Source organism: Oncorhynchus mykiss, chromosome Y (genome assembly GCF_013265735.2).
Source record: "Oncorhynchus mykiss isolate Arlee chromosome Y, USDA_OmykA_1.1, whole genome shotgun sequence".
Lineage (NCBI taxonomy): Eukaryota > Metazoa > Chordata > Actinopteri > Salmoniformes > Salmonidae > Oncorhynchus > Oncorhynchus mykiss.
In genome coordinates, this window is record NC_048593.1 from 23,845,989 (window position 1) to 24,134,346 (window position 288,358).

Here is a 288,358-nt window from a genome sequence, read left to right on the forward strand (position 1 = left end):
TCGATGTGCAAAACTGATAGAGACATACCCCAAGCGACTTACAGCTGTAATCGCAGCAAAAGGTGGCGCTACAAAGTATTAACTTAAGGGGGCTGAATCATTTTGCACGCCCAATTTTTCAGTTTTTGATTTGTTAATAAAGTTTGAAATATCCAATAAATGTCGTTCCACTTCATGATTGTGTCCCACTTGTTGTTGATTCTTCACAAAAAAATACAGTTTTATATCTTTATGTTTGAAGCCTGAAATGTGGCAAAAGGTCGCAAAGTTCAAGGGGGCCGAATACTTTCGCAAGGGACTGTAAATCCTCATTTTGTTGAATGATTTTTCAATTTGAGCTTAATTATTTATATATAGCCTCCACTTTCTTGTCCTGAACTTCTAACGTGAGTGGGGCAGGTGTGGCTTCATGACAATGATCGCAAGAGCAGCTGCTAACCCGATTGGACAGCTCCAACGCAGTTCCACCTCCCAACAAAAACACCTGCTATGCGGGTGTCTGCTTGTCGCCATTAACTCTTGATCTGATTGAATCTAGGCCTTAATGTTTGGATAATTGTTTTTACATTAATTGTTAGTTTAAGTTATATATAAAGTATGTCAAGACATTTAACGCATACATTATTTATTGAATTACTTCTTTTTAAATGAGGACATTTAAAATGTGTATTTCAGTTCAAACAGGGAGAAATTGTAGGGGTGTTAACAGATAGGCTGTAGCATGAACCAGCGTTAATGCTTTTGATATCACCAAGGTTTCTGTCGGCTGCACACATTCTTTTCCACATTTTGTTAAGTTACAGCCTTATTCGAAAATGTATTAAATCAATTAAATAAAACGTTCATCAATCTACATACAACACAACAATGATAAAGTGAAAACAGGTTTTTAGAATTTCTTATTTTCCTGACACCACACTCCGAGTGCCCTCACCTCCTCCCTGTAGGTTATCTCGTTGTTGTTGATAATCAAGCCCACTACTGTTGTGTCGTCTGCAAACTTGATGATTGAGTTGGAGGCGTGCATGGCCACGCAGACGTGGGTGAACAGGGAGTACAGTAGGGGGCTGAGCACGCACACTTGTGGGGCCCCAGTGTTGAGGATCAGCGAAGTGGAAGTGTTGTTTCCTACCTTCAACACCTCGGGGTACCCCATCAGAAAGTCCAGGACCCAATTGCACAGGTTGAGACCCAGGGCCTCCAGCTTGATGATGAACTTGGAGGGTACTATGGTGCTGAATGCTGAGCTGTAGTCAATGAACAGCATTTTTGCATAGGTATTTATTTTGTGGAGATGGGATAGGGCAGTGTGCAGTGTGATGGCAATTGATTCGTCTGTGGACCTGTTGGGGCAGTATGCAAACTGAAGTGGGTCTAGGGTGGCCAGAAAGGTGGAGGTGATATGATCCTTGACTAGTCTCTCAAAGCACTTCATAATGAAGAATCGACTCGCACTCTCATCTTTACCTTCTGCTCAAAATTAGACACTAATAATTTGCCAGTGCAGTGGTCCTAAACTGTACTGTTTATTTTGTTTGAGATTTCAGTTAAGTTCCGTTATCTTTGCCCTCTTGGGTACAGGAGCAATGGTAGCCATCTTGAAGCATGTGCAGTCCTTGTTAGCTGGCCGCAACGGTGGCACTGTATTATCCTCAGAGCGGGCAAAGAAGGTGTTTAGTTTGTCTGGAAGCGTGACGACGGTGTCCGTGACGTGGCTGGATTTCTTTTTGTAGTTCGATACATTTTGTGTCTGAGCCGTTGAATTGCGACTCCACCTTGTCCCTGTACTGGCATTTCGCTTGTTTGATTGCCTTGCGGAGGGAGTAGCTACACTGTTTATATTCAGACATATTCCGAGACTTCTTTCCATGGTTAAATGCGATGGATCGCTCTTTCAGTTTTGCCCGAATGCCGCCATCCATCCACGGTTTCTGGTTAGGAGAGGTTTTAGACACACTGGGTACAACATCTTCAATGCACTTCTTTATAAACACACTCACCCAGTCAGTGGATAGTTCGATGTTGTTCTCTGAGGGTGACCGGAACATATTCCAGTCCGCGTGACCAAAACAATCTTGAAGTATGACTTCCGATTGGTCGGACCAGCGCTGAATGGTTATCGTCACTGATACAGTGGGGCAAAAAAGTATTTAGTCAGCCACTAATTGTGCAAGTTCTCCCACTTAAAAAGATGAGAGAGGCCTGTAATTTTCATCATAGGTACATGATGAAAGTCTGTTTTGGATCGTTTGGATCGTTTTGGATCGTCTACTGGAATTATCTCCATTGTTCTGGATGGTGGTCCAAACAGAGGATCCGATTTAGGAAAATCTTATTCCTGGTCGTAATGTTGGTAAATTGACATTGCTCTTATATCCAATAGTTATTTCAGGCTGTATGTAATAAGACTTAAGATTTCCTGGGGTAACAATGTAAGAAATAATGTAAGAAATAATACGTAAAAAAAAAAAATACTGCATAGTTTCTTAAGAACTCGAAGTGAGGCGGCCATCTGTTGGCTCCAGAGATGGTCGCCAGTATGTCAAGCAGTATGTTGGCGCCGTACTGTTCTTAAGCTCAGGTGCATCCTGCTTCTATTGATCATCCTTGAGATGTTTCTACAGTCGTGGCCAAAAGTTTTGAGAATGACACAAATATACATTTTCACAAAGTCTGCTGCCTCAGTGTCTTTAGATGTTTTTGTCAGATGTTACTATGACATACTGAAGTATAATTACGAGCATTTCATAAGTGTCAAAGGCTTTTATTGACAATTACATGAAGTTGATGCAAAGAGTCAATATTTGCAGTGTTGACCCTTTTTCAAGACCTCTGCTATCCGCCCTGGCATGCTGTCAATTAACTTCTGGGTCATATCCTGACTGATGGCAGCCCATTCTTGCATAATCAATGCTTGGAGTTTGTCAGAATTTGTGGAATTTTGTTTGTCTACCCGCCTCTTGAGGATTGACCACAAGTTCTCAATGGGATTAAGGTCTGGGGAGTTTCCTGGCCATGGACTCAAAATATCAATGTTTTGTTCCCCAAGCCAATTAGTTATCACTTTTGCCTTATGGCAAGGTGCTCCATCATGCTGGAAAAGGCATTGTTCGTCACCAAACTGTTCCTGGATGGTTGGGAGATACGGCCTCGATCCCGGGCTGTGTCGCAGCTGGCTGCGACTGGAAGACTCACGAGGCAGTGCACAATTGGCCCAGCGTCGCCCAGGTTAGGGGAGAGTTTGGCCAAGCTGGGATGTCCTTGTCCCATCGCACTCTAGCAACTCTTTGTGGCACCCCGGCACATGCACGCCGACTTCGGTCGCCAGCTGTACGGTGTTTCCTCAGACACATTGGTGTGGCTTGCTTCCGGGTTAATGACCCGAAGCACACAGCCAAGACAACCTGACAGAGCTTGAGAGGATCTGCAGACAACAATGGGAGAAACTCCCCAAATACAGGTATGCCAGGCTTGTAGCGTCATACCCAAGAAGACTCAAGGCTGTAATATCTGTCAAAGGCGCTTCAACAAGGCACTGAGTAAAGGGTCTGAATACTTATGTAAATGTAATATTTTTTATTTTGAATAAATGTTCTAACATTTCTAAAAACCTGTTTTTGCTTTGTCAGTATGGGGTATTGTGTGTAGACTGATGAGGGATTAAAACAAATCTATTTTAGAATAAGACTAACTTAACTAAATCTGGAAAAGTGAAGGGGTCTGAATACTTTCCGAATGCACTAAGTGCTGTACAATGTCGGTCTCTCCACACACACACAGGCACACTGTCCCCTGACGCATCTCTGCGTTGGAGTCTGACCTCTGGCCCTCTTCAGAGATGGTCTTTGATGCCTTGTTTGTCACTTCTTCTCTGAGTAATTGTTGTAACGAGACACTTATTGAGATTTTACTATTCCAATGCCAGTATTAGACACAACAAGCCACCTGTTGTGACATTAAGAATTAACACTCATTTAGAAAGGCCCATTTGAATTTCCAATAGCTTGATATATTCCTAAATAATGGTGTCAAATGGCACTGCATAAACATGGTTATTTAAAACCTTACACTAGCTGTAGCTTATTTTATCTGTCCCATGTCTTGTCCTACTAATATGGCTTATTCCAAGGTATTGGAGAGCTACTCTCAAATAGACGATTGTTACATGCAGAATTGTTTATTTCCCAGTTCTCTCACCACTGCCATAGCTCTACAGTATACTATTTATGGAATCATTGGGCAGTCTAAGAAATGTGTGTGCCAAGCTGCACCATTGGCTAATCTACCCAACATCATTAGGACGTCTGTATCTTCTACCACACCACGTGCTGTACTAAACTGTACTAGTTGTACTGGCTGTATTTTTTTTACATCACAGCATTACCATGAAGCCATAGGGGTGGGGGTAGAAATTGTTCTTTTTGCTCCATCCGTTTGATGGCTCCCCATGACTTCTCACTATTGCTCCATTTTGTTTGCTGCCTTGCATATGAATGACTGGTTTAGTATAACAATCATAAATATTCAGAGCAATTAGCCTTGTCATCCCTGTAAAGGGACTGACAGCATCTTCTCATAATCAGAGGTCCTGCTTGATGTGCCTTAAACAAAATGGAAGATTTCTGATGCAGCTCATCACTCAGGGTCTTCGCTGCTTGTTCTGTCTGTCTAATAGCTTGTCACAAGCACACCACTCTGGATCAATGTCACACCGTTTGTTTCTCCATCACTCACTGTTCTTTCTTGGCCATCCCTCTTCTCAGTCTCTTGTCCTATGATTGGAATGCAAAGGGTTAATTAAGGGGCGACAACTTGCATGACCTAAAAATGAGATTTAAGAACAAATGATCTTGTATGTTGTAAAAATACAGGTTTAGGATATTTTTTTAGAGACAATTATTAACCTCATTGGCAATATATGGAGTTGAATGGTTACATTTCTTTGTAATGCATCTTATTGGAATGTCTATGGCATCACATAATTTCAAGGCAAAATCCATTTGGTCTGACAGTGGGCAGGTGTAAAGGGCAGTCTCCCGTCAACTCCTTGAAGTATACAGACAGACGGTATCAAACGGTCAGTCTCATCCATCTATTCTAACAGTGTCATTCCTCTATTCTAATATACTTTTTATAATCCAAATGGGAGAGATTAATTTTGAAAGCTGAGTCATCAAATATCAGATCGGACATTGGGGGTGGTCCCATTGGGGTGCAAAGTGTTGTGATGACGTAGGCGCAAAGCTTAAGCTTTATCAATTGGTACGATCCCTATAAATAACGGAAAGTTCCTAGCAGACATTCGAAAAGAAAAACCGAGCCCTTTGAAAGAGTTCAGTTGTAGCCGACAGTATCAATTGGACGAAGCAGTTCAGACTGAACAAGATGTCATATTCTACGTTTCCACTGCTGTGGGTCCTGGGGCTCCTCGCGCTCTCCTCCGCGTGCTACATCCAGAACTGTCCGCGAGGCGGGAAGCGCTCTTTTCCTGATCTTCCACGACAGGTGAGTTTATTCGTCGATTTAAAATGGGAAGTAAAGTTACTGATGTGTTCCCAAGTAAGTTTATTTTTTTTTATTTCGTAGTTCGTTATAGTTACAGTAACGAGTGCTTTGGTGTTTTAAGAAACTTTATTGGTGCAAATAACCTATTGCTTGAATTAAGGAGCCTATTTATTCGAATCAGTTAGGCCTATTTATGAAAATAAAATAATAGTCAGATTAGTATCAAAGCAGCTTCGTGTGGATAGCCTATATGCTGCCACATTCATTGCGCAAAATAGGGATGATTTTGGCTACATAATGGTCCTTCATGTGACTCCTTGCTCATGCTTGCAAAATTAAATCATGGCTCAAAGTAGGCTAGATACTAACGTTATTCATTTCAACCTCAAATGCAGTAATCAGCGGGAATTATACATTCAGGTGTTGTGTAGCCGTGTTTCCAATGCGCTATGGTCGTGCGTAATGGCCAAAAGGCACCGTCTGCTGGCCACTCTACCATTAGCACAGGAATTAACAATGGATGCTTTGATTTCCAGTGCATGTCGTGTGGCCCCGGGGACAGGGGCCGCTGCTTTGGCCCCAATATCTGCTGTGGGGAGGGGATGGGCTGCTACGTGGGCTCGCCAGAGGCAGCTGGCTGCGTGGAGGAGAACTACCTGCCCTCCCCCTGCGAGGCTGGAGGAAGAGTGTGTGGCTCTGAGGGAAGCTGTGCTGCATCCGGAGTCTGCTGTGACTCAGGTAAGACAGTTAGTCAGTAAATGGAAAGGTGAGCTTTGAAACAGTTGCTAAAATGTTTTACTAATGGGAGGTGACTTGTGCACTTACTTGAATCCAAATATTTTTGCATCATCCATTTGTCATAATACTATTGAACTTTTTTTTACAGAGAGTTGTGTGCTAGACCCAGACTGCCTAGAAGACAGTAAACGTCAGTCACCCAGCAAACAGAACGCTGCCTTAATGGGTGGTTTGGCAGGAGACCTGCTGCGGATCCTACATGCCACCAGCAGAGGGAGACCTCAGTAACCAACCACTGCCCATCCCTCACCTGAACACACCCAGAATAGAGCTTAAATTCACCATTTCACATGCACTACTACAAAAACAAACCTCACACAGATTCACAGACACACAGCAGAAGTAGAGAGCAGGCTTGCTACATAAGGGGGAAATGTATCAGCTCTACATGAATGTTTACTGTGTGCTCAGTAGCCTTCAGTAAGTTGTAATTTCTAATGCTTCAACTCAAATATGCATTGTACAATCTACTGGGGTGGAAGGGATGTAAATATGTAGTTAATAAATATTTTCTTGCACTATTAAAATGTGTATTTCCTATGGCTTACTGAGAGGTACAGTAACAGGCAAACAGCAGCTTTATAGGGATTGTTCACCACAAAAACAAAGGGGTTCTTGTCAGGGTTGGTGACAATAACTGTCTAAATTCAAGTAAATGTATTAATTGATTTGCATTCCTATGGACCACATTTTTTAATTCAAGTCTGGAATACCAAGCAGGTAGCCTACCAGTTAGAGCGGTGGGCCAGTAACCGAAAGATGGCTAGTTCGAATCCCCGAGCCAACAAGGTGAAACATTGTTAATATGCCCTTGAGCAAGGCACTTAACAATAATTGCTTGAGGGTCCCCGTTGACCCTGGCCGTGACCCCACCGAGGGTGTCTCAGGGAGATTGGGCTAAGCAAAAAATAAATTTACAATTCACACTTGTACATGTGTGAAATAGGACAAATATAAGCACCTACCAAATTATTATTAAGATTTGGCACCATATAATCTTTGATTTTAGGATGAACTTTCCCTTTCAGGTGATACTGCAATGTGGGTGTATTAAAAAGCTGACAGTCTATTGATAAAAATTCTTTATATCTATTTCCTACTTCAACAATACAACCATAAAAAAAAACTCAAACGAAAAGAGACTTGTCAGTCAATCGTAATATTTAACCCCTTGCTGAACCAGGGCTAAAATGAACAGAGATAAAAAAAAATATATCCAAAAACTGGATAAAAGTAATTATTTTTTTCTTTAAATACATTTACAAAAGATCATAAATCCGTTGAAATGAATAAAAACAAACATTTTGGTCATTGACAGAGAAAGACATGACCTCTAGTAAGGTCTCACCAGGCACAGCTTAGCTACAGTACAAGGTTACATTATGGTTGCTCCAGTCTGAGCGACCTTGTGCAGTGACACACATTCAAACATGTTACCATTCAACACATGGAGTGCTATGGTACATGCAACTCATGTGCTGTGAGAAGCATTGAAAAAAAAAAAAAAACACGATTCCTCACTGAATGTCCCAATCATCATCATTACATTTCACTGTAGTCACTGGGAATTAGCGTAGATGTCAGTCTCGTCATCAAAGTTATAATTTGCTTAAAAAAACACCAGGAAATGAATATTAAAAACAAAACTTTTCTCGTGAGGTCACTTCATGTTAACACAGCTTTCTGCACTTAGATATTCTTAAACATAACATTATAGCATCTGAAAAGGTTAACAACTTCAGAACATGAATCTCAGTAACAAATCTATTTTTTTGCCAAATACAAACACATTGGGTAACTGGTTGTGGACCACTGACAAACAAGTGTGTGTGGAGGTGGTTCAAAACACATTTAGGAAATAAAACTAGCCCTCGATCTGTTATAATGCTTTCTTCGATCTGTTATAATGACACATAGCCAAGTCAAGTGGTGAGGTCCTGAAGGTCAGTGCAATCTCTCATGGCTAAAGAGGGAGAAAATACATGTAATGACCACATTGCCAACAAGTAATGGTATTTAAGAAAAATAATCAAATGGACATAGCAAAAGAACAGGTCAAGGCTCAGTAAAATGAAACCATAGTTTGGTGCATTGTAAAATGAGAAATGGGACTATCCAAGAGTGAGCAGTTATTTTGTCAGATTTTCTTAAACACTGTGCAAATTCTATTTCTGGAGTCACGTTGTGTGTAACCTGTGGTTATCTGATGATAAAGATGGGTCCTGTTGTACCTCATGTTGCTGTTGTGGTTGCTGTGGTTTCCCTGAGTCTCTCCCACAGCTGCAGCAGCTGGCCTCCAGCCTGAGGCTCCAACTCCTACACCAGGAAGCAGAGAGGGAGGAGAAGTGAGGAAGGAGAGTGAGATGAACTAACAAAATTAGTTACATTTCAGTCATAGAAATATACACACCATAGATGGAAATGAGCTATTTAGCAATATATTGGTTGTGCATCCTCCCCAACAAATTAACCAGTCATCTCACTTGATGTCTTGCAGGGCATTTTAGTGGGTGTGTTTTGGCAAGATGGTTTAATGAGTCTTCAACTTTTGAATCTTCTTTGTTGACAATATTGTTCTCTGATAGTGGGATCATCTTGAACCCACATCTTAACAGTAGTCTGAGGTCATTCTGACCATATTAGCTGTGTAACATATCTGTTTGTTCATTGGATTATATTGGTCCTAGTCTTTGGAAATGTTGTGGCTGTATTGATGTTAGTCAGGTAACCCACCTGTCCGTCTCTGCTGATCTGCACCTTCTTGTTGTCGTTCCAGGGGTTGAGCAGCTGGTGGGTACACTGGAAGGGCAGGCTCTCCTTCCTGGTCCACTCCACACTGAAGACCCCCCCCAGCCCTGTGGAGCCCCAGTCCTGACAGCGCTCCTGTCCAATGACCGACGTCATCCGTGCATAGCCCTGAGGCACAAAAATGACATGTTACAGCCTGCCATTCTCCATTTACTCTCACTTACACACACACACACACACCTGGAAGTGTCCGGAGCCCTGCACAGAGAAGACCAAGAAGACAAGGCTGCTCTCCAGGAAGGCTCTGTTGAGTTTGAGCTCGTTGCTGGGTGTGGTGGACCAGATTCCTTTCTGCTGGGAGATGTCAATGTTCCTCAGGTTGCTGCTCTTCATGATGAAGTAACGCACCAGTGCAACGCCTGGCCTCGGGGACGGAGACTTGGAGCACTGAGGGAGACATTGAGTTGAGAAACTATGATATATTTAGATTTACACACTGGGATAAAGGACTTTAACCATTGCTGGAGACAAACCTATATTAATAATGATATTGGTTATTTGTGTACCTTTCCTGATGAGGTGGGGGAGGGGCTGGGACAGGGGCTGGGGAAGCCGAGTGAAGCCGATTCAGGAGACTTGGGGGTGGAGGAGTGGTCGTCTGTGGGGCGCCTGGAGCCCCTGTCCCTGCTGCCATGGGGGGCTTTGGGGTGCAGGAGGGCCGAGGCAGGGGAGAGTCTTGAGGACCTGGAGGAAGAGGGGTGGATGGTCTGAGGGGTTAGAGGACTGGCCTGGAACTGGACATAGATCAAAAAATGTAATTAACAGGTTGATATTGCCTTCGCTAACCTATAAGGCAGGGGTAGGAAACTAGACTCAGCCACGGGCGGATTCTTGTTGGAGCAGATGGTCGGGAAGCCGGAACATAAGTATAATAATTTGTACACTGCAAATTGACTACAACTAAGCCCAAAGAGATTGTTATTTTCATTGATTGTACAATCATTTCATACCTAGATTACATTACATTGATTACATTCATACCTAGATTACATACTTTTTTTATTTATTCTTGGGAACAGATTTCCTAAATGAAACAACTTCTTTGTTGAACTCCTTGTGATTTATTTTTATGCCCCCCCCCCCCAAATATATATATATATATATATATACACATACATACACACACACACACCTTGCAGGCCAGTTTTGGTCTGCGGGCTGCCTGTTGCCGACCCCTGCTATAAGGCATTGTACTGTAAATACTGAGATAAAACATTTGATCATAGTTGGTCCATTTCCCATACTGACACATCTAAACCCCTCTCCTCACCTGTCTGTGGCTGTGTGTGAGGGGGCGGGGATGAGGGGTTCGTCAGGGAGCTCCGGGATGTCAGGGCTGGCTGTGGGGCCGGAGGTTCTCCTGCTGTTGGCGTTCCTCCAGGAGGAGGTCTGGGGGAGCTCCTCAGAGGACATGGGCCGGGGCCTCTGGCCAATCCCTGTGGGCTGCTGCAGCCCTGCAGTCTGATCCTCAGCCCCCAGCACCTGGAGACAGGATGAGGATGGATGGGTCAGTGACAGCTAACAGGCTTGACAGCTAACAACAGGCTTGACAGCTAACAACAGGCATTTCCAGCATTTCTTTCATAATTTAAGCCAGAGTGTAGAACTGACCGACACCAGGGCCCGTATGGTGGCCTCATCCAGCTGGGACCAGGGCTTGGAGGGGGAGCGGATCCTCCTCAGGAATAAACCGTGCCACTTCTGCCTCAGCTGGAACACCAGACCCACCATCTGACAGACAGAAGGATGGGAGGGAGGAAATTAGGGAGGGAGGAGAGAGTGGGTTATACAGCTAAGAATATAATAAACACTAAATGCAAACTGCTGTTTAAAATGCCAAGTTGTATTGCTTGAAGGGCACGTTGAGTATATTAGCACTGCAAAATAACCAACCTTGATCCTCACCTCTTTGTCCAGTTTGAAGTTGAGCCACTCATCGATCTTCATCTGAGCCAGGTTGGCTGTGGAGCGATCCTCAATCTCACTGTCACTGCTCTCATTCACCACATCATCTACAGCAGGCACATAGGAGGTTAGGTTTTGTTGTTTACAGAATACACATCATCTAGTGACCATACAGGCAGAGAGTGATATCTACAAGTAGGACTGGGCGATACAGCCAAAATATAATATCACAACATTTTTCTCATGTTTGACAGTATTCAACAGTATTTTATGCTTCTGAATAAAAGTTCTAAATATATTAAAGAGTAGTGCTTGACCATAGGATGGCAAAAAATGGATTCTTAGTGGTTTTAAAGGCTTTCTCCAATGATTATTTTATACACAACCAAACGAGGACAAAACTGACAGAAAAGTCATTTATTTAGCACTGGATGAAGCTATCATTATAGACAATATTGTAAAAATCCACTGGTATTCACGATATACTACCCAGCCCTATCTACAAGTCTCTTTGGAGCAGTCATGACACATTGGTTTCCTTACCTTGCAAGCAGTCTATGGACAGGGTATGACAGCAATCCATGCTTTGGTTTAGTTTCTCTGGCACGGTTTCCACATGCTAATGTTTTTACATTTGTGGCACAAATCCCATTCAAGTCATGGGACCGCCATTAGCATTTCTCGCACATGTCCAAATCATCCGAAAGTATCTAAAATTTATTGTGAAGCTCAACAAAGTCACTTATAGATGTTTACAACATGATGCGTGAAAAATGCTAAAATCGGTCCCCTTACTTAAAACCTCTACGGGATCAGTGTCCCCCCCTGCAGGTCGGTTGAGTTAAGTAGGCCATTGTGAATAGCATGAGGTTGTAAGTAACACATTTTTTCCCCAGGACATAGACATATCTGATATGGGCAGAAAGCTTAAATTCTTGTTAATCTAACTACACTGTCCAATTTACAGTAGCTATTACAGTGAAAGAATGCCATGCTATTGTTTAAGGAGAGTGCACAATTATGAACTTGAAAATGTATTAATAAACTAAATAGGCACATTTGGGCAGTCTTGATACAACATTTTGAACATATATGCAATGGTTCATTGGATTAGTGTAAAACTTCGCACACACTGCTGCCATCTAGTGGCCAAAATCTAAATTGCACCTGGGCTGGAATAATACGTTATGGCCTTTCTCGTATTTCAAAGATGGTACCAAACGCATGTTTTTTTCTTTGTATTATCTTTTACCAGATCTAATGTGTTATATTATCCTACACTAATTTCACATTTCCACAAACTTCAAAGTGTTTCCATTTAAATGGTATCAAGAATATGCATATCCTTGCTTCAGGTTCTGAGCTACAGGCAGTTAGATTTGGGCATGTCATTTTTTGCAATTAAAAAAAAAAAAGGGGTCAGATCCTTAAGAGGTTTTTGGGATTTGTGCCACAAATGCTAAAACATTAGCATGTGAAAACAGTGCCAGGGAAACAAAACCAAAGCATGGATTTCTGTCATACCTTGTCCATAGACCGGTTACAGGGTAAGGAAAGCAATATATAATTTTGAAATTTGGATGAACTATCCCTTTAAGTGTATTACAAATACAAGCAAAACTTGAGTACCTTAATTCTTAAATTTAATTCACAACGTGTAGCAAAGGATGTTTCCTTCAGTTAGATAACCCTACCTTTCTGAACAGCAGGTTCTTGTAGGGCTGTGCTGGGCAGTTTGGCACAGCCCCCGAAGATGGCTATGGTTATGGGGGAGACCACAGAGCAGCAGCGGATGCTGGCTATCCTATGGGCTCGCGTCATCTCGTCATAGATCAACCAATCGGTGGGCAGGGACTGGACGGCTGCCACCTGACCATTGGCTGGGGGGATCTACGAGATGAAGGAAGTACAAACATGTTTTAAGTTTGTTGCTTTGAGTCAGGGTTGGTTTGGGTTTATAAGGTTTGAGTATATATGGTTTGGACTAAATGTAAGCATACAGTAAAAAAATAAAATAAGATGAAGATAGGTGCTTCCTATCTTAAGAAAACTGCACTAAACAGGGTTCACTGAAGAAGACCCTTTGCTCCACTAGGAGTTAAATAAGAAGTCAGTCAAGTAGGTGAAGATAGGATGTGTGCTAGCTACCTTCTTGTGGGGCTGTGGCTGGCTGAGGATGGAGGTGGGGTGGAAGCGGACCCTCTTCTCCTTGGCCCCAGACAGAGAACAGCTCTCACGGTCCACATGGATCAGGTTGGGGTACATTCCGGCCACCAGGGCTGCCTTCACCACTGACCAGTTCTCAGAGTTCAGGTTCACATCACGGATGTCCCCGCCGCCCCGTGCCCGCACAAAGCCTGGTGGTGGAATACACAATGGAAAATATTTTTCTTTCTGAAAAATGTTCTGTGAGGGAGCTGTCCTTCGAGGGAGCCGTGGTGGTGCTGTGTGTGAGAGAGTGTAGGGGGGAGGTGGGAGGGACAAAGGAAAATTCCACAGGATATGAGTCGCAGTGGTGCTGTGTGTGGGGGTGGGGCACAGGACATGGTGGGCACCAAGACATGTGGATGACTCACAAGGCTATTCATTTCACAGAAGGTCAGTTGGAGGTTGTGTGGGCTTCAATAAAGCATTAGTCTTTATCCAACACCACTTACAGTCAAATTAATACATTCGGTATACAAACAACCTTGGTCCCCCATGCTCCACCTGAGCCCTCAGAACCACTGTATTACTGAGAAGGAGAGCATACAACAAGATAGATAAGGCTGACCTATGGCTCGGAGCTGTCCTAGCAGCTGGGTCCTCATCCCTATGATGATCTCCATGGTAGCCTGGGACAGGAAGTTCTTCTCACAGAAGGACCTTTCCCAGCCATCTGTGCGGGCCTTCTGCCAAGCCTACATACAACACAGCAGGTGAGATGTAGTTAGGAACATGTCGCTTGGACAGTGTTTTTTTCATTCCGATTTGTGCAGTCAAATCAAGCATTTAGCTTGATGAAAAACAAGCATTTAGCTAAATGAAAAACATTTAGCTCTAAACATCTCAACAGCAATTTGACAAGAGTTTTTTCATTAAACCCCAAATTCCCCCCGTTACCTGGAAGGCTCGGAGCAGGGCCATATGGTCGCTGAATGTCCCTGCAGTAAAGCGCTTCCGGCACAGCATGGATGCCCTCTTCTGAGAGGCCTGGGAGGGCAGCACAAAGGGGTCGCGATGGGCCAGCGTGCAGGCGATGGTCAAGATGGGGTCTAGGCACTTGAGCACCACGGCACATAACACCATCTTTCCCAGGTGGGGCTCCACAGGCAGGTCAGCCAGGTGGTAGCCCAGCTCCGTCAGGTCCTCCCACGGGTCCATGGCGTCTATGGTCTATGGATGGGGGATCAATTTAATGGTTAGTGTTGTGTTCTATCTATGGTCATTATGTAGAGTCACAGTGCCAAGAACTGATGCCCTCCACCTCCATAACAAAAATAGTCAATGATAAAGGACAGAAGATAAAATATTATTCAGGTCATGATTGGTTCAAAACAAAAAATACATTTTACCTTGAGCATCTGCACCGCGTTTTTTACAATGAGGATGGGGGGTGGTTCGGGTGCTTTGGACAGGAATTCAGCGATGGAACAGGTGATTGGGGCCAACAGCTTGGTGTGGAGACAGAGTTCCTGAAAGAGAGAGAGAAATGGGAGGAGTTACTACCACGATTAACACTGCCTTATGAGTGTGTGAGGGGTATGCTTGCATGCAAGGGTTTATAATAACTTTATCTGTATAAAGTATGCTTCATACATTCTGCTTGAAGTGTGTGTACCTGCAGAGGCATCCTCAGTAGCTGGGGCACCTGGTACTCCAGCATGTTGTTAAAGCGGAGACGACTGAAGAGGTGGAAGCAGATCCCTGGTCGGCAACGTCCAGCTCTGTCAAACAACACAAGACTCATTCAAGAGGGGGCTTAAGACATTATGAGGCTTCATAAGAGATGATACTCCCTTATGATATGTCTATAGAGTGCCTCTGTGGTAGGGCTCAGATGTACACTGTGCCTCACCTGCCCTTCCTCTGCAGAGAGCTGGCCTTGGAGATCCACACCATCTTCAGCATGGTCACATGGTTCAGGGCATCAAAGGACTTCTGTGATAGTGAAACAAATCACGTATCAGATTTGCTATTCTGTCACGGAGGCGTGCCGTACTCCGTGATCAGGGAGCGTACTCCGTGATCAGGGAGCGTACTCCGCCAGGGAGGCGTGCCGTACTCCGCCAGGGAGGCGTGCCGTACTCCGCCAGGGAGGCGTGCCGTACTCCGCCAGGGAGGCGTGACAGCCCACTTGGAGTTTGCCAAAAGGCACCTAAAGGACTGTCAGACTGATGAATCCAAGATTGAACTCTTTGGCCTGAATGCCAAGCCTCATCTCTGGAGGAAATCTGGCTCCATGCTGTGCGGATATTTTTCAGTGGCAGGGACTGGGAGACTAGTCAGGATCGAGAGAAAGATGAATGGAGCAAAGTACAGAGAGAGATCGTTGATGAAAACCTGCTCCAGAGCACTCAGGACCTCAGACTGGTGTGAAGGTTCACCTTCCAACAGCACACAGCCAAGACAACGCATGAGTGGTTTCAGGATCTGAATGTCCTTTAGTGGCCCAGCCAGAGCCCGGACTTAAACCCGATCAAATAGAACGGGAGAAACTCCCCAAATACAGGTGTGCCATCTTGTAGAGTTATACCCAAGAAGAATCGAGGCTGTAATCCCTGCCAAAGGTGCTTCAACAAAGTACTGAGTAAAAGGTCTGAATATGTATATAAATGTCATATTTCCATTTTTAATACATCTAAAATCCGTTTTTTTGCTTTGTCATTATGGGGTATTGTGTGTAAATTGATGAGAAAAAAATAAATAATATATTTTAGAATAAGGCTGTAACCTAACAAATTGTGGAAAAAGTCAAGGGGTCTGAATACTTTCCGAAGGCATTATATATACACACCACCAGCACACAACAATGAGAGACTGGATCCTGGAGTCACTTATTGTTGTGCAGCATGCCCCAGGTAATCTAATTACAGTATGGAATTCAACAAAAATATTTGCCAGCTAGATTTCTTATAACTATTAAGTTAAACTGTCTAAAATGTGATAAACGCACTGCAGTTGGGCATGTACTGGGCCATACACACTACCCTCTGTAGTGCCTTGTGGTCGGAGGCCGAGAAGTTGCCATACCAGGCAGTGATGCAACCCGTCAGGATGCTTTAGATGGTGCAACAGTAGAATCTTTTGAGGATCTGAGGATCCATGCCAAATCTTTTCAGTCTCCTGAATAGGTTTTGTCGTGCCCTCTTCACGACTGTCTTGGTGTGCTTGGACCATGTTAGTTTGTTGTTGATGTGGACGCCAAGGAACTTGAAGCTCTCAACCTGATCCACTACAGCCCTGTCGATGAGAACGGGGACGTAGTCACTCCTACTTTTCCTGTAGTCCACAATCACCTCTTTTGTCTTGATTACGTTGGAGACGCTCTCCCACTACTCTCTCCTCATCAATGTTATCGTCTCTCCCTTCTGTTAAATACTTCTTCCTCTTGTCCCCTCCCGCGCCGTGGCTGAGTGACTAATTGCGACCTTACAGAACATGCCTACTGGCACTTCCGGAGGACCTATCATCCTCACTCCCTCCTCTCTACCTTCTGTTCCTCTGTATCCGCTGCTAAAGCCACTTTCTACCACTCAAAATGTTAAGTTTCTGTCTCTAACCCCAGGAAACTCTTTACCAAGTTCTCCTCCCTCGTTATTCCTCCACCCCCTCTCAGCGGACAATTTTGTCAACCACTGTGAAAAGGTTGACGACATTCGCTCAGCCTATTGACTCCGCTGGTCCCACAGAACTACCCTACGCCTTAACCTCTTTCTCCACTCTCTCTCCAGATTAAATCTGGCAACTAGTGAGGTCAGGCCACTGGACAACCTGCCCGTTTGACCCCATCCCCTCCTCCAGACCATCTCTGGAGACCTTTTCCCATTCCTCATCAACTCATCCCTGACGATTGGCTGCATCCTCTCGGACTTCAAAATGGCCAATCACTCCCCTCTTCAAGAAAGCAACCCTCGAGGCCTCTAACATCAAACTACAGACTCCCTTTTTTTTCTTTCCAAAACACACTCGCTATCAGAACAATTTTTTTTACCCTAACCAGTCAGGCTTCAAAACGGGTGACACATCCGAGACTACTCTTCTCTGTGTCATGGAGGCTCTCTGCACTGCCAAAGCTGACTGTCTCTCCTTTCTTCTCATCCTCCTAGATCTATCCGCTGCCTTCGACACCGTGAACCATCCAATCCTCTTCGCCATCCATCTCAGCGCTGGACGTCTAAAGGCTCTGCACACTTTTGGATTGCATCCTACCTAGCAGGCCGCTGCTACCAGGTGACGTGGAGAGGATGTGTCTGCAACACATACTCCCACTACTGGTGTCCCCCAGGGCTCGGTTCTAGGCCCTCTCCTCTTCATACACCAAGTCAATCGGTTCCGTCCTGTCCTCACATGGTCTCTCTCCAAGCTCTTCTCTTTCCTGGCACTCCAATGGTGGAACCAGCTTCCCCCTGAAACTAGGACAGCAGAGTCTCTGCCCATTTTCGGAAAATATCTGAAACCATACCTCTTCAAAAGAGCATCTTAAATAATATCACCCCCCCTCGCAAAAATGTACTTACTAGGACTGTGATATGTGATTGGCCCATCTAGCCATCTTCAGATGAAAGCACTAACTAAGTCACTCTGGATATGAGTGTCTGCTAAATGACAAATGCCAATGTAAAATGTGTGCAGTAGACTTGTTTTCAAACCTCTTTTACTTTTCCTGCGTCAATGACAAATACGACATCGTTGACAGTGATACTCGTCTCTGCGATGTTAGTGGAGAGAATCTGAGGAAGAGAGGAAAAGACTTGATTTCTGAACAAGAAGCTGTGGTTGAATGGTATTTTGGTTTACAGGGGCAATCAGCAGTTGCAACAAAAATGTTTTACATATAAATTGATATTTACCATTGACTGAGAATATAACTGCCTCATGAGCTTAGTTCAAGTCTCATACCCCATCAGAACCCAAAATATAAGCTTATTTTACTGTGTTTGTAAACAAACACTATATAGCTTCAAAACATGATTAAAACTATAATTTTGATATCATAACTATGAATTTGAGAGTGGTTACATTTCTCCAGAACCATCCCTCAGCTTTTTACAGAAACAGAGGCAGGGAGTACGCTTTGTTATTGTTTCTACTGCTGACTGTCGCTTTAAGGAACACTTTGTGGTCAAACTCATCTTTGGTGGGTTAGCCAGCACAGTAGACCTAAAAATACACTCACTATTTTCCGGATACCAGCTGGAGTGTTCCTCAGCACTTTCTTCTGATCCGAGGTCTGCATGTTGGAGTGGAGTGTAAAGACCTGGTACCTATGGAGAAACAACACAGATCTGAGGTTCTAGATGTGGTTCACACAGGACAAATAAACAAAAAAATCTCTTCGTCGTCTCCTACAAATAATCCATATTTCTTGTAAAAATAGGTCTATTTGGCCATTTTTGTAAATTTAGTGAGGTTTACTAATCTGACTTGCAAATGTGTTCGGTGTAAATCAACATTTGGGTTGCATAAGCAGGAACATGGAGTAACAGCATGTAAAAAAAACAAAAAAAACAGATTGATGTACAGAATAATTGACATAAATAGACAAGAGCTATGTTGAAATACCGATGGCCCAATTATGAACTGTTGAGAGTGACACATTGCTCTTGCCAGTCATTTAACTGACGGTACCTTTGAGAGTGGTCTGTGAATCTTTTATCGTCGTACAGGATACGGTCCCTCAGACCCACTATCTCATCGTATCCGGGGAGGAAGATCAAAACCGCACCTGACATGGAAAATATTTAAAATAAACTTGTCATTCTATACAAGCAAGGGAAATTGGCACTGACACTTTGTATCAAACATTTTGAAAAGTAAAAAAATAAAAGACATCCAGTAGTCACTAGACAAGAGAATCTCTCACCGTCTTCTGAGCTGGTGCAAATGTTGTGTAGCAGGTGCATGATGAGGTCCAGGTCCACCCTCTCATCGTCAAAGCTGTGGTGGTATTCCTTGAGCAGCTCCTGGTCCTCCGGGCTCATTTCTGTGGTGGCAGCCTGCACCAGGGACCACTCGTCCAGCTTCCCCGCCTCCAGGGATGAGCTACCAAGGGAATGAGGCTTTCTGTTATCATCCTCCACAAACAACGCCAAGGTTTCCATGTAGTCATTCATAATAATGACAAATGGTCATCTTACAGGTAGGATTCTAGTAGGTCCACCACTTCTGCCTGCTGGAAGTGCTTGGCCCAGTCCAGCGCAGTCCTGAAACAAACCAAATACTGATCAAGATTTCAGACTTAGTAATGGTTTATAGAGCAACTAAAAATAAGATGCATTTATACAGTTATTTAATAAACCCGTACCAGCCATTGGAGGCCTTGATTCTGACGCTGGCTCCCATACTCAAAAGCTGCTCAATCTGACTGAGGAAGCCTCGACCTGCTGCCACCATGAGTGGAGTGGCGCTCGTTTCACTGTGCATGTAGTCCACTGAGGAGCAGAAGGGGAGGAGGACATATCTGGCTGATAACTATTGAAAATATTACTCTCAAAAATATACATTTTTGATAACATTGGTGTCATTATTTTTTTACACAAATAAGACACTATATAAACAAAAGCATATGGACAACCCTTCAAATCATTTGCTGACAGGTGTATAAAATCAAGCACAAAGCAATGAAATCTCCAGAGACAAACATTGTCAGTAGAATGGCATTACTGAGGAGCTCAGTGACTTTCAACGTGGCATTGTCATAGGATGCCACTTTTCCAACAAGTCAATTCGTCAAATTTCCCCAGTCAACAGTAAGTACTGTTATTGCGAAGTGGAAACGTCTAGGAGCAATAACGGCTCAGCCGTGAGGTGGTAGGCCACACAAACTCACAGAATGGGAACACCGAGTGCTGAAGCACTTAAAAATTGTCTGTCCTCATTTGCAACACTCACTACTGAGTTCTAAACTGCCTCTGGAAGCAAAGTCAGCACAATAACTGTTCGTCGGGACATTCATGAAATGGGTTTCCATGGCCAAGCAGCCACACTCAAGCCTAAGATCACCAAGCCCAATGCCAAGAGTTGGCTGGTGTAAAGCTCGCCCGCCATTGGACTCTGGAGCAGTGGAAACGTGTTCTCTAGAGTGATGAATCATGCTTCACCAATCTGGGTTTGGCGAATGCCAGGAGAACGCTACCTGCCCTAATGCATAGTGCCAAATGTAAAGTTTGGTGGAGGAGGAATAATGGTCGGGGCTGTTTTTCATGGTTCGGTCTAGGTTTCTAAGTTCTAATGAAGGGAAATCTTGATGCTACCAGCATACAATGACATTCTTGATGATTAAACTTTGTGGCAACAGTTTGGGAAACAACCTTTCCTGTTTCAGCATGACAATGCCTTTGTGCACAAAGCGAGATCCATAGAGAAATGATTTGTCGAGATCGGTGAGGAAGAACTTGACTGGCCTGCAGAGCCCTGACCACATTCCCATCGAATTCCTTGGGATGAATTGGAACGCCGACTGTGCCCGACCTCACTAATGCTCGTTGCTGAATGGAATGAAGTCCCACAGCAATGTTTCAACCTCTAGTGGAAAGCCTTCCCAGAAGAGTGGGGGCTGTTATAGCAGCAAAATGCCAACGATTTTGGAATGAGATGTTCAACAAGCCGGTGTCCACATACTTTTGGTAATGTAGTGTAGATACAAGAATAAACTGTGGCACATAATTAAAGATGCACACAAAACCCAGCTTACCGCTGACGTTCTCACTCAGGATGAGATTGAAGAGCTGGACGAAGGCGTCAGCGTCCTGGTTGAGGAAGATGTCTGAGATGCAGGCATCCATCTCCTTCAGCAGCCACGGGTCCAATGATGCCACATCTTTCTCATTCTGGAACAAGACACCCTGTATCAAACTAATAGCAAACCCAGTGCCACTTTTAGTAAGAACCAGCAAATATACCCTCTGTGACGTTGGTGAAGTAAAGAGTGAATAATCAGAAAATAAGTAGTGGTATCACTTTGATGCATACAGAATAAATGCTGAAAATAACTGAAGCAACTGGGAGAAAATAACATCAAAATCATTAAGGATGTAATGTAGCATGCATCGGTCAGGAAATCGATTTAAACGTTACAAATCGCTGGTTCACTAAATTTATTTTCTCAAAATTACTTTCTACCTTCCAAAAATACCTCATCTTTAGTGTCAAAGCAAGCATGTAATTGTGTTGACAGTCATTGATCTACAAGTAATTTAATAATTTTGATTGCTTAACAACCCGAGGCAATATATGTTGTGTGCAGCTTTGCGCGTTGACCAAGGAGAGGTAGGCTTTGCTGACCAGACCGCTTGCGTGCCTGTGCCATTACGAGCATGTTGATTTTGTCCACCCACACCAGACGTGATCAGGACACGCAGGTTGAAATATCAAAACGAACTCTGAACCAACTATATTCATTTGGGGACAGGTCAAAAAGCATTAAACATGTATGCCAATTTAGCTAGCTAATTTGTCCTGGGATATAAACATCAGGTAGTTATTTTACCTGACATGCACAAGGTCCTCTACCCTGACAATTAATCCACAGATAAAAGGGTGAAAGTTTGTTTCTAGTAATCTCTCCTCCTTGAGGCTTCTTATTCTTCTTTGAACTTTACATGGCGGTTGGCAACCAACTTTAAAGAGCATTACCACTACCAACTGAACTGGAGTGTGGACCTCAGTTCATCTTTCAAATCACCCACGTGGGTATATGCTCCTAAAAACCAATGAGGAGATAGGAGAGGCGGGACTTGCAGCACCTGGCTACGCAGATGCTCGTTGACGCGAGTGAGCAGAGTGGGTGCAATGATTGAATAACATATGTACATTTATTTTGCAGCACTCGCGCACGTGACACGAGCAGCATGTTACTCCTTATCTGGCACATCTGCGAGTCACCTTGGTAAAATGGCTTGCGCAATATTATGCTTTATTAGTTGAATGACAAAGAAAGTAATTTTCTAGGTTATTTTTTAGCAAATGTGCTATACATTTTATCTGGCTATACATGATCAGGGCTTACATTCAAATGTATTTTGATTGTTCAGGTTAACCATCAGCAATAGTAGGTAGGTAGTTTTATTTGAAATCTTCAATACACATAGTCATTTTTAGATGTACAAGGTAAAGTTGATAATTTCATAACAAGGACAAGAAGAAAGGATAAGAGAAACTCACTCATGGCTAGAAGGGATACAACTTTAGTCAGATGAAATATTAAAATATTTTATTTTAGCTAACCCTAACCCTTTTGCTAACCTTAACATAATTATCCTAACTTGCTGCGTATGTTCTCCTAACCCGCAAAGAAAAGTCAAATTTGACATAAGATGTATCACATCTAGCCAAAACGAGCTCACTCCTGAGTTGTCAAAACCCCTCAAACTCAACTCTGGACCTCAAAGCTTCAACTTGGATAATAGCTTTAAAGCACACAGTACAGCTGTCTAACACAATTGTCATTAAGCTTAACTTTTCCTTCACACTATATATTTATATTAATTGGCTATCTCATAGCTATTTTTTAAAGATAAATATTGATACATTAGTAGCTCTTACACTTTTAATCAGAAAGCTCAGAGAGGCCCAAGCTCAGAGAGGCCCAAGCTCAGAGAGGCCCAAGCTCAGAGAGGCCCAAGCTCAGAGAGGTGCAGCGCATGAGCTCCATTCAGCAGCAGATTTTACATTTAGAATGGAAAATGAATGTGTTTACGGAACAAATGTTAGTGCATTGAATTGTAACACACGGATTCGTTCCTCTAATCAAACCGAATAGTTTGAAACTTAAATGTATTGTTCCTGTATCGTATCAGAGCCCACGTATCTAGATACGCATCGAATTGTCTTAAAGGGAAAGACACACATCCCTAGAAAACATGGATATTGAGAAATGAGAATGGCCCATATCCACTTGTTCTCACCAGCTGGGTGAAAACACTGTCCCCTCCATCGTCCAGCAGGTCGTTCTCCTGAAGGACACAGGAGGCCGAGGTGGTCTTCTCCCTCTGGGGCTCCTGGCGGGAGCCACCCTCACGCACTTTACACCACTCTGTCAAAGACATCTGTTGCTTTTCCTCTGCCAGGGACGACACACACATACACTCATTAATTCTGGGAGACACTGGACATCAAAGCGGAAATCAAAGAAACAATGAATGACCAATGGTTGGTAGTTACCCCTCTGGATCTCCTTTTTGTATTTCCTCATGTCTTTGTTTGAATAGCCTGTTGTCCTCAAGATGTCTTCCAGGAAAAGTTGCTTCACCTCAAATGGTCTTCCTTTGACTAGATAAAAGCATACATTCATAATTTCTAATTTTGATTCATTTCACTTAACAAATCAGTGCTGGCAGGACCAGTCAAAAAAGCACTAGCCCCTTCCATACAGAGGTCTTCCCCTGCAATTACCTGGCTTTTGCAGGTAACGGTTTCACTGGTGAATCCCCGTCCCAATTTCAAATGAATAGATTAAGTGATTCTGTAGTGATTTCTACACTCTCGTCTCTGTAGGTGGTCTATCCAAACACATGACTTACTGTGGATGACAGGACAGGAGCCAAAGTAGCGGAGGAACAGCTCCACGTCCAGGGCAGCACTGGACAGGATGAGCTTCAGATTAGGCATCGTCTGGAGCATGTCCCTCATCTTGGTCAGCAGGAAGTCACTCAGACCATCCCGCTCGTGAACCTCATCCTGATTGGATAAGAGGTTGGAAGTGCAACAGGATTCAGTCATTGACATGATTTCACGCACCAGACCCAGAGATTTTTATAACTAACCCAAGATCGACCACCACCTGTCGTTTCCAATGGGAGAAAATTAATCATAGTGGGTAGAACAAGTAAGGAGGTGGGCAGAGCCAAGCACAAACTAGCGAGATCTTATTAGCGTGTTCTAGCATGCGCTTTAATATTTCTGTTAGTGAATACCTACTCTGTGAAGTGCGTGTGTGCAATAGCTAAATTCACCCTTGGACTCCTAAACAATATAATTTTTTAAAACTTTGGCAAAGAGTAGTCTACAAAACTTAGTCCATTCTGTTCATAACAGATTTGTTTTGGGAACAAAAAAACTATATTGGAGATCAAAATGTTTCATTGATGACAAAATGTGCTTAATGTCGGCCAAAATCCATCTCGCTCCATCTTTTCACACTGGACTTCCTCATCACCATATTTGGTGGTGAGAGGAAATGCCAACCAGATGCTTCAGATTTATACATCCGGTGAAACATCTGGCTCAATGTTTTATCTGTGGCAGACCTGACAACTTTAAATCATTTTTATGAGTACCACTTCAGCACAGCGGTGTGCGTGTTACACCCACACTGCTCAAATCGTAGGCATTTGTTTTGTTTGCCTAATAATGATGTTGGCAGAAGACTGCCTTTGTAGGAATGGTAAGCTATAGACTGTTATGGGTACTTGGTACTACAAGACAATGGTACTTGCCTACGGTGCAGCAAGAGGTAATGCCCCTCCCTACCTTCAGGTTATGCTCAAAACCTACAGCCCAACCTAAGTACTCTGTTCTGCCACCTCTGGTTTCTTGGCCCTCCTACCCCTTTGGGAACGCAGCTCCCGTTCAGCCCAGTCCAAGCTCTTCTCTACCCTGGCACCCCAATGGTGGAACCAGCTTCCACCTGAAGCTAGGAGAGCAGAGTCCCATCCCATCTTCTAAAAACATCTGAAACCCCACCTCTTCAAAGAGTATGTTAAATAATCCCAGAGCACTCAGACCAAATAAATTGTATTTCGTGAACAAACAATCACACTTGACTTTCTTTCCCCCTCCTTACTAGCTCTGAATTTACTGATAGCTACTTTGAGGGAAAATGTACTTACTACGACAGGTGGTTGTCCCACATATCTATTTTAAGATGAATGCACTAACTGTAAGTCACTCTGGATAAGAGTATCTGCTAAATGACTCAAATGTAAATGTAATTGGCTGCCCTCAGTAGCTAACTAGAAATATATGTTTAAATTTACAAATCAGGGCTATCCTTAGGATTTTCTGATAAGGTGTTGCTGATGTAGGACTATGGTTGGTAGGGGGGAGGTCCGGGGCTGGTCAGTCATTTCGTCACTCAGGAAGTTGAAGCATTTTTGAAAAACCTGTAACTGCAATTGTTGCCAACACAGAAGTCTTGTGCCTGATCCTAAAGGAAATTGAGGTGGTCTGTAATGATTATAGTTTCAAGTTTTAGTGTCACTTGCACAAATACAGTGAAATGCCCTTCCTACAAGCTCTAAATTCTATTTAATAGGTGTCTTTATGTGGATAGAAAATGTGAACGGGCTTAATTTTGCTTGGGGAGAAAATGCTTAATTCAATTACTGGATGCAATGTAGTAGTCTTGCTTACTGTAGGATATTTGGAATATGAAACAACTGGACTAGGCCTATATGAGCTTGTTTCAGATCTCCATTCCTGACCTCATCCATCTAGTTGGGTCTGACTACTCGGCTACCATTCATTCAGCATGCCTTGTCATTGGTAAACTGACTACTATCACATCATTAGCAGCCTACTGTTGACAGACAGCTATATGAGATTTATTAACATAGCCATACTAATCTTTAACAGTCTAACATAACTTTCTGTGAAGGATGGTATTAGCGGAATAGCTCTGTCTGCCATGTCAGTTTCCATCCACATAGCGAAGTGCACTGAACTACCGCAACACAACTAATGTTACCTTGCTCGTCAATGTGCGTGCGCCTACTACGGTTGTGGAGATCAAAGGATGTGCGGGCAAGAAAGTGTCCTCACTTAATTTACTAAACACTGTAGCTAACTACCTTCAACAAAATGTGCTTGACTAACACTGAAAAAGGGTAGGAAAAAAAATGGAGAACGAACTGTTTGCCAAATACATTTTCCAGATGCATCAACAGACAAAGAGGAGAGCTGCCGTCCAGGGAGGAAAAGAAACGTCCCCTTTTCAGTCTTTCAAAGATAATTCGTAAAAATCCAAATAACTTCACAGATCTTCATTGTAAAGGGTTTAAACACTGTTTCCCCATGCCTGGTCAATGAAACCTAAACAATTAATGAACATGCACCTGTGGAAGGGTCGTTAAGACACTAACAGCTTACAGACGGTAGGCAATTAAGGTCACAGTTATGAAAACTTAGGACACTAAAGAGGCCTTTCTACTGACTCTGAAAAACACCAAAAGAAAGATGCCCAGGGTCCCTGCTCATCTGCGTGAATGTGTCTTAGGCATGCTGCAAGGAGGCATGAGGACTGCAGATGTGGCCAGGGCAATGAATTGCAATGTCCGTACTGGGAGATGCCTAAGACAGCGCTACAGGGAGACAGGACGGACAGCTGATCGTCCTCGCATTGGCAGACCACGTGTAACAACACCTGCACAGGATCGGTACATCCGAACATCACACCTGCGGGACAGGTACAGGATGGCAACAACAATCACCCGAGTTACACCAGGAACGCACAATCCCTCCATCAGTGCTCAGACTGTCCGCAATAGGCTGAGAGAAGCTGGACTGAGGGCTTGTAGGCCTGTTGTAAGGCAAGACCTCACCAGACATCACCGGCAACAACGTCAGCTATGGGCACAAACCCACCGTCGCTGGACCAGACAAGACTGGCAAAAAGTGCTCTTCACTGACGAGTCGCGGTTTTGTCTCATCAGGGGTGATGGCCGGAATTGCGTTTATCGTCGAAGGAATGAGCGTTACACCGAGGCCTGTACTCTGTAACGGGATCGATTTGGAGGTGGAGGGTCCGGCATGGTCTGGGGCGGTGTGTCACAGCATCATCGGACTGAGCTTGTTGTCATTGCAGGCAATCTCAACGCTGTGCGTTACAGGGAAGATATCCTCCTCCCTCATTTGGTACCCTTCCTGCAGGCTCATCCTGACATGACCCTCCAGCATGACAAAGCCACCAGCCATACTGCTTGTTCTGTGCGTGATTTCCTGCAAGACAGGAATGTCAGTGTTCTAAAATGGCCAGCGAAGAGCCCGGATCTCAATCCCATTGAGCACTACTGGGACCTGTTGGATCGGAGGGTGAGGGCTAGGGCCATTCCCCACAGAAATGCCCGGGCCCCTGCAGGTGCCTTGGTGGAAGAGGGGAGTAACATCTCACAGTAAGAACTGGCAAATCTGGTGCAGTCCATGAGGAAGAGATGCACTGCAGTACTTAATGCAGCTGGAGGCCACGCCAGATACCGACTGTTACTTTTGATTTTGACCCCCCTTTGTTCAGGGACACATTATTCAATTTCTGTTAGTCACATGTCTGTGGAACTTGTTCAGTTTGTGTCTCAGTTGTTGAATATTGTTATGTTCATACAAATATTTACACATGTTAAGTTTGCTGAAAATAAACACAGTTGACAGTGAGAGGACGCTTCTTTTTTTGCTGAGTTTAGTACTACAACTATGGCGGCGGGCCAGAGCGGAGAGCTAGAGATTTTTTCTCCTTGCCCAAGTCATCTGATAGGCTCAGATCCGGTTGTGTCAAAAACCACAATGTGCCAACTGGAAGCTTATTTTTGCGTATTTTTTTGGGTAGTCTTTCATACCAGTGTACTTTGACCTCAAATTGCGGGCATGCATACAGTCAAGGCAGTGAACGACAACAAAAGGGCAACAATAACTTGTACTCACCACAATGACGTGAGTAACAGTGGACATTGTGGTGTCTCCGGCCATCAGTGTTCTCAGCAGGACTCCGCTTGTGCAGAAGGTCAGCAGCGTCTTAGGAGAAACTCTAAAGGGTCAACCAGAGTCATTAATTTCCTCACAGTAACTCAGCCAAAGTAAACAGAGACAGTGCCTCCCTCACTCCATCTCTTTGCTCCTACCTGCTCTCCAGGCGGATCTGGTAGCCAATGGTCTGACCGATGCTCTCCCCTCTCTCCGCAGCAACCCGCTCTGCCACAGCGATGGCTGCCAGACGCCGGGGCTGTGTGCAGAAGATCCGACAGGGGATCCCATTTCGGCTGCAGTCGTCCAGGAGGAACTGTGGGATCTGGAATGGCAAAACATTTCTAGATGATCAGGAACTCTATTTACAAATGCAATACCTTATCATACCAATGCAATGCCTTTGTAGGCTATACAGTGCCTTCAGAAAGTATTCACACTTTACTTTTCCCAAATGCTGTTGTGTTACAGCCTGAACTCAAATTTGATTACATTTTCGATTTTGTGTCCACTGACCTACACACAATATCCCATAATGTCAGCGGAATTACGTTTTTAGAAAATGTTACAAATGAATTACAAACGAAAGGCTGAAATGTCTCAAGTCAATAAGTATCCAATCCCTTTGTTATGGCAAGTTAAGTTAAGCAGTAAAAATGTGCTTAACAAGTCAGAGTGAGTCCATGCAACTTATGTGCAATAGTGATAAACATTATTTTTGAAAGACTACCTCAACTTTGCACCCCATACATACATATGACATACAGATAACTAAGGTCCCTCAGTCAAACAGTGAATTTCAAACACATTCAACCACAAAGACCAGAGAGATTTTCCAATGTCTCGCAAAGAAGGGCACCTATTGGTAGATGGTTAAAAATAAATACAAAGCAGACATTGAATATCCCTTTGAGCATGGTGAAAATATGAATTGCCTCCCGAGTGGCGCAGTGGTCTAAGAAACTGCATCGCAGTGTTAGCTGTGCCACTAGAGATTCTGGGTTTGAGTCCAGGCTCCGTCGCAGCTGACCGGGAGACCCATGGGGAGCCACACAATCGACCCAGCGTCGTTAGGGGAGGGTTTGGCTGACAGGGATGTCCTTGTCCCATCACACACTAGTGATTCCTGTGGCGGGCCGGGTGCACTGCACGCTGACACGGTCGCCAGGTGTACAGTGTTTCCTCCGACACATTGGTGCGGCTGGCTTCCGGGTTAAGTGGGCATTGTTTCAAGAAGCAGTGTGGCTTGGATGGGTTGTGTTTCGGAGGACTCACTGTTCTCGACCTTCGCCTCTCCCGAGTCCGTATGGGAGTCGCAGCGTTGGGACAAGACCATAACTACAAATTGGATACCATGAAATTGGGGAGAAGAGGTAAAAAAATATATAAAAAAACTTTTCAAAATGTTTAATATTACACTTTGTATGAGTTTAATGGCTGTGATAGGAGAAAACTGAGAACAGAACAACAACATTGTAGGTACTCCACAACGCTAACCTAAATGACAGAGTGAAAAGAAGGAAGCCTGTACAGAATACAAATAAATATATATATAAATATAAATTATATAAATATATATATAATATAAATATACACTGGAGTTGCTTACCAAGACGACATTGAATGCTTGAAAATCTCTGACAAGACTTAAATGTCTGTCTAGCAATGATCAGCAACCAACTTGACAGAGTATGATTTTTTTTTTTTTTGAAAATGTGAAAATATTGTACAGACTTACCCATTATGACTCACAGCTGTAATCGCTGTGAAAGGTGGTTCTAACATGTATTGACTCAGGGGTGTGCCCATTATTCTTTTGAAAATTCTTCAAACTCTGTCAAATGAGTTGTTGATCATTGCTAGACAACCATTTTCAGGTCTTGCCATAGATTTAAGTCAGAACTCAGCCACTCAGGAACATTCACAAACTTCTTGGTAAGCAACTCCAGTGTAGATTAGGCCTTGTGTTTTAGGTTATTGTTATTTTGTAAGGTGAATTTATCTTGCAGTGTCTGGTGGAAAGTAGACTGAACCAGGTTTTCCTCTAAGATTTTGCCTGTGCATAACTCCATTCTGTTGATTTTTTATCCTGAAAACCACCCCAGTCCTTAACGATTACAAGCATACCCATAACATGATACAGGAATCACTATGCTTGAAAATATATTGAGTGGTACTCAGCAATGTGTTGTATTGGATTTGCCCCAAACATAACACTTTGTATTCAGGACAAAAAGTGAACTGCTTTGTAAAATATTTTTGCTGTATTACTTTAGTGCCTTGTTGCAAACAGGATGCATGTTTTGGAATATTTTTTAATATTGTTCAGGCTTCCTTCTGTCTCAATTAGGTTAGTATTGGGAAGTAACTATAATTTCCTCAGTTTTTTCCTATCATAGCATTTAAACTCAGTAAATGTTTTAAAGACATTGGCCTCATGGTGAAATCCCTGAGCGGTTTCCTTCCTCTCCGGCAATTGAGTTAAGGACACCTGTATCTTTGTAGTGACCGGGTGTATTGATACACCATCCAAAGTGTAATTAATAACTTCACCATGATCAAAAGGACATTTAATGTCAGTTATATATTTTTTTACCCATCTACCAATAGGTGCCCTTCTTTGCGAGGCACTGAAAAACCTTGGTCTTTGAGGTTGAATCGGTTTGAATTTCACTGCTCGACTGAGGGACCTTACAGATAATTGTGTGGCGTACAGAGATGAGGTAGTCATTCAAAAATCATGTTAAACACTATTATTGCACACAGATTGAGTTCATGCAACTAATGGTGACTTATAATGCACATTTTTACTCCTGAACAAATTTTTGTTTACCATAACAAAGAGGTTGAATACTTATTGACTAAGGACATTTCAGCTTTTCATTTGTTATTAATTTGTAAAAAAATTAAATAATAATCTAAACATAATTCCACTTTAACATTATGGGGCACTGTGTGGAGGCCAGTGACACAAAATCTAAATCTATTTTAAATTCAGACAACAAAATGTTGAAAAAGTCAAGTGACGTGAATTCTTTATGGCACTTTATGTGGACAGTGATGTAAAATGTTTCTCCCCATCACCTGTGTAGTTTTTCCAGAGCCGGTCTCCCCCACCACTAGGACAACACGGTTGTCTTTGATGACCTGGACGATCTCCTCCTGGCGCTCGTACACAGGAAGTGAGCTGCGGAAGAAGTCCAGTTCAGATGGGCCCCTCTTCTGGGGCACCTGGGGAATGCCGTTGTTGAGCCGCCCACTGGTCCTGTTCTTGTCACGGCTGCTCTCTGGTGGAGAAAAAAAAGAGGGGCAGAGGAATGTTAAAACTTTGAATTGTCAACACATTTTAACAGATAGATCATTTATTCATTCATCAGTACATTGTTATTAAAAACAAAGGTTGACAAGGACTCCCATTGACATCAATGTATTATTAACCCTGAAATATAACTACCACTCACCAGCCTCAATGGCCACAGACAAGCCCCTCTCAGTGCGAGGCAGTAGGTCTGTGCGCTCCTTGTTGGTGATGGGGAACCTCTGCAGCAGGCTCCGCACAGCGTGCTTGGAATTGTGAGAAAGGTTGAAAGTCATGATGGACTGGGCCGTCTCCGAGCCATCCTTCTTTCTGATAGTGAGGGTCCGGCTTGATCCTTTTCTGAAAATGAATGAAATAAGGATGTTAGACTTGAAGCACAGCACACTTTAGTAAACCTGATGGATGCTTTTAGGGAGTTACATTTCCAGTACAATATTGAGGAGGGATACACAAACTTTTCTATTCAAGTACTGCTTTTAAAACAGGAGTATCCAAGGTTGACCTAAGACTACGGGCTCTGACAACTGATGTCAAGTTGTATTGCTTACCCTCTGCTTTTAGAGATATATCCAAGGGACTGTGCAAAGCGATGGATGAAGGCTCTCTCAGTACTAGACAGGGAGGAAGGGAACTCCATTTCTGTAAAATCAAAAGAACTAATGTAGTATACTACATCACATAATCCAAATGTCTCCTTGAATCACCACTTCATCACATGAGTAGAATGAACATTTTATGTTACCTTTTTGCTCACTGTACTGAAACCTCTCAAGGGAGATGTTCACAGCAATCTTAACTTCTTCGTCGATGCGTATGTCTTTCAGCCCTTTGCCCCTGGGCCCCCCACCACCAGAGTGTTTTGATTTGCCCATGGCAGGTTTGGGTGAGGCATTACTAGGACGTGACATGATGCACTGTAGAACACAAGTGTTATTAAGATGTAGCTAGCTAATAAGCAACCAACCCGCAATCTCCCTAGATGACGGTCACATTTTAGTTACTTGGACTAGCTAACTAGAGACAAAAGGGATGAGCTACCATGCAAGTGGCCAGATGCTGGCAAATATTCACTGTTAACTACTTCTGACTGACTCTCCTCTACCTAACGTTAGTTATTCATAAACTCGGACATAACTTAGTTAGCTAGCCATAGCTTTCACCAGAGGCTGACTGACAGTGTGAGCCATACATTACTTTTAGCAAATCTTTGAGTAAAAAGCGAACTAATGACATGTGTTGATTTTGTTAGCCACCTTAGCAAACTCGTTAGTAACTCAGAAAGATAGCTAGCTATATTATCTGCAAGCAAAAACTAATGTTAGCTAACCCAGTAACGTTACCGGTAGCTAGCTATCGTTAGCCAGGTTGCTAACTAACTAGCTAGCGGAATTAAGCTAGCTAACGTGTCATTGAACTTTATCCATCCTTGAGTTAATTATACATGCATGTCATAGATACAATGTTTCACATATAGCTAGGTAACGTTTTAACTAGCTAATACCGATGTCAGATCCCGCTCGTGCGCCTCTGTTCGTCTAATCCAGTAGTTTGTAAACGCTGACCGACTTCATGAGATTCAGATAAATCACCACTAGAGGTGCATGATCAGAGATACTTTAGAAGAGATGGAAAACACCAATGGAATCGAAATTATGCCCATTGCGTGCGTTGCACATGCTACGTCAATGGGCCGCGCGGAGCATTCTGGGCGAATCAGGGACAAGGAGAGCTCTCGTTCAAGGAGTGAATAGGAGTCAATTGGGCGCCAGCTCAAAAAAACAACATTAGCATGAATTTCATCAACAAGAATTACAATACTACAAATATTTTCCGAGATGTGATATAATTAACTTGCTATGTGTAATATTCTACAGCTTTGGAATCGTGACATTACATACTTTCGATGAAAATAGGCACGTTTCTCAACTCATACCCTGACTTGTAAAAGTCACACATATGCCCAGGCCGTGAGCAGGCAAACAGGCCTAACCCCCACTCATGCACTAGCCCAAGCCAATGGCATGTACCAGATGCTCAGCAGGCGCTGCTCACACTTACTGTCCTGAGACCAAACCACACAACCAAAAACATTGGACACTTTATGGAACACAAAGCCTTCACTATCTCATCCTGGAATATCCAAGGCCTGAGGTCATCTGCCTTTGGCCTAAAGAGCAGGAACCTGCACTTCATCAAAGAAATCGGAAATACAGACATTGTCATCCTACAATAAACATAGTATAGAGGAGAAGGACCCACTGGTTGCCCTCTAGGTTACAGAGAGCTGGTAGTCCCATCCACCAAACTACCAGGTGTGTAAGAAGGAAGGGACTACGGGTGTATGCTAATTTGGTATAGAGCAGACGTAACTCACTCCATTAAATTAATCAAAACAGGAACATTTTACATTTGGCTAGAAATTCAAAAGGAAATTATCTTAACAGAGAAAAATGACCTCCTGTGTGCTACCTATATCGCCCCACTAGAATCCCCATACTTTAATGAAGACAGCTTCTCAATAATTTCCAGGCCCAGGGACATGTACTCGTCTGTGGAGACTTCAATGCCAGAACCGGACAAGAACATAACACGCTCAGCACACAGGGGTCAAACACCTGCCTGGAGGTGACAGCATTCCCTCCTTCATATGCCCCCCTAGGCACAACTATGACAACATAACCAACAAAAACGGGTCACAACTCCTGCAGTTCTGTCGCACGCTGGGTATGTACATAGTCAATGGTAGGCTTCGAGGGGACTCCTACGGTAGGTGGTAGCTCATCTCTTGGCAATAGTACTGTAGACTACTTTATCACTGACCTTAAACCAGAGTCTCTCAGAGTGTTCACAGTCAGCCCACTGACACCCCTATCAGATCACAGCAAAATCACAGTCTACTTGAACTGAGCAATACTCAGTCATGAGGCATCAAAGCCAAAGTAATACTAAGAAATGCTATAGATGGAAGGAATGTATTGTGGAAACCTAAAAAAAAACAGTTAGGCAACATCAAATGCAATCCCTTCTAGATAACTTCAGGGACAAAACATTCCACTGTAATAGTGAAGGTGTAAATTTGGCAGTAGAAAATGTTAACAGTATATTTAACCTCTCAACTTCCCTATCTAATCTAAACCGAAGAAAATTAACAACAATGACAAATGGTTTGAGGAAGAATGCAAAAACCTAAGAAAGAAATTGAGAAACCTGTCCAACCAAAAACATAGAGATCCTGAAAACCTGAGTCTACGACTTCACTATGGTGAATTACTAAAACAATACAGAAATACACTAGGGAAAAAGAAGGAACAGCACATCAGAAATCAGCTCAATGTAATTGAAGAATTCATAGACTCTAACCACTTCTGGGAAAATTGGAAAACACTAAACAAACAACAACACAAAGAATTATCTATCCAAAATGGAGATACCAATTCTCTAATCTTTTTGGCTCTATAACAAAGAACAAACAGCAAAAACATATACATGATCAAATAAAAATCTTAGAATCAACTATTACAGACTACCAGAGCCCACTGGATTTTCCAAATACCTTGAATGAACGACAGGACGAAATATAAACCCTCCAACCCAAAACGGCCTGAGGTGTTGATGGTATCCTCAATGAAATGATAAAATATACAGACAACAAATTCCAATTGGCTATACTAAAACTCTTTAACATCACCCTTAGCTCTGGCATCTTCCCCAATATTTGGAACCAAGGACTGATCACGCCAATCCAAAAAAGTGGAGACAAATTTGACCCCAATAACTTAGTATGCATCAACAGCAACCTTGGGAAAATCCTCTGCATTATCATTAACAGCAGACTCATACATTTCCTCGGTGAAAACAATGTACTGAGCAAATGTCAAATTGGCTTTTTACCAAATTATCGTACGACAGACCACATTTTCACCCTGCACACCCTAATTGGCAAACAAACCAAAACAAAGGCAAAGTCTTCTCATGCTTTGTTAATTTCAAAAAAGCTTTCGACTCAATTTGGCATGAGGGTCTGCTATACAAATTGATGGAAAGTAGTGTTGGGGGAAAAACATACAACATTATAAAATCCATGTACACAAACAAGTGTGCAGTTAAAATAGGCAAAAAACACACAAATTTCTTCCCACAGGGCTGTGGGGTGAGACCGTGATGCAGCTTAAGCCCCACCCTCTTCAACATATATAGTTGAAGTTAGAAGTTGAAGTTGGAAGTCATTAAAACTCGTTTTTCAAACACTCCACAAATTTCTTGTTAACAAACTATAGTTTTGGCAAGTCGGTTAGGACATCTACTTTGTGCATGACACAGGTCCTTTTTCCAACAATTGTTTACAGACAGATTATTTCACTTATATTCACTGTATCACAATTTCAGTGGGTCAGAAGTTTACATACACTAAGTTGACTGTGCCTTTAAACAGCTTGGAAAATTACAGAAAATGATGTCCTGGCTTTAGAAGCTTCTGATTGACTCAAATGATGCCAATTAGCCTATTGGAGGTGTACCTGTGGATGTATTTTAAGGCCTACCTTCAAACTCAGTGCCTCTTTGCTTGACATCATGGGAAAATCCAAAGAAATCAAACAAGACATCAGAAAAAAAAATTGTAGACCTCCACAAGTCTGGTTCATCCTTGGGAGCAATTTCCAAATGCCTGAAGGTACCACGTTCATCTGTACAAACAATAGTACGCAAGTATAAACACCATGGGACCACGCAGCCATCATACCGCTCAGGAAGGAGACGCGTTCTGTCTCCTAGAGATGAACGTACTTTGGTGCGAAAAGTGAAAATCAATCCCAAAACAACAGCAAAATACCTTGTGTAGATGCTGGAGGAAACAGGTACAAAAGTATCTATATCCACACGAGTCCTATATCGTTATAACCTGAAAGGACGCTCAGTAAGGAAAACCCCCATAAAAAAACCAGACTACAGTTTGCAACTGCACATGGGGACAAAGATTGTACTTTTTGGAGAAATGTCCTCTGGTCTGATGAAACAAAAATAGAACTGTTTGGCCATAATGACCATCGTTATGTTTGGAGGAAAAAGGGGGAGGCTTGCAAGCCGAAGAACACCATCCCAACCGTGAAGAACGGGGGTGGCAGCATCATGTTGTGGGGGTGCTTTGCTGCAGGAGAGACTGGTGCACTTCACAAAACAGATGGCATCATGAGGAATGACAATTATGTGGATATATTGAAGCAACATCTCAAGACATCAATCAGGAAGTTAAAGATTGGTCGCAAATGGGTCTTCCAAATGACCCCAAGCATACTTCCAAAGTTGTGGCAAAATGGCTTAAGGACAACAAAGTCAAGGTATTGGAGTGGCCATCACAAAGCCCTGACCTCAATCCTATAGAAATTTTGTGGGCAGAACTGAAAAACATGTGCAAGCAAGGAGGCCTGAAAACCTGACTCAGTTACTCCAGCTCTGTCAGGAGGAATGGGCCAAAATTCACCCAACTTATTGTAGGAAGCTTGTGGAAGGCTACCCGAAACGTTTGACCCAAGTTAAACATTTTAAAGGCAATGCTACCAAATACTAATTGAGTGTATGTAAACATCTGGCCGACTGGGAATGTGATGAAAGAAATAAACGCTGAAATAAATCATTCTGAGTATTCTGTCATTTCACATTCTAAAATAAAGTGGTGATCCTAACTGACCTAAGACAGTGAATTTTTACTAGGATTAAATGTCAGGAAAAACTGAGTTTAAATGTATTTGGCTAAGGTGTATGTAAACTACCGACTTCAACTGTATGTACGTATATGTATGCATTTGTGCATTTATATGTATGCATGTATGTATATATTTGCAAAAAATATGGGTGATTGTAAGTGATGCAGACAAATACATTGATGGAAGCTACAATATATCTGTAATATTAAAACTGATCTACCCCCTAAATAAATACATAAATACTAATCCAGATCGTGTACTGTCATTCCAGGTTCAGTGTTTGACGTGACTTAGTTGAAATTGGCTTACTAGCTAGGAAGCAAGTGACAATAACGTTATCCAGCCTGCATAGCAACCATTTTCTTTATAATGGATGACCAGTACTTTTGCATAACAATGATACAAATATAATTAAGGACTGGGTCACGTCTGTAGCAACATGACCAAAATAACCAGATTCATGGCTGGACAATATCTTCTGGCAGAAAAATGAAATTGTATGAATGTACTTATCAAAATAAAAATGTTAACGAATTTTTTTAATTCATTGTTATTTTAACAGTTTTATTAATGCGATAAGGCACACGATGCAGTGCTGTATCATACAGTCACATGTAAATGGGTTAAACACCATTTACCTGGCTGTATTCATGATACAGCACTGCCTCTTGTTTGCTTTCATGTGGCTCGTTCATTGTACAATGTTGACAGCTTCATTTAACACATTGTATTGATAAGATGTCAAACTCTACTTAATAGCTACACTCACCAACACAGGATAAACTTTATCCCTCATTCTGGCCTTGACCACATCAGTAAGTTGCCCCTCACTAGCTGTACTTCTCAACATGGCTGGACTTATAGTGGTCTTCTCCGTTTCATGCTCTTATGCTCATCCTTAAAAAAATGCCATTAGGTCTGAAACAGACACCAAGGGCGACATACTGTGCAAACAATTCTCTTGGCTCAGTAAAACAACAAAAAATCTACTCCTCTGCTAACTAGCTAAAGTTTAGTCAGTGGCTAGCAAAGATAGAGAGAAAGGGGACAGAAGAAGTTCAACACTTTATTCAATTAATTTCAACACTTTATTCAATTCATTAAAATACAGCACATGGATTCCACATGGATTAGGACACAGAAGTTATGTGATCTCGCTGGTGAACGTTAGCTGACAGTGTCGGCTAGAGATGACGTACAGGAGATTTCTGAAGGAATTCGTAGTCTTGCATGAGGTTCTCTGCTAATTAGCATTTCACAGTAAATAGAAGCGAGTATATTGGTAAAACTCAACTTGTCCGATAAATAATTAAACGGTTATCAAAACGCCAAGGTAAGCCTACACCAAACACATACTTAATTTGAAGTGGTTCTAAAATATCCTATGGAAAAATTATTGGAACCATTTCTGTGTTTGACTGCTAGGTTTTAATGTTTGCTTCCTTGACGCTTCTTCTTCTGTGGGGTTTATCGGCGGTTGGCATCCAATGTTATGGGGCATTACCACCACCTACTGTACTGGAGTGTATGTCAGAGACAGGGAAGGACTAAATCCCACCTGTCAGCCCCTTTTCTCTTAAAAAATATAACACAATTTTTTGACTGTATCTAACGATGTTCTACTTACTATGCTCTTTAAACTCAATTCCTGTGTCCCTTCTCCCTCATACTGGATCTCTGTATCTCTTTCCCCATCATACTGTCCACACTGTATTAGCACATGCTCCACTTTCTCTGTGGGCAGGAATTTGGAGTACCTCATACTGTAGCTAAATGCTTGCAGACTCATCAACATAGCACGAGTCAGAGCATATACTCTAACTTTAAATCAAATAAAATTAATTTATAAAGCCCTTCTTACATCAGCTGATATCTCAAAGTGCTGTACAGAAACCCAGCCTAAAACCCCAAACAGCAAGCAATACAGGTGTAGAAGCGCGGTGGCTAGGAAAAACTCCCTAGAAAGGCCAGAACCTAGAAAGAAACCTAGAGAGGAACCAGGCTATGAAGGCTGGCCAGTCCTCTTCTGGCTGTGCCGGGTGGAGATTATAAAAGAACATGGCCAAGATGTTCAAATGTTCATAGATGACCAGCAGGGTCAAATAATAATAATCCCAGTGGTTGTCAAGGGTGCAACAGGTCAGCACCTCAGGAGTAAATATCAGTTGGCTTTTCATAGCCGATCATAGCCGCTCCTGCTGTCTCTAGAGAGTTGAAAACAGAAGGTCTGGGACAGGTTTACTTTACTCTTTTTGGAACTTCCTCCACCCACTGAAAGGCCAACAGTACAGCCATCAGCTCTGCTATATATACAGCCAGGTGGTCTGTAATACATTTCCTTACTGCGACCCAACTTTACTGTACAACAAAGGCTGACCCAGTCCGACCTGTCCTTGGATTTTTTGATCCATCTGTATATATAGGTATAAAATCCATATATATTGTATCCAGTTGTCTTTTAAATAACTTGGATGGATCAACCCCTTCCCTGTCTTTCTGTACTCTCTCTAACACTTGTAAATCAACTACTGGAGGTGGGAGTAGCCATGGTGGACTCACAGGGATAGGTACCGTGGGGCTAAAGTCCATGCCATACAATCTCATCTGCCTCACCCACCCATCTAAAACTTTTATTCTGTCCATGTTCATGTTCCCAACATGCCTGTAGTAACCCTTTTGTGGGGTTCAAACACCCCATGCCCCTGTAAGTTAACCCACTAGTTCATTGTCAGCTTTTGCCTTCTTATATGTAATAGCATCTCCCACATCTCCACCTGTAGAGCTGACACTAGAGGCCCCACTACATATTCTGCTACCTTGTGCCTATATGACATCAAGCCTTTCCAGTGATATCCTGGCTGCCGAACCACACACTATACTTCCATAGTCTATTACAGATTGGATCAAAGCAACATACGTGGTCCTCAGTGAGGAACGCCCAGCCCCCACTCTGTCCCTGTCAGAGAGCTTCACATTTAGAACTTTTTTACATTTTCCCACCTCTCTATACGTGTGTTCTGCCCATGTCAGCTTAGTATCAAAGTATACCCCAAGAAACCTGAAGGACCCCACCCTCTCCAAATGTCTCCCATACAACCTCAGGCATATCTCATCTCCCACCTAAAAAACACTGAGTTCTCTACAGAAAACCTGAATCCCCACTTCAATGCCCACCGCTCTACCTCAACCGTTTCATGTACCTTCCTGACTTTGTATGGTACATTTCTTTGCCTCTTCAATTAGGCCCCATCATCTGCAAATAAAGACCTACCAATATCCGTCCATACCTGAGAGTAAACATCATTGATCATGATTGAGAACAAAAGAGGACTAATCACACACCCCTGCGGTGTACTGTTATCCACCAAGTAACTGCCTGACAGAGACATCCCCACCCTCACCTGGATAGATCTTCCAAACAGGAAGTATTTTATCCAATTGTACATTCTTCCTCCTACCTCCAAAAGATTAAGCTTGATTAGCAACCCCCTCCTTCCACATCATATCGTACGCCTTTTCAACTAATACCATAAAGGTCTGGGATCATCAACTAGATTCAGCATGGAACGATTTTTCCTTGAGCGAATGGTCGGGGGCTGGAACATAACAATTTGTAGACCGCTTTAGTTCTAGCTCCCCAGCAACCACTAAATTACTGCAAGTACGAGTAGAACATTCAGTAAAGTTTTTCATAATTACTGTAGGTGGGTGCTTACATTTGTCATATTTCCCACATGTACAAGTATGTATTATACATGTTATAAAATTCATTTTTTGCATATCCCACTCCCCCTGAGACACCCTCAGAGAGTGGGGTCACGGCCAAGGTTCAGCCATTATTTGAGTGTCAATCGCATAGCAATGATCGCAGAGACCATGTGATGAGTGATAATGGCGCCAGAGGGGATGGCTGTCGTTTCACGTGCTCCTAACCAACTGTGCTATTTTGTTCGTTTTTTTGCATTGCTTGTAACTCATTTTGTACATAATGTATCTTATGACCGAAAAGAGATTCTGGACATCAGAACAGAGATTACTCACCTCGAACTGGAAAAAATATTTTTCTTCAATGAGTCCGATGCGAAGGATTTACTGCTTTGTCGAGACAAGGCCCAAATCCCAGTCATCTGCGTGAAGAAAAGACAGAGAAAAAGGGTGAGGAGGGTGGGGTGTCTTGTAAGAATTTTCAGACGAGTAGGTAAACCATCACTAGCCTCAGTATTATTGGCCAATATGCAATCATTGGAAAACAAACTGGACGATCTACTATTAAGACTATCCTACCAACGGGACATTAAAAACTGTAATATCTTATGTTTCACCGAACCGTGGCTAAACGACGACACATATAATATAAAGCTGTCTGGCTTCTCCATGCATTGGCAGGACAGAGCAGCTACGTCTGGTAATACGAGCTCTTGTGCAATGTCTAATATTAAAGAAGTATCAAGGTATTGCTCACCTGAGGTAAAATACCTCATGATAAGCTGTAGACCACACTATCTACCATCTCATCTATATGAAGGCCAGCATCCCGGAGTCGCCTCTTCACTGTTGACGTTGAGACTGGTGTTTTGCGGGTACTATTTAATGAAGCTGCCAGTTGAAGACTTGTGAGGCGTCTGTTTCTCAAACTAGACACTCTAATGTACTTGTCCTCTTGCGCAGTTGTGCATCGGGGCCTCCCACTTCTCTTTCTATTCTGGTTAGAACCAGTTTGCGCTATTCTGTGAAGGGAGTAGCACACAGCGTCGTACGAGATCTTCAGTTTCTTGGCAATTTCTCACATGGAATAGCCTTAATTTCTCAGAACAAGAATAGGCTGACGAGTTTCAGAAGAAAGTCTTTGTTTCTGGCCATTTTGAGCCTATAATCGAACCTACAAATACTGATGGTCCAGATACTCAACTAGTCTAAAGAAGGCCAGTTTTATTGGTTCTTTAATCAGGACAACAGTTTTCAGCTGTGCTAACATAATTGCAAAATAGTTTTCTAATGATCAATTAGCCTTTTAAAATGATAAACTTGGATTAGCTAACACAACGTGCCATTGGAACACAGGAGTGATTGGTTACGGATAATGGGCCTCTGTATGCCTATGTAGATATTCCATAAAAAATCAGCCGTTTCCAGCTACAATAGTCATTTACAACATTAACAATGTTTACACTGTATTTCTGATCTATTTGATTATATTTTAATGGACAAAAAAATAGCTTTTCTTTAAAAAATAAGGACATTTCTAAGTGACCCCAAACTTTCGAATGGTAGTGAATATATAAAAAAACATGTCTACAGACAGAAACATAACACAATTTGAAGTCAAATAGGGTAGAGTCTTACAGGTATTGGAAACAACATTGGCTGTGGATACGGTGGGAACATGGGGTCTGAGCAAGTGTGATGTCATTAATGTGTCACGTTCTGACCTTAGTTCTGTTATTTTATCTTTGTTTCAGTATGGTCAGGACGTGAGTTGTGTGGGCAGGCTATGTTTGTTTTTCTATGTTGGTTTTTGAGTTCGGCCTAGTATCGTTCTCAATCAGAGGCAGCTGTCAATTGTTGTCCCTGATTGAGAATCATACTTGGGTAGCCTGAGTTTCACGTTTGGGTTGTGGGTGTTTGTCTTCCGTGTCAGTGTTTGTCACCACACGGGACTGTTTCTTTCATTTCACATTTATTGTTTTGTATTTCATAGTGTTCTGTTTATGTTTTAAAATAAACATTATGGACTCTTCCCACGCTGCGTTTTGGTCCTCCGATCCTTCTCCTCCTCAGAAGAGGAGGACGAGATCCCTTACATAATGTTTGTGGAACTGTAAGTAAATGTTAGTTTGTATGTTTTTTTTTTACAAAAAAGAAGCAAAAAATTGAAATCTAATTATACAAAAAAGTGGCTTTAGCAGCAGATACGTAGGTAGAGAAGGTAGAGAGGAGGGAGTGAAAGGATGATAACTTCTGGAGGACCTTTCTTCCATTTTCGCTTAGCTGCTTGCAGCCCTGTTCCGTAAGCTCACCATGAGTCACTCAGCCATGGAGAAGGAGGGGGAGGTCCGAGCCGGCCGGGAGGAAAGGGGACAGTGCGAATCATAGGATGTGGTAAGGGAGGCGAGTAGGGTTGAAGAGGCAGAACCAGGAGACAGGAGGGAGAAGGATTTAGCAGAAGGGAGATAGGATAGAAGAGGAGAAAGGAGTGGGAGAGCGAAGATTGATACGGCGCATGACCATCTGGGTAGGGGCTGAGTGGGTAGGGTTGGAGGAGAGAGAGACAGAAAAGTAAACAAAGTAGTGATCAGAGACCTGGAGGGAGGTTGCACTGAGATTAGTAGGTGAACAGCCTCTAGTAAAGATGCGGTCAAGCGTAATGCCTGCCTTGTGAGTGGGAGGGGACTGGAAAATGCTGAGGCCAAAAGAGTCAAGGAGGGGAGAGAAAGAGGTAGAAAGAAATGTTGGGAGGTTGAAGTTGCCCAGTACGAAGAGCAGTGAACCATCATCAGGAAATTAGTATATCAAGTTGTCAAGCTCGTTGAGAAACTCTAAGGGCACCCAGTGGGAGATAGATGAAAACAATGTTAATCTTGAGTGGACAAATGACAGTATGGATTTCAAATGAGGAGATGGACAGGTGAGTGAGGGAGAAAAGAGTGGACCTGTGCCACCTCCGTGATGACCAGATGCTATTGGACTATGAGATAACACGTAGTCAGATGAAGAGAGAGCAGCTGGAGTAGCAGTGTTCTCTTGGTTGATCCATGTCTCCATCTGGGCCAAAATGTCTCGGGACTGAAGGGCAGCATCGGCTGAGATGAACTTGGCATTCTTGACTGCAGATCGGCAGTTCCAAATGCGGCTGGAGACCAAGCCTTGATCCACATGGATCATTAGGCAAATGTATTCTGTAAATAGCTCACAGCCATTACATACTGGTCTATTACCTAGCTAGGCCTATATTACTTCAGGTATTCATGTTTCATCAATGAAATGCTTTGTTACTTTGCAACAACATACATGTGGTAACTTTATTGACAGTCCTCGTTTAAATTATAAATAGTTATCAATAGTTTTGGTAATTTGACTATCAAATGTGCAATCATTGTGCATAATTTTAATGCTGCACAGGGCAATATCCGACAAAGAACATTGCAATGCTCTGCTAGACTGCCGAAAGACCAACCCACTCCGCCTCACCAACAGTTTACCCAAAAGCATTTTAACGCCCTCGCTGACCCCCAACAGATGTCGAGCTTGACTTTTACTGCACACGCTGCACCCTTCTTTTCGCAGAAATGACCTAAACCCAAGTTTACATTTGATTCTATTCAACCCAGTGCCGGCTATTAGCCCACACTTACGGGAAGTGTGATGAAGGAGCAGTTACTTTGTTGAGATTGGATACTAGAAGCGGTAGTAGCCAAGTTATAGTATTTATTGAGGGAAGCTCATGGCGGCTGTGAGTGTGAGTAGCGGTAGTAGTGACACATCTAGCACCGGCGAAGAGGAGAGGATGAGGCGGTTGTTTCTGACTTGCGACGGCGACGGTGATGGATACATCAACAGGTATGCTATTTATTAACTACAAGGTGGATTTAGAATTCAATGTTACATATTGTCCATACATCTAACGTTAGCTACGAGCTGAAAATATTACAATTGATTTAGCTGCGATTCTTTGCTTTAGTTTTGTAATAAACTAATTTCATTTTCCGGTGAGTTCAGTAGCGAATAATTTATCAGATTTGGGTTTGACTGCTTCGAAACCATACATCGGTATTCGAAATATGCTCAGGCTCGACAACTGGCAAAGGCAACCTACAAAACATCTGCATGCCATGGCGTTGGCTTGAGGTTTTGAAAGTTCGCTAGCTACTCAAATTTCCGTTTGACGATGGAAATGTTGCAACAGTGATCTAACTAAATGAAACTAGACCCCCAGACCACTGACTAGCTCTAGAATATAATAAACTGTTGACTAATAACATACTGTACTTCTTATTATGTGACCAACAATATCATAATAATTACCATCCAGTTTGTAGCTTGTTACAAGAAAATGTATCGATGCTCATGTTCTAATAGCTTATGCACTAATGCTGTTCATTACTGCTTTCCCGCGGCCCCATGTTTATTGACGAGGCCTTAGCCTACATAGTGTAAATAAACACCAACCCTCCAACGCCGATCACAGCAACTGGTTTTGATGCAGCGCCCAAAGACGCATCAAGATGGCATGAGCCAGCCAAGATCACAGAGAAGACTCCTGAGCACAGGGAACTGAAATTGAACATTTGCCCATAAATCGGGATAAGAATCTATACCTATTCCTGTCCTAACATAGTCTTGTGTGTGTGAGTTATGGTGGCAGTAAGTTATTAAGTTACAGTTTACACAGCGATATGAGTTTTATAATCACAGTGGTGGTCTCTAATTCTAAGATGTTTATGAACTCTGATGTGTTGATTGTTCTTGTTAGTAAATAAAGTAGGCCTGCTGAAGGCTATACAGAAGCAGAGTGAGCAGTGAGGAAAAGTAAAACATGCAGGAGAGGAGCGAGAGCTTAAGAGTATTGGCACTTTTGACTCAACTCAAACACATCTGTTTTTACAGAGAAACCCATGGTTTGCTTAGCCACTTGAGATACTATTTGTGGCCTAGAATGCACTGTATAAAATGGAAATGCTGTAAGGCATTAAAGGTGACAACTTGAACCATGCATACAAACCCTTAGACATGAAACTGATGAATAAGATATCCATTGTGCTAAATAACTACAGCTTGAAGGCCATACAGGGATCAAATCCCCCTTCTAGGGGAATATATTTTGCCTGACACGAATTGTGTGCTTTTCAACTTCATCTAAGAAACCTATTTACCCCCTCTAAACCTTTCCTAATATCACTTTTCACTTCTTTGAGAAGTGAAGCACATTTCTCAGGCTGGTGCCCTGGTTAATGTTCCAGAAATTCAGGTTAGTGCTGCAACTTGTACACCACTCTTCAGACAATTGAAAACCATTCTCTTCCTCGCTCTCTCTCTCCTTTTCCCTCTGCCTTTCTTTCCTTCTCTATCTTATGTCCTTCTCTCCCTTTCTTTTTCCATCTCCCTCTCTCCTGTTAGGAATGACCTGCTGATGGTGTGCAGACAGCTTAACATGGAGGAGTCTGTGGCAGAGATCATGGGCCAGCTGGGAGCGGATGAGCGAGGCAAGATTTCCTTCGAGGACTTCACCCGCTGCCGCATGCAGCTCGTCAACGAGATCCGCAAGGAAGAGGGCGAGCTCTCCCAACGCTCCCAGGACTCTGAAACTAGGAAGCTCAGGGAACACATCGCCTCTTGGCCAACCAGCAGCGAGAACAGCCTGGGTGAGTTTGGAGATAGCCAATCACGATTAGGCACAATTGTAAACGGTATTGTTGAACAAGAGACGGCAACTAATCACAGCTGCCTACAAGCATAAAACCAACTAAGAACAGGCAACACCAAACAACTAAACCTAACATCCAACAACTAACCACAAACTACCACTTACTCTTATACCACAGTCATTAACCATAAACAACTGACACCAAACCTCTAACAACCACAACATAACCTGCATGACTGAGGCTAGGGTTTTTATCATTGTTGCTAGCCAACACCTTCAGTCACCTTTGTTTTAATTGTTCCTGGAATATCCGCGAGTGCTCATTATTATGTAATGAAATGAGAGCATAATGACCAGGAATGTTTACCCTCTAGTCCATTCACGAACATGGGCCATTTATAGTGACTTATTCAATCAGCCTAACTCGACCCACTTTACATGTGCATGAAACCACTTCAAAAGTAATCCACAGAGAACAAAACATGTAAATCTACTTGCACAGGGAAGCATGCAGGCATGCAGAAAAATATGTAGCCCGAGGTTCTCTTGAATCAGATCTGGTTGGGAGTGTAAACCCTTCACAGTGCTTATTATTTATGAGTTACTATCTGTTTAGTTTTGATTTATAACATGTGTCCCCTAGGGGCCCTGTCAGGGGCCAGAGAGAGCTGGGAGTACGACTCTGGGGCCAGGGACCTCCAGAGTCCAGACATCCAGCCTCAGCAAACACAGACCCAGCAGCAGCCAGCCATCCTCCAACCGCCTGGGACTGTCCTAGAACAGCAGGCTGCCCTTCATATGCTCCTTTCCCAGACCAGCGCCCGCTGTAGCCCCCTGGGGGGAAATTACCTGGAGCTGGCCAACACAGTGAGTATGCCTCTGGTGACGCTGGTAGTGCTGGTGGTAATATTGCATTGTATTGATTCCTGGTATGTTTCCTTTAGAATTTTCTTGTGAGCCACCCAATGAGCAAATTAGGCCTAGTTGTTTCTAGTCACAAGCCATTCTCCGGCCCAGTACAAATTGGCTGCCAGTGCAACCCACCATTTGGTAAACACTGATATAGGACATAATGGTAAGATCAGGGAGTATCAGCTGACTACTTAGCCTCTGAGTTATGAGATTTTTATTACGGCCAATGATGAAGGAATGAGTGTGTAATCAATGGTGATATGAAGAAATTGGAATTCTAGAACAGACAACAGTGTTTATGTAAGGTGTCATGGCACCTCCAACCCTCATACTCTGTGTAGTATGTAACACACAGAACCCTGAGAAGTGTTGTCATGCTGTGTGAAAGTTGAACCATTGAAAATATATATAATCTCCTTCTGGGAAGGGAGTAGAGGGTAGGTGTAGTAAGCCTGGTAATGCTCTAGAGGTCAGTGCTGCTTATGTTAACGCAATTTTCTCACATTCTACTCTCCTGTTTATAGTAGCCACCGGCCTGGCCTGTATGGCTTGACATCATGGTACCTACCCCCTGTTTATGATTAGGAGAGGGTAATTCTAGAGCTGTGTATAAGACTGGGCAAGTAGCCATTAATCTATAATGAGGATTTCTCAATTCCAGAAGTTAATTTAATTTAAGTTTACTTCCTGAATGGATTAAGTTGAAATCACATCTCTAACTGTGACACCATCCCTGTGTCTTTACTCTTCAGCAAGATAACTTGTCAAACCCACAGAACTCTTTTGACTATAGAAACACAGTGGTGTATCGCAATACATTTTCTGCTTGGTCCGGGTAAGGATTCCAACTCTCCCTAAGTGTTGATCGGGTGTCCTGCGGTGGGTGTAGCTGGTGCATGGAAGTCAGGTGCAGGAGAGCAGAGATGAGTGAACAAAGAAGCACTTTACTGAGGTAATAGTAAGAACAGAATGCAACCACGTCACAAAAACAAATGCCCAAAGAACAAGTGAGGCAGCACAAAGTACAACACTCAAGTATAAAGTACCGACTGCCACAAATCACGGGTACAAATAAAACCCGGCGCAACCCAGCTGGAAGCGTGCCAACCTAGACAATAAACAATACCCAATACAGACATGGAGGGAACAGAGGGCTAAATACACATAGTAACCATGAGGAGATGTAAACAAGGTGTGTGGAAAACAAGACAAAACAAATGGAAAAATTAAAGGTGGAGCGGGTATGGCTAGAAGACTGGTGACGTCGACCGCCGAACGCCGCCCGAACAAGGAGAGGGACCAACTTCGGCGGAAGTCGTGACATCGGGGCTCTCCTTAGCTTTGAGGAGTATCATCATAAGGGTATCAGCATAATCTCCATCACCTTCCCTGAGCAGTTCTCACACCATCACACCCCTTCATTAATGCATCCATATTTATTATGAATCATATGGGGCAGTCTCATGAGCTGCCATGTCCCCTTCCTATATCAGCTTTCAGGGCTGGGCGCCTTTTTGGACCCACATAAATCATTTAGTGGTTTATTACTGAGATTAACATCATGACACCGTCTCTGTGTAGATTAGCACAGGCACCGGAGAGAATGGGAGGTTGAACGTTATCAGTTGTCAGTGACAGAGATGTTTGTGTCTGAGTGAGAAAGTGTAGTCACTAGTCACCCCCCCCCACACGCAATTAGTAGCCCCCCTTTACGGGCTTGTCCTGCCGGCACTGCTATATACAGCCGTTTCGATTACAGCCCTAATGGAACATCTGGTTGCTGACACAGGGAGGATGTGTAACTATCAATGCTTCGGTTGTCTGTAGGTCGACCTGGGACTTTATGGACGTGTTCGTGTCATGTTTTTGGATGTTTTCAGAATAGGGAGAACGTACAGAGTGGATGCTATGTAGCCAATTATTTGATTTTCATGCCAGGGTTGGTCCTTTTTTCTACATGTTTATGAAAGGCTGACATGTAAAAGGTCCAAACGTGTGATTTAGGATAAGTTTTAACTTCCTTCATGTACTCACATAGACCATGTGACTTGTTAGTATGTGGAGGCCTTGTATTATATTCTGTCATTGAAGGCCATTTATTAATATTAAGAGATGGTTTTATACATCAGCTGATGAGTCCAGAGTGAATCCTTCATATTCTCCTGTGTAAATAGAAGTGCGTGTGTGTGCATGTGCATGCGTGGTGTGCGTGAGAGTGAGTGAATGTTTATGTGCATCAGTCAGCGTCCTGTATAGCAGAGAATACATTGCCTTCCCTGGTTGAATAGAATCCCATGCCCCCTCACCCAACACACATTACCCAACTTCGTCTCCCTCTACACTTAGCAAACATTGTGTTTAGGGGGAAATAATGTGTACGTCATTATCTCCCTGAGAAGAAACTTAATTCATGGGTTTGCAGATTGCTTTCTATTGCAGTTATTAGTTAATTCACACTCCTATTCATTACCTGGTATTTTATTGGCTAGTTAGGGGGGATTAAGGGAATATTGTTACCTTGTTGGCTGCAGCCAGCATCCAACAAGGGCTGTAAAGGCAGATTAACACTGTCAATGTAATCATTGAACACATGCAGCGGACGGACGTAAACAGATTAAACAATGAGGATGGTATATCACTGTCAATGGGAATTTCTGACCGCATTGAGCTGAAACCTAAACTTTTCAACCCCCTTTTTTATTTGGACAGCTCTGTGCACTTTGACCCCGAAAAGAGGACTCTCTTTCTGAAGAGTCTCAGACCCTGTTTGAGTACTTGCACCCTCATTTATTTCCTTGTGGTAGTCTGTTGGGGTTTGGATAAGTGAAAACACCTGTTGCTGTCATCAATCCAACCCTTGTGACAGTTTTACTTATTTTGCTATTATTCCAACCACATCTGTGTCTCTGTGATAACTGCAAGGGAGGAAGGAAAGGAGAATTTGTAGGCCTAAATATTGGGAGAGGGCCCTGATTTGATTCACGATTACTCGTTCCAGTTGTCTTTAGCCTGAGGGCTGAGCTTCTTTCGGGCCTCGCTGCCTCATAGGTTAAACAAAGAAATCCCACACTACACCATTCTTGAGTTCACCGTGTGGCCTTGTAATATATTTTCTAGCCCTTCGGTAAATACTTTACTGTGGTGGGTTGTCTCAGTTGAGCACATCTTGATAATCCTCTCCCTTTTTTGAGGAAGTACATATGTACTGGAGCACTCAAGTGTTGCCTTTTAGCCAAGCTCTTTTCATCACCCCTCCTGATTGTATAAAGGGTGGCTGTGAGGGTACTCTAGATTGAAAACCTGGCCAATATGCTAAGCCCAGCACACACAGGCCCATCTCGTTAGTGTTGGGACGCATGCCTCCTCTCTCCCTCATTCTCTCTCTCTCTCTCTCTCTCTCTCTCTCTCTCTCATACACAATCTAATCATCCCTAACATACATGTTCCCTGGGATTGCAGGCATGATTCATGCCTGTAACACACACATGACATGCTCACATGGATGCGCACACACAGTTAAGTACCATCTCATCAGCGCTGCTGGGATACACTTGCTGATCACACCCAATGATTCATGCCTCACACACACAAACACACACACAGTTTAATGCCATCTCATTATTGGGCTCATTAACCGTTGACCCACCAATCACTCAGACCAGCAGGCCCACTGCATTCAGCAACTTTTATGCTAGTCCATTGTCGATTTCGAAACTCTCAAGTAGTTCACTCTATCTTCATGCAACCTTAGATTGGCCTTGAAAATCAAGATTGCTTGAGTCAAATGGTTGTGAACCTTGATTATTGCAAAGTGAGAAAAACGTTGTCTATTTAACGGTTTCTTGAAAACAGTGGTTGCTACCTGAGATGGCTTGGGGTTTCAATCTCATAGTGGGTAATGCTTTAATACGTGATTCAATATTAACGCCACAATCACTGACACAGGAGTGTAAAAGAGATGCCTTTCTCTGTAATGCTGTCCGCCCATACACACACACACACTTGTTCCCCACCATTACATTAAATCCCATCCTCCTTGAATACTGTATACTGGCAGCGGCAGCACTAGTATATAACCTCCCATTCATGAGAAGGCCACTGTCATTTATTAATTCCATACATGTGCAGCATGCTCTAGTACTTTACAACCTGATGTATGGTAAGCTAAAGCCACCAGGTTGCAACCATACAGGCTGAAATAGGCTATCCATAGTCAGATCTCTCTTTACAATAGTGTTTTGCAAGACACTTTTGTCTGATCTAAATTACATGCCACTTACAGACCCAGGCGAAAGTATTCACCCCCCTCTGCATTTTTCCTATTTTGTTGTATATCATGTGAGACTTAGATTGCACACAGGTGGACTTTATTTAGCTAATTATGTGACTTCTGAAGATAATTTGGTTGCACCAGATCTTATTTAGGGGCTTCATAGCAAAAGATGTGCTCAACTGAGACAACCCACCACATATGCATGCAACACTTTTCAGTTTGTAATTTTCTTAAAGTAATTTTTTTCACTTCACCAATTTGGACTATTTTGTGTATATGTCCATGACATGAAATCCAAATAAAAGTATATTTAAATTACCGGTTGTAATGCAACAAAATAGGAAAAACGCCAAGGGGGATGAATACTTTTGCAAGGCACTGTACATTATATAGACCTGTTTAAACAGCCTCTATATGGCAGTTTCTCTTTAAGGATCATACATGTGTAATACTCCCACTGGTGTGAATGGTAAGGTTTTGTCCATAGCGGAAGTGCCGAGCTTGCTGTATCTTTCTCACTACTGGTCTCCATCTGGTGTCTCAGTATGAAATCCTCCTATGATATGACACCAGGGCCTCAGCCAAGCCCCAAAATAGAGCAAAGTAATCCTAATAGATTAATATACAGCTACTAATGGACAGTTTCTAGACATCCAAGACAGCATAAAGACAAATTAATATACAGTACCAGTCAAAAGCTTGTATGAAATAACATAAATCATATATTTGATATTCTTCCATTTTTATTTTATTTTATTTAACCTTTATTTAACCAGGAAGGGCTCATTGAGATTTAAAATAAAAATTTCAAGAGCGTCCTGGCAAAAATAGGCAGCACCAAGTCATTACAAAAATTACAGATAAACAACATGAAAAAAAATAGCCACCCTTTGTCTTGATGACAGCTTTGCACACTCTTGGCATTCTCTCAACTAGCTTCATGAGGTAGTCACCTCGAATGCATTTCAATTAACAGGTGTGCCTTGTTAAAAGTTAATATGTGGAATTAATTTCCTTCTTAATGCGTTTTTGGCCAGTCGGTTGTGTTGTGACAAGGTAGGGGTGGTATACAGAAGATAGCCCTATTTGGTAAAAGACCAAGTCCATATTACGGCAAGAACAGCTCAAATAAGCAAAGAGGAAATGACAGTCCATCATTACTTTAAGGCATGAAGGTCAGTCAATCAAGAAAATGTCAATAACTTTGAAAGTTTGTTCAAGTGCAGTGGAAAAACCATCAAGCCCTATGGTGAAACTGGCTCTCATGAGGACTACCACTGGAATGGAAGACCCAGAGTTACCTCTGCTGCAGAGGATAAGTTCATTAGAGTTACCAGCCTCAGAAATTGCAACCCAATTAAATGCTTCACAGAGTTCAAGTAACATACACATCTCAACATCAACTGTTCAGAGGAGGCTGCATGACTCAGGCCTTCGTGGTTGAATTGCTGCAAAGAAACCACTACTAAAGGACACCAATAAGAAGAAGAGACTTGCTTAGGCCAAGAAACATGAGCAATGGCTGTTAGACGGGTGGAAATCTGTCCTTTGGTCTGAGTCCAAATTTGAGATTTTTGGTTCCAACCAACGTGTCTTTGTGAGACGCGGAGTAGGTGAGTGGATGATCTCTGCATGTGTGGTTCCCACCATGAAGCATGGGGGAGGAGGTGTGATGGTGTGGGGTTGATTTGCTGGTGACACTGTCAGTGATTTATTTAGAATTGAAGGCACAATTTACCAGCATGTCTACCACAGCATTCTACAGTGATATGCCATCCGATCTGGTTTACGCTTAGTCCAACTATCATTTGTTTTTCAGCAGGCCAATAACCCAACACATCTCCAGGATGTGTAAGGGCTATTTGATCAAGAATGAGAGTGATTGAGTGCTGCATCAGATGACCTGGCCTCCACAATCACCTGACCGCAACCCAATTGAGATGGTTTGGGATGAGTTGGACCACAGAGTGAAGGAAAAGCCGCCAACAAGTGCTCAGCATATGTGGGAACTCCTTCAAGACTGTTGGAAAAGCGTTCCAGGTAAAGCTGGTTGAGAGAATGCCAAGAGTGTGCAGAGCTGTTTATCAAGGCAAAGGGTGGCTTAGAGTTACTACATGATTCCATATGTGTTATTGCATAGTTTGGATGTCTTCACTATTAATCTAAAATGTAGAATATAGTAAAAATAAGGAAAAACCCTTGAATGAGTTGGTGTGTCCAAACTTTTGACTGGTACTGTATGTTAGTTAACTATGCAGTGTTTGATGAGTGTAGGGAGGAGGACTTGTATTTTGACAAAATTAGCTTACGGAGGGAACAGTGTTTTTACCAGAGGAAGAGAAGGGCTTGGAGGATGAGGGGAGGAGGAGCAGTCATGCTGAGAGGATGTAGACACAGCCGAGCGGTCTTGCCACATGTTAATGGAGGAGGGGAAGGAAGACGGGGAGAGGAATAGGTAGAGGGGTAGGCAGGGGAGGAAGATACAGAGTCACCAGGGGAATGATCCAGAACAGGAATGTGCATCCCGAGCCTCCTGTTTCTTCTCTTGCCTCAGGGAACACACACACACACACACACACACACACACACACACACACCAGGCTATCCATTTTCCACACCAGCCTTGGTTCATGTCTTGTTTGCTGTTTGTGAGTTGCGAGTTGTAAGCTAGCCTGGCTAGTGGTCTTACAAAGCCTATTCCCCCATTTTTACCATCCTCCTAAAGAGCACTCAAGTTTCTACATCGCCTACCCAGTATGAATCCAGACACAGGCAGGCTGATACATGGCACATGCATCAGTCTGAAGCAGCTTGGTTATTCTGGCGTCTCTGTTTAAGTCTCCATCAGCACTATGTGGTATAAAGCTGTAATGGATGACTTATATGTGCCTTAGATTGCTCTTTAAAAAGCACAAGCCTCAGCCATTTCTAAGCAGGCACTAATCCTGATCTTAGCATCGATCACAGGAAAGCTCTCTGCCATCTATCTCTCTGTGTGCTGTATGTCACTGCATGTGAGTAATTGTATTTACCCATTACTTGATGACAATAATTATTTTTGTCCAGGCATTAAGCCCAGAGGTCAGCCTCAACTTGACCTCTGGCATTCAATGAGCCAGAGAGTAGAAATTACATGGCCCACTCTTCCTGGATTGGTAAATGTATTTATCATTGTGAAATGTCAAAGGGAAAACATTCAATTACCCTAAGTACAAAAAGTAATTAAGTTAGACTTTAAGTTGTGGAACGTCCACAGGATAGGAGTACAATAAAGCTATCCTTCTCAGTCACTTCTTTCAAAATGGCAGATGTTGTTTTGACCTTACAGCTGAGCTGAGGAAGAGCTGAATCAATTTGTGCCTAACTCGTGGTCAGTTGCGGATGTCACAACCAGTTGTGACAGGTGTTATGTCAGTCTTATAGCAGCATTATGTCTTCCTGCTTTAGTGGGAGTTTTTCAATAGATCAGACACTGTTATTCAGCAGGTAAGATAGAACTGCCAAAGGGGGCGGTGTTGCAATCTACTGCAAAGATAGCCTGCAGAGTTCTGTATTACTATCCAAGTCTGTACCCAAACAATTCGAGCTTCTACTTCTAAAAATTCACCTTTCCAGAAACAAGTCTCTCACTGTTGCCGCTTGATATAGACTCCCTCTGCCCCCAGCTGTGCCCCCGATACCATATGTGAATTGATTGCCCCCCATCTATCTTCTGAGCTCGTGCTACTAGGTGACCTAAACTGGGACATGCTTAACACCCCGGCCATCCTACAATCTAAGCTTGATGCCCTCAATCTCACACAAATGATCAATAAACCTACCAGGTACAACTCCAAATCCGTATACACGGGCACCCTCATAGATGTCATCCTAACTAACTCGCCCTCCAAATACACCTCTGCTGTTTTCAATCCAGATCTCAGCGATCACTGCCTCATTGCCTGCATCCGAAATAGGTCTGCGACCAAACGATTACCCCTCATCACTGTCAAACGCTCCCTAAAACACTTCTGCGAGCAGGCCTTTCTAATCGACCTGGCCGGGGTATCCTGGAATGACATTGACCTCATCCCGTCAGATGATGCCTGGCTATTCTTTAAAGGTGCCTTCCTCACCATCTTAAACAAGCATGCCCCATTCCAAAAATGTAGAACTAGGAATAGATATAGTCCTTGGTTCACTCCAGACCTGTCTGCCCTTGACCAGCACAAAAACATCCTGTGGCGTTCTGCGTTAACATCGAATAGCCCCCATGATAAGCAGCTTTTCAGGGAAGTTAGGAACAAATATACACAGGCAGTTAGGAAAGCTAAGGCTAGCTTTTTCAAACAGAAATTTGCATCCTGTAGTACTAACTCAAAAAGTTCTGGGACACTGTAAAGTCCATGGAGAATAAGAGCACCTCCTCCCAGCTGCCCACTGCTCTGAAGCTAGGAAACACTGTCACCACAGATAAATCCACTATAATTGAGAATTTCAATAAGCATTTCTCTACGGCTGGCCATGCTTTCCACCTGGCTACACCTACCCCGGTCAACTGCCCAGCACCCTCCACAGCAACCCGCCAAAGTCCCCACCATTTCTCCTTCACCCAAATCCAGACAGCTGATGTACTGAAAGAGCTGCAAAATCTGGACCCATACAAATCAGCCGGACTAGACAATCTGGACCCTCTCTTTCTAAAATTATCTGCCGATATTGTTGCAACTCCTATTACTAGCCTGTTCAACCTCTCTTTCGTATCGTCTGAGATTCCCAAAGATTGGAAAGCTGCCGCGGTCATCCCCCTCTTCAAAAGGGGTGACACTCTAGACCCAAACTGCTACAGACCTATATCTATCCTACCCTGTCTTTCTGCAATCTGGTTTCAGAGCTGGTCATGGGTGCACCTCAGCCACGCTCAAGGTCCTAAACGACATCATAACCGCCATCGATAAGAGACATTACCGTGCAGCTGTATTCATCGACCTGGCCAAGGCTTTCGACTCTGTCAATCACCACATCCTCATCGGCAGACTCGATAGCCTTGGTTTTTCAAATGATTGCCTCGCCTGGTTCACCAACTACTTCTCTGATAGATATCAGTGTGTCAATTCGGAGGCCTGTTGTCCGGACCTCTGGCAGTCTCTATGGGGGTGGCACAGAATTAAATCCTCGGGCCGACTCTCTTCTCTGTCAACGATGTCGCTCTTGCTGTTGGTGATTCTCTGATACACCTCTACTCAGGCGACACAATTCTGTATACCTCTGGCCCTTCTTTGGACACTGTGTTAACTAACCTCCAGACGAGCTTCAATGCCATACCACTCTCCTTCCGTTGACTCCAACTGCTCTTAAACGCAAGTAAAACTAAATGCATGCTATTCAACCGATCACTGCCCGCACCTGCTCGCCCGTCCAGCATCACTACTCTAGACGGCTCTGACTTAGAATACGTGAACAACTACAAATACCAGACTCGCATTAAGCATCTCCAATCCAAAATTAAATCTAGAATCGGCTTCCTATATCGCAACAAAGTATCCTTCGCTCATGCTTCCAAACATACCCTCGTAAAACTGACCATCCTACCGATCCTCGACTTCGGTGATGTCATCTATAAAATAGCCTCCAACACTCTACTCAACAAACTGGATGCAGTCTATCACAGTGCCATCCGTTTTGTCACCAAAACCCCATACACTACCCACCATTGCGACCTGTACACTCTCGTTGGTTGGCCCTCGCTTCATACTCGTCGCCAAACCCACTGGCTACAGGTTATCTACAAGTCTCTGCTAGGTAAAGCCCCGCCTTATCTCAGCTCACTGGTCACCATAGCATTACCCACCCGTAGCACGCGCTCCAGCAATTATATCTCACTGGTCACCCCCAAAGCCAATTCCTCCTTTGGTCGTCTCTCCTTCCAGTTCTCTGCTGCCAATGACTGGAACAAACTGCAAAAATCTCTGAAGCTGGATACTCATATCTCCCTCACTAGCTTTAAGCGCCAGAGCAGCTCACAGATCAGCAGCTGTCAGAGCAGCTCACCACACTGCACCTGTACATAGCCCGTCTGTAAACAGCCCATCTATCTACCTTCCTCATCACCATACTGTATTTATTTATTTATCTTGCTCCTCTGCACTCCAGCATCTCTACTTCCACATTCATCTTCTGCCGATCTACCATTCCAGTGTTTAATTGCTATATTATAATTACTTCGCCACCATGGCCTATTTATTGACTTAACTCACTTATCTTACCTCATTTGCACTCACTGTATATAGACTTTTTTAAAGATGTATTCTACTGTATTATTGACTGTATGTTTTGTTTATTCCATGTGTAACTCTGTGTTGTATTGTGTAGAATTGCTATGCTTTATCTTGGCTAGGTCGCAGTTGCAAATGAGAACTTGTTCTCGACTGGCCTACCTGGTTAAATAAAGGTGAAATGAAATAAAAAAGGTAGAGAAAGAATGGCACCACCTGCCTGGCCCTTAGCCAGTCCTTCCTCTATAGTGGCCAGCTGCTGCACTGTTTGGATAAGTGTCTATCTCTGGATAGCCCTAAACCCATAGCCCCCCCTGTGTGCTGGGCTAGCCTTATCGCTATCTGCCCTCAAACCTTAGCCCTCCCTGTGTGCAAGGCTAGCCTTATCGCTATCTGCCGACAACTCCTAGCCCTCCTTGTGGGCTAGTTCTGCTAGCTTTATTGCTATCTGCCCTGCAGCTGATTTGATTTCACACGCAAGCAAGTTGGGTTTCACTGTGTCACTGACTCTGTCCCTCTCCCAGTGCCACTCCTCTTTTCTCTACCTCTTGGAAAAGTGCCCAGAAAAGCATTAGCGACTCTCCAATCTGCCCAGCCAGCATCACTGCACTGCACAGACACTGTCCTCCAAGCTCGGTCAGTTTCTAACAAGGTGTTAGCTGTGATGTGTTGGCCTAGTTTGAAGTTGTAATGGCTCTTTTGGAATAACCTGTGGGTGTTGGAAAGCTGTCGTGGGAACTGTGTGTTAGTGATGAGGTAAGCTTCAGAGGTGACGGGACAGGAGGATGAAAATGATGGATGGTATTTTTGTGGGTAAAGTCTCTAGGTCATGTTAGCCCTGTAGTATAGTGCTGGGTTGCCAGGTTGGAGTGGATGCAGCTAGAGACCAGACCAGAGAACACTGCATAGGCAGTGGGTCTTGGATATCTATGTGGGCGAGGGGAGAGGCTGTTGGCTGTTTTACACTGCTGTGTAGATTGGATGAGTAACATGCAATCTATCTTCAAGGATGACTCATTTTAGTCTGGTTGGAGAATCGCTTTCTGTTTGGGCATATTTTATTACATACTCAGCTGTATTTTGGGGCTCCCGAGTGGCGCAGCGGTCTAAGGCACTGCATCTCAGTGCTCAAGGCGTTACTACAGACCCTGGTTAGATTCCAGGCTGTTTCACAACCGGCCGTGATTGGGAGTCCCATAGGGCGGCGCACAATTGGCCCAACGTTGTCTGGGTTAGGGTTTGGCCGGGGTAGGCCGTCATTTGTAAATAAGAATTTGTTCTTAACTGACTTGCTAGTTAAATAAAGGTTAAATAAAATAAAAAATACATTTTAAATTGTCTACCTACATGCTGTACTATATTGCTTTACATTGTTCTGGGAGATTGTATTTCCATGTTGTGTAGTGATTGGTATGTGAGCTTTCTTCCACTACTAACCTGTTGGATCTGCACTAGTAACAGCCAAGTGTCATTATGTGAACACATTATTTCTATCTGCCTAGAAAACTTCTCAGGAAAAAGAGAACATTTTGAGGAAAGAAGGGGTCTATTCTCCATATCATTGTTCGCATTTCATTTTCACTGGGCAGGGAGAGAGGGAGAGGGACTAGACTACATGCTCCATACCATTTATTTGAGTCTCTCAATTAGAAAGTAAGTAAGTGGAAGTGGTTTCAGCACAGTTCTTTTTTTTACCCCCTAGTGAAATAAATGGGAGGACATTAGCCTGGGAATTTATAAAATTTGCAATGAAATATGCATTTCTGTTTGATGCTGTGGTGAAGCTTTGTGCTAAATGATGACAGTTTTAAGTATTTATACGGCCTTGCTTTGAAGTATTACTATTGACTTTGAATTCAGTGATCAGGGCATTGTGAGTTTAAATTATTGTTGATTCATTTTCTAATTTGCATGGCAAGTAAGGGAGAGTTCCAATTAAGGGAATATTCCAGCGTGTGTGTGTTTCCCCTCTTCATTCTGTTCTTTGTGTGTTTGCATGCTGATGAGCAGTGTCCAGCTTGGGGAGCAGCATGATTTGTAGCTGAGCTGAAAGGTCAGGATCATCCAAGTGCTTCCTAACACCCCTGCTGTGAGTGAGCACATCTAAATTAGATTATTGTGATGCTCCTGCTGTGTCCATCCACATCTTTGTGGGTGTGTGTATGCTACTCTGCTATGTGGTCTCCTTGGCACCTTGGTCGTTCCTTTATTGTGGCTTCCTGTTACATCACATGTCATATAAAAAATCCAACCAATATCAATAGGGGGAGCTAGGGCTGGGCGATATGACGATATACACTGCTCAAAAAAATAAAGGGAACACTTAAACAACACAATGTAACTCCAAGTCAATCACACTTCTGTGAAATCAAACTGTCCACTTAGGAAGCAACACAGATTGACAATCAATTTCACATGCTGTTGTGCAAATGGAATAGACAACAGGTGGAAATTATAGGCAATTAGCAAGGCACCCCCAATAAAGGAGTGGTTCTGCAGGTGATAACCACAGACCACTTCTCAGTTCCTATGCTTCCTGGCTGATGTTTTGGTCACTTTTGAATGCTGGCTGTGCTTTCACTCTAGTGGTAGCATGAGACGGAGTCTACAACCCACACAAGTGGCTCAGGTAGTGCAGCTCATCCAGGATGGCACATCAATGCGAGCTGTGACAAGAAGGTTTGCTGTGTCTGTCAGCGTAGTGTCCAGAGCATGGAGGCGCTACCAGGAGACAGGCCAGTACATCAGGAGACGTGGAGGAGGCCGTAGGAGGGCAACAACCCAGCAGCAGGACCGCTACCTCCGCCTTTGTGCAAGGAGGAGCAGGAGGAGCACTGCCAGAGCCCTGCAAAATGACCTCCAGCAGGCCACAAATGTGCATGTGTCTGCTCAAACGGTCAGAAACAGACTCCATGAGGGTGGTATGAGGGCCCGACGTCCACAGGTGGGGGTTGTGCTTACAGCCCAACACCGTGCAGGACGTTTGGCATTTGCCACAGAACACCAATATTGGCAAATTCGCCACTGGCGCCCTGTGCTCTTCACAGATGAAAGCAGGTTCACACTGAGCACATGTGACAGACGTGACAGAGTCTGGAGACGGCGCGGAGAACGTTCTGCTGCCTGCAACATCCTCCAGCATGACCGGTTTGGCGGTGGGTTAGTCATGGTGTGGGGTGGCATTTCTTTGGGGGGCCGCACAGCCCTCCATGTGCTCGCCAGAGGTAGCCTGACTGCCATTAGGTACCGAGATGAGATCCTCAGACCCCTTGTGAGATGCTGGTGCGGTTGGCCCTGGGTTCCTCCTAATGCAAGACAATGCTAGACCTCATGTGGCTGGAGTGTGTCAGCAGTTCCTGCAAGAGGAAGGCATTGATGCTATGGACTGGCCCGACCGTTCCCCAGACCTGAATCCAATTGAGCACATCTGGGACATCATGTCTCGCTCCATCCAATAACGCCACGTTGCACCACAGACTGTCCAGGATTTGGCGGATGCTTTAGTCCAGGTCTGGGAGGAGATCCCTCAGGAGACCATCCGCCAACTCATCAGGAGCATGCCCAGGCGTTGTAGGGAGGTCATACAGGCACGTGGAGGCCACACACACTACTGAGCCTCATTTTGACTTGTTTTAAGGACATTACATCAAAGTTGGATCAGCCTGTAGTGTGGTTTTCCTCTTTAACTTTGAGTGTGACTCCAAATCCAGACCTCCCTGGGTTGATACATTTGATTTCCATTGATCATTTTTGTGTGATTTTGTTGTCAGCACATTCAACTATGTAAAGAAAAAAGTATTTAATAAGAATATTTCATCCATTCAGATCTAGGATGTGTTATTTTATTGTTCCCTTTATTTTTTTGAGCAGTGTATATATCTTGTGACGATAGACGTTTTTTCTATCGTTTCATATTATGCTGTCATTTATTTTGTTGTGTCGCAAATCACACTCTTTGCGGCAATGTTTTTCTTCAATTGGACGTCGCTTTGCGTTCTTCCACATGTGCCGTGTGGAAGGATATTTGCGACACAAACAAACATGGAGGAGAGTGAAAATGACAGAGAGCACAGAGACACGGAGCTCATACCTAAAAGAGGGGCTACTTTGGTCACATGGACTTGGTTTGGGTATGAAAAGTCTGACACAGACCATATAACCGTCCTCTGCTAAATATGCTGCAGGCCGGTCCCGACAAACAGGCTCAAACACCACTAACCTCTAACCTCTTTTACCACCTACGCAAGAATCATGTGAAACATTACGGAGAGAGTCTACGGATGAGACCCAAAAAGTACAGTTGAGTGCTCAAAACAAACCCCAGTCTCAGACGTTGCAAGAGGCTTTTGCCCTCGCCACACCATATGGTAAATAATCACGAAGATGGAAGGAGATAACAGCTGTCTTTGCAGATGTAAGTTGTAACGGCATGGCCCCAATTTACACGGGTGAGAACCGTGGGTTACAGGAGTTGGTGCTATACACTCAACCCAAGGTACCAAATGCAAATTGATGTGGCACGTATTGATGCAAAAATAACATGCAAAACAGGCGAGGCCCCCCCCCCCTCCCGAAAAATAACAATCAATGATATATATATATATATATATATTACACACACACACACACACACAGTGGGGCAAAAAAGTATTTAGTCAGCCACCAATTGTGCAAGTTCTCCCACTTAAAAAGATGAGAGGCCTATAATTTTTATCATAGGTACACTTCAACTATGACAGACAAAATGAGAGAAAAAAGTCCAGAAAATCACATTGTAGGATTTTTAATGAATTTATTTGCAAATGATGGTGGAAAATAAGTATTTGGTCAATAACAAAAGTTTATCTCAATACTTTGTTTTATACCCTTTGTTGGCAATGACAGAGGTCAAACGTTTTCTGTAAGTCTTCACAAGGTTTTCACACACTGTTGCTGGTATTTTGGCCCATTCCTCCATGCAGATCTCCTCTAGAGCAGTGATGTTTTGGGGCTGTTGCTGGGCAACACGGACTTTCAACTCCCTCCAAAGATTTTCTATGGGGTTGAGATCTGGAGACTGGCTAGGCCACTCCAGGACCTTGAAATGCTGAAGCCACTCCTTCGTTGCCCGGGCGGTGTGTTTGGGATCATTGTCATGCTGAAAGACCCAGCCACGTTTCATCTTCAATGCCCTTGCTGATGGAAGGAGGTTTTCACTCAAAATCTCACGATACATGGCCCCATTCATTCTTTCCTTTACACGGATCAGTCATCCTGGTCCCTTTGCAGAAAAACAGCCCCAAAGCATGATGTTTCCACCCCCATGCTTCACAGTAGGTATGGTGTTCTTTGGATGCAACTCTGCATTCTTTGTCCTCCAAACACGACGAGTTGAGTTTTTACCAAAAAGTTATATTTTGGTTTCATCTGACCATATGACATTCTCCCAATCTTCTTCTGGATCATCCAAATGTTCTCTAGCAAACTTCAAACGGGCCTGGACATGTACTGGCTTAAGCAGGGGGACACGTCTGGCAATGCAGGATTTGAGTCCCTGGCGGCGTAGTGTGTTACTGATGGTAGGCTTTGTTACTTTGGTCCCAGCTCTCTGCAGGTCATTCACTAGGTCCCCCCGTGTGGTTCTGGGATTTTTGCTCACCGTTCTTGTGATCATTTTGACCCCACGGGGTGAGATCTTGCGTGGAGCCCCAGATCGAGGGAGATTATCAGTGGTCTTGTATGTTTTCTATTTCCTAATAATTGCTCCCGCAGTTGATTTCTTCAAACCAAGCTGCTTACCTACTGCAGATTCAGTCTTCCCAGCCTGGTGGAGGTCTACAATTTTGTTTCTGGTGTCCTTTGACAGCTCTTTGGTCTTGGCCATGGTGGAGTTTGGAGTGTGACTGTTTGAGGTTGTGGACAGGTGTCTTTTATACTGATAACAAGTTCAAACAGGTGCCATTAATACAGGTAACGAGTGGAGGACAGAGGAGCCTCTTAAAGAAGAAGTTGTTACAGGTCTGTGAGAGCCAGAAATCTTGCTTGTTTGTAGGTGACCAAATACTTATTTTCCATCATAATTTGCATATAAATTCATTAAAAATGCTACAATGTGATTTTCTGGATCTTTTTCAATTTTTTTCCGTCATAGTTGAAGTGTACCTATGATGAAAATTACAGGCCTCTCTCATCTTTTTAAGTGGGAGAACTTGCACAATTGGTGGCTGACTAAATACTTTTTTGCCCCACTCCTTTATTTTTTTTGTTTGCAACTATAGTTGAAGTGTTTTTTATTTATCTTTTGAGATTTTATTCATTAATATTTTATTTTTTGTTACATGCTTAATTGAACAAAGGTTCTAAATAAAAGGAGAAATAATCAAATATGAGTAAGTACCTTTTATTTGTTGAGTATAATTCAAAATGTAATAAGAAGTAGGCCTTTTACATGTGGTCATTTTATATAAACTATTTATTTATTACAGAAAATAAATGTGCTATATCGGGATATGTATCGTTATCGTGACATGAAATGACCTATATCGGGATATGAGATTTTGGCCATATCGCCCAGCCCTAGGGGGAGCTGTTGATTATTTTTTTCCATTCAAAGCAGTGGGCGAAAGGTGGTCTTTCTACCAATTAAAAAAATCCTTAAGTGACTGCCTTTTCCCCTTGTCAATTTAGACTAATTCAGATAGATTCAGTTAGATTATCATCTATCATTGAACCAAGTAGTCAAATATGCATTACTGGTTGCTCTAAACACTGGTCTTCAATATATTAATAAAGTGCTCCAATCTGTTCTTATTTAATGAGGCCTGAACGAGCCGCTAATGAACTGGTCTACTAGTGCGCTCTACACACTAAAATTAAGATACGAAAGGAGCCACAATGTCAGAAGTGCACTTTAATAGCTTGAACAGCCTCAGAGAAGATGAGGGGAATGTTCTGGAACAGTGTCATTTCTAGAGCTTCATGGAGGAAAAGAGGAGAGGGAGGTGGGGAAAAAAGACTGAATGCACTCTGTTGAACATACACTACATGGCCAAAAGTATATGAACACTTGCTTGTCTCACTCCAAAATCATGGACATTAATATGGAGGTCGGCCCCCTTTGCTGCTATAACAGCCTCCACTCGTTTGGGAAGCCTTTCCACTAGATGTTGGAACATTGCTGCGGGGACTTGCTTCCATTCAGCCACGAGCATTAGAGAGGTCGGGCCCTGATGTTGGCCGATTAAGCCAGGCTCACAGGAAAGGGCCTCCCCAAACTGTTGCCACAAAGTTAAAGCACAGAATTGTCTAGAATGTCATTGTATGCTGTAGCGTTAAGATTTCCCTTCACTGGAACTAAGGGGCCTAGCCCAAACACTGAATAACAGATCCAGTCCATTATTCCTCCTCCACCAAACTTTACAGTTGGCACTATGCATTGGGGGCAGGTAGCGTTCTCCTGGCATCTGCCAAACCCAGATTTGTCCATCGGACTGCCAGATGGTGAAGCGAAATTCATCACTCCAGTGAATGCGTTTCCACTGCTTTAGCGTCAAACGGCGGGCGAGCTTTACACCACTCCAGCCGACGCTTGGCATTGCGCTTGTGTACAGCTGCTCGGCCGTGGAAACTCATATAATGAAGCTCCTGACAAACAGTTATTGTGGTGACTTTGCATCTAGAGGCAGTTTGGAACTCGGTAGTCAGTGTTGCAACCGAGGATAGACAATTTTTACAAGCTACGCACTTCAGCGCTAGGCAGTCCCATTCTGTGAGCTTGTGTTGCCTACCACTTTGTGGCTGAGCTGTTATTGCTCCTAGACGTCTCCACAAAAACAGCACTTACTGTTGATCCGGGCAGCTCTAGCAGAAATTTGACAATCTGACTTGTTGGAAAGGTGGCATCCTATGACCGTACAAGGTTGAAAGTCACTGAGCTCTTCAGTAAGGCAATTCTACTGCCAATGTTTGTTTAGGGAGATTGCATGGCTGTGTGCTCAATTTTATACACCTGTCAGCAACGGTTGTGGCTGAAATAGTCAAATCCACTCATTTGTCGGGGTGTCCACATCCTTTTGGCCATTTAGTGTTGGGGCAGTCAGACAGTCTTTTGTGTGAGTGCTGGCCTGAGTTTAGCTAAAAAAAACTGTTGAAAGCTGTGATAGAAACTCCTACAACTGGAGGGAGGGGGAGCCATAGAGGGAGGGACAAGCAGAGAGGGAGAGGGAGGGACAAGCAGAGAGAGGGAGGGAGGGACAAGCAGAGGGAGAGAGGGAGGGAGGGACAAGCAGAGGGAGAGAGGGTGGGAGGGACCAGGAGAGGGTGGGAGGGACCAGGAGAGGGTGGGAGGGACAAGCAGAGAGGGAGAGAGTTGGAGTGAGAGAAGGAGGGATAGGGAGTGAGAGCCAGAGTGAGGAAGAGCGAGATCTGCGATTGGATGGTCTGGGAAAGGCACAGAGTAACTTAAGGAATAGGAGGAAGTGAGGGAGGGGGTGCTGCTAAAACTTGAATTTGTATCGGAGAGGGGTAGCAGAGAGAGGAGGGGTGTCAGGAGGAACCCGACAGGCAAACTGCAATCTGACAGGCAGCCAACATGCAGAGACGCTGACAAACTGGGGAACGCCCCCTGCTACACACACACGCTGAGCCTGGCCCAGGAGAGTTCTCTCCACACACACTCTGGCTGTGTTGGCAGCGCGTGGAGATGACCAGGGGGAGCGGCATGCAGAAGGCGAGCCAGCTAGGAGAGACTCCTGCAGTTTTCCTCAGTACACTCAGGAATGGTTCGCCTGAGGGGCAGCAGGGGCGCTACTGATTTAACAGATAACGGATCATGAAACATGTGCCGGTGTCTGTAACTGTGCACCTCTGAATGGTGTGTGTGAGCGTGTTTGTGTGTGTGGGTGTGTATATACCTCCACCTTTGGTCAGTCTGTGTGTGTGTGTTCACTCTGATCACGGTGTGGAATAAGGGTCGTTTTTTGAATGAAGATGGCTGGCCATGGCAGCCAGTGGAAACTGGAGACGACAAGCAGCTGAAGACAAGGAACTAAGGGACTGCTTTTTTCTTTCGTGCCTTTTTGTTGTTCCCTTCGTCCGTCTCTCCTTCTTCTTCTTCTCCATCAGGAGGGGGCGAGCCCTGCAATCTTAATCTGTTTGGAGAGTTTGGGAAAATCATGAACTCTTCCGGAGCAGTTGGGAAATTTGGGAGTGAATCCCAGATTGAAGGGGGCAAGGTAAGATGAGTTATCTTTATTTCTAAAAAGTTTGGGTTGGAAGTGGTCACTCATGTCTTTTAGGGTTCCTGTGAAATCTGGTTGTCACTCATTTCTAGGTTATTACAAGTTTTGGCCAAGAGGTAGGTCTCCTTTCTTATAGCCCAAGCGACTTGGCTGTCATTTCTGGAAGGTTTCAGTCAGAGCTGTCAGTCTGTCTTTCATCCCCCTATAAACACTTTTGCCTTCCATGTGGGCAGCGCACGGCTCACTGAGTCTCAAGGCAGCGAGTTGACAGAACATCTGAGTCATCTGGGCTAGTCCTCGACCCCCCCCTTCTCTCTTCCCTGCCGTCCCCCCTGCCTGCAGCATATTAAATCCTGGTGGGGGGGAAGTTCGGTTTAGGCTAAATACTTCTCAAAGTGGGGGAGGATAGGGGGAAGTGAATTAGGATCAAATGCTTCGGGTGTATAAAGCTCCACACAGAGAAAATATAATATTAGCTTGCTTGCTAACTAGCACCCTGTTTTCTCTCGCTGTCTTTTCCTTTGACTCTGTAGAGCATAAAACAAACTGCTTGGCTGGTTTGGAAGACTTTAAACTTTTCCAAGGGTTTTTGAGAGGTGGATAGTAATCAAGCTCTGACTGTTAGTGAAAGCTCTTCTACAGAACCAAGTGTGTGTTTCAAGGTGTTTGTGGCCCCTTTCCCTTCCTAAGGCGTCAGCATGCTTCACTTCGCCTGGCGGCTAGCCGAAGACGTCTAGGAGAATTGAAGGAGTGTGCTCGTTTACTCCCTTAAAAGACCTTTGCTTGAAAAACAAGAAAAAAGCAGCAATTGTGCTGTTTGTCCATTTTGAGACGTCGTAGCTAGTATACACTTCCTCAAAATAGTCTGAATTAATCTAAGATAACTAAAGAAATCGGTCATTCATGCATGATGCACTGCTTTGCTTTATCTTGGCCAGGTTGCAGTTGTAAATGAGAACTTGTTCTCAACTGGCCTACCTGGTTAAATAAAGGTGGTGGGGGGGGGGATCATTGACGCTTATGCAGAGGAGTTCTAAGTAGCACAATTTTACATCTAACTAAGATGTCTGGTGCAGTATTTCTCAATGAGAAGGGGGTGTAGGCTTCGGCTCCCGAACTTAGGCTGGCCTCTAGAATTTTTTGTGTGTGCCCGAACAGCTAAAAAAAAACCTTACTAAAGTCCAAAACACCACAAAGGTTTGTCATGATATGTGCACAAACTCTTCCGAACTGTTTTGGCTGGGAGCATGCGGACGCCTTTACCCCCACATCGTCCACAGATGAGAATTGTTAAAACTCCCAGAGAGTCACAATGGCTTTCTGTTTTATGAAGACACAGGAAGTGTGGCTCCTTGTAGAGGCATGTTGTCGGGTGGATCGAGTCCCCCGGGGCCCCTCACTTTAACTTTACTTTATTAGCTTTATTATTGCAGGGACAGTGCACATTTTAATGAACATTTTAGTAAAATGGCACATTTTCGACCGCAGTCTCTGGTCAGGTTATTTAAAAACACGTAAAATGACAATACAGACAGATAATGAACACGTACAGAGCAACATATGACAACCCTTAGCAGGTAGACAGAGAAATCACACAAAATGCAACTCAGTCTCCAGTTCTCCAAATGAGTTGAATTTGGGATGAGGGCGTTGTGGTCCAACGGGGTTGTAGCCTGCTGTCTCTTCCACACTGCTGCATCCTGTCATCTTAATAGTTAATGTTCAGTGTCACTTTGACTTTGATTTGTAGTTGATGGTGTCGATCAGATTCTGGTCGTTGAAGGGATTGGTTATTAATCATTTGTAGAATGGATTCTGAATAAAGAATAAAACCTTGTTTGATAAGCTGCTGGAGTTCGTTTAGAACATAACACCGGCAGCTTTTTTTGGTCACAGTTTGCTCAGAGGGCTTTGCAGCAGTGTTTTATTGTCTATTCTAGCCCGACTAAAGACCGCCATGGTTAGTGTTTTAACTCCCAGGCCAGACTAGAGCTACCCAAATAAACGTCTAGGGAGTAGGCAGCATCGGCCAAATAAACCTAGAGCGGCGCTGTATAGACTAGAAACAGAGTGACCTTGGGTGAGGTTGAGGTATTCCATCTTGGCTGTCCAGGGATGGCTGCCGGGAGAAGACAAATGTAGGGAGCAGGAGGCAAGTATCCAGCCTCCTGTCTAGAGACTCTCTATATCTTTGTTTCAACCCTACGGAGCAGGGGTGTCAAACTCATTCCACGGATGGCCTAGTGTCTGCAGGTTTTTGCATTTTCCTTTCAATTAAGACCTAGATAACCAGGTGAGGGGAGTGCCTTACAAATTATTGACCTTTTAATTCATCAATCAAGTACAAGGGTGGCGCAAAAACCTGCAGACACTCGGCCCTCCGTGGAATGAGTTTGACACGTGCTATTTCAATGGAGCCAATTTCAAGGAGGAGAGGGAGTTCAGTTTTAGTAACCAACAATGTGTGCTAGAGCTCTTTTGGGACAGAGCAGGGGTTAGAGAGAAAACGATGCATGAACGTGTCAACTTGTACTTCTTCCCCTCACTAACCCTGCAGCTCTGGTAAAGCAATGTTCAGGGGCTTAGGCTATTTCCCCCAGCCACTTCAAGCACAACACTGGCTTTCCCTCTAGAGCCAAACTAGGATCTAAAGCAAACCACATTTCTGCCTGCATGAGCGCCCACTCCCAACCTAAAATGGGAAAGCATACTCTTCCTTGTTAGATGAACCATACTCAGATGATCAAAGACAGCGTGTTTTCCATGTCATTTTATTTCTTCACTCCCCTCACATCAACTCAAAATGTTTTCTTGTCTGGGCAGATGTTTTAGGGGCGGCTTTACCTTCAATTTATGGCAAGGGAAAGCAAACTGGATCTGTCAGTGACTTAACGGCCGCAGCATTGTAAGTGTAGCACTCAGTCATCGTTTGCGCCGCTGATGTTCTAGAGAATCATAAACAACGGTTGAGGCACTCAATCGATGCAGGGAGGAAGAGATGGTGTAACACTGGAGGTTGCAGGAGAGTAGAGCTTTAGTCCCTGTGCCGCCACTGGTTGGTAGGCAACCTGGATTTACTGTGCCTTTTAAAGTGGTCTTCTAACTCATTCAACTGGAAAACACAAGAGAAGCAGGGCCTGTAGGTCGAATTTACGAGCTCCTCCTGGTAGGTAGCATAAACCAGAACAATGACTCAGTGTAGGAATGAATAATCGTGGCCCTGTATTTCTTTATCCCCATATTTATTGATGGGTCCCCTCAGTATAACTGAGGGTCTCTAATAAAATGTGCTGTAACATATTTATGCCTTTTCTACATTTCTGAATGAATTATGGGAAGGAAGGGGAAATATTGATTGAAGCAACGTTTGCTATTTTATTAGGATCCCCATTAGCTGTTGCTAACATTTTAATGGACAAGAACAGCTCAAGGACAGACATACGTCAATGTAAAACATCACACACATCCTACATATCAGTACATACACAACAAAAATGAATTCCTCAAACAACGGCGTTGTGCCGTGAGGTGTTGCTTTATCTATTTTTTAAAAACCTGGTTTGCAGGTTTAAGCAATCACTTAAGCAATCTGAGATTAGGCTTGGGCGATATACCGTATCCCAGCGTATTTTGAAATACAGACTGTGATTCGTAGGGGGGGCCTGCTACGTCACTGCTTATAACTATAAATTAAGTTTAACTAAAGAATCTAAGATGTGTCAAATTAATTAAATCCAGCTCAAGGTTCCAGCTATGCATTTGGCTAGATGTCAAGATCAAGTTTCTTGGTTACAGCACAGACGTTCAAGATCCCTGTTGCCTAAATTGTTTTGCGCGTAAAAATACATCTTTTGACGCTATGAAACATCTGGATATCGCCCAACCCTATCTGAGATGGGAGTTCCATACCATCATGGCTCTATATAAGACTGAATTAGAATTTGTTCTGGATTTGGAGACTGTGAAAATACCCCTTTTGGCATGTCTGGTGTGGTAAGTGTGTGTGTCAGAGCTCTGTCTAAGTTGACTATGCAAACAATTTGGCATTTTCAACACATTGTTTCTTATAAAAATAATTGATGCAGTCAGTACTTTTATCCAAGAGAGACTGTACCTAGCCGTTGGTTTACTTTCACCCCTGACTAGGCTTACCTCTTCAATTTTATATATCAGTTTGCTTAGTGCTTAATGTGCACTGACTACACTCTACAGTAAGTGTTAAACCATGAATATAAAAATGTAGTTATTGATAGTAGATGTGGATTTATATTCCCTCATGGAGTCTGCATAGTCTCCGAAGTATGCAGTCTCTATGCCTATATATTGACCAAGGCATCAGTAACTAACAGACTGTTTTTCGTAACCCTGGCAGTCTCTAACCACCAAGGTTATTTCTTGCTAATATTTTCTGGTTGAGTGCTCTGTACGAAAGTCAGAAGGCTGTATGTAGGGATACACCATTCATCACACAAATGTTCGGGGGGGGAGGTTGTGCTATACATCATATCTACTTGTTTACAGGGAGGGGGAGAGAGAGCATATGGACTCAGCTACTACCTTTTATATGGAACATATACAGTGGGTATAGATCACTGTTTCTTTCACCTCCCTAGGGTTCACTTGGCAAAGCCACTGACCAGCATCACTAAAACTCCCCCTCAAATGGGAATCACTGAGCGTTCTTCTCCCCTTCTCTCCTTACCATTCCACCTCCAGAGCGCTCACCCATGCGTTCCTTTAGAAAGCCAGCACCAGCACACCAGAGGTGTGTCGTCGTGGCGATAGTGCTCGAGCAGCATGCATAATGTTCCCATGCTGCACAGTCAGATATGGCCATGTGCTTGTTTCTAATTACTCGCTAAGTGGTTCTCTATATCTCCCGCCCTTCATTACCTCTCTCCATAGGCACAATGTTATGATGAGGAGGGCTAGAGCCTCTCCAGAAAGCGATGGCATCCTTAGAAACACAGACACACCACTGGCCATGCTTTAGTTCTGTGGGGGGGGGGGGGGGGGGGGGGGGACATAATCCTGTGGTTGAAATATCACTCTCAAAACAATAGGGCATGGTCTTGAACAGCAAGAGGCCTCAATGTGTAGAGAGGGCTGTTTAGGCTTTTGCATCCTTAGCCGGTGGGATCTCCTACTTCTAAATTCCAATGACCAAGCAATTGGCTTTCGAACAAGCAGCAGCATCCAACAGACTAGCAACAGTCTGATTTTTAGTATAAGCTCTTATACAGACCCAAGGTTTTTTTTAAGGTCTTCATGACTTATCACCAACTACCACAAAATTATGTCAACTAACAAACGTATAAACCTCTTTCACTAGATGCACCATCATCAATATTTTCTATTGAAGCACAGCGTGTTTATTAGCTAGTCCTGGAATAGCATTTCCAGTACAGCTGCTCCTAAAGTGCTGTGGTCAATCCAGCTGTCATTATACAAGTGCTTTGAAGGAGATAACATGTCATTTTAAAAGGAGAATCAGGATTTTATATACTTAACATTTATCAGAGCAAACCGCTCACTAATCAAAGCCATAGACTTTTTATGGTTGTCATGTAGATGTTTATAGTTGTCGTATGTTAATGTTCATAGAAAGCAATTGTAACTATGTTTGAAGAATTGATTCATGGTCAGTTCCTGTTCTTCTGTCTGTTGTCTTTAACCTAAAGTTAAACTGATAAATCATGGACATAGCCACTGGTACATTGTGGTACATTGCCATAGAAATCTGCAAATTATCCAACTCCTTGCCACTAATTACTATGCTAACTCTGACAAGCTACAGTAACACATTTTAGCCAATGCATTTCAATTCCATCTCTGTCATAAATCCCACTTTAAATGACTCTCAAGGGTTCGGGATGATACTGTATTTCTGTGATGAATTTGAAAATGCGTGGCTGAAAGAAGGGAAGTATGCCAAGGTTTCCCCAGTCTATTGTCCCACGTCAGTCTGAAGCTGCAGCTGCCTAATTGAAATAATTTATTTACTGGGGGAGCCCTCTAACTCCCTTCTCTAAATCTTTTGTAGGTAATTAGAGGGAAATACTTGGGCCTCAGAGCGACGAGAGGAGCACTGAGAATCACACACACACGTATGCCATGCACGTGCGCACACACACTTAGATTTAAAAAGTCACACACTTTCGGAGACACACATTCAGAAACATAATCACACAAATGCACAGTTTTTTTGTATCTCAAATTCACTCACACACTGACCTTTCCCCTCCCACGGTCTTTCTCATTCTCTCTGCCATTCTCCCCCATCAGGGATGAGAGACTGGGTAGAGCCACTGCCAATATATATGTAATGGACCTGGAGCATTTGACACTTTGAAATGAGGCCTGAGAGTGAGGAGAGGGAGAATTCACCTTTCATAGTCCAGTATGCTGCAAAACCTGAGCCTTTCTTCTTCTTTCTCTCTCTCCTCCCAGTCAAAACAAACATGGCAATTTTAGAGGTATATTTTGAAAGGATAAAACCTCTAATACCATTAATTGACACAATGAACAGGAAAGTGACAAAACAAATGCCATGATGATGGATTTTCTTGGTACATCTCTGGGCACAAGTCTCTGTAATTGAGCAGACTGTTCTTTGTGTGGGCTTGTGTTTTTAGATATGGTTATATAACAGTACCTTTTAAGGGGGGAGGACGAGCAGGGAATGAGCAAGCATGCAGAAATTGAGTTGATTCCCCGTGCTCTCACAGATCTTGACAAGCCTTTTCAAGATCGTAAGCCTATGTTTGGGCAGATGCTGAAATGTGCCGCCATGGTTTTCCGATCCTATTGTTATTGAATGTGCTTTAATATTATGTCAAGCTTATTTACATATCATAAAGTGTAGGGCTTTGGTCGAAATGTTGAAACTTATTTTTTCCATATATAGACAGACTAAAACCAACTACATATGCACTAAGCTTGTCTGATGCTGTAAGCACACTGTTTGATTAAACAGTGCTGAAATTACAACATTTCAGCCATTTGGTTTCTTACTTGTTACTTACTTGTTTCTGACTTAGAAGTTCTGTTACCGAAATCTGTCATTTGTTTAGGAAAAACCTTGCCTATTCCCTCAAACCTTGCTCTCTTTACGTGAAATGTGTAAGCATCGCATGCTTGTGACCAATGGGGCCTGACCTTAATAGCCTATCGTAATCACACCAGTACATTGGTTATAACAAACACACAGTAACGAACACAGTAACAGATGACAGCAAAATGCATGCAGAGGATGTGAAAAAGAATGCCCCCCAGCATTGCAATGTGAGCTAAACATTGCACTTGCTCTTGAGATGCGTTTTAAGGCTACGGATGCAAAAGTGAACTTATCATTTCCAAACATTTAGGTCAGTTGTATGCTGCTTTGCGATTTATTAACCTCTCTAGGGTATGTGGGGACGCTAGCATCCCACCTGGCCAACATCCAGTGAGATTGCAGAGCACCAAATTCAAATACAGAAATAGTCATTATAAAAATTCAGAAAAGATACAACTATTTTAAATTGGTTTAAAGATGAACTTCTTGTGAATCCAACCACGGTGTCAGATTTCAAAAATGCTTTACGCCGAAAGCATACCGTACAATTATTTGAGAACATAGCCCAGCAGACAAATCATTACAAACAGTAACCAGCCAAGTAGAAGAGTTACACAAGTCAGAAATATAGATCAAATTAATCACTTACCTTTGATGATCTTCATATGTTTGCACTCAGAAGACATTCATTTATTTAATAAATGTTCCTTTTGTTCGATATAGTTTCTCTTTATATCCGAAAACCTCACTTTTGTTCGCATGTTTTCTTCAGTAATCCACAGGCTCAAACGCAGTCACAACAGGCAGACAAAAAAAATCGAATTGTTTCTATGAACTTTACGGATACATGTCAAACGATGTTTATATCCTCAGGCTGTTTTTAGCCTAAATCGATAATATTTCAACCGGACAATAACGTTGTCAATATAAAAGGTAAACAAGAAAGGCACTCTCTCGGTCGCGCGCATGAAAAAGCTCTGTGACACGGCAGAGTCCACTCATTCAGACTGCTCTTACTCCCTCCTTTTTCAGAATACAAGCCTGAAACAATTTCTAGAGACTGTTGACATCTAATGGAAGGCATAGGAACTGCAATTTGAGTCCTAAATCAATGGAGACTGTAATGGCTTTGCATAGAAAACTACACACACACAAAAAAATCCTACTCCCTGAATGGAGGTTTTTGCCTGCCAAATCAGTTCTGTTATACCCACATACATTATTTTAACAGTTTTGGAAACTTTAGAGTGTTTACTATACAAATATATTTTTATGCATATCCTATCTTCTGGGCCTGAGTAGAAGGCAGTTTAATTTGGGCAAAATTCCAAATGCTGCCTCCTACCCTAGAGAAGTTAAACAACAAGGCTTACATTTAAATAGGTACAATATTTTTTACTGATGCATTTGCCAATATTCAATTCATACGCACACAACATATGAACAAAAACATTCACTGAAAGTTGATACATGCGGGCCCTTCATATATAGGCTATGCGCAGCACCTGTCAAACTCAGACATTTCTCTCAACACACAGGGATGTCGATTCGCACGGGACTATTATTATCAGAGGGCTTTGGAGTTCCCAAAGGTAGGTTATTCTGTCTGGAATTGTTAATGTCCTGCCATGTACAAATTACTGACATGGCAGATTCGGATGGGACAAAAATGACGTGGTGTTTTGTGCTTGTGCACAGAATTACATTCCTTGTCTCTGGTGCTGCTGCTGCCTCCTCCATATTGTTCTCAATCCCAATATGCTGGTTAATTTTGCTATTATGCGCATAACAGAGAAATGCACCAATTCTATAGCGCACTGAAAATTGTTTCACAACCGAGGACAGTGACCATATCCAACACGGGAGAAAGCAAATTTGTTATAAAATAATATTACATTTATTAGTGTTGCACCATTTATTTGTACATAATATAACATTATTAAATTTCAGTGTCACATGTCTTAGAACAGGTTTTCCTAAACTGCGGTACGCAATGCCATCGGGGATACGCCAAATTAAAATGTGATTCACATTTTCAAACAGTCCATTTATATTTTCCAACGGGGCTATACATTTGGGTGAGGTTGTTTTCTTACCTGAGTAGCTTCTTTTCACTGCAAAAAAATACAATTAAACCATTAGTGTTGAGCGAAATAACAACGCAATGTCAAATACATGTAGCCTAGTCAAATAATTAACATCCAGTCACATTAACCATTACACTCTCGTGGTAATTCCACTAATGGTCCGTCGGTAGCCAAACATAGCTGCTGCTCATTCCATTTGCTCGAAAATGGATAAATGGTTCAAAAAAGTTAGGCCTGCGTCCATAGAGACACATACCAGCTCTTCTGCTGCTACCAGCAGTACTACACCTGTGTCACGATCGTTATGAGAGACGGACCAAGGCGCAGCGTGAGTATAGTTCCACATATTTTTAATCTCTGTGAAACAAACAAAACAATAAACAATGAAACGTGAAGTCATGACGTGCACACAGGCAACTAAACAAACAATATCCCATAAAACACAGGTGGGGAAATGGCTACCTAAATATGATCCCACAATCAGAGGCAACGATAAACAGCTGCCTCTAATTGGGAACCACATTAGCACCAACATAGAAATAGACATACTAGAACACCCCCTAGTCACGCCCTGACCTACTACACCATAGAGAACCAAGGGCTCTCTATGGTCAGGGTGTGACAGTCCCCCCTTCCCCCAAAGGTGCGGACTCCGGCCGCAAAACCTGAAACCAAATGGGGAGGGTAGGGGGGGTGATTAGTGTCAGTGGCGGCTCCGGCGTTCAGCCCCACGGCTGAACGCTGTGCCTGGACTGGGCACCGGCGCAGAGGAAGGCTCCGGCGCAGAGGAAGGCTCCTGCCCTGGAGCTGGACTGGACGCCTTGCCTGGAAGCTCCGGACCGTTGACCGGAGGCACTGGACTATGAATGCGCAATAGAGGCCTGGTGCGTGGAGCCGGCACAGGTGGTACCAGACTGGTGACACGCACTTCAGGGAGATTGCGGGGAGTTGACAAAGGATGTACTGGACTGGGAAGGCGCACTGGAGGCCTGATGCGTGGAGCCGGCACAGGTTGGTGACACGCACTTCAGGAAGGGTACGGAGAGCTGGCACAGGACTCACCAAACTGCTGACAGGCTCTTCACGGTCGGATGCCATGCAGAACACACCTACATAACATTTCTCTCTTCTCTCTTTCCCAACTTCTCCATCGCCTCCCTGGCGGTCTCTGGCTCTGCCGCCAGCTCCATGTGCCCCCCCACAAAATAATCTTGGTTTCTTTTGCAGTAACCTGACGACACGCTCCTCATGGCGAGTGCGAGGAAACGGCACAGGACATACCGGGCTGGGGAGGCGCACTGGAGATCTGGTGCGTGGAGCCGGCACAGATGGCACCGGACTGATGACCCGCTCTTCAGGCCGCCTGCGCTGCTGCCTACTCCTTGCTAACCCCTCTCTCCGGTATCCTTCCTCACATTGTTCCATCGACTCCAAGGCGGGCTCTGGCACACCCCTCGTGCCACCCCCCAAAATCTTGGGGTTTCTGTGGATGTGGTCCCCGGCGTCATCGCTGTCCTTCCATGCTCCTTGGCAACTCCCGGCAAGGAAGGGTCTCGTGTCCTCCCATGATTTCCTCCCATGATTTCCTCCCATGTCCAAAACACCTTCTCCTTCATGGCACGTTGCTTGGTACTTGCGTGTTAGGATATTCTGTCACGATCGTTATGAGAGACGGACCAAGGCGCAGCGTGAGTATAGTTCCACATATTTTAAATCTCCATGAAACAAAAGAAACAACAAAACGTGAAGTCATGATGTGCACACAGGCAACTAAACACAAACAACATCCCACAAAACACAGGTGGGGAAATGGCTACCTAAATATGATCCCCAATCAGAGGCAACGATAAACAGCTGCCTCTAATTGGGAACCGCATTAGCACCAACATAGAAATAGACATACTAGAACACCCCCTAGTCACACCCTGACCTACTACACCATAGAGAACCAAGGGCTCTCTATGGTCAATGTCTATGACAACCTGCACCTATCGACGACAAGTTGTTCTGCATGCACGGGCAAATCCAATGCTAGCATCAGTTATTCTACGTTTAGCCCAGCTAGCATGGACACTGACAGTTGTGAATCTGATGCAGCCGAAGATCTACTGCTCCCTTACCCGGGAAAACACCAAACAACAGTACTTTCTCACAACTTGATGAAACCTTCACTTGCGCAGACATTTAGAAACAAAACATGCCAATTTGAAAAATAAGCCACGGGAGTTTTTTGAGCGAGAATTAAGACTTTTGAGTAGTAAGACAAGTATAAAAGCAACAGATACCATTAATAAGAAGGGCTAGAAGCGTCTTATATGGTGAGCTACCGAGTGGCTAGGACAGGCAAGCCCCATACTATTGTGGAGGGCTTAAAAATTTCTTACGGATAGGCGGGACAGTTGCATCCCACTTGGGCAAAAAACAGGGAAAATGCAGCGCGGCAAATTCAAAAAAATTATATAAAATCAAACTTTCATTAAATCCCAAATGTAAGATACTCAATTATAAGCTACACTTGTTGTGAATCCAGGCAACATGTCAGATTTTAAAAATGCTTTTTTGGCGAAAGCATAAGAAGCTATTATCTGATGATAGCACCAGCACTAAACAAAGGGGGACGCATATTTCAACCCTGCAGGCGCTACACAAAACGCAGAAATTAAATATAAAACATGCGTTACCTTTGACAAGCTTCTTTTGTTGGCACTCCAATATGTCCCATAAACATTGGTCCTTTGTTCAATTAATTCCGTCCATATATATCCAAAATGATAATTTATTTGACGCGTTTGATCCTGAAAAAAAACTGCTTCCAAAATGCGCAACTTCACTACAAAATATTTTAAAAGTTGCTTATAAACTTTGTCAAAATATTTCAAACTACTTTTGTAATACAACTTTAGGTATTTTTAAACATGAATAATCGATCAAATTGTAGACGGGTCTTTCTGTGTTCAATACAGGAATGAAAACAAACCAGCGCTACTCCTCACGCCTTGCGCAACTCTCAACAGTGTTACCCAGTTCCTAGTTGACCTACTTCTTCATTGCACAAAGGAATAACCTCAACCAAATTCCAAAGACTGGCGACATCCAGTGGAAGCGGTAGGAACTGAAAACCAGTTCCTAAGAAATATCGTTTTCCAATGAGAACTAACTGAACAGACAGACCTAAAAAAAAAAAAAAATCTGAACGGTTAGTCCTCGAGGTTTTGCCTGCTACCTAAGTTCTGTTATACTCACAGACATGATTCAAACAGTTTTAGAAACTTCAGTGTTTTCTATCCAAATCTATGAATAATATTCATATCTTATATTCTTGGTATGAGTAGCAGGAAGTTAAAATTGGGCACACTATTTATCCAAAAGTGAAAATTCTGCCCCCTAGCCCCAAGAGGTTAATTCTTCCTGCTGCTGCGGATATGGCTGGGACAATGCTGGGGGAAAAGGCCAAAAAAACTATACAGACAATACCCTTCATAAAACAACACTGTTTCACAGCGCATCAGTGACATGGCAGGAGATGTTTTGAAACAGTTACTGCTTCACATACAAGCCAGTGAATTCTATGCATTACAGCTGGATGAGTCAGCAGATGTGGCTGGACCGCCACAGCTCCTGGTATATGTCCGTTACATTTATGGGGGGTCAATTAAGATAGACATCCTCTTCTGGAAACCAGGACAACAGAGGATATTTTTTAATTACTGGACATCTTTGTGACATCAAATGGACTTTGGTGGGCAAGATGTGTTGGTGTCTGTACTGATGGCACAAAAGCTATGACAGGGAAACATAGTGGAGTGTTAACGCACGTGCAAGTAGTTGCTCCCGACGCCACTTGGGTACACTGCAGCACCCACTGAGAGGCTCTTGCTGCCAAGGGAATGCCTGACAGCTTGAAAGATGTTTTGGACACTACAGTGAAAATGGTTAACTTGGTTAAAGCAAGGCCCCTGAACCCTCATGTATTTTCTGCACTATGCAATGATATGGGCAGCTACCATGTTATGCTTTTACAACATACAGAAGTGCGCTGGTTATCAAGGGGCAAAGGATTGACACGTTTTTTTAATTGAGAGACGAGATTAAAGTTTTCTTTACTGACCATCATTTTCACCTGTCTGACCGCTTGACTAGTTTCTCACACGACTGGCCTATCTGGGTGATTTTTTTTCTCTCGCCTGAATGATCTGAATCTAGGATTACAGGGACTCTCGGCAACTATATTTAATGCAGGACAAAATTGAAGCTATGACTAAGAAGTTGAGCTCTTCTCTGACTGCATTAACAAGGACAACACACAGGGTTTTCCATCATTGGATGATTTTTTTGTGTGTGTGCCAATGAACTCAAGCTTACAGACAATGTCAAATGTGATATAGCGATGCACCTGAGTGAGTTGGGTGCGCAATTACGCAGGTACTTTCCAGAAACCGATGACACAAACAACTAGTTTCGTTATCCCTTTCCTGTCCTCCCTCCAGTCCACTTACCGATATCTGAACAAGAGATCCTCATCGAAATTTCAACAAGCGGTTCTGTGAAAATGGAATTGAATCAGAAGCCACTGCCAGATTTCTGTATTGGGCTGCGCTCAGAGTATCCTGCCTTGGCAAATTGCACTGTTAAGACACTGATGCCCTTTGCAACCACGTACCTATGTGAGTGAGTGGATTCTCAGCCCTCACTAGCATAAAAACTACATACAGGCACAGACTGTGTGTGGAAAATGATTTAAGACTGAGACTCTCTCCAACACAACCCAACATTGCAGAGTAATGTGCATCTTTTCAAGCACACCCTTCTCATTAACCTGGGGTGAGTTATTCACAATTTCCAATGAACAAATCAACAGATGGTGTGATCAGAAACTGACGTACCTTCAACCTAGTTCAGCTTGTATCTCTTTGGCAGTTATCATTGGTTCTGTTTCTACCATTCGCACTAACCTTCTGTTCAATCTGGGGTCAATATTCCTCTTGCGGCCGCGCCCAGGGAGGTTGGCTACAGTTCCATGGACCTTAAGTTCTTAATATTTGCAACTGTTGTCACAGGAACATCAAGCTGCTAGGAGATGGTCTTGTGGACTTTACATTTACCACGCTTGTCTATTATTTTCTTTCTAATCTCCTCAGACAAATCTCTGTTTTGCTTTCTCTGGCCCATGTTCAGTGTGGTGCACACAATGATACCAAACAGCTCAGTGGCTACTTTACTCTGGCCCATGTTCAGTGTGGTGCACACAATGATACCAAACAGCTCAGTGACTACTTTACTCTGGCCCATGTTCAGTGTGGTGCACACAATGATACCAAACAGCTCAGTGACTACTTTTCTCCATTTAAATAGGCTGACTGACTGATTACAAGATTGGAGATGTGTGATACTAATTAAAGAAAATAATTAGTTTGAAATATCACTATAATCCAATGTATTTATTATATTGTGTGTCCAGGCCATTTTAGAATATCTTTGCAGAATAAGCAATAATGAATCTCTTTTAACAGCTTCTTTGCTTTATTCTATGACATACCAAAGGCATGCAAGTATACACAATAAAATATATTTTCATTTCATCACTTTTCAGAAGGAATGAAGCATTATTTCAATGAGCTGTCAGGGTACCAACAAATTTGAGCACTTCTGTATGTAAGATGGCTAAATAAAGAGCAAATTGACTGATTATTATTTGTGCCTTGATCCTATAAGAGCTTTTTGTCACTGTCACAATCCGGCTTGTGGGAAAACTCACACTCATTCTTATGTTTAATACATGTATAGTGTGTGTGTGGCAGGCTTACAATGTTGGCAAAAAAACAACATTTGAGAGTGTGCTGACCCAGGTGCTAGAGGGGGTACGCAGCTGGAGGTTGAATGTTTGAAGGGGTACGGGACTATAAAACGTTTGGGAACCACTGTCTTAGAGTGATGGACTGCGACATCCCTGTGGCCTCCTCAATAAATGAGTCCACTGAGACAGGCGCGAATCAGATAGGTGTCTTCTGCAACATAAAGAAATAAAAGCAATCTTGGTCGACCAAGCTGAGAGCTGTTTCTTAGAGCAGGAGTTTTCTAAGTTTTCTCGCCCAGGCAAACCAGCAACTCAGGGACCCCCATCATACTGTATGTTAGCAAAAAAATACTGGCAAGTAGAAGTAATTAAAATGTTTAAATGAATAGACTTGGTAGACAGTTTTGAATTTTTTTGACCTCCACAGTGCATTGGAAGAGGAATTTGCTCTAGGAGCACCGTACTACTATGGCTGACCCTGTAAAACAACACATTTCACTGCACCTATCGGGTGTATGTGACAATAACACATCTATATTTATGTCCTCCACCTGTCTATGGTTTGAAGGCTGTCGTTTTGGAACAGTCAGTCAAGATGTCCATTGTCTTGTTTTTTTCATTAGTGTGATTGTGTTTCACTGTATCATGTTTAAATACAGGTATATTCAGGTATAACTATAAGCACAGAACACTTAAAGTACCTCTGTGTTTTCCCCTAGAGAGTTAAACGTGTTCAGGCAACAAGGCTACCATTCATATTAGCCTTAATTGGCCTTTAGCAAAATGAGGATTTCTCATACATTATGCCATTACAAATCTACTGCTAGACTAGGCTTTATGTAAAAGTAGGTGAAAGGGAATGTGTAAATGTCTCCTTGTGATATTTGCTGTTTTTTCACGAGAGGAATGAGCACTAGTACTTTGTTTGTATACTTTGCACTGATGGAGGTTTTTCTGGGGGAAATAGAGTATTATTATTATTAGTTGGGGACCCCGAGTGGCGCAGGGGTGTAAGACACTGCATCTCAGTGCTAGAGGCGTCACTACAGACCCTGGTTCGATTCCAGGCTGTATCACAACTGGCCGTGATTGGCAGTGCCATAGAGTGGCGCACAATTGGCCCAGCGTCGTCCGGATTAGGGTTTGGCCAGGGGTAGGCCGTCATTGTAAATACGAATTTGTTCTTAACTGACTTGCCTAGGTAAATTAAGGTTAAATTAAAATAAAATTACCTTGAGGTAATTTTGTTTTTTTGTGGGAGGAATAAGTGATTCAGAGCTTTATGTACTTTGATGAAGTAAAGTACTTGTTTTCAAGGTGGAGGCTTCACTGCTAATTCCTGGAATCTGTGGTCTCAGGAAGAGAGGTCTCTGTCCAGACTTTGTGTCTGCTGTGTCCAGTAGGAGTTCCAGGTCATGGCCACTCACTCCTGACCTTTCACCCTGGACACAGCCTGTCCTGTCCACTTCACTAATGTCTCTCTATATATACACACACACACACACACACACACACACACACACACACACACACACACACACACACCAGCTCTGATTCCGCATTCCTGTCTCCACGCTGTGTTTCAGTTTGTGTTGCCCTTCCCCGCTCTGTGGAGGGAAAGGGAGGGGGTTAGAAGTCTAGTAGTGCCCAGGGACCGTTCTCAGTGCTCAGTCCAATAGAAGGCAGCTGCACTGACTAACAGCAACGGCCCCAACGCTGCGACTAACACCCCCCACTAGGACAGGAAGGAAAGGGCGACACTAACAACAAAAGGTGAAAAAACACACAGAGGAGAGCAGAGCAGCCCTTTGTTTCAGGGGGAACTTACACAGTAAAGCCTCCACAATGGACAGAACACCACCGGGAGAGAGCTTATACTGTAGTTTTAGGAGGGTGAACCCTGAGGCTGTTGTTTTCCAGTAGTAGTGTAGTTCTGTTGGTGGAAACATAATGGCATGCTGGGCGACCGTGTGCTACCTCTGAGCAGGAGATGAAGACAAGCTACAGCCTGGAGGAGAAACACACACAGCGCCTTGGTCAGGGGAAGAGGGGGAGCACCGATAAGGAGAAAAGAGGAGCAAAGACAGGAGAAGAACAAAGAGAGACTTTGACAAGAGTAGAGGATGAGGTGAGACTTACAGTAGGAAGTAAGAGACAGAGGAGCAGAGCGTGTAGTTTCAGAGAAGAGGAGTTGTAGCAGCGACGCAAATGAGAAGACTGAGGGGAGGCCCTCTTTGGGGAAGAGAAACAAACGATTTGGTAGGAGAGGCCAGAAGAGGGTGAGAGAGAGGAGGGTAGCATGAGGCTCCTCCACAGCTGTCTGTTTGTTTATGAAAGGTGAGTTTGTTCATGCCTGTCAGCCAACCATGTGGGTATTCACAGCTGAGGAGCCTGCAGATGTATGCAGGGAGGGGGCACAGAGGCTCAGAGGGGTGACAGTGGGTGGAGGTGAAGCAGTAGTAGTCCCTGACAAGCGGTGGTGCGTTAGGTTGACTACTTCCCTTAAAGAGATGCGGTAGACAGACCTACTTTGTTTTCTTGACCAGTCTACCTAGTTTGAATTTATTCAGCCCATCAGTTGTTTTATTTTCGTACTTTGTCAAACAAATGTTTTTCTTTCACGTTTTTAATGGGGGAATTTGTTTTTGTTAAGGTCTGTCGTCTAATAACTGCTGCAGTGATCTTTCTATTTTACGGCACCGTTAAGCTACACAAGCTGGATTTGTTTCGTATTATACAGGCTAAATGAGGAGGGCTTTGTGTGAATGGTAATGAAGATGATTATTTCCTATCTCTATGTCTTTGTCCCTAGGACATGGCCTGTTATTGGTTGTGCATCAGATTTATCCTGTAGGATGTCACAGATTCCTTCCTTATCCCCCGTATCAGAGGTTGTCTTTCATAAACGCTTTTAGAAGTATTGTACTTTTATCTGTGTTTGCTCTTTCTGTAAAACAATCATGCTATAATTCAGTAATTAAACTGTCAAAAATGCTTTTGAATTATACAGAGTATAGATAAATCAGACCGCAAACCATTTTCGGGAAATACCAAAAATATTGGCATTATTGTGTATTTTAATATCTAAATATACACTGAGTGTACAAAACATTTGGGTCACTTTCTAATATGTAGTTGCACCCTCTTACCCTCAGAAAAGCCTCAATTTGTCTGGGTGTGGACCCTACAAGGTGTCGAAAGCGTTCCACAGGGATGTGGGCCCATGTTGACTCCAATTTTTGTAATTGTTTTATTTCACCTTTATTTAACCAGGTAGGGAAGTTGAGAACAAGTTCTCATTTACAATTGCGAACTGGCCAAGATAAAGCAAATCAGTTCGACACATACAACAACACAGAGTTACACATGGAGTAAAACAAACACCAGTCAATAATACAGTAGAAAAACAAGTATATATACAATGTGAGCAAATGAGGTGAGATAAGGGAGGTAAACGCAAAAAAAAAGAGGCCATGGTGTTGAAGTAAATACAATATAGCAAGTAAAACACTGGAATGGTAGATTTGCAGTGGAAGAATGTGCAAGGTAGAGATAGAAATAATAGGGTGCAAAGGAGAAAAATAACTAAATAAATACAGTAGGGGGAGAGGTAGTTGTTTGGGCTAAATTATAGATGGTTTATGTACAGGTGCAGTAATCTGTGAGCTGCTCTGACAGCTGGTGCTGAAAGCTAGTGAGGGAGATAAGTGTCTCCAGTTTCAGAGATTTTTATAGTTCACTCCAGTAATTGGCAGCAGAGAACTAGAAGGAGAGGCGGCCAAAGGAATAATTGGTTTTGGGGGTGACCAGAGAGATATACCTGCTGGAGCGCGTGCTACAGGTGGGTGCTGATATGGTGACCAGCGAGCTGAGATAAGGGGGGACTTTACCTAGCAGGGTCTTGTAGATGACCTGGAGCCAGTGGGTTTGGCGACGAGTATGAAGCGAGGACCAGCCAACGAGAGCGTACAGATTGCAGTGGTGGGTAGTATATGGGGCTCTGGTGACAAAACGGATGGCACTGTGATAGACTGCATCCAATTTATTGAGTAGGGTATTGGAGGCTATTTTGTAAATGACATCGCCGAAGTCGAGGATCGGTAGGATGGTCAGTTTTACAAGGGTATGTTTGGCAGCATGAGTGAAGGATGCTTTGTTGCGAAATAGGAAGCCGATTCTAGATTTAACTTTGGATTGGAGATGTTTGATGTGAGTCTGGAAGGAGAGTTTACTGTCTAACCAGACACTTAGGTATTTGTAGTTGTCCACATATTCTAAGTCAGAACCGTCCAGAGTAGTGATGTTGGAGGGGCGGGCAGGTGCAGGCAGCGATCGGTTGAAGTTTTACTTGTATTTAAGAGCAATTGGAGACCACGGAAGGAGAGTGGTATGGCATTGAAGCTCATTTGGAGGGTTGTTAACACAGTGTCCAAAGAAGGGCCAGAAGTATACAGAATGGTGTCGTCTGCGTAGAGGTGGATCAGAGACTCACCAGCAGCAAGAGCGACATCATTGATGTATACAGAGAAGAGAGTCGGTCCAAGAATTGAACCCTGTGGCACCCCAATAGAGACTGCCAGAGGCCCGAACAACAGGCCCTCCGATTTGACACACTGAACTCTATCAGAGAAGTAGTTGGTGAACCAGGCGAGGCAATCATTTGAGAAACCAAGGCTGTCGAGTCTGCCGATGAGGATGTGGTGATTGACAGAGTCGAAAGCCATGGCCAGATCAATAAATACGGCTGCACAGTATTGTTTCTTATCGATGGCGGTTAAGATATCGTTTAGGACCTTGAGCGTTGCTGAGGTGCACCCATGACCAGCTCTGAAACCAGATTGCATAGCCGAGAAGGTATGGTGGGATTCGAAATGGTCGATAATCTGTTTGTTGACTTGGCTTTCGAAGACCTTAGAAAGGCAGGGTAGGATAGATATAGGTCTGTAGCAGTTTGGGGCAAGAGTGTCCCCCCCCTTTTGAAGAGGGGGATGACCGCAGCTGCTTTCCAATCTTTGGGAAACTCAGATGACACGAGAGGTTGAACAGGCTAGTAATATGGGTTGCAACAATTTCGGCAGATAATTTTAGAAAGAAAGGGTCCAGATTGTCTAGCCCGGCTGATTTGTATGGGGCTCTTTCAGAACATCGGCTGACTGGATTTGGGAGAAGGAGAAATGGGGAAGGCTTGGGCGAGTTGCTGTGGGGAGTGCAGTGCTGTTAACCGGGGTAGGGGTAGTCAGGTGGAAAGCATGGCCAGCCGTAGAAAAATGCTTATTGAAATTCTCAATTATCGTGGATTTATTGGTGGTGACAGTGTTTCCTCTCCTCAGTGCAGTGGGCAGCTGGGAGGAGGTGTTCTTATTCTCCATGTACTTTACAGTGTCCCAGAACTTTTTTGAGTTTGTGTTGCAGGAAGCACATTTCTGTTTGAAAAAGCAATTCTTGGCTTTTCTAACTGCCTGTGTATATTGGTTTCTAGCTTCCCTGAAAAGTTGCATATCACGGGGGCTGTTCGATGCTAATGCAGAACGCCATAGGATGCTTCCCACAGTTGTGTCAAGTTGGCTGGATGTCTTTTGGGTGGTGGACCATTCTTGATACACATGGGAAACTGCTGAGAGTGTAAAACCCAACAGCGCTGCAGCTCTTGACACACTCAAACCAGTGCGCCTGGCACCTATTACCATACCCGTTCAAAGGCACTTAAATCTTTTGTCTTGCCCATTCACCCTCTGAATGGCATACAAAAACAATTACTGTCTCTGTCTCAAGGCTTAAAATGGTCTCCTCCCCTTCATATAGACTGATTCAAAGTGGATATAACAAGTGACCTCAATAAGGGATCATAGCTTTCACCTGGATTCACCTGGTCAGTCTGTCATGGAAAGAGCATGTTTTGTACACTCCGTGTACATGTAACTGCCAAAATAAAGAATACAAAGTATATTGAAAGCAGGTGCTTCCACACAGGTGTGGATCCTGAGTTATTTAAGCAATTAACATCCCATCATGCTTCAGGTTATGTATAAAAATGCCCAGTTGCCCATTATTTTGGCTACCATGGCTAGAAGAAGAGATCTCAGTGACCTTTGAAAGGGGGGTCTCAACGGAGCATAGGGGCTCTAAAGTTTTTTGTGGGTGTTTCATTCACCAGACATCCCACCTACACGGAAAACAAAAATATAAATGCAACATGTAAAGTGTTGGTTTCATGAGCTAAAATAAAGATCCCAGAAATGTTCGATACTCACAATATTTCTCTCAAATGTCATTTATGTCATTTATGGTCATTTATGAACATTTGAACATCTTGACCATGTTTTGTTATAATCTCCACCCGGCACAGCCAGAAGAGGACTGGCCACCCCACATAGCCTGGTTCCTCTCTAGGTTTCTTCCTAGGTTTTGGCCTTTCTAGGGAGTTTTTCCTAGCCACCGTGCTTCTTCACCTGCATTGCTTGCTGTTTGGGGTTTTAGGCTGGGTTTCTGTACAGCACTTTGAGATATCAGCTGATGTACGAAGGGCTATATAAAATAAATTTGATTGATTGATTGAAATGTTGTGCACCCATTTGTTTACATCCCTGTTAGTGAGCATTTCTCCTTTGCCAAGATAACCAATCCACCTGACAGGTGTGGCATATGACGAAGCTGATTAAACAGCATGATCATTGCACAGGTGCACCTTGTGCTTGGGGACAAAGGCCACAATGTGCCGTTTTGTCACACAACACAATGCCAGGATGTGTTTTGAGGGTGTGTGTAATTGGCATGCTGACTGCAGGAATGTCCACCAGAACTGTTTCCAGATAATTTAATGTTAATTTCTCTACCATAAGCCACCTCCAAAGTGGAAATTTGAATGCAAAGCTACCGTGACGAGATCCTGAGGTCCATTGTCGTGCCATTCATCAGCCTCCATCACCTTGTATTTCAACATGATAATGCATGGCCCCATGTCGGAAGTATCTGTACACAATTCCTGGAAGCTAAAAATGTCCTAGCTCTTCCATGGCCTGCATACTCACGAGACATGTCACCCCTTGAGCATGTTTGGAATGCTCTGAATAGTCCTATAATTCCTATAATAACTACAACCTAAAACGTCTTACCTGGGAATATTGAAGACTCATGTTAAGAGGAACCACCAGCTTTCAAACGTTAGCTTTCTTACATAGCACATATTGCACTTTAACTTTCTTCTCCGAAACTTTGTTTTTGCATTATTTAAACCAAATTGAACATGTTTCATTATTTATGTGAGGCTAAATTTTATTGATGTATTATATTTATTGATATTACGTTAAAATAAGTGTTCATTCAGTATTGTTGTAATTGTCATTATTACAAATACATTTAAAAAATTGTCCGATTAATCGGTATTGGCTTTTTTTGTCCTCCAATTATCGGTATCGGCGTTGAAAAATCATAATCGGTCGACCTCTAGTCTGTATCAGCATGGAGTTAGCTTTCCCTGGGCTCAAGGTTACACTTTCAAATTTCATTTAGGGACTCTCTATGACCATTCCTGGTGTTTATGCCATCCCACTCCCAACATGGCAAATGTAGCCTAGCTGTCATGGTAAGCAACAATTTATTGAAAATTAGTTTTGGCAGGTTCGTATACAAAGTATTCCTAGGGATACAGTACAATGTCCTTGTGAGAGACCTGTGTGCCTAGATGGGGTGGGGGCATTGGGGAGAGGTGGAGGTATTAAGGGTCGGAGGGTTGGCGTGTGTGGGTTTCTCCAGAAATTCCAATGCTTTTAAGGTAATTATAATCCCTGAGAAATGACAAGTGACATATGGGTGGAATGCCGAAAGGAGGGAAGACCACTTCCCATGTGGCATCCAGACATTTCCTCAAAGTAAATAGGGTGTGTGTGAATATAGGCTGTCAGAATGTCACACAGACGCATACCACTAGGAGAGCCTTTAAAACACCGCCTAGCCTAACATGCTAACCTATTGGCACTTTCATAATGAGAAATACCCCAGCAAAGCCATTTGATCCCAAATCAGTTTTGTAGATTAGATTAGATTTTGATTTAGTCACATGCACAGGGTTGCAGATGTATGTTAACCTACTAGACGCCCCTCTGCATTGGAAGTTAAGTTAATTTGACTAAAGGCCCATGCCTGTGAAGGGAGTTGTCAGGAGGCCATATACTGGGGCAAATAACAAGAACAACAAACAATTCTACCCTATGTATGCCACAGTAGGGTTGCAAAATTCCGGGAACTTTCAATAAATTCACTGGTTTTCCAGAAATCCTGGTTGCAGGATACCGGATCTTCTGCTTATTCCTTCCTGTACCTGGGATATCGAGAGAACTTGGGAATTTCCTGGAATTTTGCAATCCTACACCACATTTTACCTAAACTGAGTATACAGTGTATACAGTTTTACAGTTTTACCTAAACTGAGTATACAGTGCCTTCAGAAGGTATTCAGACCCCTTGACTTTTTCCGCATTTTGTTACAATACAGCCTTATTTTAAAATGGTTTAAACATGTTTTTTTATCCTCAGCAATCTACACACAATTCCCCATAATGACAAAGCAAAAACAGGTTTTTAGACATTTTTGTTTTTTATTTACATAAGTATTCAAACCCTTTGCTATGAGTCTTGAAATTGAGTGCAGGTGCATCCTGTTTCCATTGATCATCCTTAGGATGTTTCTACAACTTGATTGGAGTCCACCTGTGTTAAATTCCATTGATTGGACATGATTTGGAAAGGCGCACAAACCTGTCTATATAAAGGTCCCACAGTTGACAGTGCAAGTCAGAGCAAAAACCAAACCATGAAGTCGAAGGAATTGTCTGTAGAGCTGCTGGGTTTTTCAAGCTCAACAGTTTCCAGTGTGTATCAAGAATGGTCCATCACCCAAAGGACATCCAGCCAACTTGACATGACTGTTGGAAGCAGTGGAGTCAACATGGGCTAGCATCATTGTGGAATGCTTTCGACACGTTTTAGTCCATGCCACAATGAATTTAGACTGTTCTGAAGGCAAAAGCGCGTATTGGGAAGGTGTTCCTATTGTTTTGTACACTGTGTTCATTATGATATAAAATAATTCTACATGAAGCAATTTCTTGCCTCATTTCGTTTAATGCGCTAGGTACTGTTGCATGAATTGTTCTATACCAATTAAATTGCGAGCACAAGTGGGGGGGAATAAATGTCTCTTGAACTGCATGTTTGAAACCCCTGACCTTACTGTTAAGGCTCTGATTGTTAAGGGTAAAACTGACCCTATATCTGAGTTCAATCAGGAGAGCAATGAATCTCAACACAGAAAAGCTTCAGTGTTAGCATTTTGCCAGCAGCCGGCAAGGCCACGTTTTTCCACTTGCCCTGAAGAGAACTCTGCGGATTGCTGCAGCTTTGGCAAAATAAAATGTAGAACACAAGGCCTGGCTCTAATGTATTAAATTAGCCTCAGCATCGAAGACTTCCCATGTGATCCATTTGTCTCTGTCTTCTGGCCATAACACAAATTAGACAAATGAATCACGTCGACTTCCCTCAGCATGTGGAGCACCAAACTATTTTTGGTGCAAGGCGGCGAGGTGAGAGATTGCTTTCAGCCTCTTTCGGAGCTTCTTTTTGTGGACCCTGACCGGGCAATTCATTGTTCCATTGGTTGACGTTTTTTTTCCTCTGGCCTGAGGAAGGGTAGCTATTTGATAAATGAGCTGCATAGTTAGGCTGAATAAAGCTTGTACCTGCTTCATTCTGCCTTAGTGATGGCTAATGTACAATGTTGCCCTAGTTAGTACACATTTCTACTCTTGGTAGTGTACACAGTACAAACATCCTACTCACTACCTAGTGTTTGACTTTTATAGCTTGGGTTTAGCCATAGGCTCTAGAGTACAAAACCCCCTGTACTGTAGGTCTTCTCATTTTTACAATGGTGGTAGGGGCATCAAGACCTTTTATCTTCAGTTAATAGCTCACAGACACAGATTGGGGACAACCTTCATAAGGTCAATGAGTATGCAGCTTTCAGATTACTCAATTTGACTCAAATTGTTGAGCATACATAACTGACCATGCGGATACCATTTTGATATATGGCACTGTCTTGCATTTAATTGCTAGATATGACTTTTCCATTATCCACCTTCTCTTTCTGGTAAGTAATATTAGAATGAAAGGGTCATGCTTTAGGCTATTTAAAGGAAGGTGCGTAAGGTTGACATGGACACACTGAGTGGTACTGATGGAGATGTTAGAGGATTGCCCTCCATCTGAAAAGGACACTTCTGGATTCCTGGGTGGCACCTGTAGAACCACCCTGCCCCCTACTCCCTCAACATAGATAATGGAAGTGCATCATGGGGCTCTATCATTTTACCCATGAGAACTTGCCCCTAGAAGCTGAAATGGCTAGGGGAGATAGAGAGAGATGTAAACTCTTCTCATACTTTGTTGATTTCAAAAAATCTTTTGACTCAATTTGGCATGAGGTCTGCTATACAAACTTATGGAAAGCGGTGTTGGGGGAAAACATACGATATTATAAAATCCATGTACACAAACAACAATTGGCAAAAAACACTTTTTTCCACAGTGCCATGGGGTGAGACAGTGATCCCCCTCCATCCCATGATCACCCCACCCTCTTCAACATGCAGTGTATTCGGAAAGTGTTCAGACTCCTTGACTTTTTCCACATTTTGTTACGCTACAGTCTTATTCTAAAATGGATTAAATGTTTTTTTCCCCCTCATCAATCTACACACAATACCCCATAATGACAAAGCAAAAACTTTTTTTTTTCATGTTTGCAAATGTATTAAAAATCTAAGCAGAAATATCACATTTACATAAGTAGGGCTGTGGCGGTCACGAAATTTTGTCAGATGGTGTTTGTCAAGCAAATAACTGTCGGTCTCACGGTAATTGACCATTAATTAACAAACACATTTAGCATCTCCTGGCTTCCACACACAGCCTCAAGCCACTGATGCAGACCTTTGGAACATCTATATTTTAAAAAGTCTTATAAATCCATGTAATATCGCCTACACCTTCACAATAAATCCATTATTTATTTTAGACAGGTCTAAAGAAGCATGATATGAAAAAAATGTAATCTATTTCAGAAGAACAGAATAGCATACTCTGAGTTGTTCTTATGTTAGGTCCTCATCTGGCTATGCCACATTTCTGTGGGCTACACTAGCTCATTTAGCAGACAAGATTTGCTTAGAATTCCATATCATTATTTTATAGTATTAAAAATACAATTGAACAAAGCTGAATAAAATATAAATATTTTCTCCAAACAATTTGAGGGAGTGCGCACATGTGGCTATTCTGTGTTGAGCGGTTAACAAAGAAATAGGTACTCCTATATGCTTTACTTATAGTTATTATTAATGTAACTTTAGTCGTTCTACAAATGTTGGGCTATATGTTTAGGTTTTTAATACATTGTAAGGCTGCGTGATGCGACTCTAATGATGATTTGAAAAAAGTTGTTTGAAATGCATGAGCCTTGCTTGTTTTTTTTGCGCAGGCTGTACACACTTCATTAGTCTCTCATTCACAATTTGACAAGCACTTGATAATGCTTCGAATTTCACGGTGGCCTTCCCTTTGTGGCCGTAATGCACCCTAAAAATCCCTGCCTTTTGCGGCCAGTGGCCATTGTGCCCTTGGCCCGGAGTGCTGCGTTGTGCCCTTTTTATGTACCTTTCACTCACATGCCTCTCCATCCCATGATCTGGTCTTTCTAACAGTAAAGACAAAACACAAATTGTCTTCCCCAAATTTGAAACTCACACGCTACTTATGTATGTCAGTTAGCGGATTAATGTGCCTAATTTTAAGAAGTTATTTGGAGGCTTTAGTTGTGGTATAAACCTTCAAAACATGAGGTGTGCGACTATTATTAGAAAAAGTTGCCCCAAAAAAAGAGGTATTGTTTCTTATGCTGGGCATCATTCACAAGTGGCTAATAATCTCACCCATCAGACTATTCTTGATTTAATCTTTGCATATACTAAATAATATGTCTGAAATGTGTTTTTCTTGAGAATGGAACATTATCATGCACCTGTCTCGACGCAGGTGTAGCGGGAAAAAATACATGTCATCTATGCACTTAAATAGCTAAAGGAGGACACTTTTCCTGTGGTTCATTTTCATGCTAGCCAGGTAGGCTATACTCCTGTTGTAAAGATATACAATGTGCTTAATTTTAGGAAAGTTGAGAAATAATTATAGTAGGCTTAGCCCATAGAAAGCTGATGGGACTCTCCTCTTTTTAGTAGAGGCCATCACTCTGTTTTCTCGCGCAATTGCATAGCCTATAGAAATGTTGCGCAACATGAGCTCATGGGCTCTCATTAAGTTTTTGATTAGATTTTTGAAATACATTTGCATTGATGTCAGAGTGATTAGAGGGACAATAGAGTGCTGAGTACCAGGCAGTTAGCAAGTTTGGTAGGCTACTAATGACCATCAGCAGCATCAGAGCTTGGAGAAACCTAATTACCGTGACTAAACGGTCACGTGGAATTTGACTGCCTTCATGACTCATGACTGACAGTGTGGAGGTAATATGGTCACCGCAACAGCCCTACACATAAGAATTCAGACCCTTTACTCAGTACTTTGTTGAAGCACCTTTGGCAGCGACTACAGCCTTGAGTGTGACGCGACAAGCTTGACACACCTTTATTTGGGGAGTTTCTCCTATTCTTCTCTGCAGATCCTCCCGAGCTCTGTCAGGTTGTATGGGGAATGTCGCTGCACAGCTATTTTCAGGTCTCCCCAGAGATGTTTGATCAGGTTCAAGTCCCGGCTCTTGCGGGACACTCAAGGACATTCAGATACTTGTCCCGAAGCCACTCCTGCATTGTCTTGGCTGTGTGCTTAGGTCATTGTTCTGTTGGAAGGTGAACCTTCACCCTAGTCTCAGTGCTCTGGAACAGGTTTTCATCAAGGATCTCGTTGTACTTTGCTCCGTTCATCTTTCCTTCGATCCTGACTAGTCTCCCAGTTCCTGCAGCTGAACAACATCCCAACAGTATGATGCTGCCACCACCATGCATCACAGTAGGGATGGTCCCAGGTTTCCTCCAGACGTGACAATTGGCATTCAGTCCGAAGAGTTCAATCTTGATTTCATCAGACCAGAGAATCTTGTTTCTTAGGTGCTTTTTGGTAAACTCCAAGTGGGATGCCATGCCTTTTACTGAGGAGTGGCTTCCGTTTGGCCACTTAAGCCTGATTGGTGGAGTGCTGTAGAGAAGGTTGTTCGTCTGGAAGGTTCTCCCATCTCCACATAGGAACTCTGGAGCTCTGTTAGTGACCATTGGGTTCCTTCCTTACCCAGATCTGTGCCTTGACACAATCCTGTGCTCTGACATGCACTGTCAACTGTGGGACCTTATATAGATGTGTGTGCTTTCCCAAATCATGTCAAATCAATTGAACTCACCACAGGTGGATTCCAGTCAAGTTGTAGAAACATCTCAAGGATGATCAATGGAAACAGGATGCACCTGAGCTCAATTTGAAGTCTCAAAGCAAAGGGTCTGAATACTTATAAGCTATTTCTGCTTTTTTAGTTTTAATACATGTGCCAAATTTTCTAAAAACCTGTTTTCGCTTTGTCATTATGAGAGAGTAAGTAAATAAATAAATATTGTATGGGGTCACCAATTACCTCTACATCATGCCTCTGCCTGCCTTTCTGTCTCCCATGTCATTTCCTCCTTTTACCTCTGATCTCTCTCTCTCTCTCCCGTGACCACAGCACAATCTCATGCCAAAACCCAGTAAGAATTGGCCGCAACCCACCATTTGGCAAACAGGCTACACAAACAATCGATTGGATGTGGACCGAACAGGGTTTCCTGTTGAAGTAATGTTAGTTCTGGTGGTTGGCCCCTTCAGTTGATCAAATGGTGATTACTGGTAAAACTAGGCACAAGGCATTGAATTATGTCATTGTCTCACTCACTTGACTTATCATGCAGGCCTAACCTATGTTTTCATGCACACTACAGTGTTATACAGTATATCTATATAAAAGCAAATACTGTATCGATCTAATCCTAGATTGATTTATATTATCTATGAATTAGGGCTTTTTATAAACGGCCCTCGTTTGAAATGCTCCCTCCATCCCTCTCTGCTTGAGTGTTAATGGCCCATTCTTAATAGCAGGTGATCCTTGCAGTCCCTCTCACTTCCTGAGAGGATTAATTCAAAGTGTTTCTCTCCCTCAGGACTGATCAGAGACGGCAGAGGAGTATCGCTTGTGATTTAATTCACATCGCTGCTTGCGCAGAAATACATACTGTACTTGTTCTGTCCAGAGTTATGGTAGTAAAATAGTCTTTATATGTAGGTCTGTGTAAAGAGAAATGTAGGAAATGGTGTGAAGAAAAGATTCACCTTGAAGTTGTGTGAATGAACAACACTTTCTTTTTGAGTACTGTGTAGCTGACTTTTCACCAAGAATGTACTATTCAGGAGTTATTGTAGAAAGTACTGAGTCCAAAAGATTCTCCTTGAAGTATTGTAAGCCTGTATGGACTACATGCATGTTTGGAATTGTTTTTGTGTAGCCTGTTTGCCAAATGGTGGGTTGCGGACAATTCTTACTGTTTTTTTTCCCTTGAGATTGTGCTGTCGCTCTTGTTGCTGGTGATTCTCTGATCCACCTCTACGCAGATGAGACCATTCTGTATACTTCTGGCCCTTCTTTGGACACTGTGTTAACTAACCTCCAGACGAGCTTCAATGCCATACCACTCTCCTTCCGTTGACTCCAACTGCTCTTAAATGCAAGTAAAACTAAATGCATGCTCTTCAACGGATCGCTGCCTGCACCTGCCCGCCCGTCCAGCATCACTACTCTGGATGGTTCTGACTTAAAATATGTGGACAACTACAAATACCTACGTGTCTGGTTAGACTGTAAACTCTCCTTCGAGACTCACATCAAACATCTCCAATCCAAAATTAAATATAGAATCGGCTTCCTATTTTGCAAAAAAGCATCCTTCACTCATGCTGCCAAACATACCCTCGTAAAACTGACCGTCCTACCGATCCTCGACTTCGGCGATGTCATTTACAAAATAGCCTCCAACACTCTACTCAGCAAATTGGATGCAGTCTATCACAGTGCCATCCATTTTGTCACCAAAGCCCCATATACTACCCACCATTGCAACCTATACGCTCTCGTTGACTGGCCCTCGCTTCATATTCATCGCCAAACTCACTGGCTCCAGGTCATCTACAAGTCTTTGCTAGGTAAAGCCCTGCCTTATCTCAGCTCACTGGTCACCATAGCAACACCCACCCGTAGCACTCTCTCCAGCAGGTATATCTCACTAGTCTCCCCAAAGCCAATTCCTCCTTTGGCCGCCTTTCCTTCCAGTTCTCTGCTGCCAATGACTGGAACGAACTGCAAAAATCACTGATGCTGGAGACTCATATCTCCCTCACTAGCTGTCAGTGCAGCTCACAGATCACTGCACCTGTACATAGCCTATCTGTAATATAGCCCATCCAACTACCTCATCCCCATACTGTATTTATTTATTTATCTTGCTCCTTTGCAACCCAGTATCTCTACTTGCACATTCAGTGTTTAATTGGTATATTGCAATTACTTATTATTTATTGCCTTACCTCCCTAATCTTACCTCATTTGCACAGACTGTATATAGATTTTTTCTACTGTATTATTGACTATGTTTATTTATTCCATGTGTAACTCTGTGTTGTTGTATGTGTCGAACTGCTTTGCTTTATTCTTGGCCAGGTCGCAGTTGTAAATGAGAACTTGTTCTTAACTGGTTAAATAAAGGTGATGTAAAAAAAAATGGTCAAAGGTTAGGCTAGTAACATTTCTTTGTCTAGAGATCCACAATAAAATTAGAAGTGGTTTAGTTTGGTCTCAGAAGGTTTTGGAACCACTGTACTACAGATAGAACTCAAGTAGTGAAAATAAATCCTCAGGGGCTGGTTTGAGTTAGGTTAGCAGTGGAGGCTAACTTTAGCATCACAGATCTGTGTTGGGTATATATGGAGGTTGGTCTGTCTTTTTCTTTCTTCCCTTGAAAACCAAGTCTGCTCCTTTTGTCCAGTTTGGAAAGGACTCTCATTGTAGCTTAGTGGCATGCAGCCCCATTTGTATCTGCACTCAGTCTCTGCCTAGTCATGACAGCTCTAATTCCTCTCTGAAAGTTAAGCCTCCACACTGCAGGATGAAACAAAGGTTGTCGCGGAGAAGTTTGTTGTGTTTTTCTGTTGCAGTATGCTGAGGTAAGGGGTAAGAGTTTTCTAATGCCCCTAGGCATATCTTTTGTGAGACTTCTTCTCAATATGAGAAAGCAGGACTGTGTTTTTTTTAGTTTATTGTGTTAGTCTTAATCTACCATTTAAAAACCTTGTTCATATTTTTCCATGGAAAATGTGGGCCTAAGTCGATTTTTGGCATTAGAAATGCATACGGCTTAAAGAATGACTGTGAGCAGGCTAACTGAATAGAGTAGAGAGTGTGTGTGTGTGTGTGTGTGTGTGTGTGTGTGTGTGTGTGCGTGACACCTCAGCCCACCCAAGTGAAAAGTCTACATGCTCCACATGATAAAGTGTTAGCGCTCTCTCTGTTCTGTATCAGGGCTTAAACTCTTCGTGGGAGAGTGTGGAGGTTGGAAGTGTGTGTGCTCTGTAATCATTGTATATGTTGTAACTTGGTCTGTGTATGTGTGTGCTTGTATCCATGCCTGTGTGTGTGTGTGTTATGGTTCTAAGACTCTCCCCTTTCTCTGTAGCTCCAGCTGACAGCCCTGGCCTCGTGGAAGGGGGACTTGGTGGAGCTGAACAAGCGGCTGGTGCAGACAGAGAGAGAAAGAGAGCTGCTAGAGAAGAGACTGGCCAAAGCACAGGTACTCTACCAGACAATATATGTACATATTGTATATTCACATGGATTCATATTCTGCATTGTGAACTCACCTTTTACCTTAACTTAAGCTTACCATTCAAAGTCCCATACCAAGATAATTGCTGTAATGCTGTGGGTACCACCACCACCTCATCTAAAGCCTTACAAATCTGAATAACATTTATGTTTATGTCCATAAGCCAGCTGCAGTGGATCTCTCATCGTGATCAATCATTTGTGAAACCCTGTGTAAATGGTTCCTCTTTCCCCCTCCTCTTTTCTACACCTGTGGTTTAGAACTCTCTGGTATGCAAAAGTTCCTTTGTAGGATTTGTATCTTTGAATAATAACCCAAACTGCTCTGATGGATGTTAAAGAACTACAGTAAAATGGAATTGAACTGGCTTCACATAAGATATTCTTTCGATGTATGTTTTTTGAAGAATATCCAGGAATAGCTGACGCGTCACATAGGCACTGATTTGCATGGCTTACCTATTGGAATGTGTTCGGAAATCTCCCCTCCCTCCCAAAACAACCAGTCCTTATGCTCCAATCAGAGTTGTTACTCGTCCGAGAATAGATGCAGAATTCTGATAAACATCATCACGGAGATCATCTTTTGGTTGTTACTATCTAGCATGCGCTCGAAAGGAACTATTTTCAGCAATCGGGTATCACTTTCCCATTACATTGCTCATAGTATCGTATTATTTATTAGAAGCTTTGCTTTTTAAATAATGAGGAAATTGATTTGGCATGAAACAACACTCCCCATATGTCACTGGAACCAGGAAGCCTCAGTAACCATGCCAACTGCTTAGCTTCGATCTGCTTTGTAGTTTTCCCAGTCCCAGTGATTGACACTGGCACTCTCCTAGGAGGGAGTTTTGGGCTCTACCTCTCTCTCTGTGTGTGTGTGTGTGTGTGTGTGTGTGTGTGTGTGTGTGTGTGTGTGTGTGTGTGTGTGTGTGTGTGTGTGTGTGTGTGGACAGAATGAATGGGTGTGCTAACGTTTTTTTATCTAATGGAATGAGTGTAATAGCGAGACAGATTGTGTGAGTACCTGTTCTATAAATGCCTGGGGAATTAAGAAGCTGTTTATTCAGACATGGCCTTCTGAAGCATCTCCCTCAGGCTGTTAGACTCAGTCTCTCTCCGTGAGCCACCACTGCGTGTCTCCCTGGAACCCTGCAAACAGACACAGCACTGGTTCAAAGAGCTGTGGAATACTTTTGTTGGCACCTACATCGACTGGGTATTTTCCTCGTGGTGATGTTTTTGAACAAAAGGCAATCTGTTACTGTAATTTGTGTTAAATATTGATGCTAGAAGCTATTTGGTTTGTCGGTTTCCCACCTGCTCCGATGGATTTAGATAAAGAGGGATAGGCCATGAGTTAAAGAAAATAAAGAAGTAGCTTGAACTGTACTTGCACTGGATGCCATTGTGTTTGGAGAGGAGTGAATAGAATGAAACCTGACATTGGTAGTTGTAGAGAGACTGATCGATTAGATAGTGATGTCATCATACCAAGATTCTACAGATAGCACTAGGCCTATATCAGCACTGGCAGAGAATTGAAACATTTGGCTCCCATTTCCACTTTCCAGTGTGTTTTTTTATGATACAAACTATCTACACATCTCATTATGTTAGTGTCTGCATAGAGAGTAATGACTGGAATCCTTATAAGTCAGGATCTACACAAGTCAATGATGCCTGTCAGGTCCTAACTCAGACAAAGTACTGACATTCTTGACACTCTTGACATTTGAACCCTCTCATTGGTCTAAAATAAAAAGTCGTAAATATGCAGGACATTTCAGTTAAACAAGTTTATGCCCATGATATGTGGTGCCTAGAAGTCTAAGGAGGATGTTTGGCTCCAAAAGAGCATGTTTTCCTGAAGTGGATTATTTTTTATTTGACTGTTGTATTGGGGTGACCTTTTGTTCAGAACTCCCCACTCACAAAAATAATTTTAGACTTTTGGTGGGCTTTTCACCTCACAATGTACTTCTGATTGAGGACAGACAGACCAAGCCATTGGCCCTTGTAGAAGTTCTTGCCTATTTTTATTTTTTTAAATTTTTATTTCACCTTTATTTAACCGGGTAGGCTAGTTGAGAACAAGTTCTCATTTGCAACTGCGACCTGGCCAATATAAAGCGTAGCAATTCGACACAAACAACAACACAGAGTTACACATGGAATAAACAAAACATACAGTCAATAATACAGTAGAACAAAAGAAAACAAAAAGTATATATACAGTGAGTGCAAATGAGGTAAGTTAAGGAAATAAATAGGCCATGGTGGCGAAGTAATTACAATATAGCAATTAAACACTGGAATGGTAGATCGGCAGAAGGTGAATGTGCAGGTAGAGATACTGGGGTGCAAAGGAGCAAAATAAATCAATAAATACCAGTATGGGGATGAGGTAGGTAGATAGATGGGCTGTTTACAGATGGGTTATGTACAGGTTCAGTAATCTGTAAGCTGCTCTGACAGCTGGTGCTTAAAGCTAGTGAGGGAGATGTGAGTCTCCAGCTTCAGAGATTTTTGCAATTCGTTCCAGTCATGGGCAGCAGAGAACTGGAAGGAAAGACGACCAAAGGAGGAATTGGCTTTGGGGGTGACCAGTGAGCTATACCTGCTGGAGATACCTGCTGGAGCGCGTGCTACGAGTGAGCTGAGATAAGGCGGGGCTTTACCTAGCAGAGACTTGTAGATAACCTGTAGCCAGTGGGTTTGGCGACGAGTATGAAGCGAGGGCCAACCAACGAGAACGTACAGGTCGCAATGGTGGGTAGTGTATGGGGCTTTGGTGACGAAACGGATGGCACTGTGATAGACTGCATCCAGTTTGTTGAGTAGAGTGTTGGATGCTATTTTATAGATGACATCATCAAAGTCGAGGATCGGTAGAATGGTCAGTTTTACGAGGGTATGTTTGGCAGCATGAGTAAAGGATGCTTTGTTGCGATATAGGGAGCCGATTCTAGATTTAATTTGGGATTGGAGATGCTTAATGTGAGTCTGGAATGAGAGTTTACAGTCTAACCAGACACCCAGTATTTGTAGTTGTCCACGTGTTCTAAGTCAGAGCCGTCTAGAGTAGCGATGCTGGATGGGCGAGCAGGTGCGGGCAGTGATCGGTTGAATTGTATGCATTTAGTTTTACTTGCGTTTAAGAGCAGTTGGAGGCCACGGAAGGAGAGTTGTATGGCATTGAAGCTCATCTGGAGGTGAGTTAACACAGTGTCCAAGGAGGGGCCAGAAGTATACAGAATGGTGTCGTCTGCGTAGAGGTGGATCAGAGAATCACCAGCAGCAAGAGCAACATCATTGATGTATACAGAAAAGAGAGTCGGTCCAAGAATTGAACCCTGTGGCACCCCCATAGAGACTGCCAGAGGTCCGGACAACAGGTCCTCCGATTTGACACACTGAACTCTATCAGAGTAAACCTGGCGAGGCAATTCTTTGAGAAACCAAGGCTGTCGAGTCTGCCAATAAGAATGTTGTGATTGACAGAGTCGAAAGCCTAGGCCAGGTCGATGAATACGGCTGCACAGTAATGTCTCTTATCGATGGCGGTTATGATGTCGTTTAGAACCTTGAGCGTGGGTGAGGTGCACCCATGACCAGCTCTGAAGCCAGATTGCATAGCGGAGAAGGTATGGTGGGATTCGAAATGGTCAGTAATCTCTTTGTTAACTTGGCTTTCAAAGACCTTAGAAAGACAGGGTAGGATAGATATAGGTCTGTAGCAGTTTGGGTCTAGAGTGTCACCCCCTTTGAAGAGGGGGATGACTGTGGCAGCTTTCCAATCTTTGGGAAACTCAGACGATACGGAAGAGAGGTTGAACAGGCTAGTAATAGGGGTTGCAACAATTTCGGCAGATCATTTTAGAAAGAAAGGGTCCAGATTGTCTAGCCCGGCTGATTTGTAGGAGTCCAGATTTTGCAGCTCTTTCAGAACATCAGCTATCTGGATTTGGGTAAAGGAGAAATGGTGGGGGCTTCTGCGGGTTGCTGTGGAGGGTGCCGGGCAGTTGACCGGGGTAGGGGTAGCCATGTGGAAAATATTGCCAGCCGTAGAGAAATGCTTATTGAAATTCTCAATTATAGTGGATTTATCGGTGGTGACAGTGTTTCCTAGCTTCAGTGCAGTGGGCAGCTGGGAGGAGGTGTTCTTATTCTCCATGGACTTTACAGTGTCCCAGAACTTTTTTGAGTTAGTACTACAGGATGCAAATTTCTGTTTGAAAAAGCTTGTCTTAGCTTTTCTAACTGCCTGTGTATATTTGTTCCTGACTTCCCTGAAAAGTTGCATATCACGGGGACTATTCGATGCTAATGCAGAACGCCACAGGATGTTTTTTTGCTGGTCAAGGGCAGACCGGTCTGGAGTGAACCAAGGACTATATCTATTCCTAGTTCTTCATTTTTTGAGAGGGGCATGCTTGTTTAAGATGGTGAGGAAGGCACTTTTAAAGAATAGCCAGGCATCCTCTACTGACGGGATGAGGTCAATGTCATTCCAGGGTACCCCGGCCAGGTCGATTAGAAAGGCCTGCTCGCAGAAGTGTTTCAGGGAGCGTTTGACAGTGATGAGGGGTGGTCGTTTGGTCGCAGACCCATTACGGATGCAGGCAATGAGGCAGTGATCGCTGAGATCTTGATTGAAAACAGCCTATGAAGGTCAGAGCCAAACTGCTCTCAAAATATGTTTTGGCCCTGGCCATAAACCACATGTCATTTCCTATCAGAGACTGTTGTGCCTCTGGGCATCAGTGGACGGGTGTTATGACAGTTGGTGACACGCGTCATACTGCGTGACCTGATAATGGCTGAGTGGAAGCTGCTCTTTGTCCCTGCAGCTCTCCATGGGGTAGGGAGCTAAAGCCACTCAGCTATTTTAATTGCCACTGCTGGCCATTTAACTGGAGGACTCCTGACTCAACTGGAGGACTCCTGACTCCTGACTTTTTGTTTAGGATGAAGTACACCCCTGACTCCCCAAGCTTCTGACTTTTGACCTATTGACCTTTGAATCCTACTCTCAGAAACATGGGTCTTAGACTTTTTCAATGGGGCGTAATGTTTAGAAGGTCGCATATAGAAAGATTCTACACTAAAGCTGGGCGATATGGATAAAAATCCATATCGCAATATATTGTCTGAATTTATGGCATAATGACAAATAGAACAATACGTTTATAACAATGTGCACCGTAGGTTTTTAAATGATCCTTTTGTCACGACCGTCGTATGAATAATTAGACCAAGGCGCAGCGTGAGTAGAGTTCCACAATTTAATGATAGTGACACTTCCAAAACAACACAGATATAACGATCGTGAAATACGTAGCGCACATTGTCACTCAAACAAAACAATATCCCACATCGCAGGTGGGAAAAAGGACACACTAAGTATGATCCCCAATTAGAGGCAACGATCATCAGCTGCCTCCAATTGGGAACCATACACACACACCAACATAGAAATATAATACCTAGAAACCCCCCTAGTCACGCCCTGACCTAAAACACCATAGAGAACCATGAGGGCTCTCTATGGTCAGGCCATGACACCTTTAAACTACTACTACTACTACTTGTTGGATGGTTGTACTCATCAGTTGTCCCATTAACAATCACCCATATTAGCAAACTTATTTAATTTCAATTCACTTCACATTTCTCTACTATAGGCTACATGTCGTAATGAACGATGTCAGTAAAATGCCTGCGATAATTTAAATTGTATCGTCCCAGCTATATTCCACACGACTCAATGTTCTGCATGACAAGAGTTTTATGCTTTTTCTATCAACATCATGCAATTCTATGATATTTGTCACATTCATTTGGCAGTGTGATAAAAAGAAAAGTAATGTTTTATTTATTTAAAACCTGTTGTGACTAGGGGGCAGTATTTTCATTTTTGAAGAAAAAAACGTTCCCGTAGTAAATGGGATATTTTGTCAGGACAAGATGCTAGAATATGCATATAATTGACAGCTTAGGATAGAAAACACTCTAAAGTTTCCAAAACTGTAAAAATATTGTCTGTGAGTATAACCTAACTGATGTTGCAGGCGAAAGCCTGAGAAAAATCCAAACCGGAAGTGCCTCATGTTTTGAAAGCGCTGCGTTCTAATGCGTCCCTATTGAGCAGTGAATGGGCTATCAACCAGATTACTCTTTCTCTGTATCCCCGAAGGTGTCTACAGCATTGTGACGTAGTTTTACGCATTTATGTTGAAGAATACCCGTAAGCGGCTACATTGCACAAGTGGTCACCTGATGCTCCCAGATAAATTCTTGCGTAAAATACAGAGGTAGCCATTACTCCAATCGGTCCTACTGAAAAACGAATTGTCCCGATGGATATATTATCGAATAGATATTTGAAAAACACCTTGAGGATTGATTATAAACAAAGTTTGCCATGTTTCTGTCCATATTATGGCGCTAATTTTGAATATTTTTCGCCGTTTTCGTGACTGCAATTTCCGGGCGATTTCTCAGCCAAACGTGAAGAACAAACAGAGCTATTTCGCCTACAAAAATAATATTTTTGGAAAAAAGGAACATTTGCTATCTAACTGGGAGTCTCGTTGAGTGAAAACATCCGAAGCTCATCAAAGGTAAACGATTTAATTTGATTGCTTTTCTGATTTCCGTGACCAAGTTACCTGCTGCTAGCTGGACAAAATGCTATGCTAGGCTATCGATAAACTTACACAAATGCTTGTCTAACTTTGGCTATAAAGCATATTTTGAAAATCTGAGATGACAAGGTGATTAACAAAAGGCTAAGCTGTGTCTCAATATATTTGTCATGTACTGTCATGTTGTGTCTTGTCTCTGTCCTTTCCCTTCACCCTGTCTCCCTCTGCTGGTCGTTGTTAGGTTACCTTTTCTCCCCCTCTTTCCCCCAGCTGTGCCTTGTCTCCTCCTAACCACCTCGTCACCCCTTTTCCCACCTGTTCCCTTTTTCCCTCTGATTAGGTCCCTATATCTCTCTCTGTTTCTGCTCCTGTCCTTGTCGGATTCTTGTTTGTTGTGTTTCATGCCTGAACCAGACTGTCGTCATGTTTGCTGTAACCTTGTCTTGTCCTGTCGGAATCTGCCGGTCCGTCTGAGCCTACCTATGTTTGGTAATTAAAGAAGCTCTGTTTAAGTTAATTCGCTTTTGGGTCCTCATTCACGCACCGTAACAGAAGAATCCGACCAAGAATGGACCCAGCGACTTCGGATCCTCTCCACTCAGCCGTCGGGATCCAGGGAGCGATGCTAGGCAGACACGAGCAGGAATTGTCTGCTGCTCGACATGCCGTTGAGACCCTGGCCACCCAAGTCTCCAACCTCACAGAACAGGTTCACCATCTCCGCCTCGATCCACCGGCCACTTCCAGGGCTTTCGAATCTCCGGAGCCCAGAATCAATAACCCGCCGTGTTACTCTGGGGAGCCCACTGAATGCCGCTCGTTCCTCACCCAGTGTGATATTGTGTTTTCTCTCCAGCCCTACACTTTCTCCAGGAGCACTGCTCGTGTCGCCTACGTCATATCTCTCCTTATTGGACGGGCTCGTGAGTGGGGCACGGCAATCTGGGAGGCAAGGGCTGAGTGTACTAACCAGTATCAGGACTTTAAGGAGGAGATGATACGGGTTTTTGATCGATCTGTTTTTGGGGAGGAGGCTTCCAGGGCCCTGTCTTCCCTATGTCAAGGTAATCGATCCATAACAGACTACTCTATTGAGTTTCGCACTCTTGCTGCCTCCAGTGGCTGGAACGAGCCGGCTTTGCTCGCTCGTTTTCTGGAGGGTCTCCGCGCAGAGGTAAAGGATGAGATTCTCTCCCGGGAGGTTCCTTCCAGCGTGGATTCCTTGATTGAACTCGCTATTCGCATTGAGCGACGGGTTGATCTTCGTCACCGAGCTCGTGGAAAGGAGCTCGCGTTCTCCGTTGCCCCCCTCTCCGCATCACTACCATCTTCCTCTGCCGGCTCGGGTGCTGAGCCCATGCAGCTGGGAGGTATCCGCATCTCGACTAAGGAGAGGGAACGGAGAATCACCAACCGCCTCTGTCTCTATTGCGGTTCCGCTGGTCATTTTGTCACTTCATGTCCAGTAAAAGGCCAGAGCTCATCAGTAAGCGGAGGGCTACTGGTGAGCGCTACTACTCCTGTCTCTCCTTCAAGATCCTGCACTACCTTGTCGGTCCATCTACGCTGGACCGGTTCGTCAGCTTCCTGCAGTGCCTTAATAGACTCTGGGGCGGAGGGCTGTTTTATGGACGAGACCTGGGCTCGGGAACATGACATTCCTCTCAGACAGTTAAAGGAGCCCACGGCCTTGTTCGCCCTGGATGGTAGTCCTCTCCCCAGGATTCAGCGTGAGACGCTACCTTTAACCCTCACTGTTTCTGGTAATCATAGTGAAACCATTTATTTTTTAATTTTTCGTTCACCTTTTACACCTGTTGTTTTGGGCCATCCCTGGCTAGTTTGTCATAATCCTTCCATTAATTGGTCTAGTAATTCTATCCTCTCCTGGAACGTCTCTTGTCATGTGAAATGTTTAATGTCTGCTATCCCTCCTGTTTCCTCTGTCTCTTCTTCACAGGAGGAGCCTGGTGATTTGACAGGGGTGCCGGAGGAATATCACGATCTGCGCACGGTGTTCAGTCGGTCCAGGGCCACCTCTCTTCCTCCACACCGGTCGTATGATTGTAGTATTGATCTCCTTCCGGGAACCACCCCCCCCCCCCGTGGTAGACTATACTCTCTGTCGGCTCCCGAACGTAAGGCTCTCGAAGATTATTTGTCTGTAGCTCTTGACGCCGGTACCATAGTCCCCTCCTCCTCTCCCGCCGGAGCGGGGTTTTTTTTTGTCAAGAAGAAGGACGGGTCTCTGCGCCCCTGCATAGATTATCGAGGGCTGAATGACATAACAGTGAAGAATCGTTATCCGCTTCCTCTTATGTCTTCAGCCTTCGAGATCCTGCAGGGAGCCAGGTTTTTCACTAAGTTGGACCTTCGTAACGCTTACCATCTCGTGCGCATCAGGGAGAGGGACGAGTGGAAGACGGCGTTTAACACTCCGTTAGGGCACTTTGAATACCGGGTTCTTCCTTTCGGCCTCGCTAACGCTCCAGCTGTCTTTCAGGCATTAGTCAATGATGTCCTGAGAGACATGCTGAACATCTTTGTTTTCGTTTACCTTGACGATATCCTGATTTTTTCACCGTCACTCCAGATTCATGTTCAGCACGTTCGACGTGTCCTCCAGCGCCTTTTAGAGAATTGTCTTTTTGTGAAGGCTGAGAAGTGCACTTTTCATGCCTCCTCCGTCACATTTCTCGGTTCTGTTATTTCCGCTGAAGGCATTAAGATGGATCCCGCTAAGGTCCAAGCTGTCATTGATTGGCCCGTCCCTAAGTCACGCGTCGAGCTGCAGCGCTTTCTCGGCTTCGCGAACTTCTATCGTCGTTTCATCCGTAATTTCGGTCAGGTGGCAGCTCCTCTCACAGCCCTTACTTCTGTCAAGACGTGCTTTAAGTGGTCCGTTTCCGCCCAGGGAGCTTTTGATCTCCTCAAGAATCGTTTTACATCCGCTCCTATCCTTGTTACACCTGACGTCTCTAGACAGTTCGTTGTCGAGGTTGACGCGTCAGAGGTGGGCGTGGGAGCCATTCTTTCTCAGCGCTCCCTCTCTGACGACAAGGTCCACCCATGCGCGTATTTTTCTCATCGCCTGTCGCTGTCGGAACGTAACTATGATGTGGGTAACCGCGAACTGCTCGCCATCCGGTTAGCCCTAGGCGAATGGCGACAGTGGTTGGAAGGGGCGACCGTTCCTTTTGTCGTTTGGACTGACCATAGGAACCTTGAGTACATCCGTTCTGCCAAACGACTTAATGCGCGTCAGGCGCGTTGGGCGCTGTTTTTCGCTCGTTTCGAGTTCGTGATTTCTTATCGTCCGGGCTCTAAGAACACCAAGCCTGATGCTTTGTCTCGTCTCTTCAGTTCTTCAGTAGCCTCCACTGACCCCGAGGGGATTCTCCCTGAGGGGCGTGTTGTCGGGTTGACTGTCTGGGGAATTGAGAGGCAGGTAAAGCAAGCGCTCACTCACACTCCGTCGCCGCGCGCTTGTCCTAGGAACCTTCTTTTCGTTCCCGTTCCTACTCGTCTGGCCGTTCTTCAGTGGGCTCACTCTGCCAAGTTAGCCGGCCACCCTGGCGTTCGGGGTACGCTTGCTTCCATTCGCCAGCGTTTTTGGTGGCCCACCCGGGAGCATGACACGCGTCGTTTCGTGGCTGCTTGTTCGGTCTGCGCGCAGACTAAGTCCGGTAACTCTCCTCCTGCCGGCCGTCTCAGGCCGCTTCCTATTCCCTCTCGACCGTGGTCTCACATCGCCTTAGATTTTGTCACCGGACTGCCTTCGTCAGCGGGGAAGACTGTTATTCTTACGGTTGTCGATAGGTTCTCTAAGGCGGCTCATTTCATTCCCCTTGCTAAGCTTCCTTCTGCTAAAGAGACGGCACAAATCATCATCGAGAATGTTTTCAGAATTCATGGCCTTCCGTCAGACGTCGTTTCGGACAGAGGTCCGCAATTCACGTCTCAATTTTGGAGGGAGTTTTGCCGTTTGATTGGGGCTTCCGTCAGTCTCTCTTCCGGCTTTCACCCCCAGTCTAACGGTCAAGCAGAACGGGCCAATCAGACTATTGGTCGCATCTTACGCAGTCTTTCTTTTCGCAACCCTGCGTCTTGGTCAGAACAGCTCCCCTGGGCAGAATACGCCCACAACTCGCTTCCTTCGTCTGCGACCGGGCTATCTCCTTTTCAGAGTAGCCTCGGGTACCAGCCTCCGCTGTTCTCATCTCAGTTCGCCGAGTCCAGCGTCCCCTCCGCTCAGGCTTTTGTCCAACGTTGCGAGCGCACCTGGAAGAGGGTCAGGTCTGCACTTTGCCGTTATAGGACGCAGACTGTGAGGGCTGCTAATAAGCGTAGAACTAAGAGTCCTAGATATTGTCGCGGTCAGAGAGTTTGGCTCTCCACTCAGAACCTTCCCCTTAAGACGGCTTCTCGCAAGTTGACCCCGCGGTTCATTGGTCCGTTCCGTATTTCTCGGGTCATTAATCCTGTCGCAGTTCGACTTCTTCTTCCGCGATACCTTCGTCGCGTCCACCCGGTCTTCCATGTCTCCTGCATCAAGCCCGTCCTTCGCGCCCCCGCTCGTCTTCCCCCCCCCCCCCCATCCTTGTCGAGGGCGCACCCATCTACAGGGTCCGTAGAATTTTGGACATGCGTCCTCGGGGCCGTGGTCACCAGTACCTCGTAGATTGGGAGGGGTACGGTCCTGAGGAGAGGAGTTGGGTTCCCTCTCGGGACGTGCTGGACCGTGCGCTGATCGAGGATTTCCTCCGTTGCCGCCAGGTTTCCTCCTCGAGTGCGCCAGGAGGCGCTCGGTGAGTGGGGGGGTACTGTCATGTACTGTCATGTTGTGTCTTGTCTCTGTCCTTTCCCTTCACCCTGTCTCCCTCTGCTGGTCGTTGTTAGGTTACCTTTTCTCCCCCTCTTTCCCCCAGCTGTGCCTTGTCTCCTCCTAACCACCTCGTCACCCCTTTTCCCACCTGTTCCCTTTTTCCCTCTGATTAGGTCCCTATATCTCTCTCTGTTTCTGCTCCTGTCCTTGTCGGATTCTTGTTTGTTGTGTTTCATGCCTGAACCAGACTGTCGTCATGTTTGCTGTAACCTTGTCTTGTCCTGTCGGAATCTGCCGGTCCGTCTGAGCCTACCTATGTTTGGTAATTAAAGAAGCTCTGTTTAAGTTAATTCGCTTTTGGGTCCTCATTCACGCACCGTAACAATATTTCATTTGTGATTTTCATGAATAGGAATATTTACTAGGAATTTTTATGTCCATTGCGTTATGCTAATTAGTGTCAGGCGATGATTACGCTCCCGCATGCGGGATGGGGAGTCACTAGAGGATTTATTAACCTTTATTTAACTAGGCAAGTCAGTTAAGAACAAATTCTTATTTACAATGACGGCCTACCTCGGGCAAACCCTAACCGGACGATGCTGGGCCAATTGTGCGCCCAATCACAGCCGGTTGTGATACAGCCTGGAATCGAACCAGGGTCTGTAGTGACGCCTCTAGCACTGACATGCAGTGCCTTAGACCGCTGCGCCACTCGGGAGCCCCACTTGGGAGATTTCTGTATTCATAAACACAGAAATGATTGTCAAAACGCTAAACCATTGTGAATAAGTCCATAGTAGTTGTAGGAGATAGTTTGCAGGAATGTTAGAGCTTGATTAATGTTCCATTGTGTAAAGCACTAGGCAGACCCCTCTTTGTCTGGCTTTGTTTAATTTTCATGTTCAACCGCTGACACAGGCCAGAAAAACATACCAATCTGCGGAGGTCATTCCAGGAAGCGCAGTATAACACACACGCGCTCAAGCCTGATCTCTCTTTCTCACTCTAACTCACTCACCTCTTCTCATCCTCCACTTGTAATATAGCTGAGGGGAAAGCTCATACATTTCTCTCTCCCAACCTCTGGGCTCCATGTAGACACTCCCCAGAAAAGCCCTTAGACCTCACACACAGTGTGTGTGTGTGTGTGTGTGTGCGAGAGACAACCAACCTTGCAAACCAACAGAGAATCGCCTTTAAAAAATGTGCAAATAACAGAATAAGATGTCGTTTGGATATTAAGGTTTTAGCTCAGTGGGATAACATGGTCTTGGATTGAGTCATAACATATTTATAATGTGTGTTTTGTCAGTGTGAGCAGTCCTATCTGATGCGGGAGCATGAGGACGTTCAGGAGCGGACCACCCTACGATACGAGGAGAGGATCACAGAGCTACACAGCATCATCGCTGAGCTCAACAAGAAGATAGACCTGCTACAAGGCACTACCATCAGGTGGGTGGCACACACACACGCACGCACACACAGACGTTGTTTACTTATTGTAGTGAAATCAAAATCGGAGCATTTGCGTCAGAGGCCTTGTAAGTGTTTGTTTTCCTAGCTCAAGTGGCCTCTCCAGCCCTCTCCACCGGTGCTTAACACACTGATGTGCACCGGAAATAAACTCCCAAATAGGCATTGGGTTGAGTGCTAAGCAGGACCATTAACCAAACAACTCATTAGAATGAACTCAAGAATGGCAGCCCCCCAAAATTCCTCCATTTCCAAAATGCATACTGGTTTTGGTCACACTTTATTTGGATAGTCCGGATTGTCCATCTGTAGATGCTTTACAGGTTTAGAATAAGGGTTAGTGTAAGGGTTAAGGCTAGGGTAAAGGTTAATAGATAGTTACTGTTAGGCCATCTGTAGATGCTCAAATACAGTGTTACCCTGTTTTTTTTATTAGGTAATAGATTCTTAGGAATTTTGGAGAAGAGGAATTTTTTTAATCTGTTTTCTTTCATTCTCTGTTTGTGTGTGTTTATGTTTGCATAAACGGTGCCATGCCAAATCAGTGTATCTTGCTTCATGTTGTCAGAACAGCACATAACAGTGTGAGTCAGTACTTTCTATTTGTCAACCTTGTGAGAACTATGTGATGTGTATTTATTGCCCGGCTATTTAATTCACAGACGTGCAATCGAAAGATTGTGTCAAACCAATGAAATGCAACCAAACGACCCTATAATTCAGAGCTACAGGCAAGATGTTACATTTTAGTGTTTGGTAGCAGCAGTGACGTTGTTTACTGCAGTACTACTTTCACCAATATTGTTTATTTCTGTATTACATACATAGACCTATTGGATAGAGTTTGGATAGAATACATTATTCCAATGCAACTCCAGGCATGTGTGGCAGACAAAATACAGTGTCCGAGACACAGGCACAAGAATCAACATTCATTCAAAATGTGGAAATGTGTGCTGCTTTCATTCGGATCTAGGAATGTTCCTCGATAAATGTATCTAGCCGTCGTGCAAGGGAGGACAAGTGGTATCAACATAGGTGTGGGGTGTCCGTGCTTCATCTAATAGATCATCCGATGTGCTCAGTCTCACAGACGTGTAAACACTGCACTTCTTAGATCTGACATTTCTCCTGCAGGTTGGTCACACCGGGAGCTTTCCTCTCATTAAAACTACACATGATCTTCATGCTTGTGCATATATTTAAATACTTATGCCTGAGAAGTTCAGACTGGGACGTCACTATTGCTTAATTGCAGAGGGTTCTCATCTGAAGCACGAATACACAAACACGTGTGTGTTTACGTGCTGTATAGAGTTAATCAGCTTGCATATTCATGTGGAAAGTGTGCATATTTGAAAAGGACAAATTCTCGCCACCGCTTTATATGAAAGGCATAGATTTCCATGTTTAATAAGTCATATCTAATCACATGAAATAACCTGTAAAATGGCAAAATACAGCCAACGGATGCTAAACTTACGGTATATAGGCTGGATCTCAGAGGGCTTGAATCAAAGGACCTATTATACTGTAGGTTTTCTCAGGTCGTTTTTCCAGAAATTAACCATGTTAACTATACTCAAGGCTTAAGATTGGCATGATGGTACATCTACACACTTACTGTTTCTATTTTAAGATAAATAGCTGATGCCCTACAAAACAAAATGATTTCTCATTCCCACTGATCAATTCTATACACCATCATCTGGTTGTGTGTGTGTGTGTGTGTGTGTGTGTGGTCATGACAACAACATTGAAGTAAAAAACAAAGTTCGCAGGGAATTGTCACACCCGCCTGGTTGCCAAATCAGTTTTATGCTTTAGCTGACTCGTCTGTTTGCCATCATGCCAGGAAATTAGTGTTATCAAACCACAAACACATCTGTCAACAAGGCTAGTGGCATATCACTTTGCCTTAACGCCGACATAACTCAGTGACCCTCTGCCCCTCAGGGAGGAGGATGAGTTTTCGGAGCTGCGTTCGGAGCTCAGCCACAGCCAGCACGAGGTCAACGAGGACGGACGCAGCCTCGACCAGGACGTTGCCTCCGTGTCACTGGCTGAAAACCACTCCACCCTGGCGACCGCCAACATGGGTAAGAAAGGACACTGCAGTGCTTGACTGTAAACCCACATACAACTCTTATAAATGAGTTTGACTTGCTCTGAATACCCTCGCTCTATGGTTTAGTGGACACATTCACAACCAAGCTGGAGTTTGCTCCACTCCATCAGTAGAATGAATGTGTTTATGCCCTCAGGCTAATCTTCGCTTTTCTGTTTCACTAATAACTGCTTCGATCAGTGGTTCATATGAATCATCTCTCCCATGGAGAGACTGTTACCTATCTGTGCCCATAGTTGTACTCTGTGACCTACAGTATCTGTGCATATCCTCCCTTGATGGATGGCCTGTTGCCAACCAACTGCTATAGGGTTGATGGCACCCAATACACAATTATCGGCTTCTAGCGGAGATCGAATGAGGAGCAGTTATGTGCGTGTGTGTATGTGACTGTGTGTGCGCATTTGTGCTCGCATGCACACTCCCACAATGGAAAATTGATTCAGCAGAGTCCGTGCAGCAGTTCCTTCGAGACGTTATTTATTCTCCCCTCTATCAATGGTGCTGAGTGCACCCAGCAATCACTTGTCAATGGTAAAGAGCTTCATTGGTTTCTCTTCTTCCTTATTCTCAACGTTGAGCAGAGAGAGAGAGAAGAAAAACATATTTTTCATTCATTACAGGTCTTTGTCTCTAGCTGTAGCCGACACACACACACACACACACACACACAAGGATTAAGTTTTGTTAATCATCACGTTCGTTCGCACAGCACTAATTACTTTCGAATTGTTGGCAAAACCAGCATTTACTTTGCCCCTCCAGCGGTAGGAGAAGGGGGGAGATATGGGAAAACATCTAAGTCGCTCTCCACATTTCCATATTCCACACAATGTACCCAGGCTATGTTTGTCTAGGTCTGGGAAGATACTAATAATCCTCATCATCATCATTGTGGATGCAGTATGGCAGCAGGTGCTCACCATCGGCATGGGGGTATTGGATGCTTTGCAGGGCTTTTATTTATATGCTCATTTAAATTAATTTCTGATGAGCCAATTTGATTCCTTCTGGAGATATGAAGATGACACAGTGAATAGGGAACTGAAGCTTTGAAAGTGGTACATGCCTTTTAGGGCTGACCCCATTTAGTCGACTGGTTGATTGTTTACTGATAGGCTGTTGGTCGACCAAGATTTCTTTAGTTGGGCAGTAGCAAAACAAAATGCTTCAATCATGGGGTACAAGACACCTGTCTGATTGGCGCCTGCCTGAGTGAACTGATCCATTGTGGAGGCAGTGGGGATGGCACAGTCCGTCACTCTAAGGCTACTGAAATTGTACAGTGCAGTCGGAAAGTTTTCAGACCCCTTCGACTTTTTCCACATTTGTTACGGTACAGCCTTATTCTAAAAATAAAAATAAACATTTAAAAAAATAAATAAATATCATCGGATGTGATGATCACAATGTAGTATCTAGGAAAACCAATGTTCTGAAGGCTGGGCCTAATATAGTGTAAAAGAGGTCATACAATAAGTTTTGTAGTGATTCATATGTTGTTGATGTAAAGAATGTTTGTTGGTCCGTGTTGTGTAATGAGGAGCAAACAACAGACTTGGCACTTGATGCATTTATGAAATTGCTTATTCCAGTTACTAATAATCATGCACCCATTTAAGGAAATGACTGTAAAAACTGTTATATCCCTGTGGATTAATGAGAAAATGAAAAATGGTATGGTTGAGGGATGAGGGAAAAGGAATGGCAAATAAGTCTGGCTGCACAACCGATTGGCAAACGTATTGCAAGTTGAGAAATGATGTGACTAAACTGAATAAAAAGAAGAAGAAACTACACTATGAAACAAAGATAAATGAAAAAAAACTTTGGAGCACCTTAAATTAAATTTTGTGAAAAAAGGCAAACTGAGCTCCATTTGTTGAATCAGATGGCTCATTCATCACAAAACCAACTGATATTGCCAACTACCTTCTAATGATTTTCTTTTTGGCAAGATTAGCAAATTTAGGCATGACATGCCAGCAACAAACGCTGACACTACACATCCAAGTATATCTGACCAAATTATGAAAGACAAGCATTGTAATTTTGAATTCTGTAAATAATTTGTTGTTGTCTATCAACAATGACAAGCCACAGGGGTCTGACAATGGAAAATGACTGAGGATAATAGCAGATGATATTGCCACTCTTATTTGCCATATCTTCAGTCTAAGCCTACTAGAAGGTGTGTGCCCCCAACACCTCTTTTACGCTGCTGCTACTCTGTTTATCATGTATGCATAGTCACTTTAATTATACCTACATGTACATATTACCTCAATTAGCCCGACTAACTGGTGCCCTCGCACATTGACTCTGTACCTGTACCACCTGTATACAGCCATTGTCATTTTACTGTATTTTTTCTTTCTTTACTTATCTATTGTTGACCTATTTTTTACTTAAAATTGCACTGTTGGTTAGGGCTTGTAAGTAAGCATTTCACTGTAAGGTTGTATTCGGCGTATGTGACAAATAAACTTTGACTTGATATGGAGGGAACCAACAGTCATGACTGGCTCAAATAGCCGACCAACCAGCCTGTTACCAACCCTTAGTAAACTTTTAGAAAAAATGGTGTTTGACCAGATACAAGGCTATTTTACAGTAAACAAATTGACAACATATTTTCAGCATGCTTATAGGGAAGGACATTCAACAAGTACAGCACTTACACAAATGACTGATTGGCTGAGAGGAATTGATGATAAAAAATATTGGGGGGGGGGGCTGTTCTGTTAGACTTTAGTGCAGCTTTTGACATTATCGGTCATAGTCTGCTGCTCGAAAAACGTATTTGTTATGGCTTAACACCCCCTGCTATATTGTGGATAAAGAGTTACCTGTCTGACAGAACACAGAGGGTGTTCTTTAATGGAAGCCACTCCAACATAATCCAGGTAGAATCAGGAATTCCCCAGGGCAACTGTCTAGGCCCCTTACTTTTTTAGATCTTTACTAATGACATGACACTGACTTTGAGTAAAGCCAGTGTATCTATGCGGATGACTCAACACTATACATGTCAGCTACTACAGCGACTGAAATGACTGCAACACTTAACAAAGAGTTGCAATTTGTTTCAGAGTGGGTGGCAAGGAATAAGTTAGTCCAAAATAAAAAAAATTAACTACAATCATTGTATTTGGGACAAATCATTCACTAAACCTTAAACCTCAACTAAATCTTAGAATAAATCATGTGGAAATTGAGCAAGTTGAGGTGATATAACTGCTTGGAGTAACCCTGGATTGTAAACTGTCATTGTCAAAACATTTTGATACCACAGTAGTTAAGATAGGAGATAGAAGTCTGTCCATAATAAAGTAGCACTCTAACTAAACATCAACAAGGCAGGTCCTACTGGCCCTAGTTTTGTCGCACCTGGACTACTGTTCCGTTGTGTGGTCGGGTGCCACAAAAACGGACTTAGGAAAATTGCAATTGGCTCAGAACAGGGCAGCACGGCTGACCCTTGGATGTACATAAAGAGCCAATATGCATGTCAATCTCTCCTGGCTCAAAGTGGAGGAGAGATTGATTTTATTACTACTTGTATTTATGAGAGGTATTAAGATGTTGAATGCACCGTGCTGTCTGTTTGAACTAGTGGCACACAGCTCGGACACCCATGAATGCCCCCCAAAACAAGCCACAAGGTCTCTTCACAGTCTCCAGGTCCAGAACAGACAATGGGAAGCGCACAGTACTACATAGAGCTATAACTACATGGAACTCTATTCCACATCAAGTAACTGATGCAAGGAGTAAAATTAGATTTAAAAATACACCTTATGGAACAGCAGGGACTGTGAAGCAACAAACATAGGCACAGACACATGCATACACACACACACACGATAACATACGCACTACACACACGTACACATGGATTTTGTACTGTAGATATGTGGTAGTGGTGGAGTAGGGGCTTGAGGGCACACAGTGTGTTGTGAAATCTGTGAATGTATTGTATTTTTTTTTTAATCGCATAAAACTGCCTTAATTTTTCTAGACCACAGGATCCATAATAAATAAATACAAATACAAATCAACACATAATGACAAAGAAAAAACAGGTTTTTAGAAATGTTAGAAAATATGCACTGCTGGTCAAAAGTTTTAGGACACCTACTCATTCAAGGGTTTTTCTTAATTTTTTTTACTATTTTCTACATTGTAGAATAATAATGAAGACCTCAAAACTATGAAATAACACATACGGGAATCATGTAGTAATCATGAAGTAATTTGAGATTCTTCAAAGTAGCCACCCTTTGCCTTGATGACAGCTTTGCACACTTGGCATTCTCTCAACCAGCTTCATGAGGTAGTCACCTGGAATGCATTTCAATTAACCTTCTGTGCCTTCTTAAAAGTTAATTTGTGGAATTTCTTTCCTTCTTAATGCGTTTGAGCCAGTCAGTTGTGTTGTGAGAAGGTAGGGGTGGTATACAGAAGATAGCCCTATTTGGTAAAAGACCATATCCATATTATGGCAAGAACAGCTCAAATAAGCAAAGAGAAACGACAGTCCATCATTACTTTAAGACATAAAGGTTAGTCAATACTGAACATGTCAATAACTTTGAAAGTTGCTTCAAGTGCAGTCGCAAAAACCATCAAGCGCTATGATGAAACTGGCTCTCATGAGGACCGCCACAGGAATGGAAGACCCAGAGTTACCTCTGCTGCAGAGGATAAGTTCATTAGAGTTACCAGCCTCAGAAATTGCAGCCCAAATAAATGCTTCACTGAGTTCAAGTAACAAGCACATCTCAACATCAACTGTTCAGAGGAGACTGCGTGAATCAGGCCTTCATGGTCTAATTGCTAAGATACTTGCTTGGGCCAAGAAACATGAGCAATGGACATTAGACCTGTGGAAATTTACAACAGACTCTCTGGTGCGCTTATAATTTATTCAAATTATATTGTAATCTAACAGCACCTGTTTGGCACACATAATATGCACGCAGGGCTCACTCCTTACTTTATTTTTCTTGAACTCCAGTACTTTCCACAACTAGTAAAATGTTTTCCACACCTGACTTCCCCTTTTACCTCCTGAGCAACCAAACATTCCCCAGTTTAGAGTTTATTTGTCATGTCTGCATCCATTTTTGCTGTCACGTGTTATGGTGTTCAGAGTTTGTTCTAACAGTTTATTGACGTGATTATGATCTGCTATAGGTCAGGCCCTGTTGGTCACGTCTATGCGATGCATACGTGTCACGTAAAAAGAGCCGGGGTTGAGGCAATAGGAAATGTTTTTCCTAAATAAATGAGGGATTTCGGTAACAGAACTTTTCAGTCAGAAATGGCTGTAATTATGTTACAGCTTCAGCAACGCGGACAACGTAATAAACACGGTTGATGTTCTGTGGTGGTCGCTGCAGCAGGAAGGAGAGAGAGACAACACTATAAACACTGTTGATGTTCTGTGGTGGTCGCTGCAGCAGGAAGGAGAGAGAGACAACACTATAAACACTGTTGATGTTCTGTGTTGGTCGCTGCAGCAGGAAGGAGAGAGAGACAACACTATAAACACTGTTGATGTTCTGTGGTGGTCGCTGCAGCAGGAGGAGGCCGGCCAGCACAATCAAACAATTGTGGTCCAGCTCGCTCTTGTCACGTGTGTGTTTTATGGTTGATTTGATGAAAACACATACTGTAGGGTGTGTCTATATATGGAAAAATACACGTTAAAATATGTTGACCAATCGATGGTCGAAAGAACAGACGACCCCTGGTCGACCAAGATTTAAAAAAAAATCTGTTCGGGGACAGTCCTACATGTTGGTTGGAGCTTGCTGCTTGCCTTGCAGCCCAGGGTTGTGGGTTTGATTTCCACAGGTGTTATCTGTAGGTCTCTGTGTTTAAATGTACTGAATTTCAATATTATCATATAATATGAAAAATAATTGTCCTTCTTGTATCATTGTCTTTCTCTCAAATAGTTGTGGTGTGTGTTATGTTCTCTCTAAACAGCAGATGTGTGTGTGATGCGGTTTAATGAGTGCGTTACTAGCCTGCAGCATGCCAGCAGCAGCGTCACCCAGTTAATCCAGGCACTCAGTTTAACCGTTAGCATTTAGTACATGGCTGGTTATCAGTATGGCCCTAGCACACAAAACATCAACACTATGCTCCAAGGTCACCTTGCTCATGCAGACTAGAGTAGCTGTGTTGTTCTAGCCACATTGAGGTTTGATTATTTGTTCCTAGATCAGTGTATCTGGCTGTAGTCCTACTATTTTGACCAGCATCCTGCACACTAGAATGAATTAATCTGGTTCCAGATCCGTTTGACTCTGGACTTCTTCCCTGTACTGCAGTGGCCTGAACTCCGTTTGCCTGACATTACATTACATTAGGCTTTAAAACATGAATATGTTCCTAGACCAGTCTGAGCCGGACCTGTGCTTTCTCCCTGTAGACAACTGCAGTGACCTGAACTCAGAGCTGCAGCGGGTTCTGACAGGGTTGGAGAGCGTGCTGTGTGGGAGGAAGAAGAGCACATGCAGCCTGTCTGTGGCCGAGGTGGACCGCCAGATAGAGCAGCTGACCACCGCCAGCCAACACTGTGACCTTGCCATCAAGGTAAGACACCAGAAAATGACTAGAGGCAAATACTGAGACTCGTTTTAGGAAATCCTTTTCCTTCCATATAAACACAATTAATTGGTAGGAAAGCGTGAAGGAGGATAAAGAGAAAGAAAGACATGCAGGATAGATGAAAATAGGTTAACCTAATACTGGTACAAACATCTCCTATTAAATGCATTCACAGACGCTTAAAGAAAGGTAAATGGAAAACGGTGAGATGAGTTATAATATAACTGTTGTAGGATGTTGAACTGTCCTGCTGGAAGACCCAAGCCACTTCCAGTAATCTGTCAGCAGGGGTCCTGGGGTGACCCTGGGTTGTACCCACCAGTAACAGCCCGTCTCAGCCTGGGACGCCTGTGTGATTCAGACTGATGTCATAGACTGATGACGGGCCTGATGGTGGTCCCCACGGTGACACCTCAGCTCTGGTAATGGAAACCTGTCTGCCTGGCTGTCGTCTCCGTAGCGATGGGAGTGTCAGCAGTCCTAAGGGGATTTCAGTCTGCTAGCTATTTCTTTCCTCGCAAACAGATAATACAATACACACATACACAGGGAAATATGGGAGAATGAGAGAGGGAGAACGAAAGGGAAGTAGACCTATAGACACAGAATGTGACAGAGATGTAGAGAAATGAACCGTGAGCGAGAGAGACAGTTATGCTAAAGAAAGAGGTAGAGAAAGGAGGGAGGCAAAGTGAAGGACAGAGAAATACAGCAATTATTTTGCTGATGTTGCTTCCAGAGGCAGTTTGGAAGTCAATAGTGAGTGTTGCAAACAAGGACAGACGATTTTTACGAACTTCTGAACTCAGCGGTTCTGTGAGCTTGTGCGGCTGAGCCATTGTTGCTCCTAGACGTTTCCACTTCACTCTAACCGGACTTAGAGTTGACCGGGACAGCTCTAGCAGTGAAGAAATTTGACGAACTGACTTGTTGGAAAGGTGGCATCCTATAATGATACCACATGGAAAGTCACTGAGCTCTTCGCAAGGCCATTCTACTGCCAACGTTTGTCTATGGATATTGCTTGGCTGTGTGCTCGATTTGGGGTGTCCACATAATTTTGTATATATAGTGTATGTCCTTCGTGTTAAGACTGTTAAAGGCATAACAGACCATCACTGTAACTGGCATTCAGTTAGTGACTGTCATAGCCCACTCACTGTAAGGTGGGAGAATGGATTTACTTGGCTTTATGTTATCAGTCTGAATGGACTTCCATCACAAACCATTGTGTCAGAGCTGCAATAGAGGACAGATGGAGATATATTACTGTAAAGAAAGAGAAATCAAGGTCCCTATGTTTGATGTTTATTCAGTGATCTACATCTTCTAATAAACTAATTGAACTTGGCTATCAATTTCACCCCCTTTTGTTGGCTGATCACAGTGGACACAACCAGTGCTAGTCTGACCACTTAATGCTAACCCAGTTACATTTTGTGGGAAGAAAAATAGACACCTTCACAGTTCCAGCATCCTAATGGTGTCTCTTTCACATCTGTAACAACCAAATTTTTGTAATTTGATAGAAACATTTATCCAGTGAGTATGAGAGGTGGAGCTGATTCCGACACCGATATATCCAGTCCTTTCAGATTTGCGAGGAGTCAGCCAAGGGTCTAGTGATGGGTTTGGGACACAGTATCCCATGGTGTGTGGACCCAATCCATTACCATTGACTAAGCCTATAAAAAGAATACCACACAGGCAAATGTGTATCTTCTCCAAGGCCATTTGTTGATATTGGGTGTTCATGCGGCACAGACAAGTTTAAGTTACTCCACACGTTCCATAGCAGTAGCTGGGCTTATAAAACCGTACTTTATATAATATAGAGCCCAGGCTGTTATCTCTGGTTTTGAATCTGAATTTAGAGAAGTGAATTTGAATGCATCCAAGAAGTTGAATATAGGAAACTTTGAAAACTTGTATCAACAATGAATGCAATATCTTCCATATTAAAACCGAATGTTAAGTGCATTTGGAAAGTATTCAGACCCCTTGACTTTTCCCACATTTTGTTATGTTACAGACTTATTCTAAAATTGATTTAAAAAAAAAATCCTCATCAATTGCCACACATTACCCCATAAGGACAAAGAAAGAAAAAAAGTATAATTTTTTTGCAAATGTATTAAAAATAAAAAAACAGATACCTTATTTACCCAAGTATTCAGACCCTTTGCTATGAGACTCAAAATTGACCTCAGGTGCATCCTATTTCCATTGATCATCCAGATGTTTCTATAACTTGATTGGAGTCCATCTATGGTAAATTCAGTTGTTTGGAAATTATTTGGAAAGGTACCTCTATATAATTCCCCACAGTTTACAGTGCATGTCAGAGCAAAAACCAAGCCATGAGGTTGAAGGAATTGTCCGTAGAGCTCCAAGACAGGATGTTGTCGAGTCAAAGATCTGGGGAAGGGTACCAAAACATTTCTGCAACATTGAAGGTCCCAAAGAACACAGTGGCCTCCATCATTCTGAAATGGGAGAAGTTTGGAACCATCAAGACTCTTCCTTGAGCTGGCCACCTGGCTAAACTGAGCAATCAGGGGAGAAGGGCCTTGGTCAGGGAGGTGACCAAGAACCCAATGGTCACTCTGACAGAGCTCCAGAGTTCCTCTGTGGAAATGGGAGAACCTTCCAGAAGGACAACCATCTCTGCAGCAATCCACCAATCAGGGCTTTATGGTAGAGTGGCCAGACGGAAGCCACTCTTCAGTAAAAGGCACATGACAGCCGCTTGCCAAAATGAGATACAAGATTATTAAAATTATTATATTTTTCACATTTATTTCACCAGTTAGGCCAGTTGATGGAATTGATGGAATTAGTTCAATATCCTTCCAGGATATCCGGGGCAGGTCGATTAGAAAGGCCTGCTCGCTGAAGTGTTTTAGGGAGCGTTTGACAGTGATGAGTGGTGGTTGTTTGATCGCAGACCCATTACGAACGCAGGCAACGAGGCAGTGATCACTGAGATCCTGGTTGAAGACAGCAGAGGTGTATTTAGAGGCCAGGTTGGTCAGGATGATATCTATGTGGGTGCAGGCTATCTCTACAGGAGATCACAACTCCACCCCCTTTGGTAGTTCTATCTTTGGTCTGATGAAACCAAGATTGAACTCTTTGGCCTGAATGCCAAGCGTCACGTCTGGAGGAAACCTGGTACCATCCCTACGGGGAAGCATGGTGTTGGCAGCATCATGCTGTGAGGATGTTTTTCAGCAGCAGGGACTGCGAGACTAGTCAGGATCGAGGGAAAGATGAACAGAGCAAAGTACAGGGAGATCCTTGATGAAAACCTGCTCCAGAGCACTCAGGACCTCAGACTGGTGTGAAGGTTCACTTTCCGACAGGACAACGACCCTAAGCACACAGCCACGGCACGCAGGAGGGGACAAGTCTCTGAATGTCCTTGAGTGGCCCAAACGGACCCAATCGGACATCTCTGGAGAGACCTGAAAATGGCTGTGCAGCAATGCTCCCCATCCAACCTGACAGAGCTGGAGAGGATCTGCATAGAAGAATTGGAGAAACTCCCCAAGTACAGGTGTGCCAAGCTTGTAGCGTCATACCCAAGAAGACTCAAGCCTGTAATCGCTGCCAAAGGGGCTTCAACAAGGTACTGAGTAAAGGGTCTGAATACTTATGAAAATATGATATTTCCAAAAACCTGTTTTTGCTTTGTCATTATGGGTATCGTGTGTAGATTTAATCCATTTTAGAATAAGGCTATAACGTAACAAAAAGTGGGAAAAGTCAGGGGGTATGAATACAGTGCCTTCAGATAGTATTCATACCCATTGACTTATAACACATTTTGTTGTGTTACGGCCTGGATTTAACATGTATGAATTTAATAAAAACGGCACTGTAAATATTCAATTGAATTTTATAACAGAATTAAATATTTATTCAATTCAGTTTCAAATCGTGAAATACAAGTCCAAATGATGAACTCTATGATTCAATTTGTGCATTCCAAATTCCAAAATATGAAATTCCATTTCAGTATCCTAATACAAATGCAAAACTTTTGCTCCATAGCTGGCCTGGTATGAGATCTACAGCAGTCGATGAGACTTGGGAAGCTCATTCCATTTCCTTTCACTGTTTAAACCAATTTCCTCTTCATCAACCCCCCCCCCCCCCCCCCCCCCCCCCCCCCCCTCTGCTCTCTCGCTATCGCTCTTGCTCTGTTTGGGAGCTGTGAGAGGGAGATGGATGGATGGAGGGATGAGAGGGCTAGATGGATGGAGGGATAAGAGAGGTTGACTCTCTGGGGTGGAGAGGAGATGAAGGTGAGACTCAAGCGTGTCTCTAAGCCCACTAAACCTATGAATCACTCTGGCATCAGAGAGTGAGGATCTGTAAAGACAGACATGGTCATAGACTCTAACCATCTGCCATATCTCACACGCGCGTACGCATGCACGCACTCACGCACATACACAGTTATACACTCTGAAATATGGGCACTTTGAGAGATCAGGGGTTTCTTACACTAGATTAAAAAATGAAAAAGTCACATGTACATAAATCATAGTCTTGGATACTTGTTCTACTCATGTAAATTGAGACGCATGATGGACTACACTACCCACAAATTATTAACATACAAATTGTGAACTGCTATGTAGGGTAAAAGTCTGTGCAAAAACTAATGTGCCTGACATGTTAGATTTTCTTGTTTTGTCTGTCTCACTTTTGTTTTGTCTCCTTGTTAGTTTTTCTGATATCATTTTCTTGTCTCTTTCTTGGGGCGACTACAAGATACCAAATGGATCTTCTTTGTGATGCCAATTCAATGAGTCCCAGAGAATCCACAGTCATTCACATTTGGTTACTAGAATTGTTACCATTAATCTCAATCTCAACACCCTATATACAGTTGAAGTTTACATACACCTTAGCCAAGTACATTTAAAATCAGTTTTTCACAATTCCTGACATTTAATCCTTGTAAAAATTCCCTGTCTTAGGTCAGTTTGGATCACCACTTTATTTTAAGAATGTGAAATGTCAGAATAATAGTAGAGAGAACGATTTCTTTCTCTTTTATTTCTTTCATCACATTCCCAGTGTGTCAGAAGTTTACATTACACTCAATTAGTATTTGGTAGCATTGCTTTTAAATTCTTTAACTTGGGTCAAACGTTTCGGGTAGCCTACCACAAGCTTCCCACAATAAGTTGGGTGAATGTTGGCCCATTCCTCCTGACAGAGCTGGTGTAACTGAGTCAGGTTTGTAGGCCTCCTTGCACGTACACGCTTTTTCAGTTTTTCGATTTTCTGTAGGATTGAGGTTAGGGCTTTGTGATGGCCACTCCAATACTTTGACTTTGTTGTCCTTAAGCCATTTTGCCACAACTTTGGAAGAATTCTTGTGGTCATTGTCCATTTGGAAGACCCATTTGCGACCAGATGTTGCTTCAAAATATCCACATAATTGTCCTTCCTCATGATGCCATCTGTTTTGTGAAGTGCACCAGTCCCTCCTGCAGCAAAGCACCCCCACAACATCATGCTGCTACCCCCGTGCTTCACGGTTGGGATGGTGTTCTTCGGCTTGCAAGCATCCCCCTTTTTCCTCCAAACATAACAATGGTCATTATGGCCAAACAGTTCTATTTTTGTTTCATCAGACCAGAGGACATTTCTTCATGTGCAGTTGCAAACCGTAGTCTGGCTTTTTTATGGCGGTTTTGGAGCAGTGGCTTCTTCCTTGCTGAGCGGCCTTTCAGGTTATGTCGATACAGGACTCGTTTTACTGTGGATATAGATACTTTTGTACTTGTTTCCTCCAGCATCTTCACAAGGTCCTTTGCTGTTGTTCTGGGATTGATTTGCACTTTTCACACCAAAAGTACGTTCATCTCTAGTAGACAGAACGTTCCTCCTTCCTGAGCGGTATGACGGCTTCGTGGTCCCATGGTGTTTATACTTGCGTACTATTGTTTATAGAGATGAAGGTGGTACCTTCAGGCATTTGGAAATTGCTCCCAAGGTTGAACCAGACTTGTGGAGGTCTACAATATTTTTTCTGAGGTCTTGGCTGATTTATTTTGGTTTTCAAATGATGTCAAACAAAGAGGCACTGAGTTTGAAGGTAGGCCTTGAAATACATCCACAGGTACACCTCCAATTGACTCAAATAATGTCAATCAGTCTATCAGAAGCTTCTAATGCCATGCCATCATTTTCTGGAATTTTCGAAGATGTTTAAAGGCACAGTCAACTTTGTGTATGTAAACTTCTGACCCACTTGAATTGTGATGCAGTGAATTATAAGTGAAATAATCTGTCTGTAAACAATTGTTGGAAAAATGACTTGTGTCATTCACAAAGCAGATGTCCTAACCGACTTGCCAAAACTATAGTTTGTTATCAAGAATTTTTTGGAGTGGTTGAAAAATGAGTCTTAATGACTCCATCCTAAGTGTATGTAAACTTCCGACTTCAACTGTACACACGGCACTTTAAAATAAAATAATGTTCCCCCTCTTTCCTCCTTTCCCCCAGACGGTGGAGGAGATCGAGGGGGCCTTGGGCCGGGACTTCTACCCCAGCCTGTCGGAGGAGCGTATGCACTGGCAGAAGGAGCTGGCCGGCCTGAGGGAAGAGAACGAGAGCCTGACGGCCATGCTGTGCTCCAAGGAGGAGGACCTGAACCGCACCAAGGCCACCATGAACGCCATCCGGGAAGAACGTGACCGCTTGAGGCGACGGGTCAGTCAGCTGGGTCCTGTTATTATGATTTTTTAAAAGCATTTTCTGTCATTTGGTTTATGGGTTTTGTTTGTTTTTTGTGTACCTTTTGAGCCTTTCCACATGACTGTGTTGGTGGCTGACAGACTGGGGTGCATCGTTGCTTATTATTACTAAGACGGGTTTACATACATTTTTATTGAATCTGACCCATAAGTCAATATGATACAAAAAGGTATCTAGTGAGGTGGAAGGAAGAAAGAAGAGACTCAACATAGCTGTATGTTTCTTAGTTTTCATTCGCTTTCATGTTTTTTATTAGATCCCGAAAAAGTTGTGAGAACTTGAGCCTATTACCAAATCTTTAGTAAATGTGTCCTAGTGTGAACCTGTTCTAGGCAGAGAACTAAGACTGAATCTGAATGAATAAAAACATTCTCTCCACAGAGGCTCTAAGCTGCAATTATGGTCCACCATGTCCGTTGGATTGAAAGATCTGCGGCGATCAGTTCAAATATAGACATGTTCTCTGATGCTTTGTCGCTAGGCCACTGCATTGACAGACACTCGCACGTACCATTTCTAATTCCAGGAAGTTTATTCAGGGAAGTCTGAAGGAGTAGAAGACATTACTGGGCACCAGTGGCAAGACACGTGTATTTATCCTTGCTCCTGCAAGAATGAACCCTTTGAATTTTCCAGCTGCGAACTGAGTTCTGCTTTCTGAACCAAACTATGGATGGTGCGCCGGTTGGGGCAGCCATCTGAATCAATAGGTTGAGCGTTTTTAGACACATAATCAAATCTGGTGTCCTCCCAAGGCTTGCTGGAGCTAGTTAGGACCGTAATGCGATTAGACCGCGAGATGCATCGAGCGAAAAATGGCCAGGCCGACCTAACCAGCCTCACTAATTCTGGCGGGTCCTCAAAGGAGTCCTAGACGCAGCAGAAAAAGCATCCCAGCTCAGCTCAGAGCACTCGTTCCTCCCACCCTCTCAATTTCTCTTCTCCTCTTTCCTCTAATGAAATCTGTTTGTTTTACAGAGAAATTGGACAAATGCATTGCATTGCTATTTCAATGTGGGGCTCCTTAAACGATTTGCTATGCACACACCAGCGCGTCCTTGGGGGCCCGCTTCCTCCCGCTCAGCCTTTTAAAATATGGATTCCCCCTCATTTGAGACTCAAGGTCCAGATACGATCTTAACTTTCCTTCCATAGGCTTTTACCCTCCATTGAAGGACAGGTATTTACTGTGGTAGTAAGCATCTTTTACACATTTTACAGTACTGTAAAATACTGTATGTGTCTTGTCCACATAATTCAGCTGTGTCAGCATTTTGTTTACGATACAAAAGAGCGTTTGAATTTAAAGGCCAGATACAGAACACTATATATTGGCATGTCATTGTAAGCCTTCTAAGCTTTTACAATGCACTCCACTCATAATAAGAATCACATATGTTGGACTCAACCACTTCCAGAGGAAACACCACAGTATAAGGCAGTGTATACTGGACCAAAATGTAAACGCACCATGGTAAGTGTTGGTCCCATGTTTCATGAGCTGAAATAAAAGATATGAGAAATTGTCCATACACACAAAAAGCTTATTTCTCTCAAATTTTGTGTGTAAATTTGGTGAGCATTTCTCCTTTGCCAAGATAATCCATCCAGTTGACATTTGTTGCATATGAAGAAGCTGATTAAACAGCATGATCATTACACAGGTGCACCTTGTGCTAAGGACAATAACAAGCCACTCTAAAATGTGCTGTTTTGTCACACAATGCCACAGATGTCTCAAGGTTTGAGGGAGTGTACAATTGGCATGCTGACTGCAGGAATGTCCACCAGAGTTGTTGCCAGCCTCACAACCGCAGACCACGTGTAACCACGCCAGCCCAGGACCTTCACTTCCGGCTTCTTCACCTGCTGGATTGTCTGAGACCTGCCACTCGAACAGCTGATGAAACTGAGGAATATTTCTGTCTTTAATAAAGCTCTTTGTGGGGAAAAACGAATTCTGATTGGCTGGCCTGGTGCTGCAATGGCTGGACCTGGCTCCCAAGTGGGTATGCCTATGCCCTCCCAGGCCCACCCATGGCTGCGCCCCTTCCCAGTCATGTAAAATCCATGGATTAGGGCCTAATGAATGTATTTCAATTGACTGATTTCCTTATATGAACTTTAACTCAGTAAAATCGTTCAAATTGTTGCATATTGCCGTTTATATTGTTGTTCAGTATACTTTTTAAAATCAGCTGGATACAAGAACAGCCCTGGACACATGTGCATGTGAGTCAAACAAAGTCCTCGGTTTATAAACTGGCCAGAACCAAATAGAACCAGAATCATATTATTTGCAGTTTCTTTTCTCAGGGATCATGAGGTGAGACAGCTGGCTAGAGGACTAGTTCATAATGTCGCAGTCATCTCTGTGTCCTTTGTCAGCACATGGCAGCCATGTTTTTTTTTTTCAGACCCTCGACTCCCAGGGAGTTTCTCAGGAGAGGAGAACAGGAAAAACAGCAGTGTTCAAAGTCATGGCCAAGCTTTCCCTCATTCTTTTACATGCTCTCTCTAGCTCTCTCTCACTCACATTTATTGGCTTGGGAAACATATGCTTACATTGCCAAAGCAAGTGAAATTAACAATACAAAGTGAACAGTCATTGTCTATATACAGTTGTCGTGACTTTACATTCATTAATCTGATGACTGTTATTTAATCCACTAACTATCTTTAATTGTTACCCGACTTTAAATTAATAATGTAACAATTAACTCATTAGGATTTGGGGCACCACGGAAGAAGATGTTTAGAGTTACCATCGTTTAGAGTTACCATCTCCCGAATTAAAGCTATACTGTATAAGGTTTCATCAATAAACAGTCATCTTATTACTCATTGCAGTGGCTTGTGAAAAAATGTACCCCCCTTGGCATTTTTCCTATTTTGTTGCCTTACAACCTGGAATTAAAATATATTTTATCATTATCATGTATCATTTGATTTACACAACATAGCTACCGCTTTGAAGATGCAAAATATTTTTAATTGTGAAGCAAACAAGAAATAAGACAAAAAAACAGAACTTGAGCGTGCATTACTATTCACCATCCAAAGTCAATACTTTGTAGAGCCACCTTTTGCAGCAATTTCAGCTGCAAGTCTCTTGGGGTATGTCTCTATAAGCTTGGCACATCTAGCCACTGGGATTTTTGCCCTTTCTTCAAGGCAAAACTGCTTCAGCTCCTTCAAGTTGGATGGGTTCCACTGGTGTACAGGAATCTTTAAGTCATACCACAGATTCTCAATTGGATTGAGGTCGTGAGCTTTGACTAGGCCATTCCAAGACATTTAAATGTTTCCCCTTAAACCACTCGAGTGTTGCTATAGCAGTATGCTTAGGGTCATTGTCCTGCTGGAAGGTGAACCTCCATCCCAGTCTCAAATCTCTGGATGACTGAAACAGGTTTCCCTCAATAATTTCCCTGTATTTAGCGCCATCATCATTCCTTCAATTTTGACCAGTTTCGTAGTCCATGCCGATGGAAAAAAAATCGATCCCTGCCGATGGATTTTTTTCATGCCAAAAAGCTCAATTTTTATTCTCATTTGACCGGAGTACCTTCTTCCATATGTTTGGGGAGTCTCCCACATGCTTTTTGGCCAACACCAAACATGTTTGCTTCTTCTTCTTTTTTAAGCAATGGCTTTTTTCTGGCCACTTTTCCGTAAAGTGTATGGCTTAAAGAGCTTTGCAGCTCCTTCAGGTTTATATTTGGTATCTGTGTTGCCTCTCTGATTAATGCCCTACATGCCTGGTCCGTGAGTTTTGGTGGGCGGCCCTCTCTTGGCATGTTTGCCCCTTCCTTAGTGGTGTTGCAGACTCTGAGGCCTTTCAGAACAGGTGTATATATACTGACATGTGACAGATCATGTGACACTTAGATTTCACACAAGTGGACTTTATTTAACTAATTGTGTGACTTCTGAAGGTAATTGGTTGCACCAGATCTTATTTAGGGGCTTCATAGCAAAGTGGTTGAATCCATATACACGCACCACTTTTCAGTTGTTGTTTTTTTTGGAACAAGTTGTTTTTTAAACAGATGGAGAGGGGGAAAAAGAGAGAGACCGAGAGAAACGTAAACTTTCTATAACTATTCTCCCATTAAACATATACTTTGCACATTACGCCGCCAATTTGGAATAAGAAATCATGAATGTGTTTACGTGTGAAATGTTCGTTGTTTATCTCGGTCGGAAACAAGCCTTCTCGGAAAGTTGTTAGCCTTCCAGCTGTATGGCTCTGATTGTCTGAAAGGGCTATCTCCTTTCCCGTCTTCTACTGTTGTTCACTCTGGAAGATAACCGCCATGTCGACGGTTCCCATTGGTGATGAGCGTAGTAGGATAGTCTCACTTAGATTAGCTTTTCTCAATATCTGACTTAAGACAGCTGTACCAGTGATTTTCTGAGATGAGCTTCTCGCCTCTTCCTCCTCGTGTTGGTATTCAGGATTCGGACCACAATAGACATGAGCTGCAGCTCTTCGTCTCTCTGGTCTAAAGGAAGGTGAGTATTTCTTCACCCCATGTTGAGATTCAGAGTTTCAGCCATTTAAAACATGTAGCTCTCGCCTCACGCTTCCTGGTCTAATGTTAATTTTGTAACCAAGGCTTTTTATGCACTCTGGCCAAAAGGGGCGTTCCATCATGCTGACAAGCTTTAGCATTGACCTCACTCGGGGCGTGGCTACTTAATGTGCAAAGGATATGATTACAAGTTCTCTCTTACCCGTCCTAAAAGCTCTTTCATATCTTAACAAAAATACTTTAATAATTGTTCATATTGTATTCACAACATATTGGATGAAAACTTGACAGATAAAGTGGGTATCCTTTCCAAGTTGTAGTATTTGGTCCATACCGTTTTTAATAACATCACAAAATGAAAAACAATATGACATTAGTTTCCTATGTCTCCCCACTGACTATTTCCCATGTCGTTACTTTAGAAATATTGTTCCATGATTCACTTTTTTAACGTTAAGAGTTTTCGGGCGGGCAAAAATCTCTCTAGACAACAGCATTTCTTTGGTTGATACTAAAGGGTAGAGAGAGAGTTCTCTCCTGCTTAAATTTACGACCAGGTGTGGAGGTTTCAAAACCCCCACAGTTCTCTCTTCCCCTCATTTGTCGGTGGGAGAGGGTCTGGTTATTGTCAGCCATTGCTAAGCTGACCTGACCCATTGTGATCCTCACAGGACAGTGTTGTAACAATGTGCAAATACTTAAAGTAGAAAATGGAAAATAAATAAATGTAAATGTACATTTTTCTTCAAACACCATTGTTAACAGGTCACAAATCTTGCTGCTGTGATTGCACGCTGGGGGTCTGGAATTGTATTTGTTTTCAAATCTTTGTGGGTCTGTGTAATCTGAGGGTATTATGTATCTCTAATATGCTCATACATTTGGCAGGAGGTTAGGAAGTGCAGCTCAGTTTTCAATGGATTTTGTAGGCAGTGTGCACAGCCTGTACATAGTCAAAGCTTTTCTTAATTTTGGGTCAGTCACAGTGGTCCGGTATTCTGCCACTGTACTCTGTTTAGGGCCAAATAGCGTTCTAGTTTGCTCAGTGAAAAGAAAAATATATATTTACAATGTGTCACGTAATATTGTTTTGTGTTCTCATGATTTGGTTGGGTCTAATTGTGTTTCCAGGACCAGCTTGCTATCTCTCCCTCTCTCCTACACCCTGTCTGTCCCTGCTCTCCCGCTCTCATTCCCAGTGTCTGCTTCACTGTCAACCTTTCCCCAACCCTGTCTGTCCCTGCTCTCCCTCTCTCATTCCCAGTGTCTGCTTCACTGTCAACCTTTCCCCACTCTCCTCTAGCCCCCCTCTTTCTGTCACTCACTTTCTCTTCTGTTTCCGCTCTACCCTTTCTCTCTCTATCTGTCTCTGAAAGTCTCCTCTCCCCTGGCGTCCGTAGGGAAATAGAGGTGGGGAAAATCTGTTCTCGCAGTCTGGCTGGCGGAGGCAGAGACAGAGTTAGTGGCAGATGCAGGCTTATCGCCTCAGCTGTTTTCCAGGCCAGTATGTCTGTCCTAGAGGAAGCATGATTTAAATTTCAGACCATACATTTGATGTAGATAGATTTACCTGTGCCTATAATGTCACATGTATGTGTGAAATTTAAAGGTTTGCCTATATTATTGACAACATGCAGGTAGCTAACATGACTTTGAATTCTTGTCATGTGTATTCAGCTATCCAGTGCTGCCAACAACTCATGCCAGTTGCTGACTGTTTTCGGGTATATATTGTGGTGTCTCTGTGTGTACAATGGGTGCTGTGTAAAGCACAAAAGGCCATTGTTTTCAAAACCAAGTTTGCTGAGTTTTCACTGTTTATATAGTATTTTCATGAGCCAGGGGTCAAACTAATGTTCTTTCTTTTCCACGCTTTTCCTGGCAGAGGAAGCTCTCTCCCTCTGACACATACACACACCCCAACATTCATGCACACAACCACACACACACACCTGGAGCCTAAACTGCTTAGGGTTGTGAAGAAGTAACAACATATTGACAACAGCATTTGGATTTTGTATACAAGCTGCAAGCATAATACAGACAAATCCAAGCTTGCATACAAATTCATTGCGAGATCTGGCAAGCTTTTCCAAATAGCTGATGCTTAATATAGAGTGAGAAGAAGCAGTGGAGTGACTCAAGTACCCTGTTGCCTCTGCATTCATGATATCATCACTGTCCCAAAATTCCTGCCTTTGCCCACTGCTTTAAAGAGATGGGATGGATCCTCACATTGTCTAAAACTGGAGAAAGTAGTGGTTAAAGTTGCAACTAACTGAGTCCTTTTGTCAATCCTCTGTATGATGAGGTCATACGCAGTTGTGGGTTTTCAGCAGGTCTGGGTGTTATTGATGTTTTATTTATGTTATTTTAATGTTTTGCCATGACCACCAGCTTATGTGTGTCTTTGTGTGCCATATAATTAAATAGAACACATTCACATTAAATAGTCATATAATATATCTCTATGGTGTCTTATCACCAGGTGCGGGAGCTGCAGACGCGTCTCCAGAGCTCCCAGCCTGCAGGCCTGTCCAGCCCCGGGCGTCTCACCCCCGCCTCCCGTCCAATCAACCCCAGCACTGGGGAACTCAGCACCAGCAGCAGCAGTAACGATATACCTGTGGCCAAGGTAGAACACACACACTATGACATGCATAGTAAGGGGAAGAAAAAAAAGTTATGCATGTGGAAGTACATTAAAGGGTTAAGACCTCACACGGTCTTGAGTAATAGAATTGATGAAATGGAACATGGTACATTCATATGAGGTAATGCAATGTCTCTCTGGGGATCTTATGAACTCTCCTCTGGAATGACCAAGGACAAACATTTTGTTTTCTTTTTGCAATTTTCACCATCTCTTATAGTACTGTCTCTATGAGCTGAATTGCGCGCGTCCAGCCAGAGAGGGACAGTGGCAATCAGGCAACCATTCGCTCTTCCACTGTCCCGTGTGTGTCCTTGACATTGAGCCTCAGAGGGAATACAATACATTAGAGCAGTGGACCTTTTCTGAGCCGAGATCACTTTCTGAGTCAAAATGAAGGCTGAGACACCCCAGATAAAAAAAAATTGTAAACCTATGCAACATTAACCTATTAAAAACAGCTCTGTAGAAATTAAGTTTGCATTATGCTATATTCCCAATTCATTATGCAATGCCTGAATTGCCCTGCCAATGATGTTCTTCTCAGACATTACATTTCACACTGGTAATAGATCATAATTTGTTGTATTACTTGTGAGGCACAGCTGAGTGAGCATACATTGAAATAATGTGCTTGCTTTATGTTACTGGACTGCTTGTGCCTGCCTCTGATGGTCAGTCTCAGCAGGGGGAGTGCATCAGCGGGTCCGCCTCTCACCATCAGACTATCCCTCAGCCCTCCCTGCTTCGCTAAGACCAAAAAGGGGATGGCGAAACTCACGCTAATGGCAAAACTCGAGTCCCACCGCATTAGTTCTGCCTAATGTACAAATTCATGTTGTTGCTCTTATGACCAGAGTAAGTGAAATATTCCTTGATATAAAAGAAGACAGAAAGAAGTAGGAATGTAAGGCTATATTGTTGTTGTTTTTTATAGAAATGCTTTGCGATTGACTAGGAATGCCTTGGAGATCAAGCAGTTTGTTGTCTTGTTGCTAGGTGGCGGAGCGGGTGAAACTGTCTAAAACCAGGTCGGAGTCTTCCTCCACCGAGAGGCCTGTTCTGGGATCAGAGATCAGCAGCATCGGGGTAAGGAGCTACTGGATGCCTATTCAATACTGAAGGCTTTGAGGGGGAAGATGGCAATGTTAAAATAAAGTAAGTAGGATAGAGAGAGGGGTAGACCGAATATGAGAGAGAGCGACAGTAGGTAGGACATTTCCTTGTAGCAGCTGGCCGATGATAACCGCAGCATCAGCAGAAGTGTCAGAGACGGGTATCTATCACCAGTATGGTGTGATAGACCTGGTGTGGCTCATACCCTACTGCTCCCTCCCTCTGCACCCACATATGTCCGTTGGCACTAAAGATTGATCTGACAACGTCACCTCGAACAGAGGAACAGGGAGGGGGGGACTATCAACAGACCCAGCTACAGTGCCATCGGAAAGTATTCAGACCCCTTTACTTTTTCACATTTTGTTACGTTACAGCCTTATTCTAAAATGGAAAAAAGTTCCTCAGCAATCTACACACAATACCCCACAATGACAAAGCGAAAACAGGTTTGTATACATTTTTGCAAATGTATTAAAAACAGAAATACCTTATATACATAAGTATTCAGACCCTTTGCTATGAGACTCGAATTTGAGCTCAGGTGCATCCTTTTTTATTGATTTATTTCACCTTTATTTAACCAGGTAGGCTAGTTGAGAACAAGTTCTCATTTGCAACTGTGACAACGACACAGGGTTACACATGGAGTAAACAATAAACAAGTCAATAACACAGTAGAAAAAAATTGTCTATATACATTGTGTGCAAAGGCATGAGGAGGTAGGCGAATAATTACAATTTTGCAGATTAACACTGGAGTGATAAATGATCACATGGTCATGTGCAGGTAGAGATACTGGTGTGCAAAAGAGCAGAAAAGTAAATAAATAAAAACAGTATGGGGATGAGGTAGGTAAATTGGGTGGGCTGTATACCGATGGACTATGTACAGCTGCAGCGATCAAATAGCAGATGTTTATAGTTGGTGAGGGAGATAAAAGTCTCCAACTTCAGCGATTTTTGCAATTCGTTCCAGTCACAGGCAGCAGAGAACTGGAAGGAAAGGCGGCCAAATGAGGTGTTGGCTTTAGGGATGATCAGTGTGATACACCTGCTGGAGCGCGTGCTACGGGTGGGTGTTGCCATCGTGACCAGTGAACTGAGATAAGGCGGAGCTTTACCTAGCATGGACTTGTAGATGACCTGGATGGCCAGTGGGTCTGGCGATGAATATGTAGCGAGGGCCAGCCGACTAGAGCATACAGGTCGCAGTGGTGGGTGGTATAAGGTGCTTTAGTAACAAAACGGAATGCACTGTGATAAACTGCATCCAGTTTGCTGAGTAGAGTATTGGAAGCTATTTTGTAGATGACATCGCCAAAGTCGGATCGGTAGGATAGTCAGTTTTACTAGGGTAAGTTTGGCGGCGTGAGTGGAGGCTTTGTTGTGAAATAGAAAGCCGACTCTAGATTTGATTTTAGATTGGAGATGTTTGATATGAGTCTGGAAGGAGAGTTTACAGTCTAGCCAGACACCTAGGTCCTTATAGATGTCCACATATTCTAGGTCGGAACCATCCAGGGTGGTGATGCTAGTCGGGCGTGTGGGTGCAGGCAGCTAACGGTTGAAAAGCATGCATTTGGTTTTACTAGCGTTTAAGAGCAGTTTTTACAACTTATTGGAGTCCAACGGTGTTAAATTCAATTGATTATACACGATTTGGAAAGGCACACATCTGTTTATATAAGATCCCACAGTTGACAGTGCATGTCGGATCAAAAACCAATTGAGATTGATGGAATTGTCAGTAGAACTCCGAGACTGGATTGTTTTGAGGCATGGATCTGGGGAAGGGTACCAAAACATTTCTCCAGCATTGAAGGTCCCCAAGAACACAGTGGCTTCCTTCATTCTTAAATGGAAGAAGTTTGGAACCACCAAGACTCTTCCTAGAGCTGGCATCCCAGGCAAACTGAGCAATCCTGGGAAAAGGGCCACCAAGAACCCAGCTCTAGAGTTTGTCTGTGGAGATGTGAGAACCTTCCAGAAGGACAACCATGTCTGCAGCAATCCACCAGTCAGGCCTTTATGGTAGAGTGGCCAGACGGAAGCCACTCCTCGGTAAATGGAACATGACAGCCTGCTTGGAGTTTGCCAAAAGGCACCTAAAGACTCTCAAATCATGAGGAACAAGATTCTCTGGTCTGATGAAACCAAGATTGAACTCTTTGGCCTGAAGGCCAAACGTCACATCTGGGGGAAACCTGTACCATCCCTATGATGAAGCATGGTGGTGGCAGCATCATGCTGTGAGGATGTTTTTCAGCATCAGGGCCTGGGAGACTAGTCAGGATCGAGGCAATAATGAACGGAGAAAAGTACAGAGAGATCCTTATTGAAAATCTGCTACAGAGTGCTCACAACCTCAGACTGGGGTGAAGTTGTGGCCAAAAGTTTTGAGAATGACACAAATATAAATTTACACAAAGTCTGCTGCCTCAGTTTGTGTGATGGCAATTTGCATATACTCCAGAATGTTATGAAGAGTGATCAGATGAATTGCAATTAATTGCAAAGTCCCTCTTTGCCATGCAAATTAACTGAATCGCCCAAAAAAACATTTCCACTGCATTTCAGCCCTGCCACAAAAGGACCAGCTGACATCATGTCAGTGATTCTCTCGTTAACCCAGGTGTGAGTGTTGATGAGGACAAGGCTGGAGATCACTCTGTCATGCTGGTTGAGTTTGAATAACAGACTGGAAGCTTCAAAAGGAGGGTGGTGCTTGGAATCATTGTTTTTCCTCTGTCAACAATGGTCTCCTAAAGTTGATTCAAAAGTTCAAAAGTTGATTCAGCTGCGGGATCGGGGCACCACCAGTACAGAGCTTGCTCAGGAATGGCAGCAGGCAGGTGTGAGTGCATCTGCACGAACAGTGAGGCAAAGACTTTTGGAGGATGGCCTGGTGTCAAGAAGGGCAGCAAAGAAGCCACTTCTCTCCAGGAAAACATCGGGGATAGACTGATAATCTGCAAAAGGTACAGGGATTGGACTGCTGAGGACTGGGGTAAAGTCATTTTCTCTGATGAATCCCCTTTCCCGATTTGTTTGGGGCATCCGGAAAAAGCTTTTCCGGAGAAGACAAGGTGAGCGCTACCATCAGTTCTGTGTCATGCCAAAAGTAAAGCATCCTGAGACCATTCATGTGTGGGGTTGCTTCTCAGCCAAGGGAGTGGGCTCACTCACAATTTTGCCTAAGAACACAGCCATGAATAAAGAATGGTACCAATACGTCCTCCGAGAGCAACTTCTCCCAACCATCCAGGTTGGTGCCGAACAATGCCTTTTCCAGCATGACAGAGCACCTTGCCATAAGGCAAAAGTGATAACTAAGTGGCTCGGGGAACAAAACATCGATATTTTGGGTCCATGGCCAGGAAACACCCCAGACCTTAATCCCATTGAGAACTTGTGGTCAATCCTCAAGAGGCGGGTGGACAAACAAAAACCCACATTCTGACAAACTCCATGCATTGATTATGCAAGAATTGGCTGCCATCAGCCAGGATGTGGCCCAGAAGTTAATTGACAGCATGCCAGGGCGGATAGCAGAGGTCTTGAAAATGAAGGGTCAACACTGTAAATATTGACACTTTGCATCAACTTCATGTAATTGTCAATAAAAGCATTTGACTCTTATGAAATGCATGTAATTATACTTAAGTATTCCATAGTATCATCTGACAAAAATATCTAAAGACACTGAAGCAGCGAACTTTGTGGAAATTAATATTTGTGTCATTCTCAAAACTTTTGGCCACAACTGTACATCGTTTTATCTCTCTCCTCTTTCATTCCTCTTCTGATGCCCTCTTTTCTCTAGTGCCTCCCTCCCTCTCTCCCTTTCCTTCCCTCTCTTTTAATATCTCCCTCTCTCCCCTTGGTGTGTGTTCAGGTGTGAGTGACAGGAACCAATCCTAATGATTCCAGGACTTCTCTTTTCCTTGAAGCTCTGGCCACCAAAATTCTCTTTAGCCGGAACCCATCTGGCCCAAAATAGACTTGAAAGAGTGAGAGGGAAGAGCGAGAAAGAGATGCAGACTGTTAGTATTCCTCTGGGACTAGGCTGAGACAGATTATGTAAGGGAGGGAGAGCAAAGTTCAATAGAAAGCCTGTATACAATCTCTTGAAAAATAGTTGAATCTCAATAAAAACCGATCTGTATAATTAAAGGTTATAAACACATTCGGTATAAACTCAATGTGGATTAAGAGAGTGGAGGATCACAAAGAAATCCCCTCAGTCTGCCTGACCCTTTAAATTCCAATTGTGCTGTTTTTCCGTTGTGATTTTTGGCTGCACCTTGACTCACATTGGATGAAGAGCTGTCTACTCCCCTCCATAGATGTAAATGTCAGTCTTTCCCCCATGTACCCCTGTTCCTCTTCCTCCCAGGTGTCCAGTAATGTGGCGGAGCACTTGGCACACTCCCTCCAGGACTGCTCCAACATCCAGGAGATCTTCCAGACCCTCTACTCCCACGGATCAGCCATCTCTGAGAACAAGATCAGGGAGTTTGAGGTGGAGACGGAGAGACTTAACAGGTGACACTCAAACCACATTGCCTGTCACTTACAGCCCTGATCTGAGTAATGTTATAATAAAGTCATACTGTATCCCACCATTAATGCCAAATGTACACACACCTGTCTATATAAGGTCCCACAGTTGACAGTGCAACCAAGCCATGAGGTTGAAAGAATTGTCCGTAGTGCTCCGAGACGGGATTGTGTCGAGGCACAAATCTGGGGAAGGGTACAAAAACATTTCTGCAACATTGAAGGTTCCCAAGAACGCAGTGGCCTCCATCATTTTTAAATTAAAGAAGTTTGGAACAACCAAGTATCTTCCTAGATCTGGCCTCCTGGCCAAACTGAGCAATCGGGGGATAAGGGCCTTGGTCAGGGAGGTGACCAAGAAACCGATGGTCACTCTGACAGAGCTCCAGAGTTCCTCTGTAGAGATGGGAGAACCTTCCAGAATCAAATCATATCGAATTGTATTTGTCACATGCGCCGAATACAACAGGTTTGTGAAATGCTTACTTAAAAGACCTTAACCAACAATGCAGTTTTAAGAAAATAACAACAACAAAAAAGTAACAAATAAACAAATAAAAGTAACAAATAATTAAAGAGCAGCGTCAATGTGCGTCAATGTGCGGGGGCACCAGTTAGTCGAGGTAATTGCGGTAATATGTGCATGCCGGTAGAGTGGGGGGGGGGGGGGGAGTGGGGGGGGGGGGGGGGGGGGGGGCATTTGAGTAGGGTGGCAGGGTAGCCTAGTGGTTAGAGAGTTGGACTAGTAACCGGAAGGCTGCAAGTTCAAATCCCAGAGCTGACAAGGTACAAATCTGTCCCTGAACAGGCAGTTAACCCACTGTTCCTAGGCTGTCATTGAAAATAAGAATTTGTTCTTAACTGACTTGCCTAGTTAAATAAAGGTAAAATAAAAATAAATAAAAAATGTACAGGATGGCATGGGGGAGAAGCTGTTTAGAAACCTCTTGGACTTGGCGCTCTGGTATTTTCGTTTTCGAATGCATTGTATGTAAGTTTACATCGGTAAAATACACAAATTTGCTTTGTATTGATGTAGGATAAAAAAGGCCATGTTTAAAATGTAAACTGTAGTATTAACATCCCCCTGTCCTACACTAGTTTAGAGGTTCACACTAGAGGTACTTATCTATCAGCGAGTCTTCATTATAGGTCCTTTAAGAAAGCCCAAGCCTGTGAATGAACCCGATTCAGGCACATGTTCAGTGTTTGTGTTCTAACATGCAGGTGAATTTTTATTAAACCGGTTTTATTTCCAGCTCTTCTTTTCCTCAAAAAGCTCCCTTCAGAAGTCTGTTCCAAGCGAATGAAGTAGTAACTCTTCAAACAGTGTACTTTAGGATCTTTGGGGGGATTTCAAACTTAGCGAATTATGTTATGACGTTTCCTCATAATGGGGCGGCAGGGTAGCCTAGTGGTTAGAGCGTTGGACTAGTAACCGGAAGGTTGCGAGTTCAAACCCCTGAGCTGACAAGGTACAAATCTGTCGTTCTGCCCCTGAACAGGCAGTTAACCCACTGTTCCCAGGCCGTCATTGAAAATAAGAATTTGTTCTTAACTGACTTGCCTGGTTAAATAAAGGTAAAATAAAATAATCCTGACTATTTGGAAGTGAGATGTGGAGATCTGAGTGTTCTCAGTAGGAGGGCTTAAGTCGTAATCCTTTGTAATTCCTGTGCGTTTTATCACTTCATTCCAGTCAGAGCTTCAGACTTAGTAGACATTTAAAGCAGATGGGTTTGAAATCTTGTGAAACACTGCTTATACAGTTCTGTAGGTCTGTCTCTCAGGCCAAATCGAATGTCAAGATCGCGGTGATTGTTCAGTTTTCAATTTTTTTGAACAAAGAACACATTCGATCACTCTTTTTTTAGGCTTATCCAAATGGATAAGTACGCTTAAAGGGATAGTTTACCTTGAAATCGAAGGTAAGTGGTATAATACATCATAAGTGCGCCAATCCAAAATGAAGGGGATAGCTTGGCACCTGGTAACCTGTGACTTAGATTTTGGGGTGTGTCTAAGGTTGTTATTTTGCCCATGTTTTTATGGGATGTTTAACCACCAGGCTGCGGACACGCCCTCTTTTCTCTTCATTAAGCCCTGAGTGCTTTATTGACAGCCTTAATTATATGGATAGTTACGTGTCACTAGCTACTCTCATATAATCTACCCATAAAACCAAGGCCATTTGAGTAAGAGAGAGGAGGGTGGCTATAGTTGCAGTGTCCGTTTGTCCCCTAACACTCCCTTTACTGCAATAGCTGATGTGTGATGAGCGATCTGGCACAAAATAACTGCCGTGAATCACCCAGGTGGGTGCTTTAAATCGCTGGTGGAGGGGTGAGTTGCAATGTGAAGTGCTTTGAGGTATAACAAGCACTTTATACAGTAAATGTAATCCAATAATGATGACTAATGTGTGTGTTCCAGCCGCATCGAGCACCTGAAGTCTCAGAATGACCTCTTGACCATCACGTTGGAGGAGTGTAAGGGCAACGCAGAGAGGATGAGCATGCTGGTCGGCAAATATGAGTCCAACGCTACCGCCCTACGACTGGCACTGCAGTACAGGTACACAAACACACGGACACACACACTCTCACGCGCGCACACACAAAGCAAGGCCTAACCTAATGGAGCATGCAAAATACACATTACTCACATTCCCACACTCATGCTTGTGCTCAAGTGCCAAGGTGAAAATCTGAATCCAAATGTCTTCATCCACATCTATGGACAAGCTTAATTTTCTTAGCTAACAAAAACCTTTATCAAGCTGTAACCGTAGTAGCCATACTAATGCTACCTCATTAGAAGCCTCTTCCGGTAATTATAATTAGGCTGCTTTCGCGGCGGTCAGGGCCTCTTTTGTACGTCGCCTTAGGTAGAAGCCATCCGCATCTCATTAGCATTCTCATCCCCTTGGCCAATCAAGGGGTCTGTGTGTTTGTGTGCGGGCTCTTCTCTGATAAATTGCCCTGAAGGTGCCCATTCAGCAAAGCTAACGCAAACGAGAATCGAAAGGAAAACGGATCTAATCTGAGTGGTATTTATGATTAGCATAATGCAAATCATTCAACTATGCTTATTCTGTGGTGATGTTATGAGATGCAGAAAAGTTCTGTTTTGAACCCTTTTCTTGCGTGGCAAGATTTAGGAAGACTTTCTGCCAATGGCCGACCTCAAATGGAAAAAGTAGCATTTTTAGCTGTTGATGTTGGGTGAATGTTATGTTGTAGGGGCATGATATGGTAATGTTACGTGTGTTTCTCATGGCATTCTGCCATAGCATGTCTCAGAAAGATGGTACTCATGTTGCCTCATCGGCAAAGCTTAGCTATGATCAGATGCGTAAACTGACAGACACCGAAATAGACTGACAGACACCGAAATAGAAACATTATAGCAATAAAGGATCATTAATTGTCTTGCCCATTACACCGGAGTACACAACACACTGATTAGCCCCCAAATGCATTGTTAATATCACATCAGTTACATTACACACACACTCTCTCAATGTATACATTTCCCCCTGTAGCCCTGATGCCAGCGCTTTGATTGAATTCAACCCCACCGAGTGTGATGTCAGCGAGGCCACCCCATTGGGTCATTTGGGAAGAAATAGACTTTCATTGGAACGAGGGTGGATGGGGGACTGCGATGTGTGTGTGTGTCTAATATGTGGTGGAAGATTCTTCAAGGCTCGCTCTCTCTCTCTGTGTGTGTGTGTGCACGTGTGTTCGTGAGAGAGTTGGACTCTTTGTGTCATTTTAAAACTATAATCATAAGATGAAACATCAGGGTGTATTCTGGTGGTGATGCTGACAACTTTTTGGTGTTTTTCAGGCAGAAACTTTTTTTGTTCATTCTTGAGAGAGTGACTAACTCATAGTGTTGGAGTGAGCTATTAAAGGGTGTAAAGGTATCCACAGGATTTGTTTTGGTACGGCTGAACTAGCAGTCGTGTGCGTGAGTGCGTAAATGGGAAACGTGTGTCTTTAAATCAGCTCTGGCCCTCTAGTGTCAACAGTCTCTCACACTCACACACACGCACACACAAACACCTGACCTACCTCAAATCCACTCAAAATAAAGAGAGACTAGCTATGAGGACGAAAATAAATACAATAGATGTTCCATGTCTGAATTGAGTGCAGACTTCAGACTTCCTCTGTGGACAAATGAGGAGTTTTCTTTGTAGGCGTAATACTTGGTTAATTACCCAAGCTCTCTCTGTATTTGTTTGGAGTAGAGGTGTTTTTTTTTCCTGATGTGTAATCATTGACTGATTAAAAGATATTGCCTCGCTAAAAGATTTCCACAGGATTGTTTTTCTCCCATCTCTGAGCCCCAGGCAAACACACACACACGCAACACACGCTATAATGACTGTAGTTATATATAAATCAGCACCTCTCAGCCATGGTCCTTTTGAACGCTTGATGAAAGTGCAGCACAGATAAGTGGACGCAAGAGGCCTCTGCATTCCTCCACTAAGAGTGTGTGTATGTGTGTGTGTGAGAGAAAGAGTTGATATGTGTTATCATTCAGTAGTTGAGTAGTGCAAATAGATTTAGCTGACATGTTTGTCTATGGGTTCTTTGTTAATCAGTGATCAGGGGACTATGAGATACTTTATAAGTGTGTGAGTGTTAACCAAAATAATAATAAGATGTTTTATTGTCACATACACCGGATAGGTGCAGTGAAATGTGTTGTTTTACAGGGTCAGCCATAGAAGTTTGGCGCCACTGGAGCAATTATGGTTAAGTGCTTTGCTCAAGGGCACATCGACAGACTTTTCACCTTGTCGGCTCGTGTTTGTGTTCTTTCTCCCAGTGAACAGTGTATAGAGGCCTATGAGCTGCTGTTGACGCTGGCGGAGAGTGAACAGAGTCTGGTACTGGGCCAGTTCAGAGCTGCCGGAGTGGGCGACGTAGGTGAGTAACACACACACTCACTCTTCATGCCTACACGGGCTCGTTTGTTCTTTGATCAGTGCAGATTTGTTTCTTCCTACACTCAGAGACCCACAGTTGAACTCCAACCAATCAAAGCAAAGAGGCCACCTCTCAAAAATACTCTTTTAATCTTTTACTCGTTATATACTCTTTTATAAATTGCTCCACTCTCATTTCATTCCTTTACAAACCTCACCTCCATCACTCCTGTTTTCTCTTCACTTCACTTCATCCTCCCATCATAAACTTTAATCAGACTAAGTAAATATAAAGATCCAGTCCATTTAAAAAATTGGAGGCCCCTTACACTTCAGTGTTGTGATGCAAAAATTCTAGCAAAGTGAATAGCGCTTAAAATTAAAAGGTATTGTCAGATAGTATTCATTCTAACCAGACAGGTTTTTTGCATCTGGGAAACCAGGCCTGGTATTCATAGCTGACTTTGAAAAGGTTTTTGATAAAGTACGACAGGAATTTATCTATAAATGCCTCTCACTTTCGGTTATTTGAAAAAGAAATAATCTCCAAAATATCTCAATTTTTTAAACAAGCCATAGAAAGTTGGTTGCTATTTCAGTTTAATCTACCAGAAAAGACACAACAAATATTACGGTTAAACTGAAATATACAAATAATTGGTAATAAAAATGTTTTGGGATAAAAAAGGTATCTTTGTAAGTGATATCATAAATAGGACTGGTGGAATTATGTCACATGCAGCTAACATAAATACATGGGAATATATTGGAAATATCAAAATTACAACCAACTAATTGCAGCAAAAGTAAGGAACTTGTCTGTCAACCCTGTATTGAAGACCAAAATTGGCAAAAGAAAATTGTGATGAGTAAAAAAAGTATACCAGTTTCATTTAAGGACCAAAAAAAATGTACAGCTGTGCCATATAGATTGGGAAATAGTTGGGAAGAGATTTTCAATGTACCGCTTTTCTGTGAAGGGAGTAGTACGCAGCGTTGTACGAGATCTTCAGTTTCTTGGCAATTTCTTGCATGAAATAGCCTTAATTTCTCAGAATAAGAATAGACTGACTAGTTTCAGAAGAAAGTTATTTGTTTCTGGTCATTTTGAGCCTGTAATCGAACCCACAAATTCTGATGCTCCAGATACTCAACTAGTGTAAAGAAGGCCAGTTTTATTTCTTCTTTAATCAGGACAACAGTTTTCAGCTGTGCTAATATAATTGCAAAACGGTTTTCTAATGATCAATTAGCCTTTTAAAATGATAAACTTGGATTAGCTAACACAACATGCCATTGGAATTCAGGAGTGATGGTTGCTGATTATGGGCCTCTGTACGCCTATGTAGATATTCCATAAAAGTCAGTCGTTTCCAGCTACAATAATCATTTACAACATTAACAATGTCTACACTGTATTTCTGATCTACTTGATGTTTTTTAATGGACAAAAAAAATGGCTTTTCTTTCAAAAACAAGGACATTTCTAAGTGACCCCAAACTTTTGAACAGTTATGTGTGTATATAGACCCTTTGTATATATATATATACACACACACACACACACACACACACACACACACACACACACACACACACACACACACACACACACACACACACACACACACACTGCCTTCGGAAAGTATTCAGACTGCTTGACTTTTTCCATGTTTTGTTACGTTATAGTCTTATTCTAAATTGAATGAAATAGTATTTTCCCTCATCAATCTACACACAAGACCCCATAATGTCAAAGCAAAAATGGGTCTTTAGAAATGTTTGCTAATACAAAACAGATTTGCATAAGTATTCAGACCCTTTACTCAATACTTGAAGCACCTTTGGCATCGATTACAGAGTCTTTTTGGGCATGACACTAGAAGCTTGGCATACCTGTATTTGATGGAGTTTCTCCCATTCTTCTCTGCAGATCATCTCAAGCTCTGTCAGGTTGGAGGAGGAGCGTTGCTGCACAGCTATTTTTAGGTCTCTCCAGAGATATTCGATCTGGTTCAAGTCCGGGCTCTGGCTGGTTCCCTCAAGGACATTCAGAGACTTTCCCGAAGACAGTCCTGTGTTGTCTTGGCTGTGTGCTTAGGGTCGTTGTCCTGTTGGAAGGTGAACCTTCGCCCCAGTCTGAGATCTTGAGCACTCTGGAGCAGGTTTTGATGAAGAATCTCTCTGTACTTTGCTCCATTCATCTTTCCCCCAATCCTGAATAGTCACCAAGTCCCTGCCACTGAAAAACATCCCCACAGCATGATTCTGCCACCACCATGCTTCACCGTATGGATAGTGCCAGGTTTCCTCCAGACGTGGTGCTTTGCATTCAGGCCAAAGAGTTCAATCTTGGTTTCCTCATCCAGAGAATCTTGTTTCTCATGGTCTGAGAATCTTTAGGTGCCTTTTGGCAAACTCCAAGCGGGCTGTCATGTGCCTTTTACTGAGGAGTGGCTTCCGCCTGGCCTGATTGGTGGAGTGCTGCAGAGATGGTTGTCCTTCTAGAATGTTCTCCCATCTCCACAGAGGCACTATAGAGCTCTGTCAGAGTGACCATCGGGTTCTTTGTCACCTTCCTGACCAAGTTCCTTCTCCCCCGATTGCTCAGTTTGGCCGGGAGGTTTGGCTTGGTGGTTCCAAACTTCTTCCATTCAATAATGGAGGCCACTGTGTTCTTGGGGACTTTCAATGTTGCAGACTTTATTTTAAGAATGGGAAATGTCAGAATAGTAGCAGAGAGAATGATTTATTTCAGCTTTTATTTTTTTCATCACATCACAGTCAGGTTTGTAGGCCTCCTTGCTCGCACATGCTTTTTCAGTTCTGCCCACAAATTGTCTATAGGATTGAGGTCAGGGCTTTGTGATGGCAACTCCAATACCTTTACTTTGTTGTCCTTAAGCAATTTTGCTACAATTTTGGAAGTATGCTTGGGGTCATTGTCCATTTGGAAGACCCATTTGCGACCTAACTTTAACTTATATCTTGAGATGTTGCTTAAATATATCCACATCATTTTTCTCCCTCATGATGCCATCTATTTTGTGAAGTGCACCAGTCCCTCCTGCAGCAAAGCACCCCCACAACATGACGCCGTGCTTCACGGTTGGGATGGTGTTCTTCGGCTTCCAAGCCTCCCCCTTTTTCCTCCAAACATAACGATGGTCATTATGACATTATGACATTTCTCCAAAAAGTACTATCTTTGTCCCCATGTGCAGTTGCAAACTGTAATCTGACTTTGTTATGGCGGTTTTGAAACAATGGCTACTTCGTTGCTGAGTGGCCTTTCATGTTATGTCGATATAGGACTTATTTTACTGTGGACTTAGATACTTTTGTACTTGTTTCCTCCAGCGTCTTCACAAGGTCCTTTGCTGTTGTTCTGGGATTGATTTGCACTTTTCGCACCAAAGTACATTCATCTCTAGGAGACAGAATGCGTCTCCTTCCTGAGCGGTATGACGGCTGCGTGGTCCCATAGTGTTTATACTTGCGTACTATTGTTTGTACAGATGAATGTGGTACCTTCAGGTGTTTGGAAATTGCTCCCAAGGATGAACCAGACTTGTGGAGGTCTATAATTGTTATCTGAGGTCTTGGCTTGGCTTTCTGAGGTCTTGGCCTCACGACTCCCTTGTAACACATGCCTCCCTCCTAACCTTTTCCCCTTCAACACAAAACAGTATCTCAGACGAACATCCCTTTATTCATCTAATGCTGACTAACATTACATATAGTATTTGCAGCCTTGTATAGCCACGTGTACAGTACATTTTCATTTGGAATACTTCATTCAATCGTGGTTAATGTGGCATATATTTTTAGATCTAGTACATTCAAGACCAAATGTTGGCTTTGTGACAGCCCTGGCAATTACAATGACTCCAGCAAATAAAAGCTAATTGACATCTCTCTTTCTACTGTGTGTGTGTGTGTAGGCGAGAAGTTGGGAGAGGAGAGCATCACTCAAATCCTGAAGAGGGCCCATGACTGCAGGAAGACAGCAGAGAATGCAGCCAAGGATCTTCTGGGCAGGCTGGACGGTAGCTGTGGAGCCGCATTCGCTGTGACTGGCTGCAGTGTTCAACCATGGGAGAGCCTGTCCTCCAATAGTCACACTAGGTATGTGTGTATATCAGTGGCAGTCGGTGCCGTTTAAGATGAAGAAGGATATATATATATATATTTTTTTTTTATGAGCATGGCCTTATTTCTATTACAGCATATTGGATGACTGTCATTCATATTCCATTCACCCAGCTCAATGTAACATTAATAGGTTCAGTCTACTACATAATACCCACATTCGCCCCCTGCCGAGCCCTCGCGACCCCCACATTTTGGGAACCGCTGTAGTTTATGCTTTCAATCCATATTGAAACATAATTAAAGCCAACCCTCTGCTCAAGTGCCCATGACATTTCAGGCAAGGAAGCCGCTCCCTAAACAAAGCTTTCATTTACAGTCACTGCTCTGGGAAAGAAAATACATGACATTCAAATGCGGCTCACATTTAAGTCAGGGGCACAGCAGAAAATTGACAATTAGTGTAGGAGATGAGAGTCTACAGTGCTCTGCAGTGGCTGCACTAGAGCAGTGGTCTCCAACCTTTTCTAGCAAAAATTAAACATGTCGCAAGCTACTCATACTTTTTTTTACAGCTTTCAAATAGGCACATTCTTGTCCTCTACCCTGCCACTCTTCCCTGGGTCCTTGGTGTAAAAGAGATGTGTTTTCTGTCTATATACCGGTTAAAATAATGGTTAATAAACATCTCTAAGGGGCCCCATACAATTATTTTTAATATTTTCTGTAATTCTGCTTTATATATACACTGCTCAAAAAAATAAAGGGAACACTTAAAACAACACAATGTAACTCCAAGTCAATCACACTTCTGTGAAATCAAACTGTCCACGTAGGAAGCAACACTGATTGACAATACATTTTACATGCTGTTGTGCAAATGGAATAGACAACAGGTGGAAATTATAGGCAATTAGCAAGACACCCCCAATAAAGGAGTGGTTCTGCAGGTGGTGACCACAGACCACTTCTCAGTTCCTATGCTTCCTGGCTGATGTTTTGGTCTCTTTTGAATGCTGGTGGTGCTTTCACTCTAGTGGTAGCATGAGACGGAGTCTACAACCCACACAAGTGGCTCAGGTAGTGCAGCCCATCCAGGATGGCACATCAATGCGAGCTGTGGCAAGAAGCATAGAGTCCAGAGCATGGAGGCGCTACCAGGAGACAGGCCAGTACATCAGGAGACGTGGAGGAGGCCGTAGGAGGGCAACAACCCAGCAGCAGGACCGCTACCTCCGCCTTTGTGCAAGGAGGAGCACTGCCAGAGCCCTGCAAATGCCACAAATGTGCATGTGTCTGCTCAAACGGTCAGAAACAGAATCCATGAGGGTGGTATGAGGGCCCGACATCCATAGGTGGGGGTTGTGCTTACAGCCCAACACCGTGCAGGACGTTTGGCATTTGCCAGAGAACACCAAGATTGGCAAATTCGCCACTGGCTCCCTGTGCTCTTCACAGATGAAAGCAGGTTCACACTGAGCACATGTGAGAGACGTGACCGAGTCTGGAGACGCCATGGAGAACGTTCTGCTGCCTGCAACATCCTCCAGCATGACCGGTTTGGCGGTGGGTTAGTCATGGTGTGGGGTGGCATTTCTTTGGGGGGCCGCACAGCCCTCCATGTGCTCACCAGAGGTAGCCTGACTGCCATTAGGTACCGAGATATGATTCTCAGACCCCTTGTGAGACCATATGCTGGTGCGGTTGGTCCTGGGTTCCTCTTAATGCAAGACAATGCTAGATCTCATGTGGCTGGAGTGTGTCAGCAGTTCCTGCAAGAGGAAGGCATTGATGCTATGGACTGGCCCGCCCGTTCCCCAGACCTGAATCCAATTGAGCACATCTGGGACATCATGTCTTGCTCCATCCACCAACACCACAGACTGTCCAGGAGTTGGCGGATGCTGTAGTCCAGGTCTGGGAGGAGATCCCTCAGGAGACCATTCGCCACCTCATCAGGACCATGCCCAGGCGTTGTAGGGAGGTCATACAGGCACGTGGAGGCCACACACACTACTGAGCCTAATTTTGACTTGTTTTAAGGACATTACGTCAAAGTTGGATCAGCCTGTAGTGTGGTTTTCCACTTTAATTTTGAGTGTGACTCCAAATCCAGACCTCCATGGGTTGATAAATTTGATTTCCATTGATCATTTTTGTGTGATTTTGTTGTCAGCACATTCAACTATGTAAAGAAATAAGTATTTAATAAGAATATTTCATTCATTCAGATCTAGGATGTGTTATTTTAGTGTTCCCTTTATTGTTTTGATCAGTGTATATATATTTTAATTGCTGTCAATATTACAGTATTCTGAGTCAAGGTCAATGCTTAAATCACATCGAATACCAATTTTGAGGTCTGGGGAAATAAAACAAATACATTTAGATTAGTGTAATCACCTTTAATTGCTCATTCAGAAAGCGAGGAATGTGTGTTGGCGTATCTGCTGTTAGGCCCACTGCTGCAGCACATGTCGTGGCAGAGTTTAGCAATAAAATGGCCACCCAATTGATACAAATAGTTATTATATATGTCTGTCAGGTAAGCCTAATTTGCAGTTAACACTAATTGAGAAGGTTTTGGGGGTCTTACTGTCTACCCAGACAACTTATCTTTACTAGCATCGTTAACTGTCTACATACGGTGTGATAGAAAAATGTGCACACCAAACAGACACAAGCAATATTGCTGGAAATTAATTAAGCCAATAGCGGCTTGATTAGCCATTTGATTAGCTGTTCAGGAGTCTTATAGCTTGGTGGTAGAAGCTGTTTAGAAGCCTCTTGGACCTAGACTTGGCGCTCCTGTACCATTTGCCGTGCGCTAGCAGAGAGAGCAGTCTATGACTAGGTTGGCTGGAGTCTTTAACAATTTTTTAGGGCCTTCCTCTGACACTGACTAATATAAAGATCCTGGATGGCAGGAAGCTTGGCCCCGGTGATGTACTGGGCTGTACGCACTACCCTCTGTAGTAGAGGTCGACCGATTATGATTTTTCAACACCGATACCGATTATTGGAGGACCAAAAAAAGCTGATAACGATTAATCGGCCGATTTTTTTTTTTTTTTTTTTTTTTTTTGTTGATATATATATATATACACAGTGGGGAGAACAAGTATTTGATACACTGCTGATTTTGCAGGTTTTCCTACTTACAAAGTATGTAGAGGTCTGTAATTTTTATCAGAGGTACACTTCAACTGTGCGAGACGGAATCTAAAACAAAAATCCAGAAAATCACAGTGTATGATTTTTAAGTCATTATTTTGCATTTTAAATATGCAGGTTTAAAAAATACATACTTGTGTATTGATTTTAAGAAAGGCATTGATGTTTATGATTAGGTACACATTAGAACGACAGTGCTTCTTTTGCGAATGCGCTTGTGCCTGTTAAATCATCACCCGTTTGGTGAAGTAGATTGATTCGATGATAAATTAACAGGCACCGCATCGATTATATGCAACACAGGACTAACTAGATAATCTAGTAATATCATCAACCATGTGTAGTTAACTAGTGATTATGTTAAGATTGATTGTTTTTTATACGATAAGTTTAATGCTAGCTAGCAACTTACCTTGGCTCCTTGCTGCACTCACATAACAGGTGGTCTCCCTGCCATGCAGTCTCCTCGTGGAGTGCAATGTAATCGGCCATAATCGGTGTCCAAAAATGCTGATTATGAAAACTTGAAATCGCCCTTAATTAATCTGCCATTCCGATTAAAACCTCTCTGGGATATGTGGGACGCTACCGTCCCACCTGGCCAAAAGCCAGTGAAAATGCAGAGCGCCAAATTCAAATACATTACTATAAAAATCAAACTTTCATGAAATCACACATGCAAGATAGCAAATTAAAGCTACACTTGTTGTGTATCCTGCCAACGTGTCAGGTTTCAAAAATGCTTTTTGGCGAAAGCAAACTATGCTATTATCTGAGGATAGCACCATAGCAAACAAAGAGAGAGAAGCATATTTCAACTCTGCAGGCGCGACACAAAACGCAAAAATAAAAATATAATTCATGCCTTACCTTTGACGAGCTTCTTTTGTTGGCACTCCAATATGTCCCATAAACATCACAAATGGTCCTTTTGTTCGATTAATTCTGTCGATATATATCCATAATGTCCATTTATTTGGCGCGTTTGATCCAGAAAAACACCAGTTCCAACTTGCACAATGTGACTACAAAATATCTCAAAAGTTACCTGTAAACTTTGCCAAAACATTACAAACTACTTTTGTAATACAACTTGAGGTATTTTTTAATGTAAATAATGGATCAAATTGAAGACGGGAGGATCTGTGTTCAATACAGGAGGAAAACAAACTGTAGTTAGCTTTCTGGTCACTCGCCTCCATCTAACAGTACACTTCAAGTTACCTCGCTCAAGATGGCCGTACTTCTTCATTACACAAAGGAAAAACCTCAACCAATTTCTAAAGACTGTTGACATCCAGTGGAAGCGATAGGAACTGCAAGAAGGTCCCTTAGAAATCTGTATTCCCAATGAAAAGAGAGTGACCTCATTGAAAAGAGAGTGAATTCAAAAAAAAAAAAATCTGAATGGTTTGTCCTCGGGGTTTCGTCTGCTAAATAAGTTCTGTTATACTCACAGACATGATTCAAACAGTTTTAGAAACTTCAGAGTGTTTTCTATCCAAATATACTAATAATATGCATATCTTATCTTCTGGGGATGAGTAGCAGCCAGTTGAATTTGGGCATGCATTTCATCCGGACGTGAAAATACTGCCCCCTGTCACCAAGAAGTTAATCGGTTGACCTCTGTAGTACCTTGCGGTCTGAGGCCGAGCAGTTACCATACCAGGCAGTGATGCAAACCGTCAGGATGCTCTCGCTGGTGCAGCTGTAAAACATTTTGATGATCTGAGGACCCATGCCAAATCTTTTCAGTCTCCTAAGGGGGAATAGGCTTTGTCGTGCCCTCTTCACGACTGTCTTGGTGTGCTTGGACAATGTTAGTTTGTTTGTGAACTGGACGCCAAGGAAGTTGAAGCTCTCAACCTGCTCCACTACAGCCCCATCGATAAGAATAGAAGCGTGCTCTTCCTTTTCCTGTAGTCCACAATCATCTCCTTTGTCTTAATCACATTGAGGGAGAGGTTGTTGTCCTTGCACCACGCGGTCAGGTCTCTGACCTCCCTATAGGCTGTCTCATTCTTGTCTGTGATCAGGTCTACCACTGTTGTGTTATCAGCAAACTTAATGGTGGTGTTGGAGTCATGCCTGACCGTGCAGTCATAAGTGAACAGCGAGTACAGGAGGGAGGGGACTGAGCACCCACCCCTGAGGGGCCCCCGTGTTGAGGATCAGCGTGGCGGATGTGTTGTTACCTACCCTTACCACCTGGGGCGGCCCATCAGGAAGTTCCGGATCCAGTTGCAGAGAGAGGTGTTTAGTCCCAGGGTCCGTAGCTTAGTGATGAGCTTTGAGGGCACTATGGTGTTGAACACTGAGCTTTTGTCAATGAATAACATTCTCACATGGGTGTTCCTTTTGTCCAGGTGGTAAAGGGTAGTGTGGAGTGCAATAGAGATTGCATCATCTTTGGATCTGTTGGGGCGGTATGCAAATTGGAGTGGGTCTAGTGTTTCTGGGATAATGGTATTGATGTGAGCCATGACCAGCCTTTCAAAGCATTTCATGGCAACAGACGTGAGTGCTATGGGTCGGCAGTCATTTAGACAGGTTACCTTGGCTTTATTGGCCACAGGGACTATGATGGTCTGCTTGAAACATGTAGGTATTACAGACTGGGCCAGGGACAGGTTGAAAATGTCAGTGAAGACGCTAGCCAGCTGGTCAGCGCATGCTCTGAGTACTTGTCCTGGTAATCCATCTGGCCCTGCGGCCTTGTGAATGTTAACCTGTTCTAAGGTCTTACTCACATAGGCTACGGAGAGCAAGATCACAAAGTTGTCCAGAACAGCTGGGGTTCTCATGCATGATTCAGTTTTACTTGTTTAGATGCGGGCATAGAAGGCATTTAGCTTGTCTGGTAGGGTCACGTCACTGGGCAGTTCACGGCTGGGTTTCCCTTTGTAATTCCCTTTGGGTTTCCCTTTGTAAGTTTGCAAGCCCTGCCACATCCGACGAGCGTCAGAGCCGGCGTAGTAGTCCTGTATTGACGCTTTGCCTGTATATTGGCTCGTCGGAGGTCATAGTTGGATTTCTTATAAGCTTCCGGATTAGTGTCCCACACCTTGAAAGTGGCAGCTGTAGCCTTTAGCTCAGTGTGGATGTTGCCTGGATATTATTTACTTACGGTCAATATGGGGACGACGTCGTCAATGCACTTATTAATGAAGAGACTGATGTGGTAACTCTTCAATGTTATCAGGTTAATCCTGGAACATATTCCAGTTTGTGCAAAACAGTCCTGTAGCTTAGCATCTGCTTCATCGGGCCACTTCGGTATTGAGCTGGTACTTCCTGTTTTGAGTTATGGTCAGATTTGCCAAAGGGAGGGTAGGGAGAGCCTTGTATGCGTTTCTGTCTTTGGAGTAAAGGGGATGTATAATTGTGTCGCTTCCAGTTGCACAGGTGACGTGCTGATATAAATTGAGGTAAAACAGATTTCAGTTCTACTTCATTAAAATGATTGGCCACGAGAAGTGCCGCCTCTGGGTGTGCGTTTTCTTGTTTGCTTATGGCCGTATACAGCTTGTTGAGTGCGCTCTTGGTGCAATTATCGGTTTGTAGTGGTAAATAGTCAGCTACGAAAAATATTGATTAAAACTTGGTAAATAGTATGTTCTGCAGCCAATGTTCCCTCCCCAGGTCTGCTGAGCGCCAACTTGAACGTTGTGAAAATTCTGTGCAACTTTTAGCCACACTAAGCCTGTACCCGCTTTAAATGACCGTTTCAGACAGTAGTCAAGGAGGCAACTGTGGCTATTTGATCATAATGTAGGCCTTCAAGAATGGTCTACCATAAAAAACAATGGAGAAAACTGCATCCCATAACAATTTAACATGGAAATAACTGTTCTATCATTCAGCCTACATTAGCAGCCAATGTGTCATGTTCAATGTAGGCTACATTCCATGACTTTTAGGAGAGAAAAAAACATGCAGTGCTTGACATGAAGATTTTTATCCACTTGTCCTTCAGACAAGGAGGTGACTGAAAATGATGTTGTCGTGTTTGATGCAATGGTATGGGAATTATTATTCCCATACCCTTATTACAGAGATTCAGACAAATTATGTTACCCTTTGCCTATTGGCTACTTAGCTTATTCAAGCCGGTCTCAAAGTACAACACTGCCCCTTAAGACAAAAAAAAGCTCTTTACCAGACTCACTTTTCAAAGATGTCTAGACATTTTTACGTTTTGTGCTCTTGTAGGAAGCAATCACTCCCCCATTGCGGACTACAAATGATCTATAATTGGGCTAATAACTCACTAACTAGCAAAGGATGAACAAATGTGCACACATGGCTACATGCAGCTCTCGCTTTGATCTCAAAACAAGTGTATCTTGGTTATGCTGCACGGTGTGTGTGTGTAGAGTACGGCTGAGTCGTGCATGTCAGTGCAATATATTCCTACTCCGATGCGTTCTACCTACAACAAAATCTCTTGCCTCATACCACACTACCGTTCAAAAGTTTGGGGTCACTGAGAAATGTCCTTCTGTTTGAAAGAAAAGTAAATAGTTTTGTCCATTAAAATAACATAAAATTGATCAGAAATACAGTGTAGACATTGTTAATGTTGTAAATTATTATTGTAGCTGGAAAATGTTTGATGGAATATCTACAGTGGGGCAAAAAAGTATTTAGTCAGCCACCAATTGTGAAAGTTCTCCCACTTAAAAAGATGAGAGAGGCCTGTAATTTTCATCATAGGTACACTTCAACTATGACAGACAAAATGAGAAAAAAAATCCAGAAAATCACATTGTAGGATTTTTTATGAATTTATTTGCAAATTATGGTAGAAAATAAGTAACAAAAGTTTATCTCAATACTTTGTTTTATACCCTTTGTTGGCAATGGCAGAGGTCAAACGTTTTCTGTAAGTCTTCACAAGGTTTTCACACACTGTTGCTGGTATTTTGGCCCATTCCTCCATGCAGATCTCCTCTAGAGCAGTGATGTTTTGGGGCTGTTGCTGGACAACACGGACTTTCAACTCCCTCCAAAGATTTTCTATGAGGTTGAGATCTGGAGACTGGCTAGGCCACTCCAGGACCTTGAAGCTCTTAGAAAGCCACTCCTTCGTTGCCCGGGCGGTGTGTTTCGGATCATTGTCATGCTGAAAGACCCAGCCACGTTTCATCTTCAATGCCCTTGCTGATGGAAGGAGGTTTTCACTCAAAATCTCATGATACATGGCCCCATTCATTCTTTCCTTTACACGGATCAGTCGTCCTGGTCCCTTTGCAGAAAAACAGCCCAAAGCATGATGTTTCCACCCCCATGCTTCACAGTAGGTATGGTGTTCTTTGGATGCAACTCAGCATTCTTTGTCCTCCAAACACGAGTTGAGTTTTTACCAAAAAGTTATATTTTGGTTTCATCTGACCATATGACATTCTCCCAATCTTCTTCTGGATCATCCAAATGCTCTCTAGCAAACTTCAGACGGGCCTGGACATGTACTGGCTTAAGCAGGGGGACACATCTGGCACTGCAGGATTTGAGTCCCTGGCAGCGTAGTGTGTTACTGATGATAGGCTTTGTTACTTTGATCCCAGATCTCTGCAGGTCATTCACTAGGTCCCCCCATGTGGTTCTGGGATTTTTTTTTTTTTCAGCCACCATCACTCCGGTGTTCTAATGGCACATTGTGTTAGCTAATCCAAGTTTATCATTTAAAAGGCTAATTGATCATTAGAAAACCCTTTTGCAATCAACCTTTTGCAATCATGTTAGTACAGCTGAAAACTGTTGTTCTGATTAAAGAAGCAATAAAACTGGCCTTCTTTAGACTAATTGAGTATCTGGAGCATCAGCATTTGTGGGTTTGATAACAGGCTCAAAATGTCCAGAAACAAAGAAACTCGTCAGTCTCTTTTTGTTCTGAGAAATTAAGGCTATTCCATGCGAGAAATTGCCAAGAAACTGAATATCTCGTACAACGCTGTGTACTACTCTCTTCACAGATCAGCGCAAACTGTCTCTAACCAGAATAGAAGGAGGAGTGGGAGGCCCTGGAGCACAACTGAGCAAAAGGACAAGTACATTGGAGTGTCTAGCTTGGGAAAAAAAACACCTCACATGTCCTCAACGGGCAGCTTCATTAAATAGAACCCGCAAAACACCAGTATCAACGTCAACAGTGAAGAGGCGACTCCGGGATGCTGGCCTTCTAGGCAGAGATGCAAAGAAAAAGTCATATCTCAGACTAGCCAATAAAAAGAAAGCTGCCGACCGGTCTAGACGATGCATGGAAAAGCCAACGAGATGTATTCTACTCTGTGAAACATAGAATATTACAGTTCTTTTGGTCCCGTTGATAGGATAGTCTCGATTGGAGCTCGTCCAGTTTGTTCTTTAGTGACTGTACTTTCACCAACAGAACGGAGGGTAGAGGTGGTATCCACTGCAGCGCAATTTTCATCATCGTCTCCCAAGGACACTGTGTACAGCAAAGAGTAAAAACAATCAAAGTGTCTATGTTGTCTATGTTACACACATAGACACTCAACCATGCAAATTGGCGGAGTAATTATTTATTTGAACACAAGACATTAGTCTTTCTCTTATACAGACATCGTACACACTCTCACTAAATCACATCCAATATCATACACATCAACCTACTCAGATTTACTACACACATAATATATTGTCTCAATTTTATAACATCTGTGGCATTGGCTCACAGGCAAATAGGCAACGGAGTAAAACAAATATTGCTAGAACCTATTTCTTGAATTCTAAATATCAGACATTTGAAAGCTCTAATTTTGACCATCATAACACCTCTGATGGCAGTAACTTTACAAGCACTAATTATGGTCAATGTAACGGCTGTTGGAAGGAGAGGACCAACATGCAGCGTGGTAAGTGTTCATATTCTTTAATGAAACAACTGAACACTGAAAAAACGACAAACGAACAGTCCTGTACGGTGAAGGAAAACACAGAACAGAAAAGAATCACTCACACCACACAGGTGGGAAAAGGTTACCTAAGTATGATTCTCAATCAGAGACAACGAACAACACCTGCCTCTGATTGAGAACCATACCAGGCCAAACACAAAACCACAACATAGAAAAAAGAACAGACTACCCACCCAACTCACTCCCTGACCATACTAAAACAAAGACATAACAAAAGAACTAAGGTCAGAACGTGACAGTCAATTTAGACTGAGAATAGTATCTAGTTATGGGAAGGGGTGAAATAAGTATAGCCAGTTATAATTGTAACGGTTTAGCAGATTATAAAAAAAGAGCAGCCTTTACATGGCTAAAAGAAAAGGAATATAACATACAACATATAACTGTTTACACGAAACGCACTATACATCCTTAGATGAAGATTGCTTGGAAAAAGGAATGGGGTGGTGATATAATTTTCTATCATGGACAAAGGAACTCAGAAGGTGTGATGATATTAATTAACAAAAATTTCGGTCTGAATGTGCAAATAGTCAGGAATGATTCGCAAGGAAGGTGGATCCAAAATTCTTCCTGAATCTCCATTACAAGAATGCTAACAAAAAATAATTTGCAGAAACTTGTTACTGAAGATGGAGTCATCTATGATTCTCTGAATGATATTTAAAAAGAGGAAGCTAATTATTTTAGGCAGATGTTCTCTTTTCCGTCTCCTCCTCTCCCACTGAATGAAGATTACGGTAAGGAATTCTTTCCAAATAATATAAATATAAATACGAAAATTAACAAATATGCAGAAATATCAGTGCGAAGGCCTAATTACAGAGGAATAACTTTTTGAGGCTATTAAATCCTTTCAGCCTGGAAAACCCCCAGGGCTTGATGGCATACCGGTAGAGGTATATCAAGTATTTTTTGAGATACTAAAAGCTCCATTGTTAGAAATGGTAGTCTGTCAGGTACTCAGCAGGAAGGTCTGATTTCTCTATTATTAAAACAAGACCCAGATGGCAAATATAAAGACCCAGTCTATCTAAAAAACTGGAGGCCCCTTACACTTCAATGTTGTGATGCAAAAATACTAGTGAAATGCATAGCACTCAGAATTAAAAGGGTTTTACCAGGTATTGTTCATCCTGATCAGACAGGTTTGTTACATGGACGATACATTGGCGATAATATACGACAACTACTAGAAATAATAGAACATCATGAAACATCTAAGAAGCCAGGCCTGGTATTTATAGCGGATTTTGAAAAGGAATTTGATAAAGTAAGACTGGATTTTATTTATAAATGCCTGGATGTTTTTAATTTTGGTAATTCTCATATATAATGGGTAAAAAATAATGTATAACAACCCCAGGTGTAAAATCGTAAATAACAACTACTACTCAGAGTTTTGAATTGTCAAGAGGAGTTAAACAAGGGTGCCTGCTGTCACCATATCTATTCATTATGGCCATCGAAATGCTAGCTATTAAAATCAGATCAAATTACAACATTTGAGGTGTAGAAATCCCAGGCTTAAAAACAAAGGTCTCCATGTATGCCGATGACTCAAATTTTGTATTAAGTCCGCAAGCTAGATCCCTGCAATGTCTCATTGAAGATCTAGATAACTTTTCTGTACTCTCTGGACTAAAACCTAATTATGATAAGTGTACAATATTACGTATTGGATCTTTTAAAAAACACAACTTTAACATTACCCTGCAGTTTACCTATAAAATGGACTGATGGTGAAGTAGACATACTTGGTATTCATGTAACAAAATATATAAATAAGCTCTCCATAATGCATTTCAATAGAAAACCTTTAAAAATAGACAAGATCCTGCAACCATGGAGAGGAAAAAGGATGATTAGTTTTTTTAAATCATATGAGCAAAAAATATTTTGCTTTATCTGGGATGCTAAACCAGATAAAAGATAACGTGCCTATCTATATAATGAATATGAATTGGGTGGGTTGAGATTATTAAATATAAAAGCACTAAACCTCTCTCTAAAAGCTTCACTTATTCAAAAGTTTTATTTGAAGCCTAAATGGTTCTCAAGTAGTCTCATTTTCGATAAATTGAATATGATACTTTTTTCAAAGTATCTGTCTTTTTCAAACAAGCATTGCAGAGCTGGCAACAATTTAAATTTCATCCCCCTGAAAAATAGAACAAATATTATGGCTAAACTCAAATGTGCTGGTTGATGAAGCTGTTTGAAAAGGGTATTTTGTTCTCAAATTATATTGTAAATTGGAATGGGAGAGTTATGTCCTTCATGGAATTGTACACGAAGGTCTGCTCAATCCAAGAGTACAACCAACTGATTACAGCATTACCCCAAAAATGGAGGAGGCCTGTGGCAGCGGGAGGTAAAGAACTGGTCTGTCTGCCCAATATAAAGGATCAAAACTGGCGAGGAATACAAATAGGAAAGTATACCAGTTTCATTGGAGGACCAGGATGTTGACCACTGTGTCATACAGATTGCAAAATAGTTGGGAAGAGATTTTTGATGTACCGATTCCATGCTACAGGGTGTATGAGTTGATATATAAAACAACACAAGATTCAAGACTTCGTGCTTTTCAGCTAAATTTATTATATAGAATTCTTGCCACCAACAAAATGTTGAATATTTGGGGCATAAAATCATCGAAGCTCTGCAGATTTTGTTGTGAGGATACAGAATCAATAGACCATTTATTTTGGTATGGCCCTCAGGTAGCCTGTTTCTGGTCTCAGGTTCAGGAATGGCTGAAAATGCATTGCATGGATCTAAAATTGACTCAAGAAATAGGTACATTTTACTGTTAGGACTGTTAGGAGATCTGGAGAGACCGGGTCAGTCAATTACTAATATATTAATACTCTTAGTAAAAGTATTTATCTTGAACTCGAAATCTGTGGATTCTATTTTATTAGATAGATTGAGACAAGTGGGAGTGGAGTTGCTGTGCGGGAGATGGAAATATGGTCAAAGATAAAAGTTTTAAAAAGTAAAACATAATAAAAGTATGTTTGAATGACACTGAGGGGCAGTGTTTTTACAACTAATGCCAGTTTGCCTGAGGCTGATGCCGTGCAGGTGTTTGTAGACATGCAAATACACACTCTCATTCAAATAAACGCATACAAGAACACACACATACATGTAATATTGCCAGACATGCACACAAACATATACAGTTGGCATTGCTGTTATGATTTTAGTTGTCCTTGATGTCCTTTGTTTTAAATGTATTTAATTTTTTTGCGTTGTTGTTTTCTTCCGTCTTTTTCTTTTTTCTCTTTAGTTCATTCTCTTGGTTTTTGGTGCATTGGGGGGTTCTTGGGGGTGGGGAATGGAATTAATTATATATATTTTTTAATTATTCTTCTTGGGGTGGGGACTCTGGGAGGGGTGTCGAATGGTTGATGGACAGTTATTGGGGAACTGTGGGGGGGGGGGATCTTGGAGGGTTCAGGTTCCCGTTTTTTGGCCTGGTGGGAGATCTGTCAACGTGCCCTTGAGCAGGGCATTGACCCTGGATGCTACTGTGTGTCGCTCTGAATGGGAGTCTGTTGGATGACTGGTATGATGTAGTTGTTGAGCAGCTTCACTGCAGTATATTGTATGTTTTGGATATTCAATAAAAACAACAGGAAAAAGAGTATCTGGGATGATTTCTACACAGTATTTGGTGACTTAATTTCTTCCCGTGTCAGACTCGCAAGGCACAGATCTAGGAACAGTTTAGCTTCTCTAATTGTGATCTTAACTGTTCAAGGGGAAATGAAGACTACTTTCTAGATGCTAGCTATCATCCAACAGAGCAACATTTTATGATGTGTGTGTGTGTGTGTGTGTGTGTGTGTGTGTGTGTGTGTGTGTGTGTGTGTGTGTGTGTGTGTGTGTGTAGCACCACCAGTTCCACGACCAGCTCGTGCGACACAGACTTCTCCAAGGAGGACGAACAGCGACTGAAAGACTACGTGCAGCAGCTAAAGAATGACCGTGCGGCAGTCAAGCTGACCATGCTGGAGCTAGAGAGCGTTCACGTCGACCCCCTCAGCCTTGAGGTCAAGCCCCGGGGAGACACGCACCGTCTGGATCTGGAGAACGCTGTGCTGATGCAGGAGCTCATGGCCATGAAGGTGAGAGGGAGAGGGAGGGAGAAGGAGGGAGCGCGGGGAGAGGAGAGTGGGAGGGAGAGCATACACACGGGCCTTTTCATTCAATTCTACTCATTTTGCCATGTAGTGGAGAGACATTTTTGCAGTTCTTAATATGATATCTGAGTAAGAGTGGGATCCCCCCGGTTGTTAATTCAACCACGATTACTACAAGTGCAGATAGCTGGCCGCTAGACTAACTTACCGATCAAAAAAACAAAACAGATATGGGCTAATTGAGTCACTGTCGGTTTCCATCAAACCTTTTTATGCGAGTAAAGTACATGTCGGATAAATAATGTCACAACAGACCTGTTGGAAACCGTGTCTGTATACTTTCCAAATGTCGACAAAACAAAATACACTACACGAGGTGGGATCTTTCTGTGTCAAGAAAATTAATTATGTGAGAAATATCGATATAATAACCATCATATGGAAGTAAACTTGGAGTCACGTGATGACATGCTGTGTGATCCTCCCACCACGACTTAGGAAAGCATGCAGTTTATTAGGCTACAGATGAAATAAGTTATGATGAACTTCACAGGGTGGTGAAAGTTCATGGTAATGAGCTTTGATGTTTGGTATACTCAGTGTCTATCCTTATTTCCTCCCTACCTTTTTCCCCTTTCTTCCATATGGTTACAATATGATAAGAATAACTTGATAAGAATAACTTGTAGCTTGTTTATATTAGCTTGTTAACCCTTCCTCTCCCCTCAGGAGGAGATGGCAGAGCTGAAGGCCCAGCTCTACCTGCTGGAGAAGGAGAAGAAGGCAGTGGAGCTGCGGCTGAGCACGCGGGAGGCCCAGGAGCAGGCCTACCTGGTGCACATCGAGCACCTCAAGGCCGAAGTGGAGGAGCAGCAGGAGCAGCGCAGGAGATCCCTCAGCTCCACTGGGAGTAGTACTAAAGACAAGAGCCAAGCCGCTAAGGTGTGTGGATAACACACACGCATGCACACACACCTCTCAGAAACTGAGAGGATGGGAAGAGAAAGTAGACAAATTAGGACTTCCAGAGTCCCAAGTGCAATTCTAAACTATCAAAGACTTTTTTACCTGAACTCCAAGAGGTCTGGGAGATCAATTAGATATCAGAGAACTAAGCCCCTCACACCATCCATAGTCTTTTCTGCCCATTCCTTTAATACATATAGACAGAGATCAGTTGTGTATTTGTGTGTGTGCCAGGATTAAGAAAGGGAATAGAATAGAGGTGTGCTTCTCTCTGATCACAGCCCTGAGCTTCCAATGCTTGTGACACTACATTAGCCTTGTAATCCACTGGATACGATAACAGTGCCCTTCCATGTCCCCCGGCTGGGACAGGGATTATGTGAACACACACATGCACTTCACATCTCTTGGCATGCACACAACATTCTAACACACACCCTTACAGCTTTACGTGCAGACACACAAACACACACTACCTTAAATCTCGAGCCCCCCCCTGCTCTCCCTGCTATCACCGTAGCTCTGTTTGTTCAATAAGGCTTACTCCTCGGTTGCTAGGAGCAACCAGCGTTGAATGTGCCAATCAAAGGGCCATCTGTAAATGCAAGTGCTTTTCAGAGTGAAAGACAGAGCAGCCACTATTATTGCCCCCCCCCCCCGCTTTCAAACCAGCTACCTTTTATATCTACAGACCAATTCTTATTGTTAGGGTCTAGAAATGCCTGTTTGATTGTATTTCACACACGGGGGTAGACTCTAATAGCCACACATACCTCCCACTGTGGGGGAGTGTATACTCATGCATGCTCTCTCTCACTCTCACTCACACACACTATGTTAGATCATTCCGCTCTGTCAGAGCCCATGATCAGAGCCATTCATCACCTGGAGCGGTGGATGTTTGTGACACACACACACACTGCAAGCCTAATCAAGCAAAATGCACACAGCACAAAGGCAATTACCCAACACGCGTGTGCGTGCTTGCGCTCACACACACACAACACTGACCAGCATCTCCCAGTATCTTCCCCTCCTCCATTGTCTCTTCCTATATCCATTTCCCCACTACCTTAATGGAAGCCATGTTCCAATCTCTATCAACAGCCCTGTAATCAAATCAGGCTAGCAGGATAGCAGGCCCTGAATGTATGACAGCATACCTGTAACTCGATAAGTCATGTAGCATGCTCAATGAATACTCTGACATGCTTGTCCAGTGTGAGTCGAGCTGTATTGTTCTGTAGTCCAAGTGTAAGGCAATACAAAGGGATAAGTCGTTGAAGCATTGACTATATGAATGGACAAAGCCATTGAAGACGTCACACCATGTTTGAAGTCTCATGGGGAGTTTTATGTAGACATAACATGCACAGTTCGAGCTAGTCCAGGAAGTGACATTGCAGGCTAGTTCAGTGCTGACCCCTCTTATTGAGTATCTCAAGTTGAAAGCTGGCCGGTGTACTGCAGGCTGCCATTAGCTGTTAAATTATCCTTATTACTTTTGTGTGCTATTTTAAAGTAATAGTTTCAAGGACATACATCTGGTGTAATAGAAGCAAATATTGGTACCATGATTGTCTTCTAAAAATGTTTTTATTTCCACTAATATTTACCACGAAGATTGCCATTTTCCTATTCATTATAGTGGGGGAGTCTGCTTTCTGGAAACAACAGCCTGCAGGACACTGGAAGGCCTTGAACTTCATGGTTTCAATGAGAGGGGGCCGTCGTTCTCCCCTGGGTTGGTGGTAGTGCTGCCACCTATAAGACCAAGCTTTTTACTGCATGTGACAGCTTGAGGTAAAAGTTGCCCTTAACCACAGATCTAGGATCAGATTACCTTCTCCAAATTGCATAGCCACAGGAAGTAGAGGCGTTGAATGTGTTGCAGCACCCCCTGATAAATGTAAATAATATTTCCAAAAGAATATAATTACTCCTGTCTGAACACTACCTTAATTTGGGCAGTACAGTTGCCAAATATTGAATGGCTTGTTGTGTTGTGGCAACATAAATATTATCCATAGAACCCAGCTAGCACATAACGTTCTGACAGTGGTGTAAAGTACTGAAGTAAAAATACTTTAAAGTACTACTTTAGTAGTATCTGTACTTTACTTTACTATTCATATTTTTACAGCTTTTACTTTTACTTCACTACATTCCTGAAGAAAATATTGAACATTTTACTCCATACATTTTCCCTGACAACCAAAAGTACTCGTTACATTTTGAATGCTTAGCAGGACAGAATAATTGTCAAATTCACTCACTTATCAAGCTAACACTTGGTCATCTCTACTGCCTCTGGGCTGGCAGACTCACTAAACACAAATGCATCTTTTGTAAATAACGTCATAGTGTTGGAGTGTTCCCTTGGCTATCTGTAAATTTTAAAAACAAGAAAATTGTTAATATTTTGCTTAATATAAGGATTTTTTTATATTTAAGTATATTTTAGCAATTACATTTAATATTGATACTTAAGTATATTTAAAACCAAATACTTTTAGACTTTTACTCAAGTAGTATTTTACTGGCTGAATTTTACTTGAGTAACTTTCTATTAAGGTATCTATACTTTTACTCAAGTATCACAATTGGGTACTTTTTCCACCACTGTGTTCTGAGAACCATATGTTTCTTAGAGCTTGCTAAAGGCGTGGTTGTCCTATGGCCATTTTGTATAAAACTTTCCCATAGCATTTTATACAGGTTTCTCATGGTTATTTTTAAAGTTCTCAGAACGTTCAAAGAATGTTGAGAAACAACGTTCTTCTGTAGGAATTCCAGTACTTCAGCATTATGTTTCCTCATGGTTCAATTTCAAGTCCTGTTCTCAAACATTAAGAAAACTTTCCATAAAAAACACAGGAAAACATTGGTAACGGTCAAAGAACATTCTAAGAATGTTATTTCAAAATGTATATATATTCCGTTCTCAGCGTCAACAAATCTCATGGGCATGCTCAAAATGGTTGTCAGTTCTGACTTGAATGGGCACTTTCGTTCTATGGATTCTATTTCTATAGATTTTATTTATCTTTGCGCTGTCAGTGAATGGCTAAAGGCCTTTTGCAAATATCAGAATACAATTGCTGGAAATACGTTTGGAAAGCAAATTCCTACTGCTGAAAAGAAAAACTAATTTGGTAAAAACCACCTTTTTTTTCCTCACAACAACTCTGAAGAACAGCACTGTTTTTAAGTAACTCAGGCCTATCTTGCCTAGGCTACGCATATTCATGCTGTCTTCATAATTGTGTGAGTCAGTGCCACTGGAAAGTTGATTTTGTAGCCTACTGTGGCCTATAATATTTATATATTTCCTCCTAATGTTGTACAATCTGTGTCTCCTTTATTTTTATTGAACCTGGGCCAGGTCAAGACCAAGGCCCGGTTTCCCAAAAGCATCTTAAGGCTAAGTTAATGACAATGAATGCTTTTTGGAAATCGGGCCGAGGTTGTTTTTTTAATCTGTTTGACAGTGTCAAGAGTAGCCACTCATTTAGGTCCTTTGCGTAGTGTAAAACATATTCTGATAATGTCTCCTCTCATGTAGGCCTAAATGACGTAGAATTGCATGAAATGCGTTAATAAAAGGACCCATTTTTCCAGACCCTGCTAAGACCCCCCCCCCCCGTGTTAAAATCATAAAAACGCTTCTGCTGAACTGTATGCCATTAGGCAAATGCGATGATGGAATGTGTTATTATAAAGGGATTTTTGTTAACTTAATCACTGTAAAGCGCTGATCAGAGTCCAAAACATGTACGCACAACAGTGTTTTAGAATATTGTCCCGTTGGCTTTCATAATTTTGCTATTCTCAGCACGCAATCAAGCAATTTCTCCAACCGTCAATACATTCAAATGAATAGAGGACGTGTACACAGAACACGTTGGTTGGGATTGTGCGGTCAGGCTGTGCATCCCCCGCGAATGGTTATGGGGGGTGATAAAGGCCATAATTAATACCTGTAAAGCTACTGATACCTCTCATGAAGTCACCAAACATCTTCCTAGCGCCATAAAACACTGCCATGAATTAACCTGGACTGTCAATGCAGACACGTTTTTTTCGAAGGCGTCAAACTGCTGACTTGTTCACGTCACGTGACACGTACACTTTATGTAGACATAGTATTCACGTGGTGTTCCCGTTGCGTAATGTCTACATGTGTTACGCGTCACGTGTTAGTTTAAGTGTCTGTTTAGTTTATTATTAAAGATCTCACCATGATGTCACTTTACAAACATCTACATGATTTTGTAAAAAATATTTTTTATTGCCAGAGTAATGTAATAAATTTCATTTGTCAATTTATCTAAAATAGACCTATCACCTTAATATAAAAATTATTAGGCTTGTTGATATTGCAGCCAGCCACCATCACTGTGTAGATATGCCTATTTCTCACATCAACACAGACACAAGGGCTTCTTTGTTGGATGTAGCCCTATTGAGAAATAAGAGGTAGCCTAGGTCTCTAGTGGTGCATTCAAAACAACTCGGAAGTCGGCAATCTCCGACTTCAGTGCGTTCAAGACAACTGGGAACTTTGGTGGAAAAACGAGCTCAGACTGGGATTTTTTTGGTTTGTTTTGAAAGGTCATCACACTCGGAATTCCAATTCAGAATCTTTCAGGCATCTTTCTCTGACCTGAAAATCACTGATGTCATGATTTGATCTCGTTTTTTCCCCACTTCCCACTTTATCGGATTAACAGACACAATCACTGTCACCATGCAATCCTTAGGCTATACATTTCTGTGGAGATGTCTTATGGTTAAAAGTAGGGTTTCGAATTGAGGGGGTTTGTGAGGATTTACTTTAGGCCTAACCCTTGTTATAGTAATGGGAAAAAAAACATATGCTACTACTTGTTTGCTTAGCCATAGGAAAAGCAATGGTCCAGATTATATAAAGCAATCGAGGCAGTAACAATGATTCACTCCACAATTATTTACATATAGTCTACTAGCCTATCGAAGGTCTTGCTCAGCCTAAACATCACAGGCAAATGTGGTTGGTTTATTAAATACTCTGCAATTTAGAGCTATGCCTACCGCACAATACCAAATCGTTGGTATGGGTCTATGCATAGACCAAACAGCTTAACAGATAAAAACATGTATTATTCAGGAGAATCGCATTCAATCATGCTATTCATTTCAGTGCAGTTGCGTTCTTATACATATCCTTAGACTAAATGGAACCGAAACACCCCAGCCTGTTTTGATCACAGATCATTATGAAGCCTGAACATTTCAGCTGTTTGTCATTGATTTAGCCCACAATCACCTACACATTTGATACACATGAAGACCTATATTTAATGTGGATTTGACAAACAAAAGCCTGACTAGGATCCTGACTTTGCCACAGGTCATATTTGTTACCAATTAGGCTAAATGTATTCCTATTAATTTTGCATAGGCTAAAACCATTGCGATTCATGTTATTTACCATCTTCTGCTTTTTATGGATGAACAGGCATCAGGGTAAAGAATTACATCATTTAAATCCCCCCCCCCTATACATTGTTACTTACCTTACAGATCACAAAGTGAGCTAATGTCCACTCCATTCATATGCAAATACAATTGATTCATACACTGGCTTGTCTGGCTGACATGTTTTCATTTTAAACAGGCCTTCTGTTATCTACACTGAAATAAAATTGTTTCAGTATTCCTCTATTATGACTTTAAAAAGTACACCCTTGTGGTTGAATATATATCTAAATCTATTAGAGGTCGACCGATTATGATTTTTCAACGCCGATACCGATTATTGGATGGCAACAAAAAAAAATGATACCGATTAATCGGCCAATTTTTTAAATGTATTTGTAATATTGACAATTACAACAATACTAAATGAACACTTATTTTAACTTAATATAATACATAAATAAAATCAATTTAGCCTCAAATAAATAATGAAACATGTTCAATTTGGTTTAAATAATGCAAAAACAAAGTGTTGGAGAAGAAAGTAAAAGTGCAATATGTGCCATGCAAGAAAGCTAACGTATAAGTTCCTTGCTCAGAACATGAGAACATATGGTGGCTGGTGGTTCCTTTTAACATGAGTCTTCAATATTCCCAGGTAAAAAGTTTTAGGTTGTAGTTATTATAGGAATTATAGGACTATTTCTCTCTCTACCTATTGGATGTTCTTATAGGCACTATAGTATTGCCAGTGTAACAGTATAGCTTCAGTACCTCTCCTCGCTCGAATCAGGAACACAACGACAACAGCCACCCTCGAAGCAGCGTTACCCATGCAGAGCAAGGGGAACAACTACTCCAAGTCTCAGAGCGAGTGACATTTGAAATGCTATTAGCGCGCACCTCGCTAGCTAGCTAGCCGTTTCACATCACATCGTTACACCAGCCTAATCTCGGGAGTTGATAGGCTTGAAGTCATAAACAGCAGAGCTGCTGGCAAAACGCACGAAAGTGCTGTTTGAACGAATGCTTACGAGCCTGCTGGTGCCTACCATCGCTCAGTCAGACTGCTCTATCAAATCATAGACTTAATTATAACATAATAACACACTGAAATGCGAGCCTTAGGTCATTAATATGGTCGAATCCGGAAACTATCATCTCAAAAATAAGATGTTTATTCTTTCAGTGAAATACGGAACCGTTCCGTATTTTATCTAACGGGTGGCATCCATCCGTCTAAATATTCCTGTTACATTGCACAACTTTCAATGTTATGTCATAATTACGTAAAATTCTGGCAAATTAGTTCGCAATGAGCCCGTCGGCCCAAACTGTTGCATATACCCACCCTGACTCTGCATGAACGCAAGAGAAGTGACGCAATTTAACCTGGTTAATATTGCCTGCTAACCTGGATTTCTTTTAGCTAAATATGCAGGTTTAAAAATATATCCTTCTGTGTATTGATTTTAAGAAAGGCATTGGTGTTTATGTTTAGGTACACGTTGGAGCAACGACAGTCCTTTTTCGCGAATGCGCACTGCATCGATTATATGCAACGCAGGACACGCTAGATAAACTAGTAATATCATTAACCATGTGTAAATATAACTAGTGATTATGATTGATTAAGTTTAATGCCAGATAGCAACTTACCTTGGCTTCTTACTGCATTTGCGTAACAGGCGGGCTCCTCGTGAGGCAGGTGGTTAGAGCGTTGGACTAGTTAACCGTAAGGTTGCAAGATTGAATCCCCGAGCTGACAAGGTAAAAATCTGTCGTTCTGCCCCTGAACAAGGCAGTTAACCCACCGTTCCTCGGCCGTCATTGAAAATAAGAATGTGTTCTGACTTGCCTAGTTAAAAAAATATTAAATAAAAGGTGTAAAAAAAAACATTTAAATAGACAAAATCGGTGTCCAAAATGTCCGATTGTTATGAAAATTATTCAGCCATTCCGAAGAATCGGTCGACCTCTAATATCTATTGTATGTCTTATTAATTATTCATGTTAACTGAACAAATACCACCAAGGGATACGTTACAATTCACAATAATAAACACCTTAATAAACAGCTGTGAAAACCAATCTGGCAATATTTTATATTTAAATACATAAACGTACATCAATTTACTTTCAGACTTTTTATACTCACAATCATCGACTGAAATACTGAATTCTGGTGTGTGGAATAGAGAGGAGGTGAGTGTGGATGAGAGGTTCTTCCTGTCACTTGTTTTCAACAGGTAGTCAGTCAGTCTTGGAAGGTGCCCTCTTTGTTCTGAGTGTTTGCCATGTTAGTGTTTTTAGCTAATCTGTGCATCTCACATTATGTGCCCAGTATGATAGTTTTCTTGCTCTTTCTTAGCAGATAATGACAACATGACAAGAACAGTAGATTATGTAGTGTAAAGTTGGGAGGGTGGTTAGTAATGGAGGACATCAGGAGGATCCATGTCTGGGTGTTAGGCAGAGCTCCTAGGTCCTGGAGAACAGGAGCAGAGTAAAGGGAACAGGGTAGGAGACAGATGTAAACAAGCAAACACACAGGTTAAAGGATTATCAGGTATGTAAAAATACAGTTATTGAATGATTTAATTGAAATGTTTGATTAGACATGCAATAGTGTTAATGGATACCTGTCTAATTGTTTATGTCAGGGGGGTTGGTAAGGGAGGTAAGGGATGGTCCCTGGAAAAGATAGAGAGATGAGTTGTGAGAGAAAGTACAGGGTGGTGTCATAACCACTTGAGTCATACACCTTAACACTACCTAAATGGAAGTGGCGGTTACTTAACATGACCCCGTGGTTAGCTTTGAGATTGACTATTTGGAGAAACCACTGGGCCAGTGTTGGTACTGCTGACACCATGGTGATGCCGCCCACCACGAGGAGGCAAATGCAAATAGTTATCTGAGATTTATATTCACCTTAACGGATGGTGACCCCAGCCAGGAGCGAAAGAGCACCAAGCTTTCCCAGGGCTCACCTTCCTTTCGTCCTTCTTCCAAGCCATGTCATTTGCCCGGATGTCAAAGCACTTGGTCCCCTTGATTCTCTTCCGGTGGCTCTCCTTTTTCTCATGCGCCTTGTCCATGTTCAGTCTCACCTTGATTGATTATATTTCATATTATTATAAATACATCTCTTATATCTCTTGGAAGGCCAGAAAATAAATTAACAGTGGACAAAAAAATGTACCTGGTCAAGAACCTCCACATCCTTCTCAGTTCGTGCCTGAAGGTGGTCCTCAAAGGCGTTCTGATCTGGTTCGACAACTTACACCACATCAGGTGGAGTATCAGTGATCTCAAAGTACGTTATGCAAAAATTGCAATAGAAAACACTAAGTCAATCACGTTTTTTTTATACTACAGTATATGCAATAATTGTATATACAATTACATTGTTTACCTCAGTAAACAGCTCCCGTCCGTACAGCAGGTGATATGGTGAGTACTCTGGAGGCCTGGACGCTGCTGTTGTGTGCAAAGCTAATTACCTTCAGATTGTCCTTCCACCATTCCTGGTACCTGTCAAGGACTTTGCCCATGGCAGTCCCATTGGTCCGTTCATCCAAACCTGGAGTAACCATACATCTACACATGCACGTTTATATATAACTCACTGTACTATCAGTGTCAATTTCAAAAAGACGAAATTACTGGATGCCTATGCGAAACAATGCTACAACCATTACATTATTAACCACTAACGCTAACATATGTAAGCTAACATTGACTAAAACCAACTAGCCTAGAGCTAACTATCGCTTAGCCAAGCTAGATTTGGTTAGCATCAAGCTAGAGAACTGTAAAACAATATTTTCGTACAAATATTAACACTAGCACATTTTATCGTGACATCACATATTGTAGCGACCCACACAGGCAGCTCTGTGTTTTATGTGTTAGGCTATTAATGGGTTGTGTTGTACTTACCAGTGTTCGCGGGGTCCGACATGCCAATCAACCTGCTATCTGCCAATCACGGGAATGCCTGGAATGTTCTGATGCTGGGCGGTTGGCGGAGTGGCGTGGAGGGGGTTGGGCAAGGGGATGGAGCATTGGAAGTTAAGACCAGGTTTAGCCATTGTTCTCTCTCTTACGTCTGGCCTTCACAAGATAAGCTCAAATCAAATCCAATTTTATTTGTCACATACACATGGTTAGCAGATGTTAATGCGAGTGTAGCGAAATGCTTGTGCTTCTAGTTCCGACAATGCAATAGTAACCAACGAGTAATCTAACCTAACAATTTCACAACAAGTACCTTATACACACAAGTGTAAATGATAAAGAATATGTACATAAAGATATATGAATGGGTGATGGTACAGAACGGCATAGGCAAGATGCAGTAGATGGTGTAGAGTACAGTATATACATATGAGATGAGTAATGTAGGGTGTAAACATAATATTAAGTGGCATTGTTTAAAGTGGCTAGTGATGCATTTTTTACATCAATTCCCATTATTAAAGTGGCTGGAGTTGAGTCAGTATGTTGGCAGCAGCCACTCAATGTTAATGATGGCTGTTTAACAGTCTGATGGCCTTGAGATAGAAGCTGTTTTTCAGTCTCTCGGTCCCTGCTTTTATGCACCTGTACTGACCTCACCTTCTGGATGATAGCGGGGTGAACAGGCAGTGACTCGGGTGGTTGTTGTCCTTGATGAGCTTTATGGCCTTCCTGTGACATCGGGTGGTGTAGGTGTCCTGGAGGGCAGGTAGTTTGCCCCCGGTGATGCATTTGGCAGACCTTATGACCCTCTGGAGAGCCTTACGGTTGTGGGCGGAGCAGTTGCCGTACCAGGCAGTGATACAGCCCGACAGGATGCTCTCGGTTGTGCATCTGTAAAAGTTTGTGAGTGCTTTTGGTGACGAGCCAAATTTCTTCAGCCTCCTGAGGTTGAAGAGGCGCTGCTGCGCCTTCTTCACAACGCTGTCTGTGTGGGTGTTCCAATCCAGTTTGTCCGTGATGTGTACGCCGAGGAACTTAAAACTTACTACCCTCTCCACTACTGTTCCATCGATGTGGATAGGGGGGTGTTCCCTCTGCTGTTTCCTGAAGTCCACGATCATCTCCTTTGTTTTGTTGACATTGAGTGTGAGGTTATTTTCCTGACACCACACTCCGAGGGCCCTCACCTCCTCCCTGTAGGCCGTCTCATTGTTGTTGGTAATCAATTCTACCACTGTAGTGTTGTCCGCAAACTTGATGATTGAGTTGGAGGCGTACATGGCCACACAGTCGTGGGTGAACAGGGAGTACAGGAGAGGGCTCAGAACGCACTCTTGTGGAGCCACAGTGTTGAGGATCAGCGGGGTGGAGATGTTGTTACCTACTCTCACCACCTGGGGGCGGCCCGTCAGGAAGTCCAGTACCCAGTTGCACAGGGCGGGGTAGGGCCTTATATGCGTCGCAAAATTTAGAATAACTATGATCCAGGGTTTTACCAGCCCTGGTAGCACAATCGATATGCTGATAGAATTTAGGGAGTGTTGTTTTCAGATTAGCCTTGTTAAAATCCTCAGCTACAATGAATGCAGCCTCAGGATATGTGGTTTCCAGTTTGCATAGAGTCAAATAAAGTTGGTTCAGGGCCATCGATGTGTCTGCTTGGGGTGGAATATATACGACTGTATATACGACTGTAGTACCCTCCAGACACCTTGCCCTGATTAAAAGCAGTGGTTCGCGCTTTCAGTTTCACACGAATGCTGCCATCAATCCACGGTTTCTGGTTAGGGAATGTTTTAATCGTTGCTATGGGAACGGCATCTTCAATGCACGTTCTAATGAACTCGCACACCGAATCAGCGTATTCGTCAATGTTGTTATCTGACGCAATACGAAACATCTCCCAGTCCACGTGATGGAAGCAGTCTTGGAGTGTGGAGTCAGCTTGGTCGGACCAGCGTTGGACAGACCTCAGCGTGGGAGCCTCTTGTTTTAGTTTCTGTCTGTAGGCAGGGATCAACAAAATGGAGTTGTGGTCAGCTTTTCCGAAAGGGGGGCGGGGCAGGGCCTTATATGCGTCGCGGAAGTTAGAGTAACAATGATCCAAGGTCTTTCCACCCCTGGTTGCGCAATCGATATGCTGATAAAATTTAGGGAGTCTTGTTTTCAGATTAGCCTTGTTAAAATCCCCAGCTACAATGAATGCAGCCTCCGGATAAATCGTTTCCAGTTTGCAGAGAGTTAAATAAAGTTTGTTCAGAGCCATCGATGTGTCTGCTTGGGGGGGGATATATACGGCTGTGATTATAATCGAAGAGAATTCTCTTGGTAGATAATGCGGTCTACATTTGATTGTGAGGAATTCTAAATCAGGTGAACAGAAGGATTTGAGTTCCTGTATGTTTCTTTCATCACACCATGTCACGTTGGCCATGAGGCATACGCCCCCGCCCCTCTTCTTACCAGAAAGATGTTTGTTTCTGTCAGCGCGATGCGTGGAGAAACCCATTGGCTGCACCGCTTCGGATAGAGTCTCTCCAGTGAGCCATGGCCCCCCCTAATGTCACATTCACTCAACCCAACAAACCCTTTACTCCAACACTTCAAGCAGCACAGACTCATGGCTGCCTCCCCCTCCCCCACATCTGTATGTGACTTTTCCCCAGCCCCCCTGTCACCTACGGCTGTGTGTTACATTCCCCCAGCTACCTCCACGACACATCTCTCCGTGACTCTGGGTTGCGCCCCCCCCAGCCCAGCTACCCCAGATGGGAGAGGAGAGGACACTGTGTTGGTCCTGACCCCGAGCAGCAGGAACGGTTGTGGCAGTTGCTGTTTGAATTCAGAGAGTGAGGAAGAGGTGGGTCAGACTCATCTGGTGCAGCATGAGATTGACACAGGTGATGCTCGACCCATCAAGATGCGTCCCCGCCGTATCCCGCTGGCACGCCAGGAGGCGGCAGACAAGGCTGTATTGGAGATGCAGCGGGCAGACTTCATCAAGCCCTCAGACAGCTCCTGGGCGGCGCCAGTCGTCATGGTTCCTAAGAAGAGGGACAAGCTGAGGTTCTGTGCGGACTACAGGCGGCTGAATGAGGTAACCAGGAAGGGCTCAGACCCCATACCACGTATCGATGAGTCGCTGGACCTGGTTAGGGGTCCGCCTGGTTCTCCTCACTAGACCTACGCAGTGGCTATTGGCAGGTGCCCCTCTCCACAGAGGCCAGAGCCAAAACTGCGTTCTCCACTGACAGAGGACACTGGCAGTTCAAGGTCCTGTGCTTCGGCCTGTGCAACGCTCCAGCTACTTTTGAGCGTTTGATAGACAGGGTGCTGGATGGCATCCCCCAACAGCAGTGTCTGGATACCTTGATGACATCCTGGCCCATGGCTGCTCCTTCCAGTCAGCCCTGGTGGCGCTTCGGCGTGTGCTGGAGCGGGTGGCTGCCGCAGGTCTGAAGCTCCGCCCTGAGAAGTGCCACTTCATCAGCACCATGGAGGACAAGGTGGGGGCTGTCAGAGACTGGCCCACGCCCACCGACCAGCGTCAGCTGAAGAGCTTCCTGGGCCTGGCCTCGTACTACAGGAGGTTTGTACGGGGCTTCTCAAGCGTCGCTGCTCCCCTGAACCACCTGCTGCCGAAGGACAAGGCCTTCACTTGGACAGTGGAGTGTGACGAAGCCTTCAACACCCTCAAATGTGCACTGATCGAGGCCCCCGTGCTCACCCCCCCCCCCCCCCCCCCCCGACCTCACCTTGCCCTTTATCCTGGACACAGACGCGAGCAATGTGGGCATGGGTGGGGTGCTGGCCCAGGTGGGGCCAGAGGGGGAGAGAGTGGTGGCGTACTTCAGCAAAACATTTGACAAACATGAGCGCCGCTACTGTGTCACCCGGCGGGAGCTCTTGGCCTTTGTGGCTTCCGTCAAACACTTCAAGTACTACCTGGGTGGCCTGCCCTTTACTGTAAGGACTGACCACTCTGCTCTCCAGTGGCTCATGTCTTTCAGAGAGCCACAGCGGCAGGTGGCTCACTGGTTGGAGGAGCTTCAGCCGTATGACTTCACAGTGGTGCACAGGGCAGGGGCACACCACTCCAACGCCGATGCCATGTCCCGTCGGCCCTGTACTGCAGACGGCTGCCGTCACTGTGAGCAGAGAGAGCTGTGTGTAGAGGAGGGGGTCTGTGCCGCAGTGTGTCGGTCGTGCGGGCCTGTCTGCTGCGAGCTGTAGACTATCGACGTGGCTGAATGGGACGGGACACAGACCTACAGCCAGTGCTACAGTGGGTAGAGGCGCAGGTGAGGCCACCATGGGAAGAAGTGACAGAGGTGAGGTACAGTTACCTGCTACCTCTTATCGCCACGGCGATTGAGTCAATGCACAGGGCGCGCTTCTTTACAAAACTGGATCTCAGGAGCGCATACCACGTGGTGCCTATACCAAGTGGGGCGTATCCGGGAGGGAAACGAGTGGAAGACGGCGTTTAGTACCACCTCAGGGCATTATGAGTACCTCGTCATGCCGTACGGTTTGATGAATGCTCCATCAGTCTTCCAATCCTTTATAGACGAGAATTTCCGGGACCTGCACAGGCAGGGTGTAGTGGTGTATATCGATGACATTCTGATATACTCCGCTACATGTGGCAAGCATGTGTCTTTGGTGCGCAAGGTACTTGGACAACTTTTGGAGCATGACCTGTACGTAAAGGCTGAGAAATACCTGTTCTTTCAGCAAGCTGTCTCCTTCCTAGGGTATCGCATTTCCACATTAGGGGTGGAGATGGACAGTGACCGCATTTCAGCCGTGCGAAATTGGCCGACTCCCACCACGGTAAAGGAGGTGCAGTGATTTTTGGGGTTTGCCAATTACTACCGGAGATTTATCCGCGGTTTCGGTCAGGTGACTGCTCCCATTACATCACTGCTGAAGGGGGGTCCTGTACATCTGCAGTGGTCAGTTGAGGCGTACAGGGCTTTTGGGCAACTAAGGGCTCTGTTTACCTCGGCGCCCGTGCTGGCCCATCCGGATCCCTCTTTGGCGTTCATAGTGGAGGTGGATGCGTCCGAGGCTGGGATAGGAGCGGTGTTCTCTCAGCGCTCGGGTACGCCACCGAAGCTCCGCCTCTGTGCCTTCTTCTCAGCCCGGCGGAGCAAAACTATGACGTGGGGGACCGGGAGCTGTTGACGGTAGTCAAGGCCTTGAATGCGTGGAGACATTGGCTTGAGGGGGCGTGTAGGGGCTTGAGGGGGCGTCCTTTTCTCATCTGGACTGACCACCGCAATCTGGAGTACATCCGGGCAGCGAGGAGACTGAACCCCCACCCAAGGTGGGCCATGTTTTTCACCCTTTCGTACAGACCAGGTTCCCAGAACGTTAAGGCAGACGCACTGTCCTGGCAGTATGACACAGAGAAGCGGCCCATGGATCCCACTCCCATACTCCCCGCCTCTTGCTTGGTGGCGCCGGTAGTGTGGGAGCTGGACGCGGACATTGAGCAGGCGTCACGTGCAGAGCCCTCTCCTCCTCAGTGTCCAGCTGGGCGTCTGTACGTACTGTCTGCTGTCCGTGACCGGCTGATCTATTGGGCCAACACGTCACCCTCCTCTGGTCATCCTGGGATCGGTTGGACGGTGCACTGTCTTAGTGCGAAGTACTGGGGGCCCACTTTGGCTAAGGATGTGAGGGTTTATGTTTCCTCCTGCTCGGTGTGCGCCCAGTGTAAGGCTCCTAGGCACCTGCCCATAGGTAAGCTACAACCCTTACCCGTTCCACAACGGCCGTGGTCGCACCTGTCGGTGGATTTCATAACTGACCTTCCACCACGATCCTGGTCGTTGTGGATAATTTTTCTAAGTCCTGTCGTCTCCTCCCTTTGCCCGGTCTCCCTACGGCCCTACAGACTGCGGAGGCCCTGTTTACTCACGTCTTCCGGCACTATGGGGTGCCTGAGGATATAGTGTCTGATCGGAGCCTCGCGTCAATGTGGTGGTACTGTCACGATGTCTGCCGAAGTCGTTCCTCTCCTTGTTCAGACGGTGTTCAGCGGTCGACGTCACCGGTCTTCTAGCCATCACTGATCTATTTTTCATGTTCCATTTGTTTTGTTTTGTCTTCACACTCACCTGGTTTCAATTCCCTAATTACATGTTGTATATGTTCCCTCTGTTTCCCCCATGTCCTTGTCGGGAATTGTTTATTTGTAAGTACTCGTGCTATGTGTTACTGTGGCGCTACGGGTTTTGTACCCATGTGTCCCCAGAGCATGCGCAGACCAGCTGGCTGGTGTGTTTACGGACATATTCAATGAATCCTTATCCCAGTCTGCTGTTCCCACATGCTTCAAGAGGGCCACCACTGTTCCTGTTCCCAAGAAAGTTAAGGTAACTGAACTAAATGACTACCGCCACGTAGCACTCACTTCCGTCATCATGAAGTGCTTTGAGAGACTAGTCAAGGACCAAATCACCTCCACCCTAGACCCACTCCAATTTGCTTACTGCCCCAATAGGTCCACAGACGACGCAATCGCAATCACACTGCACACTGCCCTAACCCATCTGGACAAGAGGAATACCTATGTAAGAATGGTGTTCGTCGATTACAGCTCAGCATTTAACACCATAGTACCCTCCAAACTCGTCATTAAGCTCAAGACCCTGGGTCTGGACCCCGCCCTGTGCAACTGGGTACTGAACTTCCTGATGGGCCGCCTCCAGGTGGTGAGGGTAGGTAACAACATCTCCACCCCGCTGATCCTCAACACTGGGGCCCCACAAAGGTGCGTTCTCAGCCCTCTCCTGTACTCCCTGTTCAACCACGACTGCGTGGCCATGCACGCCTCCAACTCAATCATCAAGTTTGCAGACGACACTACAGTGGTAGGCTTGATTACCAACAACGACGAGACGGCCTACAGGGAGGAGGTGAGGGCCCTCGGAGTGTGGTGTCAGGAGAATAACCGCACACTCAATGTCAACAAAACAAAGGAGATGATCGTGGAAACAGCAGAGGGAGCAGCCCCCTATCCACATTGACGGGAGAGTAGTGGAGAGGGTGGAAAGTGGAAAGTTGGTGGAAAGTTTCTCGGTATACACATCACGGACAAACTGAAATGGTCCACCCACACAGACAGCGTGGTGAAGAAGGCGCAGCAGCGCCTCGTCAAGGACAACAACCACCCGAGCTACTGCCTGTTCACCCGCTATCATCCAGACAGCGAGGTCAGTACAGGTGCATCAAAGCTGGGACCGAGAGACTGAAAAACAGCTTCTATATCAAGGCCATCAGACTGTTAATTCTTGGAACTCCCTCTCCCGGATCCGGGAGAATTGTCATCAACTAACACTAATTAGCATAACGCAACGGACAAAAAATATTACTAGAAAATATTCATATTCATGAAACCACAAGTGAAATATATTGAAACACAGCTTAGCCTTTTGTTAATCACCCTGTCATCTCAGATTTTGAAATTATGCTTTACAGCCAAAGCAAGACAAGCATTTTTGTAAGCTCATCGATAGCCTAGCATAGCATTATGCCTAGCTAGCAGCAGGCAGCTTGGTCACGAAAATCAGAAAAGCAATCAAATTAAATCGTTTACCTTTGATGAGCTTTGGATGTTTTCACTCACAAGACTCCCAGTTAGACAGCAAATGTAATTTTGTCCCATAAAGATTATTTTTATAGCCGAAATACCTCCAGTACTTCACGTTTGGTTGAGAAATCCACCGGTCACGACAACGCCGAAAAATATTCCAAATTAGATCCATAATATTGACAGAAACATGGCAAACGTTTTTTATAATCAATCCTCAAGGTGTTTTTCAAATATCTATTCGATAATATATCAACCGGGACAGGTGGCTTCTTAGTAAGAAAGAGAGAAACAATGGTCCCATTTGTCTATTACGCACAAATCACTCTGAGAGCCTCCAGCTGACCACTGACGCAATGTCGTCGTTCAGGCTCATTTTTCAAAATAAAAGCCTGAAACTATGTATTGGGACACGAGACACATTAGGGAAGCCATAGAAAAAGGAGTCTGGTTGATATCCCATTTACTGCCCAATAGGGATGCATAGGAACGCAGAGCTTTCTAAATAAGAGTCCCTTCCTGATTGGATTTTTCTCAGGCTTTTGCCTGCAATATCAGTTCTGTTATACTCACAGACAATATGTTTACAGTTTTGGAAACTTTAGAGTGTTTTCTATCCTAAGCTGTCAATTATATGCATATTCTAGCATTTTCCAAAAATGAAAATAGTGCCCCCTAGTTCCAAGAGGTTAAACAGCCATCACTAACATTGAGTGGCTGCTGCCAACATACTGACTCAACTCTAGCCACTTTAATAATGGAAAAATTGATATAATAAATGTATCGCTAGCCACTTTAAACAATGCCACTAATGTTTACAAACCCTACATTACTCATCTCATATGTACAGTATATACTGTACTCTATACCATATACTGCATCTTGACTATGCCGTTCGGCCATCACTCATTCATATATTTTTATGTACATATTTTTATTCATTCCTTTACACTTGTTTGTATAAGGTAGTTATTGTGAAATTGTTAGGTTAGATTACTTGTAAGATATTACTGCATGGTTGGAACTAGAAGCACAAGTATTTCGCTACACTCGCATTAACATCTGCTAACCATGTGTATGTGACAAATAACGATTTGATTTGAGGAAACTATCTGGGAAAGACACTCGAAAATTGCTTGTGCCGCTTGTAAAAAAATAAATAAAAATGAATGTCTGCGTCGCCGCTGAGCTCTCAAATACCGTGTCAGGCTCTCACTCTATGAACATCCACTGTTATCCAGATTCCTTGGGACGTCCTTACCCTGAACCCTAAACTAACACTAAACTTAACAATTTTACATTTACACTTGATAGAGGTAGGGACATGCCAAGGATCCCGAAAAGCAAGGACCCTCTGGAAAGCTTATGAACTCCTCTATTCGACTGAAAGCTGGGGACACAACTTTTATTGGTTGTCTGATGTAGGCTACTGGGAACTGGTAACAACACAGTCTGTGATTGACTAACAACATTTAGATATGTATACAGCGAGATAAGATAAAATAGCATGCCATGAGGTGTTGAAGGAAAGACAGATTACCAATAGATTGGACACAATCTTTTCTAGGCCATTAGCAATAACAGGAAATACACAAGCCGTAGGCTACACTCGGAGGCTACTTCGGTATGTCGGCTTACACGGGAAAAACTGTACGTTTCTAACATTTATGTTTGAGATTTAATTAGTATAAATATAAACTATGCACCTTATGACTTTCATTACCACGCAGGCGTCGCGCAGATGTTAGTAAGGCAGCCACACTGTGGTACGGTTGCCTAGGCTTAACGCAGACGTTAGTAAGGCAGCCACACGGTGGCACGGTTGCCTAGGCTTTATTAAGTCTCTTATCACCCCCCATACAGTAGATGGTGGTCTCAGAGCCATGCAGCTACGTCACAATGGGTTGCCGGACTATCACGTCTCTACATTTGTGGATTTTTATTTAAAGGTATTTTATCAAGGTAATTCTGAGACCAAGGTCTATTTTACAGATGAGCCCTGAATTACAGAAAATGCAAATGCAAAATGCAAGCAGAAAGAATAAACATCATAAAAAAACAAACACTTGCTAAATCGTAATAAGGTTCTCAATCAACTTTCTGAATTACATTAGAGACACCAGAACATCACATTTTAGAACGTTTTGAAGATTGTTCCACAAATAAGGTGCAAGAAAACAAAAAGCTGATTTACCTAACTCAGTAGAGACCAAAGGAGTTTCTAGAGTTAACCATCCCTGAGACCAGGTGTGGTAACTTGTATGTCTAAAGGTTAGTAATGATGTTTGATAAAGTGGGACTTTTTGTAAAAGGACTTTATAAATTAAAACATAGCAATGTATCAACCTACGTGACATTGAAGAGGGCCAACCAACTTTCTGGTAGAGAATCCAGTAATGATTACTAAAATTGTTGCCCGTCATAAAGCGCAGTGCTCTTTGATAAACTGCATCTGACAGCTTTAATGAAGTGGCAGCTGCGTTCATATAGATGTCACCATAGTCTAGGACATATAGGAACTTAAACTGAATCTGCTTTTTACTATTTAGCAAGAGGCAGGACATATTTCTATAGAAGAGACTCATCAATATGCTTTTTAAAAGACAGCTTTTCATCTATCCAGATGCCCAGATATTTGTTAGCAGGGACACGATCAATATGGACACCATCCAAAGTACACATGCTTATATCATCAGACTTATTTTGATGCGCTCTAGAGAACAACATAGTTTTATCTGTATTCAGTACTAATTCCAGGTCAAGAAAGTTTTTCTGTAATACAATGACGGCAGACTGTAGTTGAGATAGAGCCTGGTCAACCATGGGGGCAATAGTATACACAACAGTATCATCGGCATAAAAGTGCAGGTTACAATTTTTTACAGACAAGTCGATATTGTTAATGTAAACAGTAAAAAGTACAGGACCCATTAAGTACAGGACCCATCCCTGCGGGACACATTTTGTAATATCCAGGAAACCTGATTCAACACCATCAGTAGATATATAGTACTGTACATTGAGTTCTATCTGTCAAGTAAATTGTTTTACCTTTTACATACAGCCTGGTCTAGGCCAATTGGGGGAAGCCTCTGAATTAGCAGTGAGTGATCCGTATCGAAAGCCTTTGGCAGGTCAATGAAGAGGGGAGCACAATGTTGTCTTTTATCCATACAATTAACCACATAATTTATAACTAGGGATGCAGCAGAGATAGTGCTAAGACCTGGTCTAAAACCCGACTCATGTACATTTCAAAGAAAATAAAGCTCTTAGCTGGGAATTAATCAAGGAATCTAATATTTTAGCTAGGCAAGAAAGTTTACAAATAGGCTGATTTTTGTATTATTTAAATCAGGGCCTCCTGAGTGGTGCAGCTGTCTAAGGCACTGCAAGTAGTGCTAACTGTGTCACTACAGATCCTGGTTCGATTCCAGGCTGTGTTGCAACCGCCCGCAACCGGGAGACCCATGAGGTGGCGCACAATTGGCCCAGCGTCGTCCGGGTTAGGGGAGGGTTTGGCCAGCCGGGATGTCCTTGTCCTATCGCGCTCTAACAACTCCTGTGGCGGGCCAGGCGCATGCACGCTGACACGGTCGCCAGGTGTACGGTGTTTCCTCCGACATATTGGTGTGGCTGGCTTCCAGGTTAAGCGAGCAATGTGTCAAGAAGCAGTGCGGTTTGGCGTGTTTTGGAGGATGCAGGGCTCTCAACATTCGCCTATACCCGAGTCCATATGAGAGTTGCAGCGATGGACAAGACTAACTACCAATTGGATATCACGAAAAAAGGGGTAAACATTTTTTTTTAAACGAAATTGGGGAGAAAAAGGGGTAAACATTTTGATATCCAATTGGTAGTTACAGTCTTGTCCCATCGCTGCAACTATATATATATATATATATATAGTTGCAGCGATATAACTGTATATATATACAGTTGAAGTCGGAAGTTTACATACAGTTAGGTTGTTGTCATAAAAAACTTGTTTTTCAACCACTCCACAAAAGTCTTGTTAACAAACTATAGTTTTGGCAAGTCGTTTAGGACATCTACTTTGCGCATGAAACAAGTAATTTTTCCAACAATTATTTACAGATTATTTCACTTATAATTCAGTGGGTCAGAAGTTTACATACACTTAGTTGACTGTGCCTTTAAACAACTTGGAAAATTGCGAAAAATGATGTCATGACTTTAGAAGCTTCTGATAGGCTAATTGACATCATTTGAGTCAATTGGAGGTGTACCTGTGGATGTATTTCAAGGCCTACCTTCAAACTCAGTGCCTCTTTGCTTGACATCATGGGAAAATCAAAAGAAATCAGAAAAAAATGTGTGGTGCACAGGGTGGCAGCATCATGTTGTGGGGGTGCTTTGCTGCAGGAGGGACTGGTGCACTGGGAATGTGATGAAATAAATAAAAGCTGAAATAAATAATTCTCTCTACTATTATTCTGACATTTTACATTCATAAAGTAAAGTGGTGATCCTAACTGACCTAAGACAGGGGATTTTTACTAGTATTAAATGTCAGGAATTGTGTGTGTGTGTATGTATATATTTAGATCACAAGGGTCACCACCTTTGTTAAGTGGGAGTACATGGGCCACCTTCAAACCTTGGGAATAGTCCCAGATATAATCTTTACGTAAAAAATATGAGTTAATGATTCAGAAAACGGGAGCGAGAGCTGCAGCAAAAATGGATCAAGCATGTCAGCTCCAGTGGATTTTTGAAAATGAAAACAAAGACTTACTAGAAGTTAACTGGTTAAACGTTGAGTCAGCTAGAGGCTGGCAAAGGGAAGAGCATTCGATTGACTACACCACCACATTATGCTTGAGTGTTTGATCTGTAGGCAGCCTAATCACCTCAGCCCATCAGTTCACCAGGCGTAGTATGATAATGGTTAGTATTAGCACTGTATGGTTGTAGACCAGCTCTTCATGGTATTGTTATGTTCCAGGATTGTGGAGACTCTCCGGCCATCAGCCTATCAGACCTGAGGACACTGAATGATAGCGACCTGGCAGCAGAGCTCACCAACGCACTGAGACGGTAAAAAACCCAACGCACTATGTGTGCGTCTGTATCTCTGTGTGGATGTCTGTCTATCTGCTATGTGTGTGTGTGTGTTCCTGACTCATCCTGTGTGTGTGTCTCAGGGAGAAGAAGCTAAAGGGGCGTGTCCAGGAGCTAGTGGCAGCGCTGGAAAGACTAACCAAGAGTAGTGAGGTCCGCCACCAGCAGAGTGCCGAGTTCGTCAACGATCTGAAACGGGCAAACAGGTAACCATAGTAACACTCACAGGAAAACAGGTAACCATAGTAACACTCAGACGAAATATTTTTTGTGATTAAAAGTGAAAATGTTTGTAGAAAATACATTTGGCTTTATTGTGTGTATGTGTGTGGGGGGGGTTGTATATGGCTACCCATATACAGTGGAGCAAAAAAGTATTTAGGCAGCCACCAATTGTGCAAGTTCTCCCACTTAAAAAGATGAGAGAGGCCTGTAATTTTCATCATAGGTACACTTCAACTATGACAGACAAAATGAGGAAAAAAATCCAGAAAATCACATTGTAGGATTTTTAATGAATTTATTAGCAAATTATGGTGGAAAATAAGTATTTGGTCACCTACAAACAAGCAAAATCTCTGGCTCTCACAGACCTGGAACTTCTTCTTTAAGAGGCTCCTCTGTCCTCCACTCGTTACCTGTATTAATGGCACCTGTTTGAACTTGTTATCAGTATAAAAGACACCTGTCCACAACCTCAAACAGTCATACTCCAAACTCCACTATGGCCAAGACTAAAGAGCTGTCAAAGGACACCAGAAACAAAATTGTAGACCTGCACCAGGCTGGGAAGACTGAATCTGCAATAGGTAAGCAGCTTGGTTTGAAGAAATCAACTGTGGGAGCAATTATTAGGAAGGAAGACATACAAGACCACTGATAATCTCCCTCGATCTGGGGCTCAACGCAAGATCTCACCCCGTGGGGTCAAAATGATCACAAGAACGGTGAGCAAAAATCCCAGAACCACACGGGGGGACCTAGTGAATGACCTGCAGAGAGCTGGGACCAAAGTAACAAAGCCTACCATCAGTAACACACTACGCCGCCAGGGACTCAAATCCTGCATTGCCAGACGTGTCCCCCTGCTTAAGCCAGTACATGTCCAGGCCCGTCTGAAGTTTGCTAGAGAGCATTTGGATGATCCAGAAGAAGATTGGGAGAATGTCATATGGTCAGATATAGTTTTTTGGCAAAAACTCGTGTTTGGAGGACAAAGAATGCTGAGTTGCATCCAAACAACACCATACCTACTGTCAAGCATGGGGGTGGAAACATCATGCTTTGGGGCTGTTTTTCTGCAAAGGAAAACTTTGCACTGATCCGTGTAAAGGAAAGAATGAATGGGCCATGTATCGTGAGATTTTGAGTGAAAACCTCCTTCCATCTGCAAGGGCATTGAAGATGAAACGTGGCTGGGTCTTTCAGCATGACAATGATCGCGAACACACCGCCCGGGCAACGAAGGAGTGGCTTCGTAAGAAGCATTTCAAGGTCCTGGAGTGGCCTAGCCAGTCTCCAGATCTCAACCCCATAGAACATCTTTGGAGGGAGTTGAAAGTCCGTGTTGCCCAGCAACAGCCCCAAAACATCACTGCTCTAGAGGAGATCTGCATGGAAGAATGGGCCAAAATACCAGCAACAGTGTGTGAAAACCTTGTGAAGACTTACAGAAAACGTTTGACCTCTGTCATTGCCAACAAAGGGTATATAACAAAGTATTGATAAACTTTTGTTATTGACCAAATACTTATTTTCCACCATAATTTGCAAATAAATTCATTAAAAATCCTACAATGTGATTTTCTGGATTTTTTTTTCTCATTTTGTCTGTCATAGTTGAAGTGTACTTATGATGAAAATTACAGGCCTCTCTCATCTTTTTAAGTGGGACAACTTGCACAATTGGTGGCTGACTAAATACTTTTTTGCCCCACTGTATAAAGAAGATGTATTCATTCAACAATCCAATGAGTTTATTGGAGCTATTGTTGGGATTCTGATCTTTTATAACAGTAGTTGGCTTGCATTTTAATACAGGGGTTGCCATCTAGTGGGAAATGGGTGAATTAATGCACTATTCTTTATGGATAGCACAAACACAATTCTCCTCTTAAACACATTGACGCTTAGTTGCTACATCTAACCATTTTATATTTTACTTCAACCCCTTAGTACCTCTGTGACTTGACTCACCACATCAAAACTGAAGTCAATTCATCTGTCTGCATTTTCCTGTCTAGCTATTTGACTCTGTCTCTCCTCTCTAACCTGTCTCTCTCTCTCTCTCTCTCTTCTCTCTTTCCTCTGTCCAGTAACCTGGTGGCTGCGTATGAGAAGGCCAAGAAAAAGCACCAGGGTAAGCTGAAAAAGCTGGAGGCGCAGATGATGGCCATGGTGGAGCGCCACGAGACACAGGTTCGCATGCTCAAACAACGCATCGCCCTGCTGGAGGAGGAAAACTCACGGCCACACACCAATGAGACCTCCCTATGAGAACTGATGAGACATCTCTATCAGAACTCACAAGGCATCACTATGAGAACTCACCAGACGTTGCTTCAGAAACTCACCAGACGTCGCTTCAGAAACTCACCAGACGTCGCTTCAGAAACTCACCAGACATCGCTATGAGAACTCACGAGAACTCATCGCAATGAGAGACATCACAATGAGAGACACATCACTGTGAGAACTTGCAGCCAAAACTCACAGCGCCACACCAACAGGACCTCCGGGTGAGCAACGCAAGGAGACTTCATGTCCACATTATTATATGAAACATCATTACGAGCATCGGTTAGAGGAGGGGACAAGGGAATGGCTGGTGTGTGTGTGTGCTGAGAATGTAAGCTTTCCCTACCAACCCATAGACACCCTGCAGTCCTATTCGGCACATACACGTGGGGAGGACATTCTGCGGTGATAGCTGCAAGTTCATTGGCCAGCAGATGGACAGGTAAAACTGCCAGGACCAATTGGAGTTGACGCTACAAATGACAGCTTTCAATCATATCTGCAGAACGACACATTTTGTTTACCACAGAAACAAGTAGAGGAAAAGTGTCATTTTATATTTTTTGAGAGGAGCACTATAAGTAAGCAATAAGGCACCTCAGGGGTTTGGGGAATATGGACAACATACCACGGCTAAAGGCTGTTCTTATGCACGACGCATCGTGGAGTGCCTGGATACAGCCCTTAGATGTGGCATATTGGCCATATACCATAAACCCCTGAGGTGCCTTATTGCTATTATAAACTGGTTACCAACGTAATTAGAGCTGTAAAAATATTTTTTGTTTATATACCACAGCTGTCAGCCAATCAGCATTCAGGGCTCTAACCACCCAGTTTATAATATAAACTAACTATCCTTACTGGCAAATGATTAACTATTATCTCCCAGTTTATTTCAAATGTTAGCTTTGATTTGGTAGCCTTTTTGTTATTTCAAGGTTTGACTGCAAATTATTTTTGAAACTATTTTTCATCAATGTTGCCATTTAGAGTTATTCCATTTGTTGCCATTTGGAAATATTTCTGGTGATTCCCTTTTAAGGAATACCTTTCTTTCAGCTCTACTTAGCAACTTCCCAGTTTTCAGTCTACAAAGTACACTCTGCCATAGTGAAGACATACTGAACACATGGGCTCTATTCACTCAAACCTGGGTTTGATGTCTGGATATCTTAAAAACATTATTATTCTTGCACTGTTAGAATGCTTCTTTTTTTTATTCAGTCAGTGTAAAATCAAAATAAATGCAAACGCATCTTACTTAACCCCGCACAGGTAAAATGTTTGTATTTCACGTAACCGGCAAACCTGCTTCCGAGGTTTGATTGGATAGGGCCCTAAGTCAATACCTCAAATTGCGCAAAATGTCCTTCCAATATGAATGGCATTGTTTCAGGTTCAGCCTTCAACTATACAGCAGTGAACCGCAAGAGACTATAGTAGGTGTTTGCACATGGAGGGGAGATGACAATAGGGGTGTGTGTGTGTGTGAGGAGAGAGAGAAGGGTAGAGTGTATAAGAATGTTTAAAGCAGAGATCCAGATTATTCATTTAGTCATCCCCTTCATGGACACAGATTTGTTGCACACACACAAACATCCTCTCCGGCCAAAGCACTTAACACCACATTGCCTTGTTGAGGACTCTTTGTTTTTCTGCAAGACTTAAACCTGGACCTCCAATGTTAACCAATGGCTGCTACTCTCTGTCTGTCTGTCTGTCTGTCTGTCTGTCTGTCTGTCTGTCTGTCTGTCTGTCTGTCTGTCTGTCTGTCTGTCTGTCTGTCTGTCTGTGTCTGTGTCTGTGTCTGTGTCTGTGTCTGTGTCTTGGGACGAGGGAAAAACATACTTACTATTCTATAGCAATCTGAGATGCTGCATTCTCACTCTACCTGACTGCTGTTCCGTTCAACATCACTACTGTTGCTAGCTACTATAAATCGGCTTAAACCTGGAGCCTAGCACCCAGGTGACACCCATGTTTCTAGATAACCATCAGTAGCTTGGTATACAGATGCTTTGATTAGGCAGGGGTGGATCAATTCCATCTAATTCATTTCATTTGGAAAATTGTCATTGGCAATATTTTGCTTCAATTCATTAACCAAATTTCCATTGAATTTCTGAGTTTGCATGTATTAACCCCAGTCCTGCTGTTTGGTAAGATTCACTGCTAAAGCAAGCACTGGTGTGTAGACACGTATAGGAGTGATGTAATTTCCTCTCAATAAACCGTCATAGTTATGACTTATCTCGCAAATACAGTCAGTACCTGTATTTTGTTTCTGTTGTGCTTCTCAGGCATACAACACAAGTGAATCTGGAGCTCCAGTGGAGTGGTTGGTCTCATCTTCTGTTCTGTGAATGAGACAAGACGGGTTAGGGGGGTGGGCAAAGTAAGGGGGTTGGGGGTAAGGAAGGGGGGTGGGCAAAGTTAGGGGGTTGGGGGTAAGGAAGGTGGGTTGGCAAACAAATGACCTTATTTGCACAGATCTGTTTTGGAATCAAATCTGGGCAATCGTCGTTTTGTTGATTTTTAAGAGGTTGTATTTGTTTATATAATAAAGTAATAAACCAATTTAAATAAATGCCAACTGAGTGCTTGTCTGTTTTTCTTATGCTACAAAAACAAGCATTTATTCATTCAGAAGGCTAAGTATAAAGTATAATTTAGAAAAGCATGAGATGTCTCTCTTCCGAGATTTTATTATACTTGTTGTAGTGTTAAGCGTAAATCATAGTCCACAGACGCTAGGACGCAATAATCCAGTGTCCCACTGTGACATTGCTACACAGGTTTGAGACCACCATCCGAGGGGGAACGCACAGCCTGAACGCGCACCTCACAATTCCCAACCAACGCGTCTCCGGTACGCATCCTCTACTAATTTTAATGTGTTGACAGTTAGAGAAATTTCTTGAGCTGCACTGAGGATTTGAAAAAGTATGGAAGCCAACGGTCCAATATTCTAGAACACTGCTGTGCATGTGCGTACATGTTTTGGACTATGATAAACCCTTTATGCTCATAGAGATCCTATTAAATTACTGTTAGTATTCTAATTCCTAATTCTATGGCTACATAGTAATATGCATATTATTAGTAGTATTGGATAGAAAACACTCTGAAGCTTGGCCTACTGAATACACTGTGTCTATGGGGTCAAGTTGCACTTCCTAAGGCTTCCACTAGATGTCAACCGTCTTTAGAAACTTGTTTCAGGCTTCTGCTATAAAGGAGGGGAGAGTGGCAGAGTGTCTCAGGCTCGTGACGCGCGCTCCCGACAGAGTTAGCTCTCGTTCCAGTGCTTTTCTTCAGACATAGGAATTCTCCGGTTGGAAACGTATTGATGATTTATGTTAAAAACATCCTAAATATTGATTCCATACATCGTTTGACTTGTTTCTACGACCTGTAACGGAAATTTTTGAGTTCTTGTCTGGACGTAGTGCTCGCGCCTCATGAAGATGGACTACTGGGCTGAACACGCTACCAACAAGTGTTTATTTGGACATAAATGATGGACTTTATGGAACAAATCAGTAATTTATTGTCGAACTGGGATTGCTGGGAGTGCATTCTGATGAAGATCATCTAAGGTAAGGGAATATTTATAATGTTATTTCTAACTTCTGTTGACTCCAACATGGCAGATATTTCTTTGGCTGGATTGGGCTCTGAGCGCCGTACTCAGATTATGCTTTTTCCGTAATTAAAAAAAAAAAATCTGACACAGCGGTTGCATTAAGGAGAAGTCTTTAATTTTGTGAATAACACTTGTATCTTTTATCAATGTTTATTATGAGTATTTCTGAAAAAATGGCTGTGTTTTTTTGACTTGGCTATCACCTAACAATCATATGTTGTGCTTTCGCTGTAAAGCCTTTTTGAAATCGGACACGATGTGTAGATTAACACACAGAATAACAGATCTGAGGAAGAGAGCATAGATAAGTAAAAAATTGAAAATAAAAGTAACAAATAATTAAACAGCAACAGAAAAATAACAATAATGAAGCTATATACAGGGTGTACCGGTACAGAGTCAATGTGTGGGGGCACCGGTTAGTCAAGGTAATTGAGGTAATATGTACATGTAGGTAGAGTTAAGGTGACTATGCATTGATAATAAACAGAGACTAGCAGCTGCGTAAAAGTGGGGTCTTGATAGCCCTTTTATTAGCTGTTCAGGAGTCTTATGGCTTGGGGGTAGAAACTGTTAAGAAGCCTCTTGGACCTAGACTTGGCTCCCCAGTAACGCTTGCCGTGTGGTAGCGAGAGGGTGGCTGGAGTCTTTGACAAATTTTAGGGCCTTCCACTGACACCGCCTGGTATAGAGGTCCTGGATGGCGGGAAGCTTGGCCCCAGTGGTGTACTGGGCCGTATTCACTACCCTCTGTAGTGCCTTGCGGTCAGAGGCCGAGCAGTTGCCTTACCAGGCAGTGATGCAACCAGTCAGGATAGTCTTGATGGTGCAGCTGTAGAACCTTTTGAAAATCTGAGGACCCATGCCAAATCTCTTCAGTCTACTGAGGGAGAATAGGCTTTGTCATGCCCTCTTCATGACTGTCTTAGTGTGTTTCGACGATGATAGTTTGTTGGTGATGTAGACACCAAAGAACTTGAAGTTCACAACCTGTTCCACTGCAGCCCGGTCGACTAGAATGTGGGTGTGCTGGTACTCCTTTTCCTGTAGTCTATATTTCATCTTTGTCTTGATCACGTTGAGGGAGGGGTTGTTGTCCTGGCACCACAAATAAGCAAAGAGAAACGTCAGTCCATCATTACTTTAAGACTAGAAGGTCAGTCATTCAGAATATTTCAAGAACTTTGAACGTTTCTTCAAGTGCAATCGCAAAAACCATCAAGCGCTATGATGAAACGGGTTCTCATGAGGACCGCCACAGGAAAGGAAGACCCAGAGTTACCTCTGCTGCAGAGGATAAGTTCATTAAAGTTAACTGCGCCTCAGATTGCAGCCCAAAGAAATGGTAGCCAAAATAATGTGCAACTGGGCATTTTTATACATGAACCTAAGCATGATGGGATGTTAATTGCTTAATTAACTCAGAAACCACGCCTCTGTGGAAGCACCTGCTTTCAATATACTTTGTATCCCTCATTTAATCAAGTGTTTGCTTTATTTTGGCAGTTACCTGTATCTCTCTCATCAAAATCAACATTTCCCAAATGGTGGGCCAGGAACCAGTAGTGTGGTTTGATAGGGTTTCACGTTGTTTCATGACACCCTCACATGGAACAGTTTCAGTGTGTAATGGTGTCTTGTGATCCCCAGGATGTCACTGTGTGATCTTCCAGTTTCCTGTGTGCATCATGTGAGCAGCACCAGATGTTATTGGAACCTGAGCTGGGCCATGGGTAGCAATAGATACAAAATTCTACCTATTGTTTTTTTGCAGTCAAAATTTTTAAAGCAACAAATTAACACTTAAACAGAGGTCCCCACCCTAAGAAATAATATTTTAACAGGCAAGACTGAAGGACACCTATGCCCTGTCAGACAGTACAGGCAGAGCAAAGGACCCCTCAGCACTCACTGCCAGCACAAGAAAGGCTGTTTCATCATCATCATTCTGAGAAGGGTCATCTTTGAATTATCTTGACTGGAATCAACTTTAAACTCATAAGATCCACACACTTCTTCGTTTTTTTTCTACATTTGTCTGAGGTCTTTTCAAATCACTTTTGAAAAGCCACACTGGACGCTTGTATTGTGTACTTTATGTCCATAATATATACCATACAATCTTGAACACATACAGTGGAGTGGGCCTAAGATAAAAGGAAATAACATCATATATGAAATATCACTGTGCCATCATTCTCATTGCTGGTCATAAAGACTGCTCTGTTGACACCGTCATAATATTTAGGCCAACTTCTCTGACGTAGCTCTGTTATATTATCTTCACTGACTGTAAACTGATACCTGTTTTGGTTTATAGGCGAGAGTGAGACTGCTTTAACTCGATACTTGACTCCTCGTGGACTTCATCCAAATGCTTTTGTCCAATATACTGTAGGCTGTATGGAGGCTTCATCACAGTAGTCTAAATTGGCTTCCTTTCATAGACTTCTGCACTTCATCTGCACTAATCTGAAAACAAAGGGTAAGACATAGCAGTTTGGGGGATTTCAGAAATGTGATATTACCTCAGGTTCTTTCATATCAGTGCAGACAAGGGGTAGCAGACAGAGAGAGGAATCCCCTTTAGACTATTGCAATGCACCCTAGGTGTCGGAGTCTAAATACAACATTGTTCAGCAATCTTATGCACGTCTTAAAATTATACGATAAGGAAACATACAGTTGAAATCAGAAGTTTACATACACTTAGGTTGGAGTAATTAAAACTTGTTTTTCAACCACTCCACACATTTCTTGTTAACAAACTATAGTTTTGGCAAGTCGGTTAGGACATCTACTTTCTGCATGACACAAGTAATTTTTCCAACAATTGTTTACAACAATTTATTTCACTTATAATTCACCGTATCACAATTCCAGTGGGTCAGAAGTTTACATACACTGAGTTGACTTTGCCTTTAAACAGCTTGGAAAATTCCAGAAAATGATGTCATGGGTTTAGAAGCTTCTGATAGGCTAATTGACATCATTTGAATCAATTGGAGGTGTACCTGTGGATGTATTTCAAGGCCTACCTTCAAACTCAGTGCCTCTTTGCTTGACATCATGGGAAAATCAAAAGAAATCAGGATGTGGACACGAAGCTAGGGTAAACCTGCCCTTTTTATTTTTTTACTTTTTGAAAATACTAATATTAATGGACCAAAATGCCCCAACATTTAAAAGTAGATGCAAAAATATAATTTTAGCCTGTGGTGCCTGGTCTTAAACATTATAACAAAAACCCATACACCAATGCAACACTGTATAATTTGCATAGTCATATGGTCTTCCTGTTTGTTAGATGTAGAATCAACAAAATGGCTGCCGTACAGCAGCCACTCTCCCTCCCCACCCTCTGTAGCAGCCTACCTGCAGCTGGGTAGAGCTTGTCAAACTTGGCAGAGCAGGCCTCCTTGCACTGCTTGTCTGTGTTGAGCGGTTCTCATTCCCTTCCAGTCCTTTGTAGAAAAAAGAGAAACAGACGCCTGGTCCCTCATCGTAGTAATACAGCAGTTTGTTGTTGTTGTCTTCCTTTCCCTGCACTGACTTCCCCTCATTCATCTTACTACTGCAAAACGGCTCTGACAGAAGGCCACTTGTCAGTAACAAAAGTAGTTACAGTACATGTTCTCTTGCCAGTTTCCACAGTTCTTCAATAGCAAAAAGCCAGGGTTAGGGTTATGGTTGAGGCTGAGGTTCGGGTTATAGTTGAGGCTAGGGTTGAACTGGGATCTGGACATGAAAATAGGGTTGGGCTAAGGGTTATGACTATGGGTAGGGTTACTGCTGTAAGTAAAATGTATTCCCATTGTATGGTTAGGGTTAGTACTTTTATCCTACTTTCTATCCTGCTTTTTGACCCTAGGTTCAGGAGCTCAGCTCTGGGTTGCTCCAGCTCAATGTAACCACTGCACCAGACTTTACATTTTGAAAATTGACAATATTTACTTGAAGATACAAGAAAGGTAACCATAAAGTCTTGTAGTTGGGGATAGGCTTCTTTATTTCTCAATTTCTGTTTGTGAAATGCTTGATTACTCAACTACAATAAAAACATGAACACTGGAAAAGTGTTTCCAAGATACTGACAGTCATTTCCATGTTTTATGACTGAAACCATGGGGTCTATGACCGACAGCGAGACACTCCTAGATAATAAAAACCTACTTGTTGATAAGGGGTCCAAAGGACGTTCCCTGCCTGCGGACAGAAGCTCATAGAACAGGATTTGAAAAGAAACTTGACATCTTCTGCTGGGGGAATCTACAGTCTTGGCCTACCAGCGTCAAAACGATGGCATATCCACTTTTACATGTCTTTTTACTTGGAGTTATGCTTCCTATAGCTTCGTCCATGAGTGAGTATATTCTGTTTCTTAACATCCTGCATTTTCTCTACGAACCCTTTTTAATCGCTTTGACTGCTTTAACTATAGTATGTGTGCTACTGTAACCAGGTCACTGAGCTCCTACTTTGTCATAATTCCTTTATGTCCAGTTATATCAAAGCAAAATCAAAGTAAGGCAAACACGGTTACTAAGTCTACTATTGTAAATAATGTTGTATTTTTTTCTCTGAAATGAATGAATTATGTAACCCATCCAAGGTAAGGCTGAAGTTAAATTTGTGAGTGGGATCATTTATCAATATGATTGTGATGAATATTGAGAAAATGTTGAGAGAAGTGTGAAGATGATGCTAGGAATTGAAAACCTTGCTTTTCAAGCGCAGGTGTGTCAGACTCAGAAATAAAAAATAAATCAGACAGCTGAGATGGTTCAAATTAGATTTAGAATATACTTGCAAATCATTAATATAAACTGTATTTTTGCTGTTGAAGAACTCTGTCAAAACTGGCAAGAGAACATGTACTGTAACTACTCAGTGACTGACAAGTGGCCATCTTCTGTCAGAGCCACTTTGCAGTAGTAAGATGGACGAGGGGAAGGCAGTGGAGGGAAAGGAAGACGACAAACAACTGCAGTATTACTACAATGAGGGAAAAGGCGCCTGTTTTCCTTTCTTCTACAAAGGACTGGAAGGGAATGAGAACCGCTTCAACACAGACAGGCAGTGTATGAATGCCTGCTCTGACAAGTTTGAAGAGCTCTATCCAGCTGCAGGTAGGCTGCTACAGAGGGTGGGGAGGGAGAGCGGCTGCTGTATGGCGGCCATTTTGTAAGGTGTGGATTCTAAGATGATTCATGAACATAAAATATAAGATATTAACAAAACCACATAAAAAGCAAACAGACAGCATACACAGCAATCCTATAATCTGATTATTATGCTACACTAACCTCTCAAAATGATCCATCCATTTAAGGAGGAATCGTGGAGCTGTTCATAGAAGTTTGTCAAACCAATTCATATTCCTCATCTATTCTCTGCGCTTTCTCAGATGGAGTGTGTGGCCTCCCAGTGGACCATGGTAGTTGTTTTGCTATGTTGCTGATGCACTACTACAACGCAGAAGAGGGGAACTGTCGTGTCTTCCACTACAGTGGCTGTCAGGGCAATGGCAACCGCTTCGAGACCCGAGAGCAGTGTCTGCAGACATGCATGGGTCAGTTCACTATTTATTGTTGTGATGCCACTATTTCTCATCTCTTCCTCTGAGGTAATGGCAATATACCTCAATATGCACTCAAAAATCAACAACCCATCATATTCAATATAATGAACCTACACATTTCTAGATTTCACTCAACTGCCACGTGTAAAGGCTCGTTTCTGTATGAAAATAGTTTGTAGATATTGAAGTGCATTTGAATCATTAAGGTGCAATTGTCCTTTACAACAGACATTCACCTGGCTAACTGTTTGGACTGTTCTTCTTAGTCCAGTAGAGGTCCTTCCTCCACAACGTTATTGCAACTCTGTCTCTATTATGCTTGTTTGTCCCGTTCATGTGAGATATTATTCTTCTGCAGCCAAAGCAGGAAGATTTGGTGGTGCTATGGAACCAGGAACCAACCCAGATGAGAGTTCCACTAATGCAGGTACATCAATACCTTTGTGTACAGATAAGAAATTAGCTAATATCTTGATGATAATCTTTGTAATTGAGCTATATTGTGGTTATGAAAGAATTCCTTTTGTATTTTTGGTTCTTAATCCTAACTGTCTTTGTTGTGTTTGTCTCAGGACTGATTGTGGGTATTTTAGGAGGAATTGTGTTCGCAGTGGCGGTGATCTCTGCTATTGTTCTTTTTGTTGTCCAAAGGTAAGCAAAGGTGCAGCAATGTACTCTTACAAAGTCAATACAGTAAAAATAAATGAAGGAAAGGGGTGAGAATCCATCTTTGGATTTCATGGTAATATCAATAAGTATGTTAACTCTGGAAATCATAGATTCAGATTTAAGATTTGATTACACTGAAATGTTTACATTTTTTTTACTTCACAGGAAAGAGAAATCAAGAAAAGGGAGTGAGCAGGTACCAACTCTTGAGATGAAGTAGAGATGCATCACCCTCAAGCCTTGTTTTGGATTTTGTTTAAATGTGTTATGTTTTAAATGTTGTACTCTATTTTAGTTGAATAAAAAAGGAAAATGTATCCCATGCCTTATCTATATATTTCTTGGTTTACAAACTGTGGGATGTTGACAAAGTTAGCAGGTGATGAGCATTAACCAAACTGTAAATAATGCCTGCATATTGTATGTTGAATTTTGTAACAAGGACTGATCTGATCAACCCTCAAACTGGTCTCAGACGTATAAACTGATCAACTCTCTTTTTCAGAAACCTAAACACTTATTCATGTTCAAATTACAATGCCATGTTTTAAGCAGTGGGGGCTGGTGGGATGAGCTATAGGAGGATGGGCTCATTGTAAGGACTGGAATTAAATAATTGGAACGGAGTCAAGTGTGATTGCCATATGTTTGATACCGTTCCATTTATTTCATTCCAGCCATTACAATGAGCCCGTCCTCCTATAGCTCCTCCCACCATCCTCCACTGGTTTTAAGTTAATTATTTTTCAACTAAGTCTATCTTATAAACAATTCAATAGATTGTTGAAAGGATTTACGTTTTTACATTTGGATATGAATGTTTGCATTTGTTCTTTATTGTACAAACATGAAAATAAATGCATTTTCATAATTTGGTATGGTCTTTTTCTTCCAAGTTGTCCAAGCACATGGAAAAATAAACTGATATGAAAAAGTCAACTGTTTGTGAAGTGATTGTTTTGCTCTGAAATATATATAAAAAATCCCACTTATAATTTTTGATCTCCCAAAAATCCCTGGCATATTTTAGATGGATTACATTTAAAATGTACTTTGCCTCTAAATATACAAACACTGACAACATTCCCTCGCTCAAAGGCTTTAAAATTCCATCCATGCCTCAGACAATTTCACTGCTTTGTCCTGTGTGACGTGCTCACAATGGCAATTAGTATGTACATATGTACAAAATGGAGGTGAAATTCAGTTATACTAGAGGGTAGAGATTTTATGTTGTTATACACTAAAGGGAACACTTAAACAACACAATGTAACTTTTGTCAATCACACTTCTGTGAAATCCAACTGTCCACTTAGGAAGCAACACTGATTGACAAATTTCACATGCTGTTGTGCAAATGGAATAGACAACAGGTGGAAATTATAGGCAATTAGCAAGACACCCCCAATAAAGGAGTGGTTCTGCAGGTGATAACTACAGACCACTTCTCAGTTCCTATGCTTCCTGGCTGATGTTTTGGTCACTTTTGAATGCTGGCGGTGCTTTCACTCTAATGGTAGCATGAGATGGAGTCTACAACCCACACAAGTGGCTCAGGTAGTGCAGCTCATCCAGGATGGCACATCAATGCGAGCTGTGGCAAGAAGGTTTGCTGTGTCTGTCAGCGTAGTGTCCAGAGCATGGAGGCGCTACCAGGAGACAGGCCAGTACATCAGGAGACGTGGAGGAGGCCCTAGGAGGGCAACAACCCAGCAGCAGGACCGCTACCTCCGCCTTTGTGCAAGGAGGAGCAGGAGGAGCACTGCCAGAGCCCTGCAAAATGACCTCCAGCAGGCCACAAATGTGCATGTGTCTGCTCAAACGGTCAGAAACAGACTCCATGAGGGTGGTATGAGGGCCCGACGTCCACAGGTGGGGGTTGTGCTTACAGCCCAACACCGTGCAGGACGTTTGGCATTTGCCACAGAACACCAAGATTGGCAAATTCGCCACTGGCGCCCTGTGCTCTTCACATAGATGAAAGCAGGTTCACACTGAGCACATGTGACAGACGTGACAGAGTCTGGAGACGCCGTGGAGAATGTTCTGCTGCCTGCAACATCCTCCAGCATGACCGGTTTGGCGGTGGGCCAGTCATGGTGTGGGGTGGCATTTCTTTGGGGGGCCGCACAGCCTTCCATGTGCTCGCCAGAGGTAGCCTGACTGCCATTAGGTACCGAGATGAGATCCTCAGACCCCTTGTGAGATGCTGGTGCGGTTGGCCCTGGGTTCCTCCTACTGCAAGACAATGCTAGACCTCATGTGGCCGGAGTGTCAGCAGTTCCTGCAAGAGGAAGGCATTGATGCTATGGATTGGCCCACCCGTTCCCCAGACCTGAATCCAATAGAGCACATCTGGGACATCATGTCTCGCTCCATCCACCAACATGGCGTTGCACCACAGACTGTCCAGGAGTTGTCCAGACTCATCAGGAGCATGCCCAGGCGTTGTAGGGAGGTCATACAGGCACGTGGAGGCCACACACACTACTGGAGGCCACATACACTACTGAGCCTCATTTTGATTTGTTTTAAGGACATTACATCAAAGTTGGATCAGCCTGTAGTGTGGTTTTCCACTTTAATTTTGAGTGTGACTCCAAATCCAGACCTCCATGGGTTGATAAATTTGATTTCCATTGATCATTTTTGTGTGATTTTGTTGTCAGCACATTCAACTATGTGAAGAAAAAAGTACTTAATAGGAATATTCCATTCATTCCGATCTAGGATGTGTTATTTTAGTGTTCCGTAAATTTTTTTTAGCAGTGTATAATGCACAGTGTAATAGCACTATAATAACGTCTTTCTTCAGACACTCACATACAGGTCGAAAGATCCCTGTTAGGGGTATCATCTCATGCAAGACCAAGGGAGTAATCCATCTCATCACCTGTTCATGTGGAAAATCCTATGTAGGACAAACGAAAAGACAATTAAAACAACGCATAGCTGAACACCGCAGCTCAATCAGGTGTAAGAACATTTGACTATCCGGAAGCAGCTCACTTTGTTGAAGCTAACCATCCCATTTCCTCCCTCAAATACACAGGCATTGAGCATGTTGCTCTACCAAGGAGAGGAGGTAACATTGAGATCCCACTACTACAAAAAGAAGCTTACTGGATATCCTATCTAAAAACATTGACCCCTGGTGGTCTGAATATTGACTTTGATCTCAGGCCCTTCTTATGAACACATTTTCCTTTATGAACAAGTCTTGTAAATGTAAAAAATCTTATTTTTACAGCTTATTAGTGTACACTGTTGATGATGATCATTATAAATTAAGGTTGAACCAATATAACATGTAACAAAAATGAAATACGAAATTATGTGAAATTGAATGAAACAACAATGTATGTTGACGCTAATATGATGTACACTATTCCATTATGTTTCTATATGATAACAATATGATAACAATAGCATAATATATTTAATATATTTAATATGCCATATACTATTTTTTAAACCATTTTTAACAGTTTCACTAATTAATTTTAATGAACTTAATCATTATGACACACCCCTCACCACTGTCATTGGTTACACTAATTGCACTGTGTGTATACATAACTTGGTTCAAGTATTCATGACATTACCCTGAGGAAGGCACAGTGATGCTGAAACCCATTAAATGGCTGGGAGATTATACATGGAGTGTGCGACATTCTTTATGTAGATTGACGAGGAAAATAAATAATATAATACCTTTTTTAATAAGGCTGTAACGTAACAAAATGTGGAAAAAGGCAAGGCTTCTGAATACTCTCCGAATGCACTGAGAGGCATCACCTTAACCGCAAATTAAAATAACCAAGTAGTTGTCTGCTAATTTAATATTTTTTATAAAAATACACTTAAAATACAGCACAAAAAACAATTAGCCATGTCAAATCAAATCCTGTTTTATTTTGTCACATGCACCGAAAACAACTGGTGTAGATTTTACCCTGAAATAAATGGAACGGTATCAAATACATCAAACACATGGTTTCCAGATGCCATCCCATTTGCAGCAGCCTCCACTGATACATGAAGGCAGGGCAAAGAGAGTTCGCACCAGGTATAGGCCGAAGTGGTACTCGGTAAGTAAGCATGGTGTTGTCCTTTACATAGGCATCGGGATAGATAATAACAATAGTAAAATAAAGAACAGAGTAGCAGCAGCAAATTATGATTGTGAAAGTGCGTGTGTCTTTGTGTTGGGTATGTAATGTACAAAGTCGGGAAGTTTACATACACCTTAGCCAAATATATTTAAACTCAGTTCTTCACAATTCCTGACATTTAATCCTAGTAAAAATTCAATGATTTAGGTCAGTTAGGATCACCACTTTATTTTAAGAATAGGGAAATGTCAGAATAATAGTAGAGAATTATTTTTTTCAGCTTTTATTTCTTTCATCACATTCCCAGTGGGTCAGAGGTCAACATATACTCAATTAGTATTTGGTAGCATTGCCTTTAAATTGTTTTACATGGGTCAAACTTTTCGGGTAGCCTTCCACAAGCTTCCCACAATAAGTTGGGTGAATTTTGGTCCATTCCTCTGACAGAGCTGGTGTAACTGAGTCAGGTTTGTAGGCCTCTTTGCTCGCACACACTTTTTCAGTTCTGCCCACAAATGTTCTATAGGATTGAGGTCAGGGCTTTGTGATGGCCACTACAATACCTTGCCTTTGTTGTCCTTAAGCCATTTTGCCACAACTTTGGAAGTATGCTTGGGGTCATTGTCCATTTGGAAGACCCATTTGTGATCAAGCTTTAACTTCATGACTGATGTCTTGAGATGTTGCTTCAATATATCCACATAATTTTCTTTCCTCATGATGCCATCTATTTTGTGAAGTGCACCAGCCCCTCCTGCAGCAAAGCACCCCCACAACATGATTACAGAAAATGATGTCATGGCTTTAGAAGCTTCTGATAGGCTAATTGACATCATTTGAGTCAGTTGGAGGTGTGCCTGTGGATGTATTTCAAGGCCTACCTTCAAACTCAGTGCCTCTTTGCTTGACATCATGGGAAAATCAAAAGAAATTAGCCAAGACCTCAGAAAGAAATTGTAGACCTCCACAAGTCTGGTTCATCCTTGGGAGCAATTTCCATACGACTGAAGATACCATCTGTACAAACAATAGTACGCAAGTATAAACACCAACTTTTAGCCAAGAGCGGATAATGCTTGTAATCCATGTTTTTTGGTTTGGATACGTTGTGGGGACGACATCGTCTATGCACTTATTGATGAAGCGTGTGACTGCTGTGGTAAACTCCTCAATGCTATTGGATGAATCCCAGAACATATCCCAGTCTGTACTAGCAAAACAGTCTTGAAGCCTCTGGTCTGCTTCATCCGACCACTTCCGTATTGAGCACATTACTGGTACTTCCTGTTTGAGCTTTTGTTTGTAAACTGGAAGCAGGAGAATGGAGTCATGGTCAGATTTGCCGAAGGGAGGACCATGGGTAGAATAATGGGTAGAATAAATGTGGTCTAGTTTTAGCGCCCCCTAGTGGCGCAGGAGATGTGTTGGTAGACGTGAGGTAGTGCGGTTTTAAGTCTCCCCACGTTAGCCTCCGACCACCAGAAATGCTGCCTCGTTTAAACACCCCTATTGAAGAGCAAACCTGCTTAATAGCCTGATGAGCAGAAGTGTACCTGTTGCTCCTTGATTCCTCCCATAAACATATAGGCCTAATCATGTGTTATAAACATCACTATGTAAGAACAACATACTTAATAGCCTGATGAGCGGAAGTGTGCCAGCTGCTCCTTGACTCTCATGCAATCTTGTACTTTTTCATGGCAATCCTTGTAATGGAGTCCAGATGTGCATTGGTTAGTCTGTTCCTGTGTTCTCTTCACAGAGTTCATGGTTGAAAATGTTGATTCACAAGTGTATGTGCTCACCTTTTGAACACACGTCTTCAGAGCTGGGCACTCTGTGTCAGGGACCATGTTCCAGAAGTGGGAAACACCTGTTATGAGCTCAGCTTTCAGGGTGTCATTTGCCTGCAGTTCAACAACTTCACATTCCACTGCAGCATGGTCAGGGGAGAGGCCTGTGATGACTGCGGCCAGAGAAGTCCCTGGGACTTGGAAGAGGTTCTCAATGAAATGGAAAAATTCCTTTGCACTCCTGTACATCTTGGAATCTTTGATTCAAAATCCCTCCTCAGCTCCTCCAACACTTCCACAAATGCATCGTAGTTGAAATGTTGCAAAGGTTCTGGGTCATTTGTGGTGACTGCTATGAGTTTTGGGAAGTGCACAAATGTTCTGAGATATGAACAGTGTTGTGATTTTGTTTTGGAACGCTGTGATAACACGTAGCATGTTACTTGCAGGGATTACATTTTAGAGTAAAAAGTTGCTCTGGGAACACACCAATGTAAAATCTTATATTCCACATTCTATTCTATTCTATTCTAAAACATATTTTTAAATTGTTTTATAATTTTGCTCGCTCTCCCAATTCCACCGCTAGTTACCTGACTTTTTTATTCCCTTGGTGCTGGAGATTCAGTGTACTCAGATGGCAAGTGATGTCAGTCAACGTGGCCAAATGTATTATCCACTCAGGAATTTCCAAGTCCGGCTCGTCTCTCTCCTTATTTGAGAGGAATTTGTGTATTTGGGGGAGGAGACTCAAAAACCACTCAAGTACTCTGCCACAAGATAACCATCTCACCTCGTTGTGCATCACCAAGTCACTATTAGGAGTGTGTATTGGAGGCGAAGTCAGGTGCAGGAGAGCAGAACCGGAACATAGACAAAAAGTAATGAGCGTAACAATATCCACAATATCAAAATACACGTAACACAAACAATCCTACAAAAAGACATGATGGGGAACAGAGGGATAAATACATATGAATTGATTGGGGAATAAAAAACAGGTGTGCAGGGAACAAGACAAAACAAATGGATACATGAAAAATGGAGCGGCGATGGCTAGAAAGCCAGTGACGTCGACCGCCGAACGCCGCCTGAACAAGGAGAGGAGCCGACTTCGGCGGAAGTCGTGACAGTCACTGTATTTTGTCTCATACTCCTGCAGCAGTTCACAAAGCTGCCGATGATTCAGTGCTCTTGAAACAATACAGTTGACCACTTGTACAAGCAGTTGCATCACATTCTTCAACTCACTGTTCTTGAGTTTTGCCAAGAGTTGGGGATCACAGCAAAGTTGGGGATCCCTTCTCTCTTCTCATTACCCCGACAAGTCCCTTCTTTTTCCCAGGCACGTTTGGGGCTCCATCAGTGCACACACATGCGAGATTTGACCTGTTCAGATTGTTCTCATCCATAAAGGTCTGAAGTGCATTCAACACATCCTCTCCTCTCATTTGACTCTTGCAGTGGTAGTAAGCACAACAGTTCTTACCAATTAGATTCATCTTTCGGGAACCAGACCCATATGCATAACTGAGCGATGTCCCAAACAGCTGTGCGTTCGTCCAATGCTATTCTGAAACATGGAGCCACTGATATATCCTCGTTTAGATCCTTACCAATGTACTTTCCTATTTCTTCAACCCTTCTTATTATGGTTGTGTCCGATAGTTGCAGTCCTTTAATTTGTTTTAGAATTGCATCTTTGTTACTGAAATAAGCATAAATTATTTCTGCTGAATACAAAAAATATTTTTTTGTCTGCATCCGTAATCCATGCAATCTCATATGTTGTCTCTGTCGATTTCTCTGCAGCAGAAGTTGTTCTGTTCAACTGCTTTCAGCAAAGCAGTAAGTTGCTGAATATAATTTTTCCGTAGGTCACTGCCAGGTGGGTATTTCTCATTTCATGTGTGGTGTTGAAATGGCGTTGCCCCTTTTAAAACTAGCACACATCTTCTTGCAAATTAAACAAAGTGGATTTGTGCCATTAAGTACAAAGAAAAATTATGTTGTACATTTTTCTTGAAACATTCGATATCAAATCAAATCAAATTTATTTATATAGCCCTTCATACATCAGCTGATATCTCAAAGTGCTGTACAGAAACCCAGCCTAAAACCCCAAACAGCAAGCAATGCAGGTGTAGAAGCACGGTGGCTAGGAAAAACTACCTAGAAAGGCCAAAACTTAGGAAGAAACCTAGAGAGGAACCAGGCTATGTGGGGTGGCCAGTCCTCTTCTGGCTGTGCCTGGTGGAGATTATAACAGAACATGGCCAAGATGTTCAAATGTTCATAAATGACCAAAATGGTCCAATAATAATAAGGCAGAACAGTTGAAACTGGAGCAGCAGCACGGCCAGGTGGACTGGGGACAGCAAGGAGTCATCATGTCAGGTAGTCCTGAGGCATGGTCCTAGGGCTCAGGTCCTCCGAGAGAGAGAAAGAAAGAGAGAAAGAGAGAATTAGAGAGAGCACACTTAACATAAACTGCTGCAGCATAAATACTGGAGGCTGAGACAGGAGGGGTCAGGAGACACTGTGGCCCTATCCGAGGACACCCCCGGACAGGGCCAAACAGGAAGGATATAACCCCCACCCACTTTGCCAAAGCACAGCCCCCACACCACTAGAGGGATATCTTCAACCACCAACTTACCATCTTGAGACAAGGCCGAGTATAGCCCACAAAGATCTCCGCCACGGCACAACCCAAGGGGGTGGGGAGCCAACCCAGACAGGAAGATCACATCAGTGACTCAACCCACTCAGGTGACGCACCCCTCCCAGGGACGGTATGAAAGAGCCCCAGTAAGCCAGTGACTCAGCCCCTGTAATAGGGTTAGAGGCAGAGAATCCCAGTGGAAAGAGGGGAACCGGCCAGGCAGAGACAGCAAGGGTGGTTCGTTGCTCCAGAGCCATTCCGTTCACCTTCCCACTCCTGGGCCAGACTACACTCAATCATATGACCCACTGAAGAGATGAGTCTTCAGTAAAGACTTAAAGGTTGAGACCGAGTTTGCGTCTCTTACATGGGTAGGCAGACCGTTCCATAAAAATGGAGCTCTATAGGTGAAAGCCCTGCCTCCAGCTGTTTGCTTAGAAATTCTAGTGAGAATTAGGAGGCCTGCGTCTTGTGACTGTAGTGTACGTGTAGGTATGTATGGCAGGACCAAATCAGAGAGATAGGTAGGAGCAAGCCCATGTAATTCTTTGTAGGTTAGCAGTAAAACCTTGAAATCAGCCCTTGCCTTGACAGCAAGCCAGTGTAGGGAGGTTAGCACTGGAGTAATATGATCAAATTTTTTGGTTCTAGTCAGGATTCTAGCAGACGTATTTAGCACTAACTGAAGTTTATTTAGTGATTTATCCGGGTAGCCGGAAAGTAGAGCATTGCAGTAGTCTAACCTAGAAGTGACAAAAGCATGGATTAATTTTTCTGCATCATTTTTGGACAGAAAGTTTCTGATTTTTGCAATGTTACGTAGATGGTCCAGAGTAACGCCGAGGTCCTTCACAGTTTTATTTGAGACGACTGTACAACCATTAAGATTAATTGTCAGATTCAACAGAAGATCTCTTTGTTTCTTGGGACCTAGAACAAGCATCTCTGTTTTGTCCGAGTTTAAAAGTAGAAAGTTTGCATCCCTCCACTTCCTTATGTCTGAAACACAGGCTTCTAGCGAGGGCAATTTTGGGGCTTCACCATGTTTCATTGAAATGTACAGCTGTGTGTCATCCGCATAGGAGTGAAAGTTAACATTATGTTTTTGAATGACATCCCCAAGAGGTAAAATATATAGTGAAAACAATAGTGGTCCTAAAACGGAACCTTGAGGACACCGAAATTTACAGTTGATTTGTCAGAGGACAAACCATCCACAGAGACAAACTGATATCTTTCTGACAGATAAGATTTAAACCAGGCCAGAACTTGTCCGTGTAGACCAATTTGGGTTTCCAATCTCTCTAAAAGAATGTGGTGATCGATGGTATCAAAAGCAGCACTAAGGTCTAGGAGCACAAGGACAGATGCAGAGCCTCGGTCTGATGCCATTAAAAGGTAATTTACCACCTTCACAAGTGCAGTCTCAGTGCTATAATGGGGTCTAAAACCAGACTGAAGCATTTTGTATACATTGTTTGTCTTCAGGAAGGCAGTGAGTTGCTGCGCAACAGCCTTTTCTAACATTTTTGAGAGGAATGGAAGATTCGATATAGGCCGAAAAGTTTTTTATATTTTCTGGGTCAAGGTTTGGCTTTTTCAAGAGAGGCCTTATTACTGCCACTTTTAGTGAGTTTGGTACACATCCGTTAGATAGAGAGCCGTTTATTATGTTCAACATAGGAGGGCCAAGCACAGGAAGCAGCTCTTTCAGTAGTTTAGTTGGAATAGGGTCCAGTATGCAGCTTGAAGGTTTAGAGGCCATGATTATTTTCATCATTGTGTCAAGAGATATAGTACTAAAACACTTGAGCGTCTCTCTTGATCCTAGGTCCTGGCAGAGTTGTGCAGACTCAGGACAACTGAGCTTTGAAGGAATACGCAGATTTAAAGAGGAGTCCGTAATTTGCTTTCTAATAATCATGATCTTTTCCTCAAAGAAGTTCATGAATTTATCACTGCTGAAGTGAAAGCCATCCTCTCTTGGGGAATGCTGCTTTTTAGTTAGCTTTGCGACAGTATCAAAAAGGAATTTCGGGTTGTTCTTATTTTCCTCAATTAAGTTAGAAAAATAGGATGATTGAGCAGCAGTAAGGGCTCTTCGGTACTGCACGGTACTGTCTTTCCAAGCTAGTCGGAAGACTTCCAGTTTGGTGTGGCGCCATTTCCATTCCAATTTTCTGGAAGCTTGCTTCAGAGCTCGGGTATTTTCTGTGTACCAGGGAGCTAGTTTCTTTTGAGAAATGTTTTTCAACTGCATCTAGGGTATTGCGCAAAGTTAAATTGAGTTCCTCAGTTAGGTGGTTAACTGATTTTTGTCCTCTGGCTTCCTTGGGTAGACAGAGGGAATCTGGAAGGACATCAAGGAATCTTTGTGTTGTCTGTGAATTTATAGCACGACTTTTGATGTTCCTTGGTTGGGGTCTGAGCAGATTATTTGTTGCAATTGCAAACGTAATAAAATGGTGGTCCGATAGTCCAGGATTATGAGGAAAAACATTAAGATCCACAACATTTATTCCATGGGACAAAACTAGGTCCAGAGTATGACTGTGACAGTGAGTGGGTCCAGAGACATGTTGGACAAAACCCACTGAGTCCATGATGGCTCCGAAAGCCTTTTGGAGTGGGTCTGTGGACTTTTCCATGTGAATATTAAAGTCACCAAAGATTAGAATATAATCTGCTATGACTACAAGGTCCGATAGGAATTCAGGGAACTCAATGAGGAACGCTGTATATGGCCCAGGAGGCCATATAAAGTGATTGAGTAGGCTGCATAGATTTCATGACTAGAAGCTCAAAAGACGAAAACGTATTTTTTTTTGTAAATTGAAATTTGCTATGTTAGCACCACCTCCGCCTTTGCGGGATGCACGGGGGATATGGTCACTAGTGTAGCCAGGAGGGGAGGCCTCATTTAACACAGTAAATTCATCAGGCTTAAGCCATATTTCAGTCAGGCCAATCACATCAAGATTATGATCAGTGATTAGTTCATTGACTATAATTGCCTTTGAAGTAAGGGATCTAACATTAAGTAGCCCTATTTTGAGATGTGAGGTATCATGATCTCTTTCAATAATGACAGGAATGGAGGAGGTCTTTATCCTAGTGAGATTGCTAAGGCGAACACCGCCATGTTTAGTTTTGCACAACCTAGGTCGAGGCACAGACACGGTCTCAATGGGGATAGTTGAGCTGACTACACTGACTGTGCTAGTGGCAGACTCCACTATGCTGGGAGGCTGGCTAACAGCCTGCTGCCTGGCCTGCACCCTATTTCATTGTGGAGCTAGAGGAGTTAGAGCCCTGTCTATGTTGGTAGATAAGATGAGAGCACCCCTCCAGGTAGGATGGAGTCCGTCACTCCTCAGCAGGTCAGACTTGGTCCTGTTTGTGGGTGAGTCCCAGACAGAGTGCCAATTATCTACAAATTCTATCTTTTGGGAGGGGCAGAAAACAGTTTTCAACCAGCGATTGAGTTGTGAGACTCTGCTGTAGAGCTCATCACTCCCCCTAACTGGGAGGGGGCCAGAGACAATTACTCGATGCCGACACATCTTTCTAGCTGATTTACACGCTGAAGTTATGTTGCGCTTGGTGATCTCTGACTGTTTCATCCTAACATCGTTGGTGCCGACGTGGATATTCGATATTCATCTTTCAACAGCCGTACCTTACTCTTTTTGCTAAATTGTCCCTCATTTGTGTGTGCGGGTACACTAGCTTACTCATCCTCACCCTCCTCATTGTCATGTTCAGTTGCAGTGACTGGTTGCTCATTATTTCATTTTTGCATGCGCTTGACTATTACAAATAGTTTGGTAGTTTGATTCGACCAAAGATGGGGATAAATACTGACTTCGATGCAGCCCAAAACCTTCATTCTGCTCTCCACCTGCCGCCTCTGTATCTAGCCTTGTTGAGAGCATAGCAACAGTTTACTCAACTACAGATGTTGATGCAGCAGCTCAACATCATATTATACTGCCACCTATTGGGCAAGCAAAATAGTGCAGTTTGTGTTTGTGTAATTTGACTGCTCAGAAACTATTTGAAATTGTGCTGTATTTGGTAGTCTGCAGGGTTGGGTAGGTTACTTTCTAAATGTAATCCGTTACAGTTACTGTTAAATGTAATTTGTTACCTGTCCAAAATAGTAATCAGTAATGTAACTTTTGGATTACCCAAACTCACTGCTCAAACTCTGATTATATTCAGTTACTTTTAGATTACTTTCCCCTTAAAATGCATTAGAAGACAAAAATGTATGTTACCAATTGAACACATCTATTGCAAGATAAATCCATGTTAAAGTTTACATAGGTGGCCATATATGGATGTTACATTTTACATTATGGGATGGTTATGTAGGCTTCTTCTAACCCATCACTTTCTATTACACATGGGCTCCCGAGTGGCGCAGTGGTCTAAGGCTTTGCAACTCAGTGCTAGAGGTGTCACTACAGACCCTGGTTTGATTCCAGGTTGTATCACAACTGGCTGTGATTGGGAGTCCCGTAGAGTGGTGCCCAATTGGCCCAGCATCGTTAGGGTTTGGCCAGGGTAGGCCGTTAGTGTAAATAAGAATTTGTTCTTAACTGACTTGCCTAGTAAATTAAAAATATATTAATACGAAAAAATGATATCTTTACATTAAAAACCAAAGTCTATCAGAATTCCAGTCATTCCAATGAATGCAATACCTCTTGATCTTCAAGAATATAACTTGGACGTATAGATTAGCCAAAGTATTTTACCTGAGCATAACCCCAAAAGTAAGGATTTACTAGCCAGCCCTGCTCTGTTGTTTATGATTTTGTTGTCATGGAGGACTGATTGGGCTCATCGATTCAAGTTGAATAAATGCTGCGTTACATGGAATGGCATGCTTTGAGCACTACTGAAAGGTGTTATATACATGTGAGAAATTTATGCCATATTCTGCATTTGCTATGGGTCTATTGTTTACCTTTTTGTTGGTGACACTTTGATATCTTGATAATAGTGAATCGACTCTGCTGCACGAGCATGCTGTTGCGGCACGGTCGATAGCGCGCCGGACCTCGGGCTCGAAGGTGGAGGCTTCGAGACCTGCTCCCTGCTGTTTCATTACAATATGTTTAAAGGGAAAATCCACAGATGAAACAATAACAAAACGGACCGCCTGGCCTCTATTTTGGTAAAAAACTGTCCACTGCTGTCATCCTTACTTCCAAGCTTTAATTCAAGTTGGATAATCTTTGGATGCTGACAGCAGTCGCACAGTTGAAAAACAGCTTGGATTGTAGCCTACAAACGCCTATTCCTGCTATTTTCCCGCAATCCATCAAACACATTTGGTGTCATCATAGTGGTCTCTGATTTATGGTCAGAGACCATTTATGCTCATTTTTTCAATGCTGTTTTGAATTTCATTGAGAAAACAGAGAAGTGTCAAATATTTTTTTCGCAAACATCCTTTCTGAATTTCAAAGTAATCCTCGAAGTATCTGTAATCTGATTACAATATGTTTTGCTGGTATTTTAACAAATTACAGTTAGCTTTTTGTAATCCCGTACGTGTAACACATTACATATAATCTGTTACTCCCCAACCCTGGTAGTCTGTACATTTAAAATATAAATATTACTGCGAGCCGCCAATCAAGGCTATATGACTGGACTATATCAACAATTGACGAATGAAACAAATACTAAAATATAGTTTGGGGGAGTTTTCCTTTAACCATTATACATTTTAATTTCAACGGGGTGACGTCAGGGTTGGCCGTCCCAAGGATACAGTATAGCAACGAAAGAGAGGGAACCCTTGCTTTGCACGCCTTTTAACTTCAGTACTCCCCTGGGAGTAGAGTAAACTCAGTTCAGTTACGCAGTGTGCACTGCTGTCACAGTAGACTTTTTACGACATTAACACCGCTGTCGTTTTTAGGCGCATATGTTGGATTTTAATGTCAGAAAACCAAGGCAAATTAATTTGTTTTTATCAAGCTTCAGTATAGTCCAGTAACGTTACATATAATTATTGCATCCGAGTTTATCGAATAAATACGATTTAGAAAGAAATGGAGGGGCTCTTCCACGAAGATTTGGCAGCCTTGTCAGATTTGGATGAACAAAGTTTGTTGGAATCCCTGAGTCAACGGTTCAAACAAGATCGCATCTATGTAAGTACATGTTCAGACTTGAAATGTGTATGTGACTGTTTTGGGAAAAGCAACGTGGTTTCAGAGCATGTCCTATTGTTCTGTACGTAAATCCGATACATTTAATTTAATGTGGTATGTTACGTTTTCGCATGGTATTAATTTGTGGATGTCCATCATTCATTTCGTATGATATGTTAGGAATTACAATTTGTATGTTACGTTACGAATTGCAATTTGTATGATATGTTACGAATTTGAAAAAAGAAGTATGATATGTTACAAATTCCAATTTGTTGTAGCTAACGTTAGCTAGGTGGCTAACACTAAGGTTAGCTAGCAGGGCTAACGTTAGTGCTAGGGGTTAGGGCAGAGTTTCGTAACTGATTCCCCCGGGAGTGGTTTTATTTGGCCCCCCAAGTTTTCCGAGCAAAAAAAACCATCAACAATGTTGAAGGGTTGGGATCTATGTACAACACAGATATTCAGTCATATATCAACATGTCATTTTAATTCATGCCATTGTTTGCTGCCAGAACAAAACCTTTGTCACAAATAAATTGTAATTGTCAGATGGTTCGTCAACAAGTATAGACTAACAGTGAAATGCTTATTTAGGCCCTTCCCAACAATGCAGAATACAACAAATAAAAAATAATAATAGTAACACAAGGAATAAATACAAAATTAGATATGATAGCTTGGCTATATACGGAATATATATTTGGAAAGCAGACCCCTTGATTTTTTTACACATTTTGTTACGTTACAGCCTTATTCCCGAAATGGATTAAATAAAAAAAAAAAATTGCCTCATCAATCTACACACACAACCCCATAATGGCAAAGCGAAAACAACAGTTTTTTAGACATTTTTGCAAATGTATAAAAAACCGAAATACCTTATTTGCTGTGAGACTTGAAATTGAGCTCCGGTGCATCCTGTTTCCATTGATCATCCTTGAAATGATTCTACAACTTCATTGGAGTCCACCTGTGGTCATTTCAATTGATTGGACATAATTTGGAAAGGCACACCTGTCTATATAAGGTCCCACAGTTGACAGTGTATGTCAGAACAAAAACCAAGCCATGAGGTCGAAGGAATTGTCCGTAGAGCTCCGAGACAGGCCTTTATGGTAGAGTGGTCAGATGGAAGCCACTCTTCATCAAAAGGCACGCCAGCGCACTTAAAGTTTGCCAAAAGGCACCTAAAGGACTCAGACCATGAAAGACGAGGTTCGTTGGTCTGATGAAACCAAGATTGATGTCTTTGGCCTGAATGCCAAGCGTCACGTCTGGAGGAAACCTTGCACCATCCCTACGGTGAAGCGTGGTGGTGGCAGCATCATGCTGTGGGGATGTTTTTCAGCGACAGGGACTGGAAGATGAGTCAGGATTGAGGGAAAGATGAATGGAGCACACAGCCAAGACCACACAGGAGTGGCTTCTGGGCCAGTCTCAATGTCCTTGAGTGGCCCAGCCAGAGCCCGGAATTGAACCAGATCGAACATCTCTGGAGAGACCTGAAAATACCTGTGCAGCGATGCTCCCCATCCAACCAGACAGAGCTTGAGAGGATCTGCAGAGAAGAATGGGGGAAATTCCCCAAATACAAGTGGGCCAAGCTATAGCGTCATACCCAAGAAGACTTGGTAATCGCTGCCAAAGGTGCTTCAACATGGTACTGAGGAAAGGGTCTGAATATTTATGCAAATGTGATATTTATTTTTATAAATGTGCAAAAATGTCAACTGTTTATGCTTTTTTATTATGGGGTATTGTGTGTAGATTGATGAGGGGGGAAACTATTTAATCAATTTTAGAATAAGGCTGTAACGCAACCAAGATGTGGACAAAGTCAAGGGTTCTGAGTACTTTCTGAATGCACTGTACATTGAGTACCAGTACCAAGTTGATGTGCAGGTGTACAACGAAATTGAGGTAGATATGTACATATACTGTAAGTACTGGTGAAGTGACTAGGCAACAGGATAGATAATAGACAGTAGCTGCAGCGTGTGTAGAAGTGTGTGTGCGTAGAGTCAGTGACATTGACTCTATGCAGTGAGTGGAGTGGTGTGTGTGTTTGAAAATACAGTACAATACACATTAATTGGGCGGCAGGTAGCCTAGCGGTTAAAGTGTTGGGCCAGTAACCTAGTAAACTCTCTCTCTCTCTTTCCCTCTTACCACCTATCTCTACAAGACCTACATTGGGGACATCTTGGTGGCCATAAATCCATTTAAATACCTCCCTCTCTATGTGAAAGAGGTAAGTACTCCCACAAGACCAATAAGCATTAAGCTGTGCTGGCAGACTTTCTCCTAAAAGCTGCCCTAGTTATCTTGTGACTCATTATAACCTGGAAAACATTAAAGTTGGCATATTGCAATTAATAATGGCACTTCAACCCAGAAGATAACTTATTTTCTTGGAATAGGACTAGACACTGAACTTGCAATTGTTTTGGGGACTTTTGAATAGCTCCAACTAATATTGAGGCTTTAGCACTTATGCTTGCCTTTATTATCTTAGGTGACATAACTGACCAGGAATCTTAAAAAAAAAAAAATCTACTAAACTATTTGTAGACAATGGCTTTAAAGATGTTCCTCCTTGTATCTGTGCAGGTGTCAGAGAGGTATAAGTACCATGAGAAGAGCAAGCTACCTCCTCATATATTCGCTGTGGCAGACAGAGCCTACCAGTCCATGATGGGAAGGTTAGCCACGGGACCCCGAAACCAATGCATTGTTATCAGGTAAATCCATTAACAGTCTAATACTTATTTTACACTACTGAGCCAAGCTGTATTGGACTAGCCTGGTCACATATCCACTATAATAGTTGCTGGAAACATGTTGTAAAGGACAATTCATAGAAAGTATCCAAGCCAGCACTGTAACAACGGTTAATGTAATACACTGGTTAATGTAATAACTTTTCAATTTTGTACGTAAAAAAACGGGTTAATGTAATAACTTGCTGGTTAACGTAATAAAATGTTCCGCTATTAACCTGTAATTATTACATTAACCGGTGAGTAACAACTTTGTGGATGAATAATGTAATAACTTCAACCAATCATGTAATAACATACCAAAATCAATGTTTTTATGTGCTACTTTTCTCAATTTGATGCACATACAGTTGAAGTCAGAAGTTTACATACACTTAGGTTGGAGTCATTAACTTGTTTTTCAACCACTCCACAAATGTCTTGTTAACAAACTATAGTTTTGGCAAGTCGGTTAGGACATCTACTTTGTGCATGACACAAGTCATTTTTCCAACAATTGTTTAGACACCGTGAATTATAAGTGAAATAACACAATTCCAGTGGGTCAGAAGATTACATAAACTAAGCTGACTGTGCCTTTAAACAGCTTGGAAAATTCCAGAAAAGGATGGCATAGCTTTAGAAGCTTCTGACATGCTAATTGACATAATTTGAGTCAATTGGAGGTGTACCTGTGGATGTATTTCAAGGCCTACCTTCAAACTCAGTGCCTCTTTGCTTGACGTCATGGGAAAATCAAAAGAAATCAGCCAAGACTTCAGAAAAAAATTATAGACCTCCCCATGTCTGGTTCATCCTTGGGAACAATTTCCAAACGCCTGAAGGTACCACGTTTATCTGTACAAACAATAGTACGCAAGTATAAACACCATGGGACCACGCAGCCGTCATACCGCTCAGGAAGGAGACGTGTTCTGTCTCCTAGAGATGACTTCACAAAATAGATGACATCATGAGGAAAGAAAATTATGTGGATATATTGAAGCAACATCTCAAGACATCAATCAGGAAGTTAAAGCTTGGTCGCAAATGGGTCTTCCAAATGGACAATGACCCCAAGCATGCGTCCAATGGTGTGGCAAAATGGCTTCAGGACAACAAAGTCAAGGTATTAGAGTGGCCATCACAAAGCCCTGACCTCAATCCTATAGAACATTTGTGGGGAGAACTGAAAAAGTGTGTGCGAACAAGGAGGCAGACAAACCTGACTCAGTTACACCAACTCTGTCAGAGGAATGGGCCAAAATTCATCCAACTTATTGTGGGAAGCTTGTGAAAGGCTACCCGAAACATTTGACCCATGTAAAACAATTTAAAGGCAATGCTATCAAATACTAATTGACTGTATGTAAACTTCTGACCCACTGGGAATGTGATGAAAGAAATAAAAGCTGAAATAAATAATTCTCTCAATTCTGACATTTCACATTCTTAAAATAAAGTGGTGATCCTAAGACATGGAATTTTTACTAGGATTAAATGTCAGGAATTGTGAAACTTGAGTTTAAATGTATTTGGCTAAACTTCCAACTTCAACTGTACTACCACCCACTGACAATTACAACTCAAACACATGCCCATCATACAGGAACACTCACAAGCACACGTTGAAATGTACACACATGCACAGTCGTAGACATTCACCGGACAGTTTATTAGGTACACCACCCGTTCTCAAATGGCTCGCTCCTGCAGATGGGGAGTAATGTGGCTTTCTATATAGAGCATGCAGACAGGCATCGTTAGTTACTGTTCTATTGAGTGTTCGAAGGGGCAAAACAAGTGACCTAAGTGACTGAGTGTGGTATGATCGTTGTTTCCAGGTGAGCTGGATCCAGGATCTCAGAATTTTTGAGAACAAGTTCTCATTTACAATTGCGACCTGGCCAAGATAAAGCAAAGCAGTTCGACACATACAACGACACAGAGTTACACATGGAGTAAAACAAACATACAGTCAATAATACAGTATAAACAAGTCTATATACGATGTGAGCAAAGGAGGTGAGATAAGGGAGGTAAAGGCAAAAAGGCCATGGTGGCAAAGTAAATACAATATAGCAAGTAAAACACTGGAATGGTAGATTTGCAATGGGAGAATGTGCAAAGTAGAAATAAAAATAATGGGGTGCAAAGGAGCAAAATAAATAAATAAAATACAGTAGGGAAAGAGGTAGTTGTTTGGGCTAAATTATAGGTGGGCTATGTACAGGTGCAGTAATCTGTGAGCTGCTCTGACAGTTGGTGCTTAAAGCTAGTGAGGGAGATAAGTGTTTCCAGTTTCAGAGATTTTTGTAGTTCGTTCCAGTCATTGGCAGCAGAGAACTGGAAGGAGAGGCGGCCAAAGAAATAATTGGTTTTGGGGGTGACTCGAGAGATATACCTGCTGGAGCGTGTGCTACAGGTGGGAGATGCAATGGTGACCAGCGAGCTGAGGTAAGGGGGGACTTTACCTAGCAGGGTCTTGTAGATGACATGGAGCCAGTGGGTTTGGCGACGAGTATGAAGCGAGGGCCAGCCAACAAGAGCGTACAGGTCGCAATGGTGGGTAGTATATGGGGCTTTGGTGACAAAACGGATTGCACTGTGATAGACTGCATCCAATTTGTTGAGTAGGGTATTGGAGGCTATTTTGTAAATGACATCGCCAAAGTCGAGGATTGGTAGGATGGTCAGTTTTACAAGGGTATGTTTGGCAGCATGAGTGAAGGATGCTTTGTTGCGAAATAGGAAGCCAATTCTAGATTTAACTTTGGATTGGAGATGTTTGATATGGGTCTGGAAGGAGAGTTTACAGTCTAACCAGACACCTAAGTATTTGTAGTTGTCCACGTATTCTATTCCACGTAAGTCAGAGCCGTCCAGAGTAGTAATGTTGGACAGGCGGGTAGGTACAGGTAGCGATCGGTTGAAGAGCATGCATTTAGTTTTACTTGTATTTAAGAGCAATTGGAGGCCACGGAAGGAGAGTTGTATGGCATTGAAGCTTGCCTGGAGGGTTGTTAACACAGTGTCCAAAGAAGGGCCAGAAGTATACAGAATGGTGTCGTCTGCGTAGAGGTGGATCAGAGACTCACCAGCAGCAAGAGCGACCTCATTGATGTATACAGAGAAGAGAGTCGGTCCAAGAATTGAACCCTGTGGCACCCCCATAGAGACTGCCAGAGGTCCGGACTGCAGACCCTCCGATTTGACACACTGAACTCTATCAGAGAAGTAGTTGGTGAACCAGGCGAGGCAATCATTTGAGAAACCAAGGCTGTCGAGTCTGCCGATGAGGATGTGGTGATTGACAGAGTCAAGCCTTGGCCAGATCAATGAATACGGCTGCACAGTAATGTTTCTTATCGATGGCGGTTAAGATATCATTTAGGACCTTGAGCGTGGCTGAGGTGCACCCATGACCAGCTCTGAAACCAGATTGCATAGCAGAGAAGGTATGGTGAGATTCGAAATGGTCGGTAATCTGTTTGTTGACTTGGCTTTCGAAGACCTTAGAAAGGCATGGTAGGGTAGATATAGGTCTGTAGCAGTTTGGGTCAAGAGTGTCACCCCCTTTGAAGACTGCAGCTGCTTTCCAATCTTTGGGAATCTCAGATGACACGAAAGAGAGGTTGAACAGGCTAGTAATAGGGGTGGCAACAATTTTGGCAGATAATTTTAGAAAGAAAGGGTCCAGATTGTCTAGCCCGGCTGATTTGTAGGGGTCCAGATTTTGCAGCTCATTCAGAACATCAGCTGAGCAGATTTGGGAGAAGGAGAAATGGGGAAGGCTTGGGCGAGTTGTTGTGGGGGGTGCAGTGCTGTTGACTGGGATAGGAGTAGCCAGGTGGAAAGCATGGCCAGCTGTAGAAAAATGCTTATTGAAATTCTCAATTATGGTGGATTTATCAGTGGTGACAGTGTTTCCTATCTTCAGTGCAGTGGGCAGCTGGGAGGAGGTGTTCTTATTCTCCATGGACTTTAGTGTCCCAGAACTTTTTTGAGTTAGTGTTGCAGGAAGCAAATTTCTGCTTGAAAAAGCTAGCCTTGGCTTTTCTAACTGCCTGTGTATAATGGTTTCTAGCTTCCCTGAACAGCTGCATTTCACGGGGGCTGTTCGATGCTAATGCAGAACGCCATAGGATGTTTTTGTGTTGGTTAAGGGCAGTCAGGTCTGGGGAGAACCAAGGGCTATATCTGTTCCTGGTTCTAAATTTCTTGAATGGGGCATGTTTATTTAAGATGGTTAGGAAGGCATTTAAAAAAAATATTCAGGCATCCTCTACTGACGGGATGAGATCAATATCCTTCCAGGATACCCCGGCCAGGTCGATTAGAAAGGCCTGCTCGCTGAAGTGTTTCAGGGAGCGTTTTACAGTGATGAGTGGAGGTCGTTTGACCGCTGACCCATTACGGATGCAGGCAATGAGGCAGTGATCGCTGAGATCTTGGTTGAAAACAGCAGAGGTGTATTTAGAGGGCAAGTTGGTTAGGATGATATCTATGAGGGTGCCCGTGTTTAAGGCTTTGGGGAGGTACCTGGTAGGTTCATTGATAATTTGTGTGAGGTTGAGGGCATCAAGTTTAGATTGTAGGATGGCTGGGGTGTTAAGCATGTTCCAGTTTAGGCACAAGCTCTGAAGATAGATGGGGGGCAATCAGTTCACATATGGTGTCCAGAGCACAGCTGGGGGCAGAGGGTGGTCTATAGCAGGTGGCAACGGTGAGAGACTTGTTTTTAGAGAGGTGGATTGTTAAAAGTAGAAGTTCAAATTGTTTGGGTACAGACCTGGATAGTAGGACAGAACTCTGCAGGCTATCTTTGCAGTAGATTGCAACACCGCCCCCTTTGGCAGTTCTATCTTGTCTGAAAATGTTGTAGTTTGGAATTAAAATGTCTGAATTTTTGGTGGTCTTCCTAAGCCAGGATTCAGACACAGCTAGAACATCCGGGTTGGCAGAGTGTGCTAAAGCAGTGAATAGATCCAACTTAGGGAGGAGGCTTCTAATGTTAACATGCATGAAACCAAGGCTATTACGGTTACAGAAGTTGTCAAAAGAGAGCGCCTGGGGAATAGGAGTGGAGCTAGGCACTGCAGGGCCTGGATTCACCTCTACATCGCCAGAGGAACAGAGTAGGAGTAGAATAAGGGTGCGGCTAAAAGCAATAAGAATTGGTCGTTTAGAACGTCTGGAACAGAGAGTAAAAGGAGGTTTCTGGGGGCGATAAAATAGCATCAAGGTATAATGTACAGACAAAGGTAAGGTAGGATGTGAATACAGTGGAGGTTAACCTAGGTATTGAGTGATGAAGAGAGAGATATTGTCTCTAGAAACATAATTGAAACCAAGAGATGTCATTGCATGTGTGGGTGGTGGAACTAATAGGTTGGATAAGGTATAATGAGCAGGACTAGAGGCTCTACAGTGAAATAAGCCAATAAACACTAACCAGAACAGCAATGGACAAGGCATATTGACATTAAGGAGAGGCATGCTCAGTCGAGTGATCAAAAGGGTCCAGTGAGTGGAGAGGTTGGTTGGGGGTCACGGCGATTTAGACAGCTAAATCGGTAGCAAGCTAGCATAGGAGTAAGCTAGCATAGAATGGAGGTCTGTTATTAGCCAACTCTTGCATTCCGTCAGTAGATTAGTGGGTTTCCGTGTGGTAGATGGGATTAATCCAAATCACACAACAACAACAAAAATAAAAACAATAGATATAGTTATAGAGGCCCAAGAAGAAAAATAAATAAATAAATAAATAAATAAAAATAGAAATGGCCGCCCTCCGGGGGTTTTCACACACGAGAGTGTCAAGGGTTTGCCGAGAATGGTGCAATAAACAGAAAACATTCATTCGGTGGAAGTCCCGGAGCGAAAACAGCTTGTCGAAGGAAAATGGCAAGAATAGGGCAAGTTAAGAGGCGGGCCACAAACAGATCAATAATGGCGTAGTACAGCAGTGATGTGCAGAATGGCATCTCGGAACGAACAAATGGTCGATCCTTGTCGGATGGGCTATTGCAGCAGATGACCACACCGGGTTCATCTCCTATCAGCTAAAAACAAGAAGAAGCGGCTCTAGTCGGCACACGATCACTAACACTGGACATTTGAGGAGTGGAAAAACATTGCCTGGAACATGACTGCGAGTTCAGTTCACTTGAGTGGCTTGCACAGTCCCCAGACCTCAAACCAATTGAGCATCTTTGGGATGAGATGGAATGAGCTGTTCACAGCATGAATGTACCGCCGTCCAATCTGTAGCAACTGAGTGATGCCATCGCATTAGCATGGACCAACATCCCTGTGGAATGTTTCCGACATCTTGTAGAATTCCCAGAAGAATCGGGCTGTTCTGGAGGCATGGGAAGTCCGACCCGGTCCTAGATGGGTGTACCTAAATAAATTTGCAGGTGAATGTAAAGACGCACAAATTAAAATGTACACACACCAAATTAACTGCGTACTCATACATGAAGACATAGTTTGGTTCACCAAACTACCAAACCAAATTGAAATGTAGACACATACACTCGGGTAACACTTTACTTGATTGGTTTCATAGAAGGTTTCATGAATGCCATTCATGACATCAGTGAAATGGAATTTTCTAAATAAAAGTTGTAATGGAACACATCTTTACTTAGGCCAGGATTCAAGCACCCCTTTTCGGCTATTCACCATTTAAAGGCAATGTTACCCCTGTCGCGAAGATTGCATTGAGTAAATGCTGCAGATTCTTTAAACGTCAACCTGTTTTTATTACCAGTTATTTTATATTAGAAATATCTGGTGTTTGAGCTGGATGGTTGCTGGTGTTAAAAAATATATAGATAATAAATAAAACTAGGCAAGTCAGTTAAGAACAAATTCTTATTTACAATGACAGCCTACACCGGCCAAACCTGGATGACGCCAATTGTGCGTCGCCCTATTGGACTCCCAATCATGGCCGGTTGTGATACAGCCTGGATTTTAACCACAGTGTCTGTAGTGACGCCTCTAGCACTGAGATGCAGTTCCTTGGACTGCTGCGCCACTCGGGAGCCCACTTACTGACTGGTTTATTTCTGTGCAGAACTAGCTGACTAAATCCAACTCCACGATTTACGATGGAGTTGAGCGGCGACTGGTGTGGGCGGACTAGAGTTCTGACATCACACAAATTATATTTTTATCAAAAACAATGAATTATAGCACCCAAAGGATACCTCTGATGACATTTATTAGGGGTTTAGCAGCGAAGCTCGTGAAAGCTATTATATTTGTTGACTATTATTATTCCTCTTCTTTACAAATGTGGATACATAGATGTACCAAATTTGGTGCTGCTCGGTCCAGCGGTCCTGGAGAAGAAGACGTTTTAAAGTGGTCAACATCATTAAAAATGGTCCATAAAACCTGAAAAGCATATTATATTGCATGAGCAGCTTGATTTTGTGTTCTGATATTTGGCAAGCTTAGTAAACAGTACAAATATAACTCGTCCTAGGACAATTTGTGCAATTTTTCCTGATGGTGACACAGTGGACACACATCTGAACCCCGGAATAGCTGCTTGCAGCTTTAATTATGAAATGTTTTTACTCTGTGTCAAAACAATGACATGGACATCCCCTTGTACTTAAAAATTGCACACGCCTCTCCCCTCATTGAATTGACCAACAATTATGATTACAACCTCAAATAACAATAACTGTAGCGACCCTGTGTTTATGAACGTGGAGATCGACTTTACCACTTGCATGGACAAGCTCACTTTCATTAAACTTGTTGGGGTTTGTAACAGATGTCTCTTTCCATTCATCAAATGACCAGTTTGGATGCTGGAATTAGTAGAGTTGATGAACATGCACAGGTAGCCTACAGGATACTTTTTAAGTAGCCTAATCAGATTTAAAACATTGTGACTGGTTGTGTTGGTGCCACATCTAAAACAAGATCAATAGGGGAGCTTTTTGAGCTGCGTTTCTCATGTCTTCACTGTTCTTTAATGCGCAACGACGCACCTGTCCTCTCCGCTGCCTATCAGCTATTCCTCTATGTTCTGGTGGATTTATATTGAAAATTGGTGCAGATTTGAATGATTTTAGTTGTGGTATGATTGGTTGTTTGCTTATTGTAGATCTGGACAAACAATCCACCTACCACTATTGTCACTGAATGGTGGAAAGAGGACAGGATTAGGCAGACTAGTAGACTATATTGACCTGTGGTTTCGTAAGCGCGTGGAAAAGCCTAGTGCATACGGGAAGTACCAAAACACCTTAATAGTGCAAGCAGATGAGGACATTTTGGCTATGGCGCCGACAGAGATGGCTGCCTCGCTTCGCGTTCCTAGGAAACTATGCAGTTTTTTGTTTTTTTACGTGTTATTTCTTACATTGGTACTTCAGGTCATCTTAGGTTTCATTACATACAGTCGAGAAGACCTACTGAATATAAGAGCAGCGTCAACTCACCATCAGTACGACCAAGAATATGACTTTCGCGAAGCAGATCCTGTGTTCTGCCTTTTCACCCAGGACAATGGATCCCAGCCGGCGACCCAAAAAACTTTGTAAAAGAGGGAAACGAAGCGGTCTTCTGGTCAGACTCCGGAGACGGGCACATCGCGCACCACTCCCTAGCATACTTCTTGCCAATGTCCAGTCTCTTGACAACAAGGTTGATGAAATCCGAGCAAGGGTAGCATTCCAGAGGGACATCAGAGACTGTAACGTTCTTTGCTTCACGGAAACATAGCGTCTCTCCAGTGAGCCATCGGAGTCGGTGCAGCCAGCTGGTTTCTCCCCGCATTGCGCAGACAGAAACAAACATCTTTCTGGTAAGAAGAGGGGCGGGGGCGTATGCTTCATGGTTAATGTGACGTGGTGTGATCATAACAACATACAGGTACTCAAGTCCTTCTGTTCACCTTATTTAGAATTCCTCACAATCAAATGTCGACCGCATTATCTACCAAGGGAATTCTCTTCGATTATAATCACAGCCGTATATATTCCCCCCCAAGCAGACACATCGATGGCTCTGAACAAACTTTATTTGACTCTTTGCAAACTGGAATCCACATATCCTGAGGCTGCATTCATTGTAGCTGGGGATTTTAACAAGGCTAATCTGAAAACAAGACTCCCTAAATTCTATCAGCATATCGATTGCGCAACCAGGGCTGGCAAAACCTTGGATCAGTGCTATTCTAACTTCCGCGACGCATATAAGGCCCTCTCCCGCTCTCCTTTCGGAAAAGCTGACCACGACTCCATTTTGTTGCTCCCTGCCTACAAACAGAAACTAAAACAAGAAGCTCCCGCGCTGAGGTCTGTTCAACGCTTGTCCGACCAATCTGATTCCACACTCCAAGACTGCTTCCATCACGTGGACTGGGATATGTTTCGTATTGCGTCAGACAACAACATTGACGAATACGCTGATTCGGTGAGCAAGTTCATTAAAACGTGCGTTGAAGATGTCGTTCCCATAGCAACGATTAAAACATTCCCAAACCAGAAACCGTGGATTGATGGCAGCATTTGCGTGAAACTGAAAGCGCGAACCACTGCTTTTAATCAGGGCAAGGTGACCGGAAACATGACCGAATACAAACAGTGTAGCTATTCCCTCCGCAAGGCAATCAAACAAGCTAAGTGTCAATATAGAGACAAAGTAGAATCGCAATTCAAAGGCTCAGACACGAGGTATGTGGCAGGGTCTACAGTCAATCACGGATTACAAAAGAAAACCAGCCCAGTCACGGACCAGGATGCCTTGCTCCCAGGCAGACTAAATAACTTTTTTGCCCGCTTTGAGGACAATACAGTGCCACTGACACGGCCCGCAACCAAAACATGCGGACTCTCCTATACTGCAGCCGAGGTGAGTAAAACATTTAAACGTGTTAACCCTCGCAAGGCTGCAGGCCCAGACGGCATCCCCAGGCGCGCCCTCAGAGCATGCGCAGACCAGCTGGCTGGTGTGTTTACGGACATATTCAATCAATCCCTATCCCAGTCTGCTGTTCCCACATGCTTCAAGAGGGCCACCATTGTTCCTGTTCCCAAGAAAGCTAAGGTAACTGAGCTAAACGACTACCGCCCCGTAGCACTCACTTCCGTCATCATGAAGTGCTTTGAGAGACTAGTCAAGGACCATATCACCTCCACCCTACCTGACACCCTAGACCCACTCCAATTTGCTTACCGCCCAAATAGGTCCACAGACGACGCAATCTCAACCACACTACACACTGCCCTAACCCATCTGGACAAGAGGAATACCTATGTGAGAATGCTGTTCATCGACTACAGCTCAGCATTTAACACCATAGTACCCTCCAAACTCGTCATCAAGCTCGAGACCCTGGGTCTCAACCCCGCCCTGTGCAACTGGGTACTGGACTTCCTGACGGGCCGCCCCCAGGTGGTGAGGGTAGGTAACAACATCTCCACCCTGCTGATCCTCAACACTGGGGCCCCACAAGGGTGCGTTCTGAGCCCTCTCCTGTACTCCCTGTTCACCCACGACTGCGTGGCCACGCACGCCTCCAACTCAATCATCAAGTTTGCGGACGACACAACAGTGGTAGGCTTGATTACCAACAACGACGAGACGGCCTACAGGGAGGAGGTGAGGGCCCTCGGAGTGTGGTGTCAGGAAAATAACCTCACACTCAACGTCAACAAAACTAAGGAGATGATTGTGGACTTCAGGAAACAGCAGAGGGAACACCCCCCTATCCACATCGATGGAACAGTAGTGGAGAGGTTAGTAAGTTTTAAGTTCCTCGGCGTACACATCACAGACAAACTGAATTGGTCCACCCACACAGACAGCATCGTGAAGAAGGCGCAGCAGCGCCTCTTCAACCTCAGGAGGCTGAAGAAATTCGGCTTGTCACCAAAAGCACTCACAAACTTCTACAGATGCACAATCGAGAGCATCCTGTCGGGCTGTATCACCGCCTGGTACGGCAACTGCTCCGCCCACAACCGTAAGGCTCTCCAGAGGGTAGTGAGGACCGCACAACGCATCACCGGGGGCAAACTACCTGCCCTCCAGGACACCTACACCACCCGATGTCACAGGAAGGCCATAAAGCTCATCAAGGACAACAACCACCCGAGCCACTGCCTGTTCACCCCGCTATCATCCAGAAGGCGAGGTTAGTACAGGTGCATCAAAGCTGGGACCGAGAGACTGAAAAACAGCTTCTATCTCAAGGCCATCAGACTGTTAAACAGCCACCACTAACATTGAGTGGCTGCTGCCAACACACTGACTCAACTCCAGCCACTTTAATAATGGGAATTGATGTAAAATGTATCACTAGCCACTTTAAACAATGCTACTTGAATAATGTAGGGTATGTAAACATATTATCTCATGTCTACGTATATACTGTACTCTATATCATCTACTGCATCTTTATTCAATACATGTATCACTAGCCACTTTTAACTATGCCACTTTGTTTACATACTCATCTCATATGTATATACTGTACTCGATACCATCTACTGCATCTTGCCTATGCCGTTCTGTACCATCACGCATTCACATATCTTTATGTTCATATTGTTTATCCCCTTACACTTGTGTATAAGGTAGTAGTTTTGGAATTGTTAGTTAGATTACTCGTTGGTTATTACTGCATTGTCGGAACTAGAAGCACAAGCATTTCGCTACACTCGCAGTAACATCTGCTAACCATGTGTATGTGACAAATAAAATTTGATTTGATTTGAAATGTGTGTATATAGTAAAACCAGGGGAAAAAACACATTACCCTCCCCTGTGTCCAATAAAAAAAACACAACCCTCCCCAAAGCAAAAAAATAAAAGTTTATCAACCCTCTATTCTCTCCTACCCCAGTAAATGTCAAACTATCCCTTAAAGGACACAGCTGGAGATATACATCCTGTTCAATGTTTTATTACGTTAACCGGCAAGTTATTACATGAACCGTTGTTACAAGCATGGTTCAGTTTGGGTTGGCACAATAGTGTGAACGGTTTTTCATAAGCTGTCTTGAACACTATCCAGACATTTCCTGACAAACAGCAACAAACACCAATGTCAGGGTTTTGTTTTGCTCAGCGTTCGCGGTTCTCTTTTATGCTGATATTGACAGCGTAGCTGTGTCTGTGTTTGTTGTGGCTGCAGATCAGCAGGCTTGCGTCATGTCAGCATTATCCTGCTGCTAAATGCTGCCATAGTGAAGAGGTCTTGTGTAGCCTCCTGGTGAGAACACACCGTTTTCCTTATCTGCCTCTGGTGACCTTCATCTAGCTTGAAATATGGCACCCTTTTCTATTGCAGATGGAAGAAAAACATATTTTTTTACTGTCTGTCTGTCTGTCTGAATCCCCTTATCTGAGCATTTCTCACAACCTACTCCCCTCATGGTTCCTGTGTGTTATCCCCCCAAAATCTCCTGGAAATGATTTTACAGCAGTTTTGGATCTCTTAATTACAATACCACTATAGCATCCAGTATCAAGCTACAGAGGTTTCCACTACAGTAATGTGGATTCCTCCCTAAGAAATAAACTTACACTGAAGGTCTGCCCCGGCATAAAGCTACAGTAAACTTGGTTAACACGAGGGAGGTTCTCCTCAATGGGTTTATCAGACGTTTAGGAGCTTAACTTTAGCCCTGTCAATCATTCCAGTGGAGGATATTTTGTACTGTACTTTGCTCTCCACTGCTGCAGGCTACAGACCTTTTTTTAGATGTTGGTGTATAGATTTTAATATGGTCATTTCAAACACTTTGTCACCTTAAATGAATATGCAACCTGCGTGTGAATGTTTAAAAATTTAAGCCACTTTTATCCATTTTCTCTTAAGATAAAATGTCAAATGGCATAACATACAACTTTGGACTGAAAAGTAACATCAGCAAACCAGACCATGGATTCTAGTATTGCAGATACATGTATCTACAGGATGTGTATCTCCAGCTGTGTCCTTTTTAGGAAAGTGATACATGAGGGTATTCAGGGCCGGAAACAGGTGTTATTGCGAATTATTTGTAGACTGGAAGGGTGAACACCATGTAGGTTGCATCTGTGGACATGTTGATTGGTAAACTCCTGCAATGGAAGTGAGATGTTCTGTTTTACATCCACAGAAGCTTGTGGATCCATCTGGAAAGAGGGGGGCTTAAATGCTTTAAAGCATGAATGGAAGGACTAATGCACTTTTACAGATCTATGCGGTTGTTGCTTGTATAGTATTTTCCCATTTGTTGTTCCAAGCACACGCCTTCCCAGCAGCCCCGGCAGTGTTTGATAGGGCCAGTCGTTCTGGGTTACAGCGACGCCACTGATAAATGAGCCAGTCAGGCGGTGGGAGGGGTTGAATGAGGCTGATAATTGTTTAGGCAACAAGGAAGGACTGTGATTGACGACCTACTAGGGCTGGGTGATATATTCAAGTTTGTTTTAGCGCGATATGGAAAATGCCTGTATCGCAATAATCGAGGTTCTGTTATAACGTAACGTTTTACAAATGCAGCATCTCACTGTCTCTGTCAGCCCAATGTCGAATCATGTCCCAATCGCGTGCCAACACATGCACAGAGGTTATCCACCAATCACAGCCCTAGACAGCCTTTCACAAGAAAAGTTTGAGGTGGAAGGAGAATGGATGCATTGACCATTACATGGCGAAATACAGTGGGGAGAACAACTATTTGATACACTGCCGATTTTGCAGGTTTTCCTACTTACAAAGCATGTAGAGGTCTGTAATTTTTATCATAGGTACACTTCAACTGTGAGAGACGGAATCTAAAAAAAAATCCAGAAAATCACATTGTATGATTTTTAAGTAATTACTTTGCATTTTATTGCATGACATAAGTATTTGATACATCAGAAAAGCAGAACTTAATATTTGGTACAGAAACCTTTGTTTGCAATTAGAGATCATACGTTTCCTGTAGTTCTTGACAAGGTTTGTACACACTGCAGCAGGGATTTTGGCCCACTCCTCCATACAGACCTTCTCCAGATCCTTCAGGTTTCGGGGCTGTCGCTGGGCAATAGGACTTTCAGCTCCCTCCAAAGATGTTCTATTGGGTTCAGGTCTGGAGACTGGCTAGGCCACTCCAGGACCTTGAGATGCTTCTTACGGAGCCACTCCTTAGTTGCCCTGGCTGTGTGCTTCGGGCCGTTGTCATGCTGGAAGACCCAGCCACGACCCATCTTCAATGCTCTTACTGAGGGAAGAAGGATGTTGGCCAAGATCTCGCGATACATGGCCCCATCCATCCTCCCCTCAATATGGTGCAGTCGTCCTGTCCCCTTTGCAGAAAAGCATCCCCAAATAATGATGTTTCCACCTCCATGCTTCACGTTGGGATGGTGTTCTTGGGGTTGTACTCATCCTTCTTCTTCCTCCAAACACGGCGAGTTGAGTTTAGACCAAAAAGTCCTATTTTTGTCTCATCAGACCACATGACCTTCTCCCATTCCTCCTCTGGATCATCCAGATGGTCATTGGCAAACTTCAGACGGGCCTAGACATGCGCTGGCTTGAGCAGGGGGACCTTGCGTGCACTGCAGGATTTTAATCCATGACGGCGTAGTGTGTTACTAATGGTTTTCTTTGAGACTGTGGTCCCAGGTCTCTTCAGGTCATTGACCAGGTCCTGCTGTGTAGTTCTGGGCTGATCCCTCACCTTCCTCATGATAATTGATGCCCCATGAGGTGAGATCTTGCATGGAGCCCCAGACCGAGGGTGATTGGCCGTCATCTTGAACTTCTTCCATTTTCTAATAATTGCACCAACAGTTGTTGCCTTCTCACCAAGCTGCTTGCCTATTGTCCTGTAGCCCATCCCAGCCTTGTGCAGGTCTACAATTTTATCCCTGATGTCCTTACACAGCACTCTGGTCTTGGCCATTGTGGAGAGGTTGGAGTCTGTTTGAGTGTGTGGACAAGAGTCTTTTATACAGGTAACGAGTTCAAACAGGTGCAGTTAATACAGGTAATGAGTGGAGAACAGGAGGGCATCTTAAAGAAAAACTAACAACTAAAACGAACAGCCTGAATTCTTACTGGTTGGTAGGTGATCAAATACTTATGTCATGCAATAAAAAGCAAATTAATTACTTAAAAGATCATATAATGTGATTTTATGGATTTTTATTTTAGTTTCCGTCTCTCACAGTTGAAGTGTACCTATGATAAAATGTTACAGACCTCTCTCTACATGCTTTGTAAGTAGGAAAACCTGCAAAATCGGCAGTGTATCAAATACTTGTTCTCCCCACTGTATATGGTTTCAGTCTTTACAGTAGAAAAGTCATGCTTTAAAAAGCTGCTAGGTACAGTTGACCACAAATATCAGCTGCCAAGCCGTAGGTATTTAACTGAAGAAGGCCTGCCGCGATTATACACTGCTACCGGCGAAAGAGTCGCAGAGAAGCTGGCTAGTGTTTCTTATTTTTCCACCACAGTCGATCTATGGTCGAGCAGAACGTCAGAGCCGTACCGAAGTTTGACAGTCCACTACATCAATGAACACTGGAAATTGCGAAATGTCTGCCTCCAGACGTCTTACTTCCCCGATGATCATACGGGTGAAGTAATGGCCCAGGATCTCAACGACTCTGGCATCGTGGAAGATGAGCGAAGACCAACAGGTGTACATGACAACTGACAGCAGGAGCAACATGATAAAAACATGGCTCTTGAACAACTGATTGTTGTATTCCCAAAAATGATTATATAAATTACATATTCAAACAGCTAGTGGTCAAACATTACTTAACAATAGAATATACGTGTGGGTGTTATTAATTTGTTTTGCACAAATAGATGTGTGTGTGTGTGTTTGTTTGTTTGTACACACCTCAATTTCTTGTTATTTATATATAAATAAAATCTTGTGACTCTTCGAAACCTCTGAATTTTTTTTATATATTACTTTTAGGCCATATCGCCCAGCCCTATGACCTACAGTATACAATGACAGGGAGAGAAAACACTAGCCTAAATGCATAGGTATACCCAAATGTTAGGATGTAAATAACACTTCTTATTTTAATTAGAAAGGGCCAGACAAAAGGTGTCAAATGTTCAGTAGACAAAATGAAACTACATTGACAGTTTTGCCCCCCACAGCCCCGTCCCCCAATGCACCAGCGACCATCAAATGAACAAAAGAGAAAGACAAAGGAAAATAGAGAGCAAAAATCATGAAAGCAAAGCCAACTGAATATGTTTGAGTGCATGTATGGCACTATTTACATGTGTGTCCATGTATGTGCACGTGTGTGCATTTTGAATGAGAGTGTGTGTGTGTATGCATGTGTTCAAACACCTGCAAGGCTTCAGGCTCAGGCAAACAGGCATTAGCTGTAACGATACTGTCCCTCTGTAATTCAAACTTTCTTTTTATTTTATTTTGACTTTCTTTTTTACTTCTTGCTTCATTGTAGGACAATAAATATGCTATAGAGTTGCCATGGAGCCTAGATTTTACATGGGGATAAGGAAGAAATGCATTCAACTGCCAAGCCTTATCAGTTCTCCCAGGATTTTAAACTGAGTGTTGTTCTTGGACATTAACTTGCAGTTGGTGAATGTAGAGTTGTTGTTTTTTTTAACACAAACGTTATGCAGAAAGTCAAGAAGACTGATGGAATAATGGAAATACAACCAGCGTTGATGTCATGGAAACATTTAAATTAGATTTAAAACATTTATTTGTGAAATGCCATTTGCGATCAGAGCTTATAACAATAGCCCTAGGCCACGCTTGGCTTTCTCCCCTTGGCAGAATGGCGACTCCTGGTATCAACAGTAGCTTCACTGTATTTAGGCTACACTATCAGCTGCACATGCACATTTGCATGTCCTATTGCTCATGCAAAACCCTGCACTGGTTTTCAAGTACTCACTCATGTGTACTGCTTATCAGTTTGGTAGAGAGATACATCAAGCTCCTGTAATTTGGCTGCCAAATGTCCTTCTAATTCTGGGTCACTAGAAACATGAACACATTTGTAAACAATCATGTTGAAGCCTAGCTTAATTAGGAATATGGTTCTGAACAAGGTAGATTAAAAAGTCGACATTCTGAGGTGATATTGTGTTATCTGTACCAAATGAATCTGCCAGTCAGTGTTCAGAATGTCTATTTCTCTAGTCTGTGTATTCTAGCAATGCACTGCTTTTTTTTTCTCTTTGAATTTGAGCAATTGAGTAAATTGCCTTATTCAATGTTGTAATACAGCCGTACTATATGGCGCCACTGATACACTGGCACTTATTTAGAATGGTCTCCTGTACTTTGTTACACAGTGGGGAGAGTGGAGCAGGGAAGACCGAGAGCACCAAGCTGCTGCTCAGACAGATCATGGAGCTGTGCAGAGCCAACTCACAGCTAGAGCAACAGATACTACAGGTAAGACTCTACCATGCGCATACCTACACCAATGCTACCATATTGCAGGAAAGAGCTATGTCATTCGCCATACTATGAGCAACAGAAATTGCCGGGAAGACAGAGGTCTGTTATTATACCAATAACAATGCTGACTTTTATCAGACAAATGACAGTAATAACAAATTGGGTTGGCTGTTGGAGGTATGAGAGACATACTGCAGCTAGACCAGTTTTGACATGTCCCTTCTACAACACTTCAGGATTGCCCTCATACCTCAGTTTAAATCAATATGGACATGGAATTTGCATGATATGAACAGAATGGGACACTCCTCTTATTGCCAATGCCTCAGACATAGTTTGAATAGGAGTTGGATGTTGATCCAAGGCTACTTTGCCAGCTTACTTTCAGAGTATTCAGCAGCAGTAGCACTGATGGACTGATGAATGACGTGTGGTCCCACCTTGACATCATCTTGATATTCACCTCTGTGTGTAGTTGTCACGGTAAATACAGGGCTTGTGACCTGCTCGTAACACTCATTCCGCGTTCAAAACAACTGGGAACTCTGGTCAAATCATGGCGTCCGTGATCTTCAGGTCAGAAAGTCTGAGCTCTAGAAAGAGGCCCAAGTTCCCGAGTTGGATGACCGTTCAAATCTATTTTTCCCAGTCGGAGCTTGTTTTTCCCCCCCAGAGTTCCCAGTTGTTTTGAACGCACTGAAGTCGGAAGTCGAAGATTTCCAAGTTCCCAGTTGTTTTGAACGCGACATCATTCCAACGTCTGTGTGTCAGCCATTTTAGTGAGTCACTCAGTTGAAAAAGGGATGTTTAAGGTCATACTTTGTTCTTTTACGGTCCCACCTTCAGGTTGACGTGTTTTTTTATGGGCGAGAAACAATGAAATGTCACAATTGCGTCAAAGAAAGGGTTTGGCTTTTCTTAAAATAGCCTTGATTGTTGTATTCCTATAGGCCTGCCCACTGCCTGTTCAAAGAATGTAGCAGTGATAAAGAGGTGTGTTCTAGAAGGTATAATAACGTTGAATAGGTTAGGTTACCTAAGTCCCAGCATTCACCATTCTGTACCAACAAACCGAGCACACCATGCACTATGCAGAGACCCACACTTGGGAAATTAACCAATTGGCGTAGACCTCATTTCATTGCACACCACTCGTAGACCGTAGTCTCAGGTTACCTACTATTTACCATGGGTCCAACTGAAACAGCTGAGTCTTGTCAAATGGCAAAACATTACCCAGTAACACAAAAGCATGTTTTTCTAGTTAGATGTGTAGCTGATGAGACTGCACAGTGGAGTGTACCGGTTTGAACTCGCCCAACATGGAATCCCAGTCCAGAAATGCTACACATTGGATTGGCTACATCCAGTTTGACATCGTAGGACATTTTATTTGGTTTGTTTATAAAAAATGAATGGAGGAAACCCTCTAAGTCTGAAGTAAATGAGGAATTATAGAGATACCTAGATAAGACTGTTTTGTCTGGCATGTATTAGCTCAAGGTTCTCTCCAATTTTACAAAAACAAATTCTGGATTCTACTACCGTTTTATGCCTATACAGTGCATTTGGAAAGTATTCAGGCTCCTTGACTTTTTCTACATTGTTACGTTACAGCCTTATTCTAAAATGTATTCAATTGTTTTCTTCCCTTCATCAGTCTACACACAACACCCCCATACTGACAAATCAAAAACAGGTTTTTAGAAGTATCACACTTACATAAGTATTCAGACCCTTTACTTTGTTGAAGGACCTTTGGCAGCAAATACAGCCTCAAGTCTAATTGGGTTTGACGCTACAAGCTTGGCACACCTGTATTTGGGGAGTTTCTCCCATTCTACTCTGCCAATCCTCTCAAGCTCTGGCAGGCTGGATGGGGAGCATCGCTGCACAGCTATTTTCAGGCCTTTCCACAGATGTTCGATCGGGTCCTGAGTGCTCTGGAGCAGGTTTTCATCAAGGATCTCTCTGTACTTTGCTCCGTTCATCTTTCCCTCAATCCTGACTAGTCTCCCAGTCCAAGCCGCTGAAAAACATCCCCACGGCATGATGCTGCCACCCATGCTTCACGGTAGGATGTTGCCACGTTTCCTCCAGATGTGACGCTTGGCATTCAGGCCAAAGAGTTCAATCTTCATTTCATCAGACCAGAGAATCTTGTTTCTTATGGTTGGAGAGTCCTTTAGGTTCCTTCAGGCGGGATGTCGTGCATTTTCCTGAGGGGTAGCTTCCATCTGGCCACTCTTATCATAAAGGCCTTATTGGTGGATTGCTGCAGAGATGGTTGTCCTTCTGGAAGGTTCTCCCATCTCCACAGAGGAACTCTGGAGCTCTGTCAGTGACCATCAGGGTTCTTGGTCACCTCCCTGACCAAGTCCCTTCTCCCCTGATGGCTCAGTTTGTTGGGCAGCCAGCTCTAGGAATGGTGGTTCCAAACCTCTTCCATTTACGAATGATGGAGGCCACTGCGTTCTTGGGGACCTTCAATGCTGCATAAATGTTTTGGTACCCTTCCCCAGATCTGTGCCCTAACACAATCCTGTATGGAAGGGCTATGGAGCATTTACTTCAACCTCTTGGCTTGGTTTTTGATCTGACATACACTGTCAACTGTGGCACATTTTTATATAGACAGGTTTGTGCGCCTTTCCGAATCATGTCCAAAGGGTCTAAATACTTATGTAAATAAGGTATTTCATTTGGATTTTTTTTTTTTTATGTGCAAAAATTTAAACCTGTTTTCTCTGTCATTGTAGGGTATTGTGTGTAGATTGAGGACGTGGTGCCCACATTCTGAAATATGATTTGTCCCCCTCAGTCTTATCATTGGAATGTGGTATAAAACAGGGAGACGGTGTGCTTTAGGACCATGCGGCCGCCTCCGAGTGGTCGGGTAGGCTGTTTTTGGAGTGTGCATCCGACTGGGTAAAAAAAAAAAATAGAATCCCTTCCTCACTTCTGAAACCAAAGTTGCGCCCCTGTTCAGCATGGTTGACCGCTTGAGGGGAAGGGGGCAGGGGAGATGGTCTCTATCTTCTGTTGTATTAACTATGCTGTGTATTCCCCCTCATTCATAGTAGTGTTCAGTGATAGTTGAAAGTGATATAGCATCAATCAAGTGATGCTATGATAACCTTATCTAATGGCTACATATACAGTATTATGTTGTAGGATTGTCATCCATCATGACCAAAGGTTATTATCTGCTTTGATATTGGAGAAGTATGATCTAATGCACACCCCTTTGAAATGTCATTGGACACATGTTGAGGATGGTCCTTTTGAAATAAGATGGTGGTATAGCGCTGTGCTTTTTCTTCGTGTACTACAGTACGGTCCACTGTGTTGCATTGGTTACCAAACTTGTTCTCATTGTGACCGAAATGAAAAGCTTTAGAATTTTCTTGTGACCCACCAAATACACACAACCACGTTTCTGGATTTCTGCCACAACCCAAGAGACACTTCCTTCCTACCATTTTGGAATCTCAAACGGAATATCATAACATCATGGATGTTTTACTTTTCTACCTCTTTTTGACTTCCTCTTGGCTCCCCCACTGTGATGATTACTATGGTAAACACACAGACTTGACCGACACCTCTCTCCGGCCCCTGTTTTCTCACGCCTGTCTCATGGTACGAGAAGTTCTCTGTGGGACACGGGATGAGACTGAGGGCCTCGAGGAAAACTAGGAAGTGTGGGGAAATTCCTCCAGCCTTTCTGGGGAATTGCATCACTGGGACTTGGTGGGAGTGATTGGCTGGCTCCTTGGCTGTGAGCTAGGGTTCAGAGAAAGGCTGTGTTTGACAACACTTTTTATTACACTGATGTTATTTCGGGGTACATGTGGTTGTAGTAGACATGGATTTGATTAGCTTGTATGGCTTAGGTCAGTATTCTGTAATGTACTGTACATTCGCTGGTTATTCTCACAAGTGTTACAGCTGCATGTTCTCTTCAGTCAGGGTGCTGATGAAGTATTCTAGACCTTTTTGGAACAGTGGAAAATGCAGTTCAACTGACCACTAAAAAACAGAGTAAGAATGGAAATATGGGTTTTCAGATATACTGTAGCCACATGTTCAAAGTCACTACTTTTTCTATGCCACGTAATGGTTTGCTTGCGTGTCTGCAGAGTAGGGATAATTGGGAGAGCCAAAGGGGGAGTACAGAGTTCCAGCAGTCAATAAAACATATTTTCCAGAGTTTCACATCTTCCATTTCCCCCTGCTGTTCTGCTGCGGTCTTCTGATGAGTTTGAGACAATCGTAGGTTCACTGAGTCCAAGTAAACATTCATAATGCAAACACTTTTTCATAAATCACTGTTCACACCATACAGTTATGTTTCATTCATTGTACTTAAAGTGCTCCCTGGAACAAGTACATGGTATTGACGATCTCACTTGACTATTCCTAATATGGTACATATTCTACCCTCTCTGACTGTTGTCAACAGTTGGCCTGGTAATTGACGGGATGAGGGAAGTGAGAACTTAGAGGTTAAGAGTGAAATATGTTGAAAGGCTGACAGGAAATCCTGTGTCATTTACTCCTACCTCGGCATGCAATCCCCTCATTGTGGTCACAGCCAGGACATTGGTTTCATTACATGTTTTGCATTATTGTTTAAAAACAAGTATATTGCTCTCGCTGCATTCTTTTATATGTTTGCTAATGTTCATTTGTTAACTTTTGCACACAGGTTGATAAGTCATCACCCCCACATTTTTGATGGTCTGCTAGAGTTCAACACACTGACATGACTTGTAATCTAGTTATATCGAGTTGAAGGCGATGTTACAAAGTGTTTTATAGCTTCAATATGCCATCAGTTTTCCCTGAATAACTGCATTGTATTCCTCGTCCAACTTTCACTTCCTTCATTCTCCTGAGGTGTCTATATATCATTAATTTACACATGAATCCAATGACCTTTTAACTTTAGTATTCATTTCCCCTGGGGAAAACTCTTGACCTTGCTCCTTTGCTATTGTGATATCTTGGTTTCAAAGTACCACATCCTTAACTTTCATGCTCTTTACTAGTCAGGAAACAAGTGAAAGGTTTCACTGGTCATGAATTCTGTATTGTATTGCATCCAGAGAACAATGCTATCATTCTTCCCTTGTTTATCCGATGATACAATCACGTTTTATTGGTCACATACACATGGTTAGCAGATGTTAATGCGAGTGTAGTGATGCTTGTGCTTCTAGTTCCGACTGCAGTAAAAACTAACAAGTAATCTAACAATTTCCCAACAACTACCTAATACACTCCAATCTAGAGAGGTGAATGAGAATAAGTACAGTTGAAGTCGGAAGTTTACATACACTTAGGATAGTCATTAACACTTGTTTTTCAACCACTCCACAAGTTTCTTGTTAACAAACTATAGTTTGGCAAGTCAGTTAGGACATCTACTTTGTGCATGACACAAGTCATTTTAACAATGGTTTACAGACAGTTTATTTCACTTATAATTCACTGTATCACAATTCCAGTGGGTCAGAAGTTTACATACACTAGGTTGACTGTGCCTTTTAAACAGCTTGGAAAATTCCAGAAGATTTCAAGGCTTTAGAAGCTTCTGATAGGCTAATTGACATAATTTGAGTCAATTGGAGGTGTATCCGTGGATGTATTTCAAGGCCTACCTTCAAACTCAGTGCCTCTTTACTTGACATCATGGGAAAATAAAAAATAACCTAGACCTCAGAAATAAAATTGTAAATTGTAGACCTCCACAAGTCTGGTTCATCCTTGGGAGCAATTTCCAAACTCCTGAAGGTACCACGTTCATCTGTACAAACAATAGTACGCAAGTATAAACACCATGGGACCACACAGCTGTCATACCAATCAGGAATTAGACGCGTTCTTTCTCCAAGAGATGAATGTACTTTTGTGCGAAAAGTGCAAATCAATCCCAGAACAACAGCAAGGACCTTGTGAGATGCTGGAGGAAACAGGTCCTATATCGACATAACCTGAAAGGCCGCTCAGCAAGCAAGAAGCCATTGCTCCAAAACCGCCATTAAAAAAGCCAGAGTACGGTTTACAACTGCACATGGGGACAAAGATCGTACTTTTTGGAGAAATGTCCTCTGGTCTGATGAAACAAAAATAGAACTGTTTGACCGTAATGACCATCATTATGTTTGGAGGAAAAAGGGGGAGGCTTGCAAGCCGACGAACACCATCCCAACTGTGAAGCACGGGGGTGGCAGCATCATGTTGTGGGGGTGCTTTGCAGCAGGAGGGACTGGTGTACTTCGCAAAATAGATGGAATCATGAGGAAAGAAAATTGTGGATATATTGAAGCAACATCTCAAGACATCAGCCAGAAAGTTAAAGCTTGGTTGCAAATGGGTCTTCCAAATGGACAAGGACCCCAAACATACATCCAAAGTTGTGGCAAAATGGTTTAAGGACAACGAAGTCAAGCTATTGGAGTGGCTATCACAAAGCCCTGACCTCAATCCTACAGAAAATTTGTGGGCAGAACTGAAAAAGTGTGTGCGAGCAAGGAGGCCTACAAACCTGACTCAGCTACACCAGCTCTGTTAGGAGGAATGGTCCAAAATTCCCCCAACTTATTGTGGGAAGCTTGTGGAAGGCTGCCCGAAACATTTGACCCAAGTTAAACAATTTAACAGGCAATGCTACCAAATACTAATTGAGTGTATGAAAACTTCTGACCCACTGGGAATGTGATGAAAGAAATAAAAGCTGAAATAAGTTATTCTCTATTTTCTATTTTGACATTTCAAATTCTTAAAATAAAGTGGTGATCCTGACTCACCCCTGGACAGGGATTTTTTACAATGATTAAATGTCAGGAATATGAGAAACTGAGTTTAAATGTATTTGGCTAAGGTGTATGTAAACTTCCGACTTCAACTGTACAGTCGTGCCCAAAAGTTTTGAGAATGTCACACATATTAATATTCACAAAGTCTGCTGCCTCAGTTTGTATGATGGCAATTTGCATATACTCCAGAATGTTATGAAGAGTGATCAGATGAATTGCAAAGTCCCTCTTTGCCATGCAAATGAACTGAATACCCCAAAAACATTTCCACGGCATTTCAGCCCTGCCACAAAAGGACGAGCTGACATGTCAGTGATTCTCTCGTTAACACAGGTGTGAGTGTTGACGAGGACAAGGCTGGAGATCACTCTGTCATGCTGATTTGAGTTTGAATAACAGACTGGAAGCTTCAAAATGAGGGGGGTGCTTGGAATCATTGTTCTTCCTCTGTCAATCATGGTTAACTGCAAGGAAACACGTGCCGTCATCATTGCTTTGCACAAAAAGGGCTTCACAGGCAAGGATATTGCTGCCAGTAAGATTGCACCTAAGTCAACCATTTATCGGATCATCAAGAACTTCAAGGAGAGCGGTTCAGTTGTTGTGAAGAAGGCTTCAGGGCACCCAAGAAAGTCCAGCAAGCGCCAAGACCGTATCCTGAAGTTGATTCAGCTGCGGGATCGGGGCACCACCTGTACAGAGCTTGCTCAGGAATGGCAGCCGGCAGGTGTGAGTGCATCTGCACGCACAGTGAGGCGAAGACTTTTGGAGGATGGTCTGGTGTCAAGAAGGGCAGCAAAGAAGCCACTTCTCTCCAGGAAACACATCAAGGACAGACTGGTATTCTGCAAAATGTACAGGGATTGGACTGTTGAGGACTGGGGTAAAGTAATTTTCTCTGAATCCCCTTTCCGATTGTTTGGGGCATCCAGAAAAAAGCTTGTCCGGAGAAGATGAGGTGGGCGCTACCATCAGTCATGTGTCATGCCAACAGTAAAGCATCCAGAGACCATTCATGTGTGGGGTTGCTTCTCAGCCAAGGGAGTGGGCTCACTCACAGTTTTGCCTAAGAACACAGCCATGAATAAAAAATGGTACCAACACATCCTCCGAGAGCAACTTTTCCCAACCGTCCAGGAACAGTTTAGGTGACGAACAATGCCCTTTCCAGCATGATGGAGCACCTTGCCATAAGGCAAAAGTGATAACTAAGTGGCTCGGGGAACAAAACATTGATATTTTGGGTTCATGGCCAGGAAACTCCCCAGATCTTAATCCCATTGAGAACTTGTGGTCAATCCTCAAGAGGCAGGTGGACAAACAAAACCCCACAAATTCTGACAAACTCCAAGCATTGATTATGCAAGAATGGGCTGCCATCAGTCAGGATGTTGCCCAGAAGTTAATTGACAGCATGCCAAGGCAGATTGCAGAGGTCTTGAAAAAGTAGGGTCAACACTGCAAATATCAACTTCATGTAATTGTCAATAAAAGCCTTTGGCACTTATGAAATGCTTGTAATTATACTTCAGTATCCCATAGTAACATCTGACAATAATATCTAAAGACACTGAAGCAGCAACCTTTTGTGGAAATTAATATTTGTCATTCTCAAAACTTTTGGCCACGACTCTACATGTAAGTAAACTCAGCAAAAAAAGAAACGTCCTCTCACTGTCAACTACGTTTATTTTCAGCAAACAGCTTAACATGTGTAAATATTTGTGTTTACATAAGATTCAACAACTGAGACATAAACTGAACAAGTTCCACAGACATGTGACTAACATAAATGGAATAATGTGTCCCTGTACAAAGGGGGGGTCAAAATCAAAAGTAACAGTCAGTATCTGGTGTGGCCACCAGCTATTGTGTGGCTGTCCTGCTATGTTGTTGTGCCCTATGATGCAGTCAGTTGTTGTGCCCTGCGATAGTGGCTGTCCCGCTATGTTGTAGTGCCCTATGATGCAGTCAGTTGTTGTGCCCTGCGATAGTGGCTGTCCCGCTATGTTGTAGTGCCCTATGATGCAGTCAGTTGTTGTGCCCTGCGATAGTGGCTGTCCCGCTATGTTGTAGTGCCCTATGAAACCGTGTTTAAACCCTTTACAATGAAGATCTGTGAAGTTATTTGGATTTTTTCAAATTATCTTTGAAAGACAGCGTCCTGAAAAATCAAACCAAATCAAATTTATTTATATAGCCCTTCGTACATCAGCTGATATCTCAAAGTGCTGTACAGAAACCCAGCCTAAAACCCCAAACAGCAAGCAATGCAGGTGTAGAAGCACGGTGGCTAGGAAAAACTCCCTAGAAAGGCCAAAACCTAGGAAGAAACCTAGAGAGGAACCAGGCTATGTGGGGTGGCCAGTCCTCTTCTGGCTGTGCCGGGTGGAGATTATAACAAAACATGGTCAAGATGTTCAAATGTTCATAGATGACCAGCATGGTCGAATAATAATAATAATAATAATAATAATAATAATAATAAGGCAGAATAGTTGAAACTGGAGCAGCAGCACAGTCAGGTGGACTGGGGACAGCAAGGAGTCATCATGTCAGGTATTCCTGGGGCATGGTCCTAGGGCTCAGGTCCTCCGAGAGAGAGAAAGAAAGAGAGAATTAGAGAGAGCATATGTGGGATGGCCAGTCCTCTTCTGGCTGTGCCGGGTGGAGATTATAACAGAACATGGCCAAGATGTTCAAATGTTCATAAATGACCAGCATGGTCAAATAATAATAAGGCAGAACAGTTGAAACTGGAGCAGCAGCACAGCCAGGTGGACTGGGGACAGCAAGGAGTCATCATGTCAGGTATTCCTGGGGCATGGTCCTAGGGCTCAGGTCCTCCGAGAGAGAGAAAGAAAGAGAGAATTAGAGAGAGCATATGTGGGATGGCCAGTCCTCTTCTGGCTGTGCCGGGTGGAGATTATAACAGAACATGGCCAAGATGTTCAAATGTTCATAAATGACCAGCATGGTCGAATAATAATAAGGCAGAACAGTTGAAACTGGAGCAGCAGCACAGCCAGGTGGACTGGGGACAGCAAGGAGTCATCATGTCAGGTAGTCCTGGGGCATGGTCCTAGGGCTCAGGTCCTCCGAGAGAGAGAAAGAGAGAAGGAGAGAATTAGAGAACGCACACTTAGATTCACACAGGACACCGAATAGGACAGGAGAAGTACTCCAGATATAACAAACTGACCCTAGCCCCCCGACACATAAACTACTGCAGCATAAATACTGGAGGCTGAGACAGGAGGGGTCAGGAGACACTGTGGCCCACTCCGAGGACACCCCCGGACAGGGCCAAACAGGAAGGATATAACCCCACCCACTTTGCCAAAGCACAGCCCCCACACCACTAGAGGGATATCTTCAACCACCAACTTACCATCCTGAGACAAGGCTGAGTATAGCCCACAAAGACCTCCGCCACGGCACAACCCAAGGGAGGGGGGGCGCCGCCAACCAACCCAGACAGGATGACCACATCAGTGACTCAACCCACTCAGGTGACGCACCCCCTCCAGGGACAGCATGAGAGAGCCCCAGTAAAGCCAGTGACTCAGCCCCTGTAATAGGGTTAGAGGCAGAGAATCCCAGTGGAAAGAGGGGAACCGGCCAGGCAGAGACAGCAAGGGCGGTTCGTTGCTCCAGAGCCTTTAGGGACGTTTACTTCTTTTGCTGAGTTTATATGGATGAGCGATTGCCGAGCTGCATAGGCAAGGTGCAATAGATGTTATAAAATACAGTATATACATCAAATGAAACTTTATTTGTTACATGTGCCAGATTCAACAAGTGTAGACCTTACCGTGAAATGCTTACTTCACAGTAAGGTCTACACTTGTTGTACTTGTAAGATATGTAAACATTATTAAAGTGGCATTTGTTTAAAGTGACTAGTGATCCATTTTATTGAAGTGGCCAGTGATTGTGTCTCAATGTAAGCAGCAGCCTCTCTGTGTTAGTGATGGCTGTTTAACAGTCTGATGGCCTTGAGATAGAAGCTGTATTTCAGTCTCTCGGTCCCAGCTTCGATGCACCTGTACTGACCTCGCCTTCTGGATGGCAGCAGTGTGAATGGGCAGTGGCCCGGGTGGTGGTTGTCCTTGAATAAACCGTGCCCCTCTAATATAGTGTGGTCAGGCACACGGCTAGTGAACTACACAAATGCTGTATACCTCTTGGAAAGTTGCAAATCTATCGATGTCTTGTGATTAGGGCTTGGAAATGTTAAACTCCTGGCTCCATGTAGGATCACCATGATGTAAGCTCTGGTGCTGTACTGATCTTGTGCTGTATGGTATTTCTAGGTGAATCCTCTGCTGGAGGCCTTTGGCAATGCCCAGACTGTGATGAATGACAACAGCAGTCGCTTCGGGAAGTACATTCAGCTGCGCTTCCACAACTCCTCAGGTGGGTGGGGGGGTGGGGGTGTGTATTCATCTATTGTGTGTACTTATGTTCATATTTGTTTATTTATACACTAAATGTATGTGGTGATTGCATTGATACGACAGACATGTAGCATGACTTGATCCTGTGTGTGTCCTTGTGTGTGGTGCTGTGCTCTTAACAGTAAAAGGAGCTAAGATCAACGAGTACCTCCTGGAGAAGTCTCGTGTGGTCCACCAGGATGAGGGCGAGAGAAACTTCCATATCTTCTACTGCATGCTGGCGGGCATCTCCCCGGAGGACAAAGACATGTATGGACTCCTGGACCCCACGCAGTACAGGTGGGTCCACTGTGATGTTATCATTCTGCAACGTTTCCTCCACAGGTAGTGATGACTCTGTGGGTGTGGTCTGGGAAGTTAGACATTTCCACAGAGTCATAGGGTCACACTGTAATAATTTAATTTTTTTATGTTTCTGACATAAACCAAGGTTTTTGTTTTGGAACTCTGATATCTAGTCTTAATGTTCCTTCCTGCCTTTTTTGGTTCTTATGGCTTATACAAATAGCGACCACATATAGTTCTCAGTGTTGTTCAGTATGTGTATGCTACTTGTATTTCACTTCTTCTTGACAGTTGAACAGGCCTAGGCCTGGAGTGAAATGCTAGTTATTTAAACAATGTGGTGTTTGTAGTGCGCTATGATGCAGTCAGTTGCTGTGCCCTACGATAGTGGCTACCCTGCTATGTTGTAGTGCCCTATGATGCAGTCAGTTGTTGTGCCCTGCGATAGTGGCTGTCCAGCTATGTTGTAGTGCCCTATGATACAGTGCAGCAATGTAGAAGCCTCAAAGTGTTTGTCAATCAGATATGCATTATGCGTTGACCGTTATGCCCCCTACATATGTAGCCTGTGTGTGTGTTCTGTGCTCACTCATCAGATCTGTATAAATGTGTTTCTGTGGCTGTGTCTGTCAGGTATCTGAATGGGCGGTACGGCTCTGAGGACATAGTGAGGAAATGGGGGGAGAAGTACAGTGAAGTGTGTAACGCAATGGACATGGTGGGATTTCAGGAACAGGTAAGACTTCTCTGAAACTCTTTCTCATCCATCCGTTTGCAGTATGTCAGCCATGAGGGCAACATCTGAATCTGATTGATTGTACTTTGTTGGACTAATTGGTTGATTGACTGATAAACAAATTGTTAGATGTTATTAACCAGTTGATAAATGACCAATTGATTGACTGACAGATGGACTGATTGTATATATGTATATGTTGTGTCATCAGGAGAAGGTAGACATGATGACTATCCTGGCAGGGATCCTGTCTTTGGGAAACATCATGTTTGAGCCCACAGAGACCGACGTGCTCAGGGTCACTGGCAAGTCTATGGGCTGGCTCAAAGCCACAGCTGTGAGTCTACATCCTCCTCCACTCCTTCTTTGCCATTCTTTCTTTTGCTCTCAAGGAAATGGCTAGTCTGGCAGTATCAATTATTACGAACGTGAGAGGATGGTACTGCCAAACCAATAGATTCATGAATAAGCTAATTAAAATGGGTGGCTACAGAGTATATTTTGGGTTCTCGAGTGGGCCAGCGGTCTAAGGCACTGCATCTCAGTGCAAGAGTTGTCACTACAGACCCTGGTTTGATTCCAGGCTGTAACACAACCGGCCAGGATTGGGAGTCCCATAGGGCGGCGCACAATTAGCTCAGCGTCGTTAGGGTTTGTCCAGGGAAGGCCGTCATTGTAAATAAGAATTTGTTCTTAACTGACTTGCCTAGTTAAATAAAATAAACATTTAATTCCATTTGGCCTCGTTTAGTAGCAGCTTCTGTTAACATATGCAGTTTACTTATTGACCTATTGGTGTTTTCTAAGATTACAGTAGGCATTTTTGACCTTTTCCTCCATAAATGTTCATCAGTGGTATTGACATAGCAAAATATTAACTACAAGAACAGTTCCAATCAACAGTTTACAGTAGAAGAGTCATCTGATAGTGGTTTATGCAGCAGAAGGAAGGGGTCCAACGACTAAGCTAGGGGAAGAAACTGTTGATTATCAGTCCTGAGCATACATGGTAAAAAAACAAACAAGGGGATTTTTGAGGCAATCACTACAGTACTTTCTTTACAAAATCACCTCTGACCTTTATAACATGGGCAGCTGCTGGCTCATGGAGACAGTTTTGACACTTTGTGTGTTCTTTTCAACTAGTTTGTGTGTCCATGATATTTAAACGTTCTGCTGCGTCTGTTCGTTTGCGTATGCATAGATCCACATGCTATTTAAACAGGTGTGTGTGCGTGCCTTCAATTTAAACAGGTGAATGATTGCACCCTGCTCCGCTGTCCCTCTTGATTAGCAGCCCTCCCAGGCCGGCAGTGGGCTGAGGCAACATCTGGCCAGCTTAGATAAGACACAGGGTCACGAGGGGCTATATTTGGAGTTTAATGGAGAGGTACTGCTCACGATGCTAGGTTAACTTCCACCTGACGCAGGATCAGCTGGTCTTTGCCCAGTTTTCATCGTCATCATTATGAGCAAAACATCTTCACAGATCTGGATACTGAGGGGATTTGGGTTCTAGCAACAGGGGTGATTAGGGCACGCTAGCAACAGGGGTGATTAGGGCACATTAGCAACAGGGGTGATTAGGGCACGCTAGCAACAGGGGTGATTAGGGCACGCTAGCAACAGGGGTGATTAGGGCACGCTAGCAACAGGGGTGATTAGGGCACGCTAGCAACAGGGGTAATTAGGGCACGCTAGCAACAGGGGTGATTAGGGCACGCTAGCAACAGGTGTCTGACCACTGTAATTGCTTCTCCCTTCGTGATCCTAATGCTAAACTGTTGCTAATATAGACAAACACAAAATATTTGGTTCCTGACTGTCCACTGACTATTACTGGGTATCCAGATATGAAGCAAATGTATAGTTTGAGTGAAATATACCTTTTTGGGGGCTAATAGTACAAATCTATAGCATTAGGACTGTTTCCCCTTTTTTAACATTGATTAATTGAAAGTATTGCTGTCTGAGGATGGTCTTTGTTTGATGTTTGGCAGGTTTTTGCATGATAGCATTGCCTAGCAATGCCATGACCTTAGCTTTGCATGTTCAATAGGGCCACGTCTGGGCTAAAAGGGCCTTGGGGCTGGGTTATCTAGGAGCTATTGTGTGTAAGGTTGTGTACTTTGTACACTTTCTGTGCCTATGTTTTTGTGTGTTAATCTGATCATGGAAGTATCCCTTTAACACGTGGATACTGTTTGTCTCTGCGTGCAGTTTGATGGAAGTTGTTGACTGTCATTAACGCTGTTAGCATGCTAGTAGATACCGTAAACTTCCAGTCATTGTGCTAACGCTAGTTAGTATTGGCTTGCGAAACTACCTCTAACTTATTTTATACTGGATGCAGAGACATACAAATGACTCTGGGGAAGTAGATGACGGATCATTAAGGATCATTGACAAAATCCTGAAGTATCCCTTTTAATATTGGTGTGTTTGCCTTCTCAGGGTCAGTTTGGGGTGCAGGAGGAGGAGTTGCTGAGGAGTCTGACCTGTACTCTGTCTGTGACGAGAGGAGAAGCCATCCGCAGGCTGCACAACCAGCAGCAGGCCGAGGGTAAGGAGAAAAGCTCTGGTCCAGGATCCGCTTCCCTTACCACATCACCTTAGCCATTAGAAAGGAGGGCCTGAGTCCGTATTAACCACCATGGATACTAACTGTTGTTGGGCCTCTAGAACCCAGTTTCGTAATTCATTTGGGCTTTCCATGAAACTGGAGAGCACACGGTTTATGTACATTCCTGACCGTGCTAGAACAGTATGAAAGAACATTACAGGATACGGTTTAATACAGTAAATGTACCGTGTCTTACTAATGCCAGCCAATGATGTCCCTAAGATATTTGACAATTTTTTTGTGTTTTCACCCTAATGGTTAAGGTTAGGATTAAGGGAGGGTAAACTGACCACAACTTCCTCCTCGTGTGTTTAAAGAAGGCCCATGTCTGTCTGACCAACCACTGTAAATTGTATTGTATTTATTAAAGATCCTCATTAGTTCCTGCAAAGGCAGCAGCTACTCTTCCTGGGGTCCAGCAACATTAGGCAGTTATATATACAATTAAAAAATATTACATGACATTACATTTCATAGCACATTTAGTGTGTTCCCTCAGGCCACTAATCTACTACCACATATCTACAATACAAAATCCATATGTACGTGTCTTATCATGTGTGTGTCTCTCTTCAGTCTCCGCTGTTCCATATGGTGTTTTTAAAAAAAACTCTGATTCTACTGCTTGCATCAGTTACCTGATGTGGAATAGAGTTCCATGTAGTCATGGTTCTATGTAGTACTGGGCGACTCCCATAGTCTGTTCTGGACTTGGGGATTTTGAAGAGACCTTTTGGTGGTATGTCTCAATCTCACACAAATCATCAAGGAACCCACCAGGTACAACCCTAAATCTGTAAACAAGGGCACCCTCATAGACGTCATCCTGACCAACTGGCCCTCCAAATACACCTCCGCTGTCTTCAACCAGGATCTCAGCGATCACTGCCTCATTGCCTGTATCCGCTACGGATCCGCAGTCAAATGACCACCCCTCATCACTGTCAAACGCTCCCTAAAACACTTCTGTGAGCAGGCCTTTCTAATCGATCTGGCCCGGGTATCCTGGAAGGATATTGACTTCATCCCGTCAGTTGAGGATGCCTGGTCATTCTTTAAAAGTAACTTCCTCACCATTTTAGATAAGCATGCTCCGTTCAAAAAATGCAGAACTAAGAACAGATATAGTCCTTGGTTCACTCCAGACCTGACTGCCCTCAACCAGCACAAAAACATCCTGTGGCGGACTGCAATAGCATCGAATAGTCCCCGCAATATGCAACTGTTCAGGGAAGTCAGGAACCAATACACGCAGTCAGCCAGGAAAGCAAAGGCCAGCTTCTTCAGGCAGAAATTTGCATCCTGTAGCTAACTCCAAAAAGTTCTGGGACACTGTGAAGTCCATGGAGAACAAGAGCACCTCCTCCCAGCTGCCCACTGCACTGAGGCTAGGTAACACGGTCACCACCGATAAATCAATGATTATCGAAAACTTCAACAAGCATTTCTCAACGGCTGGCCATGCCTTCCTCCTGGCTACTCCAACCTCGGCCAACAGCTCCGCCCCCCCCCCCCCCCCCCCCCCCCTGCAGCTACTCGCCCAAGCCTCTCCGGGTTCTCCTTTACCCAAATCCAGATAGCAGATGTTCTGAAAGAGCTGCAAAACCTGGACCCGTACAAATCTGCTGGGCTAGACAATCTGGACCCTCTGTTTCTGAAACTATCCGCCGCCATTGTCGCAACCCCTATTACCAGCCTGTTCAACCTCTCTTTCATATCGTCTGAGATCCCCAAGGATTGGAAAGCTGCCGCAGTCATCCCCTTCTTCAAAGGGGCGGCAGGGTAGCCTAGTGGTTAGAGCGTTGGCCTAGTAACCGAAAGGTTGCAAGTTCATATCCCCGAGCTGACATGGTACAAATCTGTCGTTCTGCCCCTGAACAGGCAGTTAACCCACTGTTCCTAGGCCGTCATTGAAAATAAGAATTTGTTCTTAACTAACTTGCCTAGTTAAATGAAGGTAAAAATAAAAAATTAAATAAAAATAAAAAGGGGGAGACACCCTGGACCCAAACTGTTACAGACCAATACCCATCCTGCCCTGCCTATCTAAGGTCTTCGAAAGCCAAGTCAACAAACAGGTCACTGACCATCTCGAATCCCACCGTACCTTCTCCGCTGTGCAATCTGGTTTCCGAGCTGGTCACGGGTGCACCTCAGCCACGCTCAAGGTACTAAACGATATCATAACCGCCATCGATAAAAGACAGTACTGTGCAGCCGTCTTCATCGACCTTGCCAAGGCTTTCGACTCTGTCAATCACCATATTCTTATCCGCAGACTCAGTAGCCTCGGTTTTTCTGATAACTGCCTTGCCTGGTTCACCAACTACTTTGCAGACAGAGTTCAGTGTGTCAAATCGGAGGGCATGCTGTCCGGTCCTCTGGCAGTCTCTATGGGGGTGCCACAGGGTTCAATTCTCGGGCCGACTCTTTTCTCTGTCTTTTCTCAAGGATGTTGCTCTTGCTACGGGCGATTCCCTGATCCACCTCTACGCAGACGACACCATTCTGTATACTTCCGGCCCGCCCTTGGACACTGTGCTATCTAACCTCCAAACAAGCTTCAATGCCATACAACACTCCTTCCGTGGCCTCCAACTGCTCTTAAACGCTAGTAAAACCAAATGCATGCTTTTCAACCGTTCGCTGCCTGCACCCGCACGCCCGACTAGCATCACCACCCTGGATGGTTCCGACCTAGAATATGTGGACATCTATAAGTGCCTAGGTGTCTGGCTAGACTGTAAACTCTCCTTCCAGACTCATATCAAACATCTCCAATCTAAAATCAAATCTAGAGTCAGCTTTCTATTCCCCAACAAAGCCTCCTTCACTCACGCCGCCAAACTTACCCTAGTAATACTGACTATCCTACCGATCCTCGACTTCGGCGATGTCATCTACAAAATAGCTTCCAATACTCTACTCAGCAAACTGGATGCAGTTTATCACAGTGCCATCCGTTTTGTTACTAAAGCACCTTATACCACCCACCACTGCGACCTGTATGCTCTAGTCGGCTGGCCCTCGCTACATATTCGTCGCCAGACCCACTGGCTCCAGGTCATCTACAAGTCCATGCTAGGTAAAGCTCCGCCTTATCTCAGTTCACTGGTCACGATGGCAACACCCACCCGTAGCACGCGCTCCAGCAGGTGTATCTCACGGATCATCCCTAAAGCCAACACCTCATTTGGCCGCCTTTCGTTTCAGTTGTCTGCTGCCTGTGACTGGAACGAATTGCAAAAATCGCTGAAGTTGGAGACTTTTATCTCCCTCACCAACTTCAAACATCTGCTATCTGAGCAGCTAAACGATCGCTGCAGCTGTACATAGTCAATCGGTAAATAGCCCACCCAATTTTACCTACCTCATCCCCATACTGTTTATATTTATTTACTTTTTTGCTCTTTTGCACACCAATATCTCTACCTGTACATGACCATCTGATCATTTATCACTCCAGTGTTAATCTGCAAAATTGTAATTATTCGCCTACCTCCTCATGCCTTTTGCACACAATGTATATAGACTCTCTTTTTTTTCTACTGTGTTATTGACTTGTTAATTGTTTACTCCATGTGTAACTCTGTGTTGTCTGTTCACACTGCTATGCTTTATCTTGGCCAGGTCGCAGTTGCAAATGAGAACTTGTTCTCAACTAGCCTACCTGGTTAAATAAAGGTGAAATAAAAAATACATTTAAAAAAAGTATGCATGGGTGTCCGAGCTGTGTGCTAGTAGTTCAAGTTCTTACAAAAACAATGAATGATGATGTCAATCCCTCCACTTTGAGCCATTAGAGATGTATTTAAATAAAGAAAAAATGGACATGCATATTATTGTTAGTTCTCCGTGTACATTTAAGGGCCAGTCGTGCTGCCCTCTTCTGAGTCAGTTGTAATTTTCCGATGTCCCTCTTTGTGGCACCTGACCACACGACTGAACAGTCAAGAGCCTTTAGGACCTGCCTTGTTGATATTGTTGTTAAAAAGGCAGAGCAGCACTTTATTATGGACCGACTTCTCCCCATCTTAGCTACTATTGTATCAACATGTTTTGACCATGACAGTTTACAATCCAGGATTACTCCTAGCAGTTTAGTCACCTCAACTTGCTCAATTTCCACATTTATTTATTACAATAGTAGTTGCGGTTTAGTGAATGATTTGTCCCAAATACAATGCTTTTAGTTTTTGAAATATTTAGGACTAACTTATTCCTTGCCACCCATTCCAAAAATAACTACAGCTCTTTAAGTGTTACAGTAATTTCAGTAGCTCATGTGTTGAGTCATCCGCATACATAGATACACTGGCTTTACTCAAGGCCAATGGCGTGTCATTAGTAAAGACTGAAAAAAGTAAGGGGCCTAGACAGCGCCCTGGGGAATTCCTGATTCCACCTGGATTATGTTGGAGTGGCTTCCATTAAAGAACACCCTCTGTGTTCTGTTAGACCGGTAACTCTTTATCCACAATATAGCATGGAGTGTAAAGCCATAACACGTACGTTTTTCCGTCAGAAGACTACGATCGATAATGTCAAAAGCCACACTGAAGTCTAACAGAACAGCCCCCACAATATTTTTTAACATAAATGTGTCTCAGCCAATCAGTAATTTGTCTAATGCCATGCTTGTTGAATGTCCTTCCCTATAAGCATGCTGAAAGTCTGTTGTCAATTTGTTTATAGTAAAATATCATTGTATAAGCATAGTCAAGCATAGTTTTTTCTGAAAGTTTACTAAGGGTTGGTAACAGGCTGGTTGGTTGGCTATTTGAGCTAGTATTTTTGGTTAGCGGATTACTTTTGCTTCGCTCCAGGCCTGACTGCTTTAGCATCAATGGGAAAGAAAAAAATAAACTGAAGCTCAAAATAGAAATACTATTAATCATGTTTTCAAGAGCACTTGACTCTGTTAATATGTTGTTGTTGTGTGTTTATCTACAGATGCCAGGGACTCCATTGCCAAAGTGGCTTATGGGAGAGTATTCGGCTGGATTGTCAGTAAAGTTAACGAACTGCTGGCTCCCAATGTTGACTTTGACGTTGAGCTGAATGAAATAGGTCCGTTTCAAGGGAAACTTTAAATGTAACAAAATTCCACAACTCTTTTTACATTTTCGTCTTCTCAACTAGAGATGATCAATGTCAGATTGACCATTCTATTTTCTTGTTATATAATACAGGTATCCTTGACATTTTCGGGTTTGAGAATTTTGCCGTGAACCGTTTTGAGCAGCTCTGCATCAACCTGGCCAATGAACAGCTGCAGTACTTCTTTAACCACGTAAGTGTAAATATCAGTGCCCTGTCATCTTGGGTCCCTTAGAAGTGATTCTCTATTTAAGTCCCCTAAAATGACAGCCTGTAGGGTTTGTTAGCGTAAGACCCAAACACTTAAAAGAAACACGTGGTCAGCTTCTCTTTATTTAGTATTAGTAGAGGAACAGGAATCCAAACATACTCTGCAATTGGTTCTGCTTTTTGAAATGGCTATAAATGCCTATTAGTGTCTCTTTTTTAAATGTTATGTTTCAGTGGAAGGCTTCAGAAAAACATGTAATTTTAGGTCAGCTGGGCTACAGTACATACAGTGAGCTCCAAAAGTATTGAGACAGTGTTTTTTTTCTTCTTGTTGTTTTGGCTCTGTACTCTAGTACTTTGGATTTAAAATGATACAATGAATATTAGGTTAATGTGCAGACTATCAGCTACCATGATTATGGATATTCCTGAATTAGAAAGTTAAAGGCATAAATATCACCCCCCCCCCCCCCCCCCCCCCCCCCCAAAAAAAAAAAATGCTAACCTCCCCTGTTATTGTATTGGTGAGAGGTTAGCATGTCTTGGGGTTATGATATTTGTGCATCAGTAACTTTCTCACTCATCATTATTCACAATTCATTCAAGATTATTCGTAATCATGGTAGCATTCACATTAATGTAGAAGTGTTTAGAAACATATTCTATTCTTATTTACGATAAGTGTCTCAAATGACACTACATGATTTACCATTCATTTCTATCAGGCACAAAATAATCTGAAACAACCAAAATAAACAGCAAATGCATCCAACAAGTTTGTAGAGTCACAAGATTGATGTTATCATTGTGTGCTAGGAATATGGGACCAAATACTAAACTTTTGATACACATAAGTGAGTTTGTACCAATACCTTAGTCCCCATGTTTTAGGGGACCAATGTACAACAAGTGCTGTAATTTCTAAACAGTTTAACCAATATGGATGAAAATACCCTCAAATTAAAGTGGACATTCTGCACTTTAACCTCATCATCATTATATCATCTTTATTTCAAAGTGCTAGAGTACAGAGCCAAAACAACATGTGTCCCAATACTTTTGGAGCTCACTGTACTGTATGCATGGGATGCTGGAGTTAAAGAGTCTACTTGTACTAGTCACACTGCTGTGGACTACTCTCTGCTAGTAAACATTACAGTTTACCTTTGGGGCCTGTCCATTTGAGCACTGAATACATTTGGTACAAATGCCATAGGAATCTGCTTATGATGATTTACTACTGTCGGATCACTAGATTACTACTGCATAGGGCTTCAGGGCTTCTGTTGGCGTTTTTGTGACTGAAGGCAACACACTATTGAATGTGCTATCTTCTCATGAAACGATTGGACAAAGCAGATTGATCCAATGAAAGATGTTCCCCTGTGACCAAAGCTATTGTGAAAGAAACTGGAAATACCTGCTGTCCTTTTGTTTTTAGTCGTTCATGCGTCTTTGTATGCATTTGTCATCCTGCAGCACATCTTTCTGATGGAGCAGAATGAATACAAGGAAGAGGGCATCGAGTGGGAGACGATCTCCTTCAAAGACAACAAGCCTATCCTGGTAAAAAGACACAGCCTACTTTTTTCCCCCTCATCACTTACAGTAGTACCCCTTTTTTTTTTCCCTCATCACTTACAGTAGTACTCTTTTTCCCCCTCATCACTTACAGTAGTACTCTTTTTCCCCCTCATCACTTACAGTAGTACTCTTTTTCCCCCTCATCACTTACAGTAGTACTCTTTTTCCCCCTCATCACTTACAGTAGTACTCTTTTTCCCCCTCATCACTTACAGTAGTACTCTTTTTCCCCCTCATCACTTACAGTAGTACTCTTTTTCCCCCTCATCACTTACAGTAGTACTCTTTTTTTTCCCCCTCATCACTTACAGTAGTACTCTTTTTCTCTCTGCCTTTTTTGCATCCCCTTTTTACACCCTTTCTCTATCGCATACTTTTTTTGCTCTCCCTTTCACTCTGTTTACCTCCCCCCCTCTCTCAGTAATAACACAGACAGGTTGTGTAAACCCACTGAGTCTGGCAGATATAAAAGAACGCAGACCCCAGGAAGGGGAAATGCTGACGGGGCAGTGTTCAGTCACATGCCAGTAGCTTAATAGGCACTTCAGCTTTCAGCCTGTGGCATCATCCTCTTGTCTATATAGAAGCATCTGGTGTCATTTGGCAGAAAATAGTGTCCCTGTCCATGGCTGAAGGTATGAGTAGAGCCTGTCTGTAAGTTATGGGATAAGATGGACACATTAGGAGTTGTGGGAAGACCTAGAGCGAGTAATGCACAACCTGGATCCACAGGTAATTTGCTGTGTACCCACTCTGTCCTAATGCCTACTGAGCACTATACAACTTCAAGAGCATTTTACAGTGTAGGGGCCCTAGTCAATAAAAACCTGGAAACCTTGTTAACCAATCTTCAGGAAAACAAATGATTCTCCTTGTACTGTGAGAATGTTCTGTTTTAAAGTCATATGAAGTTGTGTATCATGTTTGTTTTACCCAGTTAACAATTGGCTAGATTAACCCAAATATGCATTTTCACAATAGAATGTGTTTGTTTAGGTGTTTTTCCTTGTCTCGTATACAACTAATGTGTGTCTCTCCCACAGGACCTGATCCTTACTAAACCTATTGGCATACTTTCTCTCCTGGACGAGCAGAGTGCCTTTCCTCAGGTACTGTAGTGGTCTCCATACACCCATACATCTCTGTATTAATCAGGGATGGGCTCACTTCCATTTCAATTCCACTCAATTCAGAAAGTACACCAAATTACAGAATTTCATTGTACTTCATTTTACTTCCTGAATTGACTGGAATTGAAATGAAATTGACCCCAACCCTGATATACATTGTTGTGTATTAATTCTAATCTCTTTTCCCTATTTGTCCCCTAAGGCATCAGACAGAGACTTTGTGGACAAGTTGAACAGTAAATTTAAAAGCAGCCCCCACTATGAGGTGGTCCGGAGTCACAGCCCCCTCTTCACTGTGGTTCACTATGCTGGGAAGGTGAGGTTACATACCTCCTTTATAATGCACTATGAGGGGGTCCGGAGTCACAGCCCCCTCTTCACTGTGGTTCACTATGCTGGGAAGGTGAGGTTACATACCTCCTTTATAATGCACTATGAGGGGGTCCGGAGTCACAGCCCCCTCTTCACTGTGGTTCACTATGCTGGGAAGGTGAGGTTACATACCTCCTTTATAATGCACTATGAGGTGGTCCGGAGTCACAGCCCCCTCTTCACTGTGGTTCACTATGCTGGGAAGGTGAGGTTACATACCTCCTTTATAATGCACTATGAGGGGGTCCGGAGTCACAGCCCCCTCTTCACTGTGGTTCACTATGCTGGGAAGGTGAGGTTACATACCTCCTTTATAATGCACTATGAGGGGGTCCGGAGTCACAGCCCCCTCTTCACTGTGGTTCACTATGCTGGGAAGGTGAGGTTACATACCTCCTTTATAATGCACTATGAGGGGGTCCGGAGTCACAGCCCCCTCTTCACTGTGATTCAGTATGCTGGGAAGGTGAGGTTACATACCTCCTTTATAATGCACTATGAGGTGGTCTGGAGTCACAGCCCCCTCTTCACTGTGGTTCACTATGCTGGGAAGGTGAGGTTACATACCCGCCTTTATAATGGTACTTTATAATGCACTATGAGTATTGATATAGGCCATTTATAAGCTATTGTTTAGAACTACACTTATACTACATTATGACTGCATAATAACTCACTGAGTGTGTTTATGAAGCATTGTAGATATGGACTTCAAATGAAGTGTACGTGTTCTGTACTTCCTGTGTCCAGGTCCAGTATAATGGAGGAGGCTTCCTAGAGATGAACAGAGATACCATCCCAGCCAGCATCAGAGACCTCTTCATCAACAGTGTCACCCCTCTACTCAGTGTCCTTTTTGCCGGTCTGAATGTGTCTGTTTTCTACAGCTCTGCGTTTAGCCAGAAAGGAACCAGTCTATGGCTTTGTTTTTATTTCTGATGCAATCTCTTATTTGTCTTTTTGCACAGTGATTTGTTAAACTGTAGCTATTAAATCAGTTGTGTACACATGCTTGACATGAATCAGAGCTGATACACAATGACGTTTGCTGGTTCCCAATGAGAGCTTGTGGACAAATACACCTCTTAGAAAATGATGTAGTACGCATTTATAAATAATACATGCTTACTCTTATCTGAACACACCACCATAACATGTACAGCCTCTGGTTAGTTTGAGCATTGTTCTAGTTTAAAACATTGATCACAGTCTGTCTGGCATCTCATATCTAATATTCATATGATTTATATTTTATGTATCTTCAGCCACAATCTCCAGGACAGGGACCTTGATGCCACGCAAAGCAAAGGTCGGCATTGTAGATCACAAGTCCAGTGATGTTTTTTATTTTTTTATGACAGTTTCTGTAGAATAATTATTGGTAACTAACAGCAAGGCCATATTTTGACCTTTCTTACAGTACAAGTCAGAGACATAAAGTGGATTTTTGGGGGGGGTGTAAAGGATGTTAATATTTTTTTCCTTTAGGTCATGCAAAAGGCAGATGACAACTTTAACTCAACTAGGAAACAGTCAGTGGGGGCCCAGTTTAAGGTAAGATGGAAGTTGACTCTATATAGCACATCTGGCTTTATAAACCTCTTATTTCTGAGCATTTGGTTTCATAATGTCTGAGCACTAAGTATGAACCAAACTGAAAATCCTAAATATGCCTACCTATAGACTGGACTGCTGTAAATTAAAGATGCACAGATAAGTTAGTAATCTCCACAATGTGTATGTGTGTCTTCCTTGCAGCACTCTCTAGCTGTGCTGATGGAGAAGATGTTTGTGGCCAATCCTCACTTTGTTCGCTGCATTAAACCTAACGGCAACAAGCTTCCTGACCAGGTGGACAACAAAAGGGTCATGGACCAGGTGAGAACCAATATATCATATCCTTTCAGATACTGCACTGTTCATATCTACCTTACACTGAAGAATAACCAGGTATCATCCAATGCTTTAGTATTTCCCCTAGCTACTGTAGATGACTTCCTGGGAAGGGTGCACAAGCCTACTGATACAACACCAGTACTTTTGTGCCCTCAACGTTTTAACCCTTTTTCAGAATCATCTATGCTTACAAAAGCTATGTGAACGGTGCATAACTGTCAGTGCTAAAAGTTATATCTATAACACAGTATTGATCCTAAGAGTGAGTGTAGATTGAGTGAACTTCAGCGTCAGGGTTGTGTTCAATAGGCACGAAATGGAAGAAATGGGACTGAACCTATCTGAACTTGACCAATAATAAACGCTTGTTTTCCTTTTCCGTAGCAAAATGTTTTGCTCCGGTGTGTCCTAATGAACATGATTCAGTTCCCAGTATGGCAATCAGGGGTTGACTAAGCAGCAGCAGTAACAGGGTCTAGGTCAGGGCCATAGGGGGCCCGCCCTACCGTACCTCCTTGCCTGTCCAAAAAACATATTGAAATATTGATCTTTATTTGACTGAGACACGCCGACAAAGACTCATCAATCTCAGATAAAGCATCCGAGCCCATCTGTCTCAGTATGTGTAGACCATGCATCTGATTCTGTCTGGACCAAAAGAGTATGGCATGTCATACTATTTCTACATATAATAAGACAGAGGGGTGCTGTTTCGCTCACTAAGATGCTTTCTCCGGTGAGAGTTTCAGCAGAGGGGAAGAGGCGAAGCAAGCGGGTGGGCTCGCTCGCGCCAAAATCTGTCCAGAATATGCCCTGTGTGTTTTTATGGGTATAATATGCAGACCTAAAGCTTGTCGCCTGCGTTCCCGCCTTTGGGACAACGTCTCCTATTGTTAGGCTGGAGACATGAGCATCTTGTCGTTATATACAGAGCTCTGGTTTCAGACTCTTGTGAAAGGAAAGTTGGCAAGTGCACAGTGCACTGTTAGGATAATGGCTTCTCCTAAAGTAAGTTGATGTTTTGCCAAAATTCTATAATTCCTACTGTCTAAATAAAAACATTCAAAGTACTTCCTCCAGAATGTGCTCAGTGGTCTCCTGACAATTCATGTGCCTTCATGGTTTCCTTATGGGCGTTGTTTGCCCTTTTGATTGTTCTTTTATTTTTTTTTAAATGAATCAATTCCCCATTACAAACGTCACCAGTAGGCCCAGTAAATATACTGTTAATCCCCAGTCATTTGGTTAGTCATTTGTTAATGCATGTATTAATTAGTCATTTACTGTTCTCTTTCCCGGAGTGGAAAAATTGTTTGCAAAGTTCACAACCTGCTACGCTTGTGAGAAACACAGTGCCCATTTGGCAATGTATGATTTCTGATTGTCTTAACTCACCGCGTCCACCACTAATAAGCTGAGCTTCTCACAAATGTTTTATTCACCTCACACAGTAACCTCACAACTTAACTTCTTTGAGACTGGGGGGCAGTATTGAGTAGCTTGGATGAAGATGCCCAGAGTAAACTGCCTGCTACTCAGGCCCAGTTGCGAATATATGCATATTATTAGTACATTTGGATAGAAAACACTCTGAAGTTTCTGAAACGGTTTGAATGATGTCTGTGAGTATAACAAAACTCATATGGCAGGCAAAAAACCTGAGGTTTGTAGTTTTTCAAGTCATTGCCTATCGAATATACAGTGTCTATGGGGTCATATTGCACTTCCTAAGGCTTCCACTAGATGTCAACAGTCTTTAGAACCTTGTGTGATGCTTCTACTGTGTGGAGGGGGGAATGAGAGCGTCATGGGTCTGGGTCTGCCAGAGTGCCATGAGCTGACCACGCGCGTTCACGTGAGAGTTAGCTTGCGTTCCATTGCATTTCTACAGACAAAGGAATTCTCCAGTTGAAACATTATTGAAGATTTATGATAAAAACATCCTAAAGATTGATTCTATACTTCGTTTGACATGTTTCTACGGACTGTAACATAACTTTTTGACTTTGTCTGCTCGTGCCTCATGAATTTGGATTACTGGGCTAAACTCGTGAACAAAAAGGAGGTATTTGGACATAAATGATGGACTTTATCGAACAAAACAAACATTTATTGTGGAACTAGGATTCCTTGGAGTGTATTCTGATGAAGATTATCAAAGGTAAGTGAATATTTATAATGCTATTTCTGACTTTGTTGACTCCACAACACGATGGATATCTGTATGGCTTGTTTTGTTGTCTGAGAGCTGTACTCAGATTATTGCATGGTGTGCTTTTTCGGTAAAGGTTTTTTGAAATCTGACAGCGGTTGCATTAAGGAGAAGTGGATCTAAAATTCCATGCATAACACTTTTTATATTTTTTTACCCCCTTTTTCTCCCCAATTTCGTGGTATCCAATTGTTAGTAGCTACTATCTTGTCTCATCGCTACAACTCCCGTACGGGCTCGGGAGAGACGAAGGTCGAAAGTCATGCGTCCTCCGATACACAACCCAACCAAGCCGCACTGCTTCTTAACACAGCGCGCATCCAACCCGGAAGCCAGCCGCAACAATGAGTTGGAGGAAACACCGTGCACCTGGCAACCTTGGTTAGCGTGCACTGCACCCAGCCCGCCACAGGAGTCGCTGGTGCACAATGAGACAAGGATATCCCTACCGGCCAAACCCTCCCTAACCCGGACAACGCTGGGCCAATTGTGCGTCGCCCCACGGACCTCCCAGTTGCGACATAGGCGAACCCAGAGTCTCTGGTGGCACAGCCCTTAACCACTGCGCCACCCGGGTGGCCCTAACACTTGTATCTTTTAGCAATGTTTATTATGAGTATTTCTGTAAATTGATGTGGCTCAAAATCACCGGATGTTTTGGAACTACTGAACGTAACGCGCCAATGTAAACTGAGATTTTTGGATATAAATATTAACTTTATCGAACAAAACAGTCATGTATTGTGTAACATGAACTCCAATGAGTGTCATCTGATGAAGATCATAAAATGAATCACTATCCTTTGATCTCTATTTCTGCTTTTTGTGACTCCTCTCTTTTGGCTGGAAAAATGGCTGTGCTTTTCTGTGACTAAGTACTGACATAACATAATCCTTTGGTGTGTTTTCGTCGTAAAGCCTTTTTGAAATCGTAAACTGTGGCTGGATTTACAACAAGTTTATCTTTGAAATGGTATGAAATACTTGTATGTTTGAGGAATTTTAATTATGGGATTTCTGTTTTGAATTTGGCGCCCTGCACTTTCACTGGCTGTTGTTAAGGTGGGATGCTACCTTCCTGAATATCCTAGAGAGGTTAACATCCTTTGCAAATTGATCAATGTGTCCATATGGCAGATACTGGTGCTCTCGCCTTAGTTGAATTTATATTTTTTTAAATCATTTTACTTTAGATTTGTATGATTAACCACGTGACAATGATTTTGAGAAACGAGAATGTTCTGTGAAAAAATGTGCACGCCTATTTAAATCAAAGGCCCGTCCAACGGATTCATTCTGCTGCCAGCCCTGGGACTAGGTACTAGGTTAGTGGGTCAGTGTGTCTGATGTTCATAGGAAGTGGATTTGGCCCCAGGGGAGGGTTAGTATAGCCCTGATGGCACAATGAAGCCGGTCAATACTCTGCCCTGTCAGTGAACACTGCTGTCTAGTCTGACACCAGGGGTCTTTCTTCCCTCGCCTCTCCTCCTCATCTGTAGTGCTTTTTAATTTGTTTGTCTAGGGCTGAACTGATAAAACAGTACAATGCAGTATTGGCGGGGGGGTGGACAATAGTCAAACTGGAACTATTGTTAATTGATTCCTGTGAATAGTCTGTTAAAGCTGATTTAAGGTCTTTTTCGTTACATGTGTGGGTCATTCCACCAATACGGTGACTTTTGAGATGTGTAACTTGGTAAATAATATTTTTATTTCACAAAATGTTTACATTCTGTCAAAGAGCACATGTTCAACTTCATAAAAAAAACGAATTTCCCATCTCAAGAGGAAAAAAAAAAAAATGGAAGTGCCAAATGTAACAGGGTTGACGTGTTTTAAATGATTAATATATCCCTTTGTGACAGGGGGAATGGAAGCTTGGTGTGTGCAACAGGGAATAATTTGAATGCAAGTTTAAAGCATTTCTAGCCGGTCTGTCTATGGGTAACAGGGTTGACGTGTTTTAAATTATTCATAAATCCCCTTGTGGCAGGGGGAATGGAAGTTTGGTGTGTGCAACAGGGAATGATTTTAAAGCATTTCTAGCCGGTCTGTCTATGGGTAACAGGGTTGACGTGTTTTGCTCGGTCCACTCCGTTTACCTCCACAAAACGCCGGGAAATGACCAAGAAGAGTAGAACCAGCTCACCTGCTTTTACTGTATGATTTATTTAAAAAATAGTTTTACCATATTAAAATGAGAGTTCAGATGTAAATCAATCAATCATCTCATGAAATAAGTAATAATCTTCAGAAATGACTTTGTCAAAGCAACAAAATAACCAAGGCTTTACGATGATGAAACTTGGATACATGTTTTGGTTAAGTGGGTTAAAATCTTCCTGGAAGTGATACAGGGCTTCTTTAAATAAAATAAATAAAATAATTTTAATGGATGTTTTATTAATTTGTTGAATTCTCCATGTGGTCTATATTAAAGGACACTTCATTTAATATAACAGGCTTTTACAATTCAATATTGGTGCTCAATTTCTACTTAAAATATCAAAGGCATGCAAATGGCAGTGTTTTTGTGGCACAACCCATGTATGTTGTTATAGGGGCATAATATACAGATTTTTACAATGTTCATCATTGAGATCTCTGTGCTGTAGATCTATTGCCCTCCATAAGCTAGACTAGTTAAAGACTAGTTCAAGACTAGCCAAAATAGTTAGCCAGGCAGCTCCAGAATGATATCTGTGGTTTGTGTGTTTTAAACAATAATCATCATAACGGTGCATTATGTTACATCGCCACCTGCTGTTCAGCCTTGAGATTGCATTTAGTTTCAAATAAGTCCAGTAGGTCCCTAATATGGCCATCAGTAACACCTGATTCTGTTTGGTCTCTGTGGAACATATTCAAATGTTAACTAAGAATAATTAAATATTTTCCAGCTAAGATACAACGGCCTGCTGGAAACCATCAGGATACGAAGAGATGGCTTCTCCTGGCGACCCTCATTCAAAGAATTTGCTCAGAGGTGTGTGTGTGTGTGTGTGTGTGTGTGAATTTATATATTTTTATCAAACTTTGCATTATTTGTATAATTTGTATTATTTGTATAATAATCTTGACCAACACATAAACTTGTATGCAAGATATTTCTGTACACTGCCGTTTTATTTTCGCTGCACCATTCTCTCAACTCTCTGTCTTCAGATATAACATTCTGCTGATCAAGCCAGATTTACCACTAACCAAGGAAAGGTATGTTTAAAGACACTTGCTCTCATTCCAGCAATTTAAAAAATATGACATACATCAAAGTCCATTTGAGATATTAAACAGATCTTTGTAGCTGTGTTTTGTTACATCTTATCAAATGTAACCTGTGTGGTTTGTGGGTCTTTTTCAGCTGCTTGTCCATCCTCAACACTACTGCGATACATGGCTGGAAGTGTGGGTAAGTCTACAGTAGTTGCTTTTGTTGTGTTAAATTAATTGTCAATCGGTCCTAGAAGACTAACTTACTTACTCCTGAATCGTACTTTTTTATAATATATCCGTTCATCAAAGCATGTCATTCAGGCTATACTCATCAATGTTTCATGCGTTTACGCTAGAGGTAATAGTGTTGATAAGATTTCAGTTTCAAGACATTTAGGTAGCTGCCTCCTAGATTCCAACATTCAATTTCAAGTCTTATAAAACTCAATCAGTCAAGTGAAAATCAGTCTGTCAAAAGCAGCTCATTCTTCAGTTAACAGGTTAGCGTTGTCATTGGCTTCAAATCAAATTGTATTTGTCACATACACATGGTTAGCAGATGTTAATGCGAGTGTAGCGAAATGCTTGTGCTTCTAGTTCCGACAATGCAGTAGTAACCAACGAGTAATCTAACCTAACAATATCACAACAACTACCTTATACACACAAGTGTAAAGAAATGAATAAGGATATGTACATAAAGATATATGAATGAGTGATGGTATAGAACGGCATTGTCAAGATGCAGTAGATGGTATAGAGTACAGTATATACATATGAGATGAGTACTGTAGGGTATGTAAACATTATATTAAGTGGCATAGTTTAAAGTGGCTAGTGATACTTTTTTTTTTTTTACATCAATTCCCATTATTAAAGTGGCTGGAGTTGAGTCAGTATGTTGGCAGCAGCCACTCAATGTTAGTGGTGGCTGTTTAACAGTCTGATGGCCTTGAGATAGAAGCTGTTTTTCAGTCTCTCGGTCCCAGCTTTGATGCACCTGTACTGACCTCGCCTTCTGGATGATAGCGGGGTGAACAGGCAGTGGCTTGTACTGGGAGGTCAGCTCAGGGTTTATATTGAGTAGAGGTCTTTATCTCAGTTACACTCTTTCACCCTCTTGGTCCCCAGCTCCTGCTTTCTACTTCTGTGTTGTTCTTTAGAAATGTCCCAAAGTTATGAATGTGGATTAATGATTACTGGAGTTAAGTGGTAATCTCAATCTTTCTCGACTATAACAGTGCTCTATGCAACAATTCCCCCTGCAAATAGTACTTAATATCTATGAACACTGTTCAAACATTCTCTCTCACTATGGCAGGTCGTCTCGTCTGTTCTTTAAGTACTGGCACCAGGAGGAGTTGTCCAGGCTGTTGGAGAGACTGGGCAAGGCAGCTCTTGTCATCCAGAAAAGTGAGGGTCACTCATCAATAGTATCTGGAACATAGTCTCTCAAATGTCTGTCAAACAGCTTCATTGGCCTCTGTGAAATGTTACTGCTTTTAAACTCAGGCCTGAGGCTAGAAAACCTTGCAGGTAGGTAGATTAGGTAGATGACGTTGACATTGTTGAATCATGTCCCATCATGATGTATTTCAGACATTGCCATCAGCACCTTACTTGGTGTTTTAAGTGCTACCTGCAGTCTTTGTGTTGCAACTCCCCACGACCCTGTAAGATGGATGATAGTTTCCCTGTTATACTGTCTGGTATCTTGATTTCAAGGCCTGTGATGACTGTTGCATCATTTTGTGTCGGAATGTGGTTCTTTACCATGTCATCCAGTAGTAATGTAGTAATCTCTCTTCACTGTATCTCCCCCTCTGGCTCTCTCTCCCCCTCTGGCTCTCTGTTCACATTGTCTCTGTTGCTGTGTTGCTGCAGACTACCTCTCTCTGCGCTACAGGAGGAAGTACCTGTCCCTACTGTTGGAGGTGAGCAGACAGAGGCAGGCTCAGAGAGAGAGGGAGGAGGAGCTAGAGGAGGAGAACAAGAGTAAGTAGAAGGAATATCGCTTTCCTTTTCTCTTTTGCCCTCTCATCTCACTCTTGCTCACCTTCCCTCCAATCCCCCTACTTGTTCTCTTTCTCCCTACCACTGTTCTATTTTTGCTCTTGACCTCTTTACCCCTCAACTCTTTCTATCTCTACCCCTCTACATGCTTGTTGTCAAAGACATTTCTATATGATATCTTGAATATTTCAGCACTGTAAGGATCCTTGTCACTCAACATATGCAGCCCTATTAGTGCTGTATCAACAGTATTGTGTGTGTGTCTCAGGGCCCGTCTCTCCACCCGTGCCCCTACCCAGGAGGAAGAAGCCTCAGCCCCGGCCTCGCTCCATCATGCCCACAGCTGCCCACCTGGCCCCTGTCCCCCGGCCCCGCAACAAACAGTTTGAGGTGGGCCATATTGAAATGAATTTATTTTGGATAACAGACATACAATAAACAATGTGGACCCAGAGGGTATCACTTGAAAGTATTATTTAAAATGCTTGTTTCCAAAGTGGTCCTCGATGGTACATTTCTACACTCAAGACCCTGGTAACCTTTAATTAATTTGAAACAGTGAAAAGTAATTTTCAAAAAGTAATCTCATGTTTAGTCTCTCGATCTCTGGTGCTAGCTAGCCCATAGACAGCATGTTAGTTGAAACCTGCTATTGACTGATCTTGTACCCTTCGACAATCGCCCTCCCACTCTTTCCTCTGACATCCCCTCCTACTCTCTGATGACTAAGGCCTAGATTCAATCAAATCAAGCGTTGGAGTTGTCCAATAGGTGAGCTGCTGCTCTTCATCATTGTCATAAAGCCTAAAGCGTCCCACTCACGTTAGAAGTTCAGAACGGGAAAGTGTAGGCTATATAGAAATAAAGACACTCAAATAAAAAATCATTAAACTAAATAATGAGGATTTCTATCAGCCTAATCGAGGTGTAGATTACATCTCACATTCCAGTGTTCCAACTTGTAAAGAAGGCTGCATGGGATTTCTCTTATTACGATTCCATGTAGCCAATTGCAACGTCCGTTTTAGGTATAATTCTAGGAGCTGCTTATGGATTGGTCAGCTGTAACACAGTTCCGACACCGCCAAAACAACCACTATGCGGATGTTGGCTAATGAGATCTGATTGAATAGAACCCTAAACTGAGCCTTAAACTACCCTAAGATTGACCCTATACGGTTCCCTCGGTCTCTCCCAGGCCACTCCCTTTGACAACCTGGAGGTGCACAGTGAACTGGCTGAGCTGATGGGCCAGGTGGGGGGAGAGGAGCGGGCCAGGGAGAGGAGCGGGCCAGGGAGAGGAGCGGGCCAGGGAGAGGAGCGGGCCAGGGAGAGGAGCAAGAAGAGAAGGGACAACATCCGCTGGTTCAGGGAGACGCAGGCCCGCAAGGTGGTCCGCAACGGTGCCTTCCCCTGCTGGTTCCATGGCATGATAACACGTAGGTCAGTAAGACAGGAGGACACACACACACACAGCATATGTTTTACCATCCTTGTGGGGACCTAAAATTGATTGACATTAAAAATCCTATTTTCCAAACCTTAAACCTAACGCTAATTGTAACCCAAACTCCTAAGCCTGAAATATCCTTTTCCTCATGGGGACCTGTAAAATGTCCCCACGAGGGAGAATTGCCCTTGTTTTACTGTCCAGTACCAACGAGGATAGTAATACACACTTCAGACTTAATTCTGTCAGATTTCAGGGTGGTTTTAAACGCACTGTGTATGTCTCCTCTCCAGACAAGCGGAGGATCTGATGACGGACAAGCCTGTAGGCTGCTTCCTGATTCGTGTAGGACAGAGCCGGGAGGGCTACACACTAACATACAAGTAAGACTACGGATGACAATCTGGATCCAAATGACCTTCCCCTACTGGGTCTTGTTCTCATCACATCACATTAGATCAGTGGTCACCTTGAGGAAGGGTGCAGTTAAGTGTATTTGAAAGGGGTTGATAGACGAGTAGAAACAAGAACAGAAGACAGGGTTGTGTTCAGTAGGCAGTAAACGTTTTGATATAGATTTGGAATGGGGAGGTACTAACTGAACTTGTCCCCATTAGAGGGATTTTTGTTTTTCGTTAAATTGTTTTACTACAGTGTGCTGAAAACGACCCGGCGCTATAGCGTGAGATATAAGACATTAAACCCCTAACTCCTGTTTGCTCCCTCACCCTGTCTGACCGATATGTACCCTTTACCCTCTGTCCTCTCCATCTATCCGATGTCAGGGGGGCAAACCGCTGTAGGCACTACATGATTGAGATGCAGTCCAACGGGAAGTATGTGATCCTGGGGGAGGATAAAGCCCACCCCTCCCTGCCTGACCTGGTGCAGCACCACAGCCGGGTGGGCATCAAGCCCTTCAACGAGCTGCTCACCACCTCCTGTGGACAGGTCAGCAATTGGACCCCTTTAGGGTCTGGCTCCTGTGGAATATACTCACTGTTGGCACAGGCTCTGGCATGACCTGTGTGTAATACTGTACATTAAGAATGGATAATCAAACATTTTATGCACTAATGTTATTCTTTTTGCTGTTCCAGACATGTGACCACAATACAGACTACGAGGACTTGAAGGGCCTGGATCACCTGGCCGTGGTTGACTGCAGGAGCACCGTGTCTGGGGAAGAGGAGGGCGAGTTGAGCCCGGATCAGGTCCACCTGGAGTTCCAGCAGCTCTTCCTGCCTCCGGGGCAGAACCCCGCCCTGGAGGCCCAGAGACCCCCTGTCCTCAGGCGGATATCTGACCGCAGACACCGGGCCGAGGCTGAAGGAGGACCGGAGGCCCTGGGAGGGAAGCTCAGAGATGGGGAGAGAGGAAGAGCGTGGGGAGATGAGCGGGACCGCAAGAGCAGGCCCTTTCCCCGGTTGTATCCTTCCATCCGATTGGCTATGAGGGAGATCCAGCAGATCCAACAGGTGAGAGGAAAGGGAAGATGGTGGATAGATGGGAGACTTAATATGTTCAATGATAAGGTGATTGGACATATAGTTTAGACTTTAATGACCTACGTATTAAAGGGATACTTCAGGATTTTGACAATGAAGCCCATCTACTTCCCTAGAGTCTGATTAACTCGTGGAAACCATTTTTATGTCTCTGCACAGAGATGTGAAAATGCCAAAATCCCGAAGTATCCTTTTAATGCTGGATCCAGTCAGTCATAATTTCTCAGTTTCAGCTAATTTCTCAATAAAATTACACAAACATCTTCTTGGAATGTCAGGGTCTATATAACTGGCTGGGCACATCTGGTCTATTGCTAGAACTGGGTCAGTTACATCTGCGTATAGATGGCAGTCAGTATATGGTGTTAAACCATTAAAATAGCTACACTGTAGGCCTATTCTTTAAAACTTGTCATGACGCAACATACTACTTCATTATTCACTATCAAATGGGCTTTTTGAATTTATACAATGTAGGTTGAACCCTGTCTTTGTTTTCTTTCAACCCAGATCATAGGTTGAACCCTGTCTTTGTTTTCTTCCAACCCAGATCATAGGTTGAACCCTGTCTTTGTTTTCTTCCAACCCAGATCATTTCAGAACCTCAGGGTTGATTTTAGGACCTGTCTTTTATGCTGAACCATGATTTTCTGAATACATAGCCAAACTGATACAATTCATGCTGGAGTACTGTGCCCCGAGTGTTCATTAATCTGCATTAATAAAGAATTGTGGATGCATTTGTGATCTTCTCTGTCTTGTGTCTGCAGCACTTTTCAGATGTCCAGGAACAGAGCCCCGCCGTCTCTCACAGTACACCCAAGCCCTCCTGGAGGAGGACAGGTAGGTCATAGTAGCTACGCGCATACCCCGCCCACCTGACGATCTGTCTTTTTCAGCCGTCTGTTTCCTCTGTGGGGTGCAGAATCCACTTGTCACATAAACCTTGCTGAATTGATTGCTTTCATTTTATGAAAATGAAATGATATCATGTTACGACCGCGGAAATGTTTGTAATGACCTGTCAAACACACCCCGATAATGGCTGAAATGGGCTCAATGGAATGCGTCGTCTTCCCGTTGCATCGAGAAAAATGCTAAAGCTTCGTTGGAGATTTAACACATCTCGACACTTACATCACAAGAAAGAGAAGAAAGAACTTTATTTTGATGGATGTACATTTTTTTCACTAATTTAAAAAAGAAAACAAATTGTACAGTTGAAATATTTACAAACTAGAGGCGCTGAAATAAAAGCAACTGCTGAAAATTAACACAAATTATAGTGATATTGTGTCTGATCTCGCAAACCATGTAAAGTATGTATAGATACGCTTGGCTCTAGATTATGCCTGTTGATTTTCAAGAGGGTATCCTGCTATTGACACTTGTTTAATTATGTAACAGAACGTGACGACAGTAATTAGTGAGGCAGTCTAGGCCGTGCAGGTGGGCCTAAACAGAGCACGGTTTTGGTGGTTGCTGACCTGTTCCACCCCATTGGTAATATATTAATATATGCAAATATACCCAGTGCATTTATACAAATGAGGCACATATCATTTTCTTTAGTTTAACTTCTTGACACACTTATCCCGTTAGCGGGATCATTTTCATCAACACCCGCTGAATTGCAGAGCGCCAAATTCAAATGAAATTACTAAAAATATTTAATATTCATGAAATCACAAGTGCAATATAGCAAAACACAGCGTAGCTTGTTGTTAATCCACCTGGTGTGTCAGATTTCAATACAGCTTTCGGCGAAAGCATAACAAGCGTTTATGTAAGAACATCTCTCTCAGTAGACAATATTAAACAGCTAGCAGCCAAGTAGATTGGTCACGAAAGTCAGAAAAGCAATAAATTAAATTGCTTTAATGATCTTCAGATGTTTGCACTCACGAGACTCCCAGTTACACAATAAATGTTCCTTTTGTTCCATAAAGATTATTTTTATATCCAAAATACCTCCATTTGTTTGGCGCATTATGTTCAGAAATCCACAGGCTCGAGTGGTCACGACATCGCAGACGAAAATTCCAATAGTATCCGTAATGTCCACAGAAACATGTCAAATGTTTTTTTATAATCAAGCCTCAGGTTGTTTTTAAATTATATAATCGATAATATATCATCCGGGACTATAGCTTTTTCAATAGGAGAGGGAGAGACAATGGCTGCCCCACTCTGTTGCGCAAGCAAAACTCTGCGAACACCCAGCTATCCACTGACGCGGTGTGATCTTTCTCGCTCATATTTCAAAATAAAAGCCTGAAACTATGTCTAAAGACTGTTGACACCTTGAAGAAGCCATAGGAATCTGGTTGATATCCCTTTAAATGGAAACAAGGCATCCACTGGAACAGAGAGCTTTCAGGAAAAACAGCACTTCCTTGTTGGATTTTCCTCAGGTTTTCGCCTGCAATATCAGTTATGTTATACTCACAGACAATATTTTGACAGTTTTGGAAACGTGTTTTCTATCCTAATCTGACAATTATATGCATATTCTAGATTCTGGGCCTGAGAAATAGGCCGTTCCAAATGGGTACGGTTTTTAGCCCAAAACAAAAATCCTACCCCCTACACTCAAGAAGTTAACGCAACATATTTAAAAAGAAAAAAAAATACCTAATAGCATTAGAAAATATATATAGGAGTGCATTCTAATAAAATAGATGTGTAATTTGACACATTTAATACCTGAATTCCCACCAAAATCCCTGAACTTTGTGCTATAATTCAGTCAACATCTGATTAGTTTTTAAAATGTAAACCATTGTCCAACTGTTGTATTTATTAGAATTGTTTTTAAAAACCTTTTAACAATTTATATGCATGTTTCTAGTCATAGTTCTGGCCAGCAGGGCTCTACAAGGCATTGTGCAATATATTGTGTCCAGACATGTCTTTGTCGTGTAGAATATTTAGCTAAGCAGTGATTTAAACTGACTTATGCTATTTTTGTTTCTGTTGCAGATTCATAACCCATGTGATGGAGGGAGTTCATTCAAAGCTGCTATTTGTTGTTTTTGCCCATCTGAATGAGTTAACTGTACCTTATTCTGTCAAGCGTTAACCAGGTTTTTATAAACAAATTGTAAGGAGATACTTCCTTGTTTTTACTAGTGTTTTATTTAGTCACAATTTTAATATAAATTTGTTTACGTTTCTGAATATTGTTTTATGTGTGTATGTAAATTATTCAGTGGGCATTTTACATTCACTGTTTTACTGAATGTGTTTTTTACATTTTAGATATCTGGTTGTGCAAGTTTTTTTTTTTTTTCTTCATAATAATAAAATCTGCAGTCAAAAAAGCTTAGGCCACAGCCATGTATTCCTTCTTTAGTTTCACCGTATCAGTCATCATTGAGTTATTATTTTTTATTTTTACCAGTTAAATAATCATCCAATATGCTTACAGACCTGTGCAGAGGAGTGGTTTGGACTTCAACAGATATTACTAGCAGCCAGTGATATCCAGAGTAGTAGACAGATCACAGCCCAGTTTCCCAAAAGCATCTTAGAATCAATCATATGACCTATGGTTCTAACGATGGATTTATTAGCCTTAAGATGCTTTTGGACACCGGGCCCAAAACCATAGAGGCCTCTATCAAAAAGCCATGTTGTCATGGGCAGTGCCATTGAGGGCTTCCACCATTTTAATGTAGCCAACTGGGTGGGACTTCCATTCCATTCCATTGTTTGATCCCTCCTGGTGATTCTGTTGGAGTCCGGGTCATCAGGAGCGATCAGCCAATCATGAAGAAGAAAATTAACTACTTCAAAATAGAAAGAGTACTTTATTAATCTGAGTCCATCTTTTGGTGCTGTCACACTATAATGACACCGATACAAAGATGAGTCCTCGATCTCTATGATCAGATCAGGCAAACAGGAGTCACTGGGCCATAGATCTAAATCGACCATACACTGTAGGACTCCAAATCTCATTGATGGATCTCAGGGTTCTGGCTCTCGCACTGTGTCACCGTCTACTCCATCCAAGGTAATGTGATGCTGCTGTGAAACTGTTATGGATATACGTTGTGCACAACTCATGGATGTCAGAAAATGATTTGAGACGGACTTCGCAGCGGGAAAGTGCTAAATGAGAACTTGTGAGTGAAATTAATGAAGATCTGAGGAAAATATTGCCGTGGTTAAGGATAATATTGAAGTGAGTGACAATCAGGAGCCTATTGAGAAACAAGAAATGGCTAGAATTGTCGGAATCATTGGACAGTTTGATAAAAGTATTGAGCAGTGGAACTCCTATACAGAATGGTTAGAATCTTTTGTTCTTGCAAATGACATTGAGGACAAAATGGTGCCTACATTTTTTTTTGTGTGATAGGGCCAAACATTTAATTTACTACACAGCCTGCTACAGCCAGACAGAACAGGTAAAATGACGTATGGTGATATTGTGGGAATCATGAAAGGAGACTTTTCACCAAAACCACTAGTTGCTGAAAGGTTTAGGTTCATAAGAGAGAAATCAGAAATGGGGAGAATCAGTGACAATGTTTGCTGCTGTGTTAATTTAACTCACAATGCTCTGATAGTTTATTTGTGTCCTAAATTACACCATTAGAGACAGACTAGTATGTGGCATACGGAGTGAAGCCACACAAGATACTGTTAGCAGAAAGTATTCTGACCTTGGCAAGGCCATAGAAGTCAGTGTTTCCATGGAACCTGAGAGGCTCAGGAAAGTGCAGAGTTGCTACATTTTTCACCTCCACCATAGGCCCTGTTCCAAAGAATGCCAAGATAGTAATTTAAACAGGCTATCGCCCCATAGCACTCACATCTAGCAATGAAATGCTTTGAAGTGTTCATCATGGCTCACATCAACACCATGAATCCCAGATACCCTGGACTCACTCCAAATTGCAACAACAGATCACAAAATCCCTTTTGCACTTCACACTGACCTGCCCACCTGCAGCTCCATCTGCAACTGGCTTCTGGACTTCCTGGCGGGCCGTCCCCAGGGGTTGAGGGTAGGCAACACATCCGCCATGCTGACCAGGGGGCCCCTCAAAGGGTTGCGTGCTTAGTCCCTTCCTGTACTCCCTGTTCGCGCACGACTCCAACCCCATCATTAAGTTTGCTGACAACACAACGGTGGTCGGCATGATCACCAATGATGATGAGACAGCCTATGAGATGAGGTCAATAACCTGGCAGTGTGGTGCTAGGACAACGTCAGGAAGACAAAGATTGTGGACTACAAGAAACGGAGAGCCGAGCACGCCTGCATCCACATCGACAGGACTGTAGTGGAGCGGGTCGAGAGCTTCGAATTCCTGTGTCCAGATCACTGAGGAATTAACTTTGTCCACACACACCAACACAGGAGGCTGAAAAGATTTGACATGGGTCTTCAGATCGTCAAAAAGTTGTACAGCTGCACCATTGACAGAATCTTGACTGGCTGCATCACCGCTTGGTATGGCAACTGCTTGGCAAGGCGCTACAGAGGATAAAGCGTACGGCCCAGTACGTCACTGGGGCCGAGCTCACTGCCATCCAGAACCTCTATGCCAGGTGGTGTCAGAGGAAGGCCCTAAAAATTGTCAAAGACTCCAGTCACCCTAGTATAGACTGTTCTTTCTGCTATCGCACGGCAAGTGGTACCGATGCACCAAGTCTGGAGCCAACGGAGCCCTGAACAGCTTCTACCCCCAGGCTATAAGACTGCTAAATAGTTAGTCCAAGTAGGTATTTGGGCTATCTGCATTGACCCCCTTTGCACTAACTCTTTTGACTCATCACACACTGCTGTTACTGATTTTTTTTAAATCTATTTTGCCTAGTCACTTTACCCCTACCTACACTACTGTTCAAAAGTTTGGGGTCACTTAAATGTTCTCGTTTTTGAAAGAAAAGCATTTTTGTTGTCCATTTAAAATAACATCAAATTGATCAGAAATACAGTGTAGACGTTGTTAATGTTGTAAATGACTATTGTAGCTGGAAACTGAAGATTTTTAATGGAATATCTACATTGGCGTACAGAGGCCCATTATCAGCAACTATCACTCCTGTGTTCCAATGGCACATTGTGTTAGCTAATCCAAATGTATCATTTTAAAATACTAATTAATCATTATAAAACCATTTTGCAATTACGTTAGCACAGCTGAAACCTGTTGTGCTGATTTAAAGAAGCAATAAAACTGGCCTTCTTTAGACTAGTTGAGTATCTGGAGCATCAGTATTTGTGGGTTTGATTACAGGTTAAAAAAGGCCAGAAAGTATTCATGCCCATTGACTTATTCCACATTTTGTTGTGTTACAACCTGAATTCAAATGGATTAAATATATTTTTATTCCTCACCCATCTACACACAATTCCCTATAATGACAAAGTGAAAACATGTTTTTAGAAATTTTAGCACATTTTATTAAATGAGGTACTGAAATATCTAATTTGCATACAGTACCAGCCAAAAGTTTGGACAACTACTCATTCAAGGGTTTTTATTTTTACATTGTAGAATAACAGTGAAGACATCAAAACTATGAAGTAACATTCTGTATCCTGTAGTAACCAAAAAAGTGTGAAACAAATCAAAATATATTTTATATTTGACATTCTTGAAAGTAGCCACCCTTTGCCTCTGACAGCTTTGCACACTCTTGGCATTCTCTCAACCAGCTTCACCTGGAATGCTTTTCCAACACTTTTGAAGGGGTTCCCACATATGCTGAGCACTTGTTGGCTGCTTTTCCTTCACTCTGCGGTCCAACTCATCCCAAATCATCTCAATTGGGTTGAGGTTTGGTGGTTGTGGAGGCCAGGTCATCTGATGCAGCACTCCATCACTCCTTATTGGTCAAATAGCCCTTACACAGCCTGTGTTGGGTCATTGTCCTGTTGAAAAACAAATGATAGTCCCACTAAACGCAAACCAGATGGGATGGTGTATCGCTGCAGAATGTTTGCTGCTGTGTTAATTTAACTCACAATTCTCTGAGTTTATTTATGTTCTAAATTACACCATTAGACAGACTAGTATGTGGCATACGGAGTGAAGCCACACAAAAGAGACTGTTAACAGAAAGTATTCTGACCTTGGCAAAGGCCATAGTAGCTGATAAAGAGGCTCAGTCGTAGACTTCATCAGGAAAGTGCACAGAGTTGCTACATTTTTCAAAACCACCATAGGCCAAAAACATCTGATTGGCTCAGAATAAAAACTGGTTTGGATCTGACAACCAGATTAATTGGTTGAAACACTAAACAGCATTTTTTTTATCAATGGGTAGTGAGCTCATTGTATGGTTACCCTAGATAATTAGGCCTAGATCATTCTAATCACTTAACCATACTGCCATTAATCTCATTTGAACATCTTGACCATGTTCCGTTATAATCTCCACCCGGCACAGCCAGAAGAGGACTGGCCACCCCACATAGCCTGGTTCCTCTCTAGGTTTCTTCCTAGGTTTTGGCCTTTCTAGGGAGTTTTTCCTAGCCACCGTGCTTCTACACCTGCATTGCTTGCTGTTTGGGGTTTTAGGCTGGGTTTCTGTACAGCACTTTGAGATATCAGCTGATGTACGAAGGGCTATATAAATATATATATATTTTTTTTTGTAGTTCTTCCATATTTCATTAGTTAAGTAGGCAATTTACCATTTCTTCATCCATGTATGCGTTGGATTGCTCGTCCAATTTACTATGATGAAATGCAAATTGGTTATGATCGACGATAGGTCAGTCATCCAAGGACACTGTAGTAGGCCAGTGACGTAACAAATAGGTCAGCGGGAGGAGGGGGGGGATGTCAGGGAGGGGTTTTCTGTGCGCTCTCTGACATCACGCATTCTAAACCCTCAAATGATTTACCTCACAAGTGGTTTGTACATTCTGGTGTATGTAAAAAATGTATGGAAAGAATGTCAAACGATATACCGTATATACAGGGGCTAACTTTAACTCACCACTAGCTCTGTCTCCTGTGGTTGATAATGATATAGGCCTGTAGCCCACACACCTTGTTTGGGTCATTATATCATCACAGCAGGTGGTGGAGCTGAAGACAAGGCAATAGTCTAGATGTTGGCCCCAATATTTACTTCCATTATAAAAGATCCAACAGTGTAGCTGTTGCAGCATGACAAAAATTAAGCAATGGCCACATACCAGCATAGAATATCCAGCAGTGATTCTGCACATTATGTGAAATGTGAAATTAGGTTGCCCTTGCAGATTATATTCCCTCCATCCCTTGGCAGGTATGCAAGCAGACACGAGCTCTGTGGTCCATGTGTGACACAGGGAGGCTGTCGGATTGGGGCTAAGCAGTTTCTATGGCAACAGAGGATGAGCGATGCTGCGGTAAACAGTGAGGTGGCGAGCCCGGGGATGATGCCTGAAAAGGCTGTTTCTTCCTTGCTCTTCTCACGCTCTACCCTGCTGCTCCCATTGTCATGGCTACTGGACAGTCTTTGGGCCATGTCATTGTCAAAACATTATAAGGAAGGAGGCTAAAGTATAGCATCTCAGTCACACCAAGGCATGTAGGATTACACAGGCAGAACACAAGGCATATGTTCCCATCTTTTAAAGCAGTTGATAGACCCATTTCCTTTGACGGCACCTGAGGTCACCTTTAATTCTCTATCATCCAACCACTTATAGTATCATAACATGATATCTTTGTGCTTTGGGACAGGTAAATATAGGGCCCAAGAAACCATTTTCCTTTGCAAAACCAGTACAAAGGATATGTCAGATTATCATTTTATTGGTAAACTGTACAATTTTGATTTACTATGGTGCTACATTTTTTTCTCCATAATATTTTCTCTCTCTCAAATGGCTACTACCATTTGCACCAGAAAACTGTTCACAAGTAGAAAAATACAAAACCACATGTACACCACTCACCGATTTGTGAGGGAAAAGAATGTACAATGAAAACATGGAGTTTAGAAAGCTATAGTACCTTTGGTGAAGAGAAATAAAAACAGTGGGGCAGGACGGATAAACGCAGCATGAAATGACTTGAGAACTAAGCTGCCGTACCAAACACGGAGATAACAGAATTGCACATTTTTTGTCTTGTTCTTTTTCTAGGATTAAAGAAGAGGAGATCCAAGGTCCACAAGCAGAGCTGAAATACATTTGAGGAAAATCCTCACGGGTTTCACAGCTACTTTAGTATTCATTCAGTGCATCTTCAGTCCAGGGGAGACCAGTAGATAAAACAGGGAGGGCCACAAAAGCACTCCCAATATTTTCCTAGACAAAGAGATCCTATTCCAAACCTCTAGCACCTGGATGATGACTATGCAGACTAATGGGAACTGGGATCATGTAGTTAAGGCTTGGTTTAACAACAACTCAGTGGACATGTACATTACACAGTATGTTTCACACAGTAGAAGGTGTAATATTATGTCTAGTGATGTTTAATGAGTGTATTACATAGTATATTTCGGATGTCACTTTCTGGTCAAGCTGCAAAGCCGGAAGATCTACTTCTCTTCTTAAAATCAAATAATATTTTAACCTTAACCACACTGCTAACCGTATTCCTAATCCTAACCTCAAATTAAAACCCTAAATGTTGACAATATATTGCACATTTTGATTTAGCAGCTTGGCCTTATTTTTGGGAATCGTATGTTTCACACAATAGTAGATGTAATTTGTTAGTGACGTGAGTAAACTCTGAGAAGATGGTAAATAAAGTAGAGGTGTGATTTCTATGGTTCTTTCAGAGCTGATGCCTTATTACTTTAGAGCAGTGGTCTAAACCGCAGATCAATTCCCAATATCATCTGCCATCTTTTTTTCTGGTATATGAAGGCTTTGACAGCACGAGGCTGCCATTACAGGAGGGATGGCTATATACATTTATTCCCACAGCAGGTGCTAAAGTTTGTAATTAATTACAGAATTGTATGAAACATAAGCCACAGTGTGGTTGGCCTAGACATACAAAAGGAGGCTGTCATTGAGACAGAAACAAGACATACAAATCAACATAAACACACAGTGGATGATATTGCCTGATGTCAAGTTGTAAAACTGATCTGTCCAACGTTATCAACTGCCAAAGACAGGAGGGGCGATCACCAACAGGAACTGGTACGCTACATACACATTCACACACAACAACATATACATGCACTGTTTCAAACTGCCAAAAAGTGCTGTCTTGTGCTTGAACATTTCACACTGTTGGTTGTCGCACCAACAAATGTGTTATCTGCATTGACTGCCATTTCCAAAGCAACAGAAACCCTGAAGACAACCGTCTTCATCACCACATAGTAATGTAGGTAGAACAGAAGGAGTTAAGGCCACATGGGGAAAATCAGGGTAAAAATTGTATCCAGGGTAAAAAAAAAGAAAAGAGGAAGGTAAAAGTGTTTGCATCAGATGTCATAAATGCATATCAACCCTTGCTATGTCAATTACCCCTACACACCCAAGAGTACAATGTCCCGCTTGTCTGTTTCAAGATGATGAGGTGTGACAAGATATGAAGCCCCTGGTCAGTAGATCACAGGTTGAAGGAGTATGTTCTACTTAGCAGGCATCATTGAGTTCCAGTGCTTTAGGGCTCTATTCAATCTGCATTGCAGCTTTACAGCGTGCTTGAAATTTAAAGACCATGTTCCTGCTTTAGCGGAGACTGCATTCACTGTAAACGCTGCAGATGTCGGCTCAATGGGAATTGACCTCTACATTTCTATCGTGGAATCTGCAACGCTTCAGCTTTACAGATTAAATAGTGCCCTTAGTGATGGTCAGAAGCTTTCCCAATGGGCAACATTCTCTTCTGTTGATGGGCAACATTCTCTTCCGTTGATGGCCAAAAGGGGGTAGGCATGCTCAGGTCCTGATGTCCAGCTAGACCAGCCCGACTCCACCCATCAAAAGACGGAGCCACTGTGGTGGAAGTGGATAGTGATGGATCGGAATTACAGTAGTGTGCACATTTAGAAAGAAACTACAACAAAGGCCAGCTTTTGGTTGTGTCTGAAGGATAAAGGAGAGACAGTAGCGGGCCTACAACAATTTCAAGGCATCATAGATGCAAGAATATTCTCAAATGCAAAAATGTTTAGCCTCCAATGGGCTCTAATCATGGAATATCATACCCACTATATGTTTACTCTGAAGTGCTAATTTTAGACACAGTTCATGTTCTCTCTCAAGCAATCTATATAATAGCAGGACATTTTAGTCAGGGAGAAAAAGGGGTATAAACCATCATGACACACACATAGAAAACAACAGATATGATCCCTTTTTTAAACATATTTAGAGCAGGGCTCTCCAACCCCGTTCCTGGAGAGCTACAGTCCTGTAGGTTTTCACTCCAACCCTATTCCTGGAGCTACCCTCCTGTAGGTTTTCCAGGAATAGGGTCGGAGTGAAAACCTACAGGAGGGTAGCTCCAGGAACAGGGTCGGAATGAAAAACTACAGGTGGGTAGATCCAGGAACAGGGTTGGAGAGCCCTGTTTAAGTGTAACATTTAGGAGGTTAGCATCTTCTATCCCCTTGGAGCTAGGGCTGCAGTACCCTATTTGTCCTTTAGGGAGTGTAATTGCAGTTTTGAGCTGCATTATGCTCAGTCCCCTCTCCTCTACGGCCTGCTGTTGTTGAAGCTGGAGTTGTTGCTGCTGCAGCTCTCCTCATAGGTGGGAGGGGGTTCTGTAAGATCCACATACAAACCAGAGAAACAGTCCGACAAATAGTAGACTATTGTTCATTTATCATCATAATGAAACAGAAGTGATTTACAGAATCAACTCCAGACAGGTTAAACTGTGTGTAGGAGCAGCAAGTGGTGACTAACTATGTAATAGTGCTGTATTAGGCAGGGGTAACTCACCATGTGGGTAGTCCCAGGTGCTGTACTCAGGGGGGAGTATGAGAGGACAGGACGTGGGTACTGGGGTGACGTTTCCCTCTGTAAAGAAAGGGATGGTGGACCCAGTGGACACACAGAACAGAGGCGCAGAGGTGTCGTCGGCACGTCGCTGGCTGGGTGGGAAAGCTGCACCGGGAGCGTAGCTAAATGCACTGGGGGACATGATGGGGGGCTGGCCGGATTGGTCCTGCTGGGAGTGGCTCTTAGTGGGGATCTCCTCGCTGACTGAACCCCCTGCACCCAACTCCTCCTCCAGGTCCTCCTCAGCTGGGGGTGCGCTGGGGGTAACCCCTTCCAGGCCGGTGTTAGGGCTGATGGGTGTTGGGGCTGGGGTTGAGGGCATAGCTCGTGACGGGGTCAAGTTGACAGCGATGTTCCCGATGTAGATGGGTAAAGTGACAACCGTCTCAGGGGATTTTAGTGATACCTGCAGCGTTCACAAAGACACAATGTAAATGTTAAATATCCTGTCATCCCAGGTGATCCTTTAAGTACAGTACTGACACAAATCGCTTTGCCATACTGTATGACGACCAAGACATCTGATCTGTTCAGATTACCATAGTTATAATCCCTGAACTCAAAAGAGACCTCTGAAATTGAGCATGAATGACTTACAGCATACTACATGGCAGGTGCATTGGGTTAATGAGAGGATTACTACAGTATGGTACTGTATGAGGAACATTGTCTGGTTCATATTGCAACTATAACTACAGAATGAGAATGGTTGAGAATGGTTTACCAAGAAAAACTTCCAAAATGACCTTTTAACCTCTAATTTGTCCTTTTGGAAGTTTTTCTTGGTAAGCAACTCTCATGATTTTTGTCATTGTTGTTGAGCACTCCTCCTTGCCTTTGTTTGCTGAAGCGCGAAGTACCCACCTGAACTCTATAGAATGAACACTATACAACTGCTAAAACTCTGAAATACCACCTGTGAACAACATGCTTTAAATCGGGTGGATGCCCATCAGAGCACTCGATTGAGGATGTTACTAACCTGAATGAAGTAGTCGATCTCTATGAGGCTGCAGCCGGCCAGGGCAGACTGGGGGAGGGGCGGTACGATGATCTGCTCTCGCCACTCAGCGTGTTTCCCCGCCTTCACTCCCGCCCCCTCTACCTCTGCTATGGTCCGCAGGTCGTACAAAGCTCGTTTGGTCTTATAAGTCACTTTCTGAGCAAGAGAAAAGGAGGAGGGGTATCAGAGACAAGATCTACATCCAACAAACATACAGCCTAGAGTAAACAATACAGACAAACACTACAGATCAAATATATACACTAAAAATACTCAAAAGTATGTGTACAGCTGCTCGTCGAACATCTCATTCCAAAATCCTGGGCATTAATATGGAGTTGGTCCCACCTTAGCTGCTATAACAGCCTTCACTTTTCTGGGAAGGCTTTCCACTCGATGTTGGAACATTGCTAAAGCTACTTCCATTCAGCCACAAGAGCATTAGTGAGATCAGGTACGCAGTCGGAGTTCCAATTCATTCCATAGGTGTTTGATGGGGTTGAGGTCAGGGCTCTGGGCAGGCCAGTCAAGTTCTTCCACACCAATCTCGACAAACCACTTCTGCATGGACCTCACTTAGTGCATGGGGGCATTGTCATGATGAAACAGGAAAGGCTTTCCCAAGACTGTTGCCACAAAGTTGGACAGAATAGTCTAGAATGCAATTGTATGCTGTAGCATTACAATTTCCCTTCACTGGAACTAAGGGGCCTAGCCCGAACCATGAAAAACAGCCTCAGACCATTATTCCTCCTCTACCACACTTTACAGTTAGCACTATGCATTGGGGTAGGTAGCGTTCTCCTGGCATCTGCCAAACCCAGATTCGTCCGTCTGACTGCCAGATGGTGAAGCGTGATTCATCACTCCAGAGAACGCGTTTCCACGGCACCAGAGTCCAGTGGCTGTGAGCTTTACACCACTCCAGACAACGCTTGGCATTGCGCATGGTGATCTTAGGCTTGTGTGCGTGCGGCTGCTCGGCTATGGAAACCCATTTCATGAAGTTTCTGACGAACAGTTCTTAAGCTGACGTTGCTTCCAGGGGCAGTTTGGAACTCAGTAGTGAGTGTTGCAACCGAGAAGACACATTTTATGCGCTCCATGCTTCAGCATTCGGCGGTTCCGTTCCGTGAACTTGTGTGGCCTACTACTTTACGGCTGACCCATTGTTGCTCCGAGACATTTCCACTTCCCAATAACAGCACTTACAGTTGACCGGGGCAGCTCCAGCAGGGCAGAAATTTGATGAACTGACTTGTTGGAAGACAGTGCCACGTTGAAAGTCACTGAGCTCTCCAGTAAGGTCATTCTACTGCCAATGTTAGTCTATGGAAATTAAATGGCTGTGTGCTACATTTTATACAACTGTCAAGCAACGGTGTGGTTGAAATAGCCGAATCCACTAATTTGAAGGGGTGTCCACATACTTTAGTATATATAGTGTATTAGCATTTGATCAAAAGTTACACCAGTAGCAACATGAAACCGTGAGACGTGGTCGTGTGGTACCTGTATGAGACTGGCCAGCACGCAGCCCGTGTCCTTGCCTGACTTGTTGTGGATCTCAGTGGCTAGTCTGATGATCTGGCCTGGTGTGTATCCCCTCAGGTCACTGCAAGCCTTGAGCATGAGGGTGCCCGTCTTCACCAGGAGATAGCTGAACCTCTTAGTGGTCACAGCATAACTGGGTTGCTGGGGAGAAGCAGTCATAGGAAGGGTAAAACAACCAGTTCTGAGGGACAGATGAACAGAGCGTAGTAACAGAAATAAGAGCTGGGGGGAAGACCTCGTGTAATCTTCAATTATGGATGAGAAAGTGGTTTTACTGCGCTCATCGTGCAGAAATCAAATCCCATAACTATCAAACAAAATAAGGCATGATCAAATAAGTGGGCACTCTACAGGTAGTCAGTCCACTGTCCTCTTCAGAAATATATACTGTTCTAGTACACAGTCTATAGCCAAGTACTATACAGTGCCTTGCGAAAGTATTCGGCCCCCTTGAACTTTGCGACCTTTTGCCACATTTCAGGCTTCAAACATAAAGATATAAAACTGTATTTTTTTGTGAAGAATCAACAACAAGTGGGACACAATCATTAAGTGGAACGACATTTATTGGATATTTCAAACGTTTTTAACAAATCAAAAACTGAAAAATTGGGCGTGCAAAATTATTCAGCCCCTTTACTTTCAGTGCAGCAAACTCGCTCCAAAAGTTCAGTGAGGATCTCTGAATGATCCAATGTTGACCTAAATGACTAATGATGATAAATACAATCCATCTGTGTGTAATGAAGTCTCCGTATAAATGCACCTGCACTGTGATAGTCTCAGAGGTCCGTTAAAAGCGCCGAGAGCATCATGAAGAACAAGGAACACACCAGGCAGGTCCGAGATACTGTTGTGAAGAAGTTTAAAGCCGGATTTGGATACAAAAAGATTTCCCAAGCTTTAAACATCCCAAGGAGCACTGTGGAAGCGATAATATTGAAATGGAAGGAGTATCAGACCACTGCAAATCTACCAAGACCTGGCCGTCCCTCTAAACTTTCAGCTCATACAAGGAGAAGACTGATCAGAGATGCAGCCAAGAGGCCCATGATCACTCTGGATGAACTGCAGAGATCTACAGCTGAGGTGGGAGACTCTGTCCATAGGACAACAATCAGTCGTATATTGCACAAATCTGGCCTTTATGGAAGAGTGGCAAGAAGAAAGCCTTTTCTTAAAGATATCCATAAAAAGTGTTGTTTAAAGTTTGCCACAAGCCACCTGGGAGACACACCAAACATGTGAAAGAAGGTGCTCTGGTCAGATGAAACCAAAATTGAACCTTTTGGCAACAATGCAAAACGTTATGTTTGGCGTAAAAGCAACACAGCTGAACACACCATCCCCACTGTCAAACATGGTGGTGGCAGCATCATGGTTTGGGCCTGCTTTTCTTCAGCAGGGCCAGGGAAGATGGTTAAAATTGATGGGAAGATGGATGGAGCCAAATACAGGACCATTCTGCAAGAAAACCTGATGGAGTCTGCAAAAGCCCTGAGACTGGGACTGAGATTTGTCTTCCAACAAGACAATGATCCAAAACATAAAGCAAAATCTACAATGGAATGGTTCAAAAATAAACATATCCAGGTGTTAGAATGGCCAAGTCAAAGTCCAGACCTGAATCCAATCGAGAATCTGTGGAAAGAACTGAAAACTGCTGTTCACAAATGCTCTCCATCCAACCTCACTGAGCTCGAGCTGTTTTGCAAGGAGGAATGGGAAGAAATGTCAGTCTCTCGATGTGCAAAACTGATAGAGACATACCCCAAGCGACTTACAGCTGTAATCGCAGCAAAAGGTGGCGCTACAAAGTATTAACTTAAGGGGGCTGAATAATTTTGCACGCCCAATTTTTCAGTTTTTGATTTGTTAAAAACGTTTGAAATATCCAATAAATGTCGTTCCACTTCATGATTGTGTCCCACTTGTTGTTGATTCTTCACAAAAAAATACAGTTTTATATCTTTATGTTTGAAGCCTGAAATGTGGCATAAGGTCGCAAAGTTCAAGGGGGCCGAATACTTTCGCAAGGCACTGTATATACACACCACCTTTTAAAAGTTTGGGGTCACTTAGAAATGTCCTTGTTTTTGAAAGAAAAGCTTTTTTTTATCCATTAAAATAACTTCAAATTGATCAGAAATACAGTGTAAACATTGTTAATGTTGTAAATGATTATTGTAGCTGGAAACGGGTGATTCTTAATGGAATAGGTGCACAGAGGCCCATTATCAGCAACCATCACTCCTGTGTTCCAATGGCACATTGTGTTAGCTAATCCAAGTGTATTATTTTAAAAGTTTAATTGATCATTATAAAACCCTTTTGCAATTATGTTAGCACAGCTGAAAACTGTTGTTTTGATTGAAGAAGCAATAAAACTGGCCTTCTTTAGACTAGTTGAGTATATGGAGCATCAGCATTTGTGAGTTCGATTACAGGCTCAAAATGGCCAGAAACAAATAACTTACTTCTGAAACTCATCAGTCTATTCTTGTTCTGAGGAATTAAGACTATTCAATGTGAGAAATTGCCAAGAAACTGAAGATCTCGTACAACGCTGTGTACTACCCCTTCACAGAACAGCGCAAACTGGCTCTAACCAGAATAGAAAGAGGAGTGGAAGGCCCTGGTGCAAAACTGAGCAAGAGGACAAGTACATTAGTGTCTAGTTTGAGAAACAGATGCATCACAAGTCCTCAACTGGCAGCTTCATTAAATAGTACCCGCAAAATACCAGTCTCAACATCAACAGTGAAGAGGCAACTCCGGGATGCTGGTCCTTCTAGGCAGAGTTGCAAAGAAAAAGCCATATTTCAGACTGGCCAATAAAAAGAAAAGATTAAGATGGGCAAAAGAACACAGACACTGGACAGAGGAAGATTGGAAAAAAACTGTTATGGACAGACAAATCTAAGTTTGAGGTGTTCGGATCACAAAGACGAACATTCGTGAGACACAGAAAAAATGAAAAGATGCAGGAGGAGTGCTTGACGACGTCTGTCAAGCATGGTGGAGGCAATGTGATGGTCTGAGGGTGATTTGGTGGTGGTAAAGTGGGAGATTTGTACAGGGTAAAAGGGATCTTGAAGAAGGAAGGCTATCACTCCGTTTTGCAATGCCATACCCTGTTGACGGCGCTTAATTGGAGCCAATTTCCTTCTACAACAGGACAATGACCCAAAGCACGGCTCCAAACTATGCAATAACTATTTAGGGAAGAAGCAGTCAGCTGGTATTCTGTCTATAATGGAGTGGCCAGCACAGTCATGGGATCTCAACCCTATTGAGGTATTGTGGGAGCAGCTTGACCGTACGTAAGAAGTGCCCATCAAGCCAATCCAACTTCAGGAAGCATGAGACAAAGTCTCTTCGGATTACCTCAACAAATTGACAACTAGAATGCCAAGGTCTGCAAGGCGGTATTTGCTGCAAATGGAGGATTCTTTGATGAAAGCAAAGTTTTAAAGGACACAATTATTATTTCAATTAAAAATCATTATTTATATCCTTGTCAACGTCTTGACTATATTTCCTATTCATTTTGCAACTAATTTCATGTATGTTTTCATGGAAATGACTGCATAATAACACAAGTTCAGACAGTGAGACAGTGCTGAGACATTGGTGACTGGTGGTCTTTACCTCAATGTCGGGCACTTGATTGAGGTTGAGCAGGTTGAGTAGGTAGAAGGGCTTCTGGGCCTTGTAGTCCTTGGAGAAGCGAGGTGTGTCTATGACGGCTCTCACACGGTAAACAATTTTCCCAAAGGGCCCTTCAAAGGAGGTTGGGGCAGCCACTGAGTTGGACAAATACAAACACAGTTATTAGACAGAGCGAGATTGACTAGAGAGAGTTTAAGATTGTATACTAAATGTAACTCTTGGACATAAATAATTTCACAATATCAACTGCTACAGCAGCAACATAGACCACAGCTGATTAATTTATTTCATAAAGCCTCTGCTGTCTGCAGGTGAAACCTATAAATGGGAATGCGAGATTCTGACCTAAACAGGGTGGCAGTCTAAAATGGTGGCTGGTCAGTGTGTGTACTTTATCAGAGGAGGGCCAGTCAGTGCTTGGTCTGAGCAGTGGGAAGCAGATAGATCAGGACAGGGGGACAGATACTCAGGGCTCCTAGCAGCGCTGTCACTAAGTGTCTGTGCCTATCTGTCTGATCTGCACAGATCCCCTCCTAACAGGACAGGGGGACAGATACTCAGGGCTCTGTGCCTATCTGTCTGATCTGCACAGATCCCCTCCTAACAGGACAGGGGGAGGACAGA

General features: G+C 43.0%; 6 protein-coding genes across 11 annotated transcripts in view; 4 read left to right on the forward strand and 2 right to left on the reverse strand.

Moving 5' to 3' along the window:
- Positions 1-5,136: 5,136 nt before the first annotated feature.
- LOC100301660 (vasotocin-neurophysin VT 1) lies at positions 5,137-6,834 on the forward strand. Its single transcript, XM_021590976.2, has 3 exons — positions 5,137-5,505; positions 6,042-6,243; positions 6,392-6,834. The coding sequence occupies exons 1-3, from the start codon at positions 5,386-5,388 to the stop codon at positions 6,529-6,531; spliced, it is 462 nt and encodes a 153-aa protein (XP_021446651.1). The 5' UTR covers positions 5,137-5,385; the 3' UTR covers positions 6,532-6,834.
- Positions 6,835-7,370: 536 nt separating this feature from the next.
- On the reverse strand, positions 7,371-32,850 carry LOC110509841 (3'-5' RNA helicase YTHDC2). The gene is made up of 32 exons (XM_036967431.1): positions 32,709-32,850; positions 31,950-32,121; positions 31,756-31,846; positions 31,350-31,546; positions 30,973-31,175; positions 28,047-28,213; positions 27,850-27,952; positions 23,739-23,895; positions 23,380-23,487; positions 23,124-23,278; positions 20,912-21,047; positions 19,523-19,649; positions 19,356-19,421; positions 19,082-19,260; positions 18,847-18,943; positions 18,395-18,482; positions 17,868-17,948; positions 15,074-15,156; positions 14,837-14,942; positions 14,571-14,690; positions 14,119-14,391; positions 13,790-13,916; positions 13,165-13,373; positions 12,711-12,906; positions 11,017-11,123; positions 10,723-10,842; positions 10,382-10,593; positions 9,618-9,795; positions 9,292-9,498; positions 9,037-9,219; positions 8,535-8,619; positions 7,371-8,266 (listed from the first exon to the last, which is right to left on the reverse strand). The coding sequence occupies exons 2-31, from the start codon at positions 32,113-32,115 to the stop codon at positions 8,536-8,538; spliced, it is 4,326 nt and encodes a 1,441-aa protein (XP_036823326.1). The 5' UTR covers positions 32,116-32,121; positions 32,709-32,850; the 3' UTR covers positions 7,371-8,266; position 8,535.
- A 5,283-nt stretch (positions 32,851-38,133) lies between these two features.
- LOC110509842 (MCC regulator of WNT signaling pathway) lies at positions 38,134-189,789 on the forward strand. Of its 5 annotated transcripts, none has more exons than XM_036967260.1 (19): positions 38,134-38,242; positions 46,024-46,268; positions 46,914-47,137; positions 98,689-98,802; positions 111,631-111,773; positions 113,751-113,893; positions 120,368-120,531; positions 127,078-127,284; positions 134,356-134,502; positions 135,520-135,609; positions 140,036-140,184; positions 142,633-142,773; positions 145,045-145,145; positions 149,089-149,272; positions 163,259-163,493; positions 164,238-164,450; positions 186,473-186,564; positions 186,672-186,794; positions 188,904-189,789. In XM_036967260.1, the coding sequence occupies exons 2-19, from the start codon at positions 46,037-46,039 to the stop codon at positions 189,082-189,084; spliced, it is 2,883 nt and encodes a 960-aa protein (XP_036823155.1). In that variant the 5' UTR covers positions 38,134-38,242; positions 46,024-46,036; the 3' UTR covers positions 189,085-189,789. The 5 variants fall into 5 exon arrangements, with proteins under 5 accessions (XP_036823155.1, XP_036823153.1, XP_036823154.1 ...); XM_036967258.1 differs by lacking the exon at positions 38,134-38,242 and adding an exon at positions 44,117-44,466; XM_036967259.1 differs by lacking the exon at positions 38,134-38,242 and adding an exon at positions 44,117-44,466 and having other exon boundaries at positions 46,926-47,137.
- Positions 189,790-196,938: 7,149 nt separating this feature from the next.
- LOC110509843 (kunitz-type protease inhibitor 2) lies at positions 196,939-199,875 on the forward strand. Its single transcript, XM_021590981.2, has 6 exons — positions 196,939-197,117; positions 197,674-197,883; positions 198,162-198,326; positions 198,694-198,762; positions 198,908-198,986; positions 199,170-199,875. The coding sequence occupies exons 1-6, from the start codon at positions 197,054-197,056 to the stop codon at positions 199,222-199,224; spliced, it is 642 nt and encodes a 213-aa protein (XP_021446656.1). The 5' UTR covers positions 196,939-197,053; the 3' UTR covers positions 199,225-199,875.
- Positions 199,876-213,347: 13,472 nt separating this feature from the next.
- Positions 213,348-272,894, forward strand: LOC110509844 (myosin-IIIb). The gene is made up of 30 exons (XM_021590983.2): positions 213,348-213,751; positions 215,940-216,005; positions 216,365-216,495; positions 233,840-233,942; positions 245,089-245,191; positions 245,355-245,511; positions 246,151-246,253; positions 246,465-246,590; positions 248,708-248,816; positions 253,830-253,946; positions 254,069-254,169; positions 255,666-255,752; positions 256,814-256,879; positions 257,103-257,216; positions 258,023-258,134; positions 258,538-258,581; positions 258,761-258,826; positions 259,031-259,150; positions 264,281-264,366; positions 264,546-264,593; positions 264,742-264,789; positions 265,915-266,006; positions 266,478-266,588; positions 266,875-266,996; positions 267,805-268,049; positions 268,350-268,439; positions 268,842-269,007; positions 269,157-269,534; positions 270,335-270,407; positions 272,547-272,894. Exons 1-30 carry the CDS (start codon positions 213,650-213,652, stop codon positions 272,552-272,554), a joined length of 3,294 nt encoding a protein of 1,097 aa, XP_021446658.1. The 5' UTR covers positions 213,348-213,649; the 3' UTR covers positions 272,555-272,894.
- Positions 272,895-280,969: 8,075 nt separating this feature from the next.
- Positions 280,970-288,358, reverse strand: part of arrdc1b (arrestin domain containing 1b) — a 69,009-nt gene continuing 61,620 nt past the window's right edge. For both annotated transcript variants that reach the window (XM_021590984.2, XM_036967977.1), the window contains 5 exons: positions 287,714-287,868; positions 284,021-284,203; positions 282,488-282,664; positions 281,446-281,911; positions 280,970-281,264 (listed from right to left, as the gene is read on the reverse strand). In XM_021590984.2, coding sequence (XP_021446659.1) covers positions 281,197-281,264; positions 281,446-281,911; positions 282,488-282,664; positions 284,021-284,203; positions 287,714-287,868 — 1,049 coding nt within the window. In that variant the 3' untranslated portion in view covers positions 280,970-281,196. The remainder of the gene's footprint in view (positions 281,265-281,445; positions 281,912-282,487; positions 282,665-284,020; positions 284,204-287,713; positions 287,869-288,358) is intronic.

Bases quoted from the DNA above. Each gene is read 5' to 3' on its own strand.
- LOC110509843 (XM_021590981.2), top strand. From the start codon at position 197,054: ATGGCATATCCACTTTTACATGTCTTTTTACTTGGAGTTATGCTTCCT. The intron at 198,327-198,693 runs GTCAGTTCACTA...ATTCTTCTGCAG, and splicing joins GTGTCTGCAGACATGCATGG to CCAAAGCAGGAAGATTTGGT. The intron at 198,987-199,169 runs GTAAGCAAAGGT...TTTACTTCACAG, and splicing joins GTTCTTTTTGTTGTCCAAAG to GAAAGAGAAATCAAGAAAAG.
- LOC110509842 (XM_036967258.1), top strand. From the start codon at position 44,351: ATGGCGGCTGTGAGTGTGAGTAGCGGTAGTAGTGACACATCTAGCACC. The intron at 140,185-142,632 runs GTGACACTCAAA...TGTGTGTTCCAG, and splicing joins GAGACGGAGAGACTTAACAG to CCGCATCGAGCACCTGAAGT. The intron at 145,146-149,088 runs GTGAGTAACACA...GTGTGTGTGTAG, and splicing joins TGCCGGAGTGGGCGACGTAG to GCGAGAAGTTGGGAGAGGAG.
- LOC110509844 (XM_021590983.2), top strand. From the start codon at position 213,650: ATGGAGGGGCTCTTCCACGAAGATTTGGCAGCCTTGTCAGATTTGGAT. The intron at 256,880-257,102 runs GTACTGTAGTGG...TTGTCCCCTAAG, and splicing joins AGCAGAGTGCCTTTCCTCAG to GCATCAGACAGAGACTTTGT. The intron at 259,151-264,280 runs GTGAGAACCAAT...AATATTTTCCAG, and splicing joins ACAAAAGGGTCATGGACCAG to CTAAGATACAACGGCCTGCT.
- LOC100301660 (XM_021590976.2), top strand. From the start codon at position 5,386: ATGTCATATTCTACGTTTCCACTGCTGTGGGTCCTGGGGCTCCTCGCG. The intron at 5,506-6,041 runs GTGAGTTTATTC...TTTGATTTCCAG, and splicing joins TTCCTGATCTTCCACGACAG to TGCATGTCGTGTGGCCCCGG. The intron at 6,244-6,391 runs GTAAGACAGTTA...TTTTTTTTACAG, and splicing joins CGGAGTCTGCTGTGACTCAG to AGAGTTGTGTGCTAGACCCA.
- LOC110509841 (XM_036967431.1), bottom strand. From the start codon at position 32,115: ATGTCACGTCCTAGTAATGCCTCACCCAAACCTGCCATGGGCAAATCA. The intron at 31,176-31,349 runs GTGAGTGGTAGT...TTTCTCCACCAG, and splicing joins GTCTGTGGCCATTGAGGCTG to AGAGCAGCCGTGACAAGAAC. The intron at 14,392-14,570 runs GTAAAATGTATT...CCCCATCCATAG, and splicing joins ACGCGGTGCAGATGCTCAAG to ACCATAGACGCCATGGACCC.